Source organism: Cupressus sempervirens, chromosome 11 (assembly GCF_028749045.1).
Source record: "Cupressus sempervirens isolate cs-2001-9-10 chromosome 11, ASM2874904v1, whole genome shotgun sequence".
Lineage (NCBI taxonomy): Eukaryota > Viridiplantae > Streptophyta > Pinopsida > Cupressales > Cupressaceae > Cupressus > Cupressus sempervirens.
Genome location: NC_143128.1, coordinates 54192366 through 54480723, shown reverse-complemented (window position 1 = coordinate 54480723; position 288358 = coordinate 54192366). Strand labels below are relative to the sequence as shown.

The 288358-nt window shown below is 35.7% G+C and overlaps 1 protein-coding gene across 1 annotated transcript; it reads right to left on the bottom strand.

Moving 5' to 3' along the window:
- Nucleotides 1-64626: 64626 nt before the first annotated feature.
- ATATH8 (Protein kinase superfamily protein) lies at nucleotides 64627-249863 on the bottom strand. The gene is made up of 16 exons (XM_089808697.1): nucleotides 249209-249863; nucleotides 243891-244066; nucleotides 233776-233941; nucleotides 233494-233546; nucleotides 220128-220271; nucleotides 219453-219557; nucleotides 204854-204979; nucleotides 190422-190619; nucleotides 149243-149349; nucleotides 148775-148937; nucleotides 148491-148562; nucleotides 115783-115876; nucleotides 109673-109785; nucleotides 109247-109323; nucleotides 66340-66493; nucleotides 64627-65907 (listed from the first exon to the last, which is right to left on the bottom strand). The coding sequence occupies exons 1-16, from the start codon at nucleotides 249570-249572 to the stop codon at nucleotides 65476-65478; spliced, it is 2544 nt and encodes an 847-aa protein (XP_089664823.1). The 5' UTR covers nucleotides 249573-249863; the 3' UTR covers nucleotides 64627-65475.
- Between the last annotated feature and the right edge of the window lie 38495 nt (nucleotides 249864-288358).

Sequence of the window (288358 nt, the reverse complement as noted above, 5' to 3'; positions counted from 1 at the left end):
GGTAATTAGGTAAATATGTTATCATCTTTGAGTGTATATATGTGAATTCTAAATCATTCTTTCATATCATACTAAATTCTAGAATAAGTCTAGACAAGGTCTATCTTGGGATGAATGTCTCAATTTGTGTGACTTCCAAGAGGAAGTCAAAGGCTAGTGGGGGAGGATGTAAGACCCCTCCTTGATGTACTTATTTAAATAAGAATTTATTTGTTAAATCCTTTTATAGGATATTTGAATGGATATATGAGCATGACAAGGAAATAGTATGGAAAAATGTTGTTATTCTTGCTAGAAACCATGTAGAGGACATCATGATAAATTATGGCCATCTCATGTATAATAATTATGATGATGGATATGAATTAATGTTTTATGGTTTAGATTTCCTAATGGATATTGAGACCAATTGATATGTTCATGCTTTAAAACTCCATGATTTGAAACTTACTACTTTGTTCAATTATTTAAATATTGATTTGTACTAACGATGATATGAGGTGTTTCACCTTATGATGATGTTAATTATGGTACCTTTATGATTAGGATATATGAATTTAGATAGTTCAATAGGCTTTATTGATGATGTTTATGATGTTTTGGGTATATGTATGCATTACGATGATTATTGTAGTATTTTAATTTGAACTGATGAATATGTTATGATGATTCAGTTATGAGATTAGTGATGATTAAATATGTGTGCATAAATGAGGAAGGTTATTCAAATGAAAGTTTTAATTTTTTGATTAATATAATTATGGAAATTTGGTTTAAATATATGAATGCAATTTTATCAAACTACTGATATTCAAATTAAGTGTGTAGGATAATTAACCATGGAATTAATTAGAGAATTGGTAACTGACACGGTGTGCAAATTGTAAGACTAATGTTGAATCCAATAAAATGATTTGAACTTCGTCATCTAGTGTCTAATTTGCATTGTAATATGAATGTATGTGTATCATTATGTAATTTGCGACATGTCAAATGTTATGTGAAAGTAAATCTTAAGGTGTTAGATGCCACTTGTTATATGCATATGTGTGTTGACATATCAATTTAGTGTTAGTAGAATAACCTGTTAATTTAAGACTAATTAGTTAGTAACCTAAATTTGTTCCCCTTAATTAGGGTTTAGTGGAAAGGTTACATCCTTAGGGTTTTTGAAGATCAAATATTTCAAGCCACTTGTATAAGTCATAAATTGATCCTAGAAGTGTTGATATAAGATTGTTTTGAAGTGAAGAACCTATAATGAAAAAATAATTATTTTCTCAATGATGTCAAACCTACTACTTGCTAGTGAGACAATTTATTTTTGGTTTGAAATCTATCATTTAGTTGATTGATGAAGAGGATTTGAAGAGAGGAGGTAAAAATAGCACCTAGAGAAAGGTTGAGTTATTTGGTATGTAAAAGAAGCCCTAAGACCAAGTAAGAAATTGATACTATAGTGTATTGTTTATCTACTTAAAGTTTGAAATGAAAGATTACTCAAGTTAAGATTGGAAGAAGATCAAGTATGAAAAATGTGTGTTGACCCTTACTGAGCAGTCAGTGCAAGCCAAGTAGAAATAAGTGGAAGCTTGGTGAAAATTAAGTAATGGTGAGCAAAGATGAAAAATAGTGTAAGCTGAGTGATTGTTAGTATATGCCAACTAAAGTTTAGTTGATGTCAAGCATCAGTAAAATTTAGAAGTCACCGAGTAAACTAGTGTTGGCTAAGTGGAAGAATAGTATAGAAGCTGAGTGATAACATATTGATGTTGAGTGTTAGTATTTATGTTAAATCATAGATTTGACAAATTTGAGCTTACTATTTTGTTTTCTTGAATTGTGTGAAGCATGTGGAAGATAACTATGATGAGATGGTGGCACAAAATTCAAGGTAAACCATTTTTGTGGTGAATTCAAGGAAGATTGTAGAAGAAGTTTCTTGAGGAACAAAATGGAAAAGTGGGTAGATTCATTGTATCCTACCTAATCCTACATAACCCAAAAATGGATGATTATGGTTAAGTGGAAAAAATCTTAATTCTCTACTTATAGAGAGAGCTGGTTAGAAGAAAAGGTTGTCATGTGTGAGAACCTAAGGAAGACAAGGAGTCTAGGGTATTTCTTCATTCAATGGCCAAACATAAGAGACTACAATTGGAATGCTCAGAAATAAGGCTTAAGAGTATGGATGCTTAAGCTATTAGAGTTGAAGTGTGTGAATGCCAAGTAGAATTAAAGACTGAAGCAAAGATCTATAATCTACAAATGAGTTGCAATTTGTTATTAGATCAAGCCTTACTATTACTTTCTAACCATTGTATCATTCTAGGATAAATCTTTTTGATTAAGGTTGACCTAACAGTCATTTATAAATCCTTTAACCAAGTGACATTCTAATGGAATGGTCTAAAGTCCTCTAACAAGGCTCACTCCTAAAAGGGTGATTGAAATTCTTTAACTAGGTTACATTTAATAGTGTGTATTGTAACCTTTAACAGGTTTGTCCTTTCATAGGGCATCACTTCAAAAGAGTGAGAATTAGTAGAATATTACTGGTGGTTTTTTTCAAATTGGGTTTCCATGTAAAATCCTTGTGTCAAATGTGTTATTAAATTTGTTATGTTTCATGTTTACATTTCTACAAAGTTCTTTTGACCTAGGACAATAACTTACAAAGTTTAAGTATTGTATGATCTAATGGATGCGTGCATAATAAGGTTTTATGGATATGGCTATACTAAGAATTAAATTTTTTTATTTGTATATTTGGACCTTAGATAACTGATTCAATGCCCCTCTCAGTTATTCTAAAGAATTCCAGCAATTGTTATTAGAACTATTGTGCTTAAGAGGACTAGTTTGAAGGTACTAGAAGCAAAAGACCAAGATGTCTAAAAGAGAGGGACCCAAGCTTAATAAGGAGAAATTCCCTGCATGGAAAATTCTGATGAAGCTTCACCTAGGAGGCCTTGGAGACCATGCACAATATACCATCATCACTAAGCATGTCAACCCTACTAGAGCCCTAACTGCCGATGATCTAAAAAAGAAGAAAGAACATAATTAGGCAATTTTTGAGATTGCCTCTACCCTAAGTTATTTTGAGTTTGATGACATCAAGGGTTGTGATTCTACAAAGAAGATGTGGGATGCTCTTCACACTATCTATGGATGTGATGAAAATGTTTTGAGAGCCAAGTTTAAAAGCCTTAGAGGTAAGTTTGATGACATGAGGATGCAAGAAGGTGAGAATATTTCTCAATATTGCTCTAGAATAAAAGATTTTATTAATGCTATCAGAGGAGCTACTGGTAAAATTGATGATGAGACTATATTAAGAAAACTATTGAGAACACTACTATCCATCTATGCTATTATAGTTTCTTCCATACAAGAACTAAGATGTATACCAAGTTCTAATCTGACTCGTGAAGGTTTGGTAAGTATACTCACTACTTTTTAACTCTCTAATTTTGATAATTTCAAATATGAGAATGTTGAATTTACTTTCAAAGCTAAACTATCATTAAAGGAACCTAAAGAGAAGAAAAAGGTAAAATATTTTTATAGTGACAGTGATACAAATGAGAAAGATGTAGAATAGCTTGAAGCACTACTAGCAAGACAATTTCATAGAGGCAAAGGGAAATCCAAAGGTAAGTTACCTATCATGTGTTTTAATTGCAATGAGGTTGGTCATATTGTTGCTAGATGTCTAGAGAACAAGAACAATAGAAGTGGAGATAAATACATAAGTAAAAGAGACAAGAAAAATAAAGAATACAAAGACAAAGGCAAGAATTCTTGCTACATTGTAGAAGAGGAAACTAGAGATGGATTTGATGACCATGATGATGAAGTGGTGAATGATGCAATTAAGGATGATTCTGATGAGGATGAGGAAACTACACTGGTGTCTTATGTGAATAGTGGATGTTCACATCACATGACATGATTGGAGATAAAATTAAGTTCATTACCCTAAATTATTATGATGGAGATAATGTAAGGTTTGGTAATGATGTAGTTGCACCCTGTCTGATAAAAGGAAAAGGATCTATCAAACTCACAGAAAAGATCATGTGTGATAATGCTTATTATGTTGAAGGACTTAACTATAATTTTTTGAGTGTATCACAACTGAATAGTTCAGGTTGCAAAGTTGAGTTTGAGAACAAGATAGCTAAGATCTATGACACTGATGGGAAGCTAATTGGGAAAGGTGATCAAACTAGAGTTAATCTATATTATCTTGATATGAATGATGCTACTTGTCTTGTTGTAGAATTTGATGATGTGTGTTTATGGCACAAGAGGTTATGTCATGTTAACTTTGATAACTTAGTGAGTATTAGTAACACGAGAAGAGTCAGATGTGTTAGGGTTTTAAAACTACTGAACAACAAAATGCTCAATACCAAAAATGATAATACTCACACAACCTAAGGATTAGCCAATTCCTATTAACAATTACATGTGTAAACCATTTGGACCCAACTTCAAAAAAACCAAGGATGATTTTGTACTCTTTAAGTTCTGCAAAACCAAGGTGGGCATACCTAGGGGATGACTCAAATTGAATGCTATTGTATGAGAATTATATTAGTTTCATTCTGATTCTCATCTTCTATCTTCATACACATACATGATTTTTACATTTTAGATAAAATACATCCCATATAGCAGATTTGGTCACAATTCTTCTATAGATTTGCAAATATTTCCAACAATAGTGGCTAACTAAGCCTAAAACATTCCATGCAAACAAGTGCTAACCATCTTTGAAAATCTTCAAGAAAAGTAAAATAAAGTTGATTTTGATTTTTAAATTTGATTCTTATTCATGATCTACCTATCTAAAGACTAAATTAATTTGATTAGTGCCTATTCCATTGGGATTCAGAGTCTACTCCAACTTTTAGATCTAATTTATTGTCTTTATAACAAATATTAAAAAAAATTCTTACTGGTATTCATTCTTACAAACATCCTTTCTATTACCACAACAATCCCATCAAATTCATCAAAGCCTTTACTTAATTCATTGAATTAATAGTAGTAATGAATTGACATACAACCTAAATGAATTGCATCCAATTGAATAAACTTTACTCACACAATCTTAGAATAACTAGGTACTAGCAAAGGAGACAACATTCAAAAATAACTGAGATGGTGACAGCCCAAATTTGTATTAATTTTCCTTGAAAATTGTATACAATTGTAGTATACTTAGAATGAATCTAGAAAGAAACACAAAGATCACTCAATATTAATGTATTCTAAGAAAATTTTCAGAGAAGATACATCATAAAGTTTGCTCAAAGACTAGACCGAAAACATCCTAAGTATTAAACTAAAAATGCATTAGAAATTGGACCCTTCTCTAGCCTTGGAATCTCACTTATATAATGTGAGATGCAACAAGCTTTAGGCGTAGAGAACTGACAGATGTCCTTTTACAAAAGATATTTACATTTTTCTACCAAAAAAAGACAAAATTGTGTGTAAAAGAAAAACTTATACATCATTATATTCTTTTGGTAGACCCTTTTTCTGTTACATCTCTTGGAACAATAAAACTCTATGATTTTATTCTCTTATTATTTTGAATCTTTGGAATAAGTGGCTATCAGGCTTGAAAGCAATGTGTCCTCTTCAATTACCTATAAGCTTACTTTAACTTGGGTATCCTCCTTGTCTTCATCATTAACTATTAAGGTAATAGTTACATTTGCATCTTCTTCTACCTTGTCACCTTCTACCATCTATTTTTTAGACAAAATTTTTTCCTTCCATTCATTGTAAACAATGTCATCAGGCCAATCAAAATTTAAGATCTCCATTTGTACAGTTATTAACAAATTTCCAATTGCTTCTATTTCAACATAGTTTTTTCTAATGACACTATAGAATAACTGCACTTTAACCAACTCCTCATTGGTCATTGTCCATAATAAATGACCAGTTTCATTTATAACATTATTCATTCTTTGACAAAATATTTCATCCAATTCCTTTTTCCACTCTTCCTTTTCCTTTATTTTATCAATAGTTTTTAAAGCACTAGGAAATAAATCAAACTTTTTAGCTATGTATTTGGAGAAACAAATTGTCACTATTTTTTGAAATGAATCCTATTTGTCATCAAAATTCTCCAACTTATCTAAAAAATAAAAAATATTCTCTATGATGACATGACAGTTGGATGACAAATACGTACATGATAGTAATATCATTATTTCTTTCAGTCCACTTCTGTACAATGGGTTTTATTTTATCCTCATTTCCCTTTAATTCATCTCTAATTTCTAAAATCCTTGCCAACTGGTCAAAAAATGTTGGCCATTCAATTCTATCTATCAAATACATTATTCCCTACTTTATTTTTTCTTCATATAGATTGTTCAACTCTACATGCAGTGCATATAATTTATTCTTTTCTTCTTCAAATTCTTCTACAGTGTAGAATTGAGGCCTCTCTAGGGTGTCTAGTATCTCAATAATGGGAGTTGATTTAAATGGTTCAATAGGTGGCTGGGTTTATACAATTTTGGGCCTGCTAGATTCTCCCACCTTTCTTTTCCCAAGTTGCTTTTCTATTTGAGATACTTGGTTTTCCAATGATTGTATCTGCTTACTGCTTTCCTCATATGCCTTCAAAACTTCTTCAAATCTAGCATTAAATTGCAAAAAATAATCCTCTTCTTTTCCAAACACCACATTGCCAAATTTTACTACTTCTAATGCCATTCACAAAATTTTCTTGCTACTAACCTCACAACCCTATATACTATAAGTGCATCAGTATGCTCTGCACTAGAGATTTCCTGTATTCTAGTTTTGTCTCTCTTCTCAATTTACCAGATTACTAGGGCTTTGTGGTCATCACTAAATTTAACTCCCCTGTGGGCCTATAGTATTTCTTCCTCTATTTTATATTGTAAATATTTCTCTTTTCTAATTGAGTCAAAAATCAAAGTTTTAGCTATGTCCCATTCTGGCAAAATTAAGACCCCTAACTCTTTGACTAATTGCCTCCTAGCCTTAGGTGTGAAATAGGAAAAGTCATTCAAAATTTTGGCTTTTACCTCTTCCTAAATAACAGAGTCTGGTTTGCTAGGTTTCTCTACTTTTATTTTCTCACATTTTTTCTCAAAATATCCTATATTTTTCTCCACAAAAATTGTGCAAAAGCCCTAGATTTAATTTTTTTCTCTTAATTCACAAACCTCTCAGAAGCTTGAGCAATAATTGGGTCTATCGCCTTACCTTGATAATCAACAATTGTAAGGTCCAAGGAGGGTACTAGAGGCTCTTGAGGTACTCCACTTTCCAGGTCTATAGTGGTAACAATGACATCCCCTTCTCCACCAATCTGTCTTAGTTGCTCCCTTAAGGATGCTTCATCATCTATTTAGATTGGGGTTTGGCTTGGGGAGTACTCTTCTACACAAGAAGAGGATCTTTGTTCCAACTTCTGCCTCTTTAGGGCACTAGCTACAGATGGGCTCTCTGGCCTTGGTCTTCCATGAGGGGGATCCTATTATATGTGCTGCACCATCACATATCTTGCCCTCTTTTGCAATGTGTACTGATGAGGGGCTACTATGTTTCTGCTATTTATTCTTCTTTGTACCTCCATAGCTTTGTCTGGATAATATTTGACATAAGTAACCTTTTTCTTATTCATAGCTTGCATTATTGTAGCAAAATTATTTATTAACACATGCATTTTGGCTCCCCAATATTTTTAAAAATCTTTTAGAGGGTCATATTTAGAGTCAAAAGCATTAATGAATTCCAAAGTCTTACTAAATACTACTCATTTTTCTTTCCTTAATTCCAGCTCTTGTAAAGAGAAAACATTTCTAATAATATCTTTGAGAAAATATACCTATTGTACCATATGAGAAGCTTTTATTCTTTCTCTCAAAACATCAAAAATCCTTCTGGATCAATATATCTCACATTGGACTCTGCCATGTTGTATCTATCCAAAAATAAACTGAGATGCCTTCATCCCTTTTTGAAAAAACCAAAATCATGGGCCATAGTGACTACTAGGAAAAAGGTACCTTTTAAAGTCATTTCTCTTTCCTCTATGGTCTTGATCTACCATAATAATTTTGTTATCCCTATCTTCAAAGGTAAATGGAAAGGTAGCACATGAGGCTTCCCTAGAAAGCCATATACTCTGATCACTATAGAAACATTGTATGGGATTATATCCCCCCAGTCATGACTAACCAAAAGCCCCTTTGCATGGTCCTTGGGTCTGATGAATTCTAGCAGTGATTGTGGAATTCTAGGGCTATCTCCTCTCAAAAGCAGTTTAAGCCTAGATGTAAAATATCTGTCAAATCTCACAAAACTAGCATCTTTGGCCTCTGAGGTCATGTCAACACTCCACAACTAGACTGAATTCTTTTCTCCATCCCTTGTTACTTCCAATTCCATACCCTTACAGAAAAAAGTAACTCCCTTAAGCAAACACATATGCATGAGCAATGAATACCAACAAAAGGATCTATTTACCTTTCCTTGTGATATTCCCACCAAACCATTATGAATTTCTTGTGCAAGAAAAGTGGCAAAATCAAGAATACTGTTCATTCCAAATTGTAATGTCTAAGCCATAATAAGAACAATAGAGCCTTTAATATGTTACTCTTCATCCAACCCAAAAATTTTGCACAGGGTGAAATATAATGCTTGAGCCCTAGGATTGAAATGTTTCCTTATTAATGGTTCTAGCATATGGGCTATGACCAAAGGAAATGTACCAATCCTAGCAAAATTTTGTTGTAGAGGCACTGTCCTTAGGTATGTTCTTTGTGTATCATATCTTGCCTGAAGGTCATCCATGTCAATGGTCTCATGCACAACATGGTTAGGGTTAAGATTGAAAACTTCACTAATCAGTTCAGGAGAAACCTTAAAAAATTGTCTCTAGCATAATTCTTCACAAACCTAGTAATATGATCATACTTCTTGGAAAAATTAGCAATTAGATCACTATCAAAGAAAACCCCAGGTACTACTAGTTTCCCAATGTCAAATTCCCAAACATTGCTCAAAGGGGTTTGAAAGTTTCTCTCAGCAAACCATTTTAAAAACAATTCTAGACCTCCCATAGAAACCTTCGCATCTCTGATCCAATTTTATCTATCATAGAAAACCTTAGCTACAACTAACCTAGGGTTCTTTGGAATAAGCTCTCTCCCCTTAGTTATTTCATTTATAGCCAGTGGGAGTTGTTCAAGGAAATCGTCATGCACAAACCTCTTAAGGTAATCAGTTTATCCAAAGAATTCCTTTTATGGAGGCATTTTTAAAGATTTTAAACTTAAACAACACCAAATACTTAATTTTATGAGTTGCAAACCTCTTACCTACTAAATTTGTGCTTCTCTTCTATGGAATTTTTGCTGCAATTCACTAAATCACCTGGTATAATTTTTGTGCCCTAGCTCTGGAATTTCTTTGTCCTCTGATAACCTTTTATGCTTTGGTGGTTCAATAATGGTGGCTTTGTGAATTTTATTCATGCATTGAGATCACACAAATGAACTCTAAGCACATTAACTTTCATTAGCCATTATTTCAATGTTGTTGTCAAATTTGAATCTTATTTTTTGATTTTAGCAAATCGAACGACCCTAATTCAAAAAGTAGAATTTCTTTATTGCTTTAAAAAAATTGGCCATGTGTCAAATAGGCACTTCCCCACTTTGTTTAAACTTCTTGTATTTTGAAATTGCGAGCAAGTGTTGATCATTGATCTTCCTCCAGATCAACGACCAAGAGAAATAAAACATTTTTACAAGAACAAGTGAAAAGTGTAATACAACTAGCTTAATAAATATTCCAACCTGGCACACATCATCCCACTTTGGTTGTAATAGGTCCCACTTTGCCACATGTCATGTTAGCACCTCCCCACATTGTTTAAATTTCTTGCATCTTGAAATTGCAGGAAAGTGCTAACCCTTGATCATAGTTGAATCGACGATCATGGATTATTGTACTTTGATGACACCCAGTTAGCTGCATTGACCAATAGAAAGTCTTCATGTGAATCAATACCTTATGAAAAACTTCTATGCAACCGAGTCCCTTATTATCTTCTGAGAAAGTGGGTCCCTGACATCACATTTGCCACACGTCAGGTTGGCACTTCCCCACTTTATTTAACTAGTGAGCATTTTCATGATGTGGGCAAGTGCTAGTTGTCGATCTCTGTTAGATCAACGATGGCATAGCTTAAACCTTTTTGATAATTTGAGATAGAGGTGCTGACATCATCATTGACATGTGTCCACTTGGTACTTGCCCACTATGTTTAAACTTCTTGTAGGTTCTTAATGCGGGGAAACGCCCTTTGTCAATCTTACCAAGATTGACGGTGTATAAAAATCTGTCTTTTATGGTCCAATCATCCAACTTGACCAATAAAATAATACCTTTTAACCATTGTTCTCTGACAAGTCTAACTACTACATTAATTATTAGAGTTTTTGTGCAAATGAAATCATCACTCCCTTCTAGGCACACATGTCATATTCTACCAATGCACATGCTTGAATTATCACCATTTTACAACATGGCACGACTCAGCAATTTTCCCCAAAACCTGGTCCCACTATGCCATGTGGTACAAGGGTGCTTGCTTGCATTATTTAAAAGTTGAGTAGTTTCTTATTGTGGGTAAGCACTGGCCACTCATCTTCAAAAATCTACGGTTGTGAATCTTGAATTCATCTTTGACAGAAAACCCTTTCAACTAGTCTAGCTAGCATTACACATCAACATTTCTTTACAGAATGGCACATCTCAACACATACCCTACGTAGTTGGTCCCACCTTGCCACACATCAAATTTGCGCTTCCTTGCATTGTTTAATATTCATGCAACTTCATTAAGTGAGTAAGCACTAACCATGGATCTTACATAGATCAACGATCACGAAATCTTGCACCCTTACAACATCGAGTCAGATGGAATGACCAATGAGATGCTTCCTTTTAATCTGATTCATCTGAAAACTACCACAGAAGGTATGTCATTATTATCCTTTAAAAAGGCAGGCCCATGATGCAACATTGTGCCATGTGTCACATTGGCACTTCCCTACTTTGTTTAAATGTTGTGCATTTTCTTAATGCAAGCAAGCACTGGCCTTTGCTCTTAATAGGATCAACGATACATCAAAACTAAACATAAAGTAATACCTTCATTAAAAGACCAACCAATGACATCACAAGAATTTTAGAACATGCATTAAAGGTACCGATAGTTCTACCAAAAGTTCCAACCAACTTTGACAAACCATAAACTTTGCCACACATTGAAGTTCCATCATGAGCAAGGGTTACATGGTGTAAAGGCTCTTGCCTGCTTTAGTTAAAAACCTTACATTTCAATATTGCGGGGAAGCATCATCCGTTGATCTAACCAAGATCAACGGTTGATCAAAAGGTGCTATAGTTAATATTTTCAAAAAAATTTCAAAATAACTGTGAACAAAAACAAGGATATAAAGATTTAACAAAAATTAATGAGTTATCCTTGCATAAGTAAAACCTTAGGTAAAATGTCCGGCCTAAAAATAGTTTGAAATAGTATTTTCAAAAGTTTTCAAAAGCTAGGGTAAACAAGATAAAGCATTAGGGTTTTTTGATGAATTTTACCCAGGATCTTAACCTAATTTCAAAATTTCAAGGCGCATAGTCAGGGTTTTTCACTGCTAAATACACAAAATAGAAATGGTGAAAAACCATGACAACAAGATGTTTCTAAATTGGAGAAACCTGACAATATAATTTGTAAGCAATGTCAATTAGGCAAGATGACAAAATATAGTTTTAAAAGTAAGACTCACACCTCTAAAGAAATTCTAGAGATTGTTCATATTGATTTGTGTGGACCAATTAATTTGCAAAGATACAAAGGTGACAAGTACATTATCCTATTTGTTGATAATTATTCTAGGATAATGATAGTTATGTTTCTAAAATAGAAATATGATGCTTTCCAAATGATTAAGTGATACTTATCTAGAGTTGAAAAGGAGATAGGTAAAAGCTTGAAATGTATGAGATCTAATAGAGTTGGAGAATTTACATGAAATGAGTTTGAGATGTTCTATAATGATAGAGGAATCAAAAGATAGACATTTGTACCTAGGACCCCTCCACAAAAAGAGTTTGCTAAAAGGAGGAACAAACCTATAATGGACTGTGCTAGGACACACATGATGGAGAAGAATGTTGCTTTGAAATATAGGAGAGAAGCTGTAAGTACAACTATCTATACCTTGAACTATGTGAAAATGAAAAAAGGTACTCATTAAACACCTTTTGAATTATGGTATACTACTCACCCAATGTATAATATTTTAAGGTATTTGGAAGCAAGTTCTACATTCCTAAGGATTTTAGGAATGGTAAATTAGATGCTAAAAGTGAAGAAGGTATATTCCTTGGCTATTCCACAAGAAGTAAAGCATATAAGTGTTTTCATACTAATAGTAACAAAGTTGTGGAAGGTGAAAATGTGAAGTTTGATGAATATACAAAGGTACATGAAGTTGAACCTATGAAGGAACAAGATGAGTACATATCTTGTGTATACTTTTATGAAGGTATGCCTACTAATAAAGATGTTGTAAATCAAGGTGCAAATCAACAACAAGTTTTAGTGACTATCAAGTCACATACAATGAACGCCAAGTTGCATTCAGGAACTAAGTTGTAGTCAGGAGCCAAGTTGTAGACAGAAGCTAAGGCACATTCTAATTTTGAGCTAAGTGTACATGAAAGAAATGTTGAATTACTTGATAAAGAAGTACATAGTCATTTAGAAGTTGACAGACCTAATGAGGAAAGTAGAGTAGAGCCAAGATTGTCAAAGTATGCCAAAAGACATCACCTCACTAAATAAATTATTGGAGACAAAGATGTTAGACCAATGACAAGGAACAAGCTGAGAAGTGATACATTTTTGATGAGTATACATGAGCCTAAGATAGTGAAAGAAGCCTTAGAAAATGTGGACTGGAGTAAAGCCATGAAAGAAGGGATTGAGTAGATTGAGAAGAATAAGACATGGACTCTAGTTCCAAGACCAAAGGATAAGAATGTGGTTGGAACCAAGTGGGTGTATAGAAACAAGTTAGATGAAAATGGTGAAGTCATAAGAAATAAATCAAGATTAGTTTTCAAAGGGTATGCACAAGAAGAAGGAATAGAATATGGAGAAATATTTGCCCCTATTGCAAGAAGGGAAGGAGTAAGAACTCTGCTTGCTTACTCTGCATACAAAGGTTTCAAAGTTTATCAAATGGATGTGAAGTCAACATTTCTAAATGACATATTAGAAGAAGAGGTTTACATAGAATAGCTAGAAGGATTTTTTGATGCTAACAACAAGAACATGGTATGTAGACTACACAAAGATTTATATGGTTTAAAGTAAGCCCCAAGAGCATGGTATGAAAGGCTTCTCAATTATCTTGTGATGATTGGTTTTGAAGACTGACGATAACAACAATATGTACTTGAAGATAGAAGGAGGTAAAGCTATTTTACTAGCTGAATTTTTTTTTGATGATATCATATTTGGAGGTCAATATGGATTATGTAAGGCATTTGAAAATGAAATGAAGAAAGAATTTGAGATGTCTATGTTTGAAGAGATCAAGTTCTTTGTTGGTTTGCAAGTATATCAGATAAAATATGGTATATACATCACTTAGTCTAAGTATGTGAAGGAAATTTTTTTTTTTTTTGGATTGCAAGATTCCAAATCAGTAAGCACACCTATGGTGATAGGAAACACATTGTCAAAGAATGATAATTTAGCTGATATGAACCAAACATTATATAGGTCTATGATTGACAAATTGCAATATGTAGTACATAGTAGACCTAAAATTGCATTATCTATTGGGATTGTTTCAAGATTCTATACTAATCCTAAGGAGAATCATTTGATGGTTGTTAAGATAATTATGAAATATCTAGAAGGAACGAAAGACTATGGTCTATACTACAAGAAAAATGAAACATTTGAGTTGAAAACCTACAATAATGTTGATGGGGCTGCAAACATTGATGACAAAAAGAATAAAAGTAGTGGAGCATTTTTCTGAGGAAAGAGTTTGGTCACCTAGACCAGTAAGAATTTTTTTTGCATATCTCAATCTACAACTGAAGCTAAATATGTGGCTATTGTAGTAAATTGTAAAAACATTGTATGGATCAAACAACTACTCAAAGGTATGAAGGAGGAAATCAAAGAACCTATGGTACTTTATTGTAATAAAACAAGTGTTATAAATATATCACATTGCAATCAAGTATCATTACTTAAGAGAGTTAGTTCAAGACAAAGAAGTGAGGATGGAATATGTGAATACAAAATACCAAAAATTTGATATCTTCACATATGCTTTACCTGAGGATGCTCATGATTATCTAAGAGGTAAACTAGGGGTGATACCCCTATCCAAAGCTACTTAAGAAGCATAAGTAGTGCCTTGCATCAACCAAGATGAATGTTGTATCTTATAACTTGATGTAGTGGATAATACTTTAGAAGCTACCTAAAGTAATGAAGAAGCTAGATTAGAAGATTTATAGCCACATGGTAGGTGACAAAGGGAGAATATGAAATTGACTACATCTACATATAGAGATGTCAAGAGTTTGACATTTTTGTCAAAGAGGGAGAAATGCTCATATGACTAATATGGATAAATGAACTTTTGAGGGTGATATAAAACTAAAAAAATACATCTACCTAGTAAGATGGAGAATGTACTAAAGGAGATATAACTTAGCGGGAGAAGAAGAAATAAAGAAACTTGACAAAGTTCACATTACCCTATACAAAGTAAGGACATATACTACACTAACAAAGGGAGAAATTTCAAGGATTTATTTTCTTTTTGGTATTAGTTTGCCATTAATGCCAAAGGTGGAGATTGTTGATGTAAGATTGTTTTGAAGTGAGGAACCTGTAATGAAACAATCATTATTTTGTCAATGATGTCAAACCTACTAGCTACTAGTGAGACAAATACTTTTTGGTTTGAAAACTATCATTTAGTTGATTGATGAAGAGGATTTGAGAGGAGGGGATAACAATAGAAACTAGAGAAAGGTTGAGTTATTTGGTATGTAAAAGAATTCCTAAGACCAAGTAAGACATTGATACTATAGTGTAAATTTTATGTACTTAAATTTTGAAATAAAAGAATACACAAGTTATGATTAAAATAAGATCAAGTATGAAAAGTGTCTACCGAGCCTGCAAAAATTAGTGGAAGTCAAGTGAAAATAAAGTAGTCCCAAGAAAAGATGAAAAACATGTAAGCTGAGTGATTGATAGTATATGTTGAGTAAAGTTTAGTTGATGTCGAGCATCAATAAACTTTAGTGTTCGCAGAGAAAACTAGTGTTGGCTGAGTGGAAGAACAATATAGAAGTTGAGTGATAACATATTGATGTCAAGTGCTATTATTTATGTTAAATTGTAGATTTGAAAAATTTGAGGTAACTATTTTATTTTCTTGAATTGCGTAAAGCATGTGGAAGATAACTATGATGAGCCGATGGCATAGAATTCAAGGTAAACCATTTTGTGGCAAATTCAAGGAAGGTTGTAGAAGAAGTTTCTAGAGGAAGAAAATGGAAAAGTGAGTAGATTCATTGTATCCTACCTAACCCTATAATGGAAATTTATGGTTAAGCAAAAAAAATCTTAATTCTCTATTTATAGAGAGAGATGGTTGGAAGAAAAGGTTGTCATGTGCAAGAACCTAAGGAAGACAAGGAGTCTAGGGTATTGCTTCATTTAGTGGCTAAACATAAGAGACTGCAATTGACATGCAAAGAAAGAAGACTTAAGAGTATGAATGCTTGAAGGGAGAAGATGCTATTAGAGCTGAAGTGTGTCAATGCCAAGTAGAATGGAGGATTGAAACAAAGATCTATAATCTACAAGTGAGTTGTAATTTTTTATCAGATCAAGTCTTATTGTTACTTTTTAATCAGTGTATTAGCCTAGGGTAAATCCTTTGGATTAAGGTTGACCTAACAGTCATTTTAAAATCCTTTAACCAAGTGACATTCTAAAAGAATGGTCTAAAGTCCTCTAACAAGGCTCACTCCTAATAGGGTGATTAAAATCCTTTAACCAGGTCACATTTAATAATGTGTATTGTAACCTTTAACATTGGTTGGCCTTTCATAGGGCATCACTTTAGAGGAGTGAGAATTAGTAGCATGTTACTGGTTTTTTTCAAATTAGGTTTCCACATAAAATCCTTGTGTCAAATGTGTTATTGAATCTATTATGTTTCATGTTAATATTTATACAAAGTTATTTTGACCTAGGACAATAACCTATAAAGTTTAAGTATTACATGATCTAATGGATGCATACATTATAAGGTTTTATTGATATGGGTCTATTAAGCATTGAAAAGTTTTATTTGTACATCTAGACCTTAGATAACTGATTCACTCCCACCCCCCCACCAAGTTATTCTAAAGAATAAAGAATAACTAAGAGGGGGTGGGGGGGTATGTGTATGGGTTAGGAACCTTTTCTACTCTGTAAAACTTTCTAGCAACATTTATGACCCCTAAAATATCCCAATTTCCCTTTGTTGCAAAAATGGAACATCTCCATGAGGTTACCCAAGTTTCACTCTTTCTAAAAGGTTGCCTTTATGATAGGGGAAAGTGGTAAGACCATATGAGGCTTAAAGTCAACATTAGAGTTATTACTATTTTGGGTAGATAAGTTTAGAGGCTATTTAGAGTCCCCTTGAAGAGTTGGAAGGTGTTCACCCATTCTTTACATTTAGAGAAGTGATGTTTGGAATTGAAAGAAGGAGATGATTTAACTCGTCTCAAATTTCATTGCCATGACCTTTGTGAAGGTAGGTTATACATTTCCATGGTTATGTTCTCATTCTTTTCTTGTATGTGTTAAATTCTTGCTTCTTATATTATGTGTGAGTTTGTATCATGTGAGGGATGAGTATTGTGGGTTTTATCTTCCTTATTTTCATGTTTCTTTTCCTTTTTTTTTGGGGAAACTGTGAAGGGAGTGTTGGCATTACTCACCCTTAGATAGGGTAGAAGTGGCCATGTATAGGAGAAGGGCTTTTGTTGGAATCCAGGTCAGTGTGGAGTCTCTTCTCATGTAGAGGAGAGGGGGGAAGCAAGGTGTTATGGGTCCTTTCATGTCAATGCAAAATTGATTTTGTTTTGGGTAAATAAGGAGAGAAAGAAAGTGAAGTTTATGTGATTTGGTAGCCTTCGAAGAGGCATGCAATTTTGTTTTCTTATTGACATCTCTTACCTAGAAAAATCCACCTTCTTCCAAGTCATATGTTCATTATGAAACTTGTAGTGCATACCTTGGATAAGAATTATATGTTGAGTTGTGTCATTGCAATTATTTTCTAAATGTCACTTGGTCAGTTATTAGTTCTCCTATCTCAGTGGGTGGCCTTTTGGGGCCTAGGATGGGAGTTGAGCTCTCCATGATACCTTGTGTGTATTTGTAGATTTTAGATGGATTCAAATAGGGGAGAAAACTTGGAAGGGATTCTTGAGGCAGTTCTTGTGGCACCTTGTGTTGGAAAATCCTCCATTATTATTCACCTTCTTGTTGCAATGTTGTACTCTTATAATGAAAGCAAGGATGGTAGTTTATTGTAATGTATAAAATTGATTAGGGTATTATTTGCTTCTCCATTAATAGAAAATAATAGATCATTATATGAGGGAAGATTTATTGAGTTGATCTAATACTCCCATAAGTTTTTCCATTGTAATTCTCATCTCAAAAAGGAAATACAAATATATATATAGTTTTTTAAATGTTGATTTAAATTATAGTGAAAATTCATTCCCTTGTAACTTGTATAAATGATGAAATAATGAAAGGATTTGATTTTAAGTATGTTTGTGAATTTCCAATATGAGATCAAGTGAAAATTTAATCCGAAACATAGTCCTTGGGTTAACCTACATTTAGATATGACAAATTGCATAGTATTCAACCTTATTTATTTAATAGATTTAATGGATATTCTATTAGTTTAGTGAGCCCATATAAAACATTAGGAACATAGTTTCCTTGGTGATAGTATTACCTTAATTAGTATTTGAATACTTGATCCAACTTAGAGAAAACAAATATATAACTTTTATGTTTTGAGAGAGCCAAAAAGGCTCTCTAGAAAATGTATGGAAAACTTTTAATTCCTAAATTTTGCAACATAGAATATTCTCTAAACCTTCTGCTCATAAAGAAATATAACATCACTTTGACCCAACCTAATATATATCATAAAGTGTAGGCCTTAGATATTAAGAGAGGTAACATGTTCTAGAATAAATTCATAAATGTATAATAATTAAATAAAGAAGAGAAATAAGAAATTGAAGGGGGATGGGACACCCCATGGTCCCCACCCCCACCTTTTACCTCACTCACCTTACCCTCTTAAATGAATATAGCTTGTGTGCAGGTTGTTATTAATTAAGAAAGGGGATGCCAAACTGTAAACATCTCCACCCGCCCCCCCTCCCATACAAGTTGCAATCCCCTATCTTGTGCTGCACACCTAGCCTTTTGGCTTATGTGCTCAATACATCCAAATGTTGAAGTCACCATCCATTCTTCTCCTTGCATTCAGATCTCATTCCAACACTCATGTTTGTATGCGTGGAATGTGGCCTCTAAACCTCACACACACTTCAACATGGTCATTACTTGCGAAGTCATTCTAAAATGAACATTGAATTGTTCATCCAGAATGCCCAACAACACGACTCCTTGCCTCCTATCTAAAAGGATTTTTCTTGTTTAATATCCTCAGAGATGAGGCTTAGGCAACCAGACCCTCTAAGAATGAAGGATTTGATATGCAGCTAATCTATGTGAGAATGCAATGTAATCTAAAATGAGATATGCACTTAATCTAAAAAAATGTAAAGGAAACTAGATTAAGCATATGCATATTTAAACTAAACGAGATTAAGATAGGAATGTAAATGTGTGTAAATATATGAGATAAGTAAGTATGAATTTCAACAGCAATTTGATATCAATTCCATCCAACCTCCTTAATGAGGAATTATGAGTCCCTTAAATAGAATTCATAGAATCCATCAACAGGTGAGATCAACTTCGATTGACGGTTAGGATTGAAGCACAATTTTAGTCATAGTGGAGGATTCCAAAGTTAGATGGAGTTAACTACCTCAGATCTTGAGTGCAAGAAATAGTTAACTCAGATAGACTCTAGTGTGAGAGCAAGTGATTTGAATCACTTCTAATTTGAGCAATAGTTAACTAGGAATTTCTATTTTGAACTGAAGAGTAGAATTAGGAAAGATATTTAATTTAATAAAATGAGATATGACCTCATAAATACCTTTTCCATTCAATTAAATAATTTCATTCAATTGATTAGAATAAGTATATTTATTAAATTAAATAAATTCTACCCGTTAGTATATTAGCCTTAGGTGATAATTTAATTTAATAAAATATAAATACTTTAGATTAAATTAAATTTAAATCAAATAGGTTTCAATGCAACTAATATGAGTAAATACTATACGAATTAAATAATAAGCATGATGAATGCAGATTAGGGTTTTTTGCATCTGACAATTAAGTCAAGTAACAACAATCAGAATAAGAATTGCCTAATTAAATAGGACTTTAGAACTGATCAAATAGACCAGAATTGGTATAATGGCAATGAGCCAATTTTGGGGTATTACATTTTGTCCCTCTTTGAATGAATGTGTGAGTAGCACGTTCAATTCAAAGAAAATTAGAAAGCATGATGCGAAGATGAGATTGGTTCTGAAGTTGATGATATGGAGGCCAATTGATAAGCTTTTAAGAACCATCTCCAGAATAGAGCTTGATCCTAAGAAATCCAAGTAGAACACCTAGATACCTAAATTGAGTTTAACCTTTAAGGATCTAGATAAAACTCCTAGATACCTGAATTGATAAGCATTTAAAAGATTATCCCCAGAACGGAGCTTAATCTTTAAGGATCCAGATAGAACACCTAGATACCTGAGATTTGATAAGCATTTAAATGACTATCTCTAGAACAGAGCTTAATCTTCAAGGATCCAGATATAACACCTAGATACCTGATATTTGATAAGCATTTAAAAGATTATCTCCAAAATATAGCTTAACCTTTAAGGATCCAAACAAAACATCTAGATACTTGAGATTTGACAAGCATTTAAAAGATTATCTCCAGAACAAAGATTAACCTTTAAGGATCCAAAAAAAATGTCTAGATAGCTAAGATTTGATAAGTATTTAAAAGATTATCTTCAAAATAGACCTTAACCTTTAAGGATCCAAACAGAACGTCTAGATACCTGACATTTGATAAGTATTTAAAAGATTATCTCTAGAACATAGCTTAACCTTTAAGGATCCAAACAAAATGTCTAGATACCTGAGAGTGATACAATAAACTAATAGAAAGATGAGATATATGACAAAGATGGCAGATAGAGGAGAAGGAGATGCCCCTAGTAATGAGATACCCCAAGTGATGAGGACATAAGATAGGGACAAAATTCCCTAAGCAATGAAGATTCAGATTGATTTTGATTTCAAGTTCAATGATGTAATCATCTTGCCCCCTTGGGAGCAAAGTCGAAAGATGACACACCAAAAATATGATGTAAGGAGTATGATGAAAGATATAGAAGAAATCCAAGGTTTAGTAGAATATAGAAGAGATCGGAATGATCAGAAGAAAATTTAGAGTTGATTTGTAGTGATTTGAAGGTCCAGAAGACCAAGTTTGACCAAAATTTGACCAAATTTGACCATAGTTGACTTGATTTGATTATTTCCTAAATGGATTTTAAAAATATGAAGAATTTTGAGTTGAAAGAATTCCAAGAATCCCAAAATATTAGAAAAATTTAGAGTGCACAGGCATTCGATTGCATTGGTCCCCAAAATTTTAAAACATGTTTTTAGGCACTTAGGTGTGTCAAATTTCGAATCCGATCTCAAAAATGGATTTAGAATAGTCGAATTAGCTAAGGGGGTGATTTTTGCACAAATCAGAGCACTTTCTAGAATTAGGTGAACCCCTATATAAGGGCCTAAGGGGTCATTTTCAATTCATTTGTGCATTTTGTCTTTTAGTGAATTGAACTCTGAGAGGGTTATGGCAGTGAATGTGAGGTATCACAATTTTGAGTGCTCCCAACGACACAACTGGCTGATGGACTATGGACCACCGGTGAGTGATTGATAACCATCCTTAGTACTTTTAGTTTCACCCATTTTGAGATCATTTATTGCATTTTTAGGCATGTTTTTAATTAGGGTCAATTGGTCTTCGTGTGAGACTATCCTTTCTTGTGTGAAGACATTCTCTTCTCGTGCGAAGAAACACAGATTGGTTTTTTCTCGTGCGCTTCAATGGAAGTTCTCGCACAAGAGATACCCACTTCTCGCATGAAGAACAAGAAATTCCTCTTGATCTTCGCATGTGAGATCTTGTTTCTCATGTGAGAATGTGATATCTCGTGTGAAGAAGTGAAATCTCATGCGAAGAAATGAAGTCTTGTGCAAGATCTTGCAATTTCGAGCAAAATCCACTTACAGAAGAGTACAATTTTTTTAAAAAAATTTGAATAGAATTTGCATTTTTTTGTCATCGTTCAATTGTATCGACCAAAAATTGATTGTTTTCTTGTTGTTGTTGGTCGTGTATGAAAGAGGTCTTTGACGATGTGTCATTTAGGTCTCATTTTCCACCCTATGGAGCTCTAATTTAGAGTCTTGATGCTGCTAACATTGCACATATCGAGCGATTGGGTTTGTCGTCTCTATGCCAGATCCCAACAGTGTTGGTGAATCACAACCTTCTCACAGCCTTGGTGGAGCATTTCCATTTGGAGATGAACACCTTTCATCTACCAGTGGGGGAGATGATGATCACCCCAGAGGAAATTTGGAGGATTTTGTGGATCCCATTCCATGGAGCAAGAGTGATGTATGATGTGGTGCCCCGGGCAGGTACAGAGGCATTGTCTATCATGTTTGGGAGGCAGTTGGCTAGTAGATGAGCCATCACCTGAGATGAGCTTGTACACACCTATGGGAAAACATATTGATTGGTAGTAGTGTTATCAATCTTTCTGAATTATTTTCTAATGCTAGATAGGGGACAACATGGCTTGGAGTGTGGTTGGGGTGTTATGCTACGTCGGATGGTAGAGGCCCTAGAGATATTTGGATGGGGCCAGTGTATGCTGACACAAATGTTCCATGAGATGCATGAGATAGTCTTCCATGGGAAGAAGACTATGGCTGTTGGGGTGTACGTGCTATAGATCTAGGTGTGGGCGCATCTACTAGTATTTTGGCCCATTCATGAGGATACCCATGAGTTGATGGAGCCATACATTTTCCAATACCGAGGACACATTACCTAGGTTGACCTAGGTAAGACTGAGCATTGGAGGACCCATCTTGATGACCTAGTCTCTGTCATATGGCAGCCTTGGCGAGAGACAAAGGAGTGGGATGATGCCTCTAGAGAGCTGGGTTGGATGTTTTGCTCACAACCACCATTGGGTAGGACAACACAAATCATTGAGCGACTTATGATTTCATGGGTGTGGCAACAGTATGACCAACCACAAGATATATCATAGGAGTATTGTGCCTATGCCAGACTGGCGAAGGACTTACAACCAGGGTGGCCACCACGACTAGACCTAGGATGATTGATGATAGATGTGTGTAGTTTGGTTGCAACATAGTGGGACTATCTCCCAGATGTGGCAGATGCAGGGATGATGCCTACATACTAGGATCATTTTATTAGCCACCCATTCCCATGATTTAAAAATCCCTTGGGGATGGTGGCATGGGCTCCATAGCAGCAAGAGGCATCTCAGCCGCAGCAGCAACAACAAGCATAGCCAGAGGTCTGCCATAGGACTCAGCAAGTACAAATTCCTCCTCAATAAATGAGATAGGATATTGGGGCTGGAGGTAGTGGGATAATGCAGGCTTAGCGACAGAGGCCAAGGACCAAGGAGGAGGCACCACAACAACAGACACTTCAGTAGCAAGCCCTAGAGTTGCTAGATGAGGAGATGTCGGATCAGCCTGCTACTGGGGTGCAAGATATAGTGTGGTGATACCGAGAGAAGATTCGTGGGGCCTCCCATCAGTTCAGAGAATTATAGATATTAGTAGCTATCTAAGACACACAGCTGACAGAGTGAGATAGAGAGATTGACAGATGGAGAGATCATACATACGCTACCAAGCAAAAAGCAGATATGCTACAGGATGAGGTCTGTTTACAGGTTGTTCGAGTAGCATATTATTTTGCAACGTATTCGACAGTAGTGCCTAATGAGGCTCTGTAGGTTCCTCATTTCTCTTAGTATGCTCATGAGTCCAGAGTTGTGCGACCTCCTGCCAAACCTGATAGGCCACTGCCTCCTCCTCTGCCTACTACTCCTGCTCCTCCTAGAGATGAGGGTACATGATAGAGTTAGATGTTGTGTTTGTAGCTCTTGATTTTTTTATCTAACTATGTATCGATTGGTGTGCCAGCACCATTTTGTATCATGTTGATCGATAGCACTCGAGTAGCACCCATTTTTTGTACTAACACATTTTTTTGATATATATATATACAAGATTTTGAGCTAAGTATCCCTATGTACATGTCATTGTCTGTGTTTTTTTTAATTTGATGTACATGAGATATCAAAAAGATGTATACGTTATATGATGGATGCATGCTCACTTTGATGTGATATGATTATGATTATGTAGAGTAGATGATGTGAGTATATGGATGCAATGCATATGGAAATGAATTGACATCTCATGCAGTGTTGTGTGTTTTTTTGGCTTGATAGTGACAGGTATTCCATCGAGGAGCATGAACCAATGAACCAAATGCTTATGCAATCATGGAGAGTCTGGATACATTTGAAGACACTCCCAATCCCTCATCATGAAGAATAGAGATAGAATCGCCACTGAATTGCATGCTTATGCAAGTGAATTATGTGATGCAAGACTATATTAAATGCAACCCTAGGTCTAGGTACTGAGCCTTGACAGTTTATCATCACTGGACATAAATGAAGCTTAAACATCCTACAATTACCACTAACTTTGCAATCATGGAAATATGAATAGGACATATGTCATAGGTTTTTGGGATTAAATGTAAGCATTCAAGGCACAAGAAGCCAAAATGACCAAAACATTTTTCCCTTTTAATATAGAAACTTAACATAAGCATCAGAGTGTAAATGCTAAGATGACCAGAATGTTGCTTTCATGCAGACACACCAAACACATGGAAGATCCTTCTTATGCTAAGCAAACAATAAATAGTATGTCCGCAATGGCTTTTGCATTCATATCCTAGGAGAACATTTGTAATTTTTACTTGCAATGACCCGTACGTTCACTTAGAAGGATGAGTATTAGATATTACTAAATCATGAAGAATTCACTTCAATAGACAAGGAAAAGTACCAATCTTACTGATTGTCCAATTAAGAGGAGTCGAGGTACACATGGCCATCCAACACAAGATGAAGGCTCTTATAGTGGACACCCCTCTTTCATGAATGTTTCAGATGTTTTGGAACTAAACCACAAACAGAAAACAAAGAAAAGATCATGCCCCCAATCATTACTTCTCTAGTCAGAAATAACATCATCAAGTTGCTCAAGGAGACATGATAAAGTGAAAATGAAGCAAGCAAAGAAAAATCTTACCATATCCAAACAAGTATGTCATTTTGAGTTCATTTCTATGTTACAAGATTGATGTCAAGTACCAGTTTCTAGAGTATGTTTGAAAGAAATCTTTTCAGTAGGGTGACAATAGTAGGTAGACACAGTCAGAATGATTGGTGATCGAGGTCAAAGAGGAATATTCAAGATGAAGAACCTAAAGAGGGCTGAGCAATAGTAGATAGACACAGCTAGAATGACCGGTGCCTGATGCAAGAGAGATCTTCTGTAGAGGAATTCAAAAACATTACCCAAGAAATAGTAGGCAGACACAGTTGAAACAATTGGTGACTATTGCGAAAGAGATTCTATGAGGAGAATCTTGAAAGAGTGACACTAGTGACTGTAGGCAAACATAGCTAGAACAACTGGTGACTATCATGAAAGAGATTTTATTAGGAGAATCTTGAAAAGCGTAACACTAGCGACAGTAGGTAGACACAGCCAGAATGACTAGTGACTGTCACGAAAGAGATTCCATGAGGAGAATCTTGAAAAGAGTGACACTAGCAATAGTAGGCAGATATAGCTAGAATGACTAGTGACTATCATGAAAGAGATTCTATGAGGAGAATCTCAAAAAGAGTGACACTAAAGGAGAATGCCCCCGAGCTGTTAGAAGACTCAATCCATGGATACATGAGTGAAAAGTAGGAAAAGCAGTAAAGCAACTGTACAGAGAGCCAGAAGATGCGCTGCTAAATGGAGCATTGGGAACAAAAGGCACCTATTTACCAGGTTTTCACCTTCTTGGTAGAGCTTTCATTTTTTTTGCTACTATGATGCCTATTTCTAGGTTTTAACTAATGGCACTTTTCTTGTTTTTCAAATTTTTTTTATAATGTTACCAATGCGCCTATTGCTAGGTTTTCACTAGGGTAACAATTTTTTCAAGACATTTTCAAGACATATAGATATGTACAAAGAGCTACTGATATCAAATCAACTATAAAAATACTTTAGGTGGAGAGTGTTGACAAGTTCCTTGAGCACTTCTCCTTCAATTATGGAAAGTTGGTAGGTGCCAGATCCATATACTATAGTAATGATGTAAGGACCAAGCTAGTTTGGTTCAAACTTCCTTTTTTGGACTCGTTGCTGTTGATTCTTAGGGTTCTCTCTCAGGACGAGATCACCCAGCTGGATGTGGCTTGACCCTCTGATTGTAGCTTCTTGAAATTTTTTGTTGATATGCTCACAGATGATCACATGCCACTTGTTGACATTCATCCAGTAACACTAGCTCTTGAAGCCGAGCTATCTTGTAGTCATCATCAGTAATAAGACCCTTCATAGAGATTCTCAAGGTAGGAATCTCGACCTCTATTAGAAGCACAACATCTACCCCATACACTAAAGCAAAGGGAGTCATGCCTATTGGAGTTCTAATGCTTGTCTTATACGCTCACAAGGCTGGATTAATCTAGAGATGTCAATCTCTCCCTGATTTGTTGACTGTGCGATGAAGAATTTTGAGGATCGCCTTATTAGATGCCTCGGCCTGGCCACTACCTTGGGGGTAATAAATGGAAGACCAATGTTGTGTGATTTTGAATTTCTTGCATAGTTCCTTGAGGTCATTGTTCTTGAATTGTCCTCCATTGTTAGTAATGATTGAGGACAGTACACCATATTTGCAGATGATGTAGTTTGTGCTAAAAAGAGCTACAATTTTGCCATCAAAAACTATGAGAGGTACTACCTCTACCCACTTCATGAAGTAATCTATAGCTGTGATAATGAACTTATGTCCATTAGAAGAGGTTGGGTGGATCAGACCCACCAAGTTGAAGGCCCATTGTTGAAATGGCCATGTTGTAGTAGAGGGAATCAACTCTTTAGCTAGAGCATGGATCACATTCCCATGTAGCTAAAACTGCTTGTAGGATATAGCATACTTGATAGCTTCTTGCTCCATTTTAGGCCAATAGTAACCAGCTCTAAGGAGTTTGCGAGCTAGTGTCAAGCCATTTGAGTGAGATCCACAAATGACCTCATGAATGTCAATTAGTGTGCATTTGGACTCTTTAGGTTCTAAACACCTAAGGAGTGTTCCATCGAGACCTCTCTTATATAGATCATCAACAACAATGACATAATGTGAAGCATTATGGATTAGGTAACGTTTCTCATTCTAGGTCAAACCTTTTGAAATGGTTTGATTGCAGAGATAGGAATAAATGTGATGGTAGTAGGATGATTCTTGTCCTACAATAGAATAGATCATCCTAGAATCAAGGGTGTCATAGCCTGGGTAGTGTAATGCTTCCACCAAGAACTCAGGTCAGAGGTCATTTTTAGGCCTCTATAGCAGGGAGGCCAAAGTAGCCATGGCATCAACCACTTTATTATCTACTCGTGGAACTTGCTGGAAGGTAATGTATGCAAAATACTTCTTCAAGTCATCGACCATGCACTTTTAAGGAATTAGTTTTTCATCCTTTGTTTGGTACACATTATTAACCTGATTGATGGCAAGTTGAGAGTCACCAAAGATGTCTAATTGATCCACTCTCCATTCGGTTGCAATTTTGATGCCATTGATCAAAGCCTCATATTTAGCAATGTTGTTTGTACAAGAAAATAAAATCTTGTACGCTTTGGGCAATGAATATCTCTATGGTGTAATGAAGAGTAATCCAACACCTAATCCTTGTTGTGTGAAGGAACCATCGAAGAACATGACCCATGTTTGGTGTGTGAGTGTTAGAATTGACTCATCAAGGAAATCAATGTTCATTAGTAGGAGACTTTGCATGGGTGCATCGGCCAACTGATCCACAATCGCCTGTCCCTTGATAGCCTTGCATTCAATGTATTGGATGTCAAACTCACTGAGTATCATAACCCATTTAGCCAATCTTCTTGTGAGAGCTCCCTTACTGAGCAAGTACTTTAGTGGATCTATTTTAGCCACAAGTCGTGTAGTATGGGAAAGTATGCAATGTCTCAACTTCTGGGAAGAAAAGACAATTGTCAAGTAAGTTTTCTCAATAATGTTGTAGTTCTTCTCATAAGAGATCAGTGTTTGACTCAAGTAGTAAATAACTCTTTCTTTGTTGTCATTGTCTTCTTGAGCCAATAGGATTCTCAGAGACATTTTAGTTGCTGAAATGTATAAAAGCAGAGGCTTCCCATGGATAGGAGGCATCAGGATTGGTGGATTGACAAGATATTGTTTGATCTATATTAATCTTTGCTCACAATCCTGGCTCCAATTGAATTTCACACCTGTATGTAAGGTCTTTGTGAAGGGTTGTGATCTATCTGCCAACTATGAGATAAACCTATAAATAGATTGGAGCCTTCCTTGTAGTCCTCTCATTTAACTGATGTTCCAAGGTGGTGGCATGTCCATTATTGCTTGTGCTTTCTTTGAATCCACCTCAATTCCTTTTGCAAAGACAATGTACCCTAACAACTTTCTTGATGTGACACCAAATGCACATTTCTTAGGATTGAGCTGACGACTGAATTTTTCCATACGATCTAGGATGGTTCTCAAATCTTGCAGATGAGTATTTCATTTAGCACTTTTGACCAAGGTATCATCGACGTAGTCCTCGATGGTTTTAGGCATCATATCATAGAAAATTGTAGTAACAACTCTCTGATATGTAGCACTAGCATTCTTCAAGCCAAATGGCATTACATTCTAGCAAAAGGTTCCCCATGCACATGTGAAAGCCATTTTCTCCTAGTCTTCTAGCACAATTTTTATCTAATTATATCCAGAAAACCCATCCATAAGTAAGTACATCTCTTAGCCGACTGTCATGTCCACTATCATATCAATATTAAGAAGCGAAAAGTCATCTTTAGGACATGCCAAGTTGAGATCACGGAAGTCAGTACAAACCCTGATAGATTTATTGTGCTTGGAGACCAGAAAAATATTGGATATCCATTCAGCATAATCAATTCTATAGATGAAACAAGCTTTTAGAAGTTTCTCTAGTTTCGCTTTGACAAGTAATGCAATGTGAGGATGCATTTTTTGAAGGTTATGTTTAACTAGTTTGATCCCTCGTGCTATGGACAAGTGATGCATGATAAGATCAAGATCCAATCTTGGCATGTCAAAGTATGTCCAAGAAAAATTTATCTTCTTTTCTTTGAAAAAGGTAGTGAATCCTTCCTTTTCTTCAGGTGACAGCAACTGTGTTAGATGTATCATATGAGGATGTTCTTCTATGCCCAGATTAATCAGTTGTGTTGGCTCTCAACACTAATGATCTTTCTTGGAAGTGACTTGGAAGCACATCAAATATCTCATCCGTAGGTGCCTCAGAAAAGTTTTCACCCTTGGATATGTCTTTTATTTTTATCTTTTTAGGTTTTGACACACCCACAATGTGGTTTTCACTATTAGACTTTTTGCATTTTTTCTTTTTAATTGTATGACTTAGATACTTGATGTCAGCCTCAATCATGTTGGCACTCTACTCATTAGTGGAAGATGTTACAGGTTTGATAGTGTTTAGGTAGTAGGCAAGAGCATAGTCATTCTAGAACATGGGGACATCGCTAGATGCATTAGGGTTCCAATCTATAAGCTCAGGATGTGTGAGTGAGAGAGTGGTGGCTGGTTCAATTGCATTCACAATATAGTCATTAAGTGCTTGGACCAACAATTCAAGACCTGCTATGAATTCATCCACAGATGTGTTCAAACACCTCTGAGTACGAATGTCAGTAATTGACGACTCTAGGATACTAGTTGGATCAGACCTGTTTGACTTAACCCTAGATGTTTCACCCTCTTCAATTTGGTTTTCATAGACATGCACTTGGTCAATTTATTTATTAGTAGTCACTTTTGAAAGAGAGTCAAACTCATATTCCTTAGAATTAGTGCTACATGGCGAGAGACTGTAGAACTCCCCAGTAGTGATAGGGACATACTCACCTTCATCATTTGGGTTCTTACACAGATACTCAATACGTAATGACTGACTAGACTCTCTCTTTTTTGAATAATGTTTGAGTTGCTCAGTATTGTCCTTAGAAGAATCACTAGTATCATCCACAGTGCTAACACGTGGCACAAAGTCATCTGGCTCAACGAAGAATTTAGCGAGATCATGAGGAATAGGATGAGGATAGGAATCCTCATCATTAGATTGTTCCACTCGAGTATCTAACTTAGCTTGTGACTCATTTCCAAATGAACTCTCAGGTTTTGGTATGAATTTATTAGGTCCCAAATGGAAAGGAACCTTCTTAAATCCTAGGCCAGTTGTATCATTGTTGCTTCGAGCTATTGCTTTGATAGGATCAATTAGGCCATTGTTATTGCACCCAATAGGGCCAGTTCCCTTATAACCAAAATGCTTCATAAGCCTAAGACTAGGCCCATATTTCTTAGGAGTGATTTCTCAAGCCTACTCTATTAAGTCTATTAGAACCTCTTCTCTGTAAAGCCATGTAGCAATGGCTCTATTTTCACTTTCATCCTCTAAGGGAACTGTAGCCTTAACAAAAGTGCCATTATATTTGGTCTGAGGTGTCAGCACGAAGGGCTTCTTTGCCTCGGAGGGTCTCCCATAATGCTAAGGAGACTTTGGGAGAGATGTTAATGATAGCACTGGTTCAATATGATACTCTCCCATGCTAGTTTCTTTCAGTTTGAATGACTACTCGATTTGTTTCAACTTATTGTCATGATAATCAGTGGATTCATGATTAGTAGGGATGAAAGTTTCACCAGCTTTATGCATGGAATGTGACCTCTGAACCTAATGCACACTTCAATGTGTTCATTACCTACAAAGTCATCCTGAAATGAACATTGAATTTTTCATCTAGAATGCCCAACAACATGACCTATTGCCTCTTATCTAAAGGGATTTTGCCTATTTAATATCATTAGAGATGAGGCTTAGGCAACTAGACCCTCTAAGAATGAAGGATTTGATATGCATCTAATCTATGTGAGAATGCAATGTAATCTAAAATGAGATATGCACTTAATCTAAAAAAATGTAAAGGAAACTAGATTAAGCATATGCATATTTAAACTAAATGAGATTAAGCAAGGAATGCAAATGTGTGTAAATATATGAGCTAAGTAAGTATGAATTTCAATAGCAATTTGATATCAATTCTATTCAACCTCCTTAATGAGGAATTATGAGTCCCTTAAATAGAATTCCTGGAATCCATCAACGGGTGAGATCAACTCGGATCGATGGTCGGGATTGAAGCACAATTTCAGTCATAGTGGAGGATTCCAAATTTAGATGGAGTTAAGTACCTAAGATATTGAGTGCAAGAAATAGTTAACTTAGATAGACTCTAGTGTGAGAGCAAGTGATTTGAATCACTTCTAATTCGAGCAATAGTTAACTAGGAATTTTCATTTTTTACTAAAGAGTAGAATTAGGAAAGATATTTAATTTAATAAAATGAGATATGACCTCATAAATACCTTTTCCATTCAATTAAATAATTTCATTCAATTGATTAGAATAAGTATATTTATTAAATTAAATAAATTTTACCCCTTAGTATATTAGCCTTAGGTGATAATTTAATTTAATAAAGTATAAATACTTTAGATTAAATTAAATTTAAATCAAATAGGTTTCAATGTGACTAATATGAGTAAATACTATAGGAATTAAATAATAAGCATGATGAATGCAGATTAGGGTTTTCTGCATCTGACAATTAAGTCAAGTAACAACAATCAGAATAAGAATTACCTAATTAAATAGGACTTTAGAACTGATCAAATAGACCAGAATTGGTATAATGGCAATGAGCCAATTTTGGGGTATTACATTTTGCCCCTCTTTGAATGAATGTGCAAGCAACATGTTCAATTCAAAGAAAATCAGAAAGCATGACGCGAAGATGAGATTGGTTCTGAAGTTGATGATATAGAGACCAATTGATAAGCTTTTAAGAACCATCTCCAGAATGGAGCTTGATCCTAAGAAATCCAAGAAGAACACCTAGATATCTAAATTGATAAGCATTTTAAAGGTTTCCTTCATAAAAAATTTTAACCTTTAAGGATCCAGATAAAAAACCTAGATACCTGAATTGATAAAAATTTAAAAGATTATCCCCGGAATGAAGCTTAATCTTTAAGGATCCAGATAGAACACCTAGATACCTGAGATTTGATAAGCATTTAAAAGACTATCTCCAAAATGGAGCTTAATCTTTAAGGATCCAGATAGAACACCTAGATACCTAAGATTTGATATGAATTTAAAAGATTATTTCCAGAATAGAGCTTAACCTTTAAGGATCCAAACAAAATGTCTAGATACCTGAGATTTGATAAGCATTTAAAAGATTATCTCCAAAATAGAGTTTAACCTTTAAGGATCCAAACAGAATGTCCAGATAGCTGAGATTTGATAAGTATTTAAAAGATTATCTCCAGAACAGAGCTTAACCTTTAAGGATCCAAACAAAATGTCTAGATACTTGAGATTTGATAAATATTTAAAAGATTATCTCTAGAATAGAGCAACTCCCTCAATTCCTACAAAGAAGAAAAGATCTTGCAATCTAGATGAATGACCAACTTTACATTGAAGAAGGAATTGAAGACATCCATTCAAGCAATTCAAATGATGCTGATTGAAGCAATAAAGAACTATTTGAAAATAATAGTACTCTTTAAGCAGAAGTAAGAAAATTGAGAAGAGAGTGAGAAATTCAATCAGTAAGATTGTGTGAAGTCATGGAAGAGAAAAATAAGATAAGAGAAAAGATAGAAGGAAAGAATAATAAAATTTAACACCTATCCCTTTAGCATACAGACTTCATTGATCAGCTCACCAATGCAAATGAAGAAATCATGAATCTAAAGTCAAAGAATGAAAGATTGTAGAATGATCTAAACTCTAAAAGAAAAACCAATGAGAGGATGATGAAATCTTAAGTAGACACGAATCAATTGAATGATTAAAGCCATCATAGACATAAAAAAAAAAGCAAGAATTGGATATACAGAAGAAGGTGAATCATCCAAGCAAGGAGCTCAAAAGAATCAAAGACCTTCTTGTAGTCATTATGGTAAGATAGGTCATACATCAAACAAATGTTGGAGCAATTGGACACAAAAATTCAATGGAAAGTGCTACAATTTCTATCAGCATGGCCATAGGGAAAATGAATGCAAGGAGAAACCTAAGTTTGAAGGAAAATGTCATAAATGTAAGAAGCATGGGCACAAATGCTCAGAATGCAAAACTAAGATATTGAACCTAGCAGAACATATTGTGAAGCTATATTTGCTTGGGACTATAACACTTGGTGCATATGTCATTGTTGTGGAGAATTTAGACACATTGGAATGAATTGTGTAAAACATCACATGAGGACAAGAGACACTACAAAAAGATGTTTCATTTGTACAAAACTTGGTCATCTTGCCAAAAATTGTATGAATACTAGAAGAGTTAAAGATGAAAAAAAGGCAACGACTAATAACATTAAAAAGTAGATAAGAAAACAATGGGTTCCAAAATCTTCTAATAATGTAAGTCTAAGAAATGATGATAATATCACTCAAGAATTGGATGACTCTGACATTTCCACTTGATCTCTAAAAGGAGAACTGGAACCAGGACTTTAAAGATATCTCACATCAGTTCTAGTTAGCAGAATGAAAAGATCCAAATCAGCATTTAAGATACAAAGGGATCACCGAGTAAAGAGATGCACATTATGAGCATGGTTGGGTTGAAGACCTTACTAAGTGAGGTCAGGTTGTAAGACCCTATCGAGCAAGGTTGGGAGCTACTATATTTATTGTGTGGTTATCGAGTCATGAAAGACTCTGCTAAACATTCAATGCAAGCGAAGTGGATGACAGTCTATCATTTGAGTGAATAATCATACAAGGCATTTATGGTAAAATTTGATTAAAAAGGGAGAAATCAAAGTCATTTCTCAGTGCAAAATTTCAAGAGCTATTTGTGCAAGGTGATCTTTAGATCATTCAAGTGATTTGAGTGAATTGTTATTAAAGATTTTTGTATTCTCTCAAACCCTACTAAGAAAAGATGACATCCACCAATAGAAAATCTAAGAAAGGATCTGACATGTTAATTCAAGACATGGAGTGGAAGGCACCAAATTTTAAGCTAATTCCTACAGTTGAGTCCTACCATTGCAAAAACCCTAGATCCGAGCGAAGCATAATCACAAATTCCATTGAAGATACTATTGATCAATGATATCTGTTCACATTTTAAATGTGTTATTCAAGATATTGGAACATTGGAGATGGATGAATCGTTGAAGGAATTATGCATTAATGGTGTGTTGAAATTGGAACATCAACATCTTGAAACAAAAGCTTTAACTCACATTCCACATATGCCACATGATTTTCAAATAAAATGGATACGATATATTCTTAGTTGTGTGCACAATGGTCAGCTATGGTTGGAACAACTTATTTTGATAACAAGGAAGATGATCCACATGATCACTAGTCTTCCTATGTTGGAAAAAGTGAAAATGACCAAAACCCTAAGTTGGGTTGAACTAGAGAAGAAAACCATTTTCGAGTGAGATGGAAGGGAATGGAGATTTGTTGTGTCATAGATATGGAACTCAAGTTCAAGATACATGTCATTGATCACAAGATTTACAACTTGAGTAGATTGAACAACATGTCATGTGAAGTAGTGGACTTAGAATACAAACTGGTCAAGAATAATGTATCACTTTACCTTGCCGAGTTGGTGTTGGACCAGTTCAACAAGAACATGAAGAGTATAAGAACTTCCAAGAACAATCCTTGTAAGTTTGGTTCACTTTTGACTTGTATATTTTTATATGTACAAAATGTTTTCCCATCTAAAGATATAGTAGTTTGGAGGAAGGATGTACCTGTTCTTTATTAGATCAAAGAGTATATAGTTGAAATGGGAGAGAACTATCTAAGTGTTATGGACAATTACTTTGATGCATTCAAAGAGAAGATTAATAATAGATTTAGGATTCCCAAGAAACTAGTTGATGATTACAAAGATGATGTTTGTTTCATGGTTAATAATGATAAAGTATATATTTAGGTAGTTAGATCGAGGATAGTATGGGCAAAACCTCTTGGTTGTGAGGTAAACATAGATGAAACCAAGGACATTATTGAGGCACTAATTAATGAGCCTGTTCACCCTAAAGTTGCATACTTTGGCACCTATAATGAGGAAAAGGCTAGAATAGAACTTGAAATCAAACTCCCTTAGGTAATCAACAAAAGAAAGAAGAGAATTTCCAAACTGAAAACCAGTTCCACTCTTCTATTAATTGAAGGAAAAGGAGATGATATTGAGGATGAATACAAAGAAGATGAAGAGAAATCAAAGGATGAAGGGCCATTGAAGAAGAAAGGTAAGGTAATTATTACCAAGCTTTCCAAGACATGTACTACTGTCTTTACAAGAAGATCATCCAGGAAGAAAGCAGACAAAGAAGGAGGAGATGTAATCTTCAAGAGGCATCCACGTACTTTTGAGGAAAGGATGAAAGATTTAGAATCAAGATCTAGCATAAAAACTTTAAGTCACTGAAGTATGATACCATGAATGTAGAGGAGCAGAAGCAAATAGAGGACTTGATAATATGTAAAATGGGTAAATGGAAATATTCTCTAGACCAGCTTGCTTAGTAGATTCCTAATATTCTAATGGAGAAGATCAGGCCTAGATGGGAGAATTCCATGAAAACTGCCAAAGACATATATGAGCAAACTCTAAGGCAACTCATGCCGAGTTTGGATGACAAGGAGGTAAAGAATATTTGAAGAAAAATGAAGAAAAGCTTACTTTGAGATTCAACACTTGTCTTGTACTATTGAAAGAAATTGAACATGTAGTGAAGAATGCTACAAACACATGGAAGAACGTTTATCTTCTTCACAACTGGGTGATTTTGTGGTTAGTGTCAGTGACAAAGATGAAGAACATGATGATGAACAAGAAAAAGATGAGGAAATTGATAATGAAGAAGTTACACATTTTGGCAATGTAGATGATGACGAAGAAGAACAAGGACATGAAGCTATCGAGGAAGATTTACTAGATGTTCATGATACTGAGGAGATCGACGTAGAGAAAATTTCTATAGTGGTCATAGCCTCACTTCCTCATTCTCCAAGAAAAACATTAAAAACATTAAGCCTAGAGAAAGCTTTAACATGATCCATTATGACTAACACAAGAAAGCACAACCATTCAATCAATCTTTGCACCTATCCAACTCAGCACCATATTGACTAAAGTGACAAGTGCTTCATCTACCAAGTAGCCAACACTTCCCTCTACATCATTTTTGGTAATTCTAGGTATTTCTACTATAAGTATTTTGACAATAAGTGTAGTATCTACTTTTACAGCTAGTCCTACCATTTCTACAATTGCTTCCATTCTTGGCACACAATTAATAAGTGCAAAGATAGTTGAGACCAAGTCTCAACCGAGTACAAAATTTTTGGGTAAAGGAAAAGAGAAGGAAGAACTCATAGATCTTGGTGAGGAGATTGTTATTCCTAATTGGGACATCTCAAATCTCAATCCTAATCAGATGCACATTTTTGGAGAAATTCTTCAGAAGAAAGCTAAGCAGAAGAGGCTTAGAGAAGAAAGGAACAAGGAATTCCAAATAATAGAAGATGAAAAGAATATCCTTGCAGAGGCATTAAATACAGAGGTTGATACTTCTCAACCAATTTTGAACCAGTTAATAGAGGTAGTCCAAAAATTCAATGACGATTTGAATGGACAAGAGAAATTGTTGTAGAGAGCTGAGAAGAAGTTTGAGAATAAATTTTTGGAACTTATTGCTCAAAAAATTTCTATCCATCAAGTAGAATTATCTACTATTCTAGGCTCACTAGAGACCTCCTGCAAGAATGTATCTTTACTATTTGGTAAACTCTGTGATATTTCAATTTTCACTAAGAAAATAAAAGATAAACTGTCAAAGATTGATGAAGATCTGAAGGCAAGTGGACAATAGTTGCAACTTGACCTGAGCTATAGCTTTTCCCATTACAACAAGATCATATTCCTAATTGATATGGAAGCAAAATTGCTGAAAGAAGAGGCAAGAATAAGAGCTACATTGATAGATATACAGGGCATGATTCTTCCAAACATAGATGCATTGTAGAAACACATTGCACATGCTAAAATGCTCATCGATGACAACAACTTCTCCATTTTAGACCACATGATAGAACTATCAGCAAAAGTGCAAATTATATTGCACACATGAAAGGTGTTGCAAGAGAATTTGGACAAAACATTGGCATTAATTTTGAAGGTACATTCAGATTTCTTGTCACATTTTGGCATTACTGTATAGTATATTTAGCATACATCTTTGGAATTAATGTCAAAAAGGGGGAGAAGATGTATATTGTGGAGAAAATGTATATTGTGTAAAGGGGAGAAGATGTATAGAAAAGAGGAGAAAATGTATACATCAATTGTGAAAAGATGTATAGTATATTGTATATTATGTATGGGGGAGAATTATAATATTATTCATGTATAGATACTCAGAGGTACATCTCTTACAATACCAATTTTGAAAAATCTCAAAAATAGTATATTCTACCGAGTTGGAGACATAAGGTAATGGATAAAAGATGTTCTTAACATTTTGAATTCAATTTTGACTGGTAAGTTTTTTTGACACTAATGCTAAAGGGGGATATTGTTGACATTACGGTCATGTTTGTTATTAGTGACATACACTTATTCAGATTGTAAGTATCTACCAAGCACATTGTACAATTAACAGTGTTAATCAAGCATTTTAGTATCTATCGAGTCCAAGGGACAATATTCAGTTTGCGTTCAATAGTTACTACCAAGGTGTTGATTAGTAGTATAAATTGGGCATTTCAATATATGCCAAGTTTATTAGTGAAAATCGAGTTGTGTAGTGCTTATCGAGTTTGCAGTTGATGTGATGTGAGTCTAGTGTTAACTAAGCTACTCAGTGTTAACAAAGTGACTCAATTTATATCGAGCTCATAGTGATAGCATTGACCAAGCTATGTAGTGCAAATCGAGTGATTCAGTTTATATGTCCAGTTTCATAGTATTTTTTGAGTCACCAATACAGACTGAGTTCGAGACTACTTAGAACTGATCAGTATGAACCAAGCTTCTATGTCTACCGAGTGCATGACAATGTCGAGCATTGATAGTGGATGTCGAGTATTAGAACCTCATAGAGCTAGTCTTCAGAACTCGAGTTTCTTCATTTAGGCTAACTTTGTGATTTTTGTGCAAACTTGTATTGTGGCAAACTTTGTAATTTGTAATTAAATTGGTATATATGTAATGTATTGTATCACATCCAATGTATGGCATGAAGTAATTTAATAAGAAGAGAATGCTGAATTAAAAAAGCTACATTAATATAAGGAGTAGCAAAGATTTATCTATCACAGCAAGGTGATTACTATATTCAAAGGAATCTCATTTAGCAAACCAAGTTGTAGATTAGAGATCAGCTACTATTTCATCCTAATAGGTGGATCAGTCAAACCCTTTCACAAGGTAGACTTAACAGTCTTATGTAAATCTCTTTATCGAGTGCATACTTCATTGTATGTTTGTAAATCCTTTTGCAAGGTGGACCTAGTAGTCCTTATTGCTCCTAATAGGGAAGATCATTAGAAGCAATCATTGTAAGCCTTAATAGGCCAACTTTATATTGCAGTACTAAAGCTTTTGGATATCATCCCCACCCCAATTTTACTTTCTCTTTGGAAGGTTTTTGGGTCACCAAATTGTGTGTTTAAGTGTTATGAATGCTTTAATGTTTTTAGTTTCTCACGCATTCAATTAGACCAGAATACTCATGAAGGATTAATTGCTAATTAAGGATTAGGTTTTATTAGTTACTGATTCACCCCTCCCCTCTTAGTAACTTAGCCTATCATAATATTTCCAACAACATCATCATGCATATATGATCAAATTGAACAACATAGTATTGATCATCTATGATATTGGCAATAAAAATATAGTATTTGACCACCAGGTCATCTCGAATATCATCCAACATGAGTATCAAAATATCTCTTGAATCTAGAATATAACAAGGTACTAAACACAAACATGAGAGGAACTACATCCTCCCCCACTAGGCATAGGCTTACTCCTAAATGACTACAAAAAGATAAGGGTACAAATCTCTCAGCCATGTGGCATCCTCCCAAGTAGCATAAGTCTCATCGTTCGGGTCTTGGTAGACCCTTACCTGCACTAGATCTTGAAATCTAAGGGTTAACCTTTGATTTTGAAGGATACAAATGGGCTCCAAAGAAAGCTTCTCATCCCCCACCTACAAAGCATCCCAATCAAGTACATGGGTCATATCAAGAATATACTACCTCAAAATAGAAACATAGAAAAAATCATGTATGCACGATAGGTTAGGTAACAATGCTAGTTGATAAGAAACATGACGAGTCCTCTCAAGGATCTAAAATGGTCTAACAAAACATGGTGTCAACTTAGAGACTTTCCCATAATAGATGGGGCTCTTTTGTTGGTGCACTCTCAAAAAAACCTGGTCACCAACTGAAAAGTGACCATCCAACCTATGGGAATTTACATACTTCTTCTGCCTATCTTGAGTAGTAACCAAATGCTCTATAATACAAACAACCTACTGCTCCATATCCTAAAGCATCTCTAAAGCTAAAATTACTTGGTCCTCTAAATGATGCCAACTCAAAGGGGTACGACATGGTCTACCATACAAGGCCTGAAAAGGTGACATGCAAGAGAATTGTGGTACCCATTGTTATAAGAAAAATCAACAAGGTATAGATAGTCATCCCACTTCACTTGCCTATCCATCACATATATGAAAAAAATGTGTTCTAGAACCTAGTTCACTCTCCCTATCTAACCTTCGATCTCTGGGTGGTATGTCAAACTAAAATTGAACTACACGCCCAAAGCATGCGAGAGAGATGTCCATAGTGGTGAAGTAAACATTGGATCTCTATCCAATATAATTTGATGAGGGATTCCATGCAATCTAATAATATCTTCCAAGAAAACATGTACTACAGAAGAAGCTATGTAGGATGCTCTCATGAGAACAATGTGCTACCTTGGACAACTTGTCCACTATCACCATGATACAATCATTTCCTCATGATGATATAGGAAGCCTTGTGATAAAATTAATAGATACAGTATCCCACTTCCATTCTAGAATGGTATGCGACTACCAAAGGCCCACCGGATGCTAATGCTCTGCCTTCACTCTTTGGCACTCAAGATATTGAGCAATATAATAAATAACATCATGCCTCATCCCTACCCAAAAGTACAACTATCTAAGGTTGGATGGCATCTTCTTGACACTAGGATGTGTAGAATATGGTGCATGATGTGGTTCTAACAAAATCAAGGTATAGATTAGATCACCAGATGTTGACACATAAATGCACCCCAAGTATCACAACAACCCATCAGACTCTAGGGAATAACCTAAAAACCTCCCCTTAAGGGTACATCAAGACTCATTATCCACCCTCACCTCTTGATACCATGTGTCACTAGGTAAAACCTCTATGATACAACCTCGTAAATCCACTCCCAATGACAAAATCCACTATAAGAGCCTCTATCTTGTGTTGAATGGCCATGTGTACCTCAACTCATATTATGTGGAAAGTTTTGTGAGGTTGGTTCTTCTCCTTGTTTTTTTGAGTGAACTCTCTATGCTATAGTAAATACTTATACGTGTCCTATGAAGTGAACACACAAGTCACTATGAGTATGTTTAACATACTTCTATCTTAGGTTACGAATATAAGGGTCATTGTAGAATTAGTACTTTCTGATTACTTAAAATGAGAGGGATATATCACATGTCTAGTGTGCTTGTATGCAAGAAAAATTTTGGTCATCCTAGCGTTTATGCTCAGATTGCAATGTCAGTAAGGGTTGTACGACATTTGGTGGCCTTAACAAAATGTTTTCTCATGAAAACTATATCTTATGGGTTTAGTAACCAAGTCCTAGGGATTCCATCTAGCATAGGATTGCATTTCATGTTAGACTTTCACTAAGACATTATCTCGGTAAGTCATTTGATTGCATTCATCAACTTGAGAGGCAGAAGGCTTCTTATGTGTATCATGTTTTCATCTTGATTGCATAAGTGTTTGATCCCATGTTTAGTCTTTAAGAAATCTATTGAGCATCTATCATAAACAACAAAAGTGAGACCTATATGAGATGTTAGTACACATTCATTTTGCATTATCATACATCCATTTACACTTATGTATAGCAGAACCATATCATCTACATCTCATCTCATAAACATACATCATGTATCTATGACTAATCCATCACATTTGCATACATATGCATAAACATCTCATATCATCTAAGTTATCCATCCATACAACATAAAATATGCATAATCAAAATCCATCCACTATAACATAAATGGGATCAAATTGCGACAATAATTTGTGATGACAGTGTTGTTTGTTTGTGATTTTTATTTTTGTTGCAAGTGTCCCTGACATCATCATTATGCTAATGTTGGCATCATAATTGCAACATGACATCATTTCATTCCCCATTAGATTAGAGAAAACTAGATCTCATCACTCGTATTCTCACACATAGAGAGGGAGAGTAAAGGGAGCAATGTGAAGTGGGAACCCAACCATTTAGTCAAGTCAATTCATCTAGGTTGTATTCAATGGGTGAACTAGAGCTACAAATGCACAATGACAAACTAGAGCTACGAACATCACTGAGGAGATTCTTGGGTCATTACAATTTCCAACCGCTCAAGCAAAAGGTTAACGAAATAATTCACAATGGATGTTGTCTCCTTCAACGGATCTGTATCCATCAAAGAAGTGGATAGCTTGTGCATCCAGCGGTTAGGGAACCAATGTTCAATAGTGGATAGGGCACCAATATTGGCTAGGGCACCAACACTCAACAGTGGATAGGGAAACAACAATGGCTAGGGCACCAACAACAACTTAGTAGGTGAACTAGGTCCTTGTTCTCTCCCTTCCTTTTATTTATCTATCATCTACGAAAACTACATCTTATATGCACCCTAAAATGGTCGCCTAGACTATGGGCTCCCATTATTCAATTTAACAAAATTTCTTGAATCAATGGTTTGCAATATTTTATTAAATCAATTCAAATCAATTTTTTTGGTTGAATTGTAATTAATTCAATTATTTCAATATTTTCTAAAGTTTGATCATTTTATCCTAAATCTTACTTAATCAAAATAAAACCTCTCTTTTAATTAAATAATTAATCCACATTTAATTAATTAAGAGAAAAACCCCTCTTTTAATTGAATTACATATTTCCTATTTAATTAAAAGAACCTACTCCCTTTTAATTAAATAAAATCCCATGTGAAAAAGGAAATTAAATAAATAAAAATTAAATCCACTTGAAAAAGGAAATAAATTAAATAAAAATAAATAAATTCTTTTTTTCTCTACACTTAAATGCACATATCTCTAATTAGGATTCCTCTTTTTCCTCTTTCCACTTTCTTCTCAAACACTTCACTTTTCTCATTGGTGGAATTTTGTCTCACATGGATCAAACTTTATTATCTCATATTGGTTGTGAGAAGCCTCCCACCTCCACATTTTCCTTTATAAGGAGCCCTCTCCTTCTCATTTTCATATAGAGCAATAGAGAGAAATATAGAGCAATAGAGAGAAAATAGAGAAATATAGAGCAATAGAGAGAGATATAAAGAAAATAGCTCGTTGCTATAGTATTGTTATACTACAGGTTTAGAGAGTGATTTTGGAGAAGGAGTTTGAGCCTTAGGCTTTGGACATTGGAGCTTCATTGTAACTTCTCTCTTTTTGTCTTATTCTCTCTTGCATCCATGGCTTCCATCATGAGGTTTCATCCTTGCATTTTCATATTATCTTAGAGTCATATTTATTTCCATAGACTAATATTGCATTGTTATTTCTTTTCATAGATTAGATTTCCTTTCTTGCATTGCTTTGCATTGTTATCATTTAGATTAGCTTGTATCTTCATTTGCATTCATATTTTTATCTTTGAATCTCTCATTTTATGGTGTACTTGCATGGGCACAAACTAGGTCAAACTGAGGGCCTCCATCACAAACCCTTGCACTCTATGAATAAAGAGCTATGAGCGGCCATTTAAGACCTCATTCTTGAGAAATCTTGGATATAATAACTTATAGAAGTGTGCTCACATTTTAGGCATACACATCCTTCTATACTCTCATAACAAATAGAACAAAACAAGTGTTTCATTCTAAGAACTTTAAATTGCATAAACTCACTCCATAGTGTATCTAGGTTTCCAAGCAAGGATTCTCTGTCTTAGCAAAAATATTAGGATTTCTAACAGAGGTTTGTGGAGTAGGCATGATAAGAATAGGGTCAATCCAAAGTTGGAGTACATTTTATCACCAAAGCATACTAAGCTAAGGGTTTGGGGAAGCAAGAGGTCTGAGACTCTGTACCCCATTTCTTCTACAATGTATGATTCATGCTCTTGATTGCATCATAGATTTGTAGATTAGCTACTGTTAAACATTGTAGATTAGGGAGTTCTTTCTTTTATCTACTATCAATTTTAATAGGAATAAATTTTCTTGTAAACATAGAATATACAATGGACTTTTCAATTTTTATTTATTATAATCATTTTATGTATGATCTTTTGTAAAACTAATATTTGCTAGTCAACCCATTTTCCTAATTGTCTTGACATGTTCATTTATAGTTTTAGTAAATAATTACTCACTATTTTAAATTGGTTGATATCATCAAATTTTGTATGCTCACTATCTTCATCTTTATCAGTTTTATTCTATCTTTTGGGTGGCCTTGTCACTGAATGTTGAACATTTTTTCTCTTCTGATAGGCTTTTGTCTTTAAGAAGCAAGCAATATATTGTTAGCATTGATTTGTTGTCATGTCCCCAATCGAAAATTAAAATTATATAATCAATATAATATTATATTAAATAATGAAAATTTATATTTATAATTATAATAAAATATAGATGATTATAAATGATACAATTAAATTATAAATATAAATAAATAATACACAATAGTAACATAATAATAATCACAATTTACATAAAAAATCCTTATATGCCTAAAAAATACTTACTACAAAGGATTAACACACAAAAAAAAATGATCATATATTGATCATACACAATGTTTGAAATATGTCTATCAAAAGGCAAACATGGTAATCACAACATAACTTGAAATTCAACACTCCATTTTGGTTGCTGATGTGTATGAGAGAGTCTTGTCCAAACTCTATAAAGTCTCAAATATGATGACCATCACATGAAGGAAACAAAATACAGAGGCAAATGATCTGACAACACATGATTGGTTATCACATAGCACTAGAGGTAATTTATAGAATTCATAGTGTTGTAGATATTTAGATCCGAACTTAGCTTTCTTAAATAAAACCACCATAAGAATATTGTTTCAAATGCAAATAAATTATTAAATCCCAACCCCGGCATGAGGACTTATGATAATCTGACACTTTACCTCTACCACCATTAAGAATGCTCTAACAAATTCATAGTGGTACCATTAATAAAAAAAATGAAGAGTCACGGGCACTAAAATGACACAACCCTCACAATATTAAGGTATTCATAGAGGATTCTACGAATGAAGGAAGGCATCAACCAATTTATTCTTACTTCATGTGTGTAAAGGAGAATCTACGATAAATTCAACCATCTGGATTATCAATAGAGGAATTCATAAATATACCAATCGGTAATAAAAGAAAAGTCTGGAGAATACAACACATAGTTATAACAAATATAAAGTCAAATTACATTCATGAACAAAAATATAGCATAGTGGGCAGATATTTACAGGAAACACAAAATATTGGGGATGAAGATTAGATTGTTTTTAACCAATCAACATTTTTGGGAGACATATAAAGAAGGGATGATAACACACTTATCTCTAGTCATTATATTCACCTCATCCAGTCGACATATGTAACAAGGAGTACAATAGAGCATAAAAAGATTACACAATAGTTCAACGTTATGTATAGAAACCTACAAGGTATATTCCATGTGAGGACAACAATAGATGGACAGCTTCTTCCTTATCAATGACTAAAGTTTTGAAGCACTAATCATAAAATCCCATTACATTAACATAAAATCAAACAACACATCAATAAAGATTGCATCCTCGAAATCTGCATATTGCTCTCATATCATTACAAGGCCTGGATAGAGATAAGATAATTCACCAATATATTCACTTGGATAAGATCAGAAAACCATTACAATTATAATATATATAAATATATTTTGGGGTTTATAATTATATTGCACATACATATCAACCAACAAATCAAGACTTATATTGTTTACCATCTACTTAGTATCAAAATAACTACTAAGAATAAGGGTCTTAATAGGAAGAAGTTTCTTACATTTGCAATAGTAAGAACATTGTTCCGATATTACAAACTTGATTTAATAATGAACATTACATTTGCTGATTATTATAAACTCACCATTAGCTTTATATATATTCCTCTAATTGTTTACATCTTAACCCACTATTATTGTTGAGGTAAATATGGGGACTTTTATTTTAGGGAAACTTGTATCCATGCTAGAGTTAAAGATGACGTATGTATTACTTTTGGGATTTGGATAATTAAAATCCATTCTCTTCTTTAGAACACAATTTCCTACTGTATTCTTAGATTTTATCTTTTATCACTTTCAAAATTTGTTTCATAGATATTATGTTTAGGTATTCATTATCAATGTTAGATAACCTTCATTGGTTTTCCATCTCCCATCTACCTACAATAAGAAATTCCACACCCATGCTCATGGGCAAAAATATACTGACACGTGGGCCCATACGAGATGTTTCTCTTGCCTACCTTCATTAGCAAGCAACATGTTAGCAAAGATAACGATGCATGTCCCTCTTCAACCCTTTGTATTCCCTCAACTGGTAACCTTTTACTGGCTACTCTCCCAACTTTTAAGACGAATAAAATTTGAAGACGATGCATGCCTTACCTATGACCACCTACCTCAAATAAATTTTTAGGAAATCAATTTTCACAAAAACAAATTAAAAATATTTCTACCAGACTACTAGTTGCCTTTACTTTCCATAATCTCATTTTTTGTACTAGAGCATGACTAAAATATAATTTTTAAGAGGTATTAGAAAATTATATTAATTTGTAAGCATATGTCTGGACTAGGCATACAATGGAATTTTTTTAAAGGGCAATTGCCTCTCATTTCCCCTTTTCCCCCTTTTGGATTTCACCAAGTCCTCTCCTACAACTTTGTAGGCTTCTAGAAAGGTTTTCTTTTGTTACTAAGATCATGATTGATTCTTCTCTGATTTGGCTATATTTTTTGCAAGGTTTTCGAGGTTTTTAAGTGTTTGTGTGAGGGAAAGGACATAGATCGAAGGGCATAATGGGACATAAGTCTTTGATATACAAATTTTTGGCAAGAGGAACCATTGTTCTTGTCAAGTTCATAGAATTCATAGGGAGTTTTACTAGTATTATTGCACAGTGCTTGCAAAAGCTTCTTGTCAACAACAATAAATTCACCTACAACAACGACAATCATACTTTCAAGTACCTAGTTGAAGATGACTTTGGTATGTTTTCCTATTCATTGATAGCCCTTTACCTTTCTAATTTTCTAGGATGGATGGGTTTCTTTGAATGTAATTTTTCATCCATTGGCTTCTTTTAGATCTCTGGGATTTTGGCCTTGCAATGAAATTTCCCTTGTGTTTGTTTGGTAGGCTGTATAGATTATTTTCTAATGTTACTTTCTTGTAATGAAACTGATCCCATTTTATTTTAATTGCATTGGGCTTGTTTACCTTAGGGCAATCTAAAGAGAAGATATCTACAAGTGGTTCATAGGTATGTTGATCCACTAGTGGTGCATGATCTATAAACTAGGATTTACAAGTTTTATAATTTAATCCAAAATATAGATTTAATCCTTGATCCAGGCAGTAATTGCATGGTATGTATTTTAAACCATTGAAATTACAAGAATATTTATGCTTTAAAAACTTAATTAAATAATGTGTTTAATGCATATAAAAGAGAACAATAATGGATGAGAGAATAAGAAAGAGAATAAAGAAACACAAACAATTTGATACAGAGTTCGTCTAGGTAGGATTATGTCTTTAGGTCCACTTCTCAATTGGGGGATCGCTCTATTAAATCTGCTAAGCAAAATTGCTTTCTTACAAATTCCAAGCTCCAAGCCTTCACAATCTCTTTCTTCTTTTACAATTTTTGGTGTAGAATAACACCTTGTAAAATCTGTCCTAAGAATTCAATAATTCCCTCCTATTAATCTCTCACAACAATTTTTTCTCCCAAGGACTAATTTCCCACAAGAAGTTCTTCTTCCAAGTCTTTTTTTTTCTCAAGGACTAATTGTTTTCCAAAGACAATAACTCCCCCCCGCCCCTTTTATACAAAATGTTTTCTTTATTTGGTCTAAAACCAAATTAAAAACATAATAAACATTTTCCCCAAATAATAATTAACAAATAACTCCCTATTTTGGCCTTTAAAATTACAAGCCATACAAACGAAAACACCCCTTTAATTAATTTTAAAAATAACAATATTTGTTTGAAATGTATGGTAAAAAGGGTTTGAATATATTCTATTCCTAGATTTTTAGGGATTATTTTTAATCCATATTTTATGTTGGGGTTTGGACAAAATTATATGTATATATATATATATATATATATATATATATATATATATATATATATATATATATATATATATATATATATATATATATAATCATCACGTTCAAAAGACCATTTTCATTTTTCAAAATGGGGCTGATTTTTCATGCCATTGGGCTGATTGGGATTATGATGTCAATGTTGATGTCATCATATTCAACCTTTTTCCCTCTAACTTCAAACAAGCATAACTTCTACATACAGACTCTGTTTCTGATGAAATGAGTGTCATTGGAAAGCTTTCGATGAGGTCTTCAATTTAAGACCCATCGTTGACCACTTTTGAGATGGTCAAATTTCACCTCTTTTTATTAAGTCAACCTTGGTTTGCCAATTTGACCAAGCATAACTTTTCACCATGACCTCCTTTCAACATGATTCAAAATGCGTCAAGATTGTATCAAGAAGCTCTAGTCACTGATGCTGATTATGTGAGATTCTAAGACTATGAAAATTTTAGGCCTTCTAGATCTACCTGGATCATTCCTCCCCACTAAGAAGCTTTTGGACCTCCAAAAGTCTTTTTACATAGAATGAAAGTGAGAGAATGTTTGCCTCACTTGTCTAGTATCACTTGTATAGTCTGATGGAATTCTAAATATTTGACTCATCATAAACACACACAAAAATGAGATAGCATTGTTGACATAATTAAACATACATTCACCAATATTCATTGATGCATCCACCATCCACATAGTACCAACTAGTAGAAAAAGAAGCAACAACACTGAATACACTGATGAAATGGAAAAAATATCAAATTTCTGGATCCTCTACACAGGAACACCATTAGAAAATGAATCATTCAAATCCTCTTTTACCATCTCTAATTGAAGACTTGACTCTGCTTGCACTTGATCCTCACTAGCTGCTACAAACATGAGAGTCAGTTTACTGCTTGCATTTACTATCATTTTCAAATGTCCCATGTTTACAATTGATCCTTCATTATTCATGTAATGAGCTCTTATAATGTATTCAATTCCATTTTTAAACAAATGATACTTGTTATGTTCCCTATAGAATATAGCTTTCCTATCATATAAGTATGGGCTACCTAACACAATCCCATAGATATCAAGTGAAACCACATCAAATTCAACCTCATCTATGAACTTAGATGTTATTGCAAATCTTAACTTACATTTCTTAGTGACTCGCAATCTGTTATCATTGCACACCTAGTCTAATGGATAAGGTCTCTTATGTGGCTTAGTTTCCAAACCCAACTATTTAACAACTTCTTTTGAAATCAAATTAACTTGGGACCCACTATCTATCAATGTATCAATTTTAGTGTTCTTAGAAATCACCCTTATATGAAAAAGTTTACACCTTTTACTATCTTCAAGAACAACATAACTTTTTGAAGTGGAAGCATATGAAACATTAGTTGTAGAATCAACAAAAGCTTTACCTTTCAAACCCATAGCCGATATTTTTGTCTCATCACCAGAATCTGATCCAAGATCCTGAACAACAACCGTAGACTTTTGCTTTCCTTTTTATCCTTCTTAAACCACTTTGGTTTCAACTCTGGATGCAATTTCCAACACTTTTCTTCTATATGTCCTTTCTTTTGACAATGTGAACAAGTAGGCTTTTCACCTTCCTCTTTCTTCTTTGTGGCTACTTTCTTGCCCTTCTTGTGTCCCTTGAGAGGAACAATTTCCTTCTTTGAACTAAAACTTGTGTTTCCTCCACCTGATTCAATATGGGTTGCTTGAACACGCACTTTGTCAAAGTTAGAAGGATTGAACATCAATATTGTATGCTTCAAATACGAATGCATTCCACCTATATACTTTAATAAAGTATCTTGCGTTTAAAGAGGAATTCCAAGAGTTAAAGCCTTCTTCCTAAACAACTGTGTATACTCTTGTACAGACTGTCCTTTACCTTGCCTTAGATTTTGCCAATCCATAATGGATTTTCGCAAATAACCCAAAGGATAAAATTGTTTCTTTAAAGTAGAAGTAAATTTATACCAAGTTGAAATGAGTTTACCATGTGTAGAAAGATCATCTTGGATCTTCGTCTCCCACCAAACTAATGTAGTGCCTCCCATTCTAAGAGTAGCTAGTTGGATTTTGGAAGAATCATCCAAAATATTTTGAACCCTACAGTACACTTCAATCTGCTTAAGCCAATTATCCAATTTTTCAGCATTCAATTTACCATTATATACAGGAAAATCAAACTTTACATCAAGCTCTAACAAGGGCATCTTCACAGAATGTTTCTTTTAAGAAGAAGTAGATAGAGAAGAAGAAGACAATGAAGAAGATGAAGAAGATGGGGATGGAGGTTCAAGAGGACCACTACCACCTCCTACTCATTTGCCTTTATCATTTTTTGATGAAGATTTAGCTTCTTCCTTCTTCTTAGCCTTGTTCACCTTTCTCAATTGTCGTTCATGCCTCTCTCTCGAAGAATGTCCACCAAAGCTTTCAATTCCACAAAAGCTCTCTGGAAGGCTTCTGCATCAAACTTAGAAAGGATTTGTTTAGATGCCATGACTCATGAAAAGTTCTTCTTTTCCCAATATTTGGATTGAACTCTACAAGTTCACCTTCTCCTTGTTTCAAATTCAACTTGGTTAACATTCACCACCTACAATTTCTTTGCAAAAATAGGCTCTGATATCAAACTTGATCTGTAAACTAGGATTTACGAGTTTTATAACTTAATCCAAAATACATATGTAATCCCTGATCCAGGCAATAATTGCATGGTAGGTATTTTACACCATTGAAATTACAAGAATATTTATGCTTAAAACATTTAATTAAATAATGTGTTTAATGCATATAAAAGAGAAAAATAATGGATGAGAGAATAAGAAAGAGAATAAAGAAACATAAGTAATTTGATATGGAGTTCATCTGGGTAGGACTACATCTCCGGGTTCGCTTCTCAATTGGGGGACCGTTCTATTAAATCTGCCAAGCAAAATTGCTTTCTTACAAATTCCAAGCTACAAGCCTTCACAATCTCTTTATTCTTTTACAATTTTTGGTGTAGAATAACATCTTGTAAAATCTCTCCTAAGAATTTAGTAATTCCCTCCTATTAATCTCTCACAATAATTTTTTCTCCCAAGGACTAATTTCCCACAAGAAGTTCTTCTTCCAAATCTAATTTTTTCTCAAGGACTAATTGTTTTCCAAAGACAATAGCACCCTCTTTTATACAAAATGTTTTCTTTATTTGGTCTGAAACCAAATAACAAACATAATAAGCATTTTCCCCAAATAATAATTAACAAATAACTCTGTATTTTGGCCTTTATAATTACAAGCCATACAAACAAAAACACCCCTTTAATTAATCAAACAAATAACAATATTTTTTTGAAATGTATGGTAAAAAGGGTTTAAATATATTCCATTCCCATATTTTTAGGGATTATTTTTAATCCATATTTTATGTTGGGGTTTGGAAATATATATATATATATATATATATATATATATATATATATATATATATATATATATATATATATATATATATATATATATATATATATATCACATTCAAAAGACCATTTTCATTTTTTAAAAATGGGGCTGATTTTTCTTGTCATTGGGTTGATTGGGATTATGACATCAATGTTGATGTCATCATTTTCAACGTTTTTTCTCTCTAACTTCAAACAAGCATAACTTCTACATACGAACTCCGTTTTTGATGAAACAAGCGCCATTGGAAAGCTTTTGACAAGGTCTTTAATTTAAGACCCATTGTTGACCACTTTTGAGATGGTCAAATTTCACCTCTTTTTAAGTCAACCTTTGGTTTGCCAATTTGACGCAAACTTTGACCAAGCATAACTTTTCACCATGACCTCCTTTCAATGTGATTCAAAATGCATCAAGATTGTATCAAGAAGCTCTAGTCACCAATGTTGATTCTGTGAGATTTTGAGACTATGAAAATTTTAGGCCTTCATGATCCCCCTAAATTAGTGCAAATGAGCTTCCACCTTCATGTGGTTGGCCCTGATTAGTATAGAATATTAAACTATTCTTGAAACCAAATGAAGCTCAACATTAACCTATGATTGCATGACAACTAACTATGTCAATCGCTTGGTTTCAAGCAATGCATAAGGATGTCATAGTTCAATATGCAATCTCAATTCATATGCATAAGACATCAGGTGGAGCTGAAAAATGCAACAGGTTTTCATTTTTGTTAGAGGTGTTTGATTAGGTATTTTAAGTTATAGACCATCATAAAAATTGTAATTTTCACTCTTATAGGCAAGGGTAATGTCCTCAACATGCAAGCAAATCAAGACTTTTTATGTCTTAGCTTGTTGAGGACATTCTCTTAGCCATAACAAGTAGAGTTTAACATTCATGATGTTCAATAATTTTAAAAATTTAATAGAACTATTAAATAAATGCAAACGTGGTGCATTATTTCATATCCACCTATTGCCCATGCATATAAAATGCATTTTCACGTGCATTCTCAATTTAGAGTGGCAAAATCTTATCTTGGATGCGGCAGAAAAATGACATGCACCAGAATATGGGAAAATGATGTCACTTATGTAGGTTTAAAACCTTTTTTTGTTACATTTTGTCACACATATCATTTGAGAATATTGTTTTCTTCATATTTCAAGTTGAAATAGGTGTATTTTTTCCATTGATAATCTTACAGTCCCTAGATAGTTGAGATAGCCCACTTCACTAAAGGACATGTGTTACAAGGTACATGTTCTAGAGTATATTTTTTTCATGGATCATGATGTAGGAATTCTTAGAGATGTATGCTTTAGAAGAGCCAACTTATCAATGTTGTATTGTTTTTTTTTTCCATGTATAATTTCATCATTTGATGTGATATGGGAAAGACAAACAATCTCTAGATACACATCATTTATTTTCATAATTTTGAAATAATTAAGTGGAGAAGTGGGTCCATGGGTGTGTTTAATGTCTATCTTTCCTTTTTTTATTAGATCTTAAAATAGATACTTGAATTGTAATGCAACTATTACTATGTTGATAGGAACAAAAATACTTAGCCTTGTGTAGTGTGAACTTAGTGTGATCCATTGATTTGACAAGAGGTTAGGTAACAATATCATTTTCTGAGGAATACATACATAATTGAGTCTCAAAGGTCAAGCCATCGAGTGGTTCACAAAACTCTTGCAAAGAATCCAAATACTTAGAATTAGTAAAAATGTTCATTAAACAATATTCCTATAACATTCAACACACACTCACCATGTTGGATCTTTTTAACACCAAAAAAATGAAGTAGGGAATATTTTATTACATTCTTCTAGAGATGAACAAATATTCATAAGGTACCCTAGAAAAATTCTCAAAACAAAGAAAATGGAACGAATATAGTATTCTAGAAGAAATGTGCACTAATAATGGGAAGAATGAGATGAAAAAACTTGAACTTAAGGGAGTATTTTATGTTTTAATTACTCTTGCATCATGTTTCCCCAACATTCCAACATCTATTCAATAAGAGAAATCATTTGCAGGAATTTGCAATAATTTTTGTGACAAACAAGGCAGATAACTCAAGGTGGGTTCAACATTAGGAATGTTACATTTAGAATCTTGGATTCAATATCATCATTGTAAAACTAAATGCAAACGTATATAGACGATGATATTTTTTATGATGAAATTTTTGGACTCTCTTGTTAGTAGCCTTTCCTCTACAACTTATAAGCATGTTCATATGTCTCCCTCAGTTCCAACTCCCACATGAGGAAAGAAATTCCACAAGTTAATCTCCAGACCTCTTTACAAGGTTTTTTCACTATCCAGGCATAAGAAATATAGATAATGTCATTGACAAATTTATCTTCAACTATAATTCCATTTTGTGTTTCACAGTCTCTTTATTCCATAGACTTTTATCGAGGTATACAAACAAAGTTAATCTAAGCATAATCAAATTGAGGTTCACATTCTTCAAAAAAATAAATTCTGAAGTAAACTTCTTGATAATGAAGATGAATTACACAGAATGGGTTAACAGACATAAGTATTGCCTTTTCCAAAACTATACATAGCTAACTATAGAATCTTGATCAACAATCAATCAATATCACGTGTACAAGGTAGTAATGTAGCCCTAATAAGAAGTGAGTCTGAGTGAAGATCAAGAAAATAAATAAGATCCAATATCAATCATCTGCATGACTGCATTGATGTCCGGGATTCTAAGTTTTGCATCACAAATGGTTGTTACAACTGCACTCACAAATTTATCATGTTCACTGATCGTAGATCTTCCAAAAGTCCTTTCTGCCACTCTTCATTTATTTTTTAAATTTTTTTTATGATCGTTGTATTACGTTTGATGCTATAATCAAGAGTCCTTAGAAATCATGTATTTGCAAAATATAAACCAAATGTTTCTTTGAGTAGTAGGAAGAAACAATAGAATCTACCATCAACCATAAATAACTTGAGCAATAAATCAAAGAAGACACCCACTCTTTCTAGATGGAAGAATGACAATTCACTAAAATTTATCAGCTCCATAAATATAAATTGCATTAAAAACCCACCATCTTTAAAATTGATCATAAGTAATAAAAAAAAATTAAATAAGCCACATAATGCTAAAATTCTCAATAAATTTTATTTTCCTAAAACTCTTTAAAAACTAATCTCATGCTCCACATAACTTCTAAAATCATAAAAAATGTACTAAAAATATTGTTTCCAGATACTGATGATTTCGTGACATGTATGTCCTACCATAAGCAATATGATATTATATCATTGTGAAAAAATGAACTATAAATTAGTTTTCCCCGAATACAATTTATAATTTCAGTTTTCATTTCAAATTTCACTTTCTCCTATAACTAAAATAAGAATAAGAATTTGGTTACTAGTAGAGTAGTAGACTCATCAAACATTAAACCTAAAAAAACCCATCTTCAATCTCTCTAGTTGTATTTAGGATAATAAGAAAAATGTCAATGTATCATCAAATATATGGTCTCATCACAATGCAAGACCATTATTCAAATTTGCAACTCCTTCCATTATGTGCTTTATATCTTCTTTATATCTAAACAACTAATGGAAATAGTAGTATTATTAGTTTAATTCAACTTTCTATTACATACTTCCTTGACACTGTTGTTGGGTGATTATGTCCTCTATTTCATTTAGAGTGGATTTTGTGTGTTGGTGCCTATAGCTTTGAGGCTCTCATGGGCCAATAATTTGGGAAGTTAAACACAAGATTTTTTCTACATTCAACTAGATATTGCAAGGTTGTCGAACATTAATTATAAGTCTGTTGTAAATCAAGTTTGATCCAAGAATTATTAGATTCTGTTTTGACTTGTAAATAAATAAGGGTTGTTGTAGCAATTAATTTTTAATTCCATTGTTATTTTTGAATTTGGAATATTGAGGGATAAGTTGCAACACTAAATTTGATTCATTATAATCCACCAATGGGCATGATCAATGTTGTAATTTTCTAATTATCAAGTGTTAGTTTGGTGAGCATTGACTCCAATCAAACTTAGAAATTTAGGAAGTCTTGGACCATTGACTTGTTTCAGTTTCATCACATGTTTAATTTTAAAATTCCATAAATTGTTAGTGGACTCTGTTTCAAGTTTATTGCATGTATTTATTTTGAAAACCCAATGAGAAGATTTCAATTCTAAGTTTGACTATAACTAAAATTCATTGTGAGATTTCTTGCCAAGTGTCTAAAGAAATGTCAAACAACTACTTAGTATATAAAATTGGTTTATGCCTTAGCTATAACTAGTTGAGGTTTTTACAATATAGAATCATATAAGAGTAATAGATGGTATAGGAAGAAGGCCACGACTAGGATCATACTTAGGTTTGCTAAGTTCATAAATATTTTGACTCTTGAAGGTTTGATATCATTTGAAATTATTGTCAGGATGAACTTTAGTTTCTTGAGGCATGGAAGGTCAAAATAAATCAAGGTCAATAGAGTCTCAAGGCACAAAATACTGAAAAAATATAACCGTTAACAACCATTATATCTCCATTGTGAGGAAATTTAAGACAATCATGAATAGGAGAAGCCTAAAATGTCATAGAGTAAGCCAATAAAGACCAAGTTTGATTTTAAATTTATTGGAAATAGGAATTATAGTGAAAGTAATAGTCACAATAGAATTAAAAAAACTACTCATATTACTAATACTTTTAATTAATATTTTTCTTACATCTCATTTCTATTCGAGGTAAGACATTTGGGCATAGCGTACATTTGACCATCTTGATACCTTTGCAATAAATTTGTGACTCAATTGCATGTGAACATATTCTTCTATATCATTTCTATCCAGGTCTAATTTCCCTACTTTCCTATTTTTATATTTTGTGTACTTAGAACATATTACTCATTAAAAATCACAGTAGCACAAAGAATGAAAACTATAGAAACATTTCCAATTGTTGTACCCCAAGAGGAAGAAAATATTGATTAATGTCTCTTTCATTTTTCTTATGTCTTTGTCATGATGTCAGACTAAGTGTGACTCTATCATAGAAAGTCTAAGAAATGTTTGTATCTTGAGAGTTGATCCTCCTTACAACATATTCATGTTGAATAGTCATAGTCTGTCATAGAGTGTGTTTTTTAATTTTTCAATGGAGAGAGACTCTTTTGAGTGTTTTTTTTTTTTTCAATGGAGAGAGACTCTTGTGTGAAGGAGAGGTTTGACATTGTTAGTGTGTATCAGAACCCAAAATATGATAGATTGATTTTATTGTTGAGGCATACACTATTTATTAGTAATTATGGTGGACAATTAAAGCACATTAAAAAGCTGGTTGGATTTGCTAAACATCTTTTATGCTTAGATTTTAATTACCATAAGATAAAAAAAATCACAAACAACATATTATTTTATATCCCACACAATATAATGAAACATCCTCAAACTCAAGGAATTTAGCCACAAGAATTTAGCATCAAACAAAGATACACTAAAAAGATAAAGATCAACAAATGTAATAAGACTAGTTATGAATTGAATCCATCACAAGATTTACCAAATTACAACTACTACATGAATTGGACATCACACTAATTATTCAAAGCATATCCATTTTGCGACTGTTTGTTTTGACGACTATCCATCCCATGCATAGCATTGTTGTCACAACAACGTCGTAACTATGAAGGCAAGATACAATAGATCATCGTCACTTGTACAATGAAACTATCATATCAACGTCTCAATTACGACAGCAAGATTCGACAAATAATCATCGCATATACGTCACAATTGCGACGATGGAGTCAAAATTTAGACCGTCATAGTTACGACAATGTATTGTCACAATTGCAACATTGTGAATACAAAGTCTTGTCCCTCCCTTTGTCCAAGTTACGAAGATAGTCTTTACTATCACAAGTATGAAGAATTCCCTTGCCATCACAATTTGCAACAACAAAAATCTGATGGGAGCCAACAAGTGAGTCTTTTGCTAGGGTGATGGTTGGACGTCGCAATTGCGATGGTTTGTCGTTGCAAAATGAATCCAAATGTTGTAGTGATCTAGGACACATCTCATGTATATATATCATAAAGAAAAAACATGACACATGTAATGATATCAAAATGAGATCTCTCTCTCTCTCACACACATATGTCAAAGTCAAAATGGGGGGGGGGGGGGTTTATACTCGAACATTATCAGTAATAATGTCTAAAAATGATACAAAAACTTATGCCTATACATCAAATACAACATGATACACATCACAAAATCTAACAAGAAGAGACTGAGTTAATTGCATCCTTCCCCTTTGTCACCAGGCGGAGGACGTGCATCTGCTCTCTTTGAAGGGGCCACACCCTTTGAACGACACACATACTTAGAAAATTGGGGCACCTTCTTAGCCTTGAGAACTATGCCAACATATGTGCCAAAATAGTAGGTCGAGCATGTCATCTGATGATAGGTCTCCTCTCGTTGTCTCTCGAGCTTCTCGCTCAACTCCCTAATCTCTTGATCGCGCTCTTCTAGAAAATTGTCCTACATTGCCACCTAAATCTACAACTCTCCTACTTGTCGTTGTGTTGTCTGAACTCTCTCCCTAGATTGTTGAAGGGTATCCTGGGTTTGAGTTAATAGGTCTCCTACTCTAGGACCTTCTGGATGTTGACCAAACATCTCCTCATCGCCTCCACCCATTTTTTGTTTATCCCCCTATTCTTCCTATTGTAGTGGTTTCTCATCCTCTCTCTGTCTCTATGCATCTTCACTAATGACATCCAAGGTGTCCATCTCTCTGCGGGGTTGCCTATGCCCTAACCCACTACTCCTCGCACTCAAATCTATCTTCATTGTTCGAGGAGGAATCTGTACCAAGGCGGTCCTCTGATCAAGTCTCTATTGTTGTACTAGTTGTGCTACTAGGATCTATGGTGCCTGCCTCGCTACTAGAACTCCTTATACTGATGCTCCCATCCCTATTAGGTCTTTGAATATCAGAAAGGGGTGACTAGAATAATACTCTATGTACTCAAGAGTAACCCTACCATCTGGAACACATGGTAAGTAGTCCCATCTAGAAATGGTGAGCATTCGGGCATTTATCATACATATGCCAAGATCTAACCTTGGAGACTAACCCTTCTTGACCTCATTGGTGAAGTGGGCATGTGCACAGTACTCTTGGGAGATGTCTTGAGGATGTCCATACTGTTGCCAGACCCAAGTCAAGGGAAACCTCTCAATAATCTAAATGGATTGGTCAATCAGTGGTTAAGAGACAAACATATAACCAAGTTGTGTGTTGGCATCATCCCATGCCTTCGTCTCTCTCCATGGTCTCTAGGTCACGGCTACCAGATCATCAAGTTGTGCCCTCCAATGATCAGTCTTACCCAACACAAGTTGGGTTATGTCTCTTTAGTACCTACATATGTACGACTGCTAGGGTTGTTGGAGGTCCTCACAGATAGGCCTTGTCACAGGCATGTGCTTCCATGCCCACACTTGTAGAACAAACACTCCCATCACCATCCTCTTCACCTTTCTATAGGAAATCTCATGCATCTCACAATACATATGCGCCAACATACACTGGCCCAATCTGAAGTGTGTTGGATGATCCAACATCCTTTGTAGCATCCAACCCCATCTGCACTCCAATCTATGTTGTCCTCTATCCAATGTCAAATAACATATGATAAATATCGCTAGTACCACTGCAAGTCGATACCCCTGTCTATATTGACGAATCATATCATCCCATGGGATGGCCCTACTCAATATGATGTCATCATGGAATATGTCCCTTAGTGCTAATATACCAGGTCTTGGCTACATGACATACTCAATCCACGAACCATGAAAGCGGATTCGAGGAATCCTGTTAATGTCCTCTAGTGTAATAGTCATCTCATCTAGAGGAAGGTGGAAGGTGTTCATCTCTTAATGGAAACACTCCACCAATGCTATTAGTAGGCTGTGGTTCACTCGAATGTTGGGGACCTCACAAAGATGTGCTAAACCCAATGCATCTAGATGAGCCATCATCGACATCTAACTATCTAACTAGGCCTCCAATGAATGGGTAATGGGACTGAATATATATATATATATATATATGGAAAATCAACTTGCAACCGGTCAAACAACATAGCACAATCAGTACTCAATCAATCAAAAATCTATCCAAGACACTTAAAAACATTCTAACACTTGACCTACAAATATGCTAAACCGACCTACAAAGACTCTCGCAAGACAAAAAAACTACAAAATTTTGACCATTTAATCAAGAAAACTTACCTTTGTTTCCATATGAGAAAACAAAAGGGGTAAAACTGATGCAAGTCTCGCACGAGCCTTCCCCAATTGTCACGTGAGGACCTAGGCCCATGCAAAATTTCACATCAGGTGATGCGATTATAGACCCTGTTCTAGGGTTTGCGATGTGATTGATGGGGATCCCTGATGCCAGATATGACCCATTGTGACGCAAGACTTTGCCTTCCCAACAATGTCTCGTGCAAGATTTCTCTACGGGCCATGCGAGCAAGCAGGCCCATGTGTGAGAAATCGACCTAACCATTATCTAAATGGCTAAAAATATGAAAAATTCAAGTAAAATGTGTGAAATTCTAATCGAGGAGGAATTTTTTTGACTGCTCATTAATGCTCTATAGTTTGTTGGTCAGATGTGACATCTGGATCACTCGAGATAGTGTAAACACACATGGACCACCATGATGCTCAAAGCTCCTCTCCACACAAGACAGAAGTGCAAATGATTTGCAAATGAACTTTCGGGGTCTTATATAGGGTTTGACTTAATTATGAAAAGTGCTCTAATTGGCGTGAAAATCACCCCATAGCTAATTTGACCATGTTGAACTCATTTTTAGAGTCAAAATCAAAATCTGACACTCCTAAACAGCTAAAAATTACATATTACATTTTTGGGACCAACACGATCAAACACTTGTGTAATCCATCTTTTTGATGCAACATTCATCCCAAAATTTCATCATATCAAATATTTTCTCATAATTATCACATTTTCATCAAAAGTCAACTTTGGTCAACTAAGGTAAAACTTGGTCAATCAGACCTTGAAAACACTATGAATTGATTTAAAATCTTCAACAAACTCTTATGTTCTACTCTCGTTTTAGTCTATGATCACATCAATATCTTTAACAATACTGCTCTTCAACACTGTTTTGATGTGTCATCTTTCGATTTGCTCCTGAAGGGGCAAGATGATTACATCATTGCATCAATCAAATCTTGCTTCAAATACGATTTGAACTCAATTTCCTCATCGCTAGGAACATGTCATCACTAAGGACATCTTTATTCCCTCTATCTGGCATCATATGTTATCTATCTCATCTATCGATCAACTTATTAAACTCATGACAATCTATTTCATAGCTCAATGGACAGGTATCTGAGCATTCTACTTAGACTCCTGGGGGTTAAGCCTTGTTCTAGGGATAATCCTATGACTCATGATAGGTCTCGTCATCTCTCTTAGACTGGTATCTAGGTGCTCTATCTGGACTCCAGAGGATTAAGCTTCATTCTAGAGATAATCCTAATTATGGTTGGTCTTGCCATGTTTCAATGGATAGGTATCTAAGCATTCTACCTAGACTCTTGAGGATTAAATCTCGTTCTAGGGATAACCCTATGACTCATGACAAGTGTTTGCTATCATATTTTAATGGACAGGCATCTGGGCATTCTAACTTGAACTCCTGAGGATTGAGCCTCGTTTTGTGGACAATTCTTGAATCATGACAATATCTTAGACCGATATCTAGGTGTTCTATCTAGACTTTAGAGGGTTAAGCTTCATTTTGGAGATAACCCTAACAATATCATCAATTGTCTTCATATCATCAATCTATGAGCTAATCTCAGTTCTAGTTACATGCTTCAATTTTTTGACTATTTTTTCAATCGATACACTGCTTGCACATCAATTCAAAGAGGGGTAAATGTAATACCCCAAAATTGGTATCTTGCCATTCTGAACCAATTTCAGTGCATTAGTCTCACAATACCGATTTCTTGATTAAGAAAATCCTATTTTACTAGGCATTTCTAACCAATTGCCCCTACTTGATATTAGTATCAAATTGTAAAGAAATCCTAATATTGCAATAATCACATATCTTATTTAATTCATAAACGTTGACCTAAATTGGCTAAACAAACCCTAGAATTTAATTAATTTAATTATAAGTCCTAGCACTTCAATTAAATAAATTCACCCCCTTTAGATAATACACATGATATGAGGAATTAAATGTATTTGATTTAATTAAATGCCCTCAACCTAATTGTTGAATTTAATTATTCAATTAATTATAATATTCAATTATGAGATCATATTTAATTTATTAAATCAAATATTAGCTTCAAATATTCTCTTTAGTTCTAAATTGGAAATTATGAGTTAACTTTGAACTAGAAAGGAAACAAAATAGTTTACTACATCATTTACTCCAAAAGCAATCAGTTAACTCCTTCAATTATGAAAACTTTCCAGTTGAATTGAAATCTCCACCATTCATCTGATTCAATCTTGATTGTTGATTAATTCTAGGATTTTATAAAAAGGGAACTTTTGCCTCTCATTTATGGGGATGCAATTGATGGGTATCGAAACTCTGTCAGTTTGAGAACTCAACATTTGTCCATTCAAAGCTTTCTCACATTTACCTACTTTATTGTCTCATCTAGATTCATACGCATAGATTTAGTCTAGCATGTTCTTCTTTTCAATAGATTAAGTTTGCATAATCATATAAATTAAGTCACATATTTGCATAGAAAATCTCAAAAAACATAACATAATTGCATTTACATTCTAGCTCAATCTTAAATTTATCTAGATTTAAATCCTTCATTCTAGTTGGTCTGGTTACTAAACTCTCGATTTTGAGAGCACACAGTAGAACCCCGTGTGGATAGAAGGCAACATATCGCCTTGTGCAGACATATAGGATGAACAATCTCATGTTCATTCCCAGATGTACCTGAAAAATAATGATAATGTTGAAGTATGGTTGAATTAGAGGCCAATATTTAACACATACAATATGTAAACTCGTCATGCGGCTATGTCAAATCCTGCTGATTCGATTTCCACTAGCTAAACATCACAACAAATTACTTAAACTTTTTGTTAAAAACTTTAGTCTAGTCATTCGTTTGTGGATGGTATGTTGAATTGAAACTCAATTGTGTGCCTAGTGTTTTCCACAATGTATGTCGAAAATGAGCAACAAACTTTGTATCCCAATATGAAAAAATATTGTTAGGAAAACCATGCAACCATAGTAATTCTTTGAAAAATAAATTGGTAGTATGGGAAGCATCACTACTCTTTTGAGAGGGAATAAAATGATCCATTAAAAAATCTATCAACACAACAAAATCTATATAATTACCTTTTTGTATTCAAGGCAATCCAAAAAAGAACTCATGCTAATATGTTCCCATTATCTCTCTGGTATTGTAGTGGTCAATACAACCCAATATTTTATTTCAAGTCCTTCGCATAATGACACATTCTATATCATCAAACCATCTTCTTTACTTCAACACTCATCCCTGGCTAGTAATAACTCTCTTTCAACAAAGCTATGGTTTTATTCATGCTAAAATGTCCATCCAATCCACCACTATATTTTTCTCTTGTTAGATTATCTCTCATGGATACTTGAGGTATGTGCAACCTCTTTCTTTTGCACAACAATATCTATTGAATAAAATACAAATCCAACAAAATTCACCTTTAGCTTATTTAACAAGAAGCTCCTACTTAATGCATAAACAACTCTATTTGATTTGCTAGTTTTATGTTTTAGAACAAACCAATAATTTTGAAGAAATTCAACCCATTTCATATGCCTCTAGTTTAGCTCATCTTGGTTGTTGATGAATTACAATGCATGATGATTTGTGTACAACACAAACGCTTTCGCTACTAAATAGTGTGTTCACTCCTTGAGTGCGTACTAATTGCATAAAATAAACAAAATATTATTGTTTTGCTTCATTAAACTTCTCACTGAAGTACACTATTGGTTTACCCTCTTGTCTAAGAAATCATATTTCTATTCCACTTGAATCACAATCAACTTAGAATTGGTTGCTCTTTCACTTTCTTATTTAGTTTAACTGAAACCTCTTCTCTATTGTTTTTGTCCACTTGAATTCTTTCCTTACTCCCTTCAAACATACTTTTTTGAGATGACCAATCAACAACGCCCTTCAATTTTTTCAGATCCATTTTCAAATGACCAATCAGCCCATGATTTTATTTTCTCTTTGTCTCTTCACTGCCTATCAATTTGTAAATGATCCCACCAAAAGGATGCATGATCTTTCAACCTCGTACATGTATAATATACCTTTTTATACTCTTTTGTATTTTCAAATTCAAGATATATCCCCATTCTCTATCCAATATTTCACTTGGATTCAAATTACTATTATTGCTTTTAAGGTCAAAGCAAGGTCTAGTGTTTACTCTATTTATGGCTCAAATAAATCTTTCATCTCCTTAGACAAGCCCATGTTGGGTTTATTCTTTTGTCACCTCAACCAATTCATTTTCCTCATCACTTACATCTTCGACATGAACATATCTATATTGCAATGTTTGAAAGGCTTCCAACTTGGTTGTTATTCCTCTCAACAACTAAACTCAAACAAAGGCTTCCAACTTGGTTGTTATTCCTCTCAACAACTAAACTCAAACAAAGCCAAAACTGAAAGTCAAAATTGTAACTAGCATGACAACTCGTGGTGACTGATTAGAGACAAAACTAAAATTGAGATCAAAACCATTTTTTTTAGCGACGAGGATTGCACATTCATGTGGATGCTCTTGTGTTAGTTGTGGTCTATATTTAACTAGTTAGAATGAATGTAACTGGATTAGTTAGAAATACTAAAATTCAATTATGCTTATAAGTTGGTTCAAAGTATAACATAATTGAATACTTTCACCCAATCAATATTGGTGATACATTCTCTTAGACATAAAAGAAATGACAATTAATATCTTCTATATTTCTCTTCATCATTTAAATTACTTTTGAAGGAGATAACTATAAGTATTTTTTTTTATATTTATATAGAATAGCAAATCTATCACAAAATTTCATTCAAATTTGAATATAATTAATTCATTACTTTCAAATGGGAAGTATCTTAATGACTATTAAAAAAATTATATTACAAAAGTCAATTGAAATAGTGATTCTTAAATCAATCAAATCAAAATAAATAAATATAAAATTATAATCATAGTGAAAAAGAGGAAATTATTAAATATTTCAAAATTGAATAATAAAACATACTAGAGAATGAGATATTTATTATTTCATATATCCCTACTTCTAAAATCTTAGGTTAATAATGAACATAAAATTCCAGAGTTTATAAAACTCTGCATATAGAATAGGACATAAAAAATCAGACAAGAATAGCTTCTAATGATAAAAAATGCATGTGACTTTCAATCTTAATCACTGCACTTTTTAACGTTTGTATAATTTTAATTGTCCTGCCAACTGAAGCATTTACCTACATGAATCCTCTGAAGCAGAAGGAACCACTTCCGTCCTGAATTATCCAAGTGCTTGGAATGATAAACAAATTTTACCCAAACTAATCAAGTATCAGATATTATGTTGAAACTTCTCAAACCTTTTCATGTCATTTGGGTAAATGAATATAAATACATGAAACCATCCTAAAATACTAATTCGTACATTAACATAAAAAAAAATCGCCAGCATTATTCTTCTGCATACAACATTTCATCCTCTGCTGGCCTCTCTGATGTGATGTATCAGATGATGTTTGATTTTGGTTCGAATATCTTGCACGCTCCATAGAAAGACGTCAGAGTAGAAATGCTCAAAATAGCAACCCAAATCCAATCAAATTCTCACCTTGTTTCCTTGTTGGTTTCCTGTTAGAGCTGAGACTTGCCATGTAGAAGTCTCAGATTCAAATCTCATCATAAATCGCTTCAGTAGTTAGACCTCAAAAGTGTGATCTCCAATATATACAGACAAGTTTGCCATAAATATATGCATGGCACGTAGAAGATATTTTTGCCTATTCCCAGTATGAACTTCATATTTTTCTGGTGATTTGGTGGTATTATGCCAGCGGAAATCAGGATGTCTAGTCGCCTTCTAAACAACAACCTGATAAGCAAGCTTTCTTTTTCTCACAATTGGAACTGGTTGTACGTACGCATGACAGAGTTCCACAAGCAGTCGATGAGATGACAACGCCAAAGCAGAAGATACCATCATAGCAAAGGTCCAGCAGACTCTCAGCATCAACACGGGACTTCTTGTTAACCTTTTAAGTGCTGTAAATAGCACAATCTTGAGTCGGCGGTCTCTCAACAAATCCTTGTACACGTCCAATGATGAGGCATTACTACTGCTCATTCTATCCGTTTGATCATTGCCTATAGCTGTTTGACGTAGAGATACGTGCTTTTCTCTCAGGATCCTTGTACCCCATTCAGACAGAATGTCTGCAAAGTCTTTTACGACAGTTCTGCGAAATGCAGTGGCATCCTTAGAGACAAAAGTCTTGGCTAAAGATGGAGTATCCTGCACATCAAGAAAATACAATTTTTTTGAAAACTGCAAGAACTTCAGTCGGAGAAAGAAGCATTATACCTAAACGTTCCTAAATAAAATATACATATAAAAACCAGCAGCAACTATCTGTAAGACAAACGTCTAATTTGTTGAGCTCGATTGAGATATGACCGTTGAAGCAAAAATCTACATATATTATCTAAAATAAAATCTTCACAATATCGTCCTGTTAAGAGGCACTGAAATTTTACCTTTCGACCTCCATTCGAACTATTAAATTATATGAATTTTAAACATAACTGAGGTAAATTATAATTTACTGGAAGAATATTTGTAATCTTTTAAAAATATGGCAGAGAAATGTTCTAGATGGACTGTGCAATTTGAGGAGAAAGAACTGAGCTAGAAAATGCATCTAGTAGAGTTATGAATGTGCCATACAGCAGTAACTAATAGCCTCCTTAGAACAGCACCATCTGCAGATGCTAAAAGCTTCATGACTGTGTTTGCAAAATCGACACTGCCATCATGTGGACTTTTAAACGGATTAGATACAACATGCGCTTCATCTCCAGTCTCCAAAGCATCCCTTTTCCTGTCACAAAAACAAGGGATAGAGAGAGAATGAGTAACTGCAGCTTAAAAATGATATACATAAAAATACAAAACAAGTATTTATGCATGCAGGTCTAGAATGTTAAAAGCATCAATGAACAAAAACAAAACATAAGGATAATTTAGAACAAATAAGTATGTTTATGGAAAATGCAACGATATTTGCAAAAGTTTCTCAAAGAGGTCACATTGACGCACATTTAGTTGCCCATGAGGCATCTACGGAATAGACTAGAGCACTAGGTGTACACCACATTGTATATAAAGGAATGTGCAAGGAATGAGATATGGTGGATAACTATATCATGCTTCCTATTGTTGTACCTAGAAGTTGAAGGAAGACAGCATGTTTGCATCTAATGGTAACCTGGGCTATTCGAATTTCCAGAGTGCTGGGTAATATCAGGTATAGGACCTTGCCTGTGGGGTCCTGATGAGTGCCAGTTGTTAGGCAGGGGGTGAGGGAGGGGGCAGGTTGCATAGTATACATTTATGACTTCAAATGCTAATTATGAAATGTTAAATGATACTTCAACATAATATACCAAATATTTGATCAAAAACAAACCAAATATAGTTGAACAATGAATATAGAAAATTGAAATGCAATTCACGAACCATAAGTTCAAACTTCATAATCAATGACCATCAAACTTAGTTGTAACATTAGTAACATTAAAGTTTTAAACACAATGATAATGATGAATAAAAAATATAAATCATGCATAGTACCAAGTCAACCATTGACTATCAAGTACCAAATGACAAAGATGAAAGATTTAAAATTCATTGTTCAAATTATAAATATGTTATATCATAAAGATCAAGATGCTCATGATTACAATGAGCAGAGTAACATGAAACAGTGAAATGAAATAATGTATCATGGCCATATCAAAGTGAGTACAATTTACCAATGGTCAATAATGAGAATGAAGGTAGGAGCTCTATAATCATCCCCTAAACCAAAGTCCTTAGCACTAGAACTACTAGACTCCTCATGGGTAAGATAGTATTAAAAAAATTAAAAAACATTGACTTTTCAACATGGGCACTGGTCGCACACTGCGCGTCCCTTAGAGGCATCCGTGCACTTGAGACACCCCCGCTGGGTGCGCTTAATGTTGCGGCTGCAATGTGACATCGCTTTGGCAGCGATGGAGCATGGATGCACGACATACCCACACCCAAGACGTTTCACACCTAGGTAACATTGAAGAAAGGAGAAGTATCATTCGACAAAACTTCATCAGCCAACGTTTCATCAATTGACCATAGCCTAAAATTATCTATGCAATCAGTTGTACTTACAAATCCAAGTATGGTGGAATTGATTGTTTTGATGTCATTCTTATAAATCATTATATCCTTTTGAGAAGGAAATCAAGAAAACTCATAGGGGTCTAATACCTATGGCACCACATCTACTAGAATCACCAACGTTGTTTGTGGAGTTATCTATTCAAGTTGTAAATTTTTTGGCTTAATTTTGATGTTAGAGAATCCATGCTTCTATGCTTTCTTAATCTTTTGCAAGTACCCTTTTCTTGAGCAGCTAGCATCTTAGCATTTGTAGCTCTCTCCATCCAGTCATTGCACTACAAAAGAGTTCTTTCAACATGTCCACTATGACCCATCCATTTCCTTAACTTTGCATCCATTACCGCTGATTCTTCTGGGAATCCATCAACCTCACCACTTTGTTGATCTAAATAATGTGATAACAATTCTTCCCTACATGATATCATTCATATTGAAATGTTATAGATTTGAAAATCGCTCCCACTCGCTCTGTGTCTTCGGCTCTTGCCCATTCTCCAACTTCAAAATCTGTTGTTCCTGCTTGCATGCCCTCTATCCCTTTGGTCTCTCAGGCTTCAGCGCAGGATGTTGGCAATGTATTCCCCCTGTGATTGTGTTTGTTTCATCTGATTGGGTTGCCACTCAGTTTTTCCATTTGGAGGTCATTTGTATGTGGTGACTTTCCTTAGCACCGGGTTGTGTCTTGTTAGAATTGGTAATCTTTCCTTGGTTGTATTTATTAAATGGGATAAACCAAGGTATCCCTTATGTTGTTTGTCCTCTAGTTCACATGTGAGGACAAGTATTTTTTTGTAATTCCTTTATTAAGGAAAATAGTTTATTCCTCCTTAAGAGGATTATGACACTTGTTATGCACACACTTATGAATGTGGCAATCATTCACTTGGGAGTTACAAATAACTCCTCTTCTCATTTCTTTATAAGAGATGCTTCTCTCTCATTCTACACATACAATTATGATGTAGTTCATGTAATGAGCACTATGGCTCCTCATTATGTCCTCTCTCTCTCTCTCTTCATTCTTAGGCATTTGCCTCATTCATATAATTCACAAGGGGTTTCTTTGCTTTCCCCTTTCAAAATCATTGTCTCCTCTCTTGTGTTGATCTTGGAAAGGTCATATAAAGTGTGGTAATTATGTTTATCACAAACTTTCTTGGATTAAATTATAATTCTTTATTTTTAGTTCATTTCGATTTTATTATTTCTAACATGGTATCAAAGCTGAACTAATCCTTGTTTTGAGTTTTGTGATGATAGATTGGAGCTCACCTTATTTCGACCTAGGTAACTCTACTTAAAAATTATTATTTTTTGATCGTAGTAGCATTGATTAATTTGAGTTTAATATTTTTATTAAATATTTAAAATAATTATTTTTAAAATAGTTTTCTCTCATCTATAATTTTTTTAAAATAAAAAAAAATATTTATTTAACCTTTCATATATATGTATTTTTTTTAGAAATTGAATTTTATTATCTTTTTAATTTATGTGTCAATGCTTATTCACTTTTAAAATTATTCTATTTTCATTAATTAAATATCTAATCATAATTTTTACATTTTTTTCAGAAAGTTTGATCATTTCTTTTCTTTTTCCAGTTAACTCTCTTTTTTTAGAATCTTTCCTATAGTCTTTTGTTTTATTTCTTATTTCCTATTCGGCTATTTACTTTGTTAGTATTTCTTTTTTACATTCATCTTTCAATTTTTAGGTTTGCATGAAGTTTTTATGTTTTTGTAATGCCAACTAAAAATAAAGAGCAGGCTTGTGTTCAAGAGAAGGATGGGTGTTCTTCATTTTAGTTATGTTTGTAGTGTTCAACGGATTCTGATGCTTCTTCTTGGATTTCTTTTTTTCTTTTTTCTTTTTTCCAGACCCCATTTTGTATGGGCCTTCATCATTTTTCTTTTTTTCTAGTATTGTTGTTCAGAGGCTTGACATGCAATATTTAGCAAAGCCGCCTTTCTCTTCCTTTATCTGTTCAAGAGTTTTTTGGCCTGGCAAAATCTGTATTATTCTTTCCAAGACCTTTAATACCTACCTGTAGTTACATGTTCCAGAGAAAGTTGCTCTGACTTTATTGGGGGAATTTTATTGATTAAATCATTGAAAAAATGAAACATTTCTTCTGTTGGATATTTCATCTACCCCTTTTCTCTTCAGTGTACAATTGATTAACTAGGATGGATTCAACTTTGACCTAATTGTCGCACGCTTATGCCTGTAAACTTAATCCAGTCATTGCTGCCATGCACAATCAAGCTTAAAAGTGACTGAAGCTCTTTAAGAATTATCCCAATCGGCCCCAAATCGTGACAGAGTATATTGGTGTTACGTAGCTTTTTGATGAGAAAAGTGCAATGCGTGCCAGTTTGATGAAACAGTTTTTGTATTGAAGACTCAAATTGGTAATGGTCAGAATCCAGCTCATTGACCAGGACACCCTTCAAGCGCTCCATATTTGTGCTTTAATCAACAAATATTAATGAGAAATATCCCCATGCTTTAGCATGTAGAAACAGACCTATGCAACTTTAGGTTTTTTCAACAAAGGCCTCAAATTACCAACAATTATTCTAAGCAGTAAGTTTGTTCATGATGGTTTAGATCTTATCCATTTTGATTTGCTTACCTGTTTTGGGTTTTTATTATTTCTGCAATGTTGTTTTGTTGATTTTGATTAGAAAAATCAAGAAACTTTTCATATAGTATGTGCTAAAATAGCGGTTTGTTTGGTATAATATAATTACTGCGGTGGAAAATTTGAATAAAATATATAGTGCAATTTGATTAGCCCAAACTTAATTTGTGTCTTTTTTCAATCAAAAAAAGTTCATCACTAATTGGGAGAAAATAAGTGTTATTATTAATATCGTCAATCGACTATGTATTGGACTATAAAATCCCTCTATATGCTTTTTCTATTTTATTTCTGCACTTTTTATCATTTCATTTCCTACTCTACAGTTTTCTAATTATTTCTATCTGACACAATTTTTTTTTAATCATTGCTCATACCAGTTTTTTATCAGTCTAATTTTAGAGTATTAGAGTATTCCCTATGGGTAATATCTTCGTGAAGCTTTCTATGCTGCCATGAGTTATTCCTTTACCCTCCTGCCGTGACTCTCTAATTATTATCTATTCTCAGATTTTATTCCTTTATGTTTGTAATCATTCATTAGTCTGACAACTTAAAGTTCTCCTACTTTTTATTCTTGGTTTGATTCGTTTATTTCTGACTTATCTTGTTTGCATAATTTTTGGAATTGACCTCATTTCACATTGTCATAGCATATGTATCCATTATTATCCTACAATTTTTCTTACTTATATACGTATTTAATAGTTTTAAATTAGGCTACAAAAGTGTTGTTGCTATCTGATTTTATAAAAATAAAGGTTTTATTATTATATTATATTACTCTCATGGTTTATTCATAGTCTTTACTATCCTACAACTTTAAATCTTACATGGCTTCTTCTATGAAAGTTTTTTTAGTTTTTTCTAAAAGGTTTAATTAATTTTTTATTTAAAACCTTTTTTGAGTTATTATTATTAGTATTACTTTATAAAGATTGCCTTTATGAGATTGAAATAACAAATTTTAATATAAAATACATTTATTTTGAGTAAGTACATTATTTATTTTAAAATATTATTAAAATGCATTTAGTTTGAGTAAGTACATTATTTGTTTTAAAATATTATTTATAAAAGAAGGATATTTTTTCCCTTTTGCTATCATAAAGCTTTTTTACAAAAGGAAGTATAATTTTATGAAGTTTCTTTCCAAAACCCATTTTCATATTAAGAGATATATTATTAAAAATTCTTTCAAAATTTTATAAATACATATTGTATATGATTAAGAAGTTTTCATAATCATATTCTCTTATCAATTTAATTTTTTTACTTTTCAATTTTTATTAATATTTCTTAAACAATTGAGTTTTGCCTCTAATTGTCCTATTTGTAGTAATGATTTCACATATTGATCTTGTCCACAATTTGATTAGCCTTTCACATCTCCTATATTGATGCCTACTAAAGTTTTTGATCTTATTTGACAAGTCCATGTTTTTAAAATCTTATAATGCACTTTCATAAATTTGAATTTGGAGATAAAATGATAGAAATTATTATCATTTTTTTGTGAATTTAGGTATCTATATTATTTTTCATTTTAATTTTGATCAAGCATCAAGGTAAGTACCTCAAGTCTATTTCTTTTAGAACACGTAATTATGTTCCATCAATAATAATTTGGCTTCCATGTGAGCTAGATATGACCTCGTTTCCTATATTTTTCATTGTAGGATTTCATATTTTAGGTATATTTATTCAAGTATATATGGGGGCCCACATATATGCCCAGATAAATATACAAGCTATTGTGATTTTATTAATTTATAAAGTCTGTTTTTTTCTTCTCTAAAATACATATGCTCAAGACTTCAATGCATAAAATCACTTAAGTACTCATGTTTACCCTCAATAGAGTTTTCTACTTGATATTCATATACTGTTTATTTCTCATTGATCTTCCTTGGATCTCTACATTTACCTCAATTTTGTTTGGATTATGAGTTATCTTACACATTTGCCTTCAACTTTATTGTGATATTTTGATGTGCACACAGTTGCACTTTTATGCTTTTATAGCATCGTTCCATGCCCATGTTGGCAATTTATGGTTTTATACCATTGATTTACATGATTTATATGATATTTTCTTTGAGTTGCATAGGGAGCCAATTTCTTCAAGGTTAACTATGTAGGTCCCCCCTTAGTATAACTGATACATAGTTTCTTTATCTGGCCCATGGAGTATCCCTCCATCCTATATTGGTGTGCACTCATTTTATATGAAGTTTCCCTCCATTTGATCCTATTTGTTCTACTTTGAAAGGATTGATATTTATATGGAGTTTCCCTCCATTTGGTTCTATTGGTTCCACTTTGAAAGATTGATATTTATATGGAGTTTCCCTCCATTTGATTCTATATGCTCTACTTTGATAGGTTGATATTTATGGAGTTTCCTTTCATGTTGTTCCATTTTGTTCCTCAATGAAGAGGATACTATTATTGGAGTTTTCCCTCCAAATTCAGATGATTTGATCCAATTTTGAAGGCAATATGTTGTTAAATCCTCATAATCCATTCCTTTTAGTATCCTAACAAAAATCATGATAATACTAATTTGATCAACATTTCTCTCCTTTTACTTTATTTTCATACATTAATGTGATAATGATCTGCATACTTTATTGCTTAGATCATGAGTCATGTAAGTTATGGTGTTGCAGCACATTAACTTGCAGTGAGATGATTCATTAAGTGGACTGTCTATATCCATGTGATTGATGCAATGTTGATGCAAGTATCATTAGTTGGCCTTGTTTGTGGTCATTAGTACATTAGTATAATATACTTTTCATGAGAACATTGATCAAACTTTTTTGTACTTATTGATAATATTTGAGCATATACTTTATCTTGATATCAAGTTATCTCCATTGCTTTATGGTAACATGTTTTATTTTTCCTCATTGTTTCTCTATGAGAGTTTTATTATCCTTATTCAAAAGGATTTCTAATTTGAATTTAAGATGAAATACTCCTTGTGGATAGTTGTCTTGTTTCTTGTGTCTATGTTTTTCAGGTCATCCATCCAGGCACATACAAGACAATATTATGTGGTGTACATTCAAATGACCTATCCACTTCTCTCTTGGCTCTATGAAGATTTATATACACTCACAAGAGACCTTTGCACAATTGAAGTCACTCTAAAAGATCAAGTTGCTGCTATTTCATTGTAAAATTTCGGTTTAATACCCTTTGGTGTAATTTTCCCAAGTAAAGATTAAAGGGGGGTGTTAGAATTGGTAATCTTTCCTTGGTTGAATTTATTAAATGGGATAAACCAAAGTATCCCTTATGTTGTTTGTCCTCTAGTCCACATGTGAGGACAAGTCTTTTTTTGTAATTCTTTTATTAAGGAAAATAGTTTATTCCTCCTTAAGAGGATTATGACACTTGTTATGCACACACTTATGAATGTGGCAATCATTCACTTGGGAGTTACAAATAACTCCTCTTCTCATCTCTTTATAAGAGATGCTTCTCTCTCATTCTACACATACAATCATGATGTAGTTCATGTAATGAGCACTATGGCTCCTCATTATGTCCCCTCTCTCTCTCTCTCTCTCTCTCTCTCTCTCTCTCTCTCTCTCTCTTTCCATTCTTAGGCATTTGCCTCATTCATATAATTCACAAGGGGTTTTCTTTGCTTTCCCCTTTCAAAATCATTGTCTCCTCTCTTGTGTTGATCTTGGAAAGCTCATATAAAACGTGGTAATTATGTTCATCACAAACTCTCTTGGATTAAATTATAATTCTTTATTTTTAGTTCATTTCGATTTTATTATTTCTAACATGTCTGAAGTGGATGATGCTAACACTCCTTTCAAAAGGTCTTCTATCATTGTTGGCTCTTGCTCATCTAGCAATGGGGATTTCTCAGGTTGGGGTCTCCTCCCCCTTGAGAGCACTTTGTTTTTCTGGTGTCTCTTTGGCTGTGGCTACTATAACAGGGTCGACTTCAGGTCCTCCTACTGTGGTTCCCATTGGTGGTTGTGGATGAAGTTTGGTGCCTAAAAGCTTGTGGTGCTTGGTCCTTTTCCCATTTGCAATCATATCGTTGTGGATTTGGATGATGAGAAGCTTGCCAAAATTGAAGGTGTTGCCTCCATTTTTTCCTCCCATGGTTTGATTTGCAGATTTAGGTGGTTTTGGCATAGCTTGTAAAAAACTCTAGCCGGTTATAGTTCAGCAATTACGCCTTAACACATCAATTACCTTAACTAATCAGAAGTTTGACATTTTGTCAAACAGTTGGCAAGCAATTCAGTTATCATAATATTTTATCGCAATTGAAAATACTGAAATTTTCAATAATAACAATATCGAATCTCTTTCCTTTATTTTTTAAAACAATTACCACTCATAAGCTAAGTTCTAATATATGAACCAACTTACAATTTATTGCTGCAGCAGTAACTGATTTTCAGATTAAGAAGAACCTGGTAATACACCACAAATCACAGCCTTGGAAGGTACAGATCCTTAATCCAAAATTGACGCCAAGATTGGTATTAAACTGCTGTAGTAAATACTGGCTAATGCTATGTAGGAGCAGACCCTCCAGTATCAGCCCAACTGGTTTGCAAACTACACTTCCAAACTGGTGAATAGATACCAGCAAATCAGTGCTTTTGCCCCCAAAACCATAAACGGCAGATCCACAACAATTTGTTATAAACTTCTTGTGATTGCTGATCAAATCCCCAAGCCAACAGCAACTCCTTGACTGATTCAGTAGCCTCTATTATTAAACCACAGCAAGAATACTAACCGCAGGTGGTTAATGGTGTTCCAGCTGCCTCCTACAGTCCTTGGATCGCCGCATGGGACTGGGTGAAGTACATGACCCATGGATGTCTCTACATAGGTCAACAATTCAATCACGTACCCCAGTATTCAGCCGCAATGTCTAGAATATGAAAGAGCAGGTGTATACTGCAGACACAAGTTGAGTAATGGCAGATATTTTCCCTCAATTGAAATTCGATGGGTCTCTTGTAAATCTCAGGCTTTATTCTCACAACTTCACTTACAGATTTTGACTCCTTGCAATGTCAATGACTCCTGTAGATCTTCAGCAATAGCATAACTATCCTTTACTTGCTTAGTCAATAATCTCAACACTAAATCCCTCTGAGACATAGTAATTCAGTAGAAGGAATTAGAACAAATTGCATACTTCAGCACAACTTGCAATGAAATTACCAAAAACTCGGAATTCTCAAAATTATAAATCCAATCTCCCAGTCACAAAAAATCACAGTAAGGAGATTTAACCGATGAGATCACTATACATTAGTAGTGACTCCAGACAATCTTCAAAAACTCAAAAACCCTTATACTTACAGCAAGGACACAAAATTCAGAATTCGGAAAAAGCCGCAAAGGCAACAAAAGTAAATAAATATTCAAATGTGCCTTTTCCAATGAAATGAGCTCTCATTTATAAGCTTTCGTTGGCCAAAGTTTTCTTAAAACTCCACTTTAGAAATTGTGGAAGTTTCCCAAAAGAACTCACACTAGAAACTTTCCAACTCCCTTTTTAGAAATATCTTTTAAAGTCATTATTATAATAATACAAACATTATTATAATAATACAACTCAATGATTAATAAATAAATAAGAGCTCATGCAATTATTACTTTATTAACTGCATGTGACGACCAACTGCTGAAGTGTCATGTCCCCAATTTCTGCCCTTCCTTAGTGACAACATCTATAGCAGGGTTGGTCTATTATCTGGTTCCCATAGGCCAGCAGAGCGTAGAGGGAACCAAACCAAGGACTTTGCGAGTCATGCATGAGCTTCCCAAGTAGTTTGGAGCAGTAGACAACAGTTTGCTACAATTTAGGAGGGATTCCTAATTTGTAGGGATTGACTAGGAGTGGTCTAGGAGGCATTTGGAGACCTCGGCGAACGTTTTGGAGACTTAGAGTGCATCTCCTATTTTTTAGGAGGCATTCCTATTTTTTAGGAGGAACTCCCAGTTCAGTGATAGTTCTTTTAGAGGTGCACACAACAGGGGAGTCATTGGGACTCAATTTTGGTTGATTGGGGATCCCTAGATTTTAGGGATGGACTACCAGTTGACACATCTTGTCTGGCATCAGTCACAGATAGGTGACAAGGTCAGATTCATGTTTGATTGGTCATTTTGGGCCTTTTGGGACCATTTGGGAAATATTTTAATATATTTAAATATTTCCTAAGTTGGTGATTAAATAAATTAAAATAAGGTTAATAATATAACCATTTTGGAGTAATAACGGGATTTTGGCTTCAGTTGATCAGGTACACCTATGTGTTATAGCTCGTTGGAAAGGTCTCGAATTATTATACATGATTTTTACTATCTGTAAATTTTTGGTGCCTTCAGCTATGAAATTTTAATAAAGTAATGTCTTTCCTATAGCATGGATGACTTTAATTGGAAAAATGTTATTTTATTATATTTTATTTAAAGGGCAAAGTGTAATTTCCCTTTAGGGTTCAATTTACAATTGGAAGGGGATATAAGGAGATGGAAACCTAATTTCTTATTATCTTTTGCATATTGAAAAACTTGTTTTTGTAAATTGGCTCTGAGAGAGCAATTCTTCATCTGGGACGCAAACCCCAGGTTCTGGATTGGCTGGGACGTAGCCCTCAGCAGTTATTGGCATTGGATTCTTCAGACAGTGTGCGTTGCTATCAGGGATAGAGTACACCATTCTTTATTGTGGATTCAAGTTGCAGATTTATGGTTTCAATGTTACAGATTGATTCTTTCAGCGGGGACGTGATTCCTTGCAGTCTTAGGGCTGCCATTTGCAGCAGTTTGGCATCATTGTTGGATGTAAGCTACTTGGAACTGCATTGGATTTATTATTTGGCTTTATAAATCATAAATCTGCCTGGTACGATTTATAGCAATTCTGATTTGGCTCTATGTTCTTATTTATTTTCAGCCTCCTCTCATGTTTATTGTTCATTATTCATTACTATTGTGAAAACTATCAAAAAACACAGAACAAAAACAAAACCTTCTGCAACTTCTGTCTATTCTCAAAGACCATCAAAGAAATCACAGGAAAATATAGTTTATTAATTTAAAAACTACAGCAGATCAGCAAGGGCATCTATCAAGGATCTTTCATGAAGCCACTCACTGCACTGCCAAAAATAGACTTACTAAAAATAGTAAGTCCACAACTAAGACCCCCAAAACACCTTGTTAGCTCATGAGGGTCATTATGATGAGCTAACTCCATGAACTGAATAGACCTGCCAAAAATGGGGACATTACATAGCTTCACGAAGCTTCAATCTTGGATATCTCAACACTAGGGGCTCATCATTACTGGAGCAATCCATATCTTTCTAATGGCTAAGTGACTCTTCGTAGCTAAATTTGAAATTGTTGCGGATAGAAATACAATTTTGTGTGACCATTTTTTTAGTTAGGATGACCAATTCATGTTAATGATGAAACCATGGCATCCCGATTTGTCCCCTTCTTCTAAATCTTTCAATAAGATACTTACTTGGCTTAGGCTCCCCAATCTCCCCCTTCACCTTTGGGTTGAGCCTCTTCTAAAGATTATAGGTAAGACTACTGGGGATATGGGGATAGTGGATAAGGACTCTTCTAATATGATTCATTCCACATTTGCTTGTATTTTGGTGGAAGTTGATGTTTCAAAAGGACTTCCTGTAGAGATTAAGCTTTTTTCTTTTAAGATTACATGGATCCAACAATTGGATTATGTAGGGGTTCCCTTTAGATTTAGGAGATACTTCAAGACTGGTCATGTGGTGGATCAATGTGAGCTTCAAAAAAGTAAGAGGTTTGCCTCTTGGTGGAATGGTGCTTCATTGCAGCATTATACGATGGAGAAGTTTTTCTCCCATAGGAGCTTCTTTTCAGGTGGTTGTCTAGGACAGCTCTGTGTCTCTTCCTTTATCTTTAGTTGGATCTAATGGTAGCTCTCTTGTGGTCTATGCCATGTAGGGGTCAGCTCCTACAGCGGGTGTTTCAGGGGAGTTGTTTCTCCTGTTGCTATTTCTAACGGTGTTACTCCTCAAGTTAGCTTTGCTACTGGGTCTGATTTATTTCTCTTGGGTTGGCTGGTGTTTCATGTTTGGCCTTAGTTGGTTCTACTAGATTCATTCTTGTTGCATCTACTGTAGTAGATGAAAGAGCTCTGGTAGGTAAGTCTGTTGGTTTTGTTTAGGGGTCGGTTGAGTTTGCTAGATCCTCTCTTGGTGCTCCTACCCTGGTAGATGATAGTGCTCCTACAGGTAGGTCTTTTGGCTCTGTGCAAGAGACTATTATTGTCTTTGGGCCTCAATCTAGCACTAGTTTTTCTGGAACTACTCAACGAGTAGCATCTCTACGGTGATGGGGTCTTTGTAAGGGGTTTACTGGCTTAGCAAGAGGCGGTTGAAGATGGTTGGATTTCAGTTAAAGGCAAACATTCTAAAAGGTCTTCGCCTTCATTTAACATGACCCTTCTTTCTCATGAGAAGGGTGTCAAAGGGAAACCTCAAGATGTCCCTTTGGGGTACATTTTATTACAGGTTGTGGAAGCTTACAATCAAAATCCCCAAGATAGTTTGGGCTTTGTTTGTCTTACTTCTTGACTGCCTATTGGTGATGTTCAGAGTAGCTAGTGCTTTGTTATTATATCCTTTCTTTGTTTTGTTTCATAAGTTAGTTTAGGGCTGCAAGACAGAAAGAGTTTATCTATGGAAACATTTTGTCTAGGTGGGGTTTGTTCTTCCCCTCTTCTTTGTATAGGGCTTCGGTGCCCCTTCAAAACATGTTTCTGACTAATGTAACAAAAAAAGAAAAACAAATCTTGCCTACATATTTTACCATCCCTTCAACTATCATCTGCATTTCTTGAACTCTTGAAATATCTTCTTGTTCATGTCACAACGTTGTCATCTTTTCTGCTTGGTAATGAGCTATGCTCAAATGCACGCAAAGTTCATTAATTTCTTTTACTCTGTCTTCAACAAACTTGATAGCAATGCCCCTGTTCTTGAGTAATTGCATGTAATCTATTTTTATCTTTTGTAATACTCTGTTGATTGTTATTGTACAATTAAAATTCCATTTGCAACTCCACTCTTCCTTTACTTTATTTGAGGATTCCATATAAACTCTTCAATCTGTTTATGGGCATTTGTAGTGTCCTTGGTTGGCATCATCGTACGCCCTCGACCTACTGCAAACTTGAAGGGAAAAATGGCGATGTGCTTGGAGGGGGTACAAAAACCCACAACTTCAACGCAATGTATGTTAAGTTGACAATTGCCAAATGGATTATTACCAAAATAATATTGCACAAGAACAAAGAGATGGTGCCAAGAGCCAAACGATGCTACATGTTGTATTAATTGACAAAAATGTAAGTACAAGAGAGTGCTTCAAATTTGCCGGATCCGAAGTCATACAAACAAGAAGAAAAAGGTGAGGGAATAATCCCATTGAAATTGTAATAGCCAAATACGGAAGATCTTTTACTTCTGAAATGGCAAAATAGAGCTCCAACAAGAATTCATAGTACAATAAAATAATTCAAGTTGCATACGAAAATATCCTACACGTTTGTCACAAATACTCCATCTAAGGAAAACTCCAAAGGTGCACAACAATTGTCAACACAACAAGCACCTACAACCAAAAATTAAAGATGGACCCAAAATATAAACAAATCAATCAAGACCCCAAAATACAAATATTATCATTTATTTGATTTAATGATGGGTACATTACAATCCTTTAAACTAGACACTGTTGAATGCGGTATGACCATTTGGACTTGTATATTCACAATAATTTGGATAGTAGCAAAGATGGGGCATGTGAATAATCTACAACAAGGTTTAGATGTGAAGGCTTTAAACCAAAGCCACATAAACACTCATTGTGAGGGCTTTTGAAACGTACTCATTATGGATAAGCCAGACTAACTTTATACTTTTTAGCAAAAATCTAAAATTTGGGTGCTCAAAGATTAGAGCTCTACAACTTTAAGGCAGAGCCTACCTATCCTCATGTACTCCTCTGCTAGCAACATGGGTACGGTGTCCCCAGGTGCCAACTATCTTCCTCCTATACAAAATGGTGTCCCTCAACTTCCCATTCTTCTCATTCCATCCAAAACTCTGCTCACTATCAAAAGTTTGTTGCAAACCCTACTTCTCAAAAGTTTGTTTCTTACACTGATGGAAAGGGTGTCTCCAAGCCATTGTCCTTCAAACAAGTTATCGAAGAGAGTAATGGATTTCCAAAAGGTGCCAAATTCATCCATTGCAAGGTAGAAGGGTTGGGAGGCCACCAAATTACAAGAGTTAGAGGTAAGATGTTGAATTCCCTTGACTTTGTTATCAAGCCTAATGAGCAGGTGTCTCTAGCCATAGAGCATGAAAAATGTAGGCTTAGAGATAGTACAATTTGCTTTGCTACCTTGGGTGTTTCAAGTCTTCCCGTAATTTTTTGAGTGAATGGCTTCATATGGTTTGGAAACAAAAACTTGGGTTACATTTCTCGTACTGTCCCATGTTGCAGAAAGTTTATTTTTAATTTTTCCTCTGTTTCAACAAGAGGTTGTAGAGAAAAGCTTTTTGGAATTGGTCATTATCATTTTCATGTCATTCCATGGTCCATGAATGTTGTTCAAAATGAGGTGTTTGTGTTATTGTTATCTTGCCCTAGATGGCTCACTATGGGTAATCTCCTATCTTTTCTTTGGAATCTTCTCCCTTAACTTCTTGAACGCATTGGAAAGTTCTCTATATTGATAGGCCCAATACTCTTATCCCTAATATAGGGGTATGTGCAGGATCATGGTGTGCCAAAAAGTGGCAATGTGAAAAAAATAGAGTTTGAACACGTCTAAAAGCGCTTCAAAATCCGCTCTGACTTTTTTTCACCTATCCAGGTACCAAACCTGGAAAGTAAGGCCCAAGCCTTATCGGATATCCGATATGAGATTGGATATCGGATCTCATATCGGATATCGGCGGCATAAAAATTGGAGGGAAAAGGGACAAAAATTAGAGGGAAAAACAAATTTGTAAGTGATATAACTAATTTGAGTTATGAAATATGTAAAGATATAATATATAATCTATTAATATATAATAATATATTATTATTATATTTACTATATTTTTATTAAATATAATAACGTAATATATTATATATATGTTATTAATACATATTATTATTATTATCATATGTAAATTATAATCTATAATTTATTATTATTATCATATGTAAATTATAATATATAATATATTATGTTATTATTATTATAATCTATAAATAATATATATATATATGATTGTTATACTATATTATTATTATTTTTACTATATTATTTCTAGTGGAGTCATTTATATGGGTCAAAAGGGCTCGCAGGATGACCTATGACCCCTTTCGACACATTCCATGATGACATATGTCTCTAAGGGATCCTAGGACCCCTAGGGACATATTAGAATAGTTTATATGGGTCGAAGGGGGTCACAGGATGACCTATGAACCCTTTCGACATATTACAAGACGACATTTGTCCCTAGGGGTCCTAGGACCCTTAGGGACATATTAGAATCATTCATATGGGTCGAAGGGGGTCATAGGGTGACCAATGACCACCTTCAACACATTCCACAATGACATATGTCCTTAGGGGTCCTAAGACCCCTAGGGACATATTAGAATCATTCATATGGGTCGAAGGGAATCATAGGGTGACATATGACCCCCTTCGACACATTCCACGATGACATGTCCCTAAGGGTCCTAAGACCCCTAGGGACATATTAGAATCTTTCATATGGTTTGAAGGGGGTCATAGGGTGAACTATGACCACCTTCGACACATTACATGATGACATATGTCCCTAGGGGTCCTAGGACACCTAGGGACATATTAGAATGCTTCATATGGGTCAAAGGGGGTCATAGGTTGACCTATGACCCTCTTTGACCCATTAAATGATGACATATGTCTGTAGGGGTCCTAAGACCCCTAGGGACATATTAGAATCATTCTTATGGGTCAAAGGGGCTCATAGGGTGACCTATGACCCCCTTCGACCCATTAGATGACGACATATGTCCCTAGGGGTCCTAGGACCCCTAAAGACATATTAGAATCGTTCTTATGGGTCAAAGGGGGTCATACGTTGATATATGACCCTCTTCGACACATTACATGACGACATATGTCCCTAGGGGTCGTAGGACACCTAGGGACATATTAGAATGCTTCATTTGGGTCAAACGGTGTCATAGGTTAACCTATGACCCCCTTCGACCCATTAAATGATGACATATATAGCTAGGGGTCCTAGGACCCCTAGGGACATATTACAATCATTCTTATGGGTCACAGGGGGTCATAGGTTGACCTCTAACCCCCTCTGACCCATTACATGACGACATATGTCCCTAGGGGTCCTAGGACCCCTAGGGACATATTAGAATGTTTCATATGGGTCAAAGGGGGTCATAGGTTGACCTATGACCCCCTTCAACCCATTAAATGACAACATATATCCCTAGGGGTCCTAGGACCCCTAGGGACATATTAGAATCTTCAACCCATTACATGACGACATATGTCCCCAGGGGTCCTAGGATCCCTAGGGACATATTAGAATCATTCATATGGGTTAAAGGGGGTCATAGATTGACCTATGACCCTGTTCGACCCATTACATGATGACATATGTCCCCAGGGGTCCTAAGATCCCTCGGGACATATTAGAATCGTTCATATGGGTCAAAGGAGGTCATAGGTTTACCAATGACCCCCTTTGACCCATTAAATGACAACATATGTCCCTACCGATCCTAGGACCCCTAGGGACATATTAGAACTGTTCTTATGGATCAACGGGGGTCATAGGTTGACCTATGACCCCCTTCAACCCATTAAATGATGACATTTGTCCCTAGGGGTGCTAGGACCCCTAAGGACATATTACAATCATTCTTATGGGTCAAAGGGGGTCATAGGTTGACCTATAACCCCCTTTGACCCATTACATGACTACATATGTCCCTAGGGGTCCTAAGACCCCTAGGGACATATTAGAATCCTTCTAATCGGTCAAAAAGAGTCATAGGGTGACCTATGACCCCCTTCGACCAATTACTTGACGACATATGTCCATAGGGGTCCTAGGACCCCTAGGGACATATTAGAATACTTCATATGGGTCAAAGCGGGTCATAGGTTGACATATGACCCTCTTCAACCCATCAAATGACAGCATATCTCCCTAGGGGTCCTAGGACCCCTAGGGACATATTAGAATCATTTTTATGGCTCAAAGGAGGTCACAGGTTAACCTCTAACCCCCTTCGACATATTACATGACGACGTATGTCCCTAGGGGTCCTAAGACCCCTAGGAACATATTAGATTCATTCATATGGGTCAAAGGGGGTCATAGGTTGACCTATGACCCCCTTCGAACCATTAAATGATGACATATGTCCCTAGGGGTCCTAGGAGCCCTAAGGACATATTAGAATCATTCTTATGAGTCAAAGGGGGTCATAGGTTGACCTATGACCCCCTTTGACCAATTACATGATGACATATTTTCCTAGGGGTCCTAGGACCCTTAGGAACGTCTTAGAATTGTTCACGACCCATTACATGATGAGATAGTCCCTAGGGGTCCTAGGACCCCTAGGGACATATTAAATTTTTTCATATGGGTCTAAGGGGGTCATAGGTTGACCTATGACCCCCTTCGACCCATTATATGACGACATATGTCCCTAGGGGTCCTAGAACCCGTAGGGACATATTAGAATCATTCATATGGATCAAAGGGGGTCATAGGTTGACCTATGACCCCTTTTGACCCATTAAATGATGACATATGTTCTTAGGAGTCTTAGGACCCCTAGGGACATATTAGAATCGTTCATATGGATCAAAGGGAGTCATAGGTTGACCTATGACCACCTTCGACACATTACATGATGACATATGTCCCTAGGGGTCCTAAGACCCTTAGGGACATATTAGAATGCTTCATATGGGTCAAATGGGGTCATATGATGACTTATGGCCCCCTTTTACCCATTAAATGACAAGATATGTCCCTAGGGGTCCTAGGACCCCTAGGGACATATTAGAATTGTTCTTACGGGTCAAAGGAGGTCGAACCATTACATGACGACATATGTCCTTAGAGATCCTAGGACCTCTACGAACATATTAGAATGCTTCATATGGGTCAAAGGGGGTCATAGGTTGACCTATGACCCCCTCCGACCCATTAAATGATGACATATGTCCCTAGGGGTCCTAGGACCCCTAGGGACATATTAGAATCGTTCTTATGGGTCAAAGGGGGTCATAGGTTGACCTATGACCCCCTTCGACCATTTACATGACGACATATGTCCCTAGGGGTCCTAGGACCCCCAGGGAGATATTAAAATTGTTCTTATGGGTCAAAGGGGGTCATAGGGTGACCTATGACCCCCATCAACCCATTAAATGATGACATATGTCCCTAGGGGTCCTAGGACACCTAGGGACATATTAGAATGCTTCATATGGGTCAAAGGGTGTCATAGGTTGACCTATGACCCCCTTCGACCCATTAAATGACGACATATATCCCTAGGGGTCCTAGGACCCCTAGGGACATATTAGAATCATTCTTATGGGTCAAAGGGGGTTATAGGTTGACCTATGACCACGTTCGACACATTACATGATGACATATGTCCCTAGGGGTCCTAAGACCCTTGGGGACATATTAGAATGCTTCATATGGGTCAAACAGGGTCATATGATGACCTATGACCCCCTTTTACCCATTAAATGACAAGATATGTCCCTAGGGGTCCTAGGACCCCTAAGGACATATTAGAATTGTTCTTATGGGTTAAAGGGGGTCATAGGGTGTCCTATGACCCCCTTCAAACCATTACATGACGACATATGTCCTTAGGGATCATAGGACCCCTACGAACATATTAGAATGCTTCATATGGGTCAAAGGGGGTCATAGGTTGACCTATGACCCCCTTTGACCCATTAAATGATGACATATGTACCTAGCGGTCCTAGGACCCCTAGGGACATATTAGAATCATTCTTATGGGTCAAAGGGGGTCATACGTTGTCCTATGACCCCCTTTGACCCTTTAAATGACGACATATGTCCCTAGCGGTCCTAGGACCCCTAGAGACATATTAGAATCATTCTTATGGGTTCAAGGGCGTCATAGGTTGAACTATGACCCCTATGACCCCCTTCGACAGATTACATGATGACATATGTCACTAGGTGTCCTAGGACCCCTAGGGACATATTAGAATTGTTCATATGGGTCAAATGACCTATGACCCCCTTCGACCCATTACATGATGACATATGTCCCTAGGGGTCCTACGATTCCTAGGGACATATTAGAATCGTTCATATGGGTCAAAGTGGCTCATAGGTTGATTTATGACCCTCTTCGACCCATAAAAACGATTCTAATATCTACCTAGGGGTCCTAGGACCCCTAAGAACATATGTCATCATTTAATAGGTCGAAGGGGATCATAGGTACCCCTATGGGCCGCTTTGACCCATAAGAACGATTCTAATATGTCCCTAGGGTTCCTAGGACCCCTTAGGGACATATGTCATCATGTAATGGATCGAAGGGGGTCATAGGTCAACCTATGACCCCCTTAGACCCATAAGAACAATTCTTATATGTCCCTAGGGGTCCTAGGAACCCTAGGGACATATGTCGTATTGTAATTGGTCGAAGGGGGCGATAGGTCACCCTATGACCCCCTTTGACCCATATGAACGATTCTAATACGTCCCTAGGGGTCCTAGGACCCCTTGCTATATATGTCATCATTTAAGGGGTTGAAGGAGGTCATAGGTCAACCTATGAAACCCTTTGACCCATATGAGGCATTCTAATATGTCCCTAGGTGTCCTAGGACCCCTAGGGACATATGTCGTCATGTAATGTGTCGAAGGGGGTCATAAGTCAACCTATGACCCCCTTTGACCGATAAGGACATATGCCATCATCTAATGGGTCGAAGGGGGTCATAGGACATATGTGGTCATGTAATTGGTCGAAGGGGGTCATAGGTCAACCTATGACCCCCTTTGACCCATAAGAACGATTCTAATATGTCCTTGGGGGTCCTAGGACCCCTAGGAACATATGTTATCATTTAATGGGTCGAAGGGGATCATAGGTCAACCTATGACTGCCTTTGACCCATAAGAATGATTGTAATATGTCCCTAGGTGTCCTGAGACTCCTATGTACATATGTCATCATTTAATGGGTTGATGGCCGTCATAGGTAAACCTATGACACCTTTTGATCCATATGATGCATTCTTACATGTTCCTAGGGGTAGGACCCCTAGGGACATATGTCATCATGTAATGTGTCGAAGTGGGTCAATTGTCAACCTATGACCCCCTTTGACCATAAGAACAATTCTAATATGTCCCTAGGGTTTCGAGGACCCCTAGGGACATATGTCATCATGTAATGTGTCGAAGCGGGTCATAGGTCAACCTATGACCACCTTTGACCCGTAAGAATGATTCTAATATGTCCCTAGGGGTCCTAGGACCTCTAGGGACATATGTCATTATGTAATGGGTCGAAGGGGATTATAAATCAACCTATGACCCCCTTCGACTCATATGAATGATTCTAATATGTCCCTAGGGGTGCTAGGACCCCTAGGGACATATGTCATCATGTAATGGGTCGAAGGGGGTCATAGGTCAACCTATGATGCCCTTTGACCTATATGAATGATTCTAATATGTCCCTAGGGGTCCTAGGACCCCTAGGGACATATGTCATCATTTAATGGTTCGAAGGGGGTCATATGTCAACCTAAGACCCCTTTTGACCCATAAGAATGATTCTAATATGTCTCTAGGGGTCCTAGGACCCCTTTGGACATCTGTCATCACGTAATGCGTCGAAGGGGGTCATAGGTCAACCTATCACCCCCTTTGACCCATAAGAAGCATTCTAATATGTCCCTAAGGGGTCGTATGACTCCTAGGGACATATGTCATCATGTAATGGGTCAAAGGGGGTCATAGGTCAACCTATGACCCCCTTAGACCTCTAAGAATGATTCTAATATGTCCCTAGGGTTCCGAGGACCCTTAGGAACATATGTTATCATGTAATGGGTCGAATCTGGTCATAGGTTAACCTATGACCAGCTTTGACCCATAAGAATGATTTTAATATTTCCTTAGGGGTCTTAGGACCCCTAGGGACATATGTCATCATGTAATGACCTATGACCCCCTTTGTCCCATAAGAACAATTCTCATATGTCCCTAGGGGTCGTAGGACCCCTAGGGACAAATGTTGTCATTTAATGGGTCGAAGGGGATCATAGGTCAACCTATGACCCCCTTCGACCCATATGAATGATTCTAATATGTCCCTAGGGGCCCTAGGACCCATAGGGACATATGTCGACATGTAATGTGTCAAAGGGGGTCGTAGATCAACTTATGACACCCTTTGACCCATAAGAACGATTCTCATATGTCCCTAGGGGTCCTAGGGACATATGTCATCATGTAATGGTTCAAAGGAGGTCATAGGTCAACCTATGACCCCCTTTGACCCATATGAACAATTCTAATATGTCCCTAGGGGTCCTAGGACCCCTAGGGACATATGTCATCATTTAATGGGTCGAAGGGGGTCATAGGTCAACCTATGACCTCCTTTGACCCAAATGAACAATTCTAATATGTCCCTAGGGGTCTTAGGAGCCCTAGTGATATATGTCGTCATTTAATGGGTCAAATGGGGTCATAAGTCAACCTATGACCCCCTTTTACCCATATGAACAATTCTAATATGTCCCTAGGTGTCCTATGACCCGTAGGGACATATGTCATCATGTAATAGGTCAAAGGGGGTCATAGGTTGACCTATGACCCCATTTGACCTATAAGAATGATTCTAATATGTCCCTAGGGGTCCTAGGACCCCTAGGGACATATGTCATCATGTAATGGGTTGAAGGGTGTCATAGGTCACCCTATGACCCCCTTTGACCCATAAGAACGATTCTAATATGTCCCTAGGGGTCCTAGGACCCCTAGGGACATATGTCATCATGTAAAGGGTCAAAGGGGGTCATAGGTCAACCTATGACTCCCTTTAACCCATAAGAATGATTCTAATATGTCCCTAGGGTTCCTATGACCCCTTTGGACATATGTCATTATGTAAATTGTCGAAGGGGGTCATAGGTCAACCTATGACCCCCTTTGACCCATAAGAAGCATTCTAATATGTCCCTAGGGGTCCTAGGACACCTAGGGACATATGTCATCATGTAATGAGTCAAAGGGGGTCATAGGTCAACCTATGACCCCCTTTGACCCATATGAACAATTGTAATATGTCCCTAGGTTTCCTATGACCCATAGGGACATATGTCATCATGTAATGGGTCAAAGGGGGTCATAGGTTGACCTATGACCCTGTTTGACCCATAAAAATCATTCTAATATGTTTCTAGAGGTCCTAGCACCCCTAGAGACATATGTCGTCATGTAATGGGTTGAAGGGTGTCATAGGTCACCCTATGACCACCTTTGACCCATAAGAACGATTCTAATATTTCCCTAGGGGACATATGTCATCATGTAATGCATTGAAGGGGGTCATAGGTCAACCTATGATCCCCTTTGACCCATAAGAACGATTCTCATATGTTCCTAGGGGTCGTAGGGACATATGTCATCATGTAATGGGTCAAAGGGGGTCATAAGTCAATCTATGACCCCCTTTGACCCATATGAACAATTCTAATATGTCCCTAGTGGTCCTAGGACCCCTAGGGACATATGTCGTCATTTAATGGGTCGAACGGGATCATTGGTCAACCTATGACCCCCTTCGACCCATATGAACGATTCTAATATGTCCCTAGGGGACCTAGGACCCCTAGGGACATATGCCGTCATGTAATGTGTCGAATGGGGTCATAGGTCAACCTATGACCCCCTTTGACCCATAAAAATTATTCTCATATGTCCCTAGGGGTCCTTAAGACATATGTTGTCATGTAATGAGTCAAAGGGGGTCATAGGTCAATCTATGATCTCTTTTGACCCATATGAACAATTATAATATGTCCCTAGGCGTCCTAGGACCCTTAGGGACATATGTCATCATTTAATGGGTCGAAGGGGGTCATAGGTCAGCCTATGACTCCCTTTGATCCATATGAACAATTCTAATATATCCCTATGGGTCCTAGGATCCCTAGGGACATATGTCATCATTTAATGGGTCGAAGGGGTTCATAGGTTAACCTATGATCTCCTTTGATCCATATGAATAATTCTAATATGTCCCTACGGGTCCTAGAACCCCTAGGGATATATGTCATCGTTTAATGGGTTGAAGGGGGTCCTAGGTCACCCTATGACCTCCTTTGACCCATATGAACGATTCTAATATGTCCCTAGGGGTCTTAGGAACCCTAGGGACAAATGTCTTCATGTAATGGGTCGAAGGGTGTCATAGGTCAACCTATGACCCCCTTTGACCCATATGAACGATTCTAATATGTCCTTAGGGGTCCCAAGACCCCTAGGGACATATGTCATCATGTAATGTGTCGAAGGGGGTCATAGGTCAACCTATGACCCCCTTCGACCCATAAGAATGATTCTAATATGTCCCTAGGGGTCCTAAGACCTCTAGGGACATATGTCATTATGTAATGGGTCGAAGGGGATCATAAGTCAACCTATGAGCCCTTTCAACCCATATGAATGATTCTAATATGTCCCTAGGGGTGCTAGGACCCCTAGGGACATATGTCGTCATGTAATGGGTCAAAGGGGGTCATAGGTCAACCTATGACGCCCTTTGACCCATATGGACGATTCTAATATGTCCCTAGGGGTCTTAGGACCCCTAGGGACATATGTCATCATTTAATGGGTCGAAGGGGGTCATAGGTCAACCTATGACCCCCTTTGACCCATAAGAACGATTCTAATATGTCCCTATGGGTCCTAGACCCCTAGGGACATATGTCATCATTTAATGGGTTGAATGAGGTCATAGGTCAACCTATGACCCCCTTTGACCCATAAGAACGATTCTAATATGTCCTTAGGGGTCCTAGGACCCCTAGGGACATATGTCGTAATGTAATGCGTCGAAAGGGTTCATAGGTCAACCTATGACCTCCTTCAACCCATAAGAACGATTCTAATATGTCACTAGGGTTCCTAGGACCCCTAGGGACATATGTTGTTATGTAATGGGTCGAAGGGGGTCATAGGTCAACCTATGACCCCCTTTGACTCATATCTATTAATAATATACATATATATTAATAACATACATATTAATATAATAATATATATTAATAACACACACACACACACACACATATATCTATATATCTATATATATATATGGTTATTATATTTAATAAAAATATTACGTTATTATATATATATATTAATAACATACTTTTATATATATATATATATTACGTTATTATCTTTAATAAAAATAATAATAATATAAATTATATTTATAGATTATAATGAGAATAACATAATATATTATTATATATTAATATATTATATGTTATATCTTTACATTACGTTATTATATATAATATATATATATATATATATATGTATATATGTATATATATATATATATATATATATATTACGTTATTATATTTAGTAAAAATAATAATAATATAAATTATATTTATAGATTATAATGAGAATAATATATTATTATATATTAATATATTATATGTTATATCTTTACATTACGTTATAATATATATATATATATATATATATATATATATATATATTATAATACATATTTACATAGTAATATAACAAAAATAATTTATAAATCATAAGCTATAAGTCTTAAATCCGGTTTTCCCTCCAAAATGGGTTGGGATTTCAAATTTTCCACCAAAATTCACCTAGCCATATCAGATATCCGATTTGAAATCCGATATCCGATTTCAAATCCGATATTCGATTAGGCTTGGTATTTACCAAGCCTACCCGGTCAACCCAAAAGACGTGTTTGAAGAGGGTTTTAGTGATACTCAGACTTCGGGTAGTCATCTGACAATGTTATTTTGATTGAAATTGAATGAAATGAAAAGGGTTTTTTAATATCGCTCTGAAGATTCCATCAATATAATTTCTGTCAAATTCTGAGATCGATAACTATTTATTAGTTAATTATCAATGAAGATTATTGTAAAGTGTTGATTGACATACTGATTGAAAAACAGCTATAATTTTCAAACGGTATAACATTTTTTAAATCTAAAAGTTGTGTCACATTCTATGCTTCGCCTAGTATAAGAAAAAATAAAATTAAATTAAATTTGGTAAAATTTTCTATTAATTAAGGTGGTCAGACACGAGACTTTTTCTTTTCCGAAAAAGTTTTGGTAAAAAATTCATATTTAATTATTTATTTGGAATAAAAATACCGAAAAATATGCGTCACATCCGGGCATGAGTCTACTTTTCATATCTATAATTATATTAAAAAAATATTATCATTTGATTTTGATTAAGGTGGTCAGACATACACCTACTTTTTATTTTTGCCCTGAAATTTTTGTAGTACTGCATTAAAATTCAACTTTTTGACCAATCAATTATTTTTTTCTCCTGATAAGACCTAGTAGTTTAGAAACTACATTCAATTTCTTACAGATTATTTTCTTACAACTTTTTGATATAAAGTCCATAACCACTTTAAAATTATGTGTCAAGTTGACATAACCCTGATTTTCTGATTTTTCACTGCCACTTAAGGCCATAGTTTGGTACACCATGATCTGCACATACCCATAGACACAAAAGTGCTTGTGTCAATTAACCCAGGTCTTGACATTCTTGAAAATATTTGATTCATTCTTAAAGAAAACCCTATTAGTTTTCCCTCTTACTTTCCAAGGAGACATTAATGTGTGTTATCTGTGCAGAAGAGGGCATTAGAGACAAAATTCCCCTATGTCGAAGAAACGACTATGTGTGTTGCCTAGGTTGAAAAATCCCTCTAGTAAATCCTTTAAGAACCAACAAAAGAACACTGAGAGAAGAGATCCCCTAAAGCTAATGATAACCCCCGCATTCCCCAATTGCCTTCACTGCATTTGAAAATATGGATGCAATCCGAGCCCCTTGAACCCTAAAATCTAAATTTGTTCGCTCCCCTGTTCCTCCCCCTACTAATGCCCCAATTCAAGACAAATTGAAGGATCTCCCTCAAGTGAAGTCGTTTGGCTTTGGTTTGGAATCCAATTCTCGAAAGCCAAGGCAAAGATGATGAATGCCCAATAGATCGAGAGACCACAAGACAAACTTGGTGGTGTGAAGTTTGTATAGAAGGGCAATGAACAGTTTTTTTGGAATAGGACGATCTATAAGCTCAAATTCTTTGATCCACTCTCTGGTTTGAAAGAGGATTATAAGGGCATCTGATATACATGGTAAAATTTTCAGAGGGGTGATAAGAGGATCTACTGTAGGTTAGATAGATTTTATACGAACATGGAATTTTTCAGCTGTGTGAGAGAACCAAATGGAGAATGAGTAAAGATTATCCCTTTCTATCTAATCACCATCTTGTTGTTATGACCATTTTCCCCATACACAAACCCAATCATGATATTAAGAATAAGGAGGGTTTTTCTCTTAATGTCCCCTTGCTAATTGATGAGGATATCCTAGCAGCAATCAATAATATCAACTGGTACAATGCTAATATTGTCTTGAACAATAGTGTCATTTAGAGATGGGCTCAAAATGTCTCTTCTTGGAGGAACTTGTTTCAAAGTAGGTAAGAAGAGAGCTAAGGACTCTAGGAGGAGGGAGGTTGGGAGGTCAAGCTAGTTAACTCTCTTTGTCATGCTGAAGAGAAGGTCCACAAGAACCTTTTTGATCTTAGTGTTGTTGATTCCCAGCCCGCACTAGAAGTGTTATGCATAGGCTTTGGAATTCAAGGTCCAAAGAGTCAAAATTAGATCTAGGGCTGATTAGTTCAATCTTGGGGACAGGGTTCTAAATTTTTCTTTCAAGTCCTTCAGAGCAAGGAAGCAAAAGATAGGATTGATTCTCTATGAAGAAGGTGTCATGTTTATATCTCAGGACAATATCCTTAAGGCCTTTGCAGATTTCCATAGGAAGCTTTTTATAGATGAAGAGAGTGATCATTCCATGGAGGTTGCCAGGGGAAAGATCAAAGGAATCTAGAAGAAGGGATCTGACGAAGATGCTTCCTCTTTAGACAAACCCTTAACCGTTGAAGAGATTAATAGAGCCATTATGAGTATGAGTATTGACAAAGCTACGAGACTAGATGGGTTTCCTGTGGAGTTTATAAAGAGAATATATCCTGGATCAATGAAGAATTCTTGCTGGTCTATGAGGAAGCCTTTCAAAACAACTCTCTTGGGTCGGATATCAATGCGAGTCTAAGTAAGGTTATTCCTAAAGATGGAGACAAAACTTTGATTACAAATTGGAGACCTATCACCCACCTGAATGTATCATACAAGATCCTAGAAAAAATCTTGGCCATTAGAATTGACAATATTATACCAAAAATTGTGAATCCCTCACAGATAAGATTTGTCAAAGGGAGATCTATTTTGGAGAATCTCATTACCTTGGGAAGCTTTGGATTGAGCAAGCTCTTCTGGTCAACAAGTAGGCATGCTTCTCATTGACTATGAGAAAGCTTATGACAAGATAGAATGGAAGTTTATAAGAATGATGCTTGAGCACTTGTACTCCCTCCTTTTGTCACATGGTTTCCACATTGATCAATGGTGCTTTGGTCTCAATTGAAGTTAATGGATCTAGACTAGATCAGTTTGAATTGACTACATCAATTAGACAAGGGTGCCTCCTTGCTCCAACTCTTTTTGTTATAGCAGTTAACTCATTAGATTTCTTGTTAAGAGATGGCATCCTATCTCCTAAGGTTCATGAAGCCTCTCTCCCTAACAATAAGGGGTTATCCAATATACAATTTGCTGATGATACTGCTATATTGTTTTGGCTAAATGATAATAAGATGTCAAATCTCGTGAGGAAACTTCATATCTTATGTGTTGCCTTAGGAAGCAAGGTCTCCTTGCCTAAATCTGTCCATTTGGGATGTGACAAAACATCCCCAATCTGGTGTAGTAGATTTTCCATCTCTTGGGGAGGCCCTAACCAAGTGGTTAGGTACCTTGGTATCCTTTTACTATGAATCCTAACCTCAAGGAAATGTAGGAGTGTGCAAGAGCAAAGATTAAAAGAAAGTTGGGTAAGTGGAACAAAAAGTATCTCTCATTGGCTAACAGAGTTTAGGTGTGTCAAAAGATCCTTTTATCCGACTCCATATACTATTTCTCTACATGGCCCTTTGATCATGGTCAGTTTAATTATATCCAGAAGATTATTAGAGATTAATAATGGTTTGATTGGAAAGGAGGGAAGAAGAGACATGTTGTTAGCTAAGAATGGTGCACAAGGAGCAAAGAATAGGAAGGGCTTGGCTTGAAAGATTTGAAGTTTCCGGGTATTGCTCTAGCTACAAAATGGATGGCTAAAGCTACCTAAGGAGATGAGCCTTGGAAGGTGTCAGTTAGAAATAACATTAGAAGAGCAGTCCTCTCCCAAGAAAGATCATGGAATGGGTTGCACTTGTATGATTTGTTGACCATCAAGAATAATGTCAGAGTTGAAGGATCAAATGTTTTCAAGTCCATTTGAAAGGCTTCGAAGCTAGTGAAGCACTTGGTGTTGGGTGATGGATTGATTGATCAAAATAATAGGATTTGTGGAGGTAGATCTATTTGGTGGAACCTTTCTTGCTCTTACTAACCTTTGGCACTACTCCAGGGATGCTCTGCCAAAAAATTGGCCTCTAAAGGCATCAATTCTTTCCATGATGTTATCCAAAAAGACTCTCTCATTGGATGAGATGAGCAAGTTGTAAAATATGATATTCCTATCACCCATTGGACAACCTACACTACTCTAAGGGATGTTTGTTCTTTCCTTAACCTTCCTAGATCTTCCTGTAGCCCTACTAATCGTTCCTCTCTTTTGAGTTGGCTTGACTCCTCCCCATTGCACTTGGTCAAAGCCAAATTTATCTACTACCTTCTCACCCATAAGATGGATATCCTTGAGCACCTCAACATCATGTGGAACCTCAACCTGGACCATCAAGCCTAGAGAAAACACCTTATTGATTTGTGGCATAGACCCATCCAACCCAAGATTACTTGTTTCCTCTAGTGCCTCCTTCATAAGCTACCTTTCAAGAAGCCTTATGGTGAACTAACATTTATTTAGTTAGTAGATGTGAATTTGTACATCATGTATTCTTTGACTGTGACTTTGCCAAAGAAGTATGAGGCTCTTTCAGTCTGGTTCTCAACAGTAATTTCCATTTTGAACATGTGATTTCTTGAACTATTCTAAGTGGCAACAAATTTTGCAACATCTTTTGGTCGGCTCTTTTGCTTGTATGCTCAGTCTTATAAACCCATTTGGTTTTTTCATTGGACATTAATACTATTATCTTATCTTATCTTATCTTATCTCTAACACTTTGGATGTTCTAGAGATTTAGGAATGATGATGTTTTCAGTGGGAAGTCTAGACATCTTATTGAGTCTCTATGGAGACTCATATATGCTAACATTGCTATGTAGGTTACAATCATTCTCATGTTGAAGAAAGAAATTCCTCAAACTACTAAGGGATGGTAAAGATAAAGTAAACAAGAAAAAAGTTGCTCTGTTGGTACAAGGTGATAAAAGAATGGCACCTGTTGTATTATTCTTCTATATGTATCTCTATTCTTACATATGTTGTTCCATGTTATGTTGTACTTGTGCTATTGTTCATACATGTTTCCCTGTGTAAATCTTCTTGGATTCGCGACTTGGTAGCACTGATTCTTTTTGGTCTCTACGTCATGGTCTGAAAAGATTCTTCTTTGTATTTCATATGTGATCTTTCCTCCTTTGTGATTGTAGTTCTACATTCTTTGAGGAATGATGTTAATTCATTTGCAATAATATCATATATATTGTCTTATGATCATACTGACCCTACAGTAGGTAGATCCTTTTTGTGTTCTCTGTATGTTTATGTGCTATTTCCCTTGATTTGTCTTCGTCTAGGGGCATCTCGTAGTGGAAAAGTAATTAGCGGAGTTGTTTATGTTTCCGTCAAAGCCATTGCTCTTATTAAAGTGTTAGCAATGACTTTAACGTGGGGGCATACGCTCTACACACTTATTGCACACACACACTTTTCAATACACATATATATTATTTTTGAAGATACTTTTTCTCCCTTTTGGATTAGTGACTAATCCTTAAAGCATGGATTTATATTTTAGGATCTCTTGATGCCTCCAGTTTCAAATATATATTTTTGATCCCTTAAGGTCAAAGGTGTCCTTAAGATTGGATCTGCTTTTTGGTTTTACTCTTATAGAATATAATATTCTTAAGAGTGAATCATTGGTGGGTTGACTAGTGAGTAGCCACATTCACTAGGTAGTTCAATTCCATCTTTCCAGTTGCACAGTTTCCATGTGCGGTTCACAATAGGACATAAGTTCTCATTGGGCGAGATAATCACACTTTTTTTATTTTTCTCTTTTTCTAGAGATGTCTCTCTTATTATGATCTTAGAGTTGACAAAGACTTAAGTCTCTAGGGGCTTGAGGATCTCTTTGTCTCTTTAATTTTAATAAGATTATCTTTTCTTTGTGATCTACTTTACCAAGAGTTTGCATCGAGTCCATACTCTTGCTAAAGTGGGGGCTAAATGTATCGTCTTAAAATAGCACTTTCGTGTTAAGAATGTTTAGCCCTCCGAGTAAGTGGTACAAGGTCATGTCAAGCACCTTGAATGAGTCTTTGCATGGATCTGGTTGTTTTCCCTCTGTTCTACTTCTCTCTCTCCATTTCTAGCCTATTTCTGACAACCTGCTCTATGAAATTGAAGATTTTGACTTCTGGATCAAGGACGACCTGGTAGGTCAAGGTCGACCTTGACCCTGACCTAGGTTAAGGACAACCTCAACCCTGACCTAGGGTAGGGTCAACCTCGTCCTTGACCCCGAGTTCATTTTTCAATTTCCAGGAGTTTCGAGACATCGGGCTTCAGAAAGTTTCTTTTTCCTGCTTCCAACTCGGTTGTTTCGGGTTTCGGAATAATAGACTCTTAAATTACATTTAATCTAGGTCTATTCCTAGAGGTTAAGGTTAAATGGGATTTAATGCTCCAATGTTGGCCTTCTCTAAGAGTTAGTGTCCTAGATCTGTATATAAGGAAACCTTCTTCCTCATTTGACAATCTACTTTACGAACATCTTGCACATCCATTATTCTATGAAGTGAAGTTCTACTATCTATCAAGCATTCAAGTGTTCAAGCATCCAATCCATCAAGGAGATCCATTGTTAGCTATTGAAGGATTCAATCTCTATGGAGCCCTCTTGCTAAAGATTTCTCCATCCATATTCATCGAAGCCTTTTCCTATGCAAAGATACATTCAAGATTGGTGTTGAAGATCTAATGCCATTGATTTGAGACATCCTACATGTGTTTCTACATACATTTAGAGCATCCGTACTTGTGGATTCAAGGATTCGAATCCTCCACAAGGATTTCAACATAAGCGAGGTGAATAGTTTCATTTACTTTGTTTATGCATATTACAATTTCAATTCAATTATTAAGGTTGATTCCAAACCAAGGTTTAACCAAGGCAAACCCCCCATTCAAAAAAACAAACCATTTTTTTTTTGCAGATAGAGATGTGGAACAACAAATTGAAGAGTAGGTTTGGATACCCTTTTCGTCGAACTTGCAAGATCTACAAACAAAAACTTCATCAAAGCAGTGCAGATCAAGGTCGAATTTTTGGGGTGCAATTGTGCCCTAGGGTAGGATTGTGCCTCACTATCAGGGTCAAGGTCGACCTCCCTTCAAAAAGATAAAAGATTTCTGGGTTTTCTCCATCTCAACATTTCTAGTGAAAAACGGAATAAAGGCTTTCCAAAAACTACATACAAACATCAAAAAATAGTATTTCCAGATTCAAGGTCAGTATGTCTTTTATCTATTTCAGGATTTAAGCACATACTCCCCCACAATAGAAAAATCATATAACCCCCTCTCTCCCTATTTTCCATCACATGATCCATTTCTGCATTAATTGTTTTCTTGTGCTTAATCAATTTGGATCATCACGTTAAGAAAATAGGGTAAAGGGAGGAAACCTTATTTTCTTTCTATTCAGTATTAATCAATCAATCGATCCCAATTGATATAATGAATCCTTTTACCGAAAGCTTTTGTCAAATCTTTTTCATTTTTTTGTTTGTTAAGCCTATGCTTGATTTTTGAAGCCTTCAACATCCTTTTCTCGTTTGAGTGTGTGTTTGTTTAATGTCTTTTGGTTTTGTTCAATCTCTTGCTTTCGGTTTTCCATTTGATTTGGTGTATCTTAGGGCTTAATCGGACTTGGTTGTCAAAAGATATGACCAAATAAGTGCCCAAAAGGTGAACTCTCCAGATGAAATTGCATGACTTAAAAAATCATGTTATACTTTCATGTTGACATTCACTTTTTGAAAACTATAACATAAATTGACTTTATGTTATGTTTTTAAGTTACTTTATCACTTAAATTTATCACTTAAGTGACTTTATCAACTATATAGTTTGATTTAATTTTTGAGTTACTTTATGTTTTAATTCAAAACATCGTCAATATTACTTTTTGAATAATATTTGCACATAATATATTAAACTATATAGTGTAAATATTATTTTTGACCCAATTAAGTGATATTTCCTCAAAAATCAATTAGACATGTGTTTAATTGATCACTTAAGTTGTGTAAATACACGTTTTCCAACCCATTTACATGTAAAATGCCTTGAGAGAATGTGATTTTTCACTAGAAAGGCATTTTGAAATACTTAAAACTTGTAAATGCATTGTTTTTAAAACATGCATTTGGCCTCGAAGAGTGCGATTTACTTCAAAAGGCCTCAAGACATGAAAATGCAATGTTTTTAAAATATGCAAAGATCTTTGGAGAGTGTGATTTTGCACTACTGACATTGTTTTGACAAATTTTAAAACATGTAATGAGTCCTAGAAAGTGCGATTTGCCTCTTGACTCAAAAAGGATGCATTTTAAAACACGCAAAAGCACTCCAAGAGTGCAATTTGCATAGAAGACCAAATCCCTTGCATTTTAAAACATGTAAAGGTCTTCTTAGAAAGCATTTGGGCTTTCCATCACATGTTATTGCTTCTCAAGACCACGATTTTGCAAAAGAGGGCAAAACGTCCATGTTCTTGCCCTTGAAGAACACGATTTTGCGGGAAAATGCCCAGATCTGCCCATTTCATGGTATGAAATCTCTCTAACTAGGGTCGTTTTTGCATCTTCATGCAAAAAAGGTTGCATTTCATGGCATTTTGAAGCCACATTTTTCCAATAAACGTCTAGTTTGGTGTTTGAAGCCCACGTTTTTGGCCAAGGAGTCATTTTGGAGTTTGGATCCTTATTATTGCTATTAATAATCACGTTTTTGGATTCCCATGCTAAAAACGATTCATGTTATGGCATGATGTGTCATGAACCCCCAAAAATATACACAAATCTATTATATATATATATATATATACACACACAATTGTTTTTACTCATCAAATAAATCCATTTAAGAATTTAATAATTGTCTTTACCTTATGTTTACACTCGTTTACTTATATTGATATTATTAAATCAATAAAAAGTTGATACTACATGTTAAATATTGAAAATCATTAACACAAATAAGGAAGATACTAAATAACATATAAAGGACCAATATAGAATGATAAATATAAAACTTATAATTAGACCTAATAAACTAATTATCTCTACTTGAACACCTAACCAAGAAGAGACACATCCCAGTTAACAAGCACATATATAATGTTGCTGACGAGGATGGTCAAACGCATCGAAGTCAGATAAAAGGATATAAGTGCAAAGTAAAGGCAAATACCATTAAAATCAGCTGAAAAGAGAATAATTGGAAGGAACATATAAATCAGTTTTGGTAGCAGTAGAAAGAAACTAGTTTGCAGAGTAGCGTACACGACATTTGAGGAAGGAGAACATATAGTAGTAACAAAGAAAAAACCCACTGAGCATCAAGGATTTCCACAAGTGCAATTATAAGTGTGGGAAAATCTAACATAGTGTTAAGTTTATAAAGAGGAAGATACCTGTGAAAGCAGAGATACCAAGGTGATGTGGAGAAGAACAAACCACATCATCCAAGAGAAAAATAAAGGCACATATTTTGAAGAGTGTATGTATATAAAGGAGGTATCAAGAAAGAAAATGAGGGAGGGAATGAGATCATTAAAGCACTGGATAAAATAAGGAATCACGTGAATGTGGAAAATATGTGTTAACATATATTAGAGGGAGGATATTGATATTGGCATATAAATCACCTTTCTCATAAAAAAGGAGTATAAAGTAAGTAATTTTAATTTGGTAAGACAAAAAAAGCCCCGAAGAGTGGGGGAGTTAAAGAAAAATATTATTTTAATTTACTTTGAAAATAAAATCTGAAATTATAGGGGGTTCCTAAAGATTTTGGAGGATATTAATCCTTACTTTTAGTAGTTTAAATTAAATTGATTTTATATATATATATATATATATATATATATATATATATATATATATATATATATATATAGATATATTTATTGTGGTTATATGCATATATATAACTGTATATGATCATGACACTTAATATGAAATATTATAAGTTGTCATAGATAGATGTAATTCAAACCCTAATTATGGATTTTTGAGAAATAATAAAGACCTCTGAAAGAGTCATCACATGATGAGACCACGTTTTTATTTAAAAACGCTCAATTACATGGTATTTGTTAAAAACGTTTTGCATATTAGGTATTAAAGAGCACATTTTTGGCATATCCTTGCAAAAACGCTTCATTGATTGCTCATTAATAGCCATCATTTGTAAGTGTTGATGAAGTCAATACAATTGGTTGAAGATTCCAATTTGGAGGAGAAACATTCTTTGAACCTATTATTCTTCCACTTTTGGCTCCTTGATCACCAAGTAAGTTGAAGTTTTCAATCCTTTGCTATTTCATTGCATATTTTCATTCATCCTTGTACATTTGTCCAAAAGTATGCCATGTATTGTGCAAATTTTCTTTAAATAAGATGAGGACTTTCATTTTTGAGTGTTTGGAATTTTCCCAAATTCTAAATTCAAATTTGCATAAGAAAGCAAATTGTTTTTTGACATGTTTGAGTAAAAAACCAAAGGTATATTTTTGTTTTGTGCATGTTTTTATTTTGTTGCTTGCTTGTTGTTTTGTTTTCCTCTTTTCAAAAAGTTAAGGGTTTTTTTCCAAGAATGCAAGAGCATATCACACCTTTTCACTTTCCACCTTTCCACGCAAATGCATCACATATTTCTATATTTCACCAACACATGTCAAAGCATATTATGTCCATTTCCCAACATACACAATTACATTCCAAGAGCATTTACATATAATCTCATCCTTCATATGCATTTACATACAAACCTATTCTCCATACTCACATGTAATTCCATCCTCTAAACCTAATAACATATTTACATCAAGTAATAATTACATGTAAATCACTTTACATGTAATTACATTTAGAGAACCCAATTTTGGTTAAAGTCACTTTTAAACACCAAAGTCGCCATTTGCACGCATCCATATGCATACCAACTTGCATTCTTGGCCATACCCACAAAAGCCCATTTTTACTCACATGCAATCCACCCTTGAAGTTTGACTTTGGCCCTTTCCATTCAAATTCATATGCTTTCTAGTTCATTTCTAGCCATTCCATGTGTTTCATAAGTATTTAGTCCATACATTGCACACTCATTCCTCATGGATTCATCATTGTAACTCAAATCTCAAAATTTTCATGGATCCAATCTCATTGGAAGATGTTTTCATCTTCATGTTGTGGTGCACCCTTCAAGATATATCAGAACTTCTTCAAAGAATAGAGACATCCCGTCAAGAAGACATGCTTCAAATCTCAAGAAGCAATAATTCATTTGGTCTCCACTTTCCCAATGGCTGGCCTAGAACCTGAGTCTGTGTGGGAATGCACCAGGCAATTTGCTTCAAAAAAAAAGAGTAAAGGTGCTAATGGAAAGTTGTTTCAAGTTCACATCTGGATATCATCGAGGAGATTTTCAAAGTGTCGTAGACTCCAAAATGCACTAATCTACAAAAAAGAATCCATGAAAACCTGAACGAGAAAAAGCTTGATCACAACTAGAAACTCATCAAAAAGAATGCAGTGGCACAAAATACAGGAACTCCTAATCTTGTGATCCTGTGATGCAGTGGTACAACGCCTTTGCCAACAATCTATAGGAATGATTCATTCAAAATCAACACCCTCAACATTTTCTTCAAATGTTTTGTAAAGTTTCTGCTAAATCCTTATCTCTTAATCAAACTTTTAATCCAGTCTTCTATGCTGAGAATGATCTTCTACGTAGTATGAATATTGATGAAATTAGTGCTTATTATAATGCAGATGCAATATTGAATATTTAACCTTTTATTGTGACAGAGGATCTTAGATATAAATTGCAGGATATAAAATGCTTATAGGAGCAAACTGCTGTAATTGTGTGTCCTATAATCTGCATTTACAACCTACTTATATATCCTTTCTAAAGGGTATGTCCCTTAAGGGATATAACCCTTCCTAACTTGGCACCTATATATATATATATATATATATATATATATATATATATATATATATATATATATATATATATATATATATATATATATATATATATATATATATATATATATATCATTAAATGTCAACATTAGAGATATATTTCTATTAAGAGGAAGTACGGTCTGTATTGTCAGACCGGTAGGTTTATCTTGGTTAATATTCTTAACACTCCCTCTTAACTTGATAATCCTACAGAGAGATATTACATCTAGCAACACCAATACAGATGAATAAGCAAGAATTAATACTCTATATTTGTCTGTCTCTTCTTAGTATGTGGTATCATAGAACACATGATACAAAGTCATATTACTAAACCTGTATTATGACAAATCACTGCCACTAATGATATTATATAGGATAAATCTGAAGAGTAATCTCTTCATTTATCCAAGTTATGATTTCATAGAAACTAGTATTTCCATATCACAACATGATCTTGAGTTTTAAGATCTACCAGAATATAGGATAAACCCGGAGAATACTAAGATTCTTCCTTTATCCAATTTGTGACCCATGAACATAGCAATGTCAACATCACAATATGACCTTGAACTCATCTAGATCTTACAGTAGAACTCTACTATTTAGCACATTATCTAAGAGATCGTCACCTATCATAATGTTTTGTACTAGTGTTCATTATTTTCAAAGATCGTCACCTCTTAAAATAATGAATACAAATGGTGAAACCCATAACAGTCAATAGCTTGACAAAATAAAATTATTTTATTAATAATCAAGAGAGTACAAATGGATTACAACTCAACCATACCAAGTCTAATCCTGAAGTGTTCTATCTTCACTCTAGATAGAGGTTTGGTGAGTATGTCTGCTGTCTAATCTCCAGTGCAAATGTATTCCAATTTTACAGAATTCCAGTTTACCATATCTCTTACATAATGGTAAGGAATTTCAATATGCTTGGACCCGTCATGGAAAACTAGATTCACTAAGAGCTTGATGGAAATCTGATTATCACAATGAATAATCGTGGGATTCATAGCTTGCCCAAATAATCCCACAAGTAACTTCCTCAGCCATACTGCTTCTCGGAGGGCCATCGCTGCTGCAATGTATTTGGCTTCTATGGAACTTTGTGCTACTGAAAATTGCTTTCTACATATCCAAGATATTATTACTGATCCCAAACTGAAACAACATCCTAAAGTACTTTTCTTGTCTTTAACACTTCCACCCCAATCTAAATCAATGAATCCATGTAAGTCTAAAGCAACTTTCTCATATTTGAGTCCAAGATTAAGAGTACCTTGTAAGTATCTCATAATGTGTTTAACTGCAACTAGGTGAATCTCCTTCGGTTCACACATAAACTGACTTAAGGCATTAACTGCATAGCAAATATCTGGTCTTGTATTTACTAAGTACATAAGAGATCCAATCATCTGTCTATAGAGAGTAGAATCTATGGATGGTGATTCTGCAGCTACTTCCTTAAGTTTATGTAGATTAGTCTCCATTGGAGAATACATAGGTTTGCAATTCCACATTTCAAATTTCTTTAAAATATCTGATGTATACTTCCCTTGATTTAGTATGATACTGTCAGAATTATGTTGTACTTCCAGTCCTAGGAAGTAATGAAGAAGTCCCAAATCTTTCATCTCAAATTCTCTAGTTAGATCTTTCTTGCACTGATCTATGAGATGATCATCACCTATTATTAGTAGATCATCAACATACAGTATTAGAAGTACCATATCATCTTTATCTCTTTTATAATATAAATTTGCATCAACTTCATTCTTGGAGAATCCTAAGCTGGTGAGATACTTATCAATTCTTTCGTACCAGGCCCCGGGAGCCTGTTTAAGCCCATAGAGAGCTTTCTTGAGCCTGCAAACAAAAGCGTTAGAATCATGAGTTTGAAATCCTTCAAGTTGCTCCAGATATACTTCTTTTGAAATCTTTCCATTTAGGAATGTAGTTTTCACATCCATCTAATGTACCTTCCATCCCTTTGATGCCGCAATTGCTAAGACTGCTCTTACAGAGGTATATCTGGCAACAGGAGCAAAGGTTTCTTCATAATCAATCCCTTCTTTCTGAGAAAATTCTCTAGCTACAAATTTGGCTTTATACTTCTTAATACTACCGTCAACAACATGCTTTATTTTAAATATCCACTTAGAAGAAACAAAAGATTTTCCTTTAGGTCTTGGAACAATTTCCCAAACATCATTTTTCATAATAGATTGGTATTCTTCTGTCATAGCTTATTTCCAAGCTGTATGTTTAATAGCATTAGAGGGATTGGTTAGCTTTGTTTTGGATAAATCACTTATGTTAGCTGTATAACCAAAAAATCTTTTAGGTCTTTTGCTTTCTCTAACTATTTTGGAAGGTGCAACAAAGTCTTGAGCTGCTTCAACTGTTTTAATGGCCCAGAGTGGCCTTTTCTTTGAATTTTCTTCAAAGTTCATATTTTGAATTTCATCTTCGATTTCTTCTAAGTTCTCCCTCTGGGACCCAGATTCACTATTTCTTTCAGAACTAGATAAAGGAAAAGTTTCATTAGAACTTATGGCTCTTTTGAATGCAAGATCTTCAAAGATTACATCTCTGCTAAGTTCAATAGTTTTCTGTCTAGGTATGAAAATCCTATATGCTTTAGAAGTTTCACTATACCCTACAAAAATACCTTTCCTCCCAGAGGGTTCTAACTTGGTTCTCTTTTCTTTGGGAACATGGATATATACAGGACATCCAAAAATTCTAAGATGACTTATATTGAGTTTTACTTTAGTAAATACTTCTTCAAATGCTTTATCTTTAAAATAGGAGTGATGAGTTCTGTTTTGAATATATACAGCAGTACAAGAGGCTTCTACCCAAAGATAATATTCTAAGTTTTAGTCAAAAATCATAGCCCTAGTAGCTTCTATAATTGTCCTATTCTTTCTTTCTACTACCCCGTTTTGCTTCGGGTTATAAGGAACAATGTACTCCCTCTTAATCCCTGATTCTTTACAAAACCTTTTAAACAAGTCTGAGTTATATTCTCCTCCGTTATCAGTTCTAAGGGCTTTAATTTTATGTCCTAAAAAATTTTCAGTTAATGCTTTGAATTCTTTAAATCTTTGTAGGATTTCTTCTAATTCCTTGCATTTTAAAAAGTAAATCCATGTTTTCCTAGAGAAGTCATCTATGAACAAGATATAATACTAGAATCCTCCAAGAGAAAGAACAAACATAGGTCCACATAAATCTGAACGAATTAATTCTAGTACATTATTTGTTTTCTTAGTACTATCATAAAAGAGACTTCTGGTGCTTTTACCTAGAGCACACCCTTTGCAAACACTAGGGTGGTCTTTATTTAATTTGGGTAATCCACTAACCATCTTTTCCATCATTCATAAAGTTTTAAAATTTAGATGCCCTAATCTTCTGTGCCATATTTCGTTTGAATCTTCAGCTTTGTGGACTAGGGCTTGAATGGATCGACTAGATTCTATATTCAATTCATACAAATATCCCTTTCTTTGACCAATTAATTTTGCTTTCTTGATGGAAGAGTTCTTAGCCCAAGTTAATACTTTGCCATCCATGGATGCAACATTGTGTCCATCATCTTCAAGTGTTGTAATTGAAATTAGGTTTCTTTTAATCCCTGGTACATAGAGTACACCTTTAAGAAGAAGAGTATTTCTTGATTTTAGTTTCAAAGTACAATTTCCAATTCTTTCAACGGAGTGTGCTGAGTTATCACCAATGGTAACTTCGCCATTAACCTTTTCTGATAAAGAATCTAGAGTTTCTTTGTATCCCGTTATATGTCTAGAAGATCCACTATCAATTACTAATGTTTTATTTGAAATTTCATTTGATAGAGAGCAATACAAAACACGGTTCTCAAGATCATAAGTATCTTCTTCTCTAATGACATTTGTACAATTTGCCTATTGTTTGGAATTTTCAGGACAATTAGACCTATAGTGTCCAAATTTTTCACATTTGAAACACTTTATTTTAGATAGATCTTTCTTGGGCTTTCCATTCTTTTGATTTCCCTTTTTCTTATTGAAATGCTTCTTCTTGCCTTTATAGGAGTTTGTATTAATAACGTGAAGTTCTTCATCTTCTATTTTTGGTTTCCCTCCTTTCTTTAGTTTTCTGGATTTCTCTTGAAGACAATATTCTTGAGTCTGTTAAAGTCCGAGAGCTAATCTTTGGCACTTATTCCTTGTGCGAATGTCTCTCATGAATCTGGCAATCCATCTATCGCCATAAGTGTTAATTCTGTGTCACTAATGATGGTTCCTATGCTTGATAGTTCATCTCTAATGTTGGCTACTCTTAAGAAGTAAAAACTTATCGATTCTCCTTTCTTTATCTGAATGTTATTCAGTTGCCTTTTTAGTGCAAGAACTTTGGTTGCATTTTTTACTTCATAGGCATTTCGTAATGCATTCATCATATCAAAGGCATGTTGATGTTTTGTAAGCATCGGTACAATATCATTTTTAACTCCATCCAAGATGATTTGAATAGCTTTTCTATTTCCTCTGCTCCAAATAGATTTGTGAGGTTCAACTAGGGGTTGTTTGGATGCTCCATTAATGAATTGTTTTACATTGGTCTCTTCAAGAATCATCATGATTCTGAACTTCTAGGCTTCAAAGTGCTCTTTCCCATCAAACTTGTCATCGGGTCTGATTGTGTAAGCCATGGAAGATAGAAGATTGTTGCTTGATGTGTACAAAGTCTAATTACTGAAATTTAGCAGAGCCTAGGTTCAATTACCAGAGCTCTAATACCATGTAAAGTTTCTGCTAAGTATTATGAATATTGATGAAATTAGTGCTTATTATAATGCAGATACAATACTGAATATTTAACCTTTTATTGTGATAGAGAATCTCAGATATAAATTACAGGATATAAAATGCTTATAGGAGTAGACTGCTGTAACTGTGTCCTATAATCTGCATTTACAACTTATATATACTTTCTAAAGGGTATGTCCCTCAAGGGATATAACCCTTCCTAACTTGGCACCTATAGGATATATATATATATATAATTAAATGCCAACATTAGAGATATATTTCTATTAAGAGGAAGTACGGTCTGTGCTGTCAGACCTGTAAGCTTATCTTGGTTAATACTCTTAACATGTTTTTCATGTTTATAGTTGGAGAGAATGAATTGCATGAAATTATGTAATTGCATGTAATTCAATTGCATATCCTTATGACATGTAATCCAATAATTTCTCTCGTTTTAGTTAGAAAAGGTCAAAGTTGGTTGAGTTGCTCACTTTTTCCTCATTTTTTCTCAATTCCTTTGCCTATATAAAGGAGCATCCACTCGTTGTAAAAATCATCTTTTATCGTATGCAAGAAAGCTCTGTCAAACTTGTGCAAGCATAGCTTTGATTGTGTAGTACAAATTTGGAAGAAAAGTGAATAAAAGAAGCAATTGGATTTGAAGCTTTGACTGAAAGCAATTGTGATAGAGCAAATTAGAAGCTTTGACTGTAATTTGTGCCTATTGTCTTTGATTCATGTCACTAATATTGACTTTTAGTTTTGTGTGCATATTAGAGTGATCATCTAAGGAGGGTATCTCCTAGAAACTATCAATTCTGGAACCCTACTGATCCAGAATGTATTCGGAATAAGAATAAAAAGGGAATGCCTGTACTTCTATGGTTAATGACTCCTATGGAAAATACACAAGGTTTAAAAATAGTGAAATAGGCAGTAAAGAATTACATAAAATATAAATTACAATCCACTTACTTGAACTGTTGTCCTCCTAGTTTTAAGAACAAAGAAACTTTAGGCCACTGAAATTCTTTCCTTTCATTTAGTACCAGCTGCAGTCACAAGAAAGCAAGCTAGATTACAGCCACATATTTAGCAAGCTTATACAAGTGGTACATGCATGTTACAATCAAATGCTGATTTGACAATGCCTCTAAATATCATGATAGAACATTGAGACAATTTTTTCATGAAAGCATGGTGTAACAAAGGAAAACCATTGTCAGACTAATGTGGCATGCATCTCAAAACTCTGTTTCTCTTAAAGTTCAAATTTGATTTCTAATTCATAAAAAATCATTGTCTGGAATTCCAAGAGGACACATAAAATAACAGAAAATATATGTAACTTCAAAATAATTGATGAAGGCAGATCTATTTAAGATATGCCAAAATACATACTGAGTGCAGTATCTTTCTCATACGAATTGAATTATTGGTAAGAAGCCGATGCACAACATAAGGATAGGCTGCTTGAAATGTTTTGAAATCTGGATCTGCTGCTAGTGCCAAACCTGTTGACAAAAGGTATCAATACTGTATTAAGGATTATATAAGAATCTACATAATGTTAAATTTCAACAATCTAACTCCAAGTGCCAAGCATGGCCAAAACAGAATTTTCATATCTTGCAGAAGATCAGTGTATCTCTATTTACAATCGAACCACTAAAATTTCTATTCAAAATCAAACACTTAAACAGGCCACATTGCCGAAAAGTAACATCAATAAAATGTGTAAAAACATTGTAAGAACAAAATGGTTTCATCTTTCAGCAGGATGCCAAGGATAAAAGAAAAGAATAACTAGGAAGGGATGTAACAATAGTCTCTTTTATGAACGAACAAATCACTTATGGTTGTATAGTCATTCTAAGAAAACAAAAGTACAACATCAAGGATATAAAGAAGTTCTCTGGATCCCTATATCAATACATATAAAGTATTCTAACTTTTCATGGGAAACAGAACATGGAAGATACCTGGAATGCTAGGAAACCAACAAAATGATGATGATCTGACCTACAGATGTTTTCTTTGTATCTTAAAAGGTCATTGAATAAATGAAGGATAACACTAAGTCTGCTGAATACAATGAAAGCTTCAAGTTTCCTTTTGAACATTCAGAGATCTCCACATGTTCAAATATTATAACTAATATTAACGCTCCAGTAAATGGCATGCTATTAAGAGGTCAATATATGATCTTATATATATACTGTCGTGTTAATATCACTTATAATATTCAAACATTTGGAGATCTCTGAATGTTCAAAAGGGAACTTGGAGCTTTCATTTATAAATTAGCGTGTATATATATTAGACCATAAATATTACAGAATACCTTCTAATGTATATAGCATGGAGGAAAATGTCAAATGAAAGCTATAACTTTTTCATTAAATGAGAAGTAAAAATTTATACAATTACAAAAGAGATACAAACAAAGTGCCTAGCTGAGAGAGCTCTAGAGAGCCCTATCATTATCCACTAGCTGATCAAACATATGAGCCATATCAGAAGGCAATTGCTCCTTATCCTCTATATTCCAGCCCTGAAATCAAAGCTATAACTTGAGTGCATTCTTGAATGACATTATGTGTATGGTCACAAAGTTAATTCAAATAAAGATATTCAATGGCTGTCGGAAATGTCTCAGAAAAATGATAGAAATAATGGGCAAGATTCCTATACATATAAAAAGATCTGAAGACATGCTTTACTGTCTTGCACATTCATAATATGTGACATCCCAATGTTACTTATTGAATGTTCTTGGTCATAGTGATGCTGATTTCAATCTTTTAATCCATCTTATTTTTAGTAAACAGTTACACTGAAGAAGCCCTTCCCATGCCAGGGTTTTCAAATTTGCATGAATTTGGCTAGTTTCACCAAGAGAAGTTACCTACAGTTACAGATATAAGTGGTTATGGGGAAGTGTAATGTCTATTGGATGTTCATAACTGGGCAACTAACATCTTCTGTCCTTAAAAACACTTTTTCAATAGAAATAGCCAATGAAATTGTTTTATTCTTCACAAATATCTTTCAAGACCACTTCATTTATTCTATGCTAAATAATGCTACCTCCCTTAACATTGCCCTGATAAGATAGAAAAACCTTGTCAATGTAAGCAAACCAAGCCGCAAAGTTTTAACTACTTCCCTCAGACCATAAAGTATTCAATAGTAATACAAAACCTTTGCTACCTTTTCTGTTTTCACGGCCAGCCATTAAGAACTCAATATAAAGTAAATATTTAGTGAAATTTGCACAGAATCTCATTTAGCATGGAAGTTGCCTAGAACAATCTTGCAAACATTAAAAAAAGTCAAATGTTGCAATCCAAAAAGAGATAAAGTAAGGTGTGCTAACAAGTTTGAGTGGATATAAGGGGATGACCCCACAATGTGACAACAATGTCATGAGCCTCGGTAGTATGAGGTCTTAGTTTTGACTCCAGGTGGTTTGCTCATTTGAAGTGTTATCCGAGGGTGTTGATGGCCGTGTTTCCTCCGCTGGTGATGTGTTTGGTGTGCAGTTTCTACATGCCACCTCAATGTTGTTGAATGGTGGACCCACCTATCTGTCCACCTATGGTGTTTATTCATGGAGGTGCTGCCACTTGTTGCTCTATTCTGCTGATCCTACTGCTCTTAGCCATCAATGATGGGAAGCAAATATAAGGAGTTTGGAGCGATAAGGATGTTGTCGGGAGATATAAGGAGATTGGAGAGATAAGGTAGTTATTTGGGAGATATAACGAGATATTTGGCTTCGTCGGTGATGGTCTGGGATTGGGTTTGGAGTGGTTTAGAGCGATAAATAGGCTTGTCTACACAATGGATAATAGAAATGTAATGTTCTACTAAGGGGATGGGGTCCCCCAGATGTGATCCTAACAGTTCAATAAATAATAATGTTACCTATCAAAAAGAAAAAACAAGTTTGAGTGGATGATTTGAATGATATTTTATATGGTCTTATCTGTCCAAAAATGTATGCAAGCATCAAAGCGCTGTTTCAAGATTGTTAGACTGTCTACAAAACTTATGCATCTTCCTTTAATCTCAAAAAGAAAAGCTACTTTGTTCTTACCAATAATCCTTAAATGACCTCAAATTTAAAAAAATTAATTAAATGATTACAGTATATACATTGTGCTATCTAACATTTTAGACCAATTAATTTGTTTGTTACTCTTTGTGTTGGATTTAGAGATCCCATTATCAATATCAAGAACTACAAAAGTAATTACTAAATATGTTTTATTGTTATTTAAGTAAGCAAGTCTTTATAATTATAATGAATGATTACAATTATTTTATTATGTATGTTGTGTCAACGCTACATTGAGTTTGAAGTAGCCTTGGCGAAAAATCATTTACATGCGAAATATGAAAAAAAAGTAATTGGGCTATTACTTTGGATGTACATCTGGGATGTTATATTGGCACCTAATCATTTATTTTTTGGTTTTGAAATAATGTATTTCTTCATTACATCACTGTCATGACTACAGTGTAATTATCCCTAGCTGGTTATAACTCCCAAATACATCAATTATTAAGATGTTCGACAATTCGTTGAACACTTGGCAAGCGAACTCGAAACTCAAGCAAATGAACTAGAGATGAATAGATGCACATAACTATATGTAATACCAATATGGGAATTGATTCTCCACTCTTTCAATAATTTGATACATTCACAAATTGACTGGAAATTGATATCAGAATACTAACAAACAATTAATGAGCAACTCCCCACTTTATTCAATGCCTTAGCACAAATTTTCATTTATTGGACATGACACAAAAGTGTTGCAGGTAGACACAATAAATCTGGAAATGAAATATAAAATAACTAACTAGCTTCCATATCAAACACAACTTGGAATGTAATGCTAGGATGGGTGCAAATCTGCATATTTTGTTTGCAATATGAATGATGTCAATTTGTAATTTCAGATCGCAGCCCTGATCTGATTACAAACCCCAAACTACAGCTTGCAATCCTTCAAATTCCAATCGCAGGTTGCAAATAACGTTTGAACAATCAATGCAGCCTGTAGAAAGGAGGTTGCAGATATGTAATGAGATCGCAGGGCTGTGATAGGTTGATCGTCAGCCCTGCAATGAAGATTTTCCAGTCACCAAATGACTCACAGCCTCCCAATTATGCAAATCTGAATCTCATCTAACCAAATGCTGCCTATAGATAATGTCATCCTTCAATAATCAGCCAATGCCTTCAAACAAAAACTGCGAGTACAGATTTAATAATAGTCTCCCATTGCCAGTGAAATTCTTCAACACAAAACTCTTCTTAGCCACAATAAAGCAGTAGGAGAAATGACCAATTGTATACCTTAGTACAATTGCCAATGCAAACTCAGAATAAAATCTACAATACTTCAGCTGTATATCCAATGGAACAACTCAAAATTCAGACCTTTATACTTCAGCAAGGGCATCATAATTTAGGACCTCAGAAAAAGCCACAAAGGAAACAAAAGCAAATAAATATGCAAGTGTTCTTTTTCCAATGAAATGAGTTCATATTTATGTGGGTCCCTTAAGCTTAAGGCCTCGTGGACGTCATTAAAAATCTTTTATTCATTCATTCATTCAAAAGAACTCAACGCTTGAAACTTTCCAACTCAACTCTTTTGGTAATATCTCTTAATATCATTATTGTAAGAAAATTTTATTATAAAAATGCAACTTTAATAATTAATCAATAAATAAGAGCTCATGCAATTAATTACCACACCCATTGCAAGTGACACCCAACTGCCAGAGCCAACCATAGAAATACAAAAAAAAGACTTACTAAAATTAGTAACTCTGCACCCAAGACCCCCAAATCACCCTATCAACTCACGAGGGTCACTATGATGAGCTAACTCCATTAACTGGATAGACTTGCCAAAAACGGGGACATTACAAATGGTCATTGCTTAGTAAGATATATTAAATACATCAATGAGGGATCCTGAGATAAATCTCAATTGACCTATCATACCATATTCACATATCAAAGATACATGCTGCAAGATTCATATCTTAGCAATTTTCAGATAGATATATTTAATATATCTAAGCTTGTTGTATCGTTAATATACGCTTGCTGTTGTAAGTGCTTATTAAATTGAATAATATCTAAGTAGCCAAATTAGGTATAGGAATCGGTACGGGTACATGGGACAAAATGCTGGTATGTCAGAAAAAAATTTAGGGGTTGGGTTTGGGTATACGTACGTCCACACACACACACACACACCTGTGTGTGTTTGTTGCAAAAAAACATACTAATACCATTTAAATCTATATTATAAATTAATTTTATTTATCATTTAACAATATATATATATATATATAATTTGAAATAAAAATAGTAAATACATGAAAAACTAATGGTAAATAAATAACTTTTACATATATGATATTCATATCTACTATATACATAGAAATAGGAAACAAAATAAATAAATATAAGTCAGTAATAAATTAAATTTTATCATCATATTTATTAATTTGTTTAGGTTTATATTCTACAGAGACATTAGTTAATACTCCACTACACTTAGTTTAGAAGTTGTGGATTTTTTATTAAAAACCTAAATAATTCACTTCTAAACTTCTAAACATTACTCATATTTATTTGCAGATTACAATAACTTCTAGAGTACCAAACTTTGTAGAATTTTTAGAACAAAATCCCAACTTCTCCTTCGTCAGCACTCATCCGTTGCAGCAGTACACTGGTCAATTCAAGAAATACTCGTTCGTCGCAGCAATACATTTGTCCGTCCTGGAGGTCAGTGACAGGTTTATGTTTTACACTCGTCCGTCCATCCAGATTCGGAAGCAGTCACATTTGGAAGCAGCATATGGAGGTTGCAGATGTGAGATAAAACAATATAGAAATCTGATAAATGACCGCATTGGATTTTAACTTTCAAGTTTTCCTTGTTTTTGTCGTTTTGCTAGTCAAAGTCGATCTGGAATCGACGTGGATTCACCACGCCATCATCTGAAATGACTAGTATCGTTTCTCTTTTGTCTGAAACAATTCAACCTTGTATGTTTCCACAGCGATTCGATTCGGATTCCGATAACAAATCATTTGGTTTCCAAAAACGATAGCTTGAGGAAGACGATTCAGATACTTTAAATAATATGAAAATAAAATAGAAGAGCGGATCCATGCAATTTTAGTATTTTCATTAACAATGTTCTATGCAGTGTAAGAGAAGTTTTCATGGCAAAAATACAAGATTTGTACAGGGAAATGGAATGACTATCACTGGACTGCCTTCGATTAAGAGTTTATTTCTCTATCCATACTAGACAAGACAATGATTAGATGGCTGACAATATAAGTATTTCAGAAGATATTTCTTCTTCATTATCGATAAACATATTAAGTCAGAAATAAATACTTGTTGGCCATGAAAGTGCCAATAACTATTCCGAGTCCACCCAAGGCTAAACCACCTCACCTTCTAGGGAAGCCACAGAACGTAAGACCAAGGTGTAGTATGGAGGCATTTTAAAATGGTACTTGAGTGCTATTGCCCATATTTTCCCAAGAACCTGCAAATATCAGCATGACAGTAGAAAAATTCAACTACAAGAATACTACAAGATCACAATATTGAATTTTGATGCTTTCAAGTATTTAGGAAGTGCAAGCTAGAGAATGATAAAGAAACCAAATGAAAGTCTTACAGAAAAAGGAAGATGTTAACATCTGTATAATCTCAATTCTAAACCACCATTTTGGAATATTAAGAAATTTCAAGACCATTGAATATTACTATTAATAAGCATAGTGAACTTCAGTCTGAGTCAATCAACTAAGAAAACTAGCCATTATCTGCATTTATTTCCATTTGCCATTTGGCATACATAAAACTGATCTTACTAAGTTCTAGCTGCATTAACACTCAAATGATTAGATTACAAACATTATCCACTTCCATGTCATCTTGCATTTAAAATTATGTACTCTAGTAGTGGGAAAAAACATGCCAAAAACAAATTAAGTTCTATCATATATATTAGTCTTAAGTTTGTTTGTAAAGTTATTTTATGCATCATATTTCAATTTGCCGGATGTTTTATCTATTTTTAGTGTACATTGTAATTGTTGGAAAAACAACATTCACTGTTGGTAGGACTTATTCCAAGAATTTCACATGTGTCAAGTAAATTAAAATGACGATTTCTATAAGCCACTTAATAGGAGGGCCAATTACAGCATATTGACATCATCAATTGAGATGGTTGAAGATCCCAGATGGACAATATAATATTTAGCCCATCACCAATTCAAGGAGTGATGATGTGTCTTATTGTATCATTTCTATGAGCTTCAAAGTATTTTGGAGCATGGTTGAAAGGGAACTTTGCAGTATTATGGAGAGAGTTCTCAAAGTTATAACTATATTGTAACAAAGCATTACATCATTGTTAAATGAAATTTTTTATTTCGAGTTGAGCTTTCCTCCTATAAACTCATTATCTCCATACTTTGTCGTGTTAGTATTTCCACAAATTCATTTAGTGTTTTTTGACCTCTTTGCGCTATGTAGCTCTTCTTGTGTGGAGCCTTCTCACTCCTAGACACCACAATCTAAGGGCATCTCTTCCATTAAATACCCAAAGGACTTGCATCTGGTCTTCTACACTGGGGTACACAATCCACAAAATTGGATGTGATAGTTTAGACAATTCAAACACTCAACATTGACACATATCAGCATGCAATACATTTCTTAAGGATTTGAATATGGGACATTACTATAAATGCCCCAATGATTTTTCACTTGAGCTCATCTCAATTAAATATTTCCTCTAGTATTTTTTCACAATCCACCAAATATATTTTTGTTTTTTATAGTAGTGTTACCCCAAGTTTCCAGGACAAGGATAGAAGGGGGTGGAGGGTTCGAGTTTCTGAGATGGCAATTTTTTTTGCCAAGTTGGGAATGGCTATATAATATAGGGAAATTTGAATATATACATTACATTCATATGAAATGTGGATAAAGCATGTCATTTAAACATCATAGAAACTTAACGTACAACATTTCAATAGTCAAACTCAATACTAAATATGCATTCATAATGTGGAATTCATTGTCAATATGCATGTAATATTAAAATAATAACATACAACATTGAAATATATGCAAGAACATAATTTGGAAGTCATTGTCAATAGAAACAAGAACAATAACCCGCCTTCAAAATTGAACATGCTTCTATCATTTAATTCTAAAAACTACACATCCAGCTCATTGTACATGGACTGATATAAATATGAAAAGGTCTGAAAAACAATTTCAATCATGATATAGGTCTGTCACAGCAAGATTGCACCTTGATGCAACCTCCAATATTCAACAAATCTTCCACGAAGGACCCAACTCAACCCAAAACCCACCTAGCAGTGATGTATTGCCACAAAATGACATAAAGATGCATGTTCTAGGTTTGCAATGCACTTTCCAAACATTCCCCATAACTTGCAAACAATCAACTATATGATTTTGAGCATGTAGCATGACTATAACAACATTCTTAATTTCACAATTATTAATGTAATGTTACCAAATACAAATCAAAGGCCCAAATAGAAGGAATTAACTGCCAAATAGTAATAAGCATGTTAAGGTGAATTTGGAGGCCAAACATTCAGCTATATGATTCTCAGCATGTAGCATTACTATAACAACATTCTAAATTTCATGATTCTTAATGTTACCAAATACTAATCAAATGACTTACATAGCAGGAATTAACTACCAAATAGTAATAAGCATGGTAACATGACTTTGGAGCAAGGGGCACACTTTAAAATTAAAAAAGTGAGTTTTATAAAAGAAAAATGTGTTTTTCTTGAGTATGTTGCCTATCTCATTGGGGCAACAGCAACACTCAAGTATTAGCCGAAGTAGGAGTCAAGATACCATTGTGTTTTTCAAGTGTTTTCAACCCATTTTTGTTATAGAATTTTTTTTCCCATCCACAAATCGAGCATTTCAAGTTTAAATGCATTGGTTGTTTTTTGGTAGACATGACAAAAGATTGGGTGTTGTCCTCTTAGTACCCACTCAAATCGTGCTATTTTGGGGCATGCAACAACCTTATTTGTTTCTTCCTATTCTTATCACTTGTTGCAACAATTTCAACCCACACAGAGACAATTTTTTGTTGTGTTCTTCGTGGGTTATCATCCTTTTTCAGTCACATTTTTAAAGTTTTTTCCAGCCCATGTGCCACAATTATTGCATTTTCAGATTTGTGACGGGAGGGTTTCAACTCGCATGTATCTTTTTGTACATTTTTTGTCTCTAGGTTGTGTTTGGCTCTGTTTGAACCTATATTTGTTGGACATGTCAAGAATTCTTTTTGTGTTGTTTTTGCAATATGTTCTACTTACAACAGCTCTCTCTTTGACCCATGTTGGTTTTCTTTTCGGATGACTAGTTTTATTTTTGTACACTACAGTGTTTTTCCGTGATTTATCTTTTTGTCACTGCCAACACCCCTGTTCATCATATTTGCTTATGGTAGTGTTACCCCAAATTTCTAGGACATGGATAGGAGGGGGCAAAACGTTCGAGTTTCTAAGATGGCAATTGTTTTTGCCAAGATTGGGAATGGCTATATAAATATAGGGAAGATTTAAAATATATAGGGAAATTTGAATATATGCATTACATTCATATGAAATCATGGATAAAACATGCCATTTAAACATCATAGAACCTTAACATACAACATTTCAATAGTCAAACTCAATACTCAACCCTTGTTCATCTTATGTGATTTATGGCCTGTTTGGTTGCAAGAATTGTGAAATGTTGAATTCTGCAATATTGGAATTAGCTTAATTCTAGAACTTGCAAAACCAAAAAATAATTTATGGATTATGACTAGGACCTGTTTGGTCCACCTAGAAGATGAGTGGAAAGATGAATTTTTTGTGTTCAGTTTCTAGAATTGGAATTGGAATGCCCATTTTTCTTGTAATTTCCTACTTCATTATTGTATATAAAAATGCAACTGCATATTGTATTGGTCTATTATGAGGAAAATCTCTACCATGATGCTCCATGTGATGAATCATTTCCTTGAAACTTCACTATGCTAGAGATCTGCCATGCTCCATTTTTTTAAGAGTTTTCTGCACCCACTTTTTACTAATTTCCTGTATACGGGACTCTAAAATTTTTGCTAGCTGTGTGAAATCTGTGTGTATTTTCTACACATCCATTCATATCTAAGGGTTTTTGTATATTGCTTCTATTGTCGATATGTCTTGTATATTCTTCATTGTTCTCACTCCCTCTACTCCTTCAGAATTCTCCTAGAAATCCAAGGCCTTCAAATACACTTACACATATGGTGATTTCTCTTCCACCAATGGAATTCTCTCTACATTTTTCACCTTTAGTTCCCCCAAATTGAAAGGCGGGGATTTAAATTTGCGAGATACATTTGGGTGCGGCCATGACAACAAAGGCACAAGGTTCGGGAAGAGGGTCACCTTCGTTAATCACCCAGCTTGGCAAATCTCGTGCCCACAAATCTTTCAAATAATATGGCAACAGATGACGATTTCTTTGCTCAATGATTGTGGAGCCAAACAAAATGTTTTTGCCAATAACTAGACCCAACCATGGAACAAATCTAGTTTAGGAAAAGGTGGAATTGGAATTGGTTTCCCAATTCCACCTTCTAAGGGAAGACTACTATGCCAATTTAGGGCTAAAATTAGAATTGGCAAATCCTAATTCTATTTTTATTTTTTACAAACAAATAGTGAATCCAAGAATTCGAGTATTTGCATTTCCTAATTCCATGTCAATTCTTGTTACCAAATAGACCCTTAGAGTATATTGCATGTGAGAAGAGCTTTGGCTCGCATTTTGGATCGAATTTCTATTCAGCTAGGGTTTGCTCATGTATACCATGGTTAGGGCTTTTGCAGTTTGGGGGAGCTCTCTGGTTTGTGGATTTATAAATTTGTCCCTAAAACAAATATTGGAGGATTTTTAATAATTTTTCCCTTAAAAATATTATGCTGGTTTTAATAATTTTTTCCCTTAATTAAAAATCTAAAGGTTTTAATTAATTTTCCTCAAAAAAAATTGGAAGGGTTTTATGATTTTCCTCCCAATAATTAAATTGAGTTTTGCACGATTTTTCACCTTAAAAATCATTTTGTAAAAGGGTTTTACCTCTTTTCCTTAAAAACAAAGTTTTGTATTTAATTTGTATATTGGATTTTGTGTTTGGTTTTGATTGATTTTCTGCCTCAAAAGTTGTGTTTGTTTTTTTAGAATTATCTTCAAAAATAATTTTGGGGTTTTCAGATTTTTTCAAAAAAATCATGATTGGTCTTGCTGGTCACAAGGTTTTTCAAAACAAACCGAAATAAAATTATCGGAGGCTGTTGTAAAATTTTCCACAAACATTGTGGCTTCTTGTTGTTTGTTGAGTCATTGTTCTCATTTGCAAAAGTTCTTTGGGGGCGTAGTGCTCATTTGCAAAATGGTTTGGCAATTTTTCTCAAACTCACAATTCTTTCATATCAGTCTCTAAGTACAGAGAATGATACCTTTGTTTCCCAACATCAATTTGGATGGATCTTGGTTATCCTAATCATTTGTAGGTTTTGTAAAATCTAGGAGGTTCTCAACAACAAGCTCATTTCCCAGAGCATTCACATGAGGACACAACCTTCTCTATGCATCTACAACCAGAAGGGGACAGCCTTCTACGCATTTATGACCAAAAGACCTGCACATGTTTTTGTATAGGGTAGTTAGAACGATGACCATTAAGGCAGGGTATTATTATAATGTAATGTTTCTATCATGGTCATCTTAGTTCCCCTCGGTAGTTTCTATTTTCATCTCCAGTTCACGATTGTTTCTTTTAGAAACATTATCTTTGTAAAACTATACAAGGAGCTTTCATATCCTTTGATTAATATAACTTTGATTTACCATAATACCCAACACATGAGTTTCATTGCTATTTTATTATTAGGTTAAGGATGGGGACATTCGTATCTTCCTCCATACCTCCACAATACCTTACTTTGCACATGGATGTATGTTTTGGGTGTGAGTCTAAGGAAAACATCAGTAGCTATAGGCACTCTTTGTCATGTACCAGTCGAGTTATTTGAATTTAATGCAATTAGGTATTAACGAATTAAAGTAAAAACCTCAACAAAAAAACATTTTTGAGCACCTTTCGTTTGAATGCATTCAAGGACAAATACATGTGGATCTATTAGAGGTTTTAACGACATAAATTTTGAAAATCTCATGCACCAAAGGAGCAAAACCCTCTTGGCCAAAGGGGCAATGTCACCCAAAGCTAATATTTAAGCTTTCCCAATGACAAATCTCAACAATAGTGAAATTGCATGACATCATAGTTGTTTCCAGTATTGTTTTTAAGCTTGTAGTTGTGGCTGTGCAATCATTATTTCCATCATTAAGGAATATTGTTGCATTTTCAAATGTTGTTGTCATTGTATAACAATGCTTATAGTGTATTATAAATCCGTCAATGCAAGAAATAAATATTCCACAATGTATTATAATTGTATGTATCTTCATGAGCCCGCGTTGTAAACTAGGTAACTTGTTTTAATGTATAAATCATGTGTTGTGATATGGGTTTGTGTTGAATTTGACTAAATTATATAAATCTAAAATATTTATGTTGGGTTCAATATTAATGTTACATCCCAATTTTTGACCCAATTAAAAAAGTTCATATAGCCATTGAGGTTCACGTGAAGATGGTTGATAGTTAAAAATTTGTTATAATCATGCAAAATGGTAAGATAGATAGTCGCTATAATTTCATATGAAGATAACATGCTACTTAACCGTTATGCTGATATTTTAAAGCTATTTCAGCTAGTTGGTTATTTATCATGAATTCATGGGAATTTAAAAGGTGGTTAGCCATTATGATCATTTACGATTAATAACTTGTTATGGTAATATGATTTAACTGTGGAGAATTTCCTTGTTGGGAGCAAGTCAAAGGGGTGGGAGCATTGTCAGAAAAGAATGGGGCACAATGGCACCACCATCACTGGGCAAATAGGTATGAATATTGAATCACCATGGCTAAGGATAAATGACTAGGCAAGCAAGAGTGTATGTTGGACAATACCATGAGCTATTTGGACAATCAATAAAACATTAAATATTTAGCATAATCAAACTTCATACTTTTAAATGGTTTATGTTGGCATTCTCATCATTTCATTATATATATAAATGCTAAGTATAAAAGTATTGTGCCACCATAGTAATAAATTATTCAAGCTCATCTCTATTAACATACGTATATATAAATATGCGTATACATTGAAAGGATATGAAGATAAAATAATCTCCCAACTATACATTTATTTAGACACATGTATCCTAATAGGTATAACCTTGGAAAAAATAATAATATGATGTCACCATTCGAAATTATATATATATATATATATATGTGTGTGTGTGTGTGTGCAAATATATATATATATATAGAAATAATATTATAAATTATTCTTTGATTAGAAAACCTTCGAATTCTTTCCGCATAATTATAAGTCTCTATAAGAGATGAGAAATATACTTGGCATCTCTTTTTAAAAATTGGTGAATCAAGAAGCTGGCTATCTTTTTTATAACTGCTACCAAGAGCCGCAGCTTCTTTCAAACCTCTATATTATTTCCATATGTCTTCTTACTCGACACAAATCTGAGAACCAACCCCGAATTTTGTAGCTCTACCTCCATTCCCTCATTTCTTCTCTTTCCTTATTTCTACGACTAACATTGAAGATGTATTGGAGTTACTGATTTTGTCATTGAATGGTCTTTGATTTTGAGCTCAGCATTTCGAAACTCAAACTTCAAGAGTCGGCTATTCGAAGTTAAGCAAAGTTCCATATCTTTCATTGATCAGGTTTGTGATCAGCTTTCCCAAATCTTATTTGGTATATGTTATGCATTCAACAGTATAGATACAACGATAGTGTCAATGATTTCTAAATATCGCTGCTTGACTGTGATATCAAATAGCACATTCGATGAAGCTATCTCACTGTGTTAAGTCTGAACCAAATACGCATGTCATGCTAAGATTACCTCTTTGTTTCAATTGGTTTTCCAAATTCAAATTTTAATTCTCCAAAGTTCCTTAAGTGAAGTTCTCGAGTCTTAAGAACTATATTGTGACAGTACTGATTTTATATTGTTTTTCCCATCAGCTGAGTTGAAACACATGAGTATATATACTATGAGATTAGACACCCAGGACTCACCCAACTGGTTGGCCAAGAAAGAGGGTGAAGAGGTGGAAAGAAAGTTTTGCAAGAACAAGAAAACGCAATCAGATTTGATATGATAATTTTATTACTTTTAAAGAAACTATTCAATAGCTCATGTTGTCCAATTCATGCACTCTATTGTAAAGTCGAGTGGTGGAATTAAGTACTAAGATGCTCAGTGACTGGACAAGGTGTTCCATATCTTTTCTGGGTAGGGAGGGTCTTTCTAGTTAGAGAACGTGTGGGGATAAGTTTAAGGTCTGTGGTTGGGAGGTTAAGCCCCCGACAATGTTTCCTCTCTCCACAAGATGTCAAGACTGTTGTAGTTGATGTGAAAATACAATGAGGGAGCTCGAATATAAAGAGCTTCAAGAATCTCCAAGAACAAGCTAAAAGACACTAGGAGATAAGTGTGACAACTAAGCATACATCCACATAAGGTGGAAAGTCCTCGAACAAGGTGAGAGGATAAGTATGACTTAGGAGAGAACAAACTCCCGTATTGTCAACAACTTATAACAAACTCCTAGACTACAACTAATAAATAAATGCATTTACCTAAGTAAGCTTAAGTAAATAGAATAAATAATTAGTAATTAATTATTTACTCTAACACCCCCCCTTAAGTGCAACTTCGAGAAATGCCTTAAGCTCACAAAACTAAGATGAAATGCATAATGGGTCTCGGCAACGAGGCCATGTTAGGTACCCATGTACAAATGCAAAAGATGCAACCTCTGAAAACGGGGAAAGAGAGAAAACCACATGGGAAAAACCCTCCCCCAAAAAGAGGTAAGAACCTAGTGAAGAACTGAAGAAGCCTCCAACTAGGGAAGTGTCCCCTAAAACAGGAACAAGGAGTGATCATGAAGAAGCCGCAAATCTACCAAACTGCTGATTTGAAGTACCACCAAGGAAGAAGATGGCACGAACCGAGCGTGTCTATATGGTAGATGATCCATCTCATTGAAATGCATAGGCAGCCAGCCACTGCAATCACCTTGTATATAGGATCAACCACTGAATACATAGCTCACACTAACGAACCATCGAACCATAGATGCATTAGAACAACAGCATAACCCCCCCATAATGCAGACGGGGTGAGATGACAGACAACTGAGAAGGTGGGCCAAAGTCTCCTGTAGACGAATCAAGAACGACGAGAGAGGAAGAGGTACAGACACCTATAAAGACACAGTCACACTGATGCTACATGGGGCTAATGTCATGAAAGGGACACTCATTTGACAAAGGGAGAATGCCTAAAACAGCAAACAACTATCCCCCCCATGGTGTTTTATGAAAATAGTGCATGTACAACTGACTCAAAAAAACGTTCATGACCCCCAGAGTGCAAGAGTGGCACTTTATCTTAATGCGATACATAAAAGTGCTTCAAAATGATAGCTACAATGATCAAAACCAAAAACAAGCTGACACAAAACAAAGTACAGCCTAAAACAAAGGAAACCATGCCAGGAAAACGATCCTCGGGCCTAAAACACTCAAGATATCCACCATAAAGCAAAAATGCCAAAAATATGATAGAAAGAGCATGGACCAAAAACTAAGGAAAAGGACTATATTTCTAAAAAGGTGACAGAACCAGCTTTCCAAAAATATAAAGTTTTCAAAAAACTGACACTAAAAAAGCATCAAAACCTAAAAATACCTGCAACAATGTCTCTGTCTCGGAACCAGCTTTCCGGCACTTCTTTCAGATCCTAAAAATACCTCTGTATGCAAAAGTTATGGCCAAAAAACCAAGAGTAGGTTAGAAAGGACCTCGAAGATGTGCAAGCAAGATGCTGATGTAGTGCTGACATCATGTTGATGTCAGCATTTCATGACAATGAGAGAGCTCGAATATAAAGAGCTCCAAGAATCTCCTAGAACAAGCTAGAAGACGCTAGGAGATAAGTGTGACAACTAAGCATACATCCACATAAGGTGGAAAGTCCTCGAACAAGGTGAGAGGATAAGTATGACTTAGGAGAGAACAAACTCCCGTATTGTCAACAACTTATAATAAACTCCTAGACTACAACTAATAAATAAATGCATTTACCTAAGTAAGCTTAAGTAAATAGAATAAATAATTAGTAATTAATTATTTACTCTAACAAGGACATGCATTAGACAAGGATAAATTAAGCATTCAAACATTTATTATAACAGGTATTTTACTTTTACAATGATAATTCAAGTAAATGATAAGATGGTTTGATTTATATCATTGTTTCAACTATTTTCTTAAATGAAAGCAACTCTTCTCTTCAATGTAATTGGCAACTAGCTTGATCAGTTGATCTTCCAACTGGACATGGAATATATCTATATGCAAGAGATAGGTTTATCTGATGGATTGTTATTTTAGTCTTCCATTTATTTGAATAATGATTATGAGCATATTTTCCTAACTGAATGTTATTGTCATAGTCAGCAATGGAAAGAGAAGAGATGATACAACGGTACTTGATGCCCTAAATGTCACAATGATAATTGATGCCCTAATAGGTACAATGGTAATTGATGTCCTAAATGTCACGATGGTAATTGATGCCCTAATAGGTACAATGGTATGTGATGCCCTAAATGATAAAGTGGTATAGCTAATTGTTCCTAAGCGGTATTTATGGATTAACCTGGGTTTTGCAGAAGCATCCCTAGATGGATTTTAGTGTTGAATCCTACAATATGTAGTTTTTAAATTCCGTGTTAAATTCATTAATGGTGTCTTCAATTGTTAATTATGAAATTTCCTTTTAACTGATTGTAACCATTAATCTCATTCACATGAATATAACTGATATAATTGTCTCCCTACGAATATGAAGTAATCACTGTATTTCTTTGATATGCTAGTTGTTAGTTAAGACTCGAGAATAGTGGATGTTACAATTAAAGTGTAATTTGTGAGAAAACTATGGTTTGAAACTATTGGTAAGTGTCGAACATATTCCCTCAAGATTCGTAACATGATTTAACCTCTTGTGAGATCCTTAACTAGGATGGTAACAATTTCCTGAGTAGATATATATTTTGGGAGAAACAACTAAACCAACTCCCTATAAGTGACATCTAAACAGGCTTGCAAGTTTAAATACCCTCAAGTAAACACTGAAGGGGAAATTGTTGGTAAGTATCTAGCATATCCCCTTGATATTCGTGACATGGTTTAACAACCTCATGTGAGATCCTTAATTGGGATGTAGCAATTTCTTAAGTAGATACATCATTTGGTAGAAACAACCAGCTCATCTTCCTATAGCAAGATTGTGTAGACATTTAAATTTGGAATCAATATTTAATGGTGAGCACTACTCGTAGATGTAGGGTTTGCTAGATTAGGGTAAAATAATTACATCTACAATTCAACATTGAGCCAAGAAGATTGAGGTATACCTTAATGTGTTTAGGACTTTGAAGATTTTTTGCGTTAACATTTCAGTAAGAACTTTAGAATGGTATCAATGCATATTACTTAAAATATATAAGTGGTGAATTTAAGGAATATTACCATTAACATTAGCTTGAGCTATGAAATCAGTAATTGTACAATATAAAATGCCGAGCAACACTAAGATGTAGATCACTCACCAAATTATGGGATACATTAAACCCACCCTTAAACAAAACTGATTAGCACAACCCAAAAAGGATGAAGGGGTGCTAATGAAAGATCTATGTAAAAGGGGGATTTGGGTATTCCTTACTGAATAAAGTGCAATTATACAATGTAATTGATCTGATGTAAACCAACATATCTATGTAAGATTCGATATTGCATAATAGACAAATGCCACATGATCAAAGGAAAAGGGGATCCTTAGAGAGGACGAGTGTAATGTTCCCTTTTTGTGGTTACTTGGACACTATATGAATTATCAAATTCCTCTTAATGCAAGGTGCAGCTATTTGTGTTATGAAAGAAATGGGAGTGAATTTATGAAGACAAGTTAATGAATTACAAATATGATTGTTAATTCCAAATGCTAGAATAATGGGAATGCACTAATAAATTCCAAATGATATGATAATGGAAATGCACTAATGAATTATAACGCAATGGTATGATAAAATGTACAAATGACTGATAATTCCAAATGCCACAATGGATTACAACTGATAGTTTAAACAATATCCAAGATGCACAGATAAATATATTACTGACTGCAATATTTGCTTGGCAGTTTGAAAACAATATCAAATCCAATATCCAAATGTGCTGTCTGTTTCTGATTTAGCAAGTAATGATATGCACGTTACCCTATAAGCTGTCTCTAATATTTGATCTGATGTATGCTGCAAGTTATAGGATTAACACTTTGTAGAAGCATGCCCTCTCTGATTTTGTATTATGAAGTATGCAAATACTCTATAGAGGATTCGTCTCTGATATGACTAAATTGTTGTATGCTCTTTGTCTAGTGTCATCTCTTATCTGCACCTATTATGCTTGAACAATGGCCATTTGCGATAGCAATCGATTCTGCTCTTACCAAGCAAAACTCTACAAAGGAAATATAAGTTTATAAAATCAATTCTCAACATATGCTTTAGATAGCTGATCGTCTTGATATATATACTTTCTGAAGAGGCACGATGAACAGATGCCAAACTTCATTATCATTAACCTGCAACAAATACGATTTTATGGATAATCATATGTTATTGCAAATGAAACATAACAACCAAGCATTGATGGTAAATAAATACAGCCATTGCTCAGAATGAAATTGTTGTCAGCATCAATAAATTTCAATCTTCAATTAAAATTTATTTCAATTGTATTCTTACTGTTCTGAATTTGGAGACGTGGCAGTCTCCCCCTCTTGGATAATACTTGCCCACAAGCATTCTTACAATCTCGTGATAATTCCTGGATCCCAAACTCAGAAGTGCCATCTCTGCATAACATAACTTTGTTGGTAAAAATGTCTATGCATTGGGGTGGAGGTGGATAACAGACTATATTGTTGATGTGTGTTTTATGACTCACCAAACAGTAGAACAAAATACCAAAATATCTTATCCTCTCTTGAATAAATTCTTGTGTATGCTAAGATTGCTAGAAGATCATACAATGACTTCAAGGTTCTTTTAATGCCAGGTCTTGACTGTGGATAAGATCGGTGGTTGATGTGATTTGCTGATGATCACAAGGGGCCTTACGTGTTTATTTAGATTCATTTCAAGCCATACTAGATGTGGGAGCTATCTTAAGGTTTTGCAATGAAGTGCTTTTTTTGGAGTTTTCACAAAATATGCAGAAATTCAATAAGATAGGGTTCAGAAATTCTATTCTAATCCTAAGGGTAGTGATAACAACAAATAGTATTCTAGTGGACAAATTCCTCAATTTACCAAATTCCGCTTCGCCAAGTTATACTACAACTACGCGTGAACTGGTGCAATCTTCAAGGGTTATGCTAAAGATTTTCATATCACTGCATACGCCATCATAAAGAACAATGTATACGAATGATAGAAGTTAAGCATATGCTTGAAAGGGGTTTAGGCTAACTTTGCACGACGAGTTAGAATCACTAAAACGTCAAAAGTATGAGTATGAACCAAAGGAATTCATCAATACACCATCATATTCTTCATTGTAATCACCACACATCAACTAGGCTAAACTTAATCTAATTGAAGAAATTTAGGAGAACAAGCAAGCACTAAGACACATCAAGTATTCACCAAGCTCCAATGAAAACTTTATTATCTCAGTAGCTCATAGCAACAATCTCATAAAAAGTCTCCCTTTACAAATGAGAAATGAGGCCTTTATATAGGTCCTCGATTACAATAGGTGGCCCGCATGATCACAATAACCGATGGCCAAGATTGTGCCACATCAGCCCTAATTAGGGTTAGGGCAAAGGAAAGGAATCTACATTAATGCAACAAGGAATCCACTACTGTAGTGGGTAATAAATGCCCACTATGCATGCTCGTTTAGGAAGGAGTTGGGTGCAATAAATATCCACCATGCATGTCCATTACTCAATAAATGCTCAGTCTTCCTTGAATAAATTATTCTTGATTCCATTCTCTGAATGCATAGAAGTTTGACTTGGAGACCTCAGTTCTTCATCAAAGATAACTGGATGCCATGAAATGATGATGGAGGCTATGTAAGCTCAAGTCTTTTCCAACTGCATCATTTTAACTAAGATCCAACTTTGACTGACTTTTTTGAAAATCTCCCTTCGAACATTCTCGTCTTCCATGTACTTGCTTGGAAATTTATCTCCCTAAAATTGATTGGAATCCCTTGCTGATGATTATGTTACTCTAGAATTTCTTCATATTGAACTTCCTTTGCCATGTTCTTGGATTTTTGGATTTGAACTTTGATCTTTGAACCTTGAATGTCTGGGACCATATCAATTAGTACTTTGATCTTGGTACTAGAATTTTTGATTTGAGCATCTTTCTTGAATTTCTAGAACCAAAGCTTTCTCCTCCTTTTTCTTCAAATGCTTTCAATTCACTGTTATGCCTTTTCTTACATTTTGAAGAATTCCCCCTTTTTTTATCATCATCAATCATTTTTCCAGTCTTGGGTACACACTTGAAGAGGGTGAAATTCAAGATCTGGAGGAGAAATTTCCAACACTTTATCCTTTTTCATTTTTCCATGAAGGAGAAAGTTTCCAACACTTAGCCATTTATTCTTCTATGAAGGAGGAATTGCCAACACTTAGCCATTTTTGCTTCCATGAAGGAGAAATTTCCAACACTTAGCCAATTTTGCTTCCATGATTTCTAATTCTCTTGCTCGTGGAAATTTTGAGTGATCATGGATTTTGTCCATAATGGAAGAATTCCACAACAACCATTTTTCTCCAAGGCGGGATTTTTGAGAGATCGTGGATTTTGTCCATGATGGAAGAATTCCACAACAACCATTTTTCTCCAAGGCTGAATTTTTTGAGTGATCGTGGATTTTGTCCATGATGGAAGAATTCCACAACAACCATTTTTCTCCATGGTAGGATATTTTGAGAGATCATGGATTTTGTCCATGATGGAAGAATTCCGCAACAACCACTTTTCTCCAAGGTAGGATTTTTGAGTGATCTTGGATTTTGCCCATGATGGAAGAATTCCGCAACAACCATTTTTTTCCATGGCAGGATATTTGAATGATCTTGGATTTTGTCCACAATGGAAAAATTCCGCGACAACCATTTTTCCTGTTATTTTCATGCCTTTCTACTTTTGGATATTTCATGGGTGATTCCAGACTTAACCATTTTTTTCTTGATTGACTATCATGCTTGTTCATTCTTTTGGATATAGACACATGTACCCTTTTTGCTTTTTATCAACCATAGCTCACCTGTTGCAGAAATAGACCTGCCAAAAATAGACATTCTAAAAATAGTAAGTTGTCCCAAAGTCAAAATAAGGCCAATCTGAGAGGTAGTGAAATTTATTAAAAATAGACTTTCTAAAAATAGTAAGTTGTCCCAAAGTCAAAATAAGGCCAATCTGAGAGGCAATGAAATTTACTAAAAATAGACTTTCTAAAAATAGTAAGTTGTCCCAAAGGCAAAATAAGGTTAATCCGAGAGGCAGTGACATTTACTAAAAATAGACTTACTAAAAATAGACTTTTTAAAAATAGTAAGTCAAGACAATCAATTCTCAAAAAAGAAAACAATTTCCATTCTCAGAGCCACATGGACAACACTTTCCACATCTGGCCAATTTTACCGATTCTCATTTGAAAGAGGGAACTTTAGAAGATTGAGCCCAATACTACCAAGAACTAAAGCCAAAAGGACAAGACCAAGAGACAAAAGGGGGCCCCCCATTTGCAATGGGGCAATGGTGTGAAAAGCCCACAACATGTACCATGATTCATTAACCATGTGGTCATTTATTCATACACAACAATACCCACTTCTCTCTATCCAAACCAAACAGTCAACATTTGATCTTTGTCACAAGGGAAGAATCCAATCCTGAAGATCAAACTCATAAAGTTTGATTGAGGAATGGTTAATGTCATCATTGTTGGTGTTTACTATATGGCTCCAATAGGGACTTATTGATTTTTTAATTGAAAATGCACCAGGGTCCCATAATCTGTTTTCATCTTTACCTTTGTATGACTTCAAGCTATTCTTTTTGTAAATCTCGAAGAGCGGTTTATTGTAAACCTTGTCCACTTTAACTTCGTACGATGGATTAGGAATAATCTGAAGTTTTCTTCTTTTGCTAAACTCAAATTCATCTTTTTTCTTCCTTCCTTTATCTGATTTCTTCAAGACATCATCATCTTTCCTAGTTTATCAACTTCAAGATGATGGAGTGGAACACACCAAGTGACTGTTGCATTACTCACCTTATATGCAATTATGGATGAAAGAATGTTATGTTGGAAGAACTTCAAATAATCAGAATTATAGGTTCTTGCTTCAACGTCTCTTATGCCTTCTTCAAAGTATGATTCTGGCGATGATGTAGAACTAGACCCATGATTTTTATAAGTCAGTGTGCTTGATTCACTTGTAATTAAAGATGTGCTTGAAGATTCCATTGCTTTCACTTCCTTAGAGGTGTTAGGAACAGTTTCCTCTTCAAGTATTTTTGACTCCTTGATCTGTATAGTGAACATATCTTGAATATTGTCTTATCCTTGTGCTTGATGATTTGCCTTTTTCTATAAAGAAATCAAGATTGAATAAATAACTGATTGTGACAATGTACATAAATAATATTATTATCAACGAGTTTTTGAATTTTGTAATGTAAGGCTCCACATTCATTAAGAGAGTGATCATTATAATAGTAATACATTCAGAAAGGAAGATTCATATGATATATCACTATGTTTCTTTTTCATTTAGTTAAAGTAGTCACCTTATCATGAAGAAGGGTAGGGAAAATGATTTCTTGATTAAAGGTAGATATAGAAGAAATGTTAGATGATAACGTAGAGGATGCTTCAACACGTTTCTCACTATTCTCAATGATTTGTTGTGCACATTGTTGTCTTGCTTTTGTCATCACAAAATGCAAGTAACAGTACAAAAATTTTTCAACCTAGTTTCGTATTTCTCTAAGTTTAATTCGTTATTTAATTGGTTAGTATTGATCAATCAATCAACTCCAATTGATATAATGAATATTTTTACTGAAGGCTTTCGTCAAATCTTTTTCATTTTTCTGTTTGTTTAGCCTACGCTTGATTTTTGAAGCCTTCAACATCCTTTTTCTTGTTGTTGAGTGAGTTTGTTGACTTTTGGTCCTTTGGTTTTACTCAAACTGTTGCTTTCGGTTTTCTCTTCGATTTGATCTATCTTAGGGCTTAATCGAAGTTGGCAATCAAAAGATATGATCATTTTAGTGCCCAAAAAGTGGACCTTTTAGGTGCAACTGCACGAATTAAAAATATCATGTTATATTTTTAAGTTGACATTCACTTTTTGAAAAATATTATTCATTTTATGTTATGTTTTTAACTTACTTTATCATTTCAATATTTCACTTAAAGTAAGTATAGTGCACTTTATGTTATATTTTTTAGTTCAATTGCTTTTTAATTTTTCACTTTAGTGACTATATTAACTACATAGTTTGATTTAATTTTTTACTTTTAAATCAAAACATCTTGATAAAGATTACTTTTAAAATGATATTTGCACATATTATATTAACTATATAGTGTAAATATTATTTATGACCCATTTGAGTAATATTTATTCAAAAATTAAATTGACATGTGTTTAATTCATCACTTAAGTTGTGCTTTACATGTCTACAAGCACATTTTCATCAAAATTTGCAATTGCACCTAAAAGGTGTGATTTTGAATGAAAATGCCTTTGAGAACACTTAAAACATGTAATTACATGTATTTAAAAATATGCAAACCCCCAAAAGGTGAGATGCATATTACATGTGTTTTTGAAACATGAAATAACACCCAAACAGTGTGTTTTTGCTTGTGGCTTCCATTGCTAACATGCGTTTGCACCCAAAAGGTGTGTTTTTTATAAAGAAGTCATTTTTGAGTTTTCAAAACATGTAATGGCACCTAAAAGGTGCGTCTTGTCTTCAAATGCATGCATTTGTCTCCAAGAACCCTATTTTTGAAGATTTGAGAGAAATTTGCATGCATTTGCCCTCCAAGAACACATTTTTGCTTGGAAACTCCAAATTGCTTCATTCCAAGTCAAGAAAATCTTCTACCTAAGGTCTTTTTTGCATTTGAATGCATTTCCATGCATAAAACGTTGAATCTCCATGCAAAAAATGTTATTTTTCATTCCAATTAGGGTACATCTTGACAAGAAAACGCCCAGAATTGGCCATTTTTGGATCAAATTTTTGCATATAAGAGAGACTTTTTGTGGTATTAATGTATTTTATAGCTATTGGTAGCCATGTTTTTGATATTCAATGCCAAAATTGGCTCATGCAATGGCAGATTGAAACCACATTTTTATCCAAAAACATCCCAAGAACTTGCATTTATTGAAAACGTTGGAGTTGAGAGGGATTTTAGGGCACGTTTTGGGCATTCTTAGCTAAAAACACCTCATTGGATTCTCATTTTGAATTCATTATTTCAAGGTTGAAGAGGTCCAAGTTTGTATGAGAATTTGTCCAAGTTGGAACTTCATTCACTTCATTCTTGGCATATTAATCTTCAAGTAAGTGGACATTTTCCTTTTTGTTAATTAATTCATGCTTATTTTGCTGATTTGATGCATATTTTAGCTTAATGTTACACGCGTGTTGATATAGATGCCATGAAAAGTGCATTTTCTCTTTAAAAATGATGAAAAGTCTCATTTTCACACTTTTGGTTTTTTCCCAAACTCCAAATTCGACTTTGCATATTGAGGTATCTTGCTTGTTGACATGTTTGAACTTGCTTGTTGATGTGTTTGAAGGTACGTGTTTCTTTTCTTGCTTGTTTTTGTTGTTTGCTTGTTTTTTTTTTCTTGTTTCTCTTCTTTTGGAAGAAATAGCAAGTTCTTTTCCAAGAACTTGAGCACGTTTCACTTCGCTCCATCTTCCATCAATGCATGCAAGTGCATCTTTTCATTCCATTTTGGCCATCACATGCCAAGGCACATTGCATCCATTCCTTTCATATGCAACTGCATTTCATGAGCAATTACATGTAATTCCACTTTTCATGTCATAACACATTGCATCTTATTCTCTACATGCAATTACATGTAAACTCACCTTCCATCTGCATTTACTTGCAATCTCACTTTTTGTTCCCAATCACATGTCACATATACATGTAATTCACTTTTCGTGCAAGGACATCTTGAAAACCCCTTTTTTTTTTTGATGAATAGTCCTTTTCTATTAATAAATAATATACTAAGATTTCAATTCTTGAAGCCGTTCTTAAATGTCAAAAAATATTATTTGCATGCATTCAACTTTCATGCCTTAAGGCATATCCATCAATGATCACTTTCACTGTGATGTCTCGTTTCTCTATGTTCCCTCCGCATGAGGATTTGTCCAATTCGTAACTTAGATTTCAAACCGAGGGAGACAAATAATGAAATGGTAATACAAGGTAGGAAGGTCCGTACATAAGCCACACCAAGTTGGGAGGGGAAAGACGGCAGCCATACTATGTATGTGATGTCCATATGCTAAGCTCCAGATGTCGTACGACATGCAATTCGGTGATGGTGTACAGTGTGTGCCAAGGGAGTGTGGGCCGTATGGTAGAGGGGTATGGAGTTGGCCATACGGTACAAGGTCGTAGGGTAGGAAGGAGTGGGTCAGTGGTTAGAGAGGGTCATACAGTTGTTGTGGGTGAAGCAAATGACTGTCGTGTAGTAGAGACAAGGGGATGGTCGTACGGTATGCCTAGATGGCCATATAGAATGGTGATAGGCAGATGTACGACAAGTTGTGCTAAGCCACAGTGACGAATGGTGTGCGGATCGGAGGGGAAGGCTAAGTCCTATAACCAAAAACTTATAAATCCGAATTCATGAAATAAATCCAAACAAGAATAAAGATTTGAACACGAATCACTTCCAATTAATATTTGCCAAGAGATGGTGCTCCGATTTGCTAGATCTTAGCAAAGTATTACAAGTGAAGAAATAGGGTGAGGATTGAATCCCACCGAAACTAGACAAGCCAAGTAGGGAAGGTCTTTCACTTGTGAAATGCCAAACAATAGAGAAGCCCAATGGGAATCCACAATAAAAAGAAATAATCCAAATTGCATACCTAACAACTACCTACATGTAATGCTTAAATACTCGTTTGAGAAAACCTTCCAAGACAAAGATAGTTGACAGCCACATTTACCTACGGAAACAATTAAATTTAAAATGGGTCCTGTTGTTCTGCATTTTGTCACCACAAAATGTAGGTAACAATACAAAACTTTTTCAAGCTTAGTTTCGCATTTCTCTGAGTTTAGTTCATTATTTAATTGGTTAGAATTGATCAACCAATTAGTACTAATTGATATAATGAATCTTTTTACCAAACGCTTTCAGAAAGTCTTTTTCATTTTGCTTTCTGTCGAGCCTTTGCTTGATTTTTTAGGCCTTCATCGTTCGTTCTTTGTTTTTTAGTTTGCATTTCTTTGTTTTTAGTCCTCTAGTTTTGCTCATATCATGTCTTTCATTTTTTACTTCAATTAGGTCTAACCTAGAGCTCAATCAAAAGATCAAAAAATATGTCCATTTTAGTGCTTCAAAAGTGGACCTTTTGGGTGCAACAACATGAATTAAATATATGATGTTATATTTTCAATTTGACTTTCACTTTTTGATAAATGTAACTTATATTCACTTTTTGTTATTTTTTAAAATTACTTTATCTTTTAATTTTTCACTTAAAGTAAGTTCTATAGTGCACTTTATGTTATATTTTTAAGTTGAGTTACTTTTTGATTTTTCACTTGAATGACTATATTAACTATATAGTTCAATTTAATTTTTAACATTTAAATCAACTGCTCTAGTAAATATTACTTTTTAATACTTTTTAAATGATATTTACATGTTATATTGTTAATATGATATGTAAATATAATTTATGTCCCATTTAAGTAATATTTTAATGAATTTAAATTGACATGTGCTTATTAAATCACTTAAAGTCATCAAAAGTGGACATTTTGTGTCATTACATGTAAAATCCATCAAAAGTGGACCTTTTACATGTCATTACATATAAAGTTCAACTTGAAAACATAAATTCATCAAAAGTCGACATTTTACATGTCACTACATATAAAGTTCAACTTGGTGGACCTTTTTGATGTCATTACATCAAAAGGTTATCAAAAGTGGATCTTTTTGATGTCATTGCATCAAAAGGTAAGTTTTTACGTCTTTACATCTAAAATGTGAGATGTAACTTAAAATATGTAATAGCACCCAAAAGGTCCGATTTTGATAACTTACACATTTTAAAACATGCAATTGACCCAAAAAGGTCCGATTTTAACCAAAAACATGTTTTAATATGTGCAATGACCTCCAAATAGTCTAATTTTGAAGAACATGTCTTTGCCCTCCAAGAACCCGATTTTGGAGATTGTGAGAGATTTACTTAATGGTTTTGCATGAGATTTTCTCCAATAGGGTCATTTTTGCTTGGCAATGGAATTTCTAACATCAAAAATGGATTTATCTTGCTAAAAAACGTTTTTCCAAGCTCACATCTAGGGCACACTTGTGGAGAAATTAGCAAATAAATCCATTTTTGCTCCATGTTTTGACTCCAAAGCAAATGGATTTGGCTTCTTTTTGGGATTGCATTACATATTGATACATATTTTGGTGTTTAAAAGCCAAAATATTTTTGTTTCATGCCTTTTTTGAATCATGTTTTGCTTAAAATGCCCGAAAAATTGGGGTTTTAATCCACTTTTTTGCATTTTGATCCATGTATACGCATTTGGGGAAGTAGTTTTTGCATTTCCAAGTCAAAAATGACTCAAAAACATGCATTTTTTGGCCACATTTTTGCAAAAACAGTCCAGATTTTTGCATTAAAAAGTCATGTTTATGTTCAAAAACTCAAAAAAATGCATTTCCAACCCATACCTTTGATCAAGAGGAATTGTTTTTGAGTTTTAAATGCATGATATTGTCTTTGAAGACCATGTATTTGGCACTTTCATGTCAAATTCAACCCTTAATTGCTCATTAATTTTTGTTAAATGCAAGTACGGAAAAAATCAAATTATTGTTTGAGAATCTGGATTTTAAGTAGAATTGGTCTTCAAAGTCTATAAAACTTGCTATTTTGGCTCTTTAACTTCCAAGTAAGTGGACATTTTTAAACTTGCTCATCAATTCATACTTATCTTGCTATTTTCATGCATATTTTAGCTTGAAATTGCACATTTGTCCATATATACGCCATGAAAACTGCATTTTGCCTTTCAAAATAATGAAACTCTCATTTTCACACTTTTGGAATTTCCCCAAACTCCAAATTCGAATTTAAGTGTTGAAGTGCATTGCATCTTGACATGTTTGAGTCTTTTGCCAAAGGCATGTGTTTGTTTTGTGCTTGTTTTTGTGCTTTGTGCTTGCTTGTCGGTTTTCTCCACTTTGGAGAAGTTACAAGTTCTTTCCAAGAACATGTTTTTGCTTCACTTTATGTGAAAGCATCATCACATTTCACTTTCATTTTCCATGTTACAACACTTCACATCTCATTTGACAAATGCGATTACATGTTTTCCATCTCATTCACCATCCGCACATGCATGTAATCCCATTTTCCGCTTCCATTTTCATTCTCGCCTCTCCATATGCATTCATGTCTCTATGAGCAAATACATGTTTATTCACTTCCCATGTCATTACATGCTTTGCATCTCTTCCATTTACACTTACATGTAAAAGCTCGTCCACCATTTGCCTTCACTTTCCATCTCATCCTTCATCCCTTGTTGCATGTTGCATTTACATGTAATCCATTTTCCGTGCAATAACATCTTGAAAGGCTAAGTCACTTTTTAAAAATCAGCAATTTCCATTTGCATGTGTTCCCATGCACCAAGCACTTTACTTTAAAACACACATGTCATGTCCCCACTCTAGCTCAGTCTAGCAGAGACATGTGAGTCAGCTTATTATGGGGTCTTGTAGGCTGACAGGGTTGGATAGAGACCCAGTATGGTTATTCAGTGTTGGGGACTTGGTGTTTTGGCGGTTATTGATCTGTTGGGAGACGTTCCTTGTTTTTAGGAGACAGTTCCTATATTTATGGGGTTCATTCCTACATTTTAGGAGGTATGATCATGCACAAGGCTGGGTTTCCATGAGTTTGCTCTTTGGGTTCAGTTTCAGAGGGATAGAGCTTGTTTCCTAAAATTTAGGAGCATCCCTAGATTTTAGGGATGAGACTGCCAGTGGATCCTTGATTTCCAACTTCAGTCACAGACAGGTGACAGGATGATTTTATGGTTTGTGATGTCAGTTGGGTATTTTGTAGTTATTTGGGTTATATTTTTAATATTTTCTAAGTTAGCATTTAATAATTAAATAAGGCTAAGTTAATAGCCATTTTGGAGTAATAAGGAGAATTTTGACCTCATTTGGATGCGTACCCTTTGGTGTGATAGCTCGTTGGAAAGGTCTTGAACTTTTCTAAATCTTTCTCTTTGGTCTCAGGGCGATTCAGTGAGCGGATTTATGTCTATGGAGAAAAAGGGGCATTTTTAGTAACATTGCCACTTTAAAATAAGACTTAAATCACTTTTGTAACCCAACGCCTTTTGGAGTCACTTTACGGTTCGATTTTCTTTGGAAGGGGTTATAAGGAGATGGAGGCATCATTCCTCATTCATATTATGCATTTTAAACTTGTTTACAAATTTGCTCTGCTTGGGCGATTTTATTCTGGGATGCAAACCCCAAGGTATTTGCTGGCTGGGACGTAACCCTCAGCAGTATTTGGTCTTGGAATTTTCAGTAGTATCAACTGTTATGAGGGAAGGAGGACGCCATTTCAGCTTGGGTCTACAGTATTCTTTAGCTGGGCACGATTATTGGAACATGGGAAAGTGAGCCTTGCAGCAGTAGCCGCCATTTGCAGCACTTTGAAATATAGAGAGTCAGATAATCAGCAGCAGACGTTTGCATGTTCACAGTCCTTTTCCATCAGCCAGTTTGGCGTCATTATTAGGGAAAATGTACTGGATCCTTTATTTGGCTCTATAATTCAGAGATCTACCTGGTACGATTTGTATCAATTCTGATTTTGCTGCATATTGTTATTTATTTTTAGATTCTTTTCGTATCATTTGCTCCTTCTCATTTCTATGTTGAATAATCATCAAAAACGCAAAAACAAACAAACTCTTCTGCATTTCCATCTAGTTCTGCAAGAAAACTTTAATAAACAGGAAAAAGAAAATTAAAAAGAAAAAATATAATAAAGCTACAGCAGATTAGCAGCAGAGATCCATCAGGGATCTTTCAATGGTATCAGAGCTTACATCCTGCCAGCCTATAGGGTTTGTGAGGAATTATTACAACAATTTTTGGCTTCTAGGTATTGGATAAAAAGTTTTGATAATTCATTTCAGCATTTGGGTACTAGCTAAAAAGTTTTGATAATTCATATTGGCATCTGGGTAGTCACTAGTTGGTGGATTGAATACAAATCTATGCATCCTGATGGAGAAATACACAGGTTCTACGAGTGCAGGAGAAACCAGTGGCAAGCAGAGGCCACCAAAGACACACAGATACCAACTATGGGTGAGGCACAGGGTGCTGTTGGCGACAGCATGCCTACAGAGGCAGAAGAAAGAGAGATGGTGCGGACCCTATTTACTACTCAGCCCAGGATTGCTCAGGCTTTAGACAGATTACAGGATACCTTGGAGCGTTTGGAGATGGGTGGACACAGAGGCAGGCAAGGTAGATTAGTTTCAGTGGTTGGTAGTCAGTGCAGCCATCAGTCTCATTCTTCAGTTGGGAGCTCCCTTCATTCCAGTAGGAGGCATCGCCATCATACACCTACTACAAATAGGCCATTGCTTCCCCAATTCATACCAGGTGAACGGCCAGCACAGGTGGAACCACCAGAAGTGGGGTTTCAGGAGTCAGTTTTGGCGGCCACAACTGAGTGGAGAGCTCTACCTCCTGAGGTTAGGGACGTCTTCCCTCTTCCCCAGTATTGTGCACAGCGTAGAGATACAAATAGGTTCAGGGGAGATCGTGATAATAGACTACCACAGCAGCAGCAGAATTATGACCTCAACAGAGCTACTGAGAAGATTACATTGGCCCCATATAATGGCTCAAGAGACACTAGCGCACAAGCTTGGGTCCACAAGCTAGACATATATCTTTCATTAAGGCCCATGCCTGAGCATGAGGCTATTCAGTTTGCTGTGTTGCATTTAGAGGGGATTGCCTATGATTGGTGGCACCATGGATTAGTCACCCAGGATCATGCCTTAGTTCACTCCTATGCTGAGTTCACCGAGCGACTCATTGCACGGTTTGATCGTAAGGATACCGGCTCACCTTAAACAAACTGGTCATGCAAAAGCCTATATTAATGAGTTCCAGCATATTGCAGTTATGGTACCTGATATGCCCCAGAAACGTAGTGTGATGTTGTTCATTGAGGGTTTGCAGGATAGGCTAAAGGGGTTGGTACGTGCTTTCCAACCAGCTACTCTTAAGGAGGCTATTGATGTGACATTGAGACTGGATATTGTTCCCACTTCTTATCAGGCAGATAAGAAACCAATTAGAGATTCACAGCCTGCACAGAAGGCCAATACATCACAGAACAAAGGAGGGACCTCATCTAAAACTCCTTGGATGAATCAAGAGACGAGGAATGAATTGAGGAGGAAAAAGTTGTGTTTTTCCTGCAAAGAACCATGAGAACCAGGACACCGTTGTATGGGTAAAGGAAAGGTTCATTTGATTGAGGTGACTTCTGAGTTAGGGGATGAGGAGGTTCCTGATACTGATATTGAGGATAATACAGAGGATGTTGAGCAGTTTTAGACACAGTTGGAGTTAGACACCCCTGAGCCTGTGGCATCAGCTAAAGTAGCTATGGCTACCCTCTCCAATTATCCTAAGTTTCATGCCTTTCGGTTGAAAGGTACACTTAAGGGTAAGCAGATCACCAATTTGGTAGACACAGGTGCTACGCATAACTTTATTGATCAGAAATTAGTTGAGAGGCATGGCTTACAGTACGAGGAATTTGGTGGTTTTGGAGTGAAGGTGGCTGATGGTGCTATCTTGGGTTGTACCAAGCAGATTCGACAACTTAGTATTTAGATGGGAGATTATACTTTGACTGATGACTTCTATGTACTTCCCATAGAAGATTATGATGTGGTTTTGGGCATGCAGTGGTTACAAGGTATTGGGCGTTACATTATTGATCCCCACCGTATGCAATTAGAGTTTCTTTCTGGTGGGCAGAAGGTGATTTTGAGGGCAGCGTCAGATGGTGGACCTAGAGAGGTGACTTCTCACAGGATAGAGACCATCCTTAGGCATAATGATGTGCTTTGGGCTACACACTGTTTGGTTAAATCCAAAACACCCATATCTCAGGATGACCGTGTATTTCATGTAGACATTCGTCAGTGATGGGTCGTCACGGTAGAGTGTTTGGTGATATACCTCCTAGAGTACCACCAGATAGAGGGTTTGAGCATGGTATAGAGTTGGAGGATGGAGCGAAGCCAGTGATTACTACCCCATACCGTCATCCTAGAGCCTATAAGGATGAAATTGAGAAGACTATTCATGAGCTATTGGACATGGGTTTCATTCGGCCTAGTTCCAGCCCCTTTGCTTCTTCTATAGTGTTGGTTAAGAAGAAGGATGGGACTCTACAGATGTGTGTAGACTATAGAGCTTTGAACAAGAAGACAATAAAAAACAGATATCCCATTCCACACATTGATGAGTTGTTAGATGAGTTACATGGGGCTGTCTACTTTTCTAAGATTGATCTTCGTTCAGGCTATCATCAGATATGGGTACGGGCAAAGGATGTACACAAGACTGCCTTTCTTTGTCACTACGGGCACTATGAGTTTCTGGTAATGCCTTTTGGCCTTACTAATGCACCAGCTACTTTCCAGTCCTGTATGAATCATATCTTCAACAAACAGTTGAGGAAATCGGTTCTAGTGTTTTTTGACGACATATTGATTTACAGCAGTACTTGGGAGAACCACCTCAAACATCTCGAGGAGGTACTTAGCATAATGGAGAGTCAGTCTCTATTTGCTAAGCATTCCAAATGTGAGTTTGGATTGAGGGAGGTGTTATATTTGGGTCATGTGATCAGTGCTGAGGGGGTGAAGGTGCATGAAGAGAAGATTCAAACAATTCAGAATTGGCTTGTTCCTTGGAACATTATTGAGTTACGAGGATTCCTTGGATTGTGTGCTTATTATAGAAGATTTGTGAAGGGTTTCTCACAGTTGGCAGCACCTTTGACAGATCTCACTAAGAAAGGGGCTTTCAGATGGATAGAACAAGCACAGGGGGTCTTTGATAGACTCAAGGAGGTTATGAGTACTTGCCCCCTTTTGGCACTACCTGATTTCTCGCAGCCATTTTTCCTAGAGTGTGATGCTTCGGGCTTGGGTATAGGAGCAGTGTTGATGCAGAATAGACACCCCATTGCCTATGAGAGTAGGAAGCTGCAAAACAATGAAAAGTTGTACTCTACCTATGATAAGGAAATGTTGGCTATTATGCATGCGTTAGCTAAGTTCAGACAGTATCTTGTTGGTAGCAAATTTGTGGTGAGAACAGACCATAACAATCTGAAGTATTTCCTAAAACAAAGAGAGCTCAATGATCGACAACAAAAATGGGTTAGCAAAATTCAGGCTTATGACTTTGACATCGAATTCATAAAGGGGAAGAATAATACTGTGGTTGATGCACTCTCTAGGAAACTTTCATTGGCTGCCCTATGTTCATTGAGCGAGATTTCAGTGGATTGGAAGGCTCAACTTTTAGTTGAGTACTCCAAGGATCAGTATGCTTGTGAGATCTTGGAAGGGTTGATAGTGGATGACAGATACAGTGTGGTAGATGATATTATTTACTACAAAGGCAGGGTTTACCTTGTTCCAGGTTCTCAATTGAAGGAACAAATTTTGCATGCTCTCCATGATACTCCTACAGCACGACACCCAGGATATGGTAAGACTTACAGGGCCGTTCGTGAGAGATTCTCTTGGAAGGGTCTCAAAGATTATGTTTTACGCCATGTTCGTGAGTGTATAACTTGTCAGCAGAACAAGTTGGAGCATACCTACCCAGTAGGATTATTGCAGCCATTACCTATACCGAAACAGAAGTGGACGGGGATCTCAATGGATTTCATTACAGGTCTTCCTAGGGTTCAGGGGAAAGATTGCATTTACGTTGTTGTGGATAGGCTAACAAAGTATGCCCACTTCTTTCCGATTGCGTTAGATTTTACAGCATCTCAGGTGGCTGAGTTATTCTTCAAAGAGGTGTTTAGACTTCATGGTCTTCCCAAGACCATTGTGAGTGATAAGGACAGCAGATTCATGAGTTCCTTCTGGCAGGAACTTTTTAGGCTATCAGGTACTTTGTTGACACCTAGTACTAGTTACCACCCTCAAACTGATGGGCAGACAGAAATAGTCAACAAGTGGGTTGAGGGATATTTGCGTAACTATGTGTCAGGACAGCAAAAAGCATGGGTGCGTTGGTTGCATTTGGGCAAGTATTGTTATAATACTACGCATCATATGTCCATTGGCATGACGCCTTTCAAAGCTCTCTATGGATATGAGGCATTATCTTTCACTAATTTGGCATTTAGTGACAGTAGAGTACCCTTGGCTCAAGATTGGTTACAGGAAAACTAGGATGTCATGAGATCTCTTAGGGAGAATTTACAGCAAGCCCAGAATCAACAAAAGATGTACGCTGACAAGCACAGGATTGAGAGAGCATTTGAGGTGGATGATATGGTCTTTCTACGCTTACAACCATATCAGCAGAGCAATTGTGGAAAGTAACTGCCATAACGGTGTGACATTTATTCACAAAATGACAAAAAGGTGCCAATTATGCAGTCAACTGGGAAAAGGGCTTGGAAGAGAAAGCTAGACGAAGACACTGCCATGAATAAAAACGCAAAGACACTACCCTCTGGAATTCGTGTAGCAGGAGGGACTTATGCAGGGTCTAGTAGTGCAGGTGCAAGTAAAAAGAAAATGGTGCAGAGTATCAATCAGGCCTTTCAATGCAGAGTATCACATTCGAAGGGTTAAATGGTGCAGAGTGTTGAAAATGGTGGCAGGATACTCCGGATAACCACCAGGTGAAGACTAGTATTTGAAAAGCACAGGTAGAATGGGTAGTGCAAATGCCAGTATTTTGCATCAGAGATTACGAGGGGTTTTTGCGCATTATGATTGAAACATATGACAGGTTCTCCAGAAGCAGTACATTTGAATATCTTGGTTGCAAGTTAACAGTATCATTTAGACCAACAGATTTTACACAAGTATTTGGCATACCTAGTCATGCTCAGGGTGGGAGAAAAATAGAAAGCAAGCCGAAGAAGTTAAGCCGTGAAGTGAAGATGAAATTGATACAGCTTGTGTGCGGAGACCTGTCGCAGGTAGAACAGGAGGCTCTTTCAGTCACGTCCAAAGGCAGAGGACTAAAGAAATCTAATATCCAGGAGGGGCATTGGCATTGTTTGATGGACATAGTTAAAAGCCATCTCACAGGTTCGAGCCACGCTTCAGATATCTCGTTTCCACATGTAGCCATGATGAACGGAATCTTGCACGGTAGAGTTTATGATTGGGCAGCACTATTGGCCAAGTGGATGTCAGAGTTTATGACACTGCAGCACAAAACGTTCTATATGCCACATTATGCTATTGGTCTGTTTTTGGATGCGACGACGCGGATGATCCCGAATGGTGCACTGGAGGCAAAACCGGGACCACTCGCGCCTGGCGAACCACCTATAATGCAATGGAAGCACTTTGATACTTTCGGCACCAAAACAGTAGGGCAGAAGCGACCAAGGCTGGATGGTGGCGACACAGATAGTGGCCGAGAGGAGACATCTTCAAAGGAGAATGGGTCTGAGGGGGAAGAGGAAGATGACGAAGAGGTAGGAGTAATCACGGCTACGCCCTTGAGATTTCCACGGCCTGTGCTTTCAACTACAACACACTTGGTTCCGGTGGGTACACATAGTATCCTAGGGTTTGGACAGTTCAAACAGCCAGTGGTGATGGCGCCAGTCTCAGTTACGACGTAGCCCACCGTAGAGACACGAGCTGTAGCAGAGTCACATCCAGCACTGACGAAGACAGTAGCTCTGGAGGCACTGATGGAGCCGGCTCGTGAGACCCTACTCGATATAGGAGAGACTTTGGTACCGAACATGGAGATGGAGATGGAGATGGAGATAGACACGGGGACAGGGGTGTTGGAGGTACCCACAAGCGAGGAGTTGGGGGCACCAGGTATCCGACTGGAGGTAGTAGAATTTGATGTGGTAGTCGCAGTAGACACGGCACTGATGACATCACCTAAGCAGGACAGCGAGAGAGAGGACAAAACCCAGAGGGTGAGTGCTTTTCTGAGTACGAAGTTCCACCGAACTCCGGCACCTTGAGTGACATACTTGTCGACACCCACACGGGAAGTAGTGTCAGAGAAGGAGTTCGCGCAGACACGGAGTGAAGGAGTGCCGCATAGCGCTGTTGAGCATATGGCAGATGCAGTGGAGAAGGCTATGGGTATACAGCAGGAACACCCACTAGCGCAGGAGACAGTGTTGGCAGAGGCAATTTTTCTTGATGATGTCGCAGCTCTAGCATCTCGAGCTCACGATGTTCTAGCTTCAGCAAAGATGCAGACATTGGAGTCAGTAGGGAAGGAGCTAGAGAGTCATATTCTTCATACGAACGGGATGTCCAGCTGCCTTTACGGTTTGTTTTGAGGAGAGGGGATGGCCCGATGTGGAAACCATAGAGATGCGACAGGATTGGTCCATGACAAGGGAACGTGAGAGGGAGGGCCGGATTGAGGTACTAATTCAAGAGATCGTGAGGTTACACAAGGAGATATATTACACCCTTCGGAGGAGTCAGGCGGACCAGCTAGCAACTGAGGGAGCTCAGGAGGAGTCAGCTGCCAGGTTTGCTTCGGAGAGGGCAGCCAGGGAGTCAGAGCGGGCGGCCTGGCAATCCGAAAGGACAGCCCTGTTAGCAGAAAAAGAACAGTTAGCAGCAGCAAATGAACAATTGAGGACAGAAAAAGAGAAGATGGCAGCAGAGAAGGAGAAGGAATTGGGAGAGGTCGGAGAGATGATGCAGTCAGCCTTAGAGCTCCAGTTGGAAGCAGAAGCAGAGCTGAAGATCAGGAAAGAACAGGTCTACAAGCTAAGGGTAGAGGTAAACGAGTTGCGGACGCAGACCGCCACTACGCCAGGGACGCATCCCTCTGTCTAGTACTTATGCATTGATGCATTTTGTTAGTAAAATTTTGTTAAGGAATTTTGTTGTATTGTCGTTCGAAGACGACCTTTCTTTTTGGGGGGGATGATGTTGTCGGTAAAATGTATAATGTAGCCGACAGGTAGAATAGTATCCGCACGGGCGCGTGACACTTAAGTCACCCCTTCGAAAAGGTATATGTACACATCCGAGATGGACTTTGGAATCATCGATAGGTCATTGTAGTCATTGTAATCGGATTGTAATCTGCAAGTGCATACATGAATAAAGTACCTGTTCTGAATTGAATCGTGTTATACATGTGTTGAACTTCTTACCCTATGCGGTAAACATGAATCTCCACAAATAACGGCGACAAGGGGATTGTTGGACTAGCCACCAACATTCCTCTTTGGGATTCGTGACATGGCTTAACCACCTCCTATGTTCTATAAGTCTAATGATTGCATCAGGGATTAACAGGTCGATCTTTCGGTCAACAACCACCCTAACTTATAGCAAAGACCACAACAAAAATATTGCTAGTATCAATCTCCCTTTTAGTAATTTTCTATAGGCAGCAACCCCTCATTCACTTTGTGAGCACCAACCCCTCGAATCTCGTCTTCACAAATTTTGTTGCAACTCTTTACTTCAAATTTCAGAGATCAGAAATATAATGTACTTTTTTACCATTTAAACGTGCTTTTATTTGGTAGAATAAAAACAATATATATAGTGGATACCCTAATTGCACAATATTTGTTAGCTATGATTTCTAGAATGGCTCAATTAAGTCCAAGCCCCCTCTTTCAAATATCTCTTAAGGTTAGGCTCAAAGAATGAAATTCAGTATCAAAGGACTTCATGGTAGGGTTAGAAAAACAAAAGAACAGAAAACACAATCTATAATTCATAACACCATAGTTTTCTGTTTTCATAATAAACCAAGAAGTGCATTGCATTTTAGCATAAGTAATGCGACATTTGACCAAGTACACTACCAAAGCCATAAAAATATTTTCCATAGAATTTTTTTATGCATTTCCATTTTATACCAACCACAGTTTGTATCCTCATTTTGATCCATTTCTCCAAAATATCACAAACCCTTGTGGAAAGAAGTACGCATGGTTTGAAAATAAAAAAGTGTCAGCCATTAATGAATTAAAAATATCGATTGCAAATATTTAAAGAGTGTCAGTATTTTAAGATGATAAAAATATACTAGTTATATCCTAAGCTCAAAGAACTGAAATATTTACCAATGTAATCTTCTAGATGAAAATAACGATACTAATTTAAGTCCTATTAAATAATAATTCCAGAGTTAAGTAAATCACCTTACTGAATTTTATGTCAGGCATACTTGTACCATCATTTGCTGCAGCATCCCCTAAAGCATCTTGCAATTCCTGATAGCCAGAATAATATACATTAACTTAGCTTGTTAGGCTGCATTAATGCTTAGTAATTTTTATCTTAAATAATTGTATTGAAAAGATATATTTGGAAATGAATCAAATGCATTCTTCAAGTAAAAGAAAACAAATTAAACATTCACTCTTTCCAATCAAGTTGTTTTAATCCAATTAATCCCCAGTTTATGAAGAAAAAAAATGAATACCACTTGAATAAGCCTGAGATCAGTTTCTGGTCTTATAATGTCCATGTCAGCCAAGTCCATTACAAGAGAAGGCCAATCAGCATTGACAATATGTACAATGGACGCCAGCATTGCATATTGGTGTTTCTCCTCCATTCGGCAAAGCAAACCAAAATCAAGATACCTACAGATGCATCAATCAAATGTAGAAGGAGAACCATAATAAAAAAGCTTTGCATTATTTAGTTATTAAAATAAGTTATTAAAATAAACAATCCAAATTGAAAGACAACTTATATTGATGTATATTATATAGATAACCAAGTCTCTTAATTGGATGCCTAGTTCTAGAACTTTTGACTCATTATTGTTCTTTTAAAATATAAAGCATAGAGACTGTTATATTTTGGAGTGATCCTAATTATAAAACTATATCTGAAAAATGTCATTTCCCAAGTAATGCATTAAACCACGCCATAGCACAATTACCCAATCTGGCCTGTTGATGTGTAGACAAGATTCCCAGGGTGTGGATCTGCATGAAGCAAGCCTGTTTCTAATAATTGGACCAACGATGCTTCTACACCTCTGTTAACCTGGATTATATAATGACAAAACAATGGAAGCAACTGTCATCAGACAGATCTGCATATCACTTACTTGAAACAATGGATGATATCTTAATAGGAAAAATAATCTTTTAACCACGACTTTAGTTCTTATTTATTAGAGATTTCATATGGAGAAAAATTATAAATCACTACTCTCCACAATTAACTTGGCATGGCATACATTTTGTTATATAACTGCTCCAAAATACATTTTTTCCATTTCCAAGGAAAGATAAGTACAGAAACATTTAATTCCTCCTTGAAACTACATTCCAAAAGAGACCAAAATTTGGTTTGCCCATTCCAATCTTATGAGAAGAAATACTGAAAAAAAAGGCTATCGTTAATGTCTTTGGATGATCAAATTAGGTCAAAGGGACTCAAAAGTACAAATAGAAAACAATTGCATGAAACTGTAATGTCCCCTTTCTAGCTCATGTTGTATGGGGTTGTCATTAGCCTATTTTTCAATAGTCCTCGGGCTAACCAGGCCATTTAGGGGATCTTGACAATATTTGGCCTAGACAGTTTCACTTGCAGGCAAATCCGAGGCATTTTGGATTGGTTTAGTGATGCTTGCTATTTAAAATGAGTGAGTTGGGATAGATCAATATCATCAGTGATTTAAAGATAGTTCCATGTTGATGGTTATTGTTAAATATCAACTAGAGATTTTAATATTATTTATTTATTTATCAATAAAGTTAAGTTATAAAATTAAGTTAAAATATGTAGCTTTATTGATATGGAGACTACAGTTGAAAGGGAAGACTTCTTTAAAAATAAATGTTCCACTTTATTTATGGTACTTGGCATCTGTGGGAAAGAGAAGTTTTAAAAATTAAAATCAAGTTTTTCTTTTTATCCCACACTAACTAGCGAAGTACGTGGACTCTCTTGGGGATGTTATAAAAGAATTTTGAGAGTTCATTCTGAGTAAGCTTGATTGGAGATTTTGGATAATTTCTGGTTTGCAAGATTTTGTTGTTCAAGGACTTCAAGGACAAAATTCCTCTTTGCTAACAATCTCTATTCTGTTGGAATATATAGTCTGGAGGTTAGTCTGTTTGTAATGCTTAAAGTATATCATTTGTGCACATGCAGGCCTACCTATCGACCTGGTTTTGCTTGGAAGATTAGAAGAATATGATTGAACAGAGGTTGCAAGGTTGAGAACACAGATATATGTAACTGAAAGCAGACCCCAGTGTTGTTTAGAGCTGGACGTGACATTGAGATAGCCATCTAGACTCTACACCATTGCTGACCACCACTGTCAAGATTGTTGTCAAATATACATTGCTGGAGTATGTCCTTGATATTAATGCAGAGAATAGCGGTGGGATCTGGCAGTTGCTGTGGTCAATCAGAGAGCTGAAGCTGAACCATGGTTTATGTCAGTGTTGCACTACATGTTGGGAGAGCATCTAGTGCTTTAATAGCTTCAAATTGTGTTATAATATCAGATTTTGGCTGCGATGAAGGGCATATTTGTATGCTCAGACTTCTATGTATTTTCTCATTTGAATGATCAGATTTCTATTAATGTGAAAGAGCTTATCAAGTTGGGTTGAACAAGATAGTTGTTTAGTTTTGTGAAATTTGTTGTGAAGCTGATTATATTATCATTTCAGTCATTAGTTATTAGTTGTGTGCACTGTTGAATTGTATTTCATTATCATATCTATAACAACACAAGCATAAAATATAGATCAAGGGTGCCTACTACAGAAAGAGCCAAAAAGAAGCTCCAACAGAGGCTACATGCTATGAAATTACACTAAAGGAACAAAAGTTTCTTTTAAGAACTCAGGCAGATAGCTAGATAAAGTAGTTATTGTCTTTAGCAAGTCAGGATAAGCTTAGTGTAGCCAGGAGAATTATGTTGATGACTCTTTGTGTATGCACCCTTGGTTCCTTGAGATAAAAATAGCTTTAAAAGTGAAACCTTGGCATCTGCAACCAGATCCTCTTATTAAAAGTTCTGAGCATATTACAGTTTGGGCTCAGCTATTCGATTTATTTTTTGGGATGATAAATCCTAAAAGGATACAAGAAATCATATTGGACAATGTTTTGTCCACATTGAGACAAATTTGTGTAGTAATTGATCTATGCAAAAGGTCTTACTGAAGAAATATAGATCCAAAGAAGAGATGTTAAAAAATAAAACATAAGAAATTGAAATGGAAACTAGTTATGTTGTAAATTGTCATGTCCCCTCCCGTAGATTTACCCATAAAATTGCAATTAGCCTATGTATCATCTCCGTAGGCTTGCACTTAGCCTATGTTTCATCCCTGTAGGATAAAGTGTCATTAGCAAGGGATGTTAAGGGCCGAAATATTAGTGTTTTTAATTTTATTTTTTAAAGAGCGAGAACATTACATTGGACTTAATACTTCCAATCAATATTTCATGCCATTTTTGGAGTTCAATGAAGAGTTATTATGACTGGTCCAATGACATCTTTCGCACATGGCAGGTCTATGACATTGAAATTTCCTTAGCAGCTGCAAGTGGTAACACTAACCAGCTGCCCAGTGCATGCCATGACCCCGTAACACTCAGAACCTTTGCAGAGAAGGCTCAGGTTTGAAGGAGGGAAGGGAAGTTTGTGGCATCAGAATTTTGGGAGGAAATTTTTTTTTGTTTTTTTCTAGGACGGAAACCTTGGCAATGAGTTGGTTGATATTCCAAGAAAACTCTGACTTCACTTCACTAAGAGACCACAAATCAACTGTCGTTCTTGAGGATGTGGACAAGGTCAAGCGGGGGCCTGAGAAATCTAATAATCTGAGCTGTCACATGTCGAATGGTCATGGAAGATTGTGGACATCTAGCAGCCTTTCCATCAGGAGGAAACATCTGATATCTACTGCTTGAACCAGATGCTATGCATCAACTCTCTCATTTTGGACATCATTTTTGGGTTTGTGACAAGGATTTAATATCCAAGCTAACTCGTTGGTCATGCCTAGTCTCAGAGAAAGGCATTAGTCTTAGGTTGACCCTTTGAGTGGTGTCTTGTTTGGAAATAATTAAATGAACAGTATCAGTATTTTTTGAAATCTTTATTGAATGCTTTTGAATATGAAACTACTAGAGATATAGTAACCAGGGCATTCTTATATCAATTTCCTATTGTTCATGTCTCCTATGGATTTTACTTTTTTTGTAAATACTTAAGTAAATTATAGAGATAATCGACCTTTGAGTTCTTACAGTGGTATCAGAGAAGCAAACCTGCTACCTAGTGGGAATATTGTTTTAAATGCCTCAGTTTAACAGGAAGCCACTTAGAATTTGGAGACCTCCTGCGATACCAGAGAATAGGTCAGTATCGGAGATTGTTGGAGTTCATTCAACTGCTGAGATGGCTGTATATCAGGCAGACACAGTAGACAGGGAGGCCAGGGGAACATTAAGAGCCCTCAGGAAAGGACAAAACCACATTGTTGATGTATTACAGTAGCTCACTGAGGTGATACAGCAGTGGAGTACCAGGCCGAGAAGACCCCAAAGTCATCACAGTGAGGGTGGTAGTGCAGGTGGAATGCCAAAAGGTGGTAGAGCACCCACTCGTACCACAGATAGACATTTAATGCCCATATTTGTTGATAATAATGAGGAAGTTGAGATGACAAATGCAGGAGTAGTAGTTGCTATTCCAGAGAACATTATGGCCATGCACGCTGAGTGGGATCTATTCCCTGATAATGTTAAGGCAGATTTGAGCTTTATTTCATATATGGGACAGCGATGGGAGATGGAAAGAGCTAGACATGATAAAGGGCCTAGAGGGACTTGAAGCATGCTATAAACAAATAAACTTTACTTGTATTTGATGGTAGTGGAAAAACAATCACTAGCGCCTAGATACATAAGTTGGATACATTTCTCGCATTAAAACCCATGACTGAAGTTGAGGCAGTCAAGTTCGCTACTGTGCACTTGGATGGGACAACTTATGATTAGTGGCATCACAGACTTTTTACCCAAGTCATGCCATGATTAATTCATATGAAGAATTTAGCAGCAAGTTGATCGCTCGGTTTGACAAGAAGGACATAGAAGTCTATTATAGAGAATTAGCCTAGCTTAAGCATATTGGGACATTAGATACTTACATGGATGAGTTTCAGCGGATATCCATCATGGTACCCAACATGTCTAAAAACAGGAAGGTAATGTCGTTTGTGGAAGGATTAAGTGAAAGATTTAAGGGGTTTATTAAAGTGTTGAAACCCAATACTCTCCAAGATACAATCAAGATGGCACTCAATCTGGATAGTTCATCAACAGCAGTTCAGCTGCCTAAAAATCCTTTCAAGGGGTCAAAAGACTAATCTGAAATCTTCAAATCAGAACAAGGTCACTCCACCTAAGTTAGATTTTGAGTCCATGAATGAACTAAGGAGGAAAAACTTGTTCTTCACGTGCAAAGAACCTTGGACCCTGGATCATAGATGCCTTGGGAAAGGTAAGGTTCATACATTAAGGTGGTTTTGGCTGATGAAACTGAAGGTACCAAATCTGATAACAGCAATGAGGAAGGCAATCATGAGCAATCCCAAATAGAGATAGTTGAGAGAAAAGTTTTGGATCAACCTCCTACAGTTGTAACCGTCTCACGAGTACCTACACACAGTCTTATCTGCTTGAAGGGACTGGTGAAAGGGCAGCTAAAATTTTGCTTAAAGGATACGAGAGCTACACATAATCTTATCAATGCCTCCATAGCAGCGAAAATGAAGTTGTAGGTGAATGCAGTTCCCAAATTCGATGCTAAAGTTGGTGGTAGAGATTTACTTAATTGCTTAGGCATGGTTCCATAGCTCAATATTTAGTTGGGGAGTTATACATCGACTGCAGACTTTTATGTGATCGAGTAAGGAGGGAAGCACGCTGGGCCTAGTGTGGGCCTACACTCTCGGCAGATATATACTATTGATCATTCCCAGAAGCCAATTGAGTTTATGAAAGGTAATCAACAAGTCATACTTAGAGCCATAACTGACAGAGGCCCCAGGATTGTCTCAGCTTATTGGATAGAGTACATATTGAGATATGATGATATGGAGTGGGCAGCGCATTGCTTCATCTCCACTAAATCCATTTCAAGGTTTAGATCAGCAGCATCACATTGATATTAAGTCAGCGCTTGCTAAGCACAAGGGCATTTTTGGTGATATTCCCCTGGGCATAACTCTTGCACATCGTTTGACCATGTGATATAGTTGGACGGTGTGAAGCTGGTCATCACTGCAGCTTACCGTCACCCTAGATATATGAGGAGATTTAGCGGACCATCAGAGAGTTACTAGACATGGGACACATTAAGCTGAGTTCAAGCCCATTTGCTTCATCAATAGTTTTGGTTAAAAAGAAAGATGGGACTCTACAAACGTGCATTGATTATAGGGCTCTAAATAAGAGGACTATCAAGAACAGGTATCTCATTCCTCACATAAATGAGTTATTAGATGAGTTACAAGGCGTCGTTTATTTTTCGAAGATTGATCTTCATTCAGGATAAAATTAGATTCGGCTCTATGAGGAGAATGTGCATAAGACAACTTTTAGATGCCACTATGGACACTGAGTTTTTGGTGATGCCTTTCGGACTCATCAACGCACCTGCTACATTCCAATCATGTATGAACTGCATTTTTAATAAGCGGCTACGTAAGTTTGTGTTGGTATTCTTAGATTACATTTTGATATTTAGCAGGACATTGGAGGAACACTTACAACATTTGGATGAGGTTTGAATATCATGGAGCAACATTCATTGTTTGTCAAACAGTCAAAATGGGAGTTCAGTTTAACAGAGATCTTATACCTTTGGCATGTTATTGGGGCTAATGGGTTCAAAGTCCATCAGGAAAAGAAACAAGCTCTACTTGATTGGCCACCACCGAGAAATTTTTTGAATTTCAAAGGATTTCTCAGCTTGCGGCACCACTTATTGATCTCACGAAAAAGGGAGCTTTTAGGTGGTTAAAGGATGAAAAGATGATATTTGATAAGGTCAAGAAGGTGATGAGTATGTAATGTTCTGAAGACGACCTCTGTCCGGAGGTGATTTCTATCTAGAGGTGTTATCTATCCGGAGGTGTTTTTGTCCGGAGGTGATTTCTGTCCAAAGTTGTTTTATATCCAGAAGTGATTTCTGTCTGGAGGTGTTTTTTAACCAGAGGTTAAGCAATTTGTACTGTCTGTATGGTATCAATGCAAGGATGTCGTATGGTGAATATGAGGTCCGTACAAATTGTTGGAAAGGCCGCATAATGGAAAATGAGGGTGTCTGTATGAGCTTCGAAAAATGAACAATGTACTGAGTGTGTCAAGATCATCAATTGGTAAACAAATAAGATTACAGTTGCAAATAATGGTGGTACTCCGACTTGCCAGATCTGAGAAAAGTATTATAGAATGGAATAGGATGAGGGTTGAATTCCACTGAAACCTCGAAAGCCATCTAAGGAAGAACTTTCACTTCCGAAATGGTGAAACAATATAGAAATCTATCAGGAATTCAAAGTACAAAGAAATAATCCAAACCACATACTAACAACTTCCTACATGCCGCACATAAATACCCCTTTGGAGAAAACTCCAGAGGGATTACAAAGGAAAGACGACACAACAAACACCTAGAAATAACTAGTAAAAATTGGGCCCCTTTATTTATTATATAAGTCCTTGTGATGTTTTTTAATTTTTAGGGCCTTATAATAAATCAACCTAATTAAAATATTTTATTAAAATTTGGGGCATTACATTGTTGGAAATGTAAGAGGAGTAACTGAGAGGGGAGAGGTGAATCAGTTACCACTAAAACAATTCCAAATCCCTTAGATGTCAATACAAACTTCCTTTAAACTCACAACTCGGTTAGAACTAGATATTCATTGTAACTCGGTTAACAAAGCAATCTAATCTATTAAAGTGTATTAATCTCTAGTAACTTAGTTGCAGAAAGATAAAGCAGTAAGCAAATAACATGAACGCATGAGACACCAAGATTTAACGTGGAAACCCAATTTGGGAAAACCACCAATGCAACTAGTGACAACTTTTCACTCTTCTTAAGTGAGCCCTATTAGAAGCCAACCCTATTAAAGGTTACAAAACACACTATTAATTCTGACCTTGTTAAAGGATTTGAATCACCCTGTTAGGAGTGGCACTGTTATAGGTCTTAAGACACTTCAATCTAGAAATGCCACCTGGTTAGAGGATTTACAAAATGACTGTGAAATCAACTCTGTTAAGAGATTTCTTCATTGCAACAATTGTTAGAGAGTTGCAATGATTGACCTGATTTATGAAGCAACTAGATTGTAGATTCAAATCATTGTTTCGGCTTGTCCTCTGGATCCTCTTGATCAAAATATTCTTTGAAGCTCCTTGGATACTCTACTCTTAATCAGATATCCTTCTCTTTTCGCATCTTATCCTCTTCAACACTTGTTATTCAATCCACATCTTGACCTTTCATATATATGAAATCCAAAGTCAAGTCGACTTGAATACCCTTTCAAACAAACAAATAACATCCATTGAGTCGGCTTACATAAACCAACAAATGGATAAAGCTAATCTGTTGAAGGTCGGCTGAAACTGGGTCACTCAATTACCATTGAGTCCCTTGGTAACCAACCTGACTCGGTTTACATAAACCAAAAAATGGATAAAGCTAATCTGTTGAAGGTCGGCTAAAATTAGGTCACTCAGTTACCATTGAGTCCCTTGGTAACCAACCTGACTCGGTTTACACTAAACTCCTTTGGTAACCGACCTAACTCAGTTTACACAAGAATTCTTGAACTTCTCTTCTTCTGAACTTTTGCTCAACGAATACTGGAGTCTTTTGAAATCAGTTCCAACTGGCAGTGCTTGGTAAAAGTATAACATTTGCGTAACATCAATGACAATATACAATTGAATAATTGTTATCAACATGCATATCCTTGCCGCCCAAAGATTGCTTGCCCTCATGCAATCCATCATCAAACGTTTGCCTACTGCAACTCCAAGATCCCAAAGCAAGCGCGAGTAGTTGTATCTACTCTAGTGTTCATGCAGCATCATGGTCACATACACACACTTGGGTGTAGGTGAGAAAAGTAAATATTCATCAAGTTTTCATGTCGCCACTCTAATATAAACATGGTCATGCCCAATGTCATTAGGATCCCATTGAGACACCTCAATGATCAGATTCAAAGCCTTCATACCATCATGCTCATAAATTTCTTCAGGGACCTCATAACTCAGGTACAATTTGTAGTTTCCATGAGGATGCATCTCACATGAAGAGGTGTCAATCATGTATGCCTCAAGCCCAACCAAAGGGTAAACTTCATATTCAACCAACTGTAAAGATTGCTCCTGCAAATAATCCTCAATCAAGTCTGCATCACCAGGAAGCTGAACAACTACCAGTGGGGCTCGCTTATTCGAAGGATCGCTGGTAGAACTCATATTTCCATTAGGTTGATTGTTGGGTGCTGATTCAACGATATTTGTACAAGTGTCTTCTTCCAAAGTCCTTTCCTTCATCTTGGACTCAAGTACTAAATAAATTTTATCTTTGTAGCAGATGTCATTGACTACCTTGTATCAGTCATCCTAAATGTCACCATCCATCAGTTTGCATGCAAAAGTGTTCTAGGAGTATTCGACCAACAGATGTGCATTCCAATAAGCTAGAAACTAAGATAGAGACCATATGGCATCGTTGGGTGCCATAGTGTGATCCAAGTCCAAACTTTCAATTCTCCCAACAAGGTGGCAGAATCACCAGCTCTAGTACCATTGTAATATTTCGAAGGCAATCTTTGTCCAAAGGTGTTTCTATTTGGAGGTGATTTTTGTCTGAAGGTGATTTCTATCTGGAGGTGTTTTCTATCCAAAGGTGATTTCCCTCTGGAGGTGTTTTCTATCCAGAGATGAGGCAATTTGTATTGTTTTTATAGTATCAATGCAAGGGTGTCATATGGTGGATATGACGTCCGTACGAATTGCTAGAAAGGTTGCACGGTGGAAGATGAGGGTGTTCATATGAGCTTCGAAAAATGAACAACGCACTGTGTGCGCCAAGATCATCAATTGGTAACCAAATAAGATTATAGCTGCAAATAATGATGGTGCTCCTCACCAGATCTAAGAAAAGTATTATAGAATGGAATAGGGTAAGGGTTGAATCCCACAGAAACCACAAGAGCCAACTAGGGAAGACCTTTCACTTTCGAAATAGCGAGATAAGAAAAACTCCAATAGGAATTAGCAGTACAAAGAAATAATCCAAATCACATACCAAAACAACTCAACCTCACAGACATATATACCCTATCAAGGGAGAAACTAAGTGTCGATAGGAGGCACAACAAAATTACAAACACCTACATAAACAATTAACTAAAAAGAATGGGTCTAAGTTATGCTAAATCAATCGATCCCAATTACACAACTTTATTTATTTATTTGATTGCAGGGACATTATAGAGTACCTCCCCAGTGTTAGCATTACCATCTTTCTCTACACTGTTTGTTTTGGGGTGTGATGCCTTTGGTGAAGGGATAGGTGTGATACTTATGCAAGATAGGCATCTTATTGTCTATGAGAGTAGATAGTTGAAGCATGAGAAGTTGTATTCCACCTACGATAACAAGATGTTAGCCATTATGGATGCTCTAGCTAAGTTCAGGCAATATTTGGTGGGTGGACAGTTTGTGGTAAAACTGATCATAACAATTTGCATTTCTTCTTGCCACAGAATGAATTGAATTAAAGGCAACAAAAGTGGATCGACAAGTTTCATGCTTATGACTTTGACATTGAATACATCAAAAGGAAGAACAATGTACCAGTTGGCGCACTTTCCAAGCGACCAGCTAATGCTACTTATTGTACTACGTCAAATATTTTAGCTTATTGGAAGTCTCAACTTTTAGTTGAGTATTCCAAGAACACATTTGCATGTGAGGTTATGGATAGGTAGATTCAGGATTACATGTACAAGGTCATTGATGATGTGATCTAATAAAAAAACAAATATTATCTAGTTCCTAAATCCAAACTTAAGGATTGAATTTGGCAGGTGGTGCATGATAATCCGATAGCCAATCACCCTAGGTACTTAAGACATATGCAGATCAAAAAGTTCTCTAGGAAGGGCCTCAAGGATGATATTCTTCAGCATGTCAGAGCATGATTGACTTGTCAGCAGAACAAGTCTGAGGATGTGTATCCCGTTGGCTTATTGCAGCCCTTACCGATTCTTGAGCATAAATGGGAGTATATCCATGGACTTCATCACGGGTCTTCTGAAGGTGCAAAGTAAGGACAACATATTTGTTGTGGTTGACAAGTTTACAAAATATGCTCATTTTTTTTGTCGTGGCGGCTGATTGGACAACCTCTTAAGTAGCAGCATCATTTTTTAGAGAGATTTTCAGATTGAATGGTCTACCTAAGACCATTGTCAGTGATAGGGACAGCAAGTTTCTTAGCATATTATGGCAAGAACTATTCAAATTAGCTAGGACACAACTAACCCCAAGTATCAGTTACCATCCTCAAATGGATGGGTAGACAGAGGTTGTAAACAAATGGATAGAAGGTTATCTTGCAGCTACATTTCAGGACAGCAGCGAGCTTGGGTAAAATGGCTATACTTGTGCGAGTATCATTGTAACTTGACATATCACATGTCTATTGGAATGTCTTCTTTTAGAGCACTATATGGTTATGATTCGATGACATTCATAGATTTGGCCTCAACAAATAGCAAGACATTGCTACTTAAATATTGGTTACAAGAACAATAGGATATCCTTGTGGCACTTGGGGAGTATGCAATGAGCCTAGAATCAGCAAAAGGTTTATGTCCATCGCCACCAAACTAAGAGTTTTTTTGAAGTTGAAGATATGGAATTACTACGTCTTGAGCCCTACAGGAAGACTTCGTTGAAGAAGAGGAATTCAAAGAAGCTCAAACCTAAATTTTATGGACCCCTTTGAGTATTGAGGAGAATTGGGGAGGTGGCTTATAAGCTAGAATTGCCAGATGACAACAGGGTTCATAATGTTTTCCATGTCTCATGCCTCAAGAAGGCTATTAGTCAGCATATTACGAGTTCACCTAGATTGCCCCAACTGGATGAGGAATGGAAACTAGAAATGGTGTCGAGCGAGGTGTTGGAGATGAGGGAAAAACATCTGAGAAATAGATCTATCAGGGAGTATTTGGTGCATTGGAAAGATCTGCCCATAGAGGATGCAACTTGGGAAGGTGAGCACATTCTACAACATCCAGCACTACGATTGCTTGAGGGTAAGGAATCCCGAGAAGGGAGGACTGTCATGTCCCCTACTGTAGATTAATCCATGAACTTGCACCTAGCCTATGTTTCATCCCCATAGGCTAAAGTGTCATTAGCAAGGGATGTTAGGGGCTAAAATACAAGTGTTTTTAATTTTTTAAAAAGAGGTAGAGAACGTTACATTGGACTTCGAAATCAATATTTCATGCCATTTCTAGAGTTCAATGAACAGTTATCTTGACTGGTCCGCTGATGTGTTTCCCACATAGCGGGTCTCCAACATTGAAATATCTTTAGCAACTATGAGTCATAATGCTAACCAGCTGACCAATGCATGCAATGACCCTGTAACACTCAGAATCTTTCAAGAGAAGGCTCACATTTGAAGGAAGAAAGGGATGTTTGTGGCCTTAGAATTTTGGGAGGAAAAAAGTTAATTCTCCTTTGCAGGAAAGCATGAAAGTCTAGGACAAAAACCTTGACAACGACTTGCTCGACATTCCAAACGAACTCTAACTTCACTTCATCGAGCACACCACAAATCAACTTGTGATGTACCCCTCCAAAGACAATATTTGATAATAATAAAATAATTATATACCAATAATATATTATAATTATTTGATTATTAAAATACAAAAGAATGTATTATTAATATATAATAAATAATAATATTACAATATATATCTTAATAAATATTCAAACATAAATAAATATTACAAAATCTCTAAACTAAACTCATGGTTAAATATTATCTATCTAAATTCATTCTTTAAAATATTAAGAAATCAAGGGATTCATAATCATATTCATATATCAGCCAACTGGTATTAGATAATCCATGAAGCCTTGACCAAGTTGATCGCAGGTTGTTTGATGAAGTCCATGCCACGGGGAAAGGAAGAAACTCGCAAATAATGTCAACGTGGATATCCACTATGGCAACCAAATCTTATTCTCAACAACCAAGCACCATTCAAAACTAAACTTTGATAAACAAGTTCTTATTATTATAAATGACATGGGACGACTCTTCATAAGGAATAGATGTGATGCTTCCAAGCGATGATATATATATCCATTCTAATATTTGTTTGGAAAGGGAAGGGAGAAGAGAGAAGAAGGGAGATATAGTTACAAGTAAAAGCAATTGAACAATATAATCAAATAATAAATCATCAATCAGAATAAGAATAAGAGGAAGCAGAGATAGAAGGCAGACATCATTTATATCCATCCAACGTAGCCAGTCTGCTAACATGGACAATCAAACAAAAGAAAGACAGGCAATCTAAACTATCTCTAACGTGGGGAAAGCAATGTGATTCCCAACAACTCACAATCATCGCATAAGACAAATGGAGAAGAATAAATCAAACAGCAGACAAACATCGAACATAATAATCAAAGTGGCAGATCCAAACAACACTGCAGTCAACATTTAGGAAGAAATAAATAAGCATCGTCAATACCCAAGAATGAAGGAGTTATAAAGGAAGCATACTATGATTAGAGGAAGAGAAATTAAAGTCAACATAGGAGAAAAGATACACAGAAAAAGAGAAGTAGTGGCAACATAAAGAGAGTCAGGCAAACAAGGCAATAAAATAAGTTGACTCGACAACTCCCAGAGATCACAGTCATATGGTAGTGATATGAATTGAACACCTCAACCACAACAAATAAGGACCAAACCATGATAAGGGAATAAGGGAAGTTGATATAATAGTGTTAAAGTGAGGATTAGTGATAGAAAAGCCAATACTCTCATAAATAAGTCCATTATTACAAGGGAAGATTAAGAAGTCCAAAAAAGAGACCAGGACTAGATAAGTTAAAGAGACTCAAGTGCAAGGCCAGAGCAATAATCCTGTCATCCTGTCAAAGAAAGCTTATGGAAACTTATGAGAGGAGGACAAATAAAACAACAATGAATGACTTAGCAAATGAGGTGAGATCCTATATGGAGCAAAACAACCAAACCAACCAAACCATATTGAAATCAAATGGAAAAATCAAATCAAGCACTTCTCCAAGCATCGCAAGATATGGGAAATTCTATCAACAATTTGAGAGTCAACCCAACCAGGCAAGAGAGACTAGCTCCACTCACTCAAAAAATAATAATGTGTTTTCTACAACTGGAATACCACAACCATCATTCTTATGCAAAGCATAGCTACCAAGAGAAGAAGATGGAATAGAACAACCAATGACTAGGAGTGAAGAAACTGCAAGGGCATATGCAACTCTAGAACATAACATTAGAGAATTGGTATCTTTCAGAGAATTTTGTGATGATAAACAAAAGGAGACGTCTAGAAGGACTGTAAATGAAGAACTTAAACATAAAATTAGCAAAATAAAGCTTTCACATTTTGATGGTTCAGAAAAGATTACACCACACCAATGGTTTGAAAAATTAAACACATTTTTTATTCTAAATTCCATGACAGAAGAAGATGCCTTGCAATTTGCTATAGTACATCTAGAGGGAGCAGCACATGATTGGTCGACCCATGGGCATACTCATTAGGACATAAATATGTAAAATCCTATGAAGAATTCTCCCAAAAGCTCATGAATAGATTTGATGATAAGGATATCAAATGGTATTTCCAAGAACTAACTCAACTCAGACAAACTAGAACAGTGGAAGACTATGCTCGCAAATTCTAAGAGTTATCAGTCATGGTCCAGACCTTTCCCAAAACAAACTCACTCATATATTTATAGAAGGATTAAAAGACTCCACCAAGCACTCTATTAAACCGCATGAACCACAAAACTTGGAAAAAGCCATTAGAAAAGCAAAAATGATAGAATCAAATCCTTCAAAGGAAAGATCTAAGAATTTTTCAGCAAAGAAAGAACACAAAAACAATGACTCGAGAAAAGATCATAAAGAAAAAGAATGTTATTTTTGCAAAGGACAATGAAGTGTCAGACATCAATGCCAAGGAAAGGATGCTCTCAAGCAAAAAGCAGATGTAATGAAGAAAGGCTTATGTTTTAGGTGTAGAGAACCATGGGCATCAGGTCACAAGTGTAGCAAAAGTAATCAAACTAATAGAATAGAAGCAACATCCAAGAGAGAAACAGAAGAGTCGCACAAGAAAGCAAGACATGATCCAAGAGATCTGAATAGTATCCAAGCACAAAATGAAGGAGAGAAGCAACGGTATTTTGAAGAAATTCCACTTGATGTATAAATTTGCATGCAATTAGAAATCGATATTAGAGAAGAAGAGAAAATAAAATGGGATAAGAAATTATTCACTTTCAGTTAGTATTTGTACCTATTTCTTTTGGATTAACAAGTAAAAACAAGTAATTGATTATGAGAATTTGTAATAAGCATATGAATATAAATATTCAATTGTATTTATACTTGAAATTTTCTTAAAACTCCTTGAATGAAAATATAAAAATATCATACACTTCTAGAGGCCTTAGGATGAGATAAAGTCTCTCCTATGGATTGAATAGAGAGGGATACTCCTAAAGGGATATCCTTAGTGACCTAGGATGAGATAAAGTCTCTCCCAAGGATTATAGAGATGGGTAATCCTAAAGGGATATCCATAGAGGCCTTTGAACAAGATAAAGTCTCTCCTAAGGATTAAATAGAGAGGGATAATCCTAAAAAGATATCCCTAGTGACCTCAGATGACATAATGTCTCTTCTAAAGAATCACAAAGATGAGTACATCGTAAAGGGATACACATAGAGACCTAGGACGAATTAAGTCTCTCCTAAGGAATAAATAGAGAGGGATAATTTTAGAGAGATATTTCTAGAGACTTGGGAAGAGATGAAGTCTCTCTCAAGGTTCATATAGATTATTCGTTGGGAGCCATCATGGAGCAAGCAACAAGATATGAGATCGTAAATCAAGATAAGTTTTATCCTTTAAATTGTTATTAAGATTTTGTTTAATTGTAAAGAATGATTAAAGAGTTTCATGTTGATATATTTATTTATATATATATTGCAGTTCTAACTACAACTTGAAATAGTCATTGCAGGATATCAAATACACTTTTACATAAAAGACTTTCATTGCTTGATGACAAGCAATTTTTGGGAAGGATGGACTGTGATGGCCCCCTCCAAAGACAATATTTGATAATATAAAATAATTACATATAATTATACCAATAATATATTATAATTATTTGATTATTATAATACAAAAGAATGTATTATTAATAATATTATATTATTAATATATAATGAATAATAATATTACTATATAGATCTTAATAAATATTCAAACATAAATAAATATTATTAAATCAAGGGATTCATAATCATATTCATATATCAGCCAACTAGTATTAGATAATCCATGAAGCCTTGACCAAGTTGATCGCAGGTTGTTTGATGAAGTCCACACCACGGGGAAAGGAAGAAACTCGCAAATAATGTTGACGCGGATATCCACTATGGCAACCGACTAAAAGAAGTATCTTATTCTCAACAACCGAGTACCATTCAAAACTAAACTTTGATAAACAAGTTATTATTGTTATAAACGACATGAGACAACTCTTCATAAGGAATAGATGTGATGCTTCCAAGCGATGATATATATATCCATTCTAATATTTGTTTGACGGGGGAAGGGAGAAGAGAGAAGAGAAGATAAGATTAGATAAGCTAAGATAATAGTATTAATGTCCAACAAAAGACCACAAAATGGTCTATGGGACTGAGAGCTTACAATGGGACAACAGCCAGCAGCAGGAGCACCAAAACGGTGTCCGAAATAAAAATAAACAACAACAACAAGGAAAGAAAAAGAAAAGAGAATTACATAGAATGCTAAGGCAAAGATCAGGAGTTCTTTGTTGTCAAAAAGAAATCAGTCACAGAAGGATAAGACTTTGGGAGGAAATGAACTTTGATCTATCTCTGTGAGCTCCTAGAAGAGTGTCGCTGACGAAAGAAACTGCTGCGGGGTCTAACAGATCTGGAATGACCGATAGAACTGGTAGAACTGGATGGCCTTTTCACACCCCATAGCGGAGATAAGGGTGAGAAGAAGGCAGTAATAAGCTGATCAGAGGAATGTTTACCATATAGGGTAAACGGTTTATTAATGCATTCAGAAAATAGACAAGAACATGTAACACAGAAGTATTTCTTTTATCATTCACATGTATGCAAAAGATACTACAATATTCGATATGCTTGATTACAATGATTCAATGATGATTAAAAAATCCATCCTGGAGGTGTGCATATACCTTTCTGAAGGGGTGACTCAACCATCACGCACCCATTCAGATACTATTCTACCCGTCGGCTACGATATAGATTTTACCAACATCATCCCCCCCAAAAGAAAAGTCATCTCCAGATGACAACACAACAAAACTCAAAAATAACAACTAATTACATCGATGCATAGATACTAATCTGAAGGATGTGTCCCTGATTGTGTAGACCAGCTTCCTCGTAGCTGATACACTTGTTCCGTCTGGACCTCTAAATCAGCTCTGATCTGTGAATTCTCTTCCACTACCTCCTTCAACATCATCGTGACCTCTTGGCATTCAGCTTCTTTCTGGTCATGTGCTTTCTTTGCTGATTCTTTCTCCTATAGCACTGCTGCAAGTTGCTATTCTACCTCCTGCTTTCCTAGTACCGCCTCTTTGAGTTGTGCTAATAATGTCATCCACTTTGATTCCCATGTCATCTGCTGGGTGACAAGTCAGTTGGCCATCTCCTCTCGAGCCTTTTCCGTAGCCTCCCGAGCTTTTTGCCCAGCCTTTGTCCGTCATCTTTCTGTGAGCACTAACTCTGCCAGGAGCTTACTTTTCTCTATGATGTCAGTGAGGCATGAATGGATATCCTTATCCTTTTCCTCTGCTACTGGTATAGGACCCTCCATTCGTACCCTCCTTTCTGCTTTCTCTGATGTCATATTCTGATCTCCTAACTCTAGCAATGCAAGGACCTCGACAACCTCATTGTTCGACCATATCGCCTCTAATTGTAGGTCCTCTCTCATGGTAGAATGGATAGAAGGGCCTCTAGCAACAGGGGGAAGTAGTCACCGTCTCAGATACTCACTCACCCAACTCGATGAGCTAATTTGTGCGACTGCTAGCGGCTGGTGCTCTGCTTCCAGCATGCTCAAATCAGCACCCTAAGCCACTGCATCATCCAACAACGTGTCGGCTATCATGACTACTGCATCCATCCCAATCACCTCTAATCAGACCTGCTCTTGTACCCTTCCCTAACTATCTCCTCCCTCTGTGGCTATCACTTCTGCTGTTGGATGTGGCTAAGGCATACTGAATGCTACTGACTGAGGTGATCTGTACTTGTGTGGTACAGGGGTCAATTCTCTCCCCTCCTCTAGCTGAACCGCTGGCTGAGGTTGTGGTCTCGTAGGTGTGTCTGTCGATGATGCTATCCCTCGGCTTCCTAAAGGTTGGGCAGCCACTAACTGTGAAGCTGATCCTACTGCTCCTACTGTTGTCTGTGGTTTGGGGTTCAGGGTGACTGTGGTCATCACCACTGGTTGTCTAAACTGCCCGAACCCTGGAATGTGAACATCTGCCATAGTGTGTACATGCGATGTTGTAAGAGATGGCATAGTTGTCACTGGTGCAGCCGTCAACTGCCGCAGAAAGTGAAGTGGAGTTGCTGAAATCACAACTTCTTCATCATCTTCCTCCTCATATTGCTCCACCTCCTCCATTTCCTCTGAGTCATCCTCCTCAGAAGACGTATCCTACCGGCCACTATCCATGTTTCTGGATTCATCTATCTCCTACCGCCTCCTCTTCTGGCCAACGCCTTTCTGCCCTCCAAGTGTGTCTAATGTCTCCGCTGCATTATGGGAGGTTCGCCAGGTACTGTCAAGCTCGGCTTGATTTCAAGCCTTCCATTCGGTATCATCCTCGCAGTTGCTTCCAAAAAGAACCCAACTGCATTATGGGAGGCTCGCCAGGTACTGTCAAGCTCGGCTTGATTTCAAGCCTTCCGTTCGGTATCATCCTCGCAGTTGCTTCCAAAAAGAACCCAATGGCATAGTGCGGCATGTAAAATATTTTATGCTGCAACGTCATGAACTCATCCATGCATGTGGCCAATAGAGAAGCCCAGTCATAAACCCTCCCGTTCATGAGTCTGTTCATCATACTAACCTACAAAAAGGAAATGTCTAATGCCCTACTTGACCTTGTAAGTCGACTCTTTATTACGTCCATGAGACACCTCCAATGGCCTTCTCTGATGTTTGATTTCCGCAACCCTCTTCCCCTCGAGGTGTCGGTAAGAGCATCTTTCTTCTACTGTACCTATTCCCTGCACACTAATTCCACCAGCTGTAATTTTCTCTTTTTCCATCTTTTTTGGCTTGTTATCAATTTTCTTTCCTCCTTGTGCCACCCCTGGTATACCGAATACCCTAGTGAAATCAGTTGGCCATAATGATATCACTATGTCATATCCCAAGTATGGAACCAAACTCTTGCGAGAATGCCTGTCATATGACTCAATCATGGTATGCAAGACACCTTCGAAATCCCGAATACAAAAAATTGGCATCCGGATTGCCCACTCTACTTGTGCCTTCCATATGCTTGCTTTAACGAGGTGGTCATCCGGATTTTCATTCCACCATTTCCTACACTCCAGCCCATTCAACCCTTCGAATGCTACGTTATGTGGTGTTAACTGTACATTTAGTTGGTTTTGCACTTTGGTCCTTTGTTTCCCCTTGTCTTTTCTGCCTGGCTACACTCCTTTAGGCACTGTTTGCATATTTTTACTCATGGCTGAATCTTGATCGAGTTTCTTTCTCCAAGCCCTTTTTCCGGCTGACTGCATACTTGTTACTCCTTTGTCATTTTCCTGGATAGCTCACAAACTGTTAGGTCAGTTTTTTTTTCCCCGTACACACCTATTTTAAATTTCCTCTCCTGCCTTCGTGTTCGTATAGGTTCGTACGGCCCTCTCCTGTCTTTGTGAATAGCTTCTAACTTCTGTTGTACTTACTGATTCCTCCTGTAATTGTCCAGTTGTGAAACGTACAACCTTATTTGCTCCTCTGGACTAGTCGCAAGCCAACATATTTGTCTCACTAGCCATACGGCCCTTACCCTTCTATTCCCTCTCCACGGAATACTCATACGATGTCTATTTCAGGCCTTTCTTGCCATTCTTACATAACACAATAAATGTAATGCCCGATTGTACGCTAACTTCTATTTAAGACCCTAGTCCGTACAATTGTCAAAGTATCTCTTATGCTTGTTCTCCTCCCATCCGTACAGTGCCTGCTCACCACACATCTTGAGGTCGTACAGCCGTACGGTCTTAATAATGTTGCTTTATGAAGTTGTACACCGTACGAGTCCTAATTTGTCTTCAACTCTCTTCTTTATCACTGTACGTTGGCTCTTCCTTATTACCATACAGTCTTTGGTTTCCTCCAACTTCTCTTTTAGAGTATGTCGTACGGCCTTTGTGTTAATCACTGCCCAACACGTACGGTCTTTATACTATACCATATGGTCTCCCTTTTATTTCCTTTCACCATACACTATACGGTTTCATGCTTTGTTGTCTACTCACATCTACTGTACGGCCTTTTTGTTGTACACTATACAGTTTTCCCACCTATTGTCTCCGCTTCCTGTATGCTATATGGTTCATACACTTTTACTTTTTTTTCTTTTTCCTGGCCATACGGTGACCTCAATGTGCAGTCTTTCCACCAGTTGTTTTAATGACTCTTGTTTAATTTAACAATCACATTCCATTTGTGGCTTCCATACCCTTTAATACTCCGATCTTTTATTATTTTATTACTTTGCAGTGGCACTCCAAATTTATGTTCAACTCTATTTTTACTTATCCTACATATGTATAGTATTTACATATATACAATATTTACAATCATTCTTTTCTCAGTTGTTCGTTGGCGGGGCAACTTTTCTTTCATGATATATTTTTAACTTCGACCTGTTCACTGCGTCTAGTAGTTCTTTCCCGTCTAGCGTCCATAACTTGATTGCCCCGTTATCACCAACTTCTCGTATCTTGTACAGTCCAATTTTCGGGTTTGATTTCGTTCCGCCCGTTGTATTTCAACACTAACTGGCCTTGTTGAAACTTATTTAATTTTAAGTGTTTATCATGCCACGCTTTGCACCTGTTCTGTGTCACCTCCGTGGCCCATTGTGCCAATAGTCGCTTTTCCTTGAGTTTATTCAAATTATGCAATATTTCCCTCAAACTTTCCATGTCACCTAACTTATTCTCAATCACAATTCTCAAACTTGGTATCATAAATTCTGCCGGTACCATGGCCTCTTGCCCAAACATCAATTGGAATGGTGTGTCCTGTTGTCACTTTGTATGCCATTCGGTATGCCTACAGTGCAGACGGTAGTTTTTCTTCCCAATCTTCACCTTCTACCACACATGACTTGTAAATTATTACTACTAAGATTTTGTTCGTAGCCTCTACCTGTCTGTTCGCTCTTGGGTAGTACGGACTTGATAAAGAGTGATATATTTTGAATTCTGTTGTTAATAGTCTGATGACGTGATTGACAAAATGCCCTCCACGGTCACTTGCTATCTGGAGCGGAATCCCATATCAGGTGATTATCTGTTCATATATGAATTCTGTTGTACTAACTACTGAGTTGTCTGGTAGGGCTCGTGCCTCTACCCACTTTGTCATGTACTCCGTGGCTATGACTATGCATTGACATCAGTGTACTAAACTTACTCTGAGGGGTCCCACAAAATCCAATCCCCATCGCTCAAATAGTTCTTGTGCATGTGAGGGGTTAAATGGCATAAAATCCCTCTTCAACGGCTTTCCCACCCTTTGGCAAGTGTCACAACCGACGACCCATTCTCGTGCGTCGTTGTACACCGTTGGCCACCACAATCCTGCCAGTAGTATCTTTCGTGTTGTTCTATCAAGTCCCATATGTCCTCCCGCTGGACCCTCATGTGCTTCTTTTAGTACTTTTGGTATTTCTTCTTCTAATAAACACCGTCACAGAATGTGATCAAGCCCCATTTTGTATAGTAATCCATTAATCAATTGGAATGTACAACTTCTTAGTATCAGTTTCCGTCTTTCATTTTGTGGCATCTCTCTTGGTGGTTGTCCAGTGGAGTGGTATTCCCCGATATTCTTGTACCATTACGGCAGTACTGTAATTTGAAATAACTACGCCTCTGGAAAATCATCATTCACCCCTTAAGCCAGTTCTCCTACATTGACATGACTCTTTCTGGGTCATACTATAATTTTAAATGTGAATTCCTACAACAAAAGCAGCCACCTGCTGATTCTTCCTTGAATGATGGGTTTATTGACAAGATACAACAAAGCTTGATGGTCCATATAAAACACAAATGGTGTCACCAGCAAGTAGTGTTGAAACTTTTGCACTGCATACACCATTCTTAAGGCCTCCCGTTCCGTTGTGCTGTAATTCTTTTCTGCTTTTGATAGCAGTCGGCTGGCAAAATACACCGGGTGCTCTAACCCATGATTACCTGTCTGTGCTAATGTTGCTCCTATTGCGTAGTTGGATGCATCCACATGAACATGGAACTCCTTACCCAGTTTGGGTATGCCAAAATAGGTGTTGTAGCCAATCATACCTTTAGTCCTTCAAATGACTCATCCTGTTCTTTCTCCCATTTGAATGGTTCTCCTTTGCATGTCAGTTTGTCCAGCGGATATGATACTTTTGCAAAGTTCTTGATGAACCTTCTATAATACCCTATGTATCCTAGGAAGGACTTCACTTTTGTTACGTTTGTAGATGATTGCATTTCCATGATTACTCTGACTTTATCTGGGTCTGTTTTCAAGCCTTCCTTACAGACTATATATCCTAGTAACTTTCCTTGCAGAACCATAAATCTACACTTCTTTGAATTTATGGCAAGTCTCGCCCTTCGGCATCTCTCCATACATTCTCCCAACACCTTCAGATGCTTGTCTTCGGTGCTGAATACCAACTAGTCATCCAGGAATGCTTTGAAGTTGCCGATGGACATCTTGTCGAATATGTGTAATATGATTCTTTGTAATGTGGCCAGCGCATTACACAACCCAAACGGCATCCGGTTGTATGCATATACCCCATCCTCTACTACAAATGTTGTTTTGAGTTTGTCCTCTTCCGCTATGCAAATCTGATTATATCGTGAGAACGCGTCCATAAATGAATAAATCTCGTGTCCAGCAACCTCCTCCAATATACTATCTGTAAATGGTATTGAAAAGGGGTCCTTGATTGTTACTGCATTGAGACATCTGAAGTCAACGCATATCCTAATTTGTGTGGTGTCCTTTTTCAAGGATATCACTATGGGCGACACCCATTCGTTTGTCCCGACCTTAATAATAATACCGGCCTCCAACATTCAATTAATTTTGTCTATAACCCGTGCCACGTAATTTTTATTCATCCTGTAGGGTCGCTTCCATACGGGTATTGCGCCTTCTATCAGCAGAATGCGGTGAATGCACAATTCCGGTGGAACTCCTTTCAGATCTTTGTATGTCCATGCAAATACATCCTTGTATTCCAAAAATATTTTGAATGCAACTGCTTTTAATACTGGATTCCAATTATCTCCCACCAGTATGTTCTTTGGCTCGATATCATCACCCAAATTCATTGTTTGTACTGTAGCCTCTTCATATTTTATTGGTTTTTCCTCACTGAATACATGTGCAAGTGTTTCATCCAACTGTGTGTTCCCTTTCTTTACTTCCCTAAATTCTTTTGGAAATCCATCTCAGTTCCGTTCTTCCTCTATTGTTAGTATGTTGCAACTTTGGAAGAGTTCATAATCCTCCATCTATCAGTGAAATAGTCCGCTCACAAAATCCAGATCATTGTCCTTCGATCCACCTTCCAACCGTAGGACTCCTTCTTCATCCAGTTCCATCTGCTTCTTCCCTTCGTCTTCTCCTTCTGAATTGGACAATCTAGCTTCTCCCACCATTTGTGTAAAACAAGAATGAATATCCGTCCTCTGCTCTCCATTGATAGTGTATTCTTCTTCCATTCGTGTTTAACTTTTGCTTGTACGAGCCATCCTCTTCCCCGAATGGCGTCATATCCCCTTTTTTTAGTGGTATGACTACAAAGTCGAGCAAGAACAGCTGTGTTCAAATAGTCACTAGTTGTGCCATCAGGATCCCAAGAGGCTTAATGCCATGTTGGTCTGCAATTAGCAATTGAAACGTGGGTGGCCACAATGTCGGTTGTCTCAACTTCTTCTAAGTATCCTCTGGTAGGACATTTACCCCTGAACCTCCATCCACAATTGTGTCTAAGAGGATTGTTCCCAATATACCCATTTCTACGACTACCAGATGCCTTCCTAAGGTGAGGGCTAGAAGCATTGGGTCTGCTGCGCTTGTTTCGCTTTCCTTCTTCCTTGGTTCTTCTAGTAGTTTAGCAGTCAAAGCCATGTCTGTAAGTGTCGTTCGTAGTTGGGGCATTCTGAGGATCAAATCATTTAATTTTACTGGTACTTCAGTTTGTAATATCCGCTTTATGATATTCTGTTCCGCGCAGTTCCTCATTGAGGTACCCACAATGTCCCCCTTCTCCGTTTGTGATTTATCTATTTGCATCCCTTTCTCAATTTTCGCCCATGCTTCTTCCAGTCTCTTCTTTTCTTCCGTCGGGTTTGGGTACAGCTTTGCCTCTTTACGTGCAATTGCCAAGACTTCCTCTTTGTCTGTTCCTAATTCAATGCTGATAAAATTCACTCCTAATTTTGGGCCCTTGGCATCTTCATGGTCTCCAGGACCACACCACCTACATAATGACTTCGGTGTGTTCACCATTGTAAAATTCCATGCAAAGTGGCCCCATAAGTTGCATGCTCGACATTGAACCATTGGTCGGCCATTCGCATCATACTGGATCCAACTACGGGCTCCGTTATTATTGTTATTATTGTTGTTGTTGGTGTTGTTTTGTCCCCTTCTATTGTTTTTGTACCCACCCAAGGTGGCACCGTCATTGCTTGTGTTTTTGTTTCCTCTGGACGTGGATGCTTCCTGTGTTAGGAGCACTTGTTGATGCCCTCTTCTTTTCATGTTGAACGGGCATTCCTTTATGGAATGTCCCGCAATTTGGCAAATGTCACAAAACTGATTCTTCAGACAGGATCCTTTAGTGTGACCTTTCGTCTTGCATTACGTGCACCATAGCTCATTTTCTTTGGTCTGGCTATTTCCTTTCTGCATATTCTTAAATTATTTCATCATCCTAATCATATCCTTCTAGAGAGCACGAACTTTCTTACTGCCCTTTTCATCACCACTGCTATCTTCAGAAGAGGATTCATTTGAGTCAAATGATCTGCTTTTCTTCTTCTTCTTTGTTTTTTGTTCACTTTCTAAGTCCATCGCTTGATTGTATACTTCAATGTACGACGATGGCAGTAGAATCTTCATTTTCTTTTTTAACTCCGGTCATAGTCCTTTTATGAACCATCTCTTTTTCAGCCCATCTGTTGGCTTACTCTCCATTTTATTTACTAATTCTTTTAACTTTTAGCATATACACGAACTGTTTCATTTTTCCCTTGTTTTGTGGTGTAGATTTCTGCTACTATCTCATTGTCGTCTCGTAGCAGTTGAAACTCTGTAATAAATTTCTTCTTTATGTTTTCCCATTGTCAAAAAACCAATCAATTGCTACACTCATAAGGTGGCTGGAAAATTGCCTTGCCCATTCGTCATGACCGTTTTCTCCATTCACTGTCCAAATCGTTTCGCAAGTTTTGTAGTACCTGATCGGGTCAACCGTGCCATCCCCGTCAAACTTTGGTAACTTTTTCTTTGGACCGGCCATCGGTACCCTTTCTTTCTTTTGTTATGCATTGTTATCTATTTCTATGCCACTCTAAACACCACGTTACGGACACCTACGTTTTCAAGTGGTGGGAAGGCTTCCTCAAGGACTTGGTTGTTTCGACCAAACTATATTTGCTCGTCAAGTGTATCAAGGATGAAGAATTTGCCCCATGCTCAAGTTCCTTCGACACTCTGAGCCATCCTGGTCCTTTCCCTTTCGTCCAAATTCCCCCTTGGCGTATACCAGTTTGCCAATTCTTCCTTTGTTCCTTCGATCACCCTTCGCCTTTCTCGATCTTCTTCTATCAACCTTTTCCTTGATCGACTTGGGGACTGCACTCTGTTCGACAGTGCTCCCATGGTACCGTGGTCACCTCCCGTGCCACCACTGTCATACCCTTCGGAGAGATTGTTATAGTCTATGACTCTGGTCACTTTGTTGTGTGCGGTTTAATACTTCTCATGCCACCCTTATGTCGTCATCTTTTGGATTCTTATTTCTATCTTTATTCAATGTGTTTGGCATTCATAGCACCCAGTCCTTATAGGCAACAACACCAAATGTTTACTGTACAAAGTAAACGGTTTATTAATGCATTCAAACAATAGACAAGAACATATAACGCAAGTATTTCTTTTATTATTCACATGTATGCAGAAGATACTACAATATTATGTATGCAGAAGATACTATAATATTCGATATGCTTGATTACAATGATCCAATGATGATTACAAAATCCATCCCAAAGGTGTGCATATACCTTTCTAAAGGGGTGACTCAACCGTCAAGCACCCATTCGGATACTATTCTACCCGTTGGCTACAATATAGATTTTACCGACAACAAGGAAAGTCAGGAAAGAAGTGATTATAAAGTACTATCTCAAAGCAGGGTGACCTCCTGAAGATAAAGCGTGAGATACCGCTGGTCAATGTAACTAAAGAATGCTAAAAGAGAAAAATAGTCCCGGAACAGACAATGAAATCTACCTCTAATCTCACAATAGATAGGGCAGCGGAAAATAAAGTAAATCTCTATCTCAACCTCCACTAAAGTACATAGCTGGCAGATCTATGCACCACTATGAATATGATGGTCGGTATGAGCCCGAAGGCAGTGAGAACCAGCTCTGAAGGATCTCACAAAGATACGCAGAGCATGACACCAAGATCGAGATAGGTAGCTATGACAAGCAATAACCCCATCACAGATCTTCAAAAAGTGCTCAAAATAGAAGGCCATCCTCAAACGTAGTCCATCAAGAGGATTAGTCCAGGTGGTGATAATGTATTGTCTATAGATATCTAGTCTGACATGTTCATTTAACTCTTGACGAGAAGGGAGGAGATGAGCAGGGCATCCAACGAGAACTGATACAAAGGGAGGCAGTCGATATCAACCCTAATCGAGCTCAGCAGAGAAGATGCCTGCGCATACCAACAACGAGCACGAGAGCTAGTATCAGACCTTGGAGTCACAACAAAAGAACAGTACGCCAGGTATGAGTATCTATCCTCATCTCCAGTCAAATCCGCAAAACCACGAAGACAATGAAAGAACCAAATCAAGTCGAACATGGTTGCAAGTTTGAAGGGATGAGGGGATGAGCTCCGAACTCAACAAAAATGATACTATGAGGAGTGAACCTGTGACATTTGACGATATGTTGTAGAAGCAATGTTTGCACCCATTCGATCGAGGCCCAGTCAGAGACAAGGAGAGAGGGCCCCCAAACCATAGAGCCATAAAGAACAGTCAATCGAACAAGAGAGTCCAAAAGGGATAACTCGGACGATGTGTCCTGGAAATGGTGTTTGAAGCATTGTTTCTCAAGCATAGCAAGAGATCCCATACCCTTACTAACTCTGGACTGAATTGTCGGTCTCATACTGAAGCGGGGTCCAAAAAACTTCACTCTTAAATACATATAAGAAGTAATCTCAATCTCCTACCCTTGAAATAAGAAATGGAGATGAGAGGTCTTTAAGCAATTAAAGAACATAACCTGAGTCTTACCTAAATTAACCACAAGTTGCTGTTGGTCACAAAAAGAAGCCAAACCATTAAGAAGCGTTTGTAAACTCTCAGGAGAAGAAGTGAGAAGAACCACATCATCCGCAAAAAGAAGAATGGAATTCAAGACTTGATGTAAGTAGCATCTATCACCTAGGAGTGAGGACTTCAAAGGAAGTCCTCATGCTCGTCAATATACAAACTGAACAAAGTGGCAGAGAGAGGACAACCTTGTTTAACCCCAATGGTGCTATGGATCAAAACCGAGAAACCCTCAAGAGTCCTGAATCTACCCACCACAGATTTATATAATCACATGATCACGGTAACATCTCTGAAATACCAATCATACGAAGTCTCTAAAAAAGAGCCATCCGAGGAACAAAATCAAAAGCTTTGCGAAAATCAACAAAGCAACAGTAAACTTTCGCTGATTTGTGTTTAGCCTCCTCAATAATAGCCTGTAAAGTGAAAATGTGATCCATGGTCTGGTAGTTAGCCTGAAAACCAGCATGTCCTCTAGCTCTACAACCTCTCCTATCAAGCTCTCTAGATAACATGGCATTCAAGGTTGTGGCATAAAGTTTGGCAAACATGTCTCCAATCATAATGGTCTTGTAGCTACCAGGGTCAGAAGCAGATCTTGTCTTGTGAATCGGATAAATCAAATGTCTAGACCATGAGACAGGGAAACTAGTACAAACCACTCTATTAAAGAGTATAGAGAGATGGGAACCAAGAACCAGAGCACCAAACTTGAAAAGTTCAGCCTAAAACCCTTCCTCATCAGCCGCTCTACTACATTTCATGGATTTGATGGCCTCATAAATGTTAGAAGGAGTGAACAAGTGGTAGTAGGAAGGTGGAATGGGGTGGATAGGAGGTTGCTTAGAAATGTCATAGAGCAGTGGTGTGAGAGGTTAGGAAGCGAAAGTCAAGGATGGAGGATGGAGGGGATGAACGGGGGAACAGGGTGCGCCAAAAAAGTTGGGGGTTATGGATAAGAAGGGAGATATAGTCACAAGTAAAAGCAATCAAACAATATAATCAAATAATAAATCATCAATCAAAATACGAATAAGTGGAAGCAAAGATAGAAGGTAGGCATCGTTCATATCCATCCAACATAGCTAACCTGCTAACATGGACAATCAAACAAAGGAAAGACAGGCAACCTAAACTATCTCTGACATGGGGAAAGCAATATGATTCCTAAAGACTCACAGTCATTGCACAAGACAAATGGAGAAGAATAAATCAAACAGCAGACAAACATCGAACATAATAATCAAAGCGGCAAACCCAAACAACACCGTAGTCAACATTTAGGAAGAAATAAATAAGCATCATCAATACCCAGGAATGAAGGAGTTAGAAAGCGAACATACTATGATTAGAGGAAAAAGTCAGCATAGGAGAAGAGATACATGGAAAACAAGAAGTAGTGGCAACACAAAGGGAGTCAGGCAAACAACAAGGCAATAATATAAGTTGACTCGACAACTCCCAGAGATCACAGTCATATGGTAGTGATATGAATTGAATGCCTCAGCCACAACAAATAAGGACCAAACTGTGATAAGGGAATAAGGGAAGTTGAGTGAATAGTGTTAAAGTGAGGATTGGTGATAGCAAAGCCAATACTCTCATAAATAAGTCCATTATTACAAGGGAAGATTAAGAATACCAAAAAAGAGACCAAGACTAGATAAGTTAAAAAGACTCAAGTGCAAGGTTACAACATTCAAACCTAATCTGCAAGAGGGGACATTACACAAGTATCATTGTGGAGGATGTAAATTGGGTCACGTAGGGACCTAGAAAATCTAATAATCTGAACTATCACATATCCAATGTTTGTGGAAGATTGAGGGGAGTCAAAAAGAGACTGAACTGATTTCTATTATGATGAACAATCAAACTTTTGCAACAAAGCTCTCTCGTGGAGGAGACTATTAATGAAAGTCATCGTTTGCAAAGGATGGGCAACACAACATCTCAGACCATTAAGGCCAAAAGTGGAGAAGGGACTGAATATTACGGTCGTCTGGCAACCTTTATAGTAAGAAGGAAATATCTGATATCTACTACTCAAACCAGGTGTTGTGCATCAACTCTCTCATTCTAGACATCATTTTATGGGTCTGTGATAGAGATTTAATATCCAAGCTAACTTGTTGGTCAACCCTTATCTCAAAGAAAGGTATTAGTGCTAGGCTAAGCCTTTGAGTGGTCTTATTTTGAAATAACTATTACGATAATAAATAATTTTCTATTATTAGTTAAGGGTTAGCTGTTTGTAATCTATTGTAAATATTAGAATGTTTCTAATATTAGTTAGCTTTAGTTATCTGTAAGCTTTCTTTAGATTTCTTTTAGCTAGAATATAATATTTCTATTCCTTACGATCGTTTCCCAAGGAAACATCACTTGACTCTTTTGTATATATAGATCTCTTGGTCTTTGCTAATAACAAGCAAGTATTTTTTTATCAATTACTTCGTAATATGGTATCAGAGCCAATTCTTTGAATTTTTTTCAAAAAGTATTATAATTTCTTGTTTGAAATTATCAAAGCAAGTATTTTTCGAAATTATTTTCTGTGATATATGCTTCTTACGGCCATTTTTCTGTAACTGGCATCTATTCTTATGCACATTTCTGCCATTTCTTGTGGTTTTTTTGCAGCAAGATCATTTTTTTTCAAAACCCTAATTTTTTACTCTAAATTTTTTGATTATAGATTCGTGGTGAGCTTTTCGAGTGCTCAACTAGGTTGTCCAATTTTTCTAGGTGCCTCAATTTTCGAGCCAGTGGATCTAGAAACCGACAACCTATTCTTTTTGAGTTTTTCAAACTCTCTTCTGGGCACCCCTTCAATTTTTTGGGTCTTCCATTTTTTGCCTCGAAGCATGTGCCTTCACAGATTTTCACATTTTTCATTGACAAACGTGTTATGGCATCATTGACTAATATTCTACTCAAGAGCCATTCAAAATTCAATGGTTGAATTATGGCACTTGGAAGCAATGGATAATAGCAATTTTGAATATCAGAATACCGATCAGATTGTTCTAGGTATCACGCAGCGTCCAACTACCCCTAATACTGATCAAGATACATGGGATCTAAATAATCAGGAAGCGATGATGCTTCCCAAATTATCCGTAGCTGATGGTTAGCTCTCTCAGATTCTATCTAGCGAAACAGTTGTCGAGATATGTGCACATCTCAAAAATCTTCATGAGACTTTTGACAAAAGCAGAGCTTTCTTCTTAAAGAACACTTTGTTTTCTATTATCATGGATGAGTGAATCTCGCTCTAGGCTCACCTGAATAGGATTCAGGAAATCCGTGATCAATTGCTTGGCATTGGTCGCAAGATGGACGAAGAGGACATTGTGGTTATCTCTCTGGAGTTTACCAAAGTCCTATGAGCATTTCGATCAACTCTCAACATCATGTCTTCTAGTGTTGATGTGAGGTTCACCGGTCTCTGTACACTTGTACTTCAGCAAGATCAATGGAAACAACAATTCGATAGTAGTTCCAACACCACCTCTATAGAGCAAACCTTTGTTGCTAAATCCTTGAAGGATAAAATCAAGTCTCAGTAGAAGTCCTCTGCTCCAGCTTCAGAAGGCTCCTGAAAGAACATTTAATGCAACTACTGCCACAAGTTTGGTCACATGAAGGTTGGATGTCAGAAATGCTTAGCTGCCCAATCTATGCAATTAGGTTCGCAACCCAAAGTGAACAGTGCAAGTCTTCCTTTTACGCCTTCATGGCTAAAAGACCTGCAAATCATGTGAAATCGTTTGCCTGGTACATTGATTCAAGTGCCTCTCGTCATTTCACCTACCGTAGAGACTACTTTACTAACTACCAACTTTATTCAGATTGTGTTAGTTTTGGTAACGGAGAAGAGTACACCGTTGTTAGTAAAGCCAACATTCAGATTCAGTTTGCTAGGAGTAATCTCATTTTCCTCGATGTGTACTACGTTCCAAGGATGGAACTAAATCTACTCTCAGTTAGTCAATTGCTACGACATTATCCACACTTGGATGTCACCTTTAGTTCACATCAGTGTACCATCACAGATAGCACGACTCAGTCTATTGTTGCAGTAGGTCTTGATGATCATGAACTTTTCTAACTTACTGATTCTAGTGATTCTCGGGACTTAGCTATGGTTGCTCGGCGATCTTCTATTAGCACACTTTGGATCAGCGGTATGGGCACTTAAATGTGTATTATCTCTCTCTGCTTGCTTGGGAAGAGCTTGTTCTCGGTTTGCCAGAGATTCAAACTCAACAATTTGGAGTTTGTGATGCATAACAACCTGGGAAGCAACATCGCACACCTTTCCCCAGTGGCGATTCTTGGTGAGCTTCTCAGGTACTTCAGCTTGTTCATGCCGATATCTGCCACCCTATGGCCACTCCTGTTCTTGGGTCCAAGTATTTTCTATTATTTATTGATGATTTCAATAGAAAAAAGTAGGGTGTATTTTCTTTTAAAAAAATCAGATGTATTTCCTATATTTCAAAAGTTTAAACCTTTAGTTGAAAAAGAGTCTGGGAAATCTATTATTACTCTTCGATCAAAAAATGGGGGGGAATTTTGTTCTAATCACTTCTCTAGCTTCTTGGATACTCATGGCATCAAACGCCAATTAACCACAACCCACACACCACAATAGAACAATGTAGTTGAACATTGGAACAAAACATCACTGATATAGCTCGATCCATACTCAAACACAAACATGTTCTGAAGAAGTTCTGGGCAGAAGGAGTCAACAGTGCAATTTATCTTTTGAACTGGTCATCCACAGTAGCAATCAAAGGTAAGAATCCAAAAGAGGCCTATCAAGTCGCAAGCCCAGAATCAGTCACTTGAAGGTTTTTGGCTCCTTTGCTTTTGTTTGGATCCCTAATCCATCACGCACCAAGTTGGATGCCAAGAGTCAGAAACTTATGCTTGCTGGAAAAGCCTACCGCTTGATTGACACTGAGACATCTCATCTCCTGTATAGTCATGATGTAGTCTTTGATGAGCAATGAGGACCATACATGCAAGTTTCTCTTGTTCCTAATCTAACAGACCATCTTATGAAGGCTCGTGATTTGGGAGTTAGGCTTTCATTAGGTCCACTTAATGGGAGGGCTATAGAAACTCCTACAGCTACAATTATACCAGTAATCCCTATACAGACACCTCCACCTTCTCTTGTAGGATCACCTCAATTTGTAGATACTTCACCTAAGTATGATCCAAATTCTTCTAATGAGGAACCTAATCACCAAGCATCTCTTAATACTAATGTTGGTCGTTCTCCTTTCCGGCCTAAGTGGTGAGCTAACACACTTGTTGATCTTCGTGATGATGAGCTCATTGATGGGAGAATTACTAGGAGAAAGAGCAAACGTACAGAGACTTTTAACTTTGCTCTGATGGCCAACATTCACTGTGTGTTTGAACCTCAAGCATATTCCAAGACTAAAGGAATTCTAGAGTGGGAACATGCCATGACATCTGAACACCAAAGCCTATTGAAGAATAACACCTAGGTCCTTTCTAATCTTCCACCAGGGAAGAAACCCATTGGTTGCAAGTGAGTTTACAAAATCAAATACAAATCTAATGGTACTTTGGATAAGTACAAAGCTCATTTAGTTGCAAAGGGCTTTTCTCAGCGTCAGGACATTGATTATGAGGAGACCTTTGTTCCTACTGTAAAGATGAGCACAATCAGATTAGTCCTAGCTATGGCAGCACAATTTAGCTGGAAGGTCCATCAAATGGACATCAAGAGTGTTTTCCTGAATGGTGATCTACATAAAGAGGTCTACATGACGCAATCTCCTACTTTCAAGATTACTGGTAAAGATTATCAAGTTCTCAGATTGGTGAGAGCTCTCTATGGCTTGAAGCAAGCCCCTCGGGCATGTTACATAAGAATTGATAAGTACCTCAGTGATCAAGGTTTCCAAGAGAGTTCTTTAGACTCAAATTTGTACATCAAGACTACTGACAGTAACATCATCCTTTTGGTTATTAATGTGGATGATTTGATCATCATTGGTAGTTCGGCATCTTTGATTCAGGGAATCAAAAAGAATTTATGTCAGTCTTTTGATATGATGGATCTTGGGCTCATGCATTATTGCCTAGGTGTTGAGGTTTGGCAACAGTCTTCTGGTATATTCATCTCTCAGTCCAAATATGCAAAGGCTTTGTTAGAAAAATTGTGTATGCAAGATTGCAAGCCTACATCTACACCCACGGAGAAAAGTCTCAAGTTATCAGCCAAGTCTGATTCTCCTTCTGTGGATGATACTACATACAAGCAACTAGTAGGCAACCTCATCTACCTCTCTACTACTAGGCCTAATATCAGCTTCGAAGTCAACTACATCTCACACTTTATGATAGCTCCAAAGGCTGATCATTGGATGGCAACAAAGCATGTGCTTCGTTATGTACAAGCCACTTCAAATTATGGACTTCTTAGCTCTCGAAATTCTAATCCTAGACTCAATGGGTTCACAGATTCAGATTGGGCAAGTTCTATTGATGATAAAAAGTCAACTTCTAGATATGTGTTGAGATTGGGATCAAATATCATCACATGGACTCATAAGAAGCAACAAGCAATTTCTCTCTCCTCTACAAAGGCTGAATATAGAAGGACAGTCAAGGCAGTTTGTGAAGTTGTTTAGCTTTGTCAGATGCTTGGGGATATGCAGATGTCACCAGCAAGACCAACCACTTTGTTGATAACGGAAACATTATCAAGTTAGCACGAAATCCAATCTTCCATGAACAAACCAAGCATGTGGATGTTCACTGTCACTACATATGACAGCTACTTGAAGACAGGACAATAGACTTGTAGTATGTTCCTATAACATATCACACTGCAGACATTCTCACCAAGCCTCTTGGTCCTAATAAGTTTGTCAAATTCAGAGGACAACTTGGTGTTGTGGATAAATTAACCATTAAGGGAGGGTATTACGATAATAAATAAGCTTCTATTATTAGTTAATGGTTATCTGTTTGTAACCTATTGTAAATATTAGAATGCTATTAATATTAGTTAGTTGTAGTTATCTGTTCGCTTTATTTAGCTTTCTTTTAGCTAGAATAATTTATTTTTATTCTTTTCAATCGTTTCGTAAGGAAATATCGCTTTATTCTTTTGTATATATAGACCTCTCGGTCTTTGTTAATAACAAGAAAGTATTTTTTACCAATTACTTTAGAATAATAAGTGAATAAACAATGTCGAGTGGATATTTTGCAACCAACAGTTTTGTGAAAATCCAGTCACAAAATAGGTAGACCAACCACTGTGTGTGAGACAAAGTCTCTCCTACATTAAAGGGAAGGCTCCCCCTTCTCACTATTCCTTAGATTAACTCAAGGTAAGCAAGAAGTTGAGATATTTGTGAAGGGTGTTACCAATATTCTTTTCCTCTTAGCTTTCAAGAAAGAATCCACTTATCCGCGAAGCGAATAATGGGCAAGATGAAATCTCTAACTACACTTCTATTTAATAGTTGGAAACGATGATACCGATAAGCCAACACCAACTCAAAGGCTGATCGAAAGCGTACCGGTTTGGCTCTAGGTCCTATTTTAATCTATTCTATAAGAAAAACCTCTACCATTGGGGTGCAAAGACTTCCAAAAGTAGGGGAATTCTAACTATTTTTCATGAATTTGAGACGGCAATACAAGCTATAGTCAAAGCTTCTAGTCTATGTATCACCACAATCGCTCCCAGTCAAAGCTTAGGCTCTGACGGCTTTTTAACTCACTATGCTCTATTATTGAACAAAAAATAACAACACAAATTTGAGACAATAGGCACAAATTACAACCAAAGCTTCTAATTTGCTCTATTACAATTGCTTCCAGTCAAAGCTTCGAATCCAATTACTTCTTTTATTCAATTTTCTTCCAAATTCATAATACACAATCAAAGGTATACTTGCACAAATCTAGCAAAGCTCTCTTGCATACAACAAAGATGATTTTTACAATGAGGGGGGCGCTCCTTATATAGGCAAAGGAGTTGAGAAAAAGATGGAGAAAAAAGTGGGAGCAACTCAACCAACTTTGACCCGATCTAACTAACAAGAGAAATTATTGGATTACATGTCATTACACAAATAAGTCGTATTACATGTAATTACACATTCTCATGTAATACATCCTCTTCAATTACAAACATGAAAGAAGAAGAAGAAAGACAGAAGATAATTGAAACAATCCTAGGGATTGTTCTAAAGGACCTTCTACTTGACAATGCAATCCCGGATGATAACAGGATTGAGAGTTCTTGTATTTCATGCCACTGCATTCACCTTGATAACCATGGTGTTCCGTCTTTTGATAGCCTCTGACTCTCTTTGATAAATTGTTTGTTTCTCATTTGAAAACTTGATGTGATCAAGTTTTTCTCGCTCAAGTTGTCGTGAATTCTCCTTTGTAGATTGGCACATTCGGGAGTCTTCGACACTTTGAAAACCTTCTCAATGGTGTCCGGATGTAAATTCGGAACAACTTTCCAACAACGTCTACAACCTTTCTTTTTCTTTTTATTGAAACAAAGTGCTTGGTGCATTCCCACACGAACTTGGGTTCTCGGACAACCATTGGGAAAATGAAGATCGAATGAATTACTGCTTCTTGAGAATTAAAACATGCCTTCTTGACAGGATATCTTTTTTTTTTGAAAAAGTTTTGACATATCTTGAAGAGTGTGCTGCAACATGAAGATGATAACATCTTCCAATGAGATTGAATCCTTGAGAACTTTGGGATTTGAGTTACAATGACGAATCCATGAGGGGTGGGTATTCGGAGTATGGATTACACACTTATAAAACACATATGATGGCTGAAAATGAACCGGAAAGCATATGTATTTAGATCGAAAGGGCCAAAGTCGGACTCGGAAAGATGGATTACATGTGGGCAATGATGGGCTTTCGTGGGTATGGCCAAGAATGCAAGTTGGGATGCATATGAATGTGTGCAAATGATAACTTTTGACAATTAAAAGTGTGACCTTTAGTCAAAAATGAGTTCTCTGGATGTCATTACACGTAAAGTGGATTACATGTAAATCAAAAATGCATTTAGGTTCAAAGGATGGAAATGCGTGTAAATGGAAAAGAAGGATGAGATTACATGTAAATGTAGATGGGAGGGTGAGATTACGTGTAATCGCATGTGGAGAATGAGATGCACTGTTTCTTGGCATGTAATGGCGAAAATGGAATGAAACGATTCACTTTCACGAAGAGGTGGAAGGTGGAGTGAAGTGAAACGTGTTCAAGTTCTTGGGAAAGAACTTGCAATTTCTTCCAAATGAAGAAAAACAAGAAAGCAAGCAAGAAAACAACAAAAATAAGCACAAAAGAAGCACATGCCTTTGGTTTTAGACTCAAACATGTCAAGAAGCAAGTCACTTTCATGTGCAAATTTGAATTTGGAGTTTGGGAAAAATCCAAAAGTACGAAAATGAGAATTTCCATCATATTTAAAAGAAAAATGCACTTTTCATGACATCTATGGACAAGTGTGCAACTTCAAGCTAAAATGGGCATGGAAATAGCAATATAAGCATAAATAGATGAGCAAGTTTGAAAATGTCCACTTAGTTGGAGATCAAAGAGCCAAAATAGCAAGAATTGTAGACTTGAAGACTGATTCTACTCTAAATCTGGATTTACAAACAAATATTTGACTTCTTCCGTACTTGCATGTGATGGACATTCAATGGTTGAATTTGACATGAGAATGTCAAAAATGTGATCTCCAAAGGCAATAGCATGCATTAAAACTCAAAAATAACCCCTATTGGTCCAAAGGTATGGTGCTGAAATGCCATATTTTGAGTTTTTTTTAACAAAAATGTGACTTTCATGCAAAAATCTGGGTCGTTTTTGCAAAAACGTGACCAAAAAATGTATGTAAATTGATCGTTTTGACTTGTGAATGCAAGAATGACTTCCCTAAATGCTAATGCATGGATCCAAATGCAAAAAAGTAGCTTCAAAATGCAAAGAAGTGGATAAAAACCTTAATTTTCTGGGCGTTTTTAGCAAAAACATGACTCGTAAAAGAAATGAAATGAAGTTATTTTGATATCTAAAGGCAAAAACATGTTCTTCAATAGCATATATATGGATTAAAACCTCAAAACAACTTATATTTAAGCCAAAAAGTGATCAAAACAGCCCCAAATCTGGGCATTTTTCACAAAAACGTGGCTCAAAAATGTCATTAAATGAACTGTCTTTTGCATGAGATTCAACACCTAGGGCATTATAATGCCAAGAGATGCAAAAACGACCCTCTTCTTGGGGATTTCAAGCCATATCATGGACACATCTGCTCATTTTTAGTGAAAAAATGTGTTCTTGGAGAGAAAAAACATGAAGTTTTTTGCCCTTCTTTCTTCAAATTCGGGTTCATCATTTGCAAATTGTAATGTCCCCATTTTTCCCAGCATTGGAGTTTTAGGGATCAACCTATTATTGTGATCCTCGTAAGCTAATTATTGTGAATAGAGGGTCTTCTGTGGTAGTGGTTTGGCTTAAGAGGGTCTTATCTTTTCCACATTTCAGTAAGCTACAGGTTGGTCTTCGTTTGGCTCAAATCAAACTTCTTTGGGCTTAGTTTTGTGTACTTATTATTTGTGGTAAGTTGGTGTTGATCGAAATGGACCCTTTCTATTTTTGGAAAGTGCATTTGTTCACATGGAGAAATAATAGGTATGACTCATATTTTAGACAACATATTTAAATAATGAGTATTTTGGGAGTTATTATATTTTTAGTGACCAAATTATTATTAATTATTAAATGGCTTATTATAAAGTTATAATTTCATTTAAGTTGAGAGTTGAATTATCACTGGAAAGTGTCATTTATTAATTAGCTAAGCAAAGTCAAGTGAGAGAATCTAAAGGAAGCATCTAATTAATGTTGTGTGGTGAAGCTTCTTGAGTGAAGTTACATTTTTGGCAACAAAAGGGAATTTGGAGGTTATAAATGCAAGCCCATTTGTTGAGAAAAGAACGCTTGAATATTTATTTGCTTTTGTTGCTTTTGTGGCTTTTCTAAGGTTTTGATTTTCAAATCCTTTGCTGAGGTATAAGAGTTTGATTTGAGGTTTTTGCTCCATTGCTGAAGTATAGTTGAGATTGGTTTCTTGTGAATTATGAGATTTTCATGGTGGCTTCTCATACTGTATTACCTGTGGTTGAGGAGCGATTGTTGGTTGGAATAATTTAGTGTCTTCTCTTATTGTATTGACTGTAACGGAGAGGGCAACTCTATCTTGGAGAGTTTGGTAATTTATATCTCTGATTTGGATTTCTCAAGGCTAGACGTTTGTGATTTTGTTGGTGATAAAATCTTTATGTGATTGCAAGCGGGAATTGTCTAAAGCATAGTAAGTTAATGAATAAATTCAGAATTTGTTGTGAGCCATTTGTTGTTTCAGATTTAAATGTGCAAATTCACATGGCAGATTTATATACTAGTGCTTGATATTTATTTGAGCAATGTATGAGGCTAAGGTTAATTGAATTTGTGAACAATTGTTACATTTTTCGATACCATGTTTTGGAATTTTAAATACCATATATTCAGTGATAATTGGGTTGTCTGCCAAGTGTTTGTTGAAATGTCAAATGTTTGAATAAGTGGTATTGATAGAAGCATAACCAAACAGGGTTATTACACAAATGCATGAAACATATGCACAATACATTCTCCAAATGCCATTATATATTTTAAAAACATGCATGTAAAATTCACTCTAGGAGGGTCATTGCACATTTTAAAAACTCAAATATACATTGCTCACTTCAGAAGGGTGATTGCATATTTTAATTCAAAGGCATTTACATGCTTTTAGTTCAAAAATTCATTCTCTAGGAGCATTTGCATATTTACATGCAAATGGGTTTGGGACAAGTTTGTAAAACTTAAGTGATCAATTAAGCACATGTTTATTTATTTTTTTGAAGAAATATCACTTAATTGAGTCATAAATAATATTTACACTATATAGTTTAATATATAATGTGTAAATATTATTTTAAAAGTAATATTTACTAAAGCATTTGATTCAAAAATAAAAAATTAAATAAAACTATAAAGTTAATATAGTCACTTAAGTGAAAAATCAAAAAGTAACTCAACTTAAAAATATAACATAAATTGTACTATAGTTACTTTAAGTGAAAAATTAAAATGTAACTCAACTTAAAAATATAACATAAAGTGCATTATAGTTTCTTTAAGTAAAAAATTAAAAAGTAACTAAACTTAAAAATATAACATAAAGTGCATTATAGTTACTTTAAGTGAAAAATCAAAAGGATAAAGTAACTTAAAAACATAGAATAAAGTGAATTTATGCTATATTTTCTAAAAGTGAATGTCAGTTTAAAAATATAACATGATATTTTTAATTCGTGCAGTTGCACTTGGAGAGTCCACTTTTTGGGCACTAAAATGGTCATATCTTTTGATTGCCAACTCTGATTAAGCTCTAATATATACCATATCGAAGGGAAAACTGAAAGCAATGACTTGAGCAAAACCAAAGGACCAAAAGCCATCAAACACACACTCAAAAGCAAAAAAAGACATTGAAGGCTTCAAAAATCAAGCATAGGCATGATAAACAAAAGAGACTTGACGAATGTCTTCAGTAAAAGAATTCATCATATCAATTGGTACCGAATGGTTGGTCAATACTAACCAATTAAATAATGAATTAGACTTACAGAAATTCAAAACTAATTTGAAAAATTTTTGTATTGTTAACTAAATTTTGTGGTGACAAAATGCAGGACAACAAACAGTATCAGAGTTTACTGAAATCTTTAGCAAATGCTTATGAATATGAAACTACTAGAGATACAGTAACCAAGGAATCATCATGTCAATTTCTTGTTGTTCATGTCTCTTACGTATTCTTTTATTTGAAAATACTTAAGTTTTTATAAATTATAGAGACAAGTGACCTTTGAGTTCTTACATAGATACTGGTTTATGTATGTGCAACTAGTAGGTAGATGCACTAGAGAAAACATGCAAGATAATGTTGTTCAGAGATGAAATGCTTAAGGTGATCTTTGGCATTAAAAACTCAAAGAAGCTTTTGGAATCTGGTTGACACCTCAATTTGCCCAAGAAGAGGAGGTTTGTGCATCAACAGTCTTTGCCAATGAATTTAGCCTAGGATTCTAGACATAGTGCTTTCCTCGAAAATGTAGTGATTGGGATACTAGTTTTCATTCAATGTACTGACACAAGTCTTAGGCAGCTTTTTAGTTAACTCTTTCCAGAAAATAAAATCTGCTTTAAGGAATGTTTGGAATTTACCTCATTCACGCATATTAATCAAGGGAATAGTATTTAAATACTCTTCTCCAATACTAATTTATTCCTACTAGATATTTTTAAAAATTGTTATCTTGCCATAAGATCTTAGATAGGCATGATACAGAAGTCATTCCTTTGTTCAGTATGGCTTCGCTTCCTAAGCAAACTTGTCTTCAAAACCAAACATTAAGACAGGGAAGATGAATTTTACTTATGTTCTACTAACACCAATATCTCAACTCTAAATTACGAGCTGTGTCCAAACTCAAGCATCTGCAATTCCACATTCTTTCCAAAGATACAAATATACTCTTTCCTTCATGATGTTATGGTAAAACACACAAATTTCCACTAAAGAAACTATAAATCCTAACAATTAGACAAACGAACCAGACTCAGAAGTCGATTTCTTGCTTCCAGGCGCTGCTGTTCTGAATATATACAACCACTTGGATTTGAGCCAGTGGATATGTACAGTAATTCTTTAGGATTATCACCAGTCATCCATTCCATTGTCAGAACTCTTTTCCTGGTCAAATGATGAAAAGCCTTTGGCACTGAAATGAATGGCAATTTCGCATGCAATTCCTGTCAAGTGAAACAGTAACACATTCAGAAAATTACTCATAAAAACTTAAAACTTACATCATTATGGACAAGAAAAACTTAAACTCCAATATTGGAAAGAACAGAACTATCACTCAAATGCATAATTTTCAAGACTAAATGCATTTTGTAGCTCATGTCAGGTGTTTCATAGCTCCTGGAGCCACAAGAGAATTAGTTGCAAGCATGAGAACAACTATTATTTATGAACCAAAAATTTTCCGTCTTGGTATCATATTAAATAAGAAAGAAGATAAAATTTAGCTACAAGTATTACAAATAACTTCAGGCTTCTTATAAGCTCAAAAAAATATGAATAAGAAACATCCATTAAGTTGGAAGTTATGAAGAAGCTTTTGCAATACATTGTGCAATGGCATTTACTACCTAAATTGACCTCTTGGGGCAACTTATTACTAACTATTCCTTTTGTTACCAGTACTTGTAATCTTGTCTTCATAACCATTCATTACTCTCTCTGTGCCATGTCTTAGCCTTCCGACTACATTCTCAATCAGCAATGAGATTAATGCTAACAATGGTCTCAAGTGTTTTCAAATGCTTACACCAGTGGATATTGTAATTTGTGTCCACTCCAGAGTAAATTACTCATAAAGTATTAGCATGTAATTTTAAATCACCCCTTGCTCCAGACAGGGGTATTCATGTGTCTGAATTAGAAGATGCTTTCTTTCAGGTAAACTTCTTCAGTCTATCATCTTTTAGCACAAATTGTTGATAATTTCATTGATGAACAATAATAATTGGTATAGTCTCTCCCAAATATTCATTTTGTTAAATGGAAGCTACATCATGGGGGAAAAGAACCATAATGTGCCCAAAGTTCACTTGGACTGTTCAAACAAGAAAACAGTACAATCCTTATTAAGGAAACCAATCAATGAATCCTGGCTGAATTTAAATAGCAATTACAAGGTCTGAACATGTTGAAAATTCTAAATGGTTCCAAAACTGACACATTATTTTCTCATCACAGGGCATTCATACTATATCAAAACTTAGATGAAGGTGTCCTTAATCAATTTCTCATGCTTTCAGCCTACCATATCACTTTATTTATTCCAAGGATTGATCCTTTTTGGCCAATTACAAGTATAAATGAAGGTAACAACAAGCTGGTAATGTTTGTATTTATTATATTAATTCCTAAATTGCTGATTTGGATGCAGATGCCTGAAAAATTTATTTTATTTTTTCGAGAGGGAGGGGCGGAAGGGGGGAGGGCAGCAGAGGGGAGGGGGGGAAATAAGCCAAATCTTATATGTCCATGATATACGAAGAGTAGCATGAGCTGCTTGAAGTGCTTCAACTGCCTGTCAGTGTAGTTAAGTTACTTGCCTGTCTTCTTCAGCTGCTTAGTCAGCTCATATGACATGTCCGCTTTTTAAAATATCTAGTATTTGCTCAGGTGGAGACATTCTTACCTAGCAGCATGAAAGGAGAAAGTAATAAAAGTAAAGTTTGTCTTAATTTGTGGTGGCCCTACTTGAAATGGATTTTATCTATGCCTCTTGTATTTCAGCAATGGCTTCAGAATTTCATTAAAGTTTGGTGAATTCAAAAACTATATTGTCATGTGATGATTGATCAAACTTTGGGGACCACATGAAGATAACTCTTCAAATATATCCCATTTAGTCTATTCTTGGTGTGGTAGCTTCAGATGTGTAATGTTTTGCAGAAAAGGTGATGTCAGAAATTGGGATAGAGTCGTGGACTTATTCCTAGTGCTTTGACATCATCAGAACTTAAAGCTTAGAGTCTTTTTTTGGGACAAAGTCCAGTATAAGTATCGAACAGCCACTTGAAGAAAAAATATAAACGGCATTTTCTCATAATGTGGAGACAGTCTGCTGAATAAAGGCATGGTCTTCCACGGTCATATGTTGTATTTTGGGTTGGTATTGATAATAATGGAATGTTTTATATATTTAGGTGTCAATCTTGATATTCATTATTTGGAGTGCTGTGTGCCTTCATGATTGTTAGCTGAAAACCATGTGTATCAAACAAGAGCAGATGGTGGTGTAATTGTTGGCAGTGAATCAGTGTCCCTCATGGGGTTCGCAACATGGCTTAACTGCCTCCTTTGGATTCTACAAGTCTAGTGGTTGTATCGGGCATTGACAGGTCGATCTTGTGGTGTAATGGCAACCCTAGCTTGTAACAAGTGGTATCAATGCTTGGTCACAAGTTTGAATCAATGTAGGCCGTGGTGAGTGACGTTGGGAGGGGGATTGTTGGCAATGGGCCATTGTCCCTCACAGGGTTTGCAACATGGCTTAACAACCTCCTGTGGATTCTATCAGTCTAGTGGTTGTATTGGGCATTGACAGGTCAATCTTTTGGTGCAACAGAAACCCTAGCTTGTTACAGTATTTGCATATGCCTGTCGATCATCAAGCATTCATAGGGAGATTTTATGCTCCATGTGGACTTTTGAGGGCCTCTACTGCCGCATTTGCATCCCTACGAATCTGCCTCCACATCTAGTATTTGGATGACAGCATCCGATAACATAGATTAATTTTATTCAAATGGACCCTTATAGAAATTAATCTCTGATTTCCTCCATGAACACCAAAATGTCACTATTTTCCAAAACATTTTAAATTTAAAAGGAAATGCTTCTCTCAAAATAAGAGAAACACATAAGCCATTCAAAATTGCTTCCCGATGGTAAGCCTATAATGTTCCGCCTGCGCTGGGGAGATGTTTAGGTAAGCCTGGAGGGTTTTCTTATGTTTGAACAAGCTACTGTAGGGGTCTCTTAGTGGTCGTACGATGGGTTGAGAGGTGGGTGTACGGTCTATGAGAGTATGTGTTTGTGAGCTCGCTAAAGTGGAGTGGAGAATCCTATTAGCATAGCCCGAAGTGAGGGACCATACGGTAGGAACAATACGGTGAACCCAGCAATCTCTAGATGTCCATATGGTGACAATCTGGGGGGCCGTACAATGGGGAGGATGGAGAAACAATGTCTTACTTTTACATCCCAATTTTTGACCTAATTTAAAATATAGCCGTTGAGCTTCACATGAAGTCAGTAGGCAGTTTAATTTGTTATAATCTTGCGAAATGGTGAGATGATTAGTCGTTATAATTTCAAATGAAGATAACAAGCTAGTTGATCATTTATCACGAATTCATGGAATTCAGAAGATAGTTAACCGTTATGATTAATTATCATTAAATAATTTATTATGATAATATAATTTAACTACGGAGAATTTCCTTGCAGGAAACACGTCAAAGGGGTGGAAGCATTGTCAAAAAAAAATTAGGCACAGGAACATCACCATCACTGGGCAGATGGGTTGAGAACCTAGCGACTTGAAACAGGAAAATTCTATGGGACCCGCATGAGCTATTTAAATAAATAAATTAAGAAACATAAATAATTGAGTTAAAATATAAAACAAACCTCAAGATTTTTTATCTTTCATCAAATTATTTTAATAAATATTTATATACGTGCATATAAATATAAAAATGATTTGGCACCATCATATTTTAATAATTTAATAAAGTGACGTTTACATGTACATATATAAATATAAGATTATAATAATATTCAAAATATAACAACATTTGAATTATAATATTTGAATTATAATCTTTCCAACTTTATCTTCCAACCTTGTATTTATTTTTCCCTCTTTTTGAACTCAGCTTTTTGAAGCATTTTCATAGACACATCTGCAACGTCTCTTTCACATTGTGGAAACCAAAACTCTTGTGCAGATCATATATTTTATTCTGACTGTAGCATTGTTATGATGGTAACTTTCCTTGGTTCAGGTATTCATTCTGGTAAATGCTTGATACCCAGATAGAATGTTTAGCTATAATATTGTCTTCACTCAATATTTCATAAAATGGAATCAATGCAAGGTAAAGAAAGACTGATTTTTTGAATTCAATCATTATGCCAAACCGCCATATATCGGAAGAATCATAGACTTCAACAAATGTAGTACAAGCCAAAGATACTTGTTGGGTAACGTTTGAATATTAATGAGCTCTTACATGACATGGTATAGGTTGACCCAGCCTTTTCAAATGTCCACAATATGTTTGTAGGTTTATCACTTACGTTTGATATCTTATTTGATATTACAGATTTGATCCTCTTTTAATTTTGCTTGTCATGGCAAGTGGAAGCCAAGAAAAACATAGTATGGATCCATAATCATTATGCCAATGGATATTAGATTTAAACAATCAATTCTGAAATCTTAAAAGAACATATTCATGTAATCATAGATTGTGAAATGCTGGATGTATGTAATCTTTCTGAATAATTGATAGAGTTGTCTGCTCTGAGATTCCGCACACCTGAGACTCACCCGACTGTGTGGCCTAAGAAAAGGGTGGAGAGGTGAGAGAAAGGAATTTGCAATAACATGAAACAGTATCAATTATGGCATAACAATGTTTATCATTATTAGTTTGAATTATTTAATAGTTCATGCATGATCCTGTTACTGTAACTCCTGCTGTTAAGTCGAGTGGTATGGTTAGATATCAGGATGCTCAGTAGATGACAGTTGTTCCAAGTCCAATTCTGGGTAGGGAGGGTCTTTCTCGTTAGAGATTGTGTGGGGATAAAATTTGGTCCGAGGTTGGGTGGTTAAGCCCCTGACAATGTTTCACCTCTCCCCAAATTGTCGGACGTACAACAGACAAAGACAAGCTATACATTCAATTGTTGTCAAAAATAAGTATTGTTACTTTTATGATGTACATACAAGACGAAGGTAAGAATAATTGAGTTATATCATTGTTATAGTTATTTTATATTTAGATGCGAGAGATAGATTTATCTGATGAATTGATATATCAAACTTTCATTTATATGAATAATAAATGAGCATATCTTCTAATCTGAGTTATTGTCACAGTTAAGCTATCGGAAGAAAAGGAATGATACAGTGGTATCTGGAGTCCTAAATGATACAATGGTATCTAAAGCCCTAATTAATACAATGGTATCTTATGCCCTAAATGATCTAGTGGTAATTAAAGCCCTAAGTGATACAATGTTATCTGAAGCCCTAAATAAGCCAATGGTAATCGATGCCCTAATTGATACAGTGGTTTGTGATGGCCTAATTTTATATAGTGGTTTTTAATAGTAATCGTCATTTGATTTTGATATAACGGTATTGGATGGTAGTTGTTATATGATTTTGTTATAGTGGTATTTGTGGACTAATTTGGGTGATTGCAGAAGCCTTCTTATAATGATTTACTGGTTCAAATTTCATGGTATGTGGATTTTAATTTCTATGGTAAATTCATTGATTGTGTTTTAAGTTCTTAATTAAGAAATTTTGTCTAATTGATTTTAACGGTAAATCTCATTCACATGAACATGATTGATATAACTATCTTCCTATGAAATTGAAGTAATAACTGTATTCTATGAGTATGTTAGTTGTTAATTAAGACCCGAAAAATCGGGATGTTACACATACAGTGTGTGGAGTGGCAACTGTGGGATAGGAAGATGACTTGGTCGTACGATACAGCAGCAGTTGTACGGTAGATGAAATGGAATAGGCTATATGGTATATTCGTACAATGAGTGTTGTTAAGACCACTGAATGGTAGGGCATACAGTGTGTGCAGATTGAGTTACAGATAGACGCCAGAGCAATACATTCACCAATTATGCTAATTAATGCCCAAATAAAAGTCCAATCCAATTCTAGAGAGTTATATATGAATCTGCAACAAGATGGTGGATGGATTTGATAGACTCGAGCAAGAAATATACAGATGGAATAGGGTGAGGGTTGAATCCCACCAAAACTGAAAAAAAACAAACAGTGAAGATCTTTCACTTCCGAAATGGCGAACAATATTGAACTCAAACAGGAATTCGCAATACAAAGAAAATAACCAAATCACATACCAACTACTACCTATACGCCATGCTTAAATACCCTTCGGAGGAACTTCCCGAGGGTCCGAGATATACTAAATCAATCGGCCCATGAACAAAGGTTTGATTAATTAATTTATCACAAGAACATTACAGTCCTTTTGTCCCAAAATTTGCTTGTCCTCAAGCAAATACAATGTTGGATGTTGTAGAATGTGTTCACCTTCCCAAATTGCATCATCCAATGGCAAGTGTTTCTAGCGTACCAAGTATTCCCTCAGGGTACGGTTCCGCAGAGTCTTCTCACATACATCGATGATCTCGGTCAATTCCAATAAGAGCTTCCCTTCTTCATTGAGCGGTGGAAGATCTGTGGTTACTACGATGTTCTGTCCCACTACTTTTTTCAGGCAAGAGACATGGAAGACGTTATGGATGCGGCTCCCTTCTGGAAGTTCTAGTTCATAGGCAGCTGCACCGATGCAGCAAGCTACACGATAAGGACCATAAAAATTTGGCTTCAATTTTTCTTTCCCTTTTACCTTCAATGAGGATTGCATGTACAGATGGAGTCTAAGATAGACCAAGTCTCCCACTTTGAAACTTCTCTCAATCCGATGTCTGTCAGCGTACATCTTTTGTTGATTCTATGCCCTTTGTAAGTTCTCATTCAAGAATCTCAGTATGTCTTGTCCTTCCTGAAGCTAGTCCCTCACCCTAGGAGCATGGTTGTCACCCAACATCATGTCGATAAATGACACAGGTTCATACCTATATAGTGCTTTGAGGGGTGTCATCCCAATGGACATGTGATAAGTGGTATTGTAACAATATTCCCCCAGATGCATCCATTTGACCCATGCCTGTTGTGCTGAAACGTAATTCCAGACGTAGCCTTCTAGCCACTTGTTCACAATCTCTGTCTGTCCATATGACTGAGGGTGGTAGCTAGTACTTGGTGATAATTTTGTTCTTGCCAACCAAAACAATTATGTCTAGAAAATACTGATGAATCGACCATCCCTGTCACTAACAATGTTTCAGGGTAACCCATGCAGATGAAAAACTTCTCTGAAAAATAAGTCTGCTACTTGCACTACCTGAAAGTCTAAGGGGATGGGAAGAAGTGTGCATACTTCGTCAATCTATCCACCACCACAAAGATACAATCCTTCTTGTTTACTTTAGGAAGTCCGGTGATGAAGTCCACAAAGATACTTTTCCACTACTGTTTTGGTATAGGCAAGGACTACAGTAACCCGACAAGTAAAGTGTGTTCGAATTTGTTTTGTTGACAGACTGCACATTCCTATACATACTGCAATAGATCTACTTTAAGTCCCTTCCATGAAAACCTCTCCCTGAGATGTTTATATGTTTTGAGAAACCCTGGGTGTCTAGCCAAGGGTGAGTCATGTATTTTTCTTCAAGATTTTCTGCTTTAGTTTGGACTCAGGCACCAAGTATATCTGATCCTTGTAATAAATGATATCATCCACCACCTTGTAATGGTCATCCTGAGTGTCGTCATCCATTAGCTTACATGCAAATGTGGTTTTCGAATATTCTACCAATAAGTGTTTTCCAGTCAACTGAGATCTAAGATAGTAAACAGATAGCAGGTTTTCTTGACAGGGCATCTACAACCACATTTTTTTCCCCTTCACATATTCAATGTCGAAATCAAAAGCCTAAATCTTACTTACCAATTTTTGTTGCCTTTCATTTAGATCTCGTTGCTCTAGAAAATATCTCAAATTATTATGATCGATACGAACAACAAACTTGGCACCTACCAAATACTACCGGAATTTGGTTAGTGCATGTACGATGGCCAACATCTCTTTGTCATAAATGGAATATAGACACTCTGCTTGTATAAGCTTTCGACTCTCAGAGGCTATAGGGTGTCTATTTTGCATTATACCGCGTCAATTCCCTCTCCAGATGCATCACACTCTAGAATGAATGGTTGTGTGAAATCGGGTAAGGTGAGAACTGAACAAGTGCTCATTGCTTCTTTTAACTTATCAAAAGTGCGTTGCGCTCTTTCATTCCACTGGAAGGAGCCCTTCTTAGTCAAATCTGTTAATGGTGCGTTGAGCTGAGAGAAACTGTTTACAAACCTCGGGTAGTAATTGCACAGTCTTAAGAACCCTCGCAACTCAGAGAGCGATTTTGGTGTCGGCCAATCCAGGATAGCTTGAATCTTCTCTTGGTGGACCTGCACTCCATATTTACTAACGCACCCTAGGTATAATATTTCTGTCATTTTGAGTTCACATTTGGATTGCTTAGCAAACAAGGACTGAGCCTTCATGATCCCTATGATTTCATTTAAGTGTGTCAAGTGTTCTTCCCAAATTTTGCTGTAAATAAGGATATCATCAAAGAATACCAGCAAGTACTTACGCAGTTGTTTGTTGAAGATGCAATTCATGCAAGACTAGAAAGTAGCTGGTGCATTCATTAATCCCAACTAGAACTCATAATGCCCGTAGTGACATCGGAAGGTCATCTTCTTCCCGCACGTGGATCTGATGGTATCCGCAATGGAAATCTATTTTAGAAAAATAAACTACATCATGCAGCTCATCCAACAATTCATCGATCCTGGGAATAGGGTATCTATTTTTTATCATTTTCTTATTCAGTGCACAGTAGTCCACACACATGCGCATTGTCTCATCCTTCTTTTTTACAAATACCATTGACAATGCAAAAGGGCTAGAGCTACGACAGATCCATTCTTTCTCAAGCAACTCCTAAACCGTCTTCTCGATCTCATCTTTGAATCTTTTGGGATGATGGTATGGCATGGTGATAACTAGTTGGCGCCAGCTTCCAACTCAATGGTATGTGCAAACCCGCGATGGGAGGGTATGCCAAGAGGAATGTCTATAAAAACTTCATCATAGGTATTCAAGATATTTTGAAGATTACCATCTCGGTGGGGTGTCTGTTGTCCTTTTATAGGTTCCACCGAAATGAAACAATGTGTAGCCCATGTAATGTCATCATGCCGAAAGATTGCTTCCAATCGCTATACCAACACTTCCTTCAGTCCCTCATTGGTCACCCCACGGAGAACAACCTTCTTCCATCAACAACAAAAGTGAAGTCCATCTGTTTGAAGCTATGGGTGTATTCATCAAGTGTCTCCATCCACTGTATGCCCAAAATAACCTCCATATCATCTAGGTCCACTATAAAGAAATCCTCCATCACAGTGTGGTTAGCCATGGTGATACTCAATTGGGGAATAACGTGCGTACAGGGCAAAAGTGTCCTTCCAGCGACCTTGACCTAAAATCCTGCTATGTCTTAGTAGGTAGACCTCTTCTTTTCACCAAAGACGAGTTTACAAAATTTAGAGTGGCTCCACTATCGAGCATCACAATGAGCTTCTATCCTTGAAGGGTTCCCCATACACAATACCGTACATCTCAGGCTCCCGACTAAGGCAATGGTTCCTCCACACCATACCAATGCGGTGATTCTCTCCATACAATTCAGATTAACCATTTTGGAGTCCTCGTGGGGGTGGTCGTCTTCTGTGGGTAGATCCTCCTGATCGTCCTCATCATCAGATACGACTTCAATGTAGTGTATTTTCCCTTTACCGAGGCATCTGTGCCTAGGTTCCCATGGTCCCTTACAATTGAAACATAATTTCTTCCTTCAGAGCTCCTATCTAGTAGCTTCGTCCAACGATGGCTTCTTCGGCAGAGATTTCTTATCTTTGTCCCTTGGAAATATTGGCAGTTTGGAGTGTGACTAACCTTGAGAGGATGATGTCGATGATGATGCCATGCTTCGTGCCTTTTTAATAGCTTTTGAAAGCATGGCAGGATTGAAACCTTTTACCCAACCCCTCAGAGGTTCCATCAGTCCATCCATGAAGAGCACTATCCATTTCCTTTTGGAAATGTCTGTGACCAAAATAGAGAGTTTCTAAAATTCTATGATGTATTGGTCCACCGATCCAATTTGCCTCAGTTGTGCCAACTCTTTGAAATTAAGTTTCGGATTTTTACCATCAAATTGATCTATCAATCTTTCAGTGAATTCCGCATAAGTATTTACTTGGTCATGCCCCAGTGTGATAGTGCCATGATGCCACCATTCATGCGCCACTCCCTCCAAGTGAAGTGCTGCAAATTTGATTGCTTCTTCTGGCATTGTATTAAGTTGGAAGTATCAGCCTTCATCACCCATGCTTGCGTAGATATGGATCCCAATCCGTCAAATGGTGACAAATTTACCTTACTCAACTTTCTTCTAAGATCATCGTTAAAATATCCTCAATTTCTACCTTTGGAATATCTCATTCTCAATTCTGCGTAATCTTTGTAGGATATATCCTCCAAATTCGCATTCAAGTCTTCTTAACTGTTCTTGAACTTCCTCAAAGGTTAGTTTCTTTCCTCCATGTGGTGCCTCCGTTCATGGAGGGAAGGACGGCATGGAGGGTCAAGAGCGTGTTGGGTGAGGGTTTTCCTTACCCAACACCAAGTCTACACTGTGACCATTTTGTTCACCGGATATTTTATTGTCTACCAATTTCCTAAGAGTTTCTTCCATAAGTCGCTGAGTATCATTGATCTAAGCCTGATTCCTCGAAAGATCCCTTAGTATCGTCATGAGTTCGGTAGGAGTGGGTTCTTGATCCACCATTCTATCAACTGAATGGGATCTTCTTCTCTTTCGGCTATAAACTTCCATTCACTATCCACAGGCTGGCAGGATCATTGGATCTAATACCACTGTAATATTCCGTCCGTGCTAGAGAGATGTTTAGGTAAGCTTGGAGGGTTTTCTTGTGTTTGAACAAGCTACTGTAGGAGTCTCTTAGTGGTTGTATAGTGGGCTGAGAGGTGGGTGTACGATCTGCGATAAAATGTGTTTGTGAGCTTGCTAAAGTGGAGTGGAGAATCCTGTTAGCATAGCTCATAGTGAGGAACAGTATCGTGAACCCAGCAGTCTTTGGATGTCTGTACGGTGATAATCAGATGGGTTGTACGGTGGGGAGGGTGGAGAAACAATGTCGTACAGTGTGTGGAGTGGCAACTATGGGATAGGAAGATGACTCAGCCATACAATGGAGCAGCAATCGTACTGTAGATGAAGTGGAATAGACCGTACGGTATATCTGTATGGTGGGTGTTGTTAAGACCACTGAACGGTAGTAGGTTGTACGATGTGTGCAGACTGAGTTACAGATAGACGCCAGAGCAATACATTCATTGATTACACTAAATAATGGTCAAATAAATGTTCCAATCCAATTCCAGAGAGTTATATATGTATCTGCAACATGATGGCGCACAAATTTGCCAGACCCGAGCAAGAAATATACAGATAAAATAGGGTGAGGGTTGAATCCCACCGAAACCGGAGGAAACCAAATAGGGAAGATCTTTCACTTCCGAAATGGCGAACAATACTGAACTCCAACAGGAATTTGCAATACAAAGAAAATAACCAAATCGAATACCAACTACTACCTATATGTCGTGCTTAAATACCTTTCGGAGGAACTTCCTAAGGGTTTACAAATATAGCGACGGCCAAAACTATGAAAACAATAAAATAAAAATGGGTCTGAGATATACTAAATCAATCGGCCCATGAACAAAGGTTTGATTAATTAATTGATTTATGACAAGAACAAAGCCAATGTTATACAATTAGAATTGTGATTCGCAATAAATCACTAAAGACCTTACAAAGTAAGATTAAGGAAAGATACATAAAACAGAAGTTTAGAGCTTTCCCTATGGTGAGCAGCATAACTATCAATGGGTCAGTTCGTCATCTAATACATGCGTCTGGCATTAAAAGACTAGTTATGCTAATGTGCATGAAATATTGCTCATATCTGAGCACAAACAAACAGAATGAAAAGAATATAGATTGCCACATAGGATGTGGGGATTATGACAGTTTATATAGAAGAACCAGTTAGGGCAACCAGAATTAGAGTTGGCAAGCATAGCACACACATAAGAAAGGCTTGTACCAGTAAATTATCATAACGTTCCAAGAGGAATAAACAACACATTTGCTTAGAGAATGTCAAGGTGGTCTACTATGAAAGGGACTAGACGAGAAGAAACGCTGGCAGGCCATTTAAAATTGCTTGCCATTGCAACAACTTGAAACAAGGGATTAATCCATAACCAATCTTAGGGTTCCCTAACCAGTCAACTCTTGATTTTTAAAAAAAATTATCTCTAGGGTTCATTGAGTTATATATTAGAATTTGGAGCAATATGAGCTGATGAGAATGTAATTATATGTTAAGGCATGTAATGCTCCTTTCTCTATGCTTATGCTTATTGTTACTCATTAATGGTAGGATTGTGGTGCACATCATTCTTTGGCATTACGATATTCAACACATGAACTGTGAGCCATCTATATGAAGAACCCAAGATGTATTCCTTTTCAAAGACATCTTATCCATAGGATGACAAGTAAAATAGTAAGACTTGAAAATTTAGGAATTACGTATCCAAAAGCTGTATAACTATCTAAGCTAGTTTCAATTACTCTTATCTCTTTAAAAGGTGTCTTCTAATGTACAATCCATGAAAATATTTTGACAAGACAGAGCATAATCATCCACCATAAGGAAAGGCTAACAAGTGTCGTAAGGGATATCTATGTTAACATCAATATTTTCATAGATTGACTCAGACTCCTCAAATGGAATCAAACCATCAAATATCCTCATAGGACAACATAGACATCTTGACTAGGATAAAGCTAATCAATGTCACCATATGATAAATTGAGACTAATTCAAGCAACATCTACATGAGAAAGATTTGGCACATCAGCTAGTACCAAATTTTAACCCCATGGAATGAATAACCAATGTCTTTGCTAAGGTTTCAATTCAACAATGTACAACTACATCATTTATACTATATACAATATACATGAGTCATTTATTTGTATTCGTACAATAGACTACAAACATTTCTTCCCATGTGAACTTCATTACAATAATCACTCAGTTCTAGATTGAGTTACACTTGATTAGTAATAAATAGTCAGTGCTAAGAGATGCAACCTATCACTTTGATGAAATGAACCCTCTCAAATACTTTCCTAGATCTTCATATAATAATTTATTGCCCTGTTCATTTACCTCTGGCTATTAATTATATATTCTTTATACTGAAATAGGCAATTATATCATGTGATTACTATGTGTCCCTAATACGTATATGTGATGAGGTATCATAGCTACCAATCTTGTAACATATGGTTTGCACAATTGTTACTTTTGCTCTAAAATTTGAACCTCTGATTTGGTCAAATTTTGAGTAATATAAAAAAACATATCTAACTTGTGGTGAATTTCTAAGTGCTTTATGGTTACCAACTAATTTCAACAATGTAAACATAAAATTTTGAAAAAAATTAATCAATTACAAATTACTGAAAAAGTAAATTAAAAATCGAAGGCTTCATCAGTTATCCTAAACAATTGTATTTCAAGAAACTAAAGAAACAGATTGCAAATTAGGAGAGGAAAACTAGTTGTTTTTTATTAAACAGATCACACTGAATTAACGATTGAAAATATAAAACATACATAAACAAAGCAAGCAAAATAACATCTAAAACAGTAGAAAAAAGCAGGTAAACATTTGAGTTTTAAATCATATATGAAGTTCCTAAACTTTAAAGGGAATAAAAATTAAGAAATTTCAAAGGTAAAGAAAGAGAAGAAAAAGAAAAGAAAGGTGAACAAGTATTTTTACATATTAATGAAGGACAACAAGCTATAGTAAATGAGGATGAATCGCCATTTTTTTAGCACCCCTTTCCCAGTATGTTATGGGGATGCCTAACAAATGTCTCCAGAGCTGTTAATGCCCATATTCTATCATGCCACCCTATTGGTATGGTAGGATGGTTGACCACCACCATCCCCTCATAGCTATTGATAGATAAGTCACATGCAAAATCCTTCAACAATTATCTCTCATCAATTTGCATATGAAGGAACAAAAGACAAAGTCCATAACAAAGAAAGCTTCCAAGTTTCCAGAAAATGTGTTGATTAATTAAAAACAATCAATATGAACTACAATCACTGATAACAAACTATACTCATCAGTCAAGCATGTATGTCTCATACGAGAATGCATGGACTGAAACAACTAGATTTAATTAAAGGAAAGCAATCGACTAAGTTGATCCAGGATAGTGAAAATTACTGAAAACTAATGTTATAATATTTTAATCTTAGCATCATACATGAACTAGGCCTTCAGAAATTACATACTTGAAACTCAGATGCATTTATAGCTTCACGCCTATAATCAAGCTCTCCATATAAAGCTTGTCCTAACTCATCAATATAAAGGCGAAGATCGCTTTTTCTTCTAGCCAACTTTCCCAAGAATCCAAACTGAAAAATTCACAAGAAAACGTTATAATTTTATGTGAACTTTAAACATTGACTTCAACATTTAATGCTGTGCTATTTATAATATTGCAAGCTGAGAAAAAGTGAAGAACTGTAAAAATAGGTGTCCAGTGAAGGAGAGTATATGTTATACATGTTCTTAGAACAGAAGCCTTTATCTCATGAAAATAACTTGTTGGATCTAAATTAAGTTCTTGTAAATCTGTTTGTTCTGTAATCCATTTTTAAATGTGCTGAAATTAAAAACTTTGTAAAATATAATAGAAAAGACCAGAAGTCAGAAATTTGAGTGGGAGGTTAACTTTTTAGTCAGCTAAATTGTGTACTATCACATAGAAAGGAAAACAAAAGAAAGAAATTATAATTATGTCCATTTGTAAAAAGAATGTAGAAGTTAACTCCTCTACTGGGAGAGAGGGGGTTGTCAATCAGTAGAAGAGATGAAATTTAGATCCTTAACAAATTAAAACTTCTGATAAAATTTAACAAAGTTTAAACAGAAATCTGAAACAAATATAACTTGATAAGATAAGATAATTTATTAATGTCCAAAAAGAGACCACCAAAAGGGTCTACGGGACTGAAAGTTACAAATAAGAGACAGCTAGCAATAGGAAAACCAAGCAGTACCAAAGGAAAGAATGAGCAACCAAGAGACAAAAGAAAGAAAAACAAGAGGTACCACCAGGGGGGTTGGAAGCACAGGAGAACAAGAACAACTGCTTCAGCTCTCAGCCATTGAGAAGTACCCTAGAACTAAAAGGTAGCCACCAGGGCAAGAGGGAGTCCGTGACCGTCTCCCAGAACCACTGGGAGTGGAGAGATGTTGTCGGGGTTTGTGATCTCTACAAGGTCTCACAGACCTGGTATGAACTGAAGTAGATGGGCCCAATGAATGCTTGGTGCCTCTAGGGGAGATGATTAGCTGATCTAAACCATGTCTCGAGGGAAATTGAAGTTGTAAAGTGTGGTTACAAAGACACGCAGTCTCATAGAGGCAGAGCGTCATGCACAACTGGCTAGTGTATCTCAGAAAGAAAGCTAAGGACTAACAATCCCTAAAAAGACAATGAAACCTCCCATGATTCTCATAATAGATGGGGCAGTGGAATAAAAAGTGTAACTCTGTCTCCACCACACCCATGTCACAAAACTAGTAAATTCGATCCTCTCTATGGATCTAGTGGTCAATTTGAATGCGAAGCCGATGGGAGCCCACTCTAAAGGAGCTAAGCGGAATATGCAGGGCATGAGTCCAGTGTCGCTCAACATAAGAGGGACACAAAATGATCCCATCATGAAAGTCAATGTAGTGCTCAGCATAAAAGGCCATCCTAGTACCCCCCAGAGTCAATCCAGGTTGTATGAACATCAATATACCTCCTGTAGATGTCCATCTTGATGTGCCCATTCAACTCTGACTGGGTAGGGAGTGTTGGCAAGTGATCAGTACTGGGAAGCATAGATGTTGTCATTGACGACAATTATTCATTTTGTAAGGTCCCTTGACTTAATGATCAGTTTTGGTTATGGATAATCAAGAAAAATGCCCAAGTATAATACAAGAAGACACTATAAAATCGGATTGTTCTGATCAGCGAACACAGAATATTAAACAGTATTGTGCATAATTTTGGTTATTGGGAGTATACAATCTGTATACGATGTAAGTATGTTCGCTTGAGTTCTGATAGTAGTTAGCACACATTTTGGATGAAAAACAAGTTGACTAGTTGATACTGCAGAAGACAGAGCAAGCATTAGAAATCAAGTAATTTGGCCTAAGGAATTGAATTGCCTTATTAAGTCAATTAATTGGCAATGTAGGGACGACATCCTAGATTTTAACCCTTTGAGTACATCTTAACAATTAATCTTGGTTATTCAGCCACATGTTTTGTGAAGACAGCCGACTAGATAAGTAATTTGGGAGGATATAAAGTAACGACAGTTTTTCTATTTGAGAGAGGAGAATGACATGCAAACTTTGTATATGATACTAGAAGTTGTATTGATGATCAGATGCGAGATTTGTTGTATGGTAGGAATCAAATGTGAGCTACACAAAGGACTAATCAGGTTTTAAGATATTAATACAATCATTTTGATATTGTATCTATTACCTATTGTATTGATTGTAAATCATTACTGTGCAATGAGCTCACATTGTAAAACAACTCCTAACAAGGTTGAGACCTCTTACAAGGTCAAGTCCTCTAACAAGGACTAGGGCACTAAATGTATTTAATGACTCCTAATAGGGTCAAAACTCCTAACAAATTATTTTTAGATTAGTACATGGTTGTGGGTACCATCCCCGTTGGGGTTTTCCCTTGGCCAAGATTTCCTCGAAAACAAATCATGGTGTTATGAATTTCTCATTGTTATGTGCTTTACTTTTCAGTATTATTATTTGTGGATGCATATGGTTAAGTTTTGAAATATCCAATTGGTGTAAAAGTGTTGCAATACAGATTCATCTAATTACTTATATGCAAGTATAACATCTTGATTCTCAATTTAACCCTTTCTTAAGGAGAGACTGTGATCAGATACATAGCCCCTTGGGAGTGCTTCCTGCGGTTCTAGTTGTCTTGTACAACTTTGAACAGCTTTGCAGCAAAGTACCATATCCTCACTATACTCCTCTCTTTAAGACCTTAAAAAATAATTAATCTCGATATATTTGTAATGTCCCCTCTTTAGTTCGACATGACATTGATCATGGATTTTGCCTATTCCAGACTCTCGTAGGCAAATGGTGTGGAGAGAGAGTCAATTCTGCGGATCAAATGGTCATATCTTGCTCTTGAAGAAGTGTTAAGAGGTTATATTTTATTATTATGTGTTATTGGGGCCTACATGTTATAATTTTAAGTTGAGTTGCACTTTTTATTTTATAAAATTACTTTATCATAAAAAGTGCATTATAATGAGATTTTATAAAGGATGTTTCTAGAAGTTCTAGAAAAAGTGCATTATGAAGAGATTTTATAAAGGATGTTTCTAGAAGTTCTAGCAACTTCTTAGAAAAGTGAATAAATAGAGGGTTGGGCCTCTCATTTTGGACATGCTTGGATTTGAGATTTCTTCTACTTCTTCCATTGTGGAGCAAATTTGTAGTCTCTTGGGTCTGCAAATTATTATTTGATCTTTGGGAACGAATCACTCCCTTGGATTGGCGATTTTGAGGGTGTGAAATATCACCTGAATTGTTGCATTTGAGGAGTTGGTAATTCAGCCATCTCATTTGGACTTCATTGAGATTCAGTTATAAGGGTTTACTTTGGTTGGAATAAGGGTTTCAGTTGTGCCCTAGCATTTGTGGATTGATTAACAGGGTTTGAAGACACAGTTGTGCATTATTTTCAGACTGCCAGTCCAGGGTTTGGACCCACGTTTTTGCTTATAACTCCTAATTGGCTTGACGGATGAATTTCATATTTTAGGGGGTTATTCAGAAACCCTAGGCGCCTAGATTGATTGCTTTTGGAGTGACAAAAAACGCTGCAGTAATTTTATCTATCAGCCGTACCAGGCCGTACCTGTACGGCCCTGTCAGTTGGGCAGCAGCAGCAATTTTGTGAGTCAGTTTGGGGCAGATTGTGAGGTCTTCGTGTGGCATTAATTCAGCATTCATATCCGGCAAAATTGGAGCTATTCCAGGTGCACAAACTGAAGTTTTGATTGCCAAAATATTGCATGTTATGGATTAGAACAGTCAGCACTGTCATTGCATAAATAGTTATTTCCAGTCATTAATAACTGTTGTAAAAGTTTCGTCATTTGCATTCCAAATCCGAACTGGGTTATTGTTCATGTCATAACATTGCATTGTCAAGAGCTTGATGTATTAGAAGTGCATAGTTGTGACAGTCTCTCATTGTAATCAGTTCTATTTGCTGTCATAAAATCAGAATTGCATTGGACTTCATATTTGAGTTTCATATTGTCATCTATCTCTTAGATTGGTAGTGTTATAATCTGGAATTGTTGTTCATACATTATTGGCATCATATATTGAGGTTTCGTTGTACAACAATTAGTAATATTGCAGCCTTACATGCCAACTGTTTGACAAAATTCCTAAGTCCAGTTTGAGGGTTTTAGTGGCCTTTATAGTAAGGGTCATTACAATATTCATTCTAGGAGAGAGCTCTTTCTCATCCTAGGCCTTATGGATACCCTCTCTAGGTGTATCCATCCTTATATATGCATATGTTTTTCCTAATAGTATATACTGGTTTCTTTAGAGAATACTTGATTCCCTGCCTTGCTTCCTTTCAACACTCATCTACAGAATGTCCTATTGAATCCCTTCAGAATTTAGATGTCTGCCTTAATTTCTTTATAAAATTCAATGTGATAATGTTCCTTGGTTGTCCTTCGGAGAGATCTTAACTCTCTTCCTTTGTTCCTTTTAAGAATTTGATGAATTTCACTGTTGCACTTGAGAGTGTTCCTATATATATAGTGTTATTTAACTGATAATTTGGTGCTTGTCCCTGTTTGACTTGGATAAGCTCTGAACTTTGTTCCTTATATTATCTGATGTATATGGTTGACTGGATTAACTCTCATGTATTTTAATCAGTCTAATATGTTACATAGGATTATGATAGTTGCTTGAATCTATATACTAGAGACTGTGATTAAGGAAGGGTGGAATTCTTGATGGTATCTACAGGCTGATATCCAAAAGGAATTTATGAACAGGTGCCAATGACAGAGAACATGCCTAGTAAATGACACAGTGCAGTCAGTAATTACTTCCCTGGGATTTACTAAGTGCGACCTGCATATCTAGGCTCATATAAGAGACAATATTAACTATGTTGAGTTATGTTGTTAACTGATTGGGATGGCTATCTGGGATGACGGGAGATGTTGTTTGTGTTTATCATTTTTTACTCCTGTCTACACCCTGCAGTTCATTTACTGAAAATTGGACGTGGCCATACTGAATCTTATTTCCTCGTCTTTCCTTCATATTGTCATTGTCCCCTGTATTGAATCAAGACGCTATAGATGATGATTTGTTCTCCTTTTTGTCGTCCCCTGTTATATCTCTTTTGTTTGCCTTCATTCTCTCAAACAAATTAGTAAATCATCAAAAATGAATTGCCAAAACAAGGGATAGCAGCATGATTTAATATGTTCTCGGGTAAGATGGTAGGTCGCAACCACTCATTTGGGTCATGACCCTTCCTTAAGTCGTGGCTTCAGTAAATCATAGTTTTTGTTAGATTTCCCAGATCTGCTGCAAATGTACTAAGCACTGCTATTATATTTGGTATGTGTTTTCCAATTTGCAGCAATCTCTCATTTGTATATAAAAGTGAGTAAAGAGTAGACATGTCCCATGAAGGGACATGTCTATTCATTAATATAATCACAATCTTATAGTTATGTTATCTCATATATATATATATATATATATATATATATATATATATATATATATATATATATATATATATATATATATATATATATATATATATATATATATATATATATGTCTTTGCTACAGTTTATTCGAGAGAAGCTAGAAAACATCAACACTCCCTCTTCGCTAGAGAGGATAAACACATGACATATATTACACCATTGGTAATATTAGGAATAACAAATTTTAAGGATATCTTTGATCAGAAGATATTCAACATTTTGATATCACATCTGATATCAAGAGTATTGGTCTCCCAAAATATCGACATCTGATATTCACCAAGCACTCAAATAAGGTGTGATATCACATCAGATATCACGAGTATTGGCCTCCCAGAATATCATACGATATTCACTAATTACTCAAAATAAAGTTTGATAGTATTGGCCTCCCAAAATATCATATGATATTCACCAATTACTCAAAATCAGGTTTGATATCACATCTGATATCAAAAGTATTGGCCTCCCAGAATATCAAAGGTATTCACCAAGTACTCTTTGAGTAATGGCCTCCCAAAATGTTGAGATGCAAGACATTCACCATATATTCATTGTTTGATCTCATAATACAAGTTATTGTGAGATCGTCGCCTTACGACTTCTCCAAATACAAGTGATGATCATTTGGAAGTCATCACTTCCTCATGATATACACAGGGGTTAGGCCCATTAATTTCACATGGTCACTATGTATGAATCAAGTTCCTCTTGACTGTGACAATTTACTGATCACTGGAGAATCCATCTCATCATGGTTTACTCCCTCTTAATCAATAACACTGAAATCACTGAAGGTTAATAACATCCACAATCTTCTCCCTCTCTTTCAAGGTTGCCTCTAATAACATATCAGGCTCCCTCTAAATCTCAATCTTCCTTTTCCTGCAATAACATTCTCAGAGGAAAAGATCAAGGAACATAACTCTTATAATATAAATAAGAATAATCTGCATAATAATATAAGATCATTCTAATTCAATATAGATAAATATCTAATTTAAAGATATACTTTAATCTATACTCACTCATATTTATAAGAGGTTATATTACTATCTTGATGTACATCAACTAATTCTTTTACATTTCATAATGTCAAATTATTAAATTAAAAGATGTTACACATAGATATATTTCGTATATTAATGTTATTTCCATTTACATACAAAATAATAACATATTATACTTACCTTTGGAATCACTACCCAATACTTCTATTACCTTAGGTGATTGATGTGTATGACATGTGCAATTTATAATAATATCTACTAGTTAATAAGGGTTCACCCATTTTTTTTTATTATTATCATGCTTACACTCCCGATGTGTGATCAGTACCCTTCTTTCTCTCACTTATCAGTTTCCCCAAGTTGCTTCATATAATATGATGTTTTTATGGATGATCGTTATTTTACTATTCCCACAATGATATGACCCACCCAAGAGCGACGGTGCTAATGATGTTTGTTTCACTGATTAAACACATTTTTATTGGATAACACCCTCGTGTGTGTCATTTGTAGATGTTGATGCAAAACTGGTCTGACTATAAGATGTCATTTAACATAAGCATTCAGAACTTGTTGATTCTCCTTGCTAATAGGTGGCATGGTAGGCATGGTAACTTAAAGCATGATGTCTTTCCAAATAAATGCTCGTGCGCATCTACCGGTGAGGTTGCCCTCTGTCCAAATCTGTCGTTCATACTCAAAATTTGTATGTTGACTCCACTAGCAGTACTTGTAGCCATGATAATCCAACAACGGCCATGCATAGGAAATAAAGGATAAATGTCAACTATTCAAACATCCGCACAAGGATGCATTTTGCGATCATCAACTTATATCTTGCTAAGAATGTGGGAGGGACTGCCTTGCATTTGTTTATGTTTTCCATCGCCTACACAATCTATCTTAAGGTTCGTAAAAACCCACGTGGCTCGTCATTTTAATTTGGGATCTGCAATATTGACTAATTTCCTTCACCTTTCCACATGACCTATGAATGACACTTCCTCTACTCTGCAATGATTCAATGGTCTTTGCCATGCAATCTATGGCTAATCTGAACTTCTTTGTCACCTTTTAATGGTATCCACGCAGATTATTTTGGCTCTCTCCTTTCCATGGAATGGATTGCCATATCTAGGGTCTCTGCCACGTGGTCCATGACTGGAATGATCACTAGTTTTATCCTACTAATTGCTTCCTCTTTCATATTGCAGGGAGGGTGTACAATTGGCACGTTAGTTTTTATGGGCAGTCATATAAGTTAAATATGAATTTTGGTCCTTTTAAGTAGATGTGTGTACTCTTCATAATTGCTGATGAGGGATTGATTAACCCCTCCTACGAGGATTGACATAGTTTGTCCACCTTACCATGATGCTTGTCCCATGTTGGGAATTCTTCCTAATGTCCATCGTTAACACCACAATGGTTTCACAAAGCGTGTGTTGTGTCATCTTCATGTGCTTCTAACCAGCTTTCATGGTGGATTGAGGGATAGATTTTTACATTTGCAACTAGGCTCTAATACCATGTTAGATTTCCCGAATCTACTGCAAATGTACTAAGCACTTGTTGTCAATAAAATCTATAGTGTAGTCAATGAGTAGAATTGTATCCAAAAGGGAGTGTGACAGTTGAGTCAGCCCTTCGGAAAAGTATGTGTACACCATAGAGTGAACTCTTTGTTCCTAACACACCCAATGAACGGATACAAGTATAGAATCGAACAACTTCACTTGAGGAAGATCTTTTCTCACCGGGTAACAAAGTTGTCCAAAGTAGGGTGATTGTCTGAAATAGCGCGGTTGTGCAGAACAACATGGGTGCTCAGAACAATGCGGATGCTCAGAAAAACGTGGGTACTCAGAATAGCGCAGATACTCAGAACAATGCAGGTACTCAGAACAGCACGGGTACTCAAAACAACACGGGTACTCAAAACAGTACGGGTACACAGCAAGTACCACAAAATCAGAAGAAAGTAGCAATGGCAGGACCAAAGGAAAAATTGTCAAAATTCAACGGTGATGGGCCAGCAGATCCAATCAGACACTACAAGACATGTGAAACAATATGGACGGCGAATGGTGTAATGGACCAAGATGACTTGACTGACAGTTCCCGATGACCCTATGGGCTGTAGTGATTGATTGGTTTGCGGATGTCGATCCTGAAAAATTTACTACATAGCCAAACGTTAAAAAAGAATTCATAGCAAAGTTCTGATTACTCAGGGACGTTAATGAAATTGTAGCAAAAATATACTGTACAAAGCAAGGAAAGAATGAAACGATTCGTGTATATGCAAGAAGACTAAAAGAATTGGTGGGGAAGATGAAGAGCCCACCGGCTAACGGATTAATGAAACGATGGTTTGTTGAAGGGCTACAACCAGCACTAAAGAAGAAAATGAAGATTGTACCTCCAGCATCGTACACAGATGCGTATAATCAGCCGATGGACCTAGAGAGTGAGCAAAATAAGAGTAAAAAGAAGAAACACAAATCGTTGCACTTAGACAATTCATCTTCCGAAAGTAGCATCAACGATGATGAATCAAGTAAGAAAGTTCAAGAATTGCAGAAGGATATGCTATGAATGATGAAGGAATTTAAAAATCTGAAAAGAATCCTAACTCGATGAAAGGGGAATTGTGGTGTACGGACTATAAGGAGGAGAGCCACACAAAGGCCTCCTGCCCGAAAAACAATTTTACGATATTTGCCAAATTGCGGGACATTCCACAAAGGAATGCCCATTCAATATGAAGACAAAAGGACACCAGCAAGTGATGCTGACACAGGAAGTATCCACCATGAGAGCAAGAACAAACAATGCAACCTTAGGAGGATACCATAACAATAACTGGCACAGACGAGGCGGTAACAAAAACAATAATAACAATAATGGAGGCCGAAGTCGGATACAGTATGACTCGAGTAGACGATCGATGATACAGTGTCATGCGTGCAACCTCTAGGGGCACTTCGCCAGAGACCGTACCACAAAGGAAATGCCATAGCTATTATGCATATGGTGTGGTCTGGAAGACCGTGAGGATTTGAAATGCCCGAAGCAAGGGGTGAACATATTAAGCATCGAAACATGTGATGAGGAGATACTAGCCATCACTCACGAACAAGCAAAGAAGGCAATATACCCAGATGCAGAGGAAGAAAAGATGAGGTTGCAACAAGCATGAATGGAGTTGAAAAAACAAATGGAAACTGAAAAGCTACAAACAAAAGACACTACCGGTACCTCAAAGAGAAACCTGGTAGAGCAAAACATGATACGACAGGTAATGCAAATGGAAGTTCCTATAAAATTAAATGACCTTCTTCTTACAATGCCTCAATTGCGGACAGCGATACTGAACATGACACCACTCCCGAAAGCAACGGAAGAGACAGGAAAGGGTGGTAACAGAGCAACTGCAACAGACCCAACGCTACTAGCACTCACTATGGGAAGACATCTAACAATAGTAGAGATGAGTATCCTGGGAATCGTACTCACAAACAAAATCGTCGACAGAGGGTCAAGAGTAAACGTACTACCGGAGCATATATGGAAAAAGTTGGGACAACCTATGTTGTGGCCACCTACATTTCAATTACTCATTGTCGATCAGCACAGGATTAAACCCCTAGGGACTCTGATGACACAGCCTGTAACTATCGGTACACAGCCATTCTTATTGGATTTCGTGATCATTCCATTAAAAAGAAAAGGGTATGACGCTATCCTTGGATGGGGCTGGCTAGTACAGGTGAAGGTGAAACATGATTGGAAACGAAATACCCTGTCCGTGGAATGAGGAGACCGAAGATTTGTAATCGACTTACACACACAGATGATAGGTGAGGAGGCAGCGTTGTCGAATTCCGAAGGCGAAGGTGGAGTGGACAATGAGGGGAAGAAGAGAATGGAAACTGACGAAGAGGGAGTATTGAGACTGGAAGAAGGGTCTAACGATGATAACTTGGACTCAGTGAACGGCCTACTCCATTGGCAGATGGAGGACTGCGAGCTCTTTCTGAGCTATAACATGTTAAGGGTCGACGAAGGTAATAAAGGGGAGGAAAATGAATGTTCGAAGGAATACAGATAAGCGAAATAAGGAAAGACAATTATGACTGAAGCTGAAAGAAAAAACATACCATATGGCCAGTACAAGAGGAAGAACATATCGTACGAACCCAGCAAAAGGAAAGGTTCCACCATACGGTACACAATGAACGAACCGCACGAAAAGAAAAGGTTACACCGCACGACAGGTTTAGTAGAAAGGTGCCACCAGCAAGGAAAACACATCATACAGTCAGCATAAGGAGACAAAAAGAACTATGTAGCAACCAGAAATGTACACAGTACGGCCACCAGGCAGTACTGTACGGATCTCACATGCTGACACAAAACATGCACCATACAACAAGGGGAAGACACTACCATACACCGTACGAACAAAAAATCATGGAGACAACACTGTAGGGAAGCATCAAAAAGTATCACCACACAACAATAGAAGGAAATTGTACAAATGCAGAGAAGCAAGCGACCGTACGGACAGGAAAAGGCCACAAGAAAGGGCCACTATACGGTTGTGTATGGTTTGCGCAGAGAAAAGACGCCAAACACCGTATGATTCAAAGGAAAATATAAAATCATTGTGTTGATGTACGGACTAGGAAAAGGAAGCGACTGTGCAGACAGTACATACAACACAAGCGAACAGCAGCAAATTCGACGGTCAACGTAGTAAACAGGCATAGCACCATACGCTCTAGGGATCACTGTACAGCCTAGAGGAAGAGGGTTGTGTTGTGCGACGTAGGTAAAATTTGGTAATGTATATATGTAAATATAAATAATTAGAATAAATAAGAAATCAAAGAGAAAAGTGTAATAGATGAGCAACGACAAGATGCAAAATAATAGTAAGCTGAAGGCTATAAAGTCATCGTACGACCATCAAGTGGGAAAAAGAGCACCATACGGCCTTTATTAAGAGCATCATACAACCTCCATATAAGTACGTCATAAGGAAAGGCAAATATAGAGTAAAGGATGCCGTACGAGAACATTAGGAAGTGAGATAACACCATACGGTGGCCAAGCAAAATTGGAAGGGATGTACCGTATGGTCATCAGAAGTGACTGAAAGAGGTCATCGTATGGTCGTACGGTAGAAGAGGTACAAAACAGCATAGGAAATGGCAGAGAGCATTACCGTACGATAACCCTAGAACGTAAGTCATAGAGAAAAGAAACCCACCATATGGTGGCATAGACAACATTGTACGGCGACTCTTGGAAGAAAGAATGTGGTTCATACGACCCTTTGGAAGAATACCGTATGGTTCGATTGTGACAGGAAACACTGCCATACAGCCAAGCAATTAAAAGGAATTAGACAGTACAGGCATTAGTCTCAAGGAAACAAGGCTATAATTATAGCATACCAGAGTATGGCAAAAAGGTTCTTATAAAAATAAAAATAAAATAAAACGACAACAAATCAAAACAGTTCACAATGAATAACGTATGATACTGAAGGGAAGGGAAAGACATAAAAAGGTAGTAAAACATAAGCGGTTGGCAAAAAGAGTATGGGATTGGAAGAAAATCACAAAATTGGTGTGTTCTATGGACTTTTATGTGGGTTTGAGGGTGCTAATTTGGTCTTGGCAGCGAGGGCGCTGCCCCTCGACCCCAGCTTGTATTGCGACAGGGAGTGCGCTTAAAGCTCTGCCCCAGTACCCCGTAGGGGACGCTGCCCCTCGACCCTGTTGGGGACATTGTCCCCTAGACCCCCGGTCAGTTCAGTTATCAGTCTTGGGAAGTGTGACCAGTTGATGAGACCTAGAGCTGTTGCAAGCATAGTGTCTATCTACCAGAGGCCGAGAGAGCATTGGAGCAAGCCTTTCGAGAAGGGTGTTACGCTTTGAGGCACTCAGAGTAAGTGTTGGACGTGACGCTATCTTGGTAGATGCATAGAGAGCTTGGGAGGAGTTGACCATCCAGTTGGAGACAGCAGAGTGACACTTGGCTCAACATACCCACGAGTTGGAAGCAGAGAAGGCAGCACGGGTGGCTATCAAGATCAGATTGGCTAGGGAGACAATATTGTGTTAGCAGAGGCTACAGAGGCAACATGTTTTTGGAGACTAGTTTGATGCAGGCACCAGAGGAAAGTGAATGTGATGTGATGGAAAAAATCTATCCTGTTATAGTTAGTCACAGTTAATGTATTCCATTTTATTAATCTGTCTTGGTAGTTTTGTAATTGTTGTCCGAAGACGATTTTACTTTTTGGGGTGATGATGTTGTCAGTAAAATCTATGTAGCCGATGGGTAGAATTGTATCCAAAAGGGCGCGTGACGGTTGATTCAACCCTTCAGGAAAGTATATTACACTGTCTGGAAGGGACTATTGACCATCATCATAATCATATTGTAAACATTGGAGTGCATATTGCATATATGAATAAAGTATTTGTTCTGTGTTATATCTTTCTGTACTACATGCGATAAGTATCTGTTTACCCTGTAAGGTAAACAGCTGCCATTATATTTGGTATGTGTTTTCCAATTTGCAGCGATCTCCTATTTATATATAAAAGTGAGTAAAGAGTAGACATGTCCCTTCATGGGACATGTCTATTCATTAATATAATCACAGTTTTATAGTTATGATATCTCTAATATATATATCTTTGCTACAGTTTATCCGAGAGAAGCTACAAAACATCAACAGTTTTAGTTTAATAAATTTATCTATTGATAGTTTTGTTTCTAAATTTATTTATTTTATATACAGAAAGACAGATAATTGAATACAGATTTTATTATATATTTTTAATTAATGAATGATATATTCATAGTTTAGTTTTTATGAAACATATTTATATATATATTGAATTGATAATGAATATTCTAAATATAAATATTTTAATCAATTGAAGGGATTTATTTATTAAACTAGGATGAAAATCTGTGTTTGTCTAATTAATTTACAAATATTATCTATGATTATGAATTTCAATGGAAAGTCAAATATTACAAGAAATTACCATTGTTAATCAAGGATCATCACAAGGGCCTTGTGTCTATCCCCTGAGCACATGGAGGTGGGTTAACATTATCAGATTAACTTGCAATATAGGGGTCAGCCTGAGAGTTCCACACAGTCAGGTTGTCGTTGTCTTTCTCCATTGGAGGTCGGTGGATTTGTTCATGTGCAATTGGATGGATCTTGTCTTTCATTTTCAATACCTTTTATTCAAGTTGCAAGATAATCTCTATTTCAAATTACATCATGTATTATTCAGTAGTTTAATGATTGTACTTGCAATTGATATTGCCTTTTCAGCACTCCATAAGGAGGTTGATGTAAATTGTAATAATGTAATGAAAGGTTCATTGATATGATAGATTAGTGTTAGATCAAGATGGATCAGTGTTGGTACCAATTATCATTATGTGATCTCCCACTCTAAAAGGTCATCATAGGAACATATTTGGTGATTAAAATGAACCTAGTTGAAATTGGAAATGATGAATATGATAATTTGAGAATCGTTTCGTGATTGTTTTAGTATCCCAGTTATGTTTTAGATGTGTTGCAAAGTAGTGAAGTAAGAGAACCCATAGAAGACATATTTTCTTAATATAGTTTATCTTCTGCCTGTCCTTTGTAATGGATGTACATATGATGAACTAATGTATCTTATTTCTGCAATTATGATGTGTAGATGAAACAATGTACTTCATTTTTTAAAAATTTAAAAACTAATTTATATGTTCTTTTAGTTAGTAGTAGTTTACTGTGGGGTTCCTTAGCGGGGCATTGTGAATAAATCCAATATATTTGAAGGAATACTACAATCACATAAAAAAACTTTGGCCAATAAAAACAAATAATATGACTCCAAATATTAAGAGAACAAATATTTAGATAAACAGAAACAGAAGATATATATCTCACTTACAAGAAGTCGAAGAATGTAAATATCACGAGCAACATTGTATAAGGCATTGGGACGTTGAACTTTAACTGCAACATCCTCACCTTCTATTGTACACCCTCGATACACCTGCAAAGCTAGAAAATTAATATAATTGTATTGCGAAATATATAATTAGCACTGATGTTATGTCAAAGGGGTTAGGCCTACACGATATGGATATTGAATATCTCTCTACTTAGAAATAATATTATCATTGAGATGGAAAATAGCACTCCTAGAATATGTTCAAGTCACTCATATTTAATCCCCTGAATTATCATGAAATTAAAATTTAACGAAAGATTACTCCTTGTAGACTTGGTTTTTCATTACAAACTCAAGACATCAGCTCATACTGCCAGCTAAATGTAACTGCATTATTCATTATATTATGCATGACTCCAACCATGAGTATTCAATGTTTATTGCATTTAAACAGTAAACTTTATTATCTCTATAAGAACAGAATTAGTTGCTATTCTAAGAACAAAACTGTATCCAAGATTGCATACAAGACCATGCCACAAAGTAGGACCACCTATTAGTATCTCCAATCAATTAAGAAAGTTAAAAAAGAAAGGAGATTTGTTATAAGTATCCAATAACATGCATGCAGATCATTGAATTCATAGTTCATTACTTAATGATCAGATTTACCTGGCCAAATGATGCAGCTGCTACAGGTTCTTTGGAGAGAAAACTAAAAGCCTCATTAATCTTGCAACCTAATTCCTCCTCAATAATCTGTCTGGCCTCTTCTGTTGGAAATGGAGGCAATTGATCCTGCAACTCTGCTAGGACCTACAGTTAAATGTTAATATTGGCATTCCATATTTAGTTGTGTGAGAAACATTTCCTGGCATAAAATTCATATTGTTTTGGCAAAAGTTACTCAGTACAATAATTATTTCTATCAATAACACTTTTAAAAACTTTTAAGAGGAAAAACAATTCACAGTATTCATAAAAATATTTATCCTCCCTTAATAGAAGTAAAAATATTGAGGAATAAACAAATTCCTATTGCTGTTTTGCAATTTCCCTTATAATTTGAGAACACAGATAGATAGATCATAGAACGATGGTAGAATTCAACCATGTAAAATTGGCATGTATGTGGGGAAACAGTTTACTGAATTCAAAAAAAAATCATACGCCAGGGTTTTGTGCACACGAGCCATATAAACAAGGATATAACTTGCAGAAATCATACTCCTGAATGCAAGGAATTAAACTGAAGAATTTTTTTCTCATCAAAAAACTCAAGATAGAGAAAAAAATGTTTGTCTATAATTGATGATTCCTCATCAAGAGGAACGAAATGCCATCCAATTACTGTAGAGCAGTACTAGGCTAGACAAGAATCCTAGAAGCTGAAATGGTAACTAGCACCAAGCCTAAAATCACTAAAAACAAGGTTGACACCACAAGAGGGAATTAACTTAGTACAAAGGCAAATATAAATGTTCAAGTGACCGTACAACTCCACAAGGGAAATACGGGTAAAACACAGCATGTAAATGAAAAATAAAGACTGCTGAAGGAAACCAGTGGTCACATTTTTTCTGAAAGAAAGCACTAACTTGTATCAATATCCACCTAAGTTGTGTTGATTCTGGTTTCACACTCAAGTTCAGGCAAAAACATTTTGGGAGTTGGGTTTCATTTGGTTCATTTGTACAAAAACATAAGATAATTATATATAAAAAATATATTATAATATAGACTATATAGACTGTAGAATACATAATTTATGAAATATAAATTTAATATAAAAAATATAAAAATATATTAACATTAAAACTTATTGATATAAAAAATATTTTAAAAATTATGAAAAAATAAAAATTATTAATATAAAATAGGGATGAATGTTATTGAATCATAGCATTGGAAAAATAGTATTGTTACAACCATAGTGATTCAAATACCTCGAATGTCTATGCCCAGACATCCAGGTCATATGTGTGCCATAACAGATGGTTGAGCCCTCCATTGATTTATCGAGCACGCTGGGCAGAATTTATAAGGAGTGGAAGCAGTGGTCAATGTGCCCAGTCAATGAACTAAAACCACCTTTTTTGTACCTAGTCAAGCTCATTCCATATTTGAATTCTGTTGAGTTTTGAGCAGATTCAGTGTGTTAGTCATGAAAAACAGAGGTAGGGATGGCATAGGTGAGCAAATTAGAAACAAAAATATGGCTGGTACACAGGAAACCATATCTGTCAACAGCTAATTGACTAGGCTCACCAAACCCAAAACATATTGGCTCTGTACCCAGACCTGGTTTGAACTGGACCAAGATCCAAAGGGTTGAGGGAGAAGGACCGGTAACACAAATATCCACAAAGGACCAATGATAGGTTGATGGGACTGAAAAGTACCTTTGGTACAATGGCAGAGGACTAGGCAAAAGGAATCTGAGACTTGAAACAAATTCAATAAAACTAGGAATGCATGAAAATGAAGTACACAAACAATGACTAACACAAAGGGTAACCACAAACAAGTACAAGTATAAATAGATGTGCAAGGTTGTAATGTCCCCATTTTCTTGGAAGCATCAAAGTTTCAGAGATTAGCTTATTATTGTGACCCTCATAGGCTAATATGGTGGATTGGCACTTTATGATGGGGCATAATTTCATATTATAATATTATAATAAAGTGCAAATATAAGAATATCTTTTATCCCACACTGGGGAGAAAAGTAAGTGAGCTCCCACAAGGAAGGAATAAATTAACATGAGAGGTTCTTTTCTTATCATCCAATTATTGTCATTTGCATTTGATGAGTTCTATGGAGCCAAGAGTTTCTGCATATTATCTACTTAGTCTTTGGAAACGAAAACTCTCATAGATTAGCATAACTGAGGTGGTGAAATATCCTCCGAAAGGTTGCAAATTGAAAAGGATCCTTCAGTCCTTTCATTTGTGCTTAAATTGGAGAATACATTTATTGCTGGCTGTGAAGAGTGTCCTGAATAGTACCCGTGCTATAGTACTTGGCTTGATTATGATTGCAATTTCATCTCCTTCATTGGGTGATTTGTATACCAGGTTCTACATTCAATTTGCATCATTTAATTGGTCATTTGGCATTGTAAAGGTGGCTATTATAAGGTAGTTGTAGATGCACATTTTATATCAGATTTATAATGTCATTTGTATTCAAATTTTTGGTGTTGCAAAGCCAAGAGCCTTGGAATATTATGTTAAGCATTGAATTAGAAAATATCTCACTAAAAGAGTGATAAGTTGCAGGTCCATATATATTTGATGTAATGTGCAAATTTATATCTTTCATGATTGACATAATAGTATGTATGCCAAGTGTTTGACAAAATACCAATTGGCTGTAAGTGCACATTTTTCATTTATAATTCACATATATGCATTTGAAAAGCCAAAAGAGAATTGCATATGCATTTAGTTCTTTGCTTAGATATAATAGTAAGCAATTACAAGCTTTAGATTCCCTTTGATATCATTTCAAACAAGCATAATCAGTCTGAAACTCAGAAACAGCAAACGTAGAGATTGTATTAGAAGTGTTTGACAATATTCCTTGAGCTATAAATCAGCAAGTTGAGGTCCGAATTGTCAAGGGATATTACAATGGTATCAAAGCGGTTTCCTGCCATCCTATGGGGTAGGGAAGTTATTTTATTTTCAGATTTGTTGTTGCATTTGGAGTGACCAGCACTCTAGCATTTTTTTCTATGGCCAGACATAGGAGGACTAGTAATTCTAGAAGCCGATGGAGTAATGAGGAAGTTAGCACAAAAATGAATGTTTTGCAAGATAATATGGAGAAACTTAAGCTTCATCAACAGAGGTTGGCAGAGAGCTTATCAAATCCTAAGACAGTTGAGAGAGCAGCGAGGTATATGGTTTCCACTTTTAGAAGGCCAACATTAAGGTTGCAGAGAAGGAAGCTTGAGTTTTTCCCGACGGGTGTTTATAATTCAGATGTACCTATATTTAGTACGGCATCTACTAGTCCTATCTACATTTTTTATGATAGACTTATTTCATAGGGACATATGATTGTGTCAGTGGCAGTAGAAGATAGTGGCACTAAGCTTCAACAGGTTGAGGCTCCCAGAGGAGTTGTAGTTAGTACAGAGACAAACGATGCAGTTGTTACCGCTAATACTTCTAGCTCTCTTGGGGAGGGGATTATTATTGGAGATTTGTATGTGAGTTTTCACAGTGTTGCTCTAGTACAGGAGGCAGCTGCTTCCTTAAGTGGGATCGATGCATGTATGGAGTCACCCAGCTGTGATGGTGATTTGGGTGTTACAACGAAGTCAGTAGATGTGAGTTCATGCTCTAGCGTTATTGATTCACAATCTGGCATAGAGTCATGTGTGCAGAGTCAGGTGATGCCAGTTGAGGCTCTGTTAGGTGATGGGGATGCAGATAGTATGGACACCTTTGATGATTTGGTAGATGATTCTATGAGTTGCACCGAGTATGATACCCCTTGTCAGATATTGGGTGATGACTCCAAGGAGGTTTTCGATGAGTCCCAGGATCAATGGTCACAGGATCTTACTATTGAGGTGGAAGTTGAGACATGCAAGGAGATTGATACTGCGAGTGCTTCAATTTCTTCGGATGAGGAGTTGGTTGGGGTACATGGTAGTTGTATCTCAGATGCAAAATTATACGAGGACGATAGCACATGTATGAGTGATCTTGTGGTGGACAATTCTAATTCAGTTCATATCACAATGTAGTTAGTGAGACACGGAGCTTGCATAGGAGTCAGGGGTTACAAAGGCATCATGTGACTTATCAACTGAAGGTCAATGACAGTGACATTTCTTCATCTCTTGATCATTATGATACCATTCGCCAAATGCTAGCTACGTCTGGCTAGAGTGCTCCTATGTCAGATGAGCACATTGATAGTAATCTTTCCCTAGCAGAGGTTTATGCGCTTCAAGAGGCTATCAGGATCTTGAAGCATAGTTACTCTTAGTTAGTTGCTAACAGGGATTACATTCTGGAGTGGGGTAGCACCTATTATGAGACGTTGTTAGGGAAAGAGAAGGTAGTTGAGCTTACCCAGGAGTTTGAGGCAATTGTGGACTCTCTTCAATATACTTAGTTGACTCTTCAGGAGTCACAATCACAGTTGGATGAGGTTATCGTGAAGTTAGAGCGGGTACAGTCAACACCAGTCCCAAACCCTGTTTAGTTACATACTATGGTTGGTGGTGAGTTTGTTTCCATGGTTGGGGATGTGGTACATGATGATGTGGCAAACGCATTCGTCTAGGAGTGCAGTTGGTACCAATGAGGTAAGAGTATCAATGGAGTTAAGCTCTTATGTTGATTTGCTTCCTTCTGCTAGAAGCAAATCTATTTCTTCATCTCATACAGTTGATAGCATGGGACAATTAGCAGTGCCACTTCAGAGGGATCAGTTGTGGGTTGCAAGCGAGCAGGTTGATACTTCCACATATAATTTCTACTGCACAGAGTCTTTCATGGTGTATCTTTTGGAAAGTTCACATGTGCGGGAGGATTCATACAAAGTGTTTGAGGGCACTCTTATCCGAGGTGTAGTACCTGCCCCTAGTTCGCATTTCCGTTATCAATACTAAACTCTTTTAGGTTAGTTTCATGCTTATGATTAGAAGCATTGCTTTAAGATTATTAGAGATTATTTTACATTCAGTTGGTTATAGGATGAGATTACTTGATACTCCTTACTTCATGTATGTATGATGATTAGTTAGATGGATTATTACGTGTTTTCTTATAGATACTTACCCCATACAGCATGTGTATGGTGTGCGTGTTTGTTTTCTTTATGTATGGCGTTTCTGATGTGGTTAAGGAAGGGAGTCGTAGTCACCTGCTAGTCGGGATCTACACGATGCACCACTTCCTGCCATTGCCTGTTTAGCTTAGAATATTGTGTCTGTACATGCGTGGATTTTATGCAGGTTGCAAGTACCGGGTATCGACTTCCCTGAATTGCCAGGATGAGCATACCCTATCGCATTATCTCAATGGTAAGAGAGGGGAGATAAATTCTTAAGTCCAAATCCCATACCTTTAAGACATTTGTCCTAATTGAAAATTAGGACAAGTATCTGAGTTAGTACCCTCCGAATGTGTCGAATGATGTTAATTCGTGATTATAACCCTTTCGTTTGATTTAGTATGTGTTTTGCAATGATGGGTTTTCGTATGTTGTTTTATGAGTCTTTGGCGTATTTTCTATTAATTAACTCTAATTAAAAGATTAATTAATGATTTAATTTAATGAAAAAATTATTATGACATTTTAATATTTAATTATATTTAATTAACTGAGAAATTAATTAAATAAAAAGAATTAAATTTGGAGATAAAAGTTTAAAGTTTAAATTTAAAATGTGATAATATTTATTTAATTTAATAATAAAATATTTAGAGTTCATTTTTAAATAAATGCTAAATATTATTATTAATTGAATTAATAAAATATTTTATCAATTAAGTTTCTAGAATGAATTAAGAAGTGGAAAAGATATTAAATTATTAAAAAGATTCTACATTGCATGATGCGTGCATGAGTTTAAAATGAAAGAAATTAATTAAAAAGATAAAATAAGTGAAAATAATAAGATATTTTAATTGCATTAAGTGCGAGCATGAGATTAATTTAATAAATTATTTAATGGAGAAGTCAAGTGAAAATTAAATAAGTAATTTAATAATTCACTTAACGTGTATGAAACAATAAAAGAAAAGATAAAGAAAGATCAATAAAAAGTTAAGATGGAGTTAAAGGTTGTGAGCAAGGAGTTCTCCTGGGTGAACGCACAATCAGTGCCCCAATTTAAGGAGAGAAACCTTTATCACAATTAGAGGGTTCATTTTGAACACACAAATTTGAGGACCGCGAATTTTGGAGACACTTTGAGATGGTTATTGGATGAAAATTTTGGAAGCAAATTTCAGAAGAAGAATTCTGGGAAAATTTTCAAAGAAAGGTTCTTGAAGAGAAGTGAATTCTCTCACAATTTTCGGGGGTTGTGTATTAGCATCAGGCTCAAGTAGGGTCTTGTGTTTTGATAACTGATTAATTACGCAATTTTCCCTTTCTTGTCTTCTTCGTGCCTGTGGATTATAAATCCGAATTGTCTGGATTTCGTTGTTTGACCCTTTCGCTCTCTTGTTATGAACCTTATGATACTATATTGTATTTCATCTATATAATAGAACTAGAAGAATAAATCAATTTGAAACCCTCGTTCTAGATGAAAGAATTTAGAAATTAAACTAGGGAGAGCTTTTGAAAGAAGAGAAAAAAAATCTAGATTGAAAATTCGGGTTATATTTATAAAAGTTTATAAAATAAAATAAAATTAGAATTAAAAATTTAAAAATTTAAAAAAAAATAATGATTAATTATACATGTTTAGGGGTTAGATTGTTAAAAAAGATCCTTTTTAAATATAGTGTATATATAATACTTGGAGGAAACATATTTAAAAGATTTTAATTGAAAAGAAAACAAATATATATATATATATAATGAACTTACCCCAAACTTACCCTTTTATTCCGTCAGCAGATTCCGGGAATCGCAACATACCTACAATAATCTGACATAGTGTACCTGCGTTATTTAATGGCCAGCGGCCCTTGTAATGAGGCCGCACGGCTTTGTTTAAACTGGTGGCACCATGTGTATTATACCCTGCGGCTATATTAAAGGGCCGGCTAAATACATTCAAAAGTTTGTGTAAATAGAATTTTTATTAATACTTTAGTAAAGTAGATGTTAACTTTTCATAAAGTTTTATTAATAATTTAGATACTTTAAAAGTTTTAATAAACTTTTATTAATTAATATATGATTAAAGTTCCCTTTTTAAAAAAATTATAAGCTTACGTATTGTTAATGTTTTTAAAAAAAAAAAAAGTTATATAAAGTTATTATAATTAGATAAATATGATTTATAAAATAAATTTTATTATTATTTAATAATTTTTATTAATGGATTTTAATATTAAATGTATTAATAGTATTTTATTAATAAGTTTTATAATGTAAACTTATTATTATTTAATAATATTTATTGATAGATTTTATTATTATTTGTCAATTTAAATATTAATGCATTTTAATATAGTTTTTTTTGGTAATTATTAACTTATTAATAATTTTTGGTTAAATATTAGAAAATTGATAATTGATGAAGATATTAATATAAATATTTAGATCAATAATTATTAATTCATTTAATTAAAATTAGTTTAATTAAAGTTAATTAATAACGGATATTATTTGATAAAATTGTAAAATTATATTATTGATTTAAAACATGATGAGAGAGTAATTCTAGTTTCATTCGAACAAGTGAATAGGTCAACTTGTAAGGTTATCCAGAAATCTTTTGAACTTGAATCATACCTTGAAACTAAAACTGAAACATTACAATAACTCAATAGTATATTATCAATCAAACCAAAACTTGATACCTACGTTCTGTTTTATGTATGTTGTTTGTGTTCTGGGGTTCTTGGGGTTGTATTAGCTTGACCAGTCCTAGGTCGTTACCAAAGGCTCGAGGGTTTGTGAATGTGAAGTTATGATGATTTGTTCTCGATCTTTTCAAACCAACCAAGGTAATGTGATAGTATGCTCTATGATGGATGTATTTACTATTTTTTATTACTTTCCAGTTTCCTTGTGTGAAGCTGAGGTGTATGTATATGAGATACCTAACTTAACCATTTTTTAGTCATCGATCAGTTATATTTGATTTGCCTTCCAGTTGCTTTGAGAGGACTGAGATGTTTTGAATGATTTGTTCTTGATGATGTCATGTTGTGACATGTTTGACTTGACCATTTTGGAGTCTTCGATCAGTATTGTGATTTATTATTGGGATACTTTTTGGTTGCTCGTTGGAGAACCATTGGATGTTGTGATTTATCATTGATGCCTTCAGTTGCTAATAGAGAACTGTTGTGATCAATATGATTATTTGATGCTTTTCAGTTGCTCATGGAGAACTGATGTGATTATTGTGGATTATATTTATGATGTTTTTCAGTCGTTTGTATAGGACTGAGGTGATTTTATTATGATTCTTTGATTGAGATTTCATGAGCCTAGGGTAGGTTATCTATGTGTAGTGTCGGAAAGTGGCTTGCAATGGGGGTCGGGACCCTAAGAGGCTGCCTGGAGAAACCCATTGTAAGTTGTTTTTAATAAGTGATAACATTTACACTAAATGGGGATTAGAATAAACCTAATAAGATAATTGTATGTTCTCTCTCATGCCTTGAGTGCTAGTACAGACTAGGATGGGGTAGAGAGAACGCTTGGTTGCGACCTTGCATTCCGTAGTATGCCTCGTCAGTTTGAGAGGATACTAGTGGCCGCAGGGATCACTAGGTACCTGGGATTCTCATGAGATGCTCAGGGATTGCTCGGGTAACTTCTACGTGACTTTTGTGATGACACTTTCCCACTTGCATGGTAGATTCCTACGTGTGTCTGTGTGGTGCCTCTGGGTCTAGATGTCGATCTATGTGTTGGAACCTTTAAGTTAGTATACTTTTACGATTTCCAGGACTTAGAGAGTATTTGTGATTATGTGTTTTGATATCCTATTTAGGACTTGAGACTATCTCCTCAGCACGGTGGGAGTGGACCATTTAAGTTCCATGCGGTCGGGTGGTAGTGCTTTTCACTCTTACCATTTGAGATCCGTCCATAGTTATCGTGGCTGGAGCTTCTTGGTATGCCTATTTATCATGTTTAAATGATGTTGTATACTTATGCTTTATTCTAGTATGTTAGATTTCTTTATGCATATGTTGTAGCATGTTTAGGTGTGACATCCCTATTATGATAGTATCGATGATCTCTTTGGTAGTTTGGGATGTTACGCGTGGGGGATGGCTAGGGCCCACGATGGTCTAATGATGTTATTGACAGTTCGGAGGAACCACGCACTTAGATTAGTTGTGTTTTATGATAGATGGATAGTTGTATTTCATGTTGGATGTTTATATCTTTTATGATGGATGGATGTATCATGTATGGTATATGGTTTCATTTATTTTACTGTACTTTGTATCATGGATTCTTGGAGGATGATGTATCTTTATTTCTACTTATGTATATTCTTTTAGCCTTTCATACCCTGTGACATGTACAGTGGATGATTGAGCATTCCGAATTAATTTGCCAAGAGGCATTCGGAACAAATGTATATTAAAAGGACATTGGACTTTCTTATTATTCTTTCATGTGGATATGGTAGTTGTTAGACTTAGAATTAATTAAATTTAAATGTGACTCAACGTCTTGGGATCCTTAAGGAATGTAACCTGTATGTATGTTTACAGTTGATTGTATCTCATTGCTTCCGTTACTATGTGTTCGATGTGTATGTTTATCTTTCTTGTTAAAAAAAAAAAATGTTTAGCAAACTTAGTCAAACTTAGGTTATTTCTTTTGGATCCCTTGGCGGGGCGTTACACGAGGTTCTCGTGCTATTCAAAGGTTGGTGGGAAAGACTGTAGAGACTCTATCTACTATGCTTCCCCATAGGGATTTTGTGATTGGATTTGCTATGGGATTGACCAAGGTTTCGTGGATTAGTGGTTCGGAGTCAAAGATTGGAATTGTCTCCTGATTCCCAGTTTGATGATGATGAGCCCTTGACAGAGATTGGGAGTTTTCATCGGCATTACACTATGAGGAGTGCTCGTCACTTTTCTTTTGACCCACAGGTAGAGACTTGGTTTCACTTTGGTGTGGGTTGGCTCCAGTTTCATACCATCCATTATGGGATGGGTTAGCACCATCTTTTGCAAATGGGATTGACAACTACAAGTTAGACCCCTTTCAATATCTACACACCCAGGACAATTTCGCAGAGGTTGGAGTTGATGGTAGTGTTTCATGTACCTATTACCATCTCCACAATGCAATTGGGTGTGAGTGTCAATTTGATGGGGACTCAGGTGTGGACAGAGTTGGTATTTCAGTTGGATTGAGTTTTGATGAGTTGTTGCCTTCATCAGCGCCTAAGTCAGTTTTCAAATGATTCTGATGGTGGTGTTCATTGTTTGGATGTTGGTACTATAGGAGTCGCTTGTACACTGCAAGGATAGTACACAATTCTACCCTTGGGATCCAAGTGGACTGTGACATTCGTTTTGTTTCAGGGATTGCTTGGGGACAAGCAATCTTAGGGAGGGGAGGATCGTAATGTCCCCAATTTCTTGGAAGCATCGAAGTTTCAAAAATTAGCTTATTATTGTCACCCTCGTAAGCTAATATGGTGGTTAGAGGGTTTTCTTGGGGATTGGCACTTTATGATGGGGCATAATTTCATATTATACTATTATAATAAAGTGCAAATATAAGAATATCGTTTATCCCACATTGGGGAGAAAAGTAAGTGAACTCCCACAAGGAAAGAATAAATTACCATGAGAGGTCCTTTTCTTATCATCCGATTATTGTCATTTGCATTTGATGAGTTTTATGGAGCCAAGGGTTTCTGCATATTATCTACTTGGTCTTTGGGAACGAAAACTCTCATAGATTAGCATAACTGAGGTGGTGAAATATCCTCCGAAAGGTTGCAAATTGCAAGGGATCCTTCAGTCCTTTCATTTGTGCTTAAATTGGAGAATACATTTATTGTTGGCAGTGAATAGTGTTGTGAACAATACCCACACTACAGTACCTGCACAACAGTACTTGGCTTGATTATGATTGCAATTTCATCTCCTTCATTGGGTGATTTGTATATCAGGTTCTACATTCAATTTGCATCATTTAAATTGGTCTTTTGGCATTGTAAAGGTGGCTGTCATAAGGTAGCTGTAGATGCATATTTTATATCAGATTTATAATGTCATTTGTACTCAAAGATTTTCGGGGTTGCAAAGCCAAGAGCCTTGGAATTATATGTTAAGCATTGAATTAGAAAATATCTCACTAAAGAAGTGATAACTTGCAGGTCCATATATATTTGATGTAATGTGCATATTTATATCTTTCATGATTGACATAATAGTATGCATGCCAAGTGTTTGACAAAATACCAATTTGCTGTAAGTGCATATTTTTCATTTAGATATATGCATTTGAGAAGCCAAAAGAGAATGGCATATGCATTTAATTCTTTTCTTAGATATAGTAGTAATCAATTACAAGCTTTTAGATTCCCTTTGATATCATTTCAAGCAAGCATAATTAGTCTGAAACGCAGAAACAGTAAACATAGAGATTGTATTGGAAGCATTTGACAAATTTCCTTGAGCTATAAATCAGCAAGTTGAGGTCCGAATTCTCAAGGGATATTACAAAGGTGAATATTTTGCAAAGCATTGAAAGAAAATAAAGATCACATAGGCAAGTACCAAAACCTTCAAGTACCAACAGTCAAGAATGCATTGTAGTATTAGAATATTGTAATGTTTCTTTAATGGTCATCTTAGTTTAGGTAGTTTCTATTTATGTGAGCAAATGATATTACCGTCAATTATTGTATCAGTACAAATGCAAAGTCTAAGAATGCTCACCGGGATAATTCCATGGCTAAGGGGCCTGAGCTGACAATTCTAGGATGCAGTCAATTCTCCATAGAACCTCTCCTAAAACTTAAAGCAAAGAAGGATTGGTAGTAAAGCATAAGAATGGACAATATTATCATCCACCACTACCACAAAACTACCAGCAGCATTATTAGCACATATAAACATCATCAGCTTCACTAAAGAAATGATAAAGAAGCTTCAAATCCCCTCATTAAGACAGAAATGTATCTATTAGCGGCCTCTCAAGAAATTTGTTAATTTATGCTAACAACAATGGTAACCTGGAAGATGTATGAATTTCATATGCCAAACATCATCGGGAAATACATGTATGAGATGAATCCGAAACAATAAACTGAATCGAACACTATCACCACCATCTATGTTTAACAATAATATAAGTCTAGCATCATTTGCAATAAAGCAAAGTTCTTTAAAATCAATAAACAGCTCACTTTGCAACCGAGGACTTAAAAATGACTGTCTTTAGAGTTTAGACCTATGAGGAAAAATCATTTACATAGACTTGGATAGATCCTTCTTGGGGGTACAGTAAGTTGAAATTTTGGAACATATAACCAATAATTTAGCTGAGATCAAAGCTTCTTATGAAGGGATGCGAGAGGTTTTCCAAATGGAGTGGCAAAAGCTCTGAATTGAATCTAATTCAAAGTAATCATCAGCTCATTATCTGATCCTCAGTGATTCAATAGATAAAATTAGCAAACAGAAAAAGAGTTGAAGACTATTGAAAGCTTCCAAGACAAATTCCAGGAGGCTCAATTCAGCCATGCTCCCCAAGAAAGCAATAAAGTAGTGGATGGGCTGGCCAATGGGCTCTTGATAACAACAACCTTAACTATTATGATTTAACCCCTCATTGGTGGTTGACCAAGCTTCAACAGGATCTGAGAAAGATTCTGGATTCTGATTTGTTCAAATGTATTCTAATATGTATCTTTTTCTCTACATGCCTGGGTTTGGACTAATAACTTTCGGGCCTGGCACAGTCAAATATGTAGACTTTGATTTCTATCTAAAATGGTAAGGTTCATTTTTAACCAATTAGAAAAAAGGAAAGACTTTGTCTGCCTGCCACTAGGTGCATGAAAAACAAGAGAATAGAACAACTTTGTAATTTGGCTCCTGCAATTTTTAACAGTTTCAGTATCTCAGATTTGTTCTTTTCTAGTTCAAATATGGAACTTGAACTGCGGGACAGCAGCAATTTTGCATAGTTTGAAATTGGTTTATAGTCTGATAGTTTTCTGACTTACACCAGACAAAGATTATGTTAAAACCTTTCATGTACCAAGCCTAGATGCTGTGCACCTGGATGCAGAAAACCCAGAACAATGTCTCTGGTGTGTTAATTTTGTCAATCTAATACAATGGATTTCTCCCTAGTCAATAAAAAAGGCAATTTTATGCAGTATACCTTGCCAATAGCCTGACCTACTAGATCTGGCCTTGTAGAAATAGTCTGGCCAACTGCATTAACAGGTTAAAAGAAGAATCAGCTAATATGTCACCGCCTCAAAGACTTCAATGAAAACCTATTAATAATCTATTACTATGATCAAGGAATAAATTATTGGGGATGGTATGAGAAATAATTTTAATTGAAAACAAAAGAGATACTTCTCACAAGAAAAGTTTATGCAAGAAAGATTGAGCTATATTTTACATGAGGCATTTCAAAAGACCAAAGGTAACATGCCTTTTACAAAAGTTGGTCCAAGCTTTAGCATCATTTCTTTAAGAATTTCTCCAGTGAAGAACTCAGACTGAGATTCATTTTTTTTTCTGTTTGAGGAAGTCCTAGTTAATTTGAGTGCCTTCTCAGATTTCTCTTTTATAATCACAGATGTAAAGGCCACAGATACCTTCAAAAGATAAGAAAAGGTTAGACATCAGAATGAATAATGATCTTGCATGCCTATGTTGTGGTTCTCTAAGTAGCTTTTGAATTAACAAAGATGATTCTCAACTAGAGAAAAAACAAAGTTTTAACTTACAAATATTACTAGAAATCTAAGAGAATAATAATAATATCTAAAATGGAGAATTTCACGTCATACCATCAGTGGGTAAAACCAGCAAAAATTATTGCATGCCACTCTTGTTCAAGTATTTAAGCATGTAAATCAAAGCCTAAATTCTTAACCATAATCAGAATCTAGAAGTCTATATGATATTGCTTACACAAATTGTTGTCATTGACAGAACCACTCATATGCAATCCACCAAATTGTTTCACACAAAGTATCATCTGATTCATTTAAGATATTATCCACAAAACAACCATTGGTGAACACTGTTGCAACTGCAAAAATGGGCTACCAATGATAGCTGCACCCTTACAACTGAAGCAGTTAAAAAACCTACAATTAAAGATGTGTGGGGATTAACTATAACAAAAAGAAAGAGAAATTTCCATAATTAAGTACTATAACTAAAAAGACGAGAACGCTCTATAATTGTACAGCATGATTTGCATGACAAATAGAGAGGCAAGGAACAGTACTAACAAGTATTACACTACTGTAAAGAGATTTCCACAACCCATCAAAGTTCAGAGTTATATGGCCTTCTGGATTTGATTGTGAATATAATTTTTGTACCAATGTTTCGAATCACACTCTGTAATCTTCCAGCTCTTCTCATTTAGATGATGGATCATGGAGTGTGATTCAAAACGTTGATGCAAATTATATACACAATCAAATCCAGAAATCCATATAACTTTGAAGTATTACACTGCCCAATGACTTCATTTTAACAAAAGTAAGAAAACCAAAAATCCAGTTCTCCAGATTTTACAAGGGAATGGAAATAAAAGTTAATAGCCCACGCTCTAAATATACAGTACAATGACATATAGCTCAATAGATTGTAATGTCCCCATTTTTAGTAGGTCCTGCAGTTGCCTTGGTTAGTTCACCATCGCAACCCTCGTGTGCTGACAATAGGATTTGAGGGTCTCAATTGTGGGGTTATAGGCTTTCCAGCAGCCTATGGTGTGTTTTGGCTCTGTTTGAGGGATTTACTATTTATAGTAAGGCAAACTATTGGTTTCGATGAGCTCAATTGAATTAGAGTTGAGTGATGCACACTGAAAACAAAACATATGTATATGGAATTCAAAATATATTAATTATATCCTTGTATGGTACAAACCAAAACGAAACATATGCATATGAAATTCAGTTGAGTTAGAGTTGAGATTCATATTTGAGTTTGTTTTGAGTGTGTACTTATAATATGAATCTCTCAAGTAAAGAGGACCATTTTGGTCGAGATAAGGGGAGAGAGAGAGAGTGGGAAAATTCCTAGAATGAAAGAAAGATTATAATCAGTAATAACATTCAAATGTAATAAAAAGATAGTTCATGGAAATCCTTTGTATTTATCTTGTTGTCAAGTTGAGCGGTGGGTGATTGGGTGCATAAGTTGCCCATCTGAAATCCTTGGCCAAGGTAGTTAATGGCATGTTTTCCACCATGATCGCCAGAGGTCAGGGCACTGGCAATTGTAAGATAGGTTGATTGGAAAGTGTCCACAATCTCTACAGCTGACTAGTCAACACTCTAACACCATGATGCTTAGTGGATGGATAAGGATGTCCCAAGTGAATTCCCAAGGTAGGGAGGGCCTTTCTTGATGGAGAATGTGTGGGAACACTAAAGGTCCGCGGTTGGGAGGTTAAGCCCATGGCAATGCTTCTCTCTTCTAGATGCCAAGGCTTGTACAACTCAGTGTCATCAACTGCTTTTACTCTACTAGACTTTTCATGTTTCTTTTTGCATTTCATTTGATAAACATGTTGCTTCCATTATGCAAGTGAAAATGGTAGCTAATAACTAAATGTCATGTGAATCTAGCGATTAGATGGTTGTTAGTTTCGAAATATTTGGAAATTTAGATTATAGTTAGCTCGTATTTCCATTTCATGTGAAAGAGTCGAATGATTGATTTAGCTCTATCTCTTTTCATTCGGTTAAGAATGTGATGTAATTTCTTTATTTAATGGTTAATTAGTTTCTGAATTTTTAGCATGTTACATATGGTATCAAAGCACTAGGTTCAAATTTTGAACTCTGGGCTCATCACACCTCTCAAACAAATCGAGAAAAAACTAAAATGGTGGATTTGGATGTTAAATAGGATGTATACCTGCATGACACCTCACAAGAAACCCCGACATCCCATATTTTTCTATCTGATTAAGAATATGCCAAAACGAGACTATTCCTACTGCTCCATAACTATTCAACTTACACTCCGGGAGGTTGTCATCTCCTATAAGGCAGCGGTTAGTATTTGTACAAGTTTGCATTAACATTGGAAGGCCTACACTAAGTTGCTAAAGGCTTGCATTTAATATTGTGGAGGCCATGTGCATGATTTGGTGCTCACACAGCTCAACTTGGAAGCTGTGTCTAGCTAGAAGGCAACAGACTTTGGGAGTCTACCTAACGTGGGTGATTCAAGGGCATAACAGTGACTGTTGTGAGTTGGGTTTGTTTATTGCTTCATTGCATAGTTGGCACAGTCGTTGATTACTCTACAAGTAGCAGGTAATCGCTGAGTTTTCTCGACCTGTGAGTATTTGGCGGAAAAACTCACCATTTTAAAATTTGGCCCCTCCAAAAATCTCACAAACTAATCACTGATTTTTCAATGAGTTTTTACAAAAAACTGGCAAATTCTAAAGGAAAACTCGGCCGCACGTTAGCAAGAGCGATATAGGCTAGAAAAGTTCATTTTTGCAACACCAGTGTTATATATATCTAAACTATGCTTGTTTCTTTGGTTTTCTCTTTAATTAACTCATTAGATGCATCTTCTCATTGAAATTTGCAAAAAAATGTATTTTGACTTAAGTTTTAGTATTTTTTTTAGGTTCCCGAGTTTTCTCGAGTTTTTTTTAAATGGCTGATTTTTTCCTAATTAAACTTTTAGGGGGCTTGGCAAGTTGTTGCCAAGTCTGAGTTTTCCAACTATGCTTCATTGGATTGTAAAGATTCTGCAAATATTGTTCTAAAACTCAGACTTTTATAATATCCTTCGAATTGTTGAAGATGATCTTCTTAATGTTCTGAAAGTATTAGTTATCACCTTTAATTCTGTTTTGAATTTGTTTTATCTTTGCAATAAATTTGTATAGGTAGTATTGCTTGAAGGAGCAAACTTAAGTTTATTGTGTGTCCTCAAACTACAATAACACCTACCTATTATACCATGACCAAAGGGCATGTCCCTCAAAGGGGAAATGACCTTCTCTAGGTTGGCTTATACTACACTTCCATAAATCGGTGACCAATGGAGATAACATAAACATTAACTAACATAACTGTTAAGTTATTATTAGTGTTTAACATTAATATTTACCAAGAATCGCCACCCATCCTTTTATGAAGTGTAAGGTATATAATGCCTTAAATGGTATTCAAGGGAAGAAGATTATGGCACGGTCTGCACTCTCAGACCAATATGATATCATTGTTATAAACTTAACACTCCCTCTTAACTTGATAATCATACTGAGAAATAACATATCTAGCACCATCAATTATGATGAATAAGCATAGATTGATACTCTATATCTATCTGAATCTTCTAAGCAAATGGCATCATGGAACACATGATACTGAGTCATATAACCATCTTGTGATATGACTTATCACTTATACTAGTGATGTCAGTATTGCATGTAATGCAACACACACAGGATAAAATTCGAAGAATGATTAAATTCTTCATTTATCCAGGTTGTGACTCATAGGAATTGGTAATCCTATATCACAACTTGATCTTGAGTTAAGATCTACCAAAAAAAAGGATAAAGTTTGAAGAATAAATTCTTCCTTTATCCAAGTTGTGATTAATAAGCATAGAAATGTTTATGTCACAAATGATCTTGAACTCACCTAGATCCAACAATAGTACTATATAGTTCAATACATTATCTGAGGGATTGTCGTCTCTCATAATGTATTTTATACAAGTATTCATTACCTCAGAGATCGTCACCTCTTAAATAATAAAAACAGATGGTGGAGCCCATAACAGTCAATAGCTTGACAATAATATTATTTTATTAATAATTTAAAGAATACAAATGAATTATAGTTCAACCATACCAAGTCTTTTCCTGAAGTGATCTATCTTCACTCTAGAGAGAGATTTGGTCAGAATGTATGCTATCTGATCTGCAGTGCAAATGTATTCTAATTTTACAGTATTCTTGTCTACCATATCTCTTACATAATGGTAAGGAATTTCGATATACTTGGATCTGTCATGAAAAATTGGATTCATTGAAAGCTTGATGGAACTCTAATTATCACAATGAATAATCGTAGCATTCATGGCTTGCCCAAATAATCCCACAAGTAACTTCCTCAACCAAACTGCTTCTTGAGAGGCCATCGCTACTGCAATGTATTTGGCTTCTATGGAGCTTTGTGCTACTGAAGACTATTTTTTGCATATCCAAAATATCATTGCTGATCCTAAATTGAAACAACATCCTGAAGTACCTTTTTTGTCTTTAACATTTCCACCCCAATCTAAGTGCGTGAATCCATGTAAACCTAAGTCAACTTTCTCATATTTGAGCCCAAGATTAAGAGTGTCTTGTATCTCATAATGTGTTTTACTGCAACTAGGTGAATCTCCTTAGGCTCACACATAAATTGACTTAAGGCATTAATAGCATGGCAAATATCAAGTCTTGTATTTACCAAGTACATAAGGGACCCAATCATCTGTTTGTAGAGAGTAGAATCTATGGAAGGTGATTCTGTTGATGCTTTTTTAAGTTTATGTAGATTAGTTTCCATTGGAGAAGACATAGACTTGAAATTCCACATTCCAAATCTCTTCAAAATATCTTATGCATACTTCCCTTCATTAAGTATAATGCTCTCAGAATTCTATCGTACTTCCAGTCCTAGGAAGTAATGAAGTCCCAAGTCTTTCATCTCGAATTCTCTAATTAGATCTTTCTTGCATTGATCTATGAGATGATCATCACCTGTTATTAGTAAATCATCAACATACAATATCAAAATTACTATATCATCTTTATCCCTTTTATAATATAAATTTGGATCGGCTTCATTTTTGGAGAATCCTAAGCCGGTGAGATACTTATCAATTCTTTCATACCAAGCCCCTGGAGCCTGCTTAAGCCCATAAAGAGCTTTCTTGAGCCTGCAAACAAAAACATTAGAATCATGAGTTTTAAATCCTTCAAGTTGCTCCAAATATACTTCTTCTGTAATCTTTCCATTTAGAAATGTTGTTTTTACATCCATCTGATGTACTTTCCATCCCTTTGATGCTGCAACGGCTAGGACTGCTCTTACAGAGTTGTATCTGGCAACAGGAGCAAAGGTTTCTTCATAATCAATCCCTTCTTTTTGAGAGAATCCTCTGGCCACAAATCTGGCATTATATTTTTCAATGCTACTGTTAGCAGCATGTTTTATTTTAAATATTCACTTGGAAGAAACAACAAATTTTCCTTTAGGTCTTGGAACAATTTCACAAACATCATTCTTCATAATAGATTGGTATTCTTCTGTCATAGCTTCTTTCCAAGCTGTATATTTAATAGCATCTAAAGTATTGGTTGGTTCTGATTTAGACAAATCATTCATGTTTGTTGTATAACTAAAGAATCTTTTGGGTCTTTTGCTTTCTCGGACGATTCTCGACAGTTTTAATGGCCCAAAGCAGTCTTTTCTTTGAATGTTGAGTTTCTCCAAGATTAAGGTTTTGAATTTCATCTTCAATTTCTTCCATGTTCTTCCTTTGAGACTTAGATTCAATATTTCTTTCAGAACTAAGTAAAGAAGAGGGTTTTTCAGAACTTACGGCTCTTTTGAATGCTAGATCTTCTTCAAAAATTACATCCCTACTAAGTTCAATATTTTTCTGTCCAGGTATGAAAATCCTATATGTTTTAGATGTTTCACTATACGCTACAAAAATACCTTTCCTCCCAGAGGGTTCTAACTTAGTTCTTTTTTCTTTTGGAACATGGATATATACACAGCACCCAAAAATCCTAAAAGATAACTTATATTAGGTTTAACCTTAGTAAAGACTTCTTCAAGAGTTTTATCTCTAAGGTAGGAGTAAGGGCTTCTGTTTTGAATATAGACAGAAATACAAGAGGCTTCTGCCCAAAGATAATATTTTAGATTTTGACCAAATATCATAGCTCTAGCAGCTTCTATAATTGTTCTATTATTTCTTTTAGCTACCCCGTTTTGTTCTGGGTTATAAGGAACAGTATACTCCCTCTTAATTCATATTTCTTTACAAAACCTTTTAAAAAAATCTGAGGTGTAATCCCCTTCATTATCAGTTATAAGAGTTTTAATTTTATGTCTTGATAAGTTTTCAATTAAGGTTTTATATTCTTTAAATCTCTTTAGGATTTCTTTTGGTTCTTTGCATTTTAGGAAGTAAATCCAAGTTTTCCTAGAGAAGTCATCTATGAACAGAATATAGTACCAGAATCCTCCGAGAGAAAGAACAGACATCGGTCCACATAAATCCAAGTGGATTAATTCCAAAACATTGTTAGTTTTCCTAGTGCTATCATGAAATGGACTTTTGATGTTCTTATCCAAAGCGCACCCTTTGCATACGCTTGAGTGGTCTTTATTTAGTTTAGATAAACCAGTAACCATCTTCTCCATAGTTGATAAGATTTTGAAATTTAGATGTCCTAACCTTCTATGCCATATTTCATTTATGTCCGCAGCTTCATGAATTAAGGCTTGAATAGGTCAACTAGGTTCTGAATTTAATTTATACAAATACCCTTTTCTCTGACCAATTATTTTTGTTTTCTTAATTGAGGAGTTCCTAGCCCAGGTTATTACTTTACCGTCCATGAATGCAACATTATGTCCATCATCTTCAAACTGAGATTAGATTTCTTTTTATTCTCGATACATAGAGTACTCCTTTGAGAAGAAGAGAATTTCTTGATTTTAGTTTCAAGGTGCAATTTCCAAATCCTTTGACGAAATGTGTTGAATTATCACCGATGGTGACTTCGCCATTAACTTTTTATGATATAGAGTGTAGTGCTTCTTTGTATCCTATAATATGTCTAGATGATCCACTATCAATCACCCATGCTTTATTTGAGACTTCATTTGATAGTGATGAATACAATACACAATTCTCAGGATCATAGTTATCTTCTTCCCTAGTAACATTTGTACAGTTCACTTGTTGTTTAGAATTCTCAAGACAATTAGATCTGTAGTGTCCAAACTTTTCACATCTGAAGCACTTTATTTTGGATAGATCTTTCTTAGATTTGTCATTCTTTTGATTGCCCTTTTTCTTCTTGAAATGCTTCTTCTTGCCTTTATAGGAGTTTGTATTAAGAACATGAAGTTCTTCATCTTCCGTTTTCAATTTCCCTCCTTTCTTTAGTTTTCTGAATTCTTCCTTAAGACAATCTCCCTTAAATCTATTGAAGTCAGGAACTTTATCTCTGGCACTTACTCCTTGTGAAAAAGTTTTCCATAAATCTGGTAATCCATCTATAGCCATTAGTGTTAATTTCGTGTCACTAATGATGGTTCCTATACTTGCAAGTTCATCTCTTAGGCTAGCAACCCTTATGAAGTAAGAATTCATTGATTCTCCCTTCTTTATTTGTATATGATTTAGTTGTCTTTTTAGTGCGAGAACTCTAGTTGCATTGTTAACCTCATATGCATTTAGTAGTGCATTCATCATAGCATATGTTGTTTGATGTTTTCTTAGCATAGGTACGATATCATTTTTCACTCCATCTAATATGATCTGAATGCCTTCCCTATTTCCTTTAATCCAGAAGGATTTATGAGGTTCAACTGTAGGTTGTCTGGATGCTGATTCAACAAATTGTTTTACATCATTTTCTTCAAGAATCATCATGATTCTGAATTTCCAAGCATCAAAGTGTTCTTTCCCATCAAACCTATCCTGGGGTCTAAATGTGTATGCCATTGAAGATAGGAGAATGATGCTAGATATATATAAGGTCTAATTACTTAATTTGCAGAGCCTAGGTTCAACTACCAGAGCTCTCATACCATGTAAAGTTTCTGCAAATTTTGTTCTAAAACTCAGACTTTTATAATATCCTTTGAATTGCTGAAGATGTTCTTCTTAATGTTCTGAAAGTAGGAGAAGTTATCACCTTCAATTTTGTTATGAATTTGTTTTATCTCTGCAATCAATTCATATAGGTAGTATTGCTTGAAGGAGCAGACTTATGTTTATTGTGTGTCCTCAAAATATAATAACACCTACCTATTATACCATGACCAAAGGGCATGTCCCTCAAAGGGACGTGACCCTCTCTAGGTCGGCTTATACTACACTTCCATAAATCAGCGACCAATGGAGATAACATAAACATTAACTAACATAACTGTTAAGTTATATTTAGCGTTAAACATTAATATTTACCAAGAATCGCCGCCCATCCTTTTATGAAGTGTAAGGTATATAATGCCTTAAATGGTATTCAAGGGAAGAAGATTATGGTGTGGTCTGCACTCTCAGACCAGTATGATATCATTGTTATAAACTTAACATGGACAACATAGCTTGCATAATATTTAGGTTCCATTTATTAATAAATTGAATTTCATGCAGTTTCATTTCCAGCTGTCATTAATTGTGCAAACAATCAATTTGCTGAAGTAGAAGCTGAAGTTGATTATCTGTTGTTATTTATTCTTGATATTGCATTATCAGTTCCCTATAAATACATTTCAAAAGCAAAATTGCAATGTTCTGCAATTTTCTTTTAAGTTTAGCAAAGGTTTGTGGTAAAATATCTATTTTATATTTCCAAAACCAAGCTTCGTTTCTCCAAGATAGCGGTGTTAGACATTCGGCATATATATTGTTTCAATATGCAGAGTGAGACAGTTTGGATTCTACGTGAAGAATTAAAAGAAGCAGGTGAAAAAGAATTTTTCCTGGGTGCAGAAGCAGGTATATCATTGGGATAAAACCAAATAATGCTATAAGTAATTGATTATTTAAATACCATGTGCTTTTCTATGCAGATTGGTAAAAGAATAAAAGAATTTAGCAATGAAAAACACTCCTTGAAGATAATTCATACCAAGCAGTGGTCAACAACTTGAAATTACAAAACTAACTTTGATAGAATAAGGTACGAGGAAAGCAAAATGGAAAATACATTATTGGTAAGCGAACAAATTTGGTAAATGGGTTCCTAATTAACTAGGGTAAATGCAATACAGGGTTCCGAAAATAAAAATTTGCTCCCTGCAATCACTTAGAAAAAGAACAATGCCAATGATAGGGAGGTACAATATTACATGGTAAGAAAATCCAATAGTTAAGGTTTAAGTGTTACTGTAGTTTAGCTTAAGACTATTGTTTTGAAAAGGAGGAAGATCAGAATCCATGAAAACAAAGGGAGCAGCAAAAAAATACAGGATATAAATAATGAGTACAGAGGAAGAATCAAAAATGGTGATAGAAGCAAAACCTAGAGTAAAACTAAGCAAGGGAATATGATCTTTAACCTGGTTTGACCTAATACATCTTAAAACGTTTGAGCTGATGGCATTGTTGAGGGGTTTTATGACATAAACGGAAGATCTGGAAGTAAAGGGTGTCATTAGAGCTAGCCAGGCCAAGAAAAATTCGTGATCAGATTAATTTAAACTGAAAAAATAGAAAAACAACTGAGATACAGATTCCAAGATCAGTGACACAAACTTTCAAGTCACATAAAAGTAGAAATATAGATAACAAAGTGCAAACCTCAAGAATCCTAGAAGCCAAGACATGGGGCCTGCAGTTGAAATAAGTGGCTATCTGATCTGGGTCATAGGATTCCTGCAATGGAATGCGCCAGATATTCAATGAACCCCGTAAATAGTCAATGTACTCTTTTAGAGATTTAACGTCAGCTGCTAGCAAATCGGTACCTGTTAATTCTGAAAATACAAAAATGATAATAAATAAACTATAATCAACATGTAACACATGGTACATTCATCTCCTCCTAGCATACTAATAATACAGAACAACTGTTAGAATTTTCCAGATCATCGTTGGCTAGTCCTAGTACCAATCAAGAGTTTTCAAATCACCAATTGCAGGTAATACAAAAAAAAAACGTTCCTGTAATTGTGATCAGGTGTGAATGTAGTTGTGTATTTCAATATAACCCAGAAAACTTTTGTATGCATGTCTACAGGTTATTTTGTTTAAGGAATTGAAGTTATATGCCAAGGTCTCTATGTCTTTGTATCCATGTATGAGGCATTTGTTCATGCGCCTCGGTTTCAGTATGGTTAATGACCGAACCTCTGATCAATTCATATTGCCATCAGTGGTTTTAAAGAGCACTAAGTGCAGACACTATACTTTTATATTCAACAGTGACTACCTTTTAGCTTTTAACATAAAAACTTCTTAGCTAGACTAAAAATAGTTAAGCAGGCAAATATGATTCATGCAAGTGTAAGCATTGCATTATATTAATTTTTTACAAAATTGTGCTTAAATAAATCTTCTTAGAAAAACTTGGAAATTTCTTGAAATGATTCAAAATCATTCTAACTACTTAGGAATGGATTTGAATTCATTTCCAACCAACAAAAAAACAATACAATAATTTTTTTAACTACAGAAACAAACTCAGCAAACCTACCTGGGAATGAGATTTTTCTTCCAAAACCAGTTGAAATTCACTTAAAATCTACTCGAGTCTACCTTCAATAGCTTGCAATCAGCTGACAAGGGCTTGGAAGCCTTTTTTTCCTCCTTTTATCTCCTTTAGTAAATAAAAAAGCCATTTTTGGCCTTTAAACGCAGGTATGCGGTCATGGGCGAGATTTTGCAGAAAATTCAGCCATTTTTTGCATTGCCAAGTTGCAAGATTTTCTAGGAAAAATTTGCCAAGCAGAAAAACTCAGCAATTTTTCATCTATGGCCATAACACTCCTTATAGGCACTCCAAAAGACACAGATAATATTCAAAAGGCAATCAAGGAGATTTTGGAAATGGAGCATATTAGGCCAAGTAGGAGTCCCTTTGCATCCTCAGTGGTTTTGGTTAGAAAGAAGGATGGGGTAATGCAGGCATGCATTGATTACAGAGTATTAAATAGGAAATCAATTGAAAACGGATATCCAATACTCTGCATTGATGAATTAATTTATGAGCTGCATGGTGACTGTTTCTTTTCAAAGGTAGATTTGAAGTTGAGTTACCATCAGGATTAGAGTTCAAGAGGAGGATGCCGAGAAGACAACTTGTCACTTTGGTTGTTATCAGTTTTTAGTCATGTGCTTAGGGTTGGTAAATGCTCCAGCTACTTTCTAATCTTGCATGAGCAATAGTTTTAATATGCAGCTATGTAAGTTTGTCATTATATTTTTTATGCCATTCTGATATATAGTAGGGCATGGGGTGAGCACTTGAAGCTCTTGAAATAAGTGCTTAATATTCTAGAGAGAGAATCATTGTAGGTTAAAGAATCAAAAAAGTGAATTTGCATTAATCAAATTGTTATATCTTGGCCATATAATCAGGCTCTAAGGGAGTTAGTGCTGACCCTAAAAAAAAAGACAGTCATGGATTGGCCTCCTATAAACTTGATAAGTAGGAGATGATTGGCCTCCTATAAACTTGTCACGGCTTAAGGGCTTTTTTGGATTGTGTGGATCCTATAGGAGATTTGTGAAAGGTTTCTCGCAGGTTGCTGGTTCGAAAAAGCACAATGATAATTTGATCATTTCAAAAACTGGATAAGCAAATGCCCCATTTTGGCAAATCCTGACTTTACTAAACCTCTTGAGCTTGAATGTGATACATCCGACGAAGGAATACGTGTTGTCCTAATGCAAAATAAACATCCTATTGCCTATGAAAGTAGAAAGTTGAGAGGATCTGAAAGGAGTTATTCAGTTTATAACAAAGAGATGTTGGCAATAATGCACGCACTAGTTAATTAAGGCAATATCTTGTGGGACAAAAGTTCACAGTTAAGACTGATCATAATACTCTGAAACATTTTCTAAATCGACAAGATTTAAGTGAAAGACAACAAAAGTGGGTGAGAAAATTATAGGCCTATGATTTTGACATAGTCTATGTCAAAGGGAAAAGGAATGTTGTGGTTGATGCCTTGTCTAGGATACCACATTTATGCTCTAAGGTGGAGATTACAGAAGAGAAAAAAAGACATAATAGCTGAATATGCAAAACAACTCATGGGCTTCTAGCTTATTGGAGGGTGCCACACTATTGGAATCAATTCTTCAATTGTATATTGTCATTGATGTTTACACAAATGTCAGTATTAACCAAGCAATGAAGAGTTTCTAATGTTAACCTTGTATATCTCAGTATTAACCGAGCAGTCAGGTAATGAAGACTTTCCAGTATTAACCGAGCAAATGGTTAATGAAAGGATTTCTGCTTGCACTATTGACCAAGTGGTCGGGCATCAAAGGAGATCAATATTGACCGAGTGGTCAGGCAATGAAAAGTCACAGTGTCAACCGAGTGATCAGTCCTAGTATTGACCAGGTGACAGCAAAATAAAATTGTTAAATATTTATTAATTGAGGCCCACAATTTGTATGTTTATTGATGTTTTGAAAGGGCATTCAAGCCGACTTTTCCTAGCTTATGATTTATAAGAAAGGTCAAGCTGTGAGGATAAAAAGTAACAAGTAGAATATGAAAAAGATGGATATGTGAGCGAAGGCAAAAAGGCAGAGCAAGAAAGTGTGAAAGTCGAGCTTCAAAGAAATATCTAATTAGGAAGGATCCAGAGGTGAAGACTTCAAAGAGTGAAAATTATTGTGACTAGTTGCAAGGTGGCTTTTCCCAAATTGAGTTTCCACGTTAAATCTTGGTGTCATCTGTGTTCATGTTATTTGCTTATGTTTATGTTTCTGCAACTAAGTTACTAAATGTTAAAACTAATTAATAATCTTAAGATTGCTTTGTTAACCGAGTGACAATAAAATTCTAATGTTAACCGAGCTAGTCAATATTGCATGATCTGTGGAAGTTTGTATTGATATCTAAGGGACAAGGATTTGTTCTTGTAGTAACTGATTCAACCCTCCCCTCTCAATTACTCTCTTACATTTCCAACACACACATGATGACATGATCATGATTCAAATTTAAATCATCATCTATAAAGGTTGAATATTTTTCGTGCCTAAATCTAAGTTACAACTCGTGATTATTAAATATTTTCATGATACTCCTACGGCTGGGCATCCTGGTTTTTTTTAAAGCATACAAACAGATTTGGGAGAGGTTTTGTTGGAAAGGACTTAAAAATGAAGTTCATAAATTTGTTCATGAGTGTCCAATTTGTCAACAAAATAAATATGAGAACACATACACTGGTGGTTTGTTGCAGCCCTTGCCTATTCCCAATAAAAAATGGGAAAGTATCTCTATGGATTTTATCACAGGGTTACATGTTGAGGAAGGAAGGAATTGTATGCATATTGCAGTTGACAGGTTAACCAAATTTGCTCTCTTCTTTGCAATTCCTGACAACAAAATTTACAGCAGAACAGGTGGCAGATCTTTTTTCAAAGAAAATTTTCAAACTTTGTGGATTGCCTCAGAATATAGTGAGTGATGGGGACAAGAAGTTTATGAGTTTGCTTTGGCAGGAGTTGTTTTAACTTTAAGTTGTGTAATGGAACTCACTCCCAGTACAACCTACCATCTAAAAATTGATGGTCAAACGAAATAGTTAACAAATGATTGGAGGGCTATTTGAGAAATTACATTTTAGGGCAGCAGAAAGCACGGGTAAAATGGCTACATTTGAGTGAGTATTGCTACACTCTATGTACCATATGTCAATCAAGATGTCTCCGTTTGTGGCTGTTTATGAGTATGAGCCACCAAGTTTCATGGACTTATTATTAGATAGTAGAGTGCCTGAAGCTAAAGATTTGTTGCAGCAGATTCAAGACATAATGAAAACATTGACAGAAAACATTCAACAAGCTTTGATATTTTAGCTTTGTTAATTTCTGTATATTGTCAATTTTCTGAGTTGCTCAATTGCTGCATGTTTCTCTTTTATCTGCACTCTTTCTTCTTCTGAAAAACTATTGCCAAACACAATCAAAAACCCAGAACAAAATTCCAAAATAAAAAAGAAAAGGCAGAACAGCGCTGCATTTCACAATTTCCTTCTTTACTTCTCCCTTCCTTTAAATCCAAGTTGCACTAGTGTTCTCTTGCGTATTTACATCTTCTGTTTCTAAATAGTTATTAGTATCTTTCTGTGAAAATCTAAGCTAATAATTTATGTACATCATTACACTATATCCATGTGAGTCTAACTGGGCTAGTCTTACTTTACCAGAAGTTCTAACAGGCTAAATGAAATACAGTTATACATGTATTCATGCAGGACTTATGTGTGTTATTTTTTCGTTATTGCTTAATCTTCTAATGGTTTTACTACACCTAAATGGTGATAAGTGAACAGCATCGATCGCCTCAAATTCGGCTCAAATGTCAATTTTTAAAATAATAATAATAATGTTGAGGCGTTATAATTCTATATTTGACTATCTTCTAGATTCCTTCACCTAGGATTTTGAGAGTATTGCTAGACGTACACTTTGCCCCTTCTCTTGTTTCACACCTACCTGTAGTTACATATTGGTGGCCAATTTAGAGGAATTCCGAATCATCTTAGCTTCACTTAAGTTGAACAACGTACAGCCTCTTTAAAGCGTGTTGGATACATCCTTCTACCAATAGAAAAGATTCAATCTGAAATCAAATGAGAATTTCATATGCCGAAATAGAAGAATTTCAGCGAAGCGCCCCATTCTAGAAGTTCAGAAACTATGATCTTTCGATATATGGTGTACAAAAGTTTGGCCATTGTTTACATTAATAAACTATCATTTTGTAGATTTTGGGGCGAATTTGTATTTTCAATTTGACAAGAAAATTTGACAAAAACGCCAAATGGCAAACAATAACCGCCAATACCATCTCAACGCTTAACACTCAAAGCTTCAAATTATTAAAATTATGAAGGGGAGTATATTAATACTGTGATCAGTACCTGGGTAGTGGGGTTTAGGCCAAGGGCGAGGAGGCAGTGGTTTTGCATCTGGATCTTCCCAATTCCTCAAAGAAAAGATCTCCTCGATCCTCTTACCCAATACAGGAAGCCCAACTTCTCTAGTCCAGTGAATTCCCTTCTGTGCGAATTCATTGTCCTTCTTTACAATCTGCCAAAATCTATTGGCTTCTTTCTTCTTCTTGTTTTTATTTATTTTCTCTGAAGGGATGCTGAATGGGGGAGTAGCACAGACTCTGATAGTGTTCTCGTTGGTGGTGTTTTTCCTGTGCGGAAAAAATGAAATGTCGGATTTTATGCTACTGATTATAAGAGTGCCTGAAGATGAATATGCTCCCGGTATCATTTTGCTCGAAGTGAGTATTGGCACAAGATAGAGGTTGCAGATTTACGGAAGACCATGAGAATTCACCGACGAGGATTAATGTTAATGTTATACATGGTTCGAGCAGTTGCTAAGAAGCATGTTTTGATGGATTCTTTGGTATGCATTCAGACATGTCACCTAGAAACTTTGTGTGGCTCTCTTTATGCGTCCGAAGACAAAAGTTTATTGCTAAACCCTCTTTCCGGAAGGAAAGTAAAGCTTGTTAAGCTGCCATTTATTACGAGAATCTTAAGGTTTCACTGGGTTTAACAGGTCAGGTATCTAAACGAATAGTTAAATTCGTTTTTTCTTTTTCTTTTTTGTGAATGAATACTGGAGACCGAGAATGGCCCCCTCAATAAGTTCAAGTGTAGGAGGTCAGTTTCTTTGGGCACGTGTAACTTTGTATTTAATTTGGATAATTTTTTTAATGGCTTGGGTAATCATATATTCAATTTTAAAAATTATTTTTTCACTATGAAGAATATTTTGTTATCATAAATAAGTATAATTTTATACAAATTTAATCTAAAGAACTTTTTATTAGTGTAGTTGTTTTAAAAAAATAGTATAAAGGTTAGGGTTTCATGCAATATTTGAGTTTCCTCGTGTACGGCTCTCTGTCTAAGCTTTTTTTTTGTATTTTCCACTCGTCAAACCGCATTTACAGCGAGAGTTTTTAGACTAGTTTAAAATGGCCCCGACCGGTGATGATCCAGTTGTTGATACTGGTGTTCACATTGCTACTTCGGAAAGCTATGGCGCCTCCATTGAACAAACATCCTCGCAAGTTCATCTGGAAGGTTTTTCAGGAGGTAATCTTGGTATTATCTCTCCTATGCAAGAATTTGATGCTACTTGTGATTGGTTAGAACAACATACCTTAATAGGGTATTTTGTGGGTAGGACGACTCCTGAAGCTATGCTCTAAGAATGGGTTAACAAGAGCTAAACTCCTCATGGAGTCCACCTTGATGCTATGCAAAACCTTACCAAAGGTTTTTTTATTTTGCTTTGCCAAGCCGTCGCAAGCAAACATGGTCGTTAGCAATGGTCATTGGTCTATGCATTCTTCCCTGCTTGTTTTTCAAAGATGGTCGAGAGATTTCACTGTCTCTGACAACAAAAAGCTTAGGGTTCTTGTGTGGGTAGAGTTCTCGAGTTTACCCTTGCCATGTTGGTCTTTTATTGAGTCAATTGTCGATACTCTTGGTAAATTTATTACAAAGGAACGTGAAAAAAATTTCAATGCTTGTCATCGGATTCTATGGAGATACAAATTGGTTCCCAAACCTTCTCTTAGAAGGTGCTTTAATTGAACCTACCTAACACCTGTTATACGTGCCAATCAGCAGAACACAAGATTAGGGATTGCCCTTTGGTTGTGCCTAGAGTTAAACCCCCACCTAAAGAGGCTCCTGTCAAACTAGCAGAAGGGAAGCAAAAGGAAGAATGGACTACTGTTGGGCACAAGGGCAAGGTTCCCTTGGCTCCTAAATAATCATATGTGGCTGTCATTTCGGTTCCTCTTATCTCAACAGGTGTGCAAACCCCAGCCATTGTAGGGATGCAAGCAATTTTTTTGGAATCAAACCCTAGTATTTTATAGGTTTCAAATCCTGATTCATAGGGGATTAAGGAGGCCGCCAGGGCTAACACCTCAGTTGTGATTCGTACCCCTCTTGTTGCTTCCTCCATAGCAACTCAAAATGTGTGTCATTCTCACAGTCCTCTCGGACGTGTTGAGAAACCAAAGGAGAAACATCGAGCCATCAATCCAAAGGATTTTCCTTCTGGCTTTAACCAAGTTTCAATTTTCTTGCAAAATAGCTACTCCTCTCTTGAGGATGAGGAAGATATGGAAGAATTTTCGTTAATTTATTATCATGGAATGTGCGAGGTCTTATAGACCTCTCCAGAAAGTACTATGTCAGGGATACCCGTCATAGACTTGGTAATTTAGATTTTCTTTGTATGCAAGAAGTTAAGGTCTCTAGTTTCATGCTTTTCTCTACATGTGGCGTCATTTGGCCAGATGGCATTATGCTTTCCTCTCAGCATGATTCTGGTAGAAGTGGTGTAGTTACTCTTATGTCACCTCATCTTCATTCTGCTATTATTTCGCATGGTTCTGACCTCATGCACATAATCGTTTGGATTTTGCTTTCTATTGACAATCATTCTTTTGGAGTTGTTAATGTTTATGCTCCCAATGATGTTGTGGAAAGATCTTAGTTGTGAGGCTGGTTGGCTAACAACTTGCCTCCAACTATGTGGGTTATGTGTGGTGACTTCAATATGGCTGAGTTAGCCTCTGACAAAGATGGCATTTTGCCTTTTCGCTGGACAACTGGGGAAAGGGAAGTCTGGTACTACATGCGTAATAAATTGGGTCTTTTTGATGCCAATACTAACCACTACCAACATAGTGGGGTTTGGCACACTTGGTCCAACTTTCAAGCTGGCTCTGACCACATTTTAAAATGTCTCGACTATGCCATGATTATTACACAATATTTTTTCTCCTTATCTGAAGATCAAGATTTACCTGTTATTCACTTGCCAGATGTGACATTATCAGACCACTATCCCATTTATTTTTCTATTTTGGGCACATAGCTATCCAACGAGGTGCCAAGACTCAATTGTTGCTCAACACGTCAGTGTTAATGCATGCTTTTACTATTGCGCATATCCTACATGTCTGAAATTTGGAGCCATGTCTGCATTCCCAGGCAAGGTGGATTCAGTGGTGGAATGATGTCATTACCATAACTGCTCGCTTTTTGCACATCTATGGGCTACAATTGGCAGCTTTTAGAAGGCAGTCTTATGAATCCAATAACACTTCTCTCAAGAAAGCTTTTGAGGCTCTCACCCTTAACCCTATTGATGTTGATTTGCAAATTCAACTTGTCAAGTTGGGCCATGATAAACAGGTTGTAGATAATTATGTTGCTCAAGGGGTCCAAATCAAAGCTTGCCTCCATTGGTTGGAGGTTGGCAATAAAGCTTCAAAGGAGTTCTTTTAGGCTCTTCAAGCTCGTCATACCAATTTTGGGATTTAAAAAATCAAACAAGGCACTTTTGTTCTCTCTAGTCTCTCTGACATCCTGCAAGCTTTTGTTCATCACTATGAAAATGCATTTACTTCACAAAGAAATTCGGTTGCTTGGGAGGAAGCCCTCAAAAAGTGTATTTTAGTTACTCCAAACTGCCTAGCAGTTGAGCAACATGCTTTCTATGAGCAACTTCTTACCCTCTGAGAACTTAAAGAGGCAGTTTTCTCCATGGCTGATGACAAGTCCCCCAAGTGTGATGGGTTTCCTTGTGAATTTTACAAACATCTCTAGGAGTATATTGGTCCTAATCTCCATAGAGTTTATCTCAAAGCCTAGCATTCTAAAAGCCTAGGAGCTATTATCAACAAAGGAAACATCAAATTCATACCTAAAGCTAGCGATCCTGAGGATATTTGCAATTGGTGGCCCATTACCCTTCTTAATGTGTCTTATAAGATTATTGCTAAGGCAATTTCTCTTAAAATTTGCCATCTCCTTCCTTTAATTGTGCGGCCCAAGCAAACTAGCTTTGTCAAATCCAAGTTTATTCTTGACTACATCGTTGTTGTCTGGGAAGGTATGGAGTGGGCTTGCAAGTCCTATCAACCATCTATTGTTTTGAAAATAGATTTTGCTAAAGCCTATGACCAGATTGAATGGCCTTTCATTTTGGTGATGCTCCAGGCTCTTGGTTTCAGTCTCAATTTTTTGCAATCTGTAGAGATGCTCTTTGGAGGTGCTAATGCTTGCATTACTATCAATAACTCCCAATCTGACGCCTTTGGGATTTTTCATTCCATCAGGCAGGGTTGCCCTCTGGCTTTGGCGTTATATGTTCTTATTGCTGAAGGGTTTGGTTACCTACTAGCCACTCAGTGTCTTTTGGTTTGGTTCGTGGCATTTCTTTACCAGAGTCTTCTTCCCAGTTGGTCAATGGTCATTTTATTGATGATTCTTTTATGACTCTTTTGGAGGATGAGAAAACATCAATAATGCCTTGAATTGCCTTGACACTTTTTGTTAAGCCTTTGACTCTGCTATTCAATGGCATAAAATGCTCTATTATTGCCAATCTTTTTTGCCAGCTCCACCTTGGCTTAACTAGTTTGAATGGAAATGGGTCATACATAGGGAGATTTTTCACTTTTTAGGCATTCCTTTTGCCTTTCAAGCATTGCCAATGGATCTGCGGAACATTGTGCTTGCCAAGACTACTAAGAAGTTGCATTATTGGCTGACAAAACTACTTTCTCTTGCAGGCAAATTTTAGATTTTCTCTAAAGTTCTTGCAACTACACATGTCTATTATTCTTCTTGTTGCGCTCCTTCAAAAGCCTCTTATCAAAAATTAAAGCTATTGCTCCATGATTTTCTTTGGGCTTCTGGTTCTGACCATCATGGCTTTCACAAAGTTGCTTGGAATTTTTGTTGTCTCCCTAGAGAGTTTGGAGGCCTTGGCCTTCTCTCAACACAAAAGCAAGGCCTTTCTCTTTGTACAAAATGGATTATTTGTGCCATCGCTAGAGATGAAGCTTGGAAGATTCAGGATCGTCATTGTGTTTCCTCTAGGTTTCTTGTCAACAAACTTGCATGGAAGGTGATTGGTTTTCAAACCCTTTCATCATGCGAGAACTCGTGCACATATAGGGCTCTTTTGTTATCAAGAGCATATGGAAAGCTTGGGAAGCTATTAAGCCTTGGCTTCACTGGTCTGGTGACGAGTTCCGTGATGGGCTTTCTTTCAACCAGCAAAACATTTGGTGGTCTCCTTTGTTTGCCATCCAGGGTAATCCCCTAGCCGAGACTCAAGGTGCTAGTGCTCTATGTTTTTTCAAATGAGGCATCAAGACTCCTAAAGATCTTTTCTCTATGGTCTCCATGAGTCTTAGATCTTGGGAAGATATGCAAGTCCAGTACCGTCTTGCCTGTTTAGATCGGCAGACTTTTGACTTATTGCTTTCTACAATTCCAGGCCACTTAATTCATAAAGTGGGTATCCAGTCTATTCGACCTTGGTGGACTGACTGGAAGTGGTATCCTGCCACTCCTTTCACTAGCTACAAGCCAAGCTTGGGATATAAATGGCTTTCTCCCCATCTGTCGATGGTGGATCCACTCAATTAGAGATGGCATTTGCAATCTTCCCTCTCTCAATGGAGAAAGTACTTTGATACTATTTGGAGTGCCATTATAGAACCCAAGATTGCTCATTTTTCTTGGTGTCTGGCTTTTCAAGGTCTTCCCCTTGGGCCTCGACTTAAGCATATTGGGGTTCTGGATCCTCGATGTCCATTTTGCTGCTAACCAGAGTTTTTCTTGCATATTTTCTGGTTCTATAGACATGCTCAAAATTATTGGCATTGGATTCATGATTTTTTTAAGTTGTTTCGTCCTGAAACCTTTTCTTTGCATATGGTTATTTTGGGTGATGCCCCCAGGATCCCTAGAAAATTTACCTAGATCTAGCATACCTTTAGGATGGTAATTTTGTTCACTTTGTGGAAAGATAGAAATGTTGTTCTTTTCGGTCACAATTTTCTCGATATAAATATTGCTATGTACACCAAAGTGTGCATTTGTAATAATCCAAGTTTTTTTATGCATTATGTATAAATATGTCTTTATTTGTCAATGCCACCATTTATTCGATGATATCTTTGATATTTATTTATTGAAGATTTAGATTTGCCAATATATTATTACTATTTGTATAGTGTTGAGATGAGTTGTTTCAAATCTCTAATCATTATTTGTTTGTGTTTTAATTTAGCCAACAGGCTATTTGTTTGAACTTTTCATCTTGTAAAGTTGTCTCTCGTGAGAAAATTGTTTCACATGATTGAAAAGTTATCAAATTATATATAGCAAACTAAATGTGAGAATTTGTTAAAGCAAGGGGGTTGAGGTGATTATGTCATTCTCTAGTCAAGATGTTGCATTTTGCATGATTGTTGTCTTGTATCATTGGAATCTTTTGGAATACATCAAAAAATTATCCCATATGGGTGGGAAATTGTTGAATTCTAATGAACAAAATGTGAGAAGATGTTTTAGCAATGAGAGCACGGTGATTGTGTGTTTCTATTATCAAGATGTTGCATGTTGTTTAAATGTTGTCTCACATTGCCAATAAGTTTTTAATTTTGGTAGTTTATGTTAGCAGGTAATGGTGTGTGATATTTTATATGGAGTAGATGTTTTGAGCTATGGGATAAGCATTTTCTTTCCATAAAATTGGCTATGCTAGAAAATTGTCTCGTGCAATCAAAAAGTTGTCTAATCTTAGCAAACCAAATGTGAAATGTTGTTGAGATAGGGATAGTGGGTCAAATGTGTGTTATTATTGCATGTTTCCTTAGTAATGGCATTTGATGTTCTTTGTGGAGTTATTTGGAGCTGCTAATTTATTCTTTTCTTATGATGGAGATTTAGTAAGTGGGTGTCTTAATAATTTATGGAGTTGAGATGATAATGTGATAGGGTGATTACTCTCTAATTTGCAAGTTTTGTAATGGCGTGTGATGTGTAATGCCATGTTAGGGAACCTAAGAAAAATTAATATAAATATGTTACTAAGATTGCCAAATAATTTTTTCTTAAAATATTTTCTACAATAACAATGATAACAATGCAAAAGCAACACAATGAAATGCATTACATACACATAAGTGCAATTCAAATATATATTGCATTTCTCAAAGGTTCCATAACATAGAATCACATACATATATTAATTTAATCACATTATAATTACAAAGTCACAAATCCATAAATGAATATCAAGTACATCATCACATAAGTGAATACATTGATGTAACATATCCCATAAGGTATACACATTAATACAACATCCACTATACAAGTCATAGGGTATGTAATAATAATCCAAGTACAAAATACATTAAAATATCCCATTAGAATCACAACCAATACAATGATACATGATACACTATACAACATAAGAGAGATAAGTGCAAGTCTCTAACAATGACGAACAAGAAGGTACAAATGCTACAAGGACCATCCACTACTAGTACAAGTCCATCCGAATCTCAAATGGTAACATAATCACTACCACACAACCATGTAGAACCAAAGCTCCACTCCCACTATGTTGAGGAGATAACATCAGGTCCTGCACATATATCAAAGCACAAAATAAATAACAATAAATAACCTAGGAAAGGGATCTTGAAAGATATTAATCTTAAATGGTACTACACATAGAATAAGGTGGTTCCATAGGTGACCAATACATGTGGGAAACCTAAGATGCATATGGGGAATTTTCATCATATTATCCAACTCTACATTTATCTTGACCTCTCTATTCCTCGACCCCATAGTGATTTTATGCAACATTAATAATCTCTCATATAGACAAGGTTACTGGCTATGCTCTATCCTAGTCCTCTCGACTAGCAAGTATATTCTCCCACTTCCATCCCAGCACAAACTAGTGCTCAAGGCATAAGCAAGGAACACAATTGCCCTACTAATTCATTTTAAACCCCATTTAGTGTATTATGTTATCACTTATTAAGTAGCATATAATGAGTTACACTAGCCCCAATCCCCATCACAAGCCACTTCCCCTCTATACACCTAGATAACCTTCCCTAATACTCCCAACAAAGAAAAGCAAAAGAAAATATAATTAAAACCACAAACAAGTTATCATAAACCATTAAATCATGAAAATAATGAACAAAAATGCTATAGCATAATAAATAATATATCAAACTATACAAATATCCAAATTTGTATCCATCCCAAACTGGACATCTCAATAAATCAATTACCATAGCTCATATTTCATCATGCCACAATAAAGGATAATGAAAAGCATCTATAGGATCTCCTAAACATGGAATAAAACATAAATCAATAATATCATCTTCAAATCATAATAGAAGAAGCAAGGTGCCCAAGAAGAATCTTAGTATAATAATGGTTGTCACCTATGGTGGTTGAATATAACATAATGATCAAGACTCAAGAACACACATCATTGCATCACAAAGTGATGTAGTTGAGGTAGGAGATTCCCCAAAGGAGATGTCACAAACCAAGCTACAAGAGTAAAAGTATAGAAGCACAACACAACATAGTAGAAAATAACAAAATTCAATTGATACAATGCAAATCCAATTCAAATTTATTACACTATGTGAGGCATAAGACCTACCTAGTTGCAACCTTCTAATTACAACAAGAATCCAATATGAAAGCTTAAGAGTTGAAGTTCTTCACCTCTAGATTTCTTCTTCTAAGATTTCTACCTCTAAACATCAACTACACTGCATAATATAACTATCAAGACACACAAGTCGACTAAGAGATCACAATTGCCAAAAATAAGGAAAACATATTACAATAGATAGGTCCAATTGTAAAAGAGAAATCAATGGTGACACAATCAAGAAAATAAAGAGATGCAAGCCTTGAGATAGGTTCATAGGAGATCCAAGAATACACAGGAAAATATATAGAAGATCACATGCATGCACAAACTTCACATAAGAAAATTCCCACACGCTACACGAGGTGCACAATGAAGTACATACCTTGAGGAATAATGAATGAGAACATTCCAGAGATGAAATTTTGAGAACCATTCCACTTTATGAAATTATGCTCATAGTTAAAACAAAGAAAGAACAAGAAGATTCTTTACTCGATTAGCAAAGTGTAAAAATAAAACAAAGAATTTTGTATAATGCAAGATTGCAAATGAACCTAAGATGTTTTTGCATCAGACACCTAGAGTAAATATAGAAAATATGTTCACATCAGGAAACTTGCACATTCTGAGTAGAATCATATTGATCCAAATCAAAATGAGAAATCCATGTACCATCTTCAATTAGTTTATTCGACCACTGATATAAATACTCCATGTAATCCTTTCCTATGGTGCTTTCACTAAATCTATTGTCCAAGATCCTCTCAATATCATTTTTCTTCTTCTTAGGATAATCAATTGTATCAATTGATTCATCGTCATCATACTCATATATATCAAAAATATTAAATATAGGTGAATTGTCCATGTCATCTTGTGAATCAACCTCAAAAGAATTACCTTTGTCAAACTTCCTCAAAATCTCACAAGGTTCAAACTTCTCATTTTCAACTTGTTATAAGTTCCAATCACAAATATGTTTCTCTTCAAGTGAACCATTACTTCATAACCAATTGCAAAATCCTTATGTATTCTTACTTTATCTACTTTATCCTTGTATTTTTTACCATAATGTTCCAAGTTATCTCTCATTTCATCATGCAAACTCCTTATGAAATTAGCATATTCTTCTGCTTCAACATTTTTTCCTTCTTTATGGTCAAGATTTCTCAATCCAATAATTTCTCTAGGGTGCATGCATGTAAAATTATCACAAGATGTCTTCTTAGTACTCATGTTCACATAATTATTATATGAAAACTCTACTTGTACCAAAACCAAATCCCAATTTCCAGGTTTTTCTACAGCTAAACTTCTTAACGAGTTACCCAAGCTTATATCCAAAACTTCAATTTGTCCATCAGTTCATGGATGGAATGTAGAACTGTAAGAATTTTTCTTAGGGAAAAATTCACCCAAGATCAAGAAACTCAAACACAAGCACAACAGTAGACCAAAAACGTATGATCAGAATAACAATATCCACAATTGATTTATTGCTATTCAATTCAATGTAAAAGTATACTAGGAGTGCCTGTATATAAAAGCCTCTGGAATGCTTCTAGAATGCATAAGAATCAATAACATGATAAATCATACAACTAGGCACATGTCCACTAGGTGTGGGTTATCCTCCATTAAACACAGGAGTAAGTGCGATGATGAGAGGATAAGCCTACAAAGGTGTAGCATGCAAATTTATGTTGTAGACATCATGTCCTAAAATAGGAGTGTGAATAATTATGTTGTCTACATGACAACTCAGTTAATTATGCAAACTCCGGTGTTGTAGACACCATGTGTTGAATAAGAGTTGCTTACTTTTGTGTTGTCAACATGACAACTCATAAAAGTACACAAACTCCTAAGTGTCTCACCAAATAAATAACAAAATAATGCATTAACCTAAGTAAACTTAAGCAAAGTGTAAATAGTAAATACCCCCCCTCAAGTGAAACTCAGGGGAATGCCCTTAAGCTTAAGAAAACTAGGATGAAATGCAAGATGGGTCCCGACTACTAGGCCATATTAGGTACCCATGTACATAATAAAATGCAATCTCATATAAAGTGGAGAAAGAGGAAAAACCTCATGGGAAAAAGCCTCCCCCAAAAAGAGAGATGAAAAATCAAGATGCATGGATGGATGGAGTAATCAAGACCCCCCCATTATAACATACATCAAGTATATACAATAAAGAAGTATGAGAAGAACACAATCCCAAAAGAGGAAAAGGTCCCCTGCCCCATAAGAGAGAAGAAGAAGAGAGACAAGGTAGTCCCCCCCTCGCTTAAATGTAGTGTGTCAATTAGTGAGTGTTGCTCCTATGTAGAAGTTGATCCATGAGCACTAAATAATGTTCCTCCCCTTTGGAAGAAACAATGGAAAAGGTATAGGTGAGATGCTTCCCCTGTGTGTAGAAAGAATACAATGATTAATGATGCCTCTAAAACCTACTCAACTATCTCTATGTCAATACTAACTGTCACCCCTTCCAATGTTGCTGAAAAGAACAATGTCAGATCTAGCAAGGATGTATGTAGAACCAGTCCCAAAGAATTTTCTATGTCCTCAAATGATAAAGAGACCTCCTACAACTGTTGTACATAAGGATCCACAATCACATCAACCTGTGAAAATCGATCATGTAGAGAATGGACATGAGGGTTAGAGTGAGCCCTCAGAACAACTGTAGAGGGATCATCTTCATCAAAGAGAAGATGTATATCATCAAGAATGTCTCCCAAGTTTGTTATGTATGACTCCATAGACAAACCTAAAATGTCTACTAAGAACTCATCCTCTAATGCTAGAACTGGAAGACAAAGTGTACTATGTAGTGCTAGATCAATCACTGTGGAAATGGATGAAGTATTTTCCTCAAAGAGAAGACAAATGTCATCGAGGATATCTCCCACATCTTCAATGTGAGACTCCAAAAACAAACATGCAATGACAAGAAGGAAGTCATCCCATGAAGCTAAAGTAGGAAGACATGGAGTATCCCGTTGCATTGAATCCAAAGCATATGTGGCTAGAACTAGATCAGTAGTAGCAAAAGGAGCATCTAGAGGTGTGATCTCATCTGGAGAGGATGTAGCTGCAACTAGAGGTAAAAGATCTTTTGGGAATGGAGGAATGTTTGGATCTCCATACAACTCCCAAAGATAGATCCAATAAATCATATAAATTAGATGACTTCATGTCATCAAGTGAATACATAACCTCCATATCCATATAGAGAAAGAGTGTATGATAAATGAGGGAACTATGTCACCATCATATGAACGTCCTTTCGCATATGACAATACGTTATGTTGACTAAGACAAGTGATAACCCATTGACTCCATTGCTTATAGTTTTTGTGTTGTCAAGATAATTAAATCTTCCTCTTCCATGATGAACTAATCAATGTACCCCCTAAAATGCAAAAAAAAAAATCAAAGAAACCCACCCCCTCCCCCCTCCCCCCATTAATGCACTTTAAAGATAGTGTGTGTACAATAGCCAATTTAGGGCCTATTTTTGAAAGTAGTATTTTTTTCCATAGAACCTATAATCTAATTGTAGATCTAGAAAGTAGACAAAAAAATGCACTTTCAAAAAAAATGAAACTAATTATGTGTCCAGATGAGCCCATACTAAGCATTTGAAGTGGCAAAAATTAGGATTTGTGAGTTGCAGAAAAATTTACGAATAGAGATCTCAAACTACCTGCACCAATGTGTAGATCACAAAATTCTACTCTAAAACAAAAAAATTTCTTGCAAAACAAAGTTTGTATGAGGGAGATATTGTTGTTTGAAAATCTTTGTTCTAATTATTTTTCCCGAATCGCCACCATCGTGCCTCCAAATATCAAATTGCTCTAGATTTTGCCTCAGATGTCTAATTTGGATGAAACAAAATCTGATTTGGGGGTTTTTTGACCTTCTGAATATGATGCAAATATCTGATTGGCACCAAAAAGTTCTAATATTAACCTACAAAAATCTCTCCTACTAGCCTAATGGCCAAAAATTTTTTGGACAAAATACGCAAATCCGAAAAAAATTGTAGAGATGCAGATGAAAAAAATATGCAGATCTGAAAATTAAATTCAAAGATCTAAAATTATTATACCAAATTTGCAAATCGAGCCTTCAAGTTGTCGGTTTACAAAAAAAATGTTGCCTCAATTTTGACTATGGCCCAACATAGGCAAATTTATAGTCAATTCATCGAATTGACATTCTGAATGTAATGGCAAGGTCCACTTTGGCTCTAGACACTCCTAATGACTGTGATACTCTGGATTTGGGTTGAGGTGCTAAAGCAAGAATGGTCTTGAATGGCTATGTGAAGAGAATCTCCCCAAGCTCAAATACCATGTAAGAATTTTCCTTAGGAAAAAATTCACCCAAGATCAAGGAACTCAAACACAAGCACAATAGTAGCCAACAAGGTATGATCAAAATAACAATATCCATAATTGATTTATTGCTATTCAATTCAATACAAAGTACACTAAGAGTGCCTGTATATAAAGGCCTTTGGAATGCTTCTAGAATGCATAGGAATCAACAACATGATAAGTCATACAAGCAGGCACATGTCCACCAGGTGTGGGTTATCCTCCATTAAGCATAGGAGTAAGTGTGATGATGAGAGGATAGCCTACAAAGGTGTAGCACACAAAATTATGTTGTAGAAACCATGTGCTAAAATATGAGTGTGAATAACTATGTTGTCTACATGAAAACTTAGTTAATTATGCAAACTCCAGTGTTGTAGACACCATGTGTTGAATTAGAGTTTCTTGCTTTTGTGTTGTCAACATGACAACTCATAAAAGTATGCAAACTCCTAAGTGTCTCACCAAATAAATAATAAAATAATGCATTAACCTAAGTAAACTTAAGTAAAGTGTAAATAGTAAATACTTATTTACACCAACAAGAACTAATCTTGAACTTAGCATTTAGCCTCTTTCAAAGTGTTTTTCCAAAAATAGCTAGTAAACTTAGTATCCCTATTATAAACAATAATCTTAGGCAACCCATGCAATCTCACAATCTCTTTGAAGAACAAATATGATATGTGTATTGCATCTAATGTCTTTCTACATGGTATGAAATGAGCCATTTTAGAAAATATATCCACAACAAGAAAAATAAAATCATCACCTCTCTGAGTTTTAGGTTATCCAACAATTAAAAAAATCCATACTGATGTCTTCCCAAGGTTTACCAAGAGGATAAAATAGTTTATACAATCCCACATTCTAACTTGTTCCTTTTGCAACTTGACAAATTCTACAAGTTTTCACAAATTTGTAGCCAAAAGTATCTTTTAGAGATCAAACTTGTTGTCTAATCAATTCCGAGTGGACCCACAATAGTGGGTTACACATATTTGTCAAATTAAAAGACACCGAACTATGCATTTTTTTAAAACCTTCCACTATTGGATGCATATTGTCGTTAATTGATTACAAATTTGAAGATGAAGTAAATTAGAGTCTTTTAGGATTTTTTTGTGTATATTCTAAATGTTTTTTTTTTTTTTTTTAATTCTATTCAATTATTTTTCCTCCCACGAAAATTGGTATGCTGTTGAAAACTTAATTTTTAAAGAGTTACTTTGGTTTTGGCATGCATTTTTTTAAAATAAAATATATGTAAATGTGATTATTTTGAATTTAGTTTTCTAACATCCATACCGAGATCATGGAGTTGGTTTGATATATTTATCCTTAGTATTTCATATTTTATTGATGTTTAACATTGTTTTTGGAGCATGTAACTTGTGTATTTTTCTGATTTCAAAATTTCTTTTACTGAGAGAAAGTAGGCTCTTAGATGAATATTTTTTGCTATTTTTTAGAATCTTTATTCTCTTGTTTACTATGTTTCCATGAATGCCCAATTCAAAGGTTTATTTTGTGTAGTAACCCTAAATTTGATTCGCATCAAAAACCATGTACATAACAAACTCAAGATCTACCAAATCTATAATCATTGGAAAGTATGTTTTGAGTACTTGTGTCATGCAAATGGGATTGTCTTGATTTTTATATTTGATTCATCTAATTGAGTCCTCAAGCTAAGATTTATTCAAAAATGTTCAAGGACTTTCTATCAAAAGTACTTTTGATTGAAAGTATCTTAGGTAATATGATGGAAAGTATTTTGTACATTTTATGTCATTAAAAGCAAGTACTTTCAATCAAAAGCACCTAAAAAGAGGTACTTTCAACTGAATGAAGATGATTTTCTATCAAAATTCCTTATGGGTTTCTTTCAAAACACCCTGATCAAAACTTTTGGCACTCCATTTTTTGTAGGAATTTCTTCCTCCAAAATTGTGTAACTCACTATTGTGGGTTCACCCTTCCAAAATGCCCTAAAAGTCCTCCATAATGGTTCTTCTTTATCATGTTATCCCTCATTGATCACAAGATTGAATTCCTTTGAGCGTAATATCTTCTTGAATGAAGTAATCAAATCACTTGCTCTAATTATTTTCTACAAGTGTGTTACAAGTTTTCCGAGGTTTCAAAAAGTCTAGATTAGTTTTATATAAGTCTTCAAAGCATTAAAACCAATTACCTCAACCTTTATCTTTGTTAGTAAGTTCCTCATTCTACTTAATACATATGCAACTATATTTGAATGACCACTCCTATGTTTCAATACAAATTTCAAACTATGCAAGTAATCAAACCACTTCCTATTTCTCTTATTCAAATTTATTCTCATTACCCAAATATTGAAATGCCTTATGATGAATACACAACACAAACTCTATAAGCATCAAATAGTGTCTCCATTTCTTCAAAGATTGAACAATAACATAGAATTCATGGTCATAAACTGAATATTTTATCTTAGCTTCCTTCAACTTCACACTATAAAAAGAAATAGGTTTACCTTCCTAACTCAAAATAGCTCTAATTTCATTTCCACTAGCATCACAATCAACTTTGAAAACTTTCGTAAAATCAAACAACACAAGAAATTTTGTGACCTTTGTTTTGAAATTTCAAAACTTTTATCTTCTCCATGTGTCCACTTAAATTCCTTTTTATGACCTCACATTATCTCTATCATCACATTACAAACTAAACTAAAATTTTCTAATGAACTTCCTATAAAAACTAGCCAATCCATCGAAAGATCAAACTTCACCAATATTCTCAAGTGTAGACCAATCTAGATAACTTTTACCTTTTTAGGCTCTATCTTCAAGCCATCAACTGAAATAACTAAACCCAAATACAATATCTATTCTTTCTTAAAAGATTATTTCATTAGGTTAATCAAGACTTTTCTTCTCATAGCATCTATAACACTAGTCTTATATGTTAAAATTTTTTTTAGTGCTCCCCTCGAGATTCGTGATAAGGGCTTAAGTACCTTCTGCATACTATAAGTTGAGTAATTGTATCGAGCATTGATAGATCGGTCTTTTGGTGTAATGACAACCCCATTCTGACATTATATGCATCAAATGATCATCTTTAATATTACTAAATATTAGAATATCATTGAGGTAAAATATCACAAACTCACCCAAGAATTTCTTCATAACTTTAATAATTAACCTCGTGAAAGTACTCCTGTGCATTAGTTAAACCAAAGGGCATAATCAATCACTCATATAAATCTTCATTTATCTTAAAAGAAATATCTAAATCACCTCCTTCTTTAATTTTGACCTGATGATAGCCACTCTTCAAATTAATCTTGGTAAAATACTTTGCTCTACTCAAACAATCCATAATGTCATCCATCCCAAGTAGTGGAAATATATACCTTACCATAATTATGTCTATAGCTCTAGAATCAGTGCACATTCTCCATTCTCCATTCTCCATTTTTCTTAGGGGCCAATACTATAGGTACTACACAAGTGCTCAAACTTTCTTTGATCAACCCTTTCTGCAATAACTCTTGAACTTGTGTATTTAATTTTTCATTCTTTGTAGGTTCCAATCTATGTGTTGCTTATAGGAAAACAATCTCTAGAATAATATCCATGCAATTATTGATACTCCTAACTGGTGGCAATCTATCAAGTACATTAGTTGAAATGATATTTTTGGAATTTTGACAATAGCGATTCAATTCCATGTGCTTGCACATTTTCATCTCTATTTTCCATCTTCTTAGGAATCAAGGAAAAATGCATGTTCTCTTTCGTCAAATCCTTAATGGACTAATTTCCTTCAACCAAAAAGACTCTAACATTAGTACAATGATCATTCTCATGTTTCTCTATCAAAGGTAACAAAACTTATCTCTTTTCATCAGCCCAAATAGTATAATAATTTAATCTACCATCATGGAAAGCTTATCTATCATACTACCAAGGTCTACCTAATAAGATGTGACAACAATCTATAAGCATAACAAAACACAAGATTTTATCATAACATATTCCAATATTGAGTTTCACAAGGCATTGTTCACATCCTAGTAACTTATGTTCATTCTTGATCCAAGCAATGTGATAAGGCTTCGGGTTCTTCAATCTCTATAACTACAACTTTGTAACCAATTCTTCTAATGCTAAAGTCTTTGAACTTTCATTGTCAATGATTACTTTGCAACATTTACATGTGATCTCACACATGGTCTTGAAGATAATTTTCCTCAAAATAGGACCTTCAACCATTTCTTTATTCCATAAGGTTCTCATAACCATCATATTTTTTCCTTCGTCAAGTCCATTAGGTGTACTTGATGTATCTTCTTACACCAAAACATTTTTTTTACTACTACTTATCTTTTTAGTAGAATTAATACACTTAAATGCTATATGACCTTCTTCTCCACATTTAAAAGAAGTTCCTTCAAACCAATTTCCATATTCCCTCTTACTGTTATTTTTCCTAGAGTAACCAGTATACTTACCCCTATAATAGTTACCTCTACCTTTCTATGACCTCTATCATGATTTGTATTCTCTAATTGAGATCTTCTACTTTTATGACAAGGTCTACCTTTTATCCTCTAAAATATATTAGCTCTTCCTTTATGCCTTTATTCATGTCTTTTAGTGCAAACTAGTATGCTTCTTCCATACTATCCATCTTCACCAAAATATTCTTGTCTTCTATAGTAATTTTAAAACCATTCAAGTACCTCATGATATTTTCTACTTCATCATGAACATGTCCAAGTTAGATATCCAACTTGTAGAATTCCTATATATACTCGTTCATAGTCATCATTTCCTTTTGCTTCAAATTTTGCATTTTCTTCAACAAATTAACTTGATAACCACTAGGAAAATTTTTATCTTTCAACTTACCAAACATCTTTTCCCAAATCTTGACCTTTTCATTTCCTATTTCTTATTTATCAATATGTAAATATTTCCACCAAAGAGATGCATGTCCTTTCATGTTTGTAGCTATTATCATTACCTTCTTATGAAGTGATGTACTCTCACATTCAAAATAGTTTTCAATTTTAGATGTAAGAATTTGCCTTAGGGAAAAATTCACCCAGAAACTAAGAACTCAAACAAAAGCACAACTGTAGACCAGAAAGAGAGAGTATGATCAAAATGACGATATATTCATTCAATATGCCTTTTGAGTACACTAAGAGTGCCTGTATATAAAGGCCTATGAGATACATCTAGAATGCCTCAAAATTAGCTACATGATAAGTCATACAACCAAGCACATGTCCACCAGATATGGGTTATCCTCCATTAAGCATAGAAGTAAGTGTGATGATGAGAGGATAAGCCTACAAGGGTGTAACATGAAAATCAGTGTTGTAGACAACATGTGCTAAAATAGAGTTGCATACTTCTGTGTTGTCAACATGACAACTCAAAAAGGTGTGCAAACTCCTAAGTGTCTCACAAAATAAAATAATAAAATAATGCATTAACCTAAGTAAACTTAAGTAAGTGTAAATAGTAAATACATATTTACACCAACACCCCCCCTTAAATGCAACTTAGGGGAATGCCCTTAAGCTTACAAAAACTTGGATGAAATGCAAGATGGGTCCTAGCTACTAGGCCATGTTAGGTACCCATGTACATAATGAAATGCAATCTCTCATAAAGCAGAGAAAGAGGGAAAACCTCAAGGGAAAAACCCTCCCTTAAAAAGAGAGATGAATAGCGATGCATGGATGGATGGATTAATCAAGATCCCCTCATTACAACATACATAAATTATATACAAAAGTGAAGAAGGAGAGAGACAAAACCTCATAGGAGGAAAAAGTCCCCCCCATAAGAAAGAAGAGCAAGAGAGACAAGGTAGCCCCCCCCCCAAAAAAAAAAAAATGAAGAATGCATGTTAGTGAAAGCCACTCCAAGGAAGAAGCTAGTCCAAGAGTGCAGAATGATGTTCCTCCCCTTTGGAAGAAATAATGGCAAAGGTACAATCTTGAAGATGTATGGTGGCCCTAAAACTTGCTCAAGTATCCCTGTGTTGATGCTGATGATCGCCCTTTCCAACTATACTGAAAAGAACGAATGCAGATTTGCTAAGGATGTCTATTGAACCTATTCCAATGAACCATCTGTCTCCTCAACTGATAAAGAGACCTCCAACAACTATTTTTCACAAGGATCCACAATCATGCCAACCTATAAAGATTGATCATGTAAAGAATGGACATGAGGGTCAGAGTGAGACCTCACAAAGCCTATAGAAGGATTACCTTCATCAAAGAGAAGATGTAAGTCCTCAAGGTTGTCTCCCAAGTATATGGTGTGTGACTCCATGGACAAACCTGTAATGTTTTCCATGTAGTCATCAACTGAAGCTGGAGCTAGAAGACAAAATGTACCCTACTGTGCTAGACCTTTCACTATGGCAATATAAGCATGTGGACTATATTGATGAAGTGACCTCTCACTATAACTATCGATAGAACCCCATGTGCCTGAATCTGTTGAAGCACTATTGCTGGTGTTACTATCATTTTCCACAGTATATGAAGTGTGAAGAGGATTAGAGGATAAGCAAGGTGAACTTTCCTCAAAGTGAACATCCTTCTCCACAAAAATCTCATGTGTCTCTGGATCCATAAGTCTATAAGCTTTAGCATTGACTTCATAACCGATGAAGGCACAAGGCCTAAGTGCTAGTGTCTTGCATCATGCTAAACAATCAAAGACTTTGAAGTGACTCGCAACTAGTTTTTTGCCATACCATTTCTCAAAATAAGTCTTCCTGTCTAAGGCATTATGAGGAGACCTATTAAGTATTTGAGTAGCACTACTAATGGCTTCAACTTCGAGTGTTGGATCAAGAGACTTGGCTTTTATCATGAAACTTGCCATGGATTTGAGAGTCCTAATCCTCATAACTGCAACATCTGTCTTGTGTGGACTAAATGCTAGTGGATTCTGAAGATCAATTCCCTCATGCTTGCAAAAGTCTCTTAGTCTTCTGTCCATGTATCTGTTCTCATTGTCCACCTAAAGAACCTTGATGGATTTCCTTGATTTGTGTTCAACATGAGTCTTGAAGGCTTGAAGCTTGTGAACCACTTCACTCTTGTGATGAAGGAAGTAGACCCATGTGAAGTATGAAAAGTCAACAGCAAAAGTAAGGATGTAGCAGCCTTGGCTAACTGAAGTTACTACAAAAGGACCTGCTAAAACCATGTAAACCAACTGGAGAACAATAGGTGCTTGTGAAGACTTCCTTTTATCATACTTCTTCTCGAGATGCATATCCACTAAACATGATGAACACTCACCCTTGGAAAAGTTGATGTTAGATAGACCTTTGAACATATGTTTTGAGAAAAGTTGCTAAAGAGAGCACCAAACCACTCATGCCATAGTTTGGTGTGTGAATTAGAGTGAGTTAACAAGGCTTGAGAAGGAGACTTAGGCACAAAGTGGGAGAATGAATAAAGCCTCTTGTCATAATTGACTTTCCCCACTGCAACCAATGAATCATCTCTGAGACAGCGCACCATTACTGAATCTGAAAGGAACTCAACTTTATGACCATCTCCAAGGTGAGTGATTTGGTAAACTAAGAGGAGATTGGAGCTAAGGTTTGGAATGTAGAGAACATCTTTGAATTCCTCATTGTCCATTTCCACGTGTCCTTTCCCTTCAACTTGCATTTGATTGGGTCACAAATATGCCATGCTTTAGTTGATGTACTTGCAATCCAACAAAGAATTTGATTTCTCCAAACATTAACATCTCAAACTCATGTTTCATTTGGTCAAGAAAATCTTTGCATAGGACATCTTTACCTCCAAATATTATATCATCAACAAAGATTTCAAATATCAAAAAGTCTTTACCTTTTTCTGTCTTGATATATAGGTTGTTGTTGTCATCTATTCTCTCAAATTCTATCTTCACAAGATGTTTATGCAGTCTCTCATACCAAGCTCTAGGTGCTTACTTCAAACCATAGAGTGTTTTATGCAGTTTGCAAACCATATCCTTGTTGTTATCATCAAAAAATCCCTTTGGTTGTTCTATATAGACTTCCTCTTCTAGTATACCATTTAGAAAAGTAGACTTTACATCCATTTGATAAACTTTGAAACCTTTATAGGTAGCATATGCAAGTAGTACTATTCTCACTCCTTCCATTCTTGAAATAGGGGCAAATGTTTCCCCATAGTCCAATCCTTCTTCTTGTGCATAGCCTTTGCAGACTAGTCTGGCTTTATTTATTGTGATCTCACCATTCTCATCAAGCTTGTTTCTAAAGACCCATTTGGTACCAATTACATTTTTATTAGCTAGTCTAGGAACTAGGGTCTAGGTTTTATTCTTCTCAATTTGGTCTATCTCCTCTTCCATAGTTTTATGCCTATTATCATCTTGCAGTGCATCTTTCACTGTTTTAGGTTCAATCTTGCTCAATAGACCTTATTCACTCCTTAGTCTATTCCTTGTCATTGCTCTAGCTTCCTTGTCATCAATGATTTGTTTTGCAAGGTGATGTCTTTTCACATACCTGGATATTGTTGGTTCTATCCTTCTTTCCATGTATGGTCCTTCAGCTTCACAGTCACTTTGCACATCACTATCTGGTATTTCATCATCTCTTCCATGTGTGCTAATTTTAGAATTAGAATGTGCATTTTCTTCATTCTGCAACTCGACTTCTAAATGTAGCTCAGCATTCACTAGCTATGACTTAGCTGATACTAAGATTTTTTGTTGATTCCCAACTTGTTTGGTAGCTTCATCTTCAGTAGCCATTCCTTCATAGAAGTATACAAAAGATCTATAATATTTTGGTTTCTTGGATTCATCAACTTGGACTTCTGCATGCTCATCAAAATTTACATTTGTACTCTCCAAAATCCTGTTAGTGTTAGTATTCAAACATTTATATGCTTTGCTTCTAGTGGAGTATCCAAGGAATATGTCTTCATGACTCTTTGCATCAAACTTTCTATTTCTAGTATCTTTAATAATATAGTATTTACAAACAAATACTTTGAAATGTTTTACATTAGGTGAGTGACCATACCATAATTCAAAAGGTGTTGCATTTGTACCTTTTTTGACTTGTACTCGATTTAGGGTGTAGATAGTAGTACTTATAGCTTCCCTCTAGTACTTCAGAGAAACATTTTTCTCCATCATCAAGGTTCTGGCATAGTCTATTACTGATCTATTCCTTCTTTCTACAATGTCATTCTGTGGGGGAGTTCTTGGTGTTGATGTTTGTCTCTTGATTCCTTTTTTATTGCAAAATATCTCAAATTCTTTTGATGTAAGCTCTCCTCCTCTGTCTGATCTCAGGCACTTTAAACTTTTTCCTATTTCCTTCTCAACCTTGGCTAAATACTACTTAAACATTTGAACTGCATCAAATTTTTGCTTTAAGAACATGGCAATCATCATCCTAGAGTAGTCATCCACAAACAACATTATGTATCTGTCTCCTTGGTAGATTTGTACTTCTATTGGGCCACATAAGTCAATATGGACTAGCTCTAGTACTTCTTTGGAAGTGTAGACTTTACTTTTGAAACTTGACTTAATCATCTTTCACAGTTGACATTGTTTGCACACTGTATTTTCAGGCTTCTTCAGCTTAGGCAAACCTCTGACTTTCTTCTTTTTGTTGATGCTAATCAGATTGTCAAAGTTAACATGACATAACCTTTTGTGCCATAACCAAACATCATCAAGTTTTACAATAAGATAGGTTGCATCCTCCATATCTAGGTAAAACATATTACTTCTTGATTGTTCTCCTTTTCCTATCAAATTTCCATTAGTATCATAGATTTTGGCAGTTTTTTTTCCAAATTCTATTTTGCAACCTATATTGCCTAATTGTCACACATTCAATAAATTGTAATTCAGTCCTTCAACATAGTATGCATTGTCACATGAAATTTTCTTTGTAAGTTTAATAGAACCTTTTCATTTGATTTGACATGGAGCATCATTTCCAAATTTGACACTATTTCCATCATATTGAGTAAAGGTAATAAACTTACTTTTATCTCTTGTCATGTGATGTGAGCATCCACTATCTATGATCCACTTGTCATTCTTGTTCACACAGGTTACTAGTGTTGTTGCCTCATCTTCATCTGACTCATCCTTCATGGCTACATAAACTACCTCATCATCATTTTCATCAAAATTTTCTTCCTCAACAATGTAGCACTTTTTGCCTTTCTCTTTGTAATCTCTGCCATCATCTTCTCTTTTTTTCTTGTTCTTGTTGCCTTCTCTGTAGTTCTTCTTCTATGTGTATCTTGTAGCAATATGTCCTACTTCATTACAATTAAAACAAATGATAGGAACCTTACCTTTGAATTTACCTTTGCCTCTGTAAAATCTTCTAGCTAGTAGTGCTTCCAATTGCTCTACATCTTCTTCATTTGTGCTGCTATCACTGGATGCATATTTTACCTTTTTCTTCTTCTTCTTTGGTTTCATCTCCTTAGTGTATTTTAATGATAGCTTGGCCTTGAAAGAAAATTTAAGATTCTTAGGTCTGTAGTTATCAAAATTGGACAATTCAAATGCCTGTGAGTCTCCCTATTATTCCTTCAAAAGTTAGCTGGTTTCTTGGGACACACCTTAGCTCTTGGATGGCTGAAACTCTAATAGCATAAATGGGGAGAAAGGTTCTTAAATATTTTCTATTAATAGTATCATCTTCCAAATGATCACCCAAACTTATTATTGCACTTACCACTTCTTTCATTCTAGAGGCATATTGAGCAGCATTGTCACCTTCCTCCATTTTCATGTCATCAAAATTTCCTCTAAGGCTTTATCTTCTTGCTCTTTGAACATTCTAATCTCCTCCATAGATATCAGTCAAGGCTCTCTACATCTTGAATGTAGAGTCACAACCCTTGATGTCATCAAATTCAACATAGTTGAGGGCAAAGGCAATCTCCAACATTGCCTGATTATGCTCCTTTTTCTTCATATCTTCTATAGTAGGTACAGCTGGATCAACATGTTCTACTTCAATTGAGGTTTGTGCATGATCACTTATTGATCTAAGATGCAGCTTCATTAACCTTTGCAATGTAGTCAAGTTGTCTCTGTTAAGCTTGGAAACTTCTCTCTTGGACATCTTGATCTTCCTACTTCTAGTACCTTTAAACTAAATCAGTAGATGGCTCTGATACCAATTGTTAGAAATTCTTTAGAATAATTGAAGGGGGGGGGGGGGGGGGGGGGGGTGAATCAGTTATTCAAGGTACAAATGTCCAATTAAAACTTTTTCATCAAGTAAAGTGAGCCTATAAAACTATTCATGCATCCAAGCTTTAAATTTTCCTACTTAGCAAGTTATTGTAAATCAACATACAAGCATAACACATGAAAGATCAACACACAACATAGTGATTTACACGGAAACCCAATTTGGGAAAAACCACTAGTAACATGCTACTCAATTCTCACTCTTCTGATGTGATGCCCTGTTAAAGGCTACAACACACTGTTAAATGTGACCTGGTTAGAGGATTTAACCACCCTGTTAGAAGTGGGTCTGGTTAGAGGACTTTAGAATATTCACTTGGAATGCCACCCTATTAAAGAATTTACAAATGGTTGTTAAACCAACCTAAGTCCATAGGATTTTACCCTAGTTGACACAATTGTTAGAGAGCAACAACAAGGGCTTTTGACCTGATACAACTCACAACTTAACTTGCAAATTTTAGATCTTTGTTAAGCTCTTCACAATTTTCCTAGCTTTTAGTCTCTACAGCTCTAATAGTTTTTTCTCCTTTCAAGCTTCATCTCCTTGAGTCTTCATGCTCGATGTACCAATGCAATCTCCTAAATGACCACTTTATCGAAGCAGAGTCTTTGTGCTCTGTTCTTCCTTCCCAATGCCTTCTCCTTGACATCCTTCAACAACTTTTCATTTTGGCACCCTAGCTACTCTAACTTCTTGGCTTATGACTCCTTAAATAGAAGTCTGGAAAATACTTTTCCCACTCAATTCTTCCCTCCTTTAATTTCAATTCACATGGATTAGGTATGATTCATCGAATCTAAGCCATATCTTGTTCCTTCTAGAAACATCATGAAGAATCCTCCTAAATTCACCTAAAAATGGTTTATCTAAAATTCTATGCCTCTAGCTCATCATCCTTATCCTCCATTTGGTTCACAAAATTCAAGGTAACAACCTTGTCAGCTTAGATCTAGTGAATCTTTGACTATTCAAGTAATGCAACAACTTGGCACTATTGAAATTTTGGTGCTTGGCACATACTGTGTTACTTGGCACCAACTACATTTTAGTGATGCTCGACACCTATTGTAGATTCACTCAGCATCCACTAAGTTTTTTTGATGCTCAACACCTGTTACTTTGCTTGGCACTTGAATATGCTCAACTCCTTCTGTATCACTCAACACACACTAGATTTTGCATTTTCTTGGCACTTACTGAAAATCTGCTTAGCTTGAACTAGCTTACTCAGCACTCACTAATGAACTTAGTTAAGCTTTGTAGACAACCTTGTTGCTACTTATTCCTCCAGTGTTTCTAAGTGTGACCAACCTCTATATCTTCAAGTATATTATTAATACATTATTTTACTATTGTCTTAATTGATCCTTGCACTTCATTACAAAACCTTAACTCAACCTTTCCCTTAGGTTCTTTGGTTATATCTTGTTGATTAAATCCTCTTCATCAATCAACTAAGTGATAGTACTTGGATCTTATAAGCAATTGTCATTCTAGCAAATAGCAAGTTTGACACCAGTGACAAAATGATCATTGAAAACATTCTTCATCAACAATCTCCCTCTTTGCAATCAATCTTCTTCATTCTTCAACAATGATATTTTCAATAAAATTTCCAACAAGTTATGGCCTCGCAAAGTTAGGCTACCAAATAAAAAAGCAATCTAGAGAAGGGTCTTGAAGGAAAACTGTTAGCTTAAATTTGATGGTCAAACAACTCTCACAACAATTCAAAATTGCCTAGGAATGATAGTCAGTTGACCGCCAAATTTTTTCCCATGAAATGCTAATGTCAGCAAAAAAGACTCTCCTGGTGACGTGGCAGTATGGCTTGGGTGAGTGGGCTATCCATATGGTACAGACTATATGGAATGTATGGACTAGGCACATGGTGGATGACATGACACTATCGAGTTGGTGTCTGAGCTAGTAGCTGACTGGATTCCTACGTAAGCACTATGACTATTTGTCCATGCAGGTGCTGACATAGGTGGAGCAAATGTGGTAATGCTATGTGGATGCAGCTCAATGGTGGGATTCCTTGTCACGTGGTTGTATTTTGGCCTGTCATGTGTCTGGTGGTGGGTTGATGTCACCTACTGCTAGGTTTCTTAAAAGCATTGCTACAAAACTTTGAAGCAACCACCAGGATCAAAAACTAGATTGAGTTCATAGCAACATGCATGGGGAAGGCCAAAATCTATTAAAGCGACACTAAGAAACACTTTGTGAACACCAAACTTTGGTTTGGTGTCGCCGAAGTTTTGATTTTAATCCCACATTCATGGGGACAAAACTTTGCAAACTATTTAAATATCACAGCCTAGGTATTTAAAATAACAAGTGACAGTATGTTGAGCGGTGTGGCTGTGGGTTGGTAGAATCCACCTGTTGTTGAACTCACTGCCTAGATACTGGAAAAGGGGCCACTGGTGGATTAATGCAACCGGTCAAATTTGATGGAATTTCCTGCTAGTATATCTGGTACAACCACTGGAATAAATATTGTTTGCCAAATATTCCTTTGCGCAGGGTCAAGATCTGATAGCTTGGTACCTAAAAAAAAATCTCTGCTACCTGCTTATAGGGAATTTTTTTTTTTTGAAATAATATAATAAAAAATATAGAGAAGAAATTACAGATTTGAAAAATTAATCAATGAGATCTGCAAATGACCATACCCAAATTGCAAATCAAGGACTCTGGGTGTTGATTTACAATTTTTTTTCCTCACAATCAATTTTAGCCTAGGGTAGCTGAGTTTATAGTCAATCTTCACCGAATTAGTGTTCTAGATGCAATGGCAAGGTCAGATCTAGCTCTAAATGCTTGCAATTTCTATAATACTCCAGATTTAGGCCGAGGTGTTGAAACAACAATGGTCTCGAACGACTATGTGAAGTGAGAATCTCCCAGCTTTGATACCATGTAAGAATTTTCCTTAGGAAAAAATTCACCTAGAAACTAATAACTCAAACACAAGCACAATTGTAGACCAGAAATAGAGAGTATGATTAGAATGACAATATAGTCATTCAATATGCCTTTTGAGTACACTAGGAGTGCCTATATATAAAGGCCTCTGAGATACATCTAGAATGCCTCAGAATCAGCTACATGATAAGTCATACAAAATAAAATAATAAAATAATGAATTAACCTAAGTAAACTTAAGTAAGTGTAAATAGTAAATACGTATTTACACCAACAAGGTCTAATACAACTATTCATCAACATCAAGCTTACCATAATAATCAGGAGGATCAAAATGTGGTTTAGTTTTCACTCTTGTCAAAGATATCAAGAATATTTCATTACCTCTTTGATGGGTTAGCTCAACAACTTCAAGTGTAGTTGTAATTTGCCTTCACATATCCATTATGGACAAATCTACATTTCCTCTTCCATGAACCATCTTGATGATAGTTTGAATCATAACTTTCTACAAGTTATAGGTTAGATACTATGTCTACCATCCTACAACTGAATCCAAACAAGGTTCTACACAATCTGAAACTTCAACAAGGAATGAAACTTAGCTTTGATACCATCTGATGCAGTCTAGGTAGGAGAATTTGTAAAGGAGATGTCCCAAACCAAGTTGAAATAATAAACACATGGGAACACAAAAAAATAGAGTAGAAAATAACAAAATTCAATTGGTATAATGCAAATCCAATTTAATTTGATCACAATATGTCAGGCATAAGGCCTACCTGGTTACAACTTTCTAATTACAACATGAATTTAAAATGCAAGCTTAAGTGATCAAGAGCCTCACTCCAAATTTATTCTTCTAAGAGTTCTACCTATAGACATTAACTACATTACATTATATAGCCATCAAGACATACAAGTCAGATGAGAGATTACAATTTCCAAAAATAAGAAAAATGTATTAGAACAGATAGGTCCAATCCCAAAAGGGAAATCAATGACCACATAATAAAGAAATTAAGAGACATGAGACTAGATATTGGTCCAAACAAGGTCCAATAATACATACATAAATCCAAGGAAGATTGCATGCATGCACAAACTTTACGTAAGAAAATTCCCATGCACTACATAAGGTGTTGATGAAGAATACACCTTAATAAAGAATGAGTGAAAACATGCTAGAAAAGAAATATAAGAAATGTGATAAAAGGTGTAATATCCATGATGGGTCCACTTTGTGAAACTATTCTCGCGAATAATAAAAAAGAAAGAACAACAATATTGTTCACTCAATCGATCAACAAACTAAAAATAGAAAACAAAGTAAATCTTTTGGATGATGCAAGATTTCCAATGAACACAAGATGCTCCTGCATCACAAAGAAATGAAGGAATACATGTAAACACCAAAAGGAAAATTCACCAAGCCTTTGGTTCATATTTCCTAAAATTCAACTTTAACCCCCAAAAACATCAACAAATAAGCAATGAAAAATAAGTTGCAACACAAGTTCAACCACATAAAAACACTCATTTTATTTTCTAAATTATAGTTTGATTATGTATTACATTTATAATTATGTCTCATGCATAAATAAGGTTTAATAAATAAAGGTCTAAACAAAAACTCCATGTGTGTCAAAATACCAAGTGTTTAATGATAAAATAATGATATTAATTTCCCAAGTGACAACATTTATATTTACTCAATATAAAAACATCAATCTTTAATAGATATTTACTTTAGTAATATTTATTAACAAATCTCATTGAATTCTATTGTAGATATAAATATACATTTAATATTGATTAAATCTTGAAATAATTTATACTTAAGATTCTTTAATACTAATAAATATTGATATACTTTATTTTGTTAAATATTAAATAAAAATTAATTTTAAAATGTATTAAATAAAATAACATAATTTTTAATAGAATAAACTATGAATTTTATTTCTCCTTATGAGATGCATACATAAGGAGGGATTGGCATGATTCAAAATTTCCTCAATTATATAGAAAGGAGAAAATAATAGTAAAGAAGCTAGGAAAATTTGTCGATAGGCTCCACCACAACAAGGATGGTGTAAAATAAATTTCAATGGGGCATCAAGAGAAAACCCAAGGGTAGCAAGTATTGGAGAAACCATACATAATTGTGAAGGGAAAGCTCTAGTCAGGCATGTAAAACCAATTGTTGAAGCAAATAATGATATATTAGAAATATAATCTTTAGTGGAAGGATTATTGATTAGCTCACATAGAGGCATTTCAAAATTATAAATAAAAGGAGACTCAAAAAAAAATATCAATGCCTTGCATTCTAGCAATACTCCAAATTGGAGGTTAAATTCAGGATTGGAAAGAGCTATCATTTCTCTAAAATATTTCAGCAAGATTAAAATCTAACATATATACATATAAGGAAACAAACTAGAAGATGATCTAGCCATCCAAGAAGTACATGGTAACTACTCATTAATGGGTCTTTGAGGGTTCATCCTCAAGAAAAGGCGTCACAAATTTATTGGTGCCCACCAGAGGAAAGCTAGATCAAAATCAATTTTGGTGGGGCCTCTAAAGGAAATTCAGACCAATTGGGGTTGGGTATGTGGCTTGCAATGCAAAAGGTTTCATAATTGTATTAGGAGAGAAGAGGTTGTTAGATGGTATGAATAATGAAGCTAAATTCCTAGTAGTGGTAGGGGCAATTCTACTATTGAAACAAATTGGAGTGAGGAAATTGAACCTAGAAGGAGACTCCCAATTGATAGTGAGTGGCATCATCAAAAGTGAGATGGATATGTGGTACCTTAATAAACACATTAGGCCAATAATAAATATATTGTCAAGCTTTGAAGACTTCAAGGTATTGCATGCATTGAGAGAAGCAAATACAGTTGTAGACAAACTTTCTAGTATTGGAGCTAATAGGTCCCTAGAAGAAAATTTTAAACTTTATGAAGACCTTCATTTTTTTGGAATTTGAAGAGTTTTTAGCCTAAGCAACACATAAGGTACATGTAGCTATCTCACTTACCACCTTGAGTAATGATAACTTTTATGCAGATGGAGGTGGGTTGGTTCTTCTTGAGGTAGTTGATGTAATGGTGGGTTCATGTTTGGTGGGGAGGGGGGAGGAGGTAGAGACATCTTTGGTGGAAATAATGAAATGAATAGCTACAAAAATTCATACAAGGTTGGATTGTATTGTGGCATGATTTTATCTTTAAATATAAATGTTTGTGCAGTGGATCACTCATCCTTTTGACAGTGTACTTTTTCTCTACTCTACTTTGAGAGGTCTTGTTTAGTCATGGAAGCCAACTTTTCAGTTTGGACATTAGGCCAAATCCTAGGTTTCACTAGCCCCATTTTTGTGCACAGAATGAGAATTATTTTAAAGATTGATCACATTGAGTTCTAGGAAGCAATGGTGAAAATTATAGGTGATGAATTTTTAAATTCATGTCAATGCCCAAGAACTAACCTCAACATCTCTTCCTTATTTCTAGGTTTAGCTCTAATGGTTGGGGCCTTGCAGGAGGAAGTGCTCGGAGTTTCTCATGCATGCCTAGAATCAAAATGGTTTGGTGGGTTTGAAAGAATTATGAAATAAGCAGAGGTTGAGGTTGGCATTCACATCTTTCAATGGTCATGGCATCTGATTGGAGGTTGTGTAGGAGAGCTTCAACCTCTTGTGGTTTTCACATCCACTCGACCTTGGGAGATACATTTGGTGAGTACTCACAAGGGTTATCGAGCTCTACAAAGTTTCCTACAAGATCTAGAGGTGGATAGGGCAGCAGTGGTCATAACATGAATGAGGATGAAAATCATGTCAATGAAGTCCATGACCCCTTGTGGGAGTGATGGACACCCTCTACTATGAAGGAAACTCAAATCTGGTGTTAGGGTTGGAGGGGTGTATAGTGGTGTTGCATAGGAGGTTGGTGGTGGGGAGTCTAGTGGAGATACTTGGGTGGTTGGGATGTTTGATGGTAGCACTGCTAGAAGTATTTGGGTAGTGGTGGGTGGTGGCGACTCAGCTTTGTTTAGAAGTAAAAGTTTCTCATAGGTAGATGTGGTGGGTTGGTTCAAGTAAATGGGTTAGGGTGGGTGACTTTTAAGATCATTTTGAGCTGGGTGATCCCTTTTTGAGTTCATGTCTAGGTCTCTATTTTTTTTAAGTGTTAGGAGGTCATTCATGATGCTAGGGTTGTAATATAATCGTAATTGTATATCAACCAATACAATGGCTTGGTTTTTGTGGGGTGGATTGCATCTGTCATGTATATCAACCAAGTTAGTCGCTTGTCTTCTAGTGAGAGGTTTGAAATCAACCATGGCTATTTAGTGGCATTAAAATGTACCATTTTTTTCTATCAATATAATTAGCTATTATCAATTTTTAAAAGTAGATGGTAACTTTATAATTTAATTTATATATAAATATGGCAGAAGTGTTAGGCTAGTCTACTTTGTTTAAGTTTCTTTCAATCCTTTTGGCTACACCTAAGAGATTTCCTATATGTGTGTGTGTACATTTACTATTGAAATTGATGAAAGATCAACCCCACAGCTCCCAAGAATCATTTGGATGTAAACACCTGTCATAGAAATAGAGAAGCAAAAGCTATGGAGGCTGGAATTCCTAGATCCATAGATGAGACATTCTTGATAAGAAAAAAGAGAAATTTCTACAAATTAATTAGTAATTACAAAGAGAGATTGTCCTTATAAAGGAGATCTAAACCCTAACAAGAACTGACCCAGGTTGCATAATAATAATTAATAGAAGAATTAATTATTATATGCCCAAAGTTTAGCTTAAGTAAACTAGTGATAATAAGTGACTTAATAATTTAATTAATATGATTTAATTAATAAGAAAAAACTTTCTTATTCAAACACCCCCCCTTAAGATAAACTTAGGGAGTAGCAAAAAACTTAGAAACTACTACTAAAAGTAAATTTGGGTCCTGACAAAAAAGCTTGATGAGGTACACAAGCACAACCAAATCTCTAAAAAGAGGAGAAATAGAAGAAACCACATTGGAAAAACCGTACTCTAGAAAGAGATGGAAAACATGCTGAAAGACTCTAGTGAAGGACTGAAGAAACCTCCAAACTAGGGAATGTTCCAAAAGATAGTAATAAGAGATGGTAATGAAGAACACCACTGAAGCATGTAAAAGCTCCAAAGCTTTGTCAAAAGTAACTACTAATATGAAGAGCTTCCACTAACATAGAACTTGACTAGGTAGAGAAGACTATAATATGATTCAAATTAGGAGGCACACAAAGGAAAAAAACTAAACTTTAAAATACAAATGACATTAAACACCAAAGATTGAAGAGTTGATCAATCAAACATGGAAGGATGCAACCATAATAGGAACAAAAATAAGAGTGTTTATATGGTAAATGATCCATCTCACTGAAATGCATAGGTACCCAGCCATTACATCTACCTAATACATAAGAAAAAATACTAAATACATAGCTCACTCCATCAAACTAAGGAAGCATGAGAAACAATAGAAGAACCCCCCTAATGCAAACAAGGGTGAGGTGACATGCAACTGGAAAAGTGGGCCAAAAGAACTACATGTCAAGGAACCATGATCAAGATGTATAAAAGAATACATACGTGTGTCTTGAGGTGATCAATCTTAGACACGTCATGAGGCTAATGTCATAGAAGGGAAAGTGACTAGACGAGGGAAGCTGGTAAACAAAGGCAAAACATCAACCCACCATGGCACTTTAATAAGAGCAATGTATGTAGAACAAGGCACAAGATATGTTGAATCCCAAGAATGGAAAATTTGTATGAGTGTCTTTGAATGACATTGCTTGAATTAGAAGGAAAAATAAGACAAAACTACTTAAATGAAAATACAAATGCAATATGGGACTTTATCTTAGTGTGTTTGTAAGAATGCATACAAATGATGTCTAAATAGACTACAAGAGACATAGGGCTAATGCAGTAGGTAGTACAAACTATGATGAATCATCTAAAGCAATGAAATCAATCCTTAGAACTGAAACAACCAAGATATCCACTAGAATGTAAAAATGTTAAAGATTAAATATAATATTATTGGAGCAAAATTTGGGAAAACAACCAGCATTGATGGAAAGATCTTGGAAAGACCTTTCCAACAATATAAAGAATCTCCAAATTGAAGATTGGATGCTCAAGATATGTCTCTCAGAGTGCAAAAGTGTACCTCTGACTTTGATAGCAGAAAATACCATAAAAAACATCAAAACTAAAAAACACATGTACCACTATGATAGGCTCAGATCTAACTTTCTGGTGATATCTTATTTACGAAAAATGGAGTCCATATGCCCAAGATATGAGCAAAAATGCGAATGTAGGTCCTAATTGAACCAGAAGGACAAACATGAATGTTGATGCAATGTTGACATCAACAAGTGATGAGCATAAATTTGATAGTCAAATGACCATCAAGGAAAAAAATGCTATAAATGGCCTCTACCAGAAAAAATATCCAACCACCAGAAATACTATACTTGTTGTGTGTTATATGTTTGATTGAATTCACCCATAAAAAATGCAAAACCTCCATCAATGATGGAATTGCGGGAAAAATGCATGAACCCGTCAATAAAGGGCCAAATCACCAATCATGGATGGAGATAATTTTGGAAAAAGGGTGACCACAAAATCTACCATATGGCAAGCAACGTTAATGTGTGGGATGATTGTTAAAGGTGGATAGACCTTAGAGAAAGCACATGGGCAAAAGGAGTATGTGTAGACCAAAATAAACATGCCCAGTCAACACGATGAATGTGGTGACATGACAATAGGCCATAAAATGATAAGCATGACTTAATCTCCACTGAAATGGCTGCTTTGGGCAGTAATCCAAAACCAACAAAATATGTACACAAAGCCCTCAGTGGAAATTGCACCTTCCAATGACAAAAAGACAAACTCACCTCCCAAATCCACTTGCTAAACTTTGTGGGACTCACATAAGGTCTTATAGACTCTACATGCATTGAATCCAAAAAAATAAAATAACACTTCTCCAATGATTGCACTCCCCAAAAGAAAACACTAGTAGATGACACAGACACCTTGGGTCCACATCTAAATTTGCTGCCAAAAAATGCTCAAACTTCAAACCACTGTTTGAACCAAGCAGCACATTGATTAGCATGAAATCACCTTTGAAATAGGAGAAACTATTGTTGAAGCTAGATGAGGGCCAATAAGGCCATAACATAAAATATATATACAAGCCACATGGGATCTAGGTTAATAAAGAAATCAAACTTTGTCTAAGAGAGTTGAAAAAACAATGCCTCTAATGTCTGAGTTCCTCAAAAAATGCATGTGAAAATTCCAAAAAGGCATTAACTGGATGTGGAAGCTCTCTTCTTAGGTCATACAGTCAATCATAGGATTCTACAAGAAATATGGAAACCAAAACAACAAGGAACACATGTAGAGCTTGGCACATTTGGTAGAGTTTCCAAAAAAATGGTAGAAGGTATGTTGCATGGAGCAGGGGCCCATGTAGTTACCCAAAAGGCATGAATGGTGTCTTTTCTTCCAAATCCTATGCAATCATTAAGCATATACCTGAATTGCCAAAAAAAAATCACATGTTCTTGTAAAGGGTGTAATCAAAGGACGATGGGCCTGAAAAATGTTCAGCCTTCCTTCAATTCAGGGGATCTACCCAAGAGATGCACACAAAAATAAATGATTTTCTAATGCCAAAAATCCTTTCCCATACTCTACTATGCATTTGAGAGCTTTGGTTGTTAGTACTGGCACATTGGACATGAGCTCTACCCAAAAAATAATATGCCATGCGGTTTGCAAAACACCATGTCACTCAAAGAAACTCCACCCAAAACCAAAGCGCCATAGGGGTCCTTTCCATGTCCCTCTTCAATCATAAAAATCAATGCCTCCTTTGACCAAGTACCTTGTACTAAAAAAAAATCCTCCAACTAATGCACAAATCCCTAAAAAAGGCATGCGCAGATACCAAAGAAAATGCCAAAAGAATTATGATTGGATCTATATGTGAATGGGACCACATGGAGGGGTCTAGTGTGAGATTTGAACATAGTCTCCAAATAGACTTCATTGTCATAGACTCTAATCACATGCACCACCTCGATTTGTGTACCTAGGTCAAATGACCTAGGTGCAAAATAAATTTGCCTCATATTTCAAACAACATCTAAACAATACTTATTTTATAGAGAAATGAGGGTTTTTGAGCACTTTGAGTTCAACGGTGATGTCCATTTGGGATCAAAGTGCTCTGAAAAATAGGTACCCCCCAAATCCAATACAAAATCCTCTAAAATCCACAGATCTAAAAACTAATGCCAAATCTCTCAAGAACAGATCAAGGACATGAAGATTTGGAGCTCTAATACCATGTTTAAGTTGATGAAAGATCAACACCATTGATCCCAATAATTACCTACATGCAAAAACCTGTCACAAAAAGAGAGAAGAAAAAGCTATGGAGGTTGGAATTCCCAAATCCATAAATGAGACATTCATGATGACCAAAAAGAAAAATTTCTATAACCAAAAGTGAATCAATTAGTAATTACAAAGAGAGGTCATCCTTATAAAGGATATCAAAACCCTAACAGTAACTAACCTAGGTTGCATGATAATAATTAATAAAATAATTAATTATTATATTCCCAAAGCTTAGCTTAAGTAAACTAGAGATAATAAGTAAGTTAATAATTAAATCAATATGATTTAATTAATAAGAAAAAACTTTATTACTCTAACATTTACATTTTCTTATATTTTATATATTTATTATTATATATTATGTGTGTTAGTATTTCTTTTCATATATAATAGATGGGTATATTTTATCTTGTGTCTTACTTTGTATTTATATTTTGATGTATATTTATACACACACACATACACATAATCTTCTTTTCTCTTTTTCTTAGCATATTTTGTCTATGCTATGTAGCTTACAAAAATAATTTCTTCATATTAGCAGAGGGTGAATGTCATGTCCTTTTCATATTTTTAATGTTTTTAGTGCTTCTTCTTTGTCTCATCTAGTACAAATATATTTATGGGTTGGTTTAGAATGTTCCTTGGAAGCTTACATTGTCTTGCTAAGATAGTGAATTGTGATAATCCATTACTCTATAGACATTTGAATGATATGTAAGATCTGTCACATTTGCTCTATTATTAGTCGTTAATTTTGGTATTAAGTTATTATTAGATAGTCAAATAAGAATATTATTGGAAGAGTTTAATAGTTTTCTTTCAAGCACTTTTGTTCCATGATGAAAGTAATACTTATGTTCTCAGAGGTTTGATTGAATATTTCCTTATGGTTTTTTTTGAGAGTTACTTGGGAAGGTTCTTCCTTTGTGTGGATTAGAAAATAGGGGATGACGATCCATTAGAATTTATCTAATTAACATGGTTTTGATATTTAGTTAAATGTTGTTCCTATCTATTCTAATCTGGTTTCATGTTATTGTTAGTAGATTGAATAAAGAAAGGGTCTTTCTCATTCATTAAATTGTGACAATCCATTATTCTATGAGCATTTGAATGACTTGTTAGATCCATTATATTTTCCTTGATATTAGTAGTTGATGTTGGTATTAAGTTATTTACATGTAGCCATATATTAGCATCTTTGGGAAAGGTTAATGCTTTCATTACCAATGCTTTTGTGTCATTATAAAAGTACTGCATATCTATGTTCTTAGAGGTTTGATTAAATACATCCCTATGTTTATCTTCCAATGTTACTTAGGAATGTATTTTTTATAAACACAAATTGGGAAAAATAAGGGCTAATTATTAAATGAATTTTTTTTTATCTAATTAACATGGTTTTGATATTAAATTAGATATATTATCATCTTGTATGACTTGGCCTCATTTTATTTCAAGTCACAAAATGAATAAGTATTTATTAAATATAATTCATTAACAAGAATCTTAGTCAATTGGGACATAAGTATTTATGTCGATTGGTAGGCTACAAATAGATAAGTAGTATTAGAGAATCTCAAGCTCTAAGGTCTAAAACAAAACTATGACAAATGAAGATAACAACACTGGAAATCCTTTCTTAGCATATTAATTATTAGATAATTAATGAATGTCAATGAAGATAAATATTGAGGGGCACATGTAAACATATGTCTAAACATATAGTTATCTATAGATCTTCATTAATTAGATATGAGATGTAAATGTTAAAAGAAGGTGCACCTTCTACAAAGTCCCCAATTTTGAGGGGATTGTGTCACAAGGTTTGGGTGTGTAATTTAGTAAAAGGAATGCCTTATATAAGTATCCATCTTAGATTGGATCCCTTGTAATAATACAATGATGTTTACAACGCAATGTCCTAGGCAATATAGGTTTGTTTTCTCTATTATTTTTTCCCAAAGCCTACGCTTTGAATGTGTTTATGTAAAATTATTAAAAATATTACTAAAAATAAAAATCCATAGCCTTTTATCAATCAAAACGTATATATATAATTTAGTTTTAGCTATTTTGCTTATTTTTATTTTAAAACATTTTCCTTTTCAAAATTATATTTAGAATATTTAAAAAAACACGTAGGGCAGGGGAGGGGGGAGTCTGCAAATTCCACCCCTATGGTTCTCATTTGTGCACTTGTTCCTTGTGGTGTTATAGAATCCTTGTGACCAACGTAAGGCAACCTGCAATTTTAACTCATAAGACCTTGCGGTGTCCACATGTAACAGTTGCGACACACCGTAAGTGTTGATATGTGACAATGGTACAAGGAGGTGGCCCCCCAAAAAAAAAATCAAATTTAATTATATATATATTTAAAATATTTTAGTTTGTCTCTTTGGTAGATTTTATGGTTTTTCTCAAGAACGTCAATTCTCTTTTTTTGTCGATAGATTTCAAAGGCTATAATATGCGTGTGTGTATTTTTTATATTTTTTGAAAGGTTATGACAACCTCATGAATTTTATGTCAAAACTTTAATTTAGACCCTAATTGATTAGTTTTCTCAATTTGTAATTTTTTGCCTGGAAAATTTTCATGAAGCAAAACCTAAGCTTTTAACAACTTTCATTTAAACCTAATTTTCTCTAAATTGAATACCTAGGTTTCCAAATCTATAATTAAAATAGAATCTTATATCAAAATCAAATAAAATCATTCTTTTTTCTAATTTCTCAAAAACAAGGAAAATAAAACCAAATCTTTTTCCTACATTTTACAATCAAACAATCTCATATTTCTAATACTCAAAGTTTTCACACCAAGCTAGCAAACATGAATTGGATGATGTTAGAAGCTAAAGTTCATACAAAAAATTGGGGGGTGGGGAAGGAGGAGGGGTAGAATATTTTGTGACCAAATAAAACATAAATCCAACTTTAACAAATAAAACAATGAAACATAACAAGAGATAAATCATATGCACTGATACAATGATTTATTGACTAAGGAAACCCTTATTAGTGGGAAAATCATGGTGGGGATGGAACCCACAAGATATTATACTATTATATAAGTTCCTTGTGAAAGCATTGTATCCTATTAGGAGCCAAATGCAATGCAGTCAATACAATAGTCCTGGTTAAAGGATAGGTTGATGTTAAGAGATCTTGAACCCTTGTTATAGGTTTCAAATCCTATTAAAGGCTCATAGGAAGACCGTTGTAATCACTATCCAAACTACTTCAATCAATAATAAAGAGTACATCTCTAGGATAGCATATTCAACATACTTAACTAATCAATATCACAACTCAATTGCCCATATAGTTCCTTTAAACCTCAAAAGTTATCAATCAACTCTATCTCTTCCC

What these genes read in the sequence shown, in the direction of transcription:
- ATATH8 (XM_089808697.1), bottom strand. Translation starts at nt 249,572, where the DNA reads ATGATACCGGGAGCATATTCATCTTCAGGCACTCTTATAATCAGTAGC. An exon ending in ATCTCAGGCTTATTCAAGTG is followed by an intron (nt 148,563 to 148,774) that starts GTATTCATTTTT and finishes TCTGGCTATCAG; the next exon opens with GAATTGCAAGATGCTTTAGG. An exon ending in CTAGGAGGACAACAGTTCAA is followed by an intron (nt 66,494 to 109,246) that starts GTAAGTGGATTG and finishes TTTTTGTGACAG; the next exon opens with GAAAAGGGATGCTTTGGAGA.